The 279,924-nt window shown below is 49.0% G+C and overlaps 1 protein-coding gene and 2 long non-coding RNA genes across 20 annotated transcripts; 1 reads left to right on the top strand and 2 right to left on the bottom strand.

Annotated features, from left to right (window-relative positions):
* Positions 1-15,517: 15,517 nt before the first annotated feature.
* LOC309628943 lies at positions 15,518-20,452 on the bottom strand. Its single transcript, XR_014244794.1, has 2 exons — positions 17,547-20,452; positions 15,518-16,704 (listed from the first exon to the last, which is right to left on the bottom strand). It is a non-coding gene; the product is annotated as an uncharacterized lncRNA (long non-coding RNA).
* Positions 20,453-63,693: 43,241 nt separating this feature from the next.
* On the top strand, positions 63,694-276,989 carry PCBP3 (poly(rC) binding protein 3). Of its 18 annotated transcripts, XM_082392509.1 has the most exons (17): positions 63,700-63,869; positions 148,532-148,570; positions 184,566-184,648; positions 223,179-223,314; positions 249,583-249,737; positions 251,827-251,850; positions 252,994-253,026; positions 253,380-253,496; positions 254,334-254,465; positions 255,266-255,394; positions 258,492-258,635; positions 261,499-261,540; positions 270,823-270,901; positions 271,335-271,394; positions 274,214-274,266; positions 275,064-275,233; positions 276,358-276,989. In XM_082392509.1, the coding sequence occupies exons 4-17, from the start codon at positions 223,305-223,307 to the stop codon at positions 276,392-276,394; spliced, it is 1,185 nt and encodes a 394-aa protein (XP_082248635.1). In that variant the 5' UTR covers positions 63,700-63,869; positions 148,532-148,570; positions 184,566-184,648; positions 223,179-223,304; the 3' UTR covers positions 276,395-276,989. The 18 variants fall into 18 exon arrangements, with proteins under 18 accessions (XP_082248633.1, XP_082248640.1, XP_082248639.1 ...); XM_082392512.1 differs by lacking the exon at positions 184,566-184,648 and having other exon boundaries at positions 270,826-270,901; XM_082392499.1 differs by lacking the exon at positions 184,566-184,648.
* Positions 88,911-99,776, bottom strand: LOC309628942. The gene is made up of 2 exons (XR_014244793.1): positions 98,960-99,776; positions 88,911-97,928 (listed from the first exon to the last, which is right to left on the bottom strand). It is a non-coding gene; the product is annotated as an uncharacterized lncRNA (long non-coding RNA).
* Positions 276,990-279,924: the final 2,935 nt, after the last annotated feature.

Genomic DNA, 279,924 nt, shown 5'->3' with positions numbered 1-279,924 from the left:
GAGGGAGAGAGATGGAGAGACACAGAGAGACCGGGTGTGGGGACCAGGACATACCGGCGGTGCTCAGCGCGGGAGGGACACAGGGCCCTGGACCCGCCCAGCACACCTGGGCTGCCCCAGGCTCAGGGCCCCTTGGGGAGCCTGTGGCCTCTGGCCTAGTCGGCGAGTGGGATGGACCGTGCCTTCCCCCAAGCCTCGGCCTCGGTATCATGTGTCACCTCTGGAAGCAAGGCTGAGACCAGATGCCAGCACACATAGGGACATGCACACATGGGCACACACGCATGCCACAGGCACCCCAACAAGCACCTTCTGGAAAGATTCCCTCAAAGGCACCCAAGGACGCATCCACCGCAGGGTCAGGCCAGGGGCCCAGGCTCTCGCCCTGAGGCACTGGTCTGCACGACGGATCGGCCCCAAGCGTCCTGCTGCCTCGCATCCTGAACATCTGTTCAGCCCTCACCAACGAAGTGTGTACTGCGGTCTCTGGTGCCCAGAGAACTTGGATGAGGACTTCAGGAGGATTGCGACCACCCACAGGAAGAGGGACTTGGGAGTCAGGGCGCCTCTGAGGCTTAGGGCCCACAGTCGTGGGCAGCATTACTTTCAGATGGAGACCAGGAATGTCCGCACTGGGGGTTCAGGACATCAGGGAAGGGGCCTTGTCCTCCCCCAGGGGAGTAATGGATGCTTGAGCGCCCTCGGCTCCACTCCAGGGTCACGGAGCCTCTGGCTGGCGGGGTTGTGTCAGGACAGGAGCAAACAAGCTGAGACATGTCAGCCGAGGTGGGTGCCGGGCTGTTGGGAACAGAGGTCTCTTTGAAGGTGCGCGTGGCCCGGGGGAGGTGGAGAAGTCATCGCCCCTTGGCTTTGGCCCGTGGATGACAGGCGATAACAGGCAGAGGTCTGAACTATGCACTGAGGTGGGACTTGCCCTGCCCACTCCTGCCTCTCACCCAGACCCCGCCTTGTGCAGAAGTTCTAAGAGTCACATGGTATTGCACCGGGTACAGGAATATGCAGGGAGGATGTGGCCACATCCAGCCATGGAGGGGACGCTGGCTCTTGTGGCCAAACTCAAGAGATCCCCATGGAACATGCATAGTGAGTGTGTAGAAGACTGAAGTCCCACTATGAGCAATTTTGATACTATTTTTTATATAAAGTACAGTATGCATAGAGAGAATAGACATTTTTTCCCCAAAATCCCATGGAAAAGTTTAAAAGATGACCCAAAATCAAGCTGCAAATCAAAGCTCATACCAATTTCAAAAAATGAAAACTCGCTTAGGCCATATTCTCAGATCTTAACTTCATAAAACTAAATATTAATGACACCGAAAAAGCAATCAAATCTGACTGGTTGAAAATTTTCAATCGTTCTTCCAAGTGAGCCACAGGTCGAAGAGGAAATCAGGCTCCTGTGGATAAACACCCATCACCAACGTGGGTGGGGCCCGGACAAAGGGCCCCAGGAGAATTCCCTGTTAGATCATGTTCATCGCTTCCTGGCTGTACTATTAAAATGAAAGAAACATAGCAGTTAACTCAGAAGCTAGAACAAAAACGGAACAAAATGAACAAAAGAAAGTAAAAAAAGAATGAAATACGGAGAAAAACAGAAATTCATTAACTGGAAAGCTAATAAAACTTGATTCTTTAAAAATCCAAAAGAGAGTTCCTCAAAAAATTAGAATAACATGGCGTAGGGAATGCTTGTCAAATGCTTGTCAATTTGACCAAGAAACACAGTAAAAACAAATGTCCCCACTGGGCTGGAGGACGGTGCTCACAGGTGGGAGTCTGTGCACAGCCCCTCCCCCTGAGTGTGACAACTGAGGGAGACCACGACGTCTGGCAAAACCTCAGTCTGCAGACACACTGCCTCTTCATTTAATGCAGTTCTGCTCCAGATCACAGGAGGAGCTGTCTGTTTTATGAAACTTGGCAAATAAAATTTAAGTTCATTTCTAAGACTAAATAAGACAAAATAGCCAAGGAAACTCCAAGGAGAAGAGCCCTTCATAACTCACTTCCACACGGCAGTGGTGCCAGCAGTGGATCCAGCACGTGGAGGGGGCAGGCGAGGACCCCCGGCTGCGGCTCAGGTAGGGGTCCCCAGAGCCAGGCCCACGTGCCCCCTGGGGCACACCGGGAGGTGGGAGGCCCCAAACCAGGAGGGTGTCTCAGACCAGCAGGAGGCATCCCCTGGGCCAGGTGGGCAGGAGGGCAACTGGGGGACACTGTCAGAATGCTGGGGAGACGGACAGGGAGGGCGGCGAGGTTGGGCCAGGTGCTGGTCAGTGTTCTGCCCCGAACACTCGTGGCCACCCCTGGAAATCCGAACGCATCAGCCTGGGTTCTGGGGAGAGATTGACTCCAAAGTGCAGGAGAGATTCGGGGGTCTGCGGCCTGGGAGGGCGGCCCTGGGGCTGAGAAGGAGCGGGGGGGCGATGGTTTCCGTGGGAGATGTGTGTAAGTCACATGGAGTGCACCTGACCTTCCCCCCAACGCACCTCAAGGCTCCAAGGGCACCAGACTGACCTGCGACCGAGGGCCAGGGTGCCAGCGCCCCGTCCACTTGGCAGCCCGCGCTCCTGGCTGGGGAGGGTCCAGGCAGTAGCCCTCTGCATCACCCACGGCTGCCCCAGCCTCTTGTTCACTCGGACTCCCTTGTTCACTACCCTCTTCTCCCGATGCCGGTTTCCCTGTCAAAAGAAGCTGGGGCTGCACCCCCAGGAGACGAGGGAGGGAGATGGGGGTCCCACGGCCTTTCACCCACTTAGGGCAGTGCCAGGTCTAAAGAGTCAAGTTTATTAAGGTGCAATTCACATGCAATAAGTTGCGGTGAAATAAATTGAAGTATGCAGTTCAATGCGTTCTGACAGCACCCCACCCACCTCTATACCCCCCCGGATACAGAGCACGTCCATCCACCCGGAGAGCCCACAGCCCCTTCCCAGCCACAGGCAAGCGCTGAGCTGCTTCCCTCAAGGCATGGTTTTAAGGGCAGAGGGTTTACTCAGGGTGGGCTGTGCACTCAGCAGCGCTTCTGGGATTCACTCAGCTGTTCTTTCCGTGTTATTCTGAGTAGTTTTCATTACATGGATCCAGCTCACGTGTTCATCCTTCATTCCCTGATGGATGTTTGCGTTGTTGCCAGTTTTAAGGATTATAGATTAAAATGCTACAAACATCCGTGCACGAGTTTTTCTGGTGAATGTATGTTTTCACCCCTTCTGAGTAGATGCCTAAGAGTGGACTGTAGGGTCTTATTGTAGGTGCACATTTAACTTTGCGAGAAACTGCCTGACTGTGTTCCGAGGCTGTACCATTGCCCCGTCCACAGCCCTGTCAACACTGAGTGATGTCATCTCTTTAAACGTCAGCCTTTCTAACAAACTGTCGTGATATGGAGCACGTTCCCATGTGTTCATTAGTAGTTTGTGTATCTTTAAGGGCCATTCAAATCTTTTGCATATTTTAAAAACAGGATATTTGTCTTCTCTTTGGTGAGTTGTAATGATTATTATGTATCTGGATACCAGTTCTGTGTTAGATACATGGGATATTAATACTCTCCCCCAGGGGTGGCTTGTCTTTTTGTTTGCTTAAGTATCCTTTAAGGAGCAGAAGATATAATTTTGATGAAGTCCAGTCCATCCATTTTCCTTTCATGAATATTGCTTGCTGTATCCTGAGAAATATTTGCCCGTCCCAAGTTTGGGGAAATTTTCTGCTATGTTTTCATGTATAACAGCCCAGTCCCGTAGACGTCCCTGTGATGACAGAAATGTCCCATGTCTGTGCCATCCGACAGGCAGCCACCAGATATGTGTGGGCACTAGAAGCATGCCTAAGAATTGAATTTTTAACTTAACTTCAATTAATTTAAATATAAATACAACATATAGCTAATGGCTCCCCAAATGGACAACACAGGTCTAGAAGTTTTACAGATTTAGCTTTTAAACTGAGGTTTGTCAACTGAAAAAAAAAGCACAACATGAGAGCCGTGAGTTCAGTTTTATTTGGGGACTTACTGAGGACTATAGCCCAGGAGACAGCCTCTCAGTAGCTCTGAGGAACTGCTCTGAAGAGGTAAAGAGGGGAGGTCAGTATATACGTGATTTTGGTGAAGGCAGTATGTGCAATCAAGCACATATCTCGGTAGAAGGTTGCTGCTGGTCACGAGGAGCAGATGCCTGTGTTAATAGATTTATTGCTTTTCTAGGTATCAGAAGATGCAAGAATTGGGTTCATAAAATTTTCTCCTGAAAATATCTAACCATCTGACATCCTGTTCTTCCAGTTTTCCCAGACCCCTTCACCCAGAGCGCCTCATTCCTGATCTCTGCCCTGAACACCTTTCAGGCTGTGTTAAAGGTCAGGACTGCAGTGGCCAGTGGCCTAACTCTCATAGAACCAGATGGAGAATGACTTTTTAGTCATCAGGTTCATCGCCCATTTCAAACGAGTGTTGTGAAAATGGGTACCCAGTGGGTACCCAGCTGTTCTTGCACTATTTGGTCCAAAGACTATTCTTTCCCCAACTGAATTATATTGACACTTTTGTTGAAAGTCAGTTGTCTGTATATGTGTGGGTCTTTTTCTGGACTCTATTCATTCCCTTTGATTTTCTGTGTGTCTGAGCCCTCCCACTTTCCTCTTCTTTCTCAAAATTGTTTTGGCTATTGAATGTTCCTTACATTGTCATATAAATTTTGAATCAGCTTCTCAACTTCTACAAAATAAAAAGCCTGTTGAGATTTTGATTGGATTGCATTGAATCTATAGACCAACTTTGAGAGAATTTTCACCCAAGCAATGAGCCTCCCAATCCATGAACATGGTACATTGCTCCATTTTTAGATACTCTTTAATTTCTCTCAGCAATGTTTTGTAATTTTCAGTGTAAAGAAGATGCACTTTTTCATTAAATTAATTCTTAGATATTTTATGATTTTAATGGTACTATAAATGGTGTTTTTAAATTTTTATCTACCTATTATTTGTTCCTAGAATATAGAAATATAGTTTATTTTTGTATGAACTTTGTATCCTGTAACCTTGCTAAGTTCACTTATTGATCCTAGTATTTCTGGATCGCTTTCTTAGACTTTCCTGTACTTACAATCATGCCATCTGTGTATAGAGACTTTCACGTCTTCCTTTCTAATTGTTATGCCTCTATTTCTTTTCCTTGCCTTATCACTTTGATTCTCATGTGAGAACCAACATCCTTGCCTTGTTCCCAACCTCAGAGGCAAAGCATCTAGTCTCTGGCCACTAAGAATAATGTTATGTGGAAGTTTTAAAAATAGCTTGTTTGCAGCCAGCGTCCACTGCCAGTGATTTCCGGGCTGGATGGAAACCCCTCTTACCCCCAGATGTTTCACATAGCAAGGGTGTCACTCCATGTGGGAGAGAAGGCTAAGGACACCAGTGCTTCTGGAGGGTGAGAGGGTTCTTCTGTGTTCTGGAAATGAGAACCGGGCAGGGCAGTCTCTGAAATGGTCACATTCAAATTCTACCTTGTACTGGCTCTTTTCCCACTGGTTATTTTAATGTCTTCTGAGCACTTTCCTATTATTACTTGATATTATTATTATTATTATTATTCTAAACAGCTTCGTTGTGATTCTGTAGGGGGTCTAAATGTCCCTCATCTCTCGTTAGACAGGCTATTCGGCCATCAGTTTGCAGCAGTGACTGTCGGGAGACTTGGAGGACGGGGTCAGTGTGAGCAGCCTGGGGTCCACCCGACGCTGTGCTGTGGCTGCCCAGGGGCTGCCCCAGCCGGGGTGCTGCTGTAAGAGTGCTGCAGCGGGCCCTGCTCTGCCGTAAGAGCGCTGCAGCGGGCCCTGCTCTGCCGTGAGAGTGCTGCAGCGGGCCCTGCTCTGCTGTGAGAGTGCTGCAGCGGGCCCTGCTCTGGGAGGGTTAGGGGATAGGCCAGGGAGGGGGGACAAGCCAGGTAGAGAGGGGACAGCGTGGCCCTCAGCTCCCGGGCTCCCTGGGAAGACGGATGACCAGCTCAGCCACCACCTGCCTTCAGGGCTTCATGGGGAGGTGGGAAGGCAGCCAGACGCCGGCCCAACCTCCCCAGGTTCCATGAGGGTGGGGTGGGGGCCGGACCTGGTGAGACTGGAAGCCCGGGGTGGGGAGGGGGGCTTGCGCCGCGGCATCAGTGCTCCCCTCCCCAACCCCAGACCTTTGGGGCTCGCTGCCGCCCACCCTCCTGCTGGATGTTTCAGGTCTGCTTGGGGGCCGGCACAGCCCCTCTGCTGTTCTCTCCGCTGTGTTCAAAGCATCCAAACCCTCGGGAGACAGAGGGCTACTTAGGGGTCCCCTGAGACCCGGGCATCGCCTCTGCGGAGCTGGGGGTCTGGGCTCAGCCTGTGGGCCGGGCGGGGGCAACGAGATGAGGAAGGAGGCCCTTCTCCAGGCTGAGGGCAAACAAGCATGAAGTCCACGGCTGGCTCATGCTAACGATGAGAGACCTTGCCGCTGGGGTAAACCACACCTCCGTAAAGTTGTGATCGGACAGAAGGATTGCGCTGTTTAGAAAGCAAACCCTGAGACGTCAGCGGGACCTCGGCTGGGCTGCACAAGCGGGGGTGGGGGTGGGGGGGGGTGGGGGTGGGGGCAGGGCTGCAGGAGACTCCACGAGGCTGCTAAAACCACATCCTGACACAGGAACTGCTGTGTTTGGAAGAGGCAGAGAGCAAACTCAGGATCACACACGGCCGCTGTGTTCATACCTTCCTGTGTGCAGGGTGCGTGTAAACGCACGTGCGTGAGTGTGAGTGCGTAAAGAAACAGAGAGCTCGAGACCTCAGGTCCAGCCCACAGAGACTCCAGGGTCAGTCGTGCTTCCTCCCCTCCCCCTTCCCTCCCCGTTCCTGCCCCTCCCCCTGCGGCCGTCCCAGCCCCCCGCTCCCAGGTGCACACCCAGGTACTCTCCCCTGTGGATCTGTGTCTTTGTCACCTGCTGGTCCCCCCCACTCCCGGCCCCTCTTGCAGCCCCAGGAGGCAGGGACTGTCCCCCCTCCACGTCCCGGGACCCAGAAGAGGGGCACGAGGCACAAGAGAGCAGGCGCCGCCCCAAGGCCGGGCCCCCAGGCAGAGTGACTGTCATTGGCTGGGCTGTGCTGCGAGGAGCCGGAAGGAACCCACCTCCGGAAGAGCCTCAGGCGAGCGGGCGGCCACCGCAGGCAGTGCGGCTCTGCCCGCCGCTGTGTGTTGTGTCTGTCCTGGGGACACTTAGGGGACTCTGGGGGACCAGGCTGGCACCGCTGCCCAGGGGCGCTGCTGGAAGGGCAGGCCGCGCACTTGGAGTGCGGCCCAGGGCCAGCGCCCGGCAGTGTCCAAGCGAGCAGAGACCCGGCCCCGGGGCACAGACCTCCTGAGGATCCTGGGTGGAGGGACAAGCATGTCGCCGTCGTCCCCAGGACAGGAGGAGATGCCTTGCCCAGAGCAGCCCCGAGCCTCGAGTCGTTCCTTGGCTGCCTGAGCCGAGCCCCAAGTGGGCCCCCCCGCTGTGCCCCTCAGGCCTGGGCTGAGCTCGTCGCCCCCTCGGGGCTCTGCCCGACACAGGGCCTGCCCGTCCACCCGCCCTGCGCCAGCGCCCAGGTGATGGCGGGATGGGTCACGACATGTACCACTGCTTTGTTGGTTTTTACACAAGACCTGGGGCACAAGAAGCTTTTCCTCCCAGCAGAGCTGAGCCAACAGACTCTCCCACGTTGGAAACGTGCGTATTCCCGGCACTGGAAGTCTCCGCTGTCTCCCTTCGCCCCAGGGAAGGAGCCCACCCGACCTTGGGGATAAACCCTGACCCTCTGCTGTGAGGCCGGTGGTGTCTGCCTTGGGCGGGTGACCAGCCCCAGCCCCGGACCAGGCACGGGCCCTCGGTGCCTCGTGGCTGGAGGGCAGTGGGGTGCTGGTCCCCACAGGAGGGCGGGAGCGGGCCCTGCGCACCCTGGGATCATCGGGCGGGCACCCTCTGCTCAGCCCGGCCAAGGGAACCAGAGGCGCCGCACGTTTAAGCTTCATCTGAGTGACAGGTTCTGCATCAGGTTGTAATGGCCATACCTGAGGCCACATCCCCCTGCCAACCCACCAGGACGGGGTCCCAGAGGAATTACGGTTGTGGGGCTGCCCCTTCACACCTACTGTTTCCACCCACCCCGCCAGCGGGGCTGGGTGCCCGTCGCACCAACACCCCTGGGCCTGGCTATTATTATTACTTTTTTATTGTGATAAAATATGCATAACATGAAATGTACCATTTTAACCATTTTTAAGTGCACAGCTCAGGGTCACTAACTAGATTCACATTATTGTGCAACTATCACCACCATCCATCTCCAGAATTTCCATCTCCTCAGACTGAAGCGTCCCCATGAGACACTCACTCCCCATGCCCTCCCCCAGCCCCTGGCCCCCACCGTCCTGCTGTCTGTCCCTATGAATCTGGCTCCTCCAGGGACCTCATGTAAGTGGATCAGATAGTATTTGTCCTTCTGTGACTGGCTTACGTCACTGAGCATAATGACCTCGAGGTTCATCCATGTCATAGCAGGTGTCAGAGTGTCCTTCCTTTTTGAGGCTGCATAATATTCCGTTGTGTGGATGAACCATGTTTTGTTTATCTGTCCATCTGTCCGTGAACACTGGGGTAGCTTCCACTTTTGGCTGCTGTGCTACTATTATTTTTACTCTTATTATTGTTACTGACAAATTGATAGGTGAACCTTTTTGTTAGTGTATGTGGTTTTCCCTACTTTATTTTATTTTACTTTTAACCTACCATCCAGATTTACCAAATCCTAACATGGCACCTTCCTATCATTTTCGATAGAAAATCCAGGGGGTCAGCACTCCCTAGTCTCAGCCCGCTCTTCTCTCCTGAAGGGCCCTGTCACGAATTCTGGATTTATAGGGCTAGTCCGTGGTTTATGTCTCCGACACCTGGTACCCTGTTATTCGACCCATTTTAAATGTTTAAGTAAACGGCTCTGGAACTGGCTTCTCTTCTACTGCCTTTTCTGAAAGCAGGTGGCTGAGACGTGCCCTGTCTGGGATGTGACCACCAGGTGGCAGGTGGCTCCTGGCCTCGGGGGCCCCGCTTCGCAGGCAGCAAAGCACGACAGCCACGCTTGGGAGCCTAAGGGTTGGGCTGGATGGGGTGCCAGGCGGGCCCACCGTGAGGGCCCTGGATCCTGGAACCAGCAAGCAGCAGGCAGGTGGGGAGAGGCGGTGGGGGTGGGTCAGGAGGGGAGGGGCGTAGCCGTGGGAAGTGGAGAGGGGGCGGGGTGCAGACACCACCCGCTTCACAAGCAGCAGTGGCCCCACGAAAGGCAGCTGCAGGGACACCTGTGGCCGCCAGGTGGGGTGCAGGGCGTCAGTGGGTCAGGCTTGCCACGTGCCTGCCTTTCGGGGGGCTCTGCTCAAGGCAGTAGCCAAGTGGGAATTCTCCTCAAGCCGAGGGGCCCAGCGAGGTGCTGACCCCCGCCTCTAGGAAGGAGGGTGACTGAGCCACCCCACCACGCTGGGCTGCTGCTTGTCATGGGCTCTGCATATGGCGGTGCCGCCCAAGAGGGAGGCTTGCCCTGGGAGTCACAGACAGGACACCGGTGGGACAGTCTGTCGGCAGAGGGGTCAGTGGGTAAACAGTGCTCAGAGATACGAGATGACGCCCACCAGAAATGGCCACGGGCAGGAGCGTCATTAGAACCTTGGGAGCGGGGTTTGCAGGAAGACGTGGGTGTGGAAGAGCACAGGCTGGGAGTCCAAACGGACCCTCACCGGCCCGTACTTGCCCTCACCTGCCCTCACCTGCCTGCAATGGCCCTCACTTGCCCATACCTGCCCTCCCCCACATCACCTGCTCTCAGAGGCCCTCACCTGCCCATACCTGTGCTCACTGGCCCTAATCTACCCCCACCTGCCCATACCTGTACTCACCCCCCCTCACCTGCTCTCGCAGGCCCACACCTGCCCTCACCTGCTCTCACCTGCCAATACCCATCCTCTCTGGCCCTCACCTAACCTTCACCTACCCTCACTTGCCCATCCCTGCCCTCACTGGCCCTCATTCACCCTCACCTGCTCATACCTGCCCTCACTGGCCCTCATCAGTCCTCGCCTGCCCATACCTGTCCTCTCTGGTCCTCACCTTGCCCTCACCTGCCCGTACTTGCTGTCACGGGCCCTCATCTGCCCTCACCTGCCCTTACGTGCCCACACCCACCGTCACCTGCCTATACCTGTCCTCACTGGCCCTTACCTTGCCCTCAGCTGCCCACACCTGCCCCTACCTGTGCTCACTGGTTCTCCCCTGCCCTCACCTGCTTTCACTGGCCCTCACCTGCCCTCCTGGCTCTGGGACCCTCACTGACCAGGCTCCTCCCCCGGGACCCTGAGAGCTGATTGTGGGTGGGCGGGGCTGTGTGGTGGCCTGAGGGTGAGGGCACCCCGCCTGGGGCCAGGCTGCGCACTGACTCCTGAGACCAACTTTCCGCTGACTCCGAGCAGTCACTGCGTCCCGCGAGCTGGCAAGGCCAGGCCGGGGGGAGGGGAGCAGGACAGGGAGGGGAAGGGAGCCCAGCAGGGACCCCGTGCTTCCAGGGGAGGCCTCGCCTCGCCTGCCCCGGGTGACGCCTCACCTCTCCCCAGGGAGAGGCCTCAGAGCTTGGCCAGCCTCAGGCGGGGTTGCCGCCTCTCCGGCTGGTTTTCGACTGTTTTGGGGGCGGAGGGGACGGGGTGCAGCAGAGAGACCTGGTGGGCTCTCTGTGGGCAGGAGCCCGGTGCCCAAGGGCAGCCGGGTCGTGGGTCAGAGCCTCGAAGCAGGAGGAAGCTGGTGCAGGGGGAGCACAGAGATGCGGGCAGAGGGGCCAAGGGTCTGCTATCTGACATTTGTATGTGAAAGCCCTGATTTTTAACTAATAAAAATTTTAAATTAGTTAAAAGTGATTAAAATTGATTAAATTTGTACTAATTAAAACTAATTGAATTCCGTTCAAAGCACAGAGCTGACTAAAGCACCAGACACACAGACACACTGTCTACTGGAGGGTGGGCGGCGGTGCCAGCGGAAAGGGCCTGAGCCCAGAGGGTACAAGAGAAACGATCTGGGTTCAGCCGCTACCCATCTGTCTCTCCACGTTGCCAAGTATTTAAAAGGTGCCTCACGGCCGGTTTCCCCTAGTCCTGCTTGGACGGGAAACGGGGGCCTTCTGGAGCTGCTGGTGGACGGGAGCAAGGCCAGACCCCTCCACGCAGGCTCCTGGGGGTCAGCCGGCCTGCCGCTGCCTGGTCCCGGGAGCGCTGCCCGCCGAGTGCCCCCCGCCCCCTTCCATGCCCCACCCCGCCTCCCTCTGTGCCCCTGGGCCCCTGCCCCTCCCCCCATGGCTCTACCCTGTCACCCCTGCCACACTTCCCAGGCCTCTGGTCCACATGGGGTGAATCCAGGTGCCGGCTGGCAGCTTTGTTGTCCCTACCTGGTCCCAAACACCGTGCCCCCCACCAGGAACGGGGGGGACCTTTCGGTCTCTGCTCACTCACAGGGGAGGGAAGGCAACAAGCATAAGGGGGGGGCGGGGGGCCACTGGCACATGACCGTCTGCCTGAGAGTGACCAGCTCTGGCCTTGGTCCCCAAGAGGGGTGTGGCCACAGCAGAGGAGCCGAGAGGGGTTAGGGTGCGGAGACCCATCCTGAGGTCGCTCACGGAAGCAGGCAGAGGGATGCTCGGGGCCGGGGCAGGGGTAGGGACTCATTCTGTGTCCTGAGCTGACCTGGGGTTGGGTCTCCAGGCTGACCGCCCGGTGTGGCCCCTAGGGCCAATGGAGGCCACGGATGCGGATGGAGCTGTGTGAGTGCCCTTGCCCCTCAGGTGACTCAATCCTGACTCACCTGGGGCAGGTGGACGGCAGGTGGGGATAGGCTGGCACGGGGTGGGCCACCAGATACAGGATGGTGACACTCACCCTGGAAGGTGCCAGGGCCTTAGTGATCGCTGTCTTCACTGCCCTCTGCCCTGCTGTCCTGGGAGAATCTGATGGTCCACGGGTGACAAGAGGCGCGAGCTCGTCCAGCTAAGATGAGGCGCTGGTGGCTTAGTTGACAGCACAGACCCTCAGCATGAGCAGAAAATGCCGCCAAGGGAAAACCGGTGCATTAGTGACCGCACCCCGCTGCCCTGGGCCTTGGTTCCCTGAGGGCAAGGCGGTGAGACAGGGTGTGGGTGGGGAACGGCCTCGGGCCTCCGGTGTCTGACTCATTACTCTTTCAACACCAGCTCCGCCCTTGGAAGGTGCACCCTGGGCACACCTATTCAGGATATTTTTAGAGCCTTGCTTTCAAAATGAGGCTGCTGGCAGATCGATAGTTAAACAGCTGCCTCGCCCTTGCTCCGATGAGAGAGTCCAGGGCCTCCTTGCTGTCGGGGAGGTTGATGGCTCACAAGCTGGTCTCTCCAAACCCAGGTGGGCAGGGCGGGCAGGACCTCAGCCGGGTGACCCTGGGACTCAGGTGCTGCCGGCTCCGCTCTGCAAGCCCCCGGCCTGCAGGCCCAGCCGCTGAGACATCCTGAGCTGAGTCCAGAGGGCGGGAAGGACTCACTGCAGCTGCTTCACCGCACTGGGGGCCCCGAGAGCCCCAGGGCGACAGGGGGGGTCCTGCACAGGCAGCACGAGGCCCACACGCGGTGATGGGGCCGGAGGCCGACTGGGCTAGTTGGAGGCATAACGTGGCCACTGCAGACGGCTCCAGGCCGGCCCAGCCTCCTCTTCAGGTGCTCGGACCACCCTGGGCCTCTCCTCTCCAGGGACCCGGTGCAGGGAGGCACTGGCTATTTCCTCGGGCCTGGGCACACAGAGGGCCAGGCCCAGCCCCGAGTTCTCTCGCTCTCTTGGGGCAGCTGTGGGCACGACTGTCCTGCTGGGGTGCGGGCTATGCCCTGCCCGGCTAGGCTGCCCCCGGGGGAAGCTGGGGGGCTGTCTCTGGGCACCCTGCACCGGACGGGACCACTGAGGCCGCCGGGCATCAGTGAAAAGCGACCTGCAAGCCTGGCGGCGGGTCAGGGGCCCATCCGGGTGGAGCGTGACATCACTCGATTCCTCCTGAGACCCAGTTGGGGTGGCAGCTCTCAGGTACAAAGACCTGGCTAAGCAGTTGAAACACAGCACGGACCGGCCCGTGTGGGCCACGCGGCTTCCTTCCGAGGGGATGTGGCCGTGGCCGTGCCCGGCTCGCCCTGCCCTGGTCCGAGAGGGAGCCAAGAGGAGCCAGCCGTGGGGCCAGGGGCGGGTCCCGCTATCCCTCTGCGTCTGCTCCCGGGCTCCGTCTGGCTGGAAGCAGGCAAGCGGGTCCGGGGGCGAGAACAGGCGGGGGTGGCCACCCGGCCCCACTGTCCACCTCCACGTGGGGCACACCAGCCAGCTTGCCCTCGGACCAGAGGATGAAGCCACGTCCCTCACGGTGCTGTCCTGTCTCTCTTGAGCCTCTTGTGCACATTTATCAAGGGAACAGCCACATTTTCAACTTGGAAAAATGACTCTCACCTCTTCAAATAGTGCAGAGAAGCAGAGGACGGACCAGCAGCTGGGGCCGTGTCCCCCTCCTCCTACCCCAGGCCTTGTGCCCCGGGGACCCCACTGTCAACCCTGGCGGGTGACACGGCCTCCCCCCCATCAGCTCCGATACAGAACCCGCCCTGTCCCATCGTGGTCCCCAAATCCACACTTCACATGAGGGCTGTGACAGGGGCTATTCAGACACACCAAGATCACGGAGGGGAACCTGAGGACAAGCCGTGGCATCTACGAGGCTGGCCTGCCACGGTCCCCTGGGGGCCCTAGACGTGGCCCGAGACAGAGGAGCAGCGTACAGTGCTCTCTGCCAGCTCCCACTGTGGTCCCCTCCGCCCTCCTCCTGGGGGATTCTGCGCCCAGATGTTCTTCCTTCAGCCCAAACCCAGCTGGGGCTCCGTCGACTGGGGTCCTGCCTGGACCAGCCGGGGGTCTAAGGTTTCCTGTCATCTCCAGACCTGCTCTGTCCGCCACAGCGGCCACTAGCTCTGTGCGTCCTGTCAAATGCATTCAGCAGAATTTGAAGCCCAGTTCCTGCATTTCAGGCCCTTGGTCACATGTGAATGGCAGTGCAGACGTGGGCCGTTTCCATCACCGCAGACAGATCTGCGGGCAGCGCTGGCCAGAGCCCCCCTCCTCAGCTGCCCAGACACACTCCCTCGAGGCTTGAGCCATACCAGCCCTCCCCCTGCCCCAGATCTGACCCGTCCCCACCCAGCTTCGTGCAGCAGAAAGGGCAAGAATGGACACCGTGCAGGAGGTGACCACAGGGACCTGGGGCGAAAGAGATCAAGGAGCTGGGCCCTGGCCTTCAAGGTGCAGCCGTTAGCCCAGAGGTCAGTGTCTGCCGGTCCTGCGTCTGCCCCATCCCTGGGCTGTGGCTTCTCCCGGGGTGGCGGGGTGGCAAGCAGAGGGCATAACGGGGCCCCCGACCTGTGACCGGGCGGGAACGCCGGGAAGGGACTGAAAGTCCCGTGGCCCACACTGGAGCTACTCCCCTGCCATTGGCTGCAGATTTAGACCACCCGCGAGAGCCAAGTGTGACACTTGGAAAAATGTTAGAATCATAAGAGAATTAAGTAAAGTAACTTGTTAAAAAAATATGTATATGTATGGACATATCTAGAATAAAGTATAAGATATTTAGAAATAAACTTAACAAGAAATGTACAGAACATATATGGGGAAACAATAAAGCTTTTCGGATGGACATTTAAGTGAGTAGAAGATGTACCCGGAGCCCAGGGGAAGGCTCGTGGTGCCGAGTTGCCTTTCCCCAAGGACGGATCTGTAAAATCAGTACAAGGCCCATCAGGATACAAGGAACATGTTTTTTTCAACTTGGAAAGTTGTCTCTAAAGCTCATCTCTACGAACAAATGTGTATAATGTAACTACTTTTTGTTTGCAGAAGAGCAGCTGCAGGGAAGGGAGTGGAGCTGATGTGAGGAGGCGGGATGGGCTGGGTGGAGGCGGCTTCCACACGTCCAGGGGAAGGGGCCGCGCTGGGACACTCAGCCCTTGGGAAGAAGAGGAAGGCAGACTCAAACTTCACAGCACACAGAAAACAACTCCAGGTAAATCGAATTTTAACATAAACATCAATAACCGCATAGATCTGGGGAGGCCGAAGGGAGAAATCACAAGGGAAAAGACTGTCGCATGCCTACATTCAACTGAAAACATCTTTAGGTCAAAGAGCGCCCCAAGGGACTGCAGCCCCGAGGCTCACTGGGAACAGGTCTGCGTGCAGCCGCCAGGCGGGGCTGCTGTCCTCAGGCAGTGGGTGTGTCTGCACGTATTTGCGCATTCCTGTGTTTGATGAGCGTTGTTGGACCAACGAGGAAAAGAGGAGCACACGTGCTGAAACACGGGCGCGCGATGGAGATGGCGACGGCTCAAAACAAGAACTAAAAAGAGTCACGTTAAAGTCATGAGAAGGCCGTGTTTTGACAATCCAACTTGCAAAGATTTTTTAAAAGTTTAACTTATTTTTTCAGGGTTTGGTTTTTTTTTTTTTTTTGTCTTTCTTTTATTGAATAGGTAGTATATTTGCATAATTCAAATGTCAAAAAGTATAAAAGGTGATGCGGTGAATGTCTCCCTCCCACCTGCCCCCTCTCTGCCCGGGTCCCACCGTCCCAGCCCCGCCCCTGACAGGCAGCCTGGGTCCGGGGGGACAATCCACCCCAAATGTGCAAGGTGGCACACGCGTCCACGGCCCCCTCCTCTTCTGCGTGGCTGCTGGCGGACTGTGTCCACCTCCCCCTTCCCTCGGTAAAGCTTGGGAGACAGCTCCGAACCCACACACAGGAGCTTCGAGTTCTTTTCTGAACAGCAGTGAAGAACTAATCACCTTGAACATTCACCATTTCACTGGTGCACAAGGATATTTATAAAATCCTTTCAAGGAAATAAAGTTTGCTGTCCAAGTGGCCCTAGAAGAGGTGGGGCTGGGGGTGCCTGGAGAGGTTTGTTTTAACCATGACGCCCAGTTCTGGTGGCAGTGAGGGCGAAGAGTGCTGCAGGTGTGGAACACCCACACGTCAGCAGGGAGGGCGCAGCCCCAGTGGTCAGGGATGTGTGTGAACAGAGCAGTAGTGGGGGGCCTGGAGGACCAGGGTGCAGGTCGAACAGCGCCTTTCACCTGGCTGACTGGCAAAGTGTGGGAAACTAGCCGGGATGTGGGCTGCTGGGACACCTCGGGGGTCGTGGAGTGTGAAGTGGGCAGCCGTCCTGCAGAGGGGCCTGGCGCTGATGGTCAGATGAAGCCCTGGGGACACTATGGCCCCCCGTCCCTCTCCAGGGTCATTCCCCAGTGGCCTCCTCCTCCAGAGCCACTCCGGACACAGACCGCAACACAGTGGGGCCCCAGGCGAGGGATGGGCTCATGCCACCACCTGGAGAAGGAAGTGGCAGACGTGCCGGGTGCTCACGGTGGTGCCCCTGCAGTGGTTAATCAGCCCCTCAGTGTGGATGGCCACATGAGCCACATGGCGTTTGTCTGCCAGCCGAAGGATGAGATCTGGATAACACGCAGCTTTGGGCAAATGGCTTCGGATGATCATGGTTGAGGTAAAAAGAAGGAACAATTAATGACCTTCGTTATGTGCTGAAAATAACAAAGAATAAAATAAAAACGTAGGTATTCTGTTTTAATAGCTTGCCATCCATTTGTAGTAAAAGCAATTTCTGTTGGTGTCACATTTGTCCTTGCTCATGACCCTGGCACGTTGATTTTATAGGGTCCCTTTGACCAGGATTGCACATGGTGTGTCTGGAACATGGACCACCTCCCTTGTCCCCACTCCACCCAGTGCGTATGAGCTACCCCGCTGGGCCCTGTGCTAGGACGGGGGTGGGAGCCCCTGTGCAGCCAAGGAAGACAAAGCTTCCAGAAATGTGCACTAAATCAGCAGCCTTTCCCTCTGATTCTAAGACAAATTATCAGGCCTGAACCAAAAGCCATTTTTGTGGAAAATGACATCCAGTCAGCCCTCGTCACACACACTCCACACAGACGCACATCCCACACCCCCCACACACATTCTCACCACACGTACCACACACGCATGCTAAAGGGAAGTCCCATAACTGTGTAAGACTTAGGATGGCCTCTGGGAAGTTTTTCAAGAGACCAGCTCTGACAACTTCCAATTCCAGTTCAGATGGACTAACCGAGCCTAGACTTACTGTCCCACCTGAAACAATGGAAAAAACAGACAAATCTAGGAAGCAACAGTATTCAGACACTGGAAAACAGGAAGCATAAGTGTTCCCTGAGATGAGAAACAAAAGAGGTGTGACCCAGAGGTGCCCAAGGTCAGGGCAGGAGAGTTCTTGCTGCAGCACAGGGAAAGGAAGTCCAGGCAGAGCCCACAGGTTTCCCCATCAAGGAAAAATCTGGGAGTCCAAGAGGTGAAGGTGGGTAGGAACCACAGCACAGGGTCCTACTTTGAAACGAACTGCACAGAGGAAATTCCAGAAATCTGCAGAGGATCCCCATCCAGAATTCAGGTGAGCACAGATCAGTGTGTGTGCGAGGACAGTACCCGAGGCCAGGGAGAGAACCGCCAAAAGAGAAGAGGGGGCAACCCTCAGAGCACACACAGCGCAAGGAATGGTGCCTGCTTCCTCCAGTCAGAGTGGAAAACCTCATAATTCATGGGGCACTGAGCAGGGTTCATGGGACATCCAGAGGGTTTGCCTCCGTAAAGGAGAAAAACAACCCTTAGGCTAAAGGCTGCTCTGATCTTGCATTAAAAGTTGAAAGCAAGTCTTGAGAGAAACAAATTGTTTCCAAGTCACTTAATTGCATTCCAGGACAAGCTCAAGCATGCTAATAGGAACACAAAAACATCCAATACGGGGAAAACATGATATCTGGCATCCAATAGATTACTAGGCATGCAAAAAAAGCAGGAAAATATGACTGAAAATGAGGATAAAAATCAATCGATAGAAACAGATCCAGAAATGACAAAGAAGATAGATTTAGTAGAGAAGGGCATTAAAACTATTATTATAACTATATTTTTATATTCAAGAAGGTAGAAAAAAAGAGGAAGCGTGATAAAGAGAGACACGGAAGATATAAAAGACCCAAGTCAAACTTCGAGAGATGAAAACTAAAATGTCTCAGGTGAAAAATACACTGAAGGGGAAGAGCAGCAGGCTAGACTTTGCAGAAGAAAAGATTAGTGAACTGGAAGATACAGTGCTAGAAACTATACAAAATGAAACAGAAAAATATTCTAAAAAATGAATAGAAAACAGTGAGTTATGTGACAAGTTAAAGTCCTCTAATATTGTCACCAAAGTCCCCAAAGGTATAAGGACAAATATCTGAATATGAATGCACAGAACCAAGAATCTCAGTAAACCCCAAGCACAAGAAATATTAAGAAAATAACACCAAGGCACATCATGAACAAAGTGCTCAAAACTAGTGACAAAGAGAAAAATCTTAAAACCAGCCAGAGGGAGGAAAAACACTTTCACATAGATGAACAAAGAAAAGAATGACAGCAGGCTTCTCATAGAAACAGTGTAAATAAGAACACAGTGGAGCAACATCTTTAAAGTACCAAAATATAACTCGGCCAAGAATTCTACACCCAAGAAAAGTGTCTTCCAAAAATGGAGGTGAAATAGACTTTTTCAGACATGCAAAGACTGAAAGACTTCACAACAGTGGACATACATCATAAGAAATATTAAAGGAAGTCCTTTGAGAAGAAGGAAAATCTGAATCAGTACAAAGGAATGAAAAGCATCAGAAATGGAAAATATATGGATAAATAGAAAAGATGTATTTTTAAAATCTCTTAAAATATAACTGACTTCTTAAAGAAAAAAGTGGTGTATTATGGGGTTTATCACAAGCATAGAAGCAAAATGCATAACAACAATCGCACAAAAGCTGGGAGGGGGAAATGGAAATGTACTCTTGTAACATAATATTACTGTGTTAAATTAAGGATGTGTTCTATGAACCCTAGAGCCACAGATAAAAGAAAAAAAACAAGAATTATGGCTAATAAGCCAACATAAAAGATATATGAAATTTTAAAACTCTATTAATCTCAAAGAAAGCAAAAAAGCAAAAAATAACAGATGAGACAAATGTAAGATAAATAGTAAGATGATAGATTTAAACTTAACCATATTAATAATCACATTGATGCTCTAATGACCAAAACATTCCAATTGGAACAGAAATTGTAAGACTGGATAAAAAAGCAAGACCAAACAATATACTGACAACAGGAAAAACACTTTAAATGTAAAGATACAAATAGGTTAGAAATAAAAGGATGGAAGAATACATACCATGATAATACTATTTAAAAGATAGTTGGAGTGACTCATAACATCAGACAAAGTAGATATCAGAGCAAGGAACACTGAAAGAAATAAAAAAGGTTATTCTGTAATAAGAAAAGGATCAATTCATTAAGAAGACTTAACACCCTAAGCATTTATGTACCTAATAACAAAGTGTCAAAACACAGGAAGAAAGAACTGATAGAACCAGAAGGAAAAGTGGACAAATCAACCGTTATGGTTGGAGATTTCAACACCCTGTCTCAAAAACTGAAAGAACAAATGGACAAATAACTTATAAATGCATAGAAGACTTGAATGATACTATCGACCGAATTAATATTTATAGAATATGTCACCCAACACCAGCAGAATACACAATCTTTTTGCCACACATAGATAATTTATAAAAATAGACCATATTCTGGGCCATAAAACAATTCTCAATAAATTTAAAGGATCCAAGTCATCCAAAGTATGTTCTCCAACCACAGTGGAAATCAATTAAGAATCAATAACAAAACTTGATAATCTCCAAATATCCAGAAACTAAAAACAGATATCTAAATGACCCACAAGTCAGAAAAAAATATATAGGGAAATTAGAGAGTATTTTAACCAGGATGAAGATGAATACACAGCTTATCAAAATGTGAGGCTTTCTTTTTCTACTTTTTCTGCTTTAATTGAACATCTTACATAATTCCATTTATGTCCTCTCTTAGCATATCAATTTTTCTGATTTAAAAAAAATTTTAAGTGTTAGCCCTAGAGTTTGCAGTGTACATTAAAACATGACCTAGTGAGGTTTATCTAAGGTTAACCTAAGCCCACTTCTAGTTAACACTGTACCGCTTCATGTACAGTGGCGGTGCCTTATAGCAGAGTGTTCCCAAATTTCACTCCCATCCCCTATGCCACTGCTGTCGTTCGTTTTACTTATCCATATATTGAGTCACCCAAAACATTGTTATTATTACTACTTTAAACAGTTATATTTTAGATCAATTAAGATTAAGTGTGAAAAGGATTTAATTTACCTTTATTCCTTCTTAAACACTCATTTCTTTATGTAGATCCAAGTTTCTGACCTATATCATTCCCTTCTCCCTGAAGAAGTTTAAAAAAGAAAAAATTTCTTGTAGAGTATGTCTGCTGACAATGAATTCCCTCAGTTTTTGTTTGTCTGAGAAAGTCTTTATTTCTCCCTCACTCTTGAAGGATAATTTCACCAGACATAGAATTCTAGGTTGGTGGAGGTTTTCTTGCAACACTTTAAATATTCACTTCACTCTCTCCTTGGCTGAATGTACATGCACAAATTCTTAGCTGAATGTTAGAAAATCAAGCCCAACAGTATATAAAAAGGAAAATACATCATGATGTAGTGGTGTTTATCCCAGGAATGCAAACTTGGTTTAACATTTGAAAATCAATCAATGTAATTCAACACAATAACAGACAGAAATTAAGAAATACCATAAGGTCATCTCAATAGATATAGAGAAGCATTCCAGATGAATCTTAAATGCATATTGCTCAGTGAAAGAGGTTAGTCTGAAAAAGCTACACACTACATAATTATGATTGTATGACGTTCTGGGAAAGGTGAAACTTTTGTGATGGTAAAAATATCTGTGATTGCCAGGAATTTGTGAAGAGGGATTAGGGATTGGATAGGTGAAGCAAAGGGGATTTTTTTTTAGCATGGTTACATTATTCTGTGTGAAACTGTAATGGTGGATATACGACATTATGCATTTGTCAAATCCCGTAGAACTTTACAGCACAAAGACTACACCTTATTGTGTGCAAGTTAAAAGATCATTTAGGAGGTTGGGGGATCTCAGGATGGAATCCAGAATGTGATGAAACAATCTAACTGTATCACAAATGTATAAAGCATCCTCACTGAGGAGGGTGGGGCACTGACCTCCTTAGGAATGACCAATGTTGTAGACAAGTGGAATCTGAAGTCCAAAGGCCAAAGAAACTATGCATAGGTTGATAAAGTTGCTTCCCGGGGGCATGGGTTAATAATTCTGGTACTGCTATCCGTGTATACTGTTACCAAATCGAGCTTGGGTCCACTCACCTGACGCACAGCAAAGCCAATCTACTGACACCAGGTTGTGGTGAAGAAAAGTACAGCATTTATTTGCAGGACACCAAGCAAGAAGAATAGGCAGCTCTTGCTCAAAAGACCCGAATTCCCCAATGGCTCTTAGAGAAGGGTTTTTAAAGGCAACATTAGGGGTGAGGGTCACAGGGGGCATGGTCAGCTCAGGGACATTCTTCTGACTGGTTGGTGGTGAGGTAACAGGGTGATATTTCAGGAACCTCAACTATCGATTTTCTGGCTCCATCATGTCTGGAGTCTACATGTTGGTGGTCAGCCTGCAGTCAACCTCCTCCACCTGGTGGGGATTAGTTTCTGCAAAACAGCCCAAGGATATGCATCAGGATATTATCTACAGCGCTTGAGGAGGGAGGAAGTGTCCTTGACTTTGTTTTATGGCTAAAGTGTTATTATTTTGTTTTGCTTGACTGCTTTCCTTTGTTTCTTCATTTTCTCACTTTTCTTTTCTTTCTTTTTTTTTTTTTTTGGCCGTGCCACACAGCATGTGGGATCTTAGTTCCCTGACCAGGGATCAAACCCATGCCCCCTGCAGTGGAAACACAGAGTCTTAACCACTGGACTGCCAGTGAAGTCCCTCTCAATTTTCTGATTAAATTGGCTCTTTGGAAGTCAGGGGAGGCTTAGGTGGCTAAGGCTTTTCTATAAACAAGAAACAGGGAACACAGGGGTCTGTTCCTGGGAATGCCCTGCAGGGTCCTGCTTGGTTTCAATATTGGAATTAAACAATTAAGTGGATGGGATGGTGGGAGCCAGGTGTCTCATTGTTTGAGGGGGAGGTTACACCTAAGGAAGGGGAGAAGGCGAAAATGATCCATGTGGTGGTGGATTGGAGTTAGAGCCATCAGTGTGAACTCACGTTTAGCTTAATGAGGATGCAGACGGCTACATGTGGAAGAACGTTAGGTGCGTGTACAGGCACACCTCGAAAATACTGCAGGTTCCGTTCCAGGCACCCACAATAAAGTGAACATCGAAATAAAGTGACTCAAATCTTGTGGTTTCCCAGTGCATATAAAAGCTATGTTTACACTCTACTGTAGTCTATTAAGTGTGCAATAGCTTTATGTATATAAAAACCCATGTACAGGTGCTTCCCTGGTGGCGCAGTGGTTGAGAATCTGCCTGCTAATGCAGGGGACACGGGTTCGAGCCCTGGTCTGGGAGGATCCCACGTGCCGCGGAGCAACTGGGCCCGTGAGCCACAACTACTGAGCCTGCGCGACTGGAGCCTGTGCCCCGCAACGGGAGGGGCCGCGATAGTGAAAGGTCTGTGCACCGCGATGAAGAGTGGCCCCCACTTGCCGCAACTAGACAAAGCCCTCACACGAAAAAAACTAAGAGACCCAACACAGACATAAATAAATAAAATAAAATAAATAAATAAAGTATAAAAAAAAAAAGCCCAGAAATCAATGTACATAACTTAAAAATGCTTTATTGATAAAAATTGCTAATCATCATCTGAGCCTTAAGAGAGCTATAGTAGTAATGTCAAAGATCACTGATCACAGATCACCATAACAAATACAATAATGATGAAAAGGTTTGAAAAATGTAACACAGAAACACAAAGTGAGCAAATGTTGGAAAAATTGTGGCAAGAGAATGGCTTGACACAGGGTTGCCATAAACTTTCAATTTGTAAAACACACAATGTCTGCAAAGCACAATAAAACGAGGTGTGCTTGTATACACATGGGTTAATAGACACACATATACTTCCTTCTTTGTCAGCTGAGAGGACCTAGAAGCAAGCACACCCCAGCCGCGGTCAGCACACCAGCGCCCAGATCTTGGTTTCCTACACCACTTCCAACGGAAGGAACCCGAGCTCCCTGGAGAAACGCCGACTCTCGGACAGGAGCAGGAAATGCCCAGGATAAGCCTGGAGCACCTTGTGCCAGAGAGGAAGGAAAGTGCTCGGAAACAAAACACAACAGCCCCCACGGATGGGTGTGTCGGGTGGACAGCGGGGCCAACTGAGGGAGCTGCCAAGGGCCAGAGCTGGAGCCGGTTCAGCAACGGAACACAGTCGTACTGGATCATGGCCCGAAGTATAAAGCAAACACCCACGGGTCCAAACGGACATAACTAAGTGATTGATAAGGAAACGGGGGAAGAGGGAATCTGCTCTGCGGGAGAATCCACGTGGTTCTGCAGACACTCCGTCCTCGGGGAGGGGAGGGGAGCGTCCCCCCTCCTTGGGTGTGGGGTGTGCACGGCGACCTCCTTCCAGACGACAGTGGGGAAGGGGGGGAGCAGCTGCACAGCGGAGAGACCTGACAGACTCACCTGCGCCAGGTGACCAAGGTCAGCGTCCACGGTGCAGGTCACGTGACAGCACGCACCCCGGACGGGACGTGATGAGAAAGGCCCTTCCCCTCTGTGGACTTCACTGAGGGACGTCCTGAAAAAAGCCTGACTGATCCTCAAAACCGTCAAGGTCATTAAAGACAAGAAGGTCTGAGAGACTGTCACAGCCCAGAGGAGCTCTGAGGGGACATGATGACTCCATGTCACGTGGGGACCTGGATGGGGTCCTGGGACAGCAGAAGGACACTAAGGAAAACTGAGCAAGTCTGAATAAACTACGACTTAGTTTCATCAATAATATTGTATTAATATTGGTTCATTAATTGTAACAAACACAGCATACTAATGTAAGATGTTAATAATAGGGGGAAATGCGGGGGGTATGTGGGAAATCGCTGTATTATCTTTACAGTTTATAAATCTTAAACTGTTACAAAAATAAAATTTCTATTTTTAAAAAAAGAACAAAGTATACTAGGGGAAAAAACAAGCATTGTACCTATGGCAAATAAACGCATGGAAAGGTGTTGTCATTCATTTGGGAAAAGCAAATTAAAAGCTCAGTGAGATAACGCTACACCCCACTAGGAGGCTAAAGTCAAAGAAGCCGACTGCGCCAGCTGCTGGCGGGGACGTGGCAGCACAGCTGTTCTGGGAAGCACACGGCTCTTCCTTCAAATTAACTTTCAGGGTACACCTTCCGTGGGACCCGGGCGTCCAAACAAAAGCTTGCGTTCTTTACAGCTTTGTTTGTAATCGCCCCAAACCCGGCCTCAGCCTGGTGTCCATCCCTAGGTGACCCTGAACGTGGGGCGGCTGTAGGGGGGGAGGCCGAGCCGCCGTAAGGGAAGAGACGGCTGACCCTCAGCGGGAGCCTTGGAGTGCCTGTGCTGAGTCGTGTGACGACGCCAGACCCAAAGGTGAACGTGCTGATGACTCCATTTATGTGAAATTCTGGGAAATACAGAGTAACCGTGGTGACAGGAAGTGGGTGGGTGGTCGCCTGGGGACGGGAGGCTTCAAGGGGCAGGGAGACGCTCTGGGGTGACTGTGTCCATGATCCTGGCTCCAGTGGTGACTCACAAGCCTGGACATATCACATCCCACACTTTAAAAGTGGGCGGCTTCTTTGTGTTCTCGATAAAGCTGCGGGCAGAAGCACAAGCAATCCAAGAAGTTGGAATTCTGGCTTTTTGGTAAAATCTGTGAATTGTCAGTGTGACAGGCATAGGAACAGGGATGGAGGAGCCTTAGACCACAGTGCTGCCTCTTGCTTTTACCCCCAAAGTGCGTTAAAGTTCTTTCTGGGCTTTAAAATGATAAATGGACTTTGAAAATGCCCAAATCTGCAAACACAAATAATAACTTAACGTGGCACACACTGAGGGAAACTGTGTCATTGATTCAATTCCATCCAACCTCTTTGCACAGCAAAGAGCTCAGAGAGAGTGAGTCATAATTTTTAAGACAAACATGTCTTCTGAGTTCTGTCTTTGAACATGTCTTGTGTTTAAAAAATAAGCCTGCTAAGCGCTGGCTTCCCCCAGCTCTCCGAGTGGAAACGCACCCCGCTGAGCTTCTTGGCAACACGTGGCCACCTGCTTGCCGCCCTGATGGGGCTGACCAGATTTGGTCCCCTGCGCCTGGGTGGAAATTTCCAGAGATGTCTTTCCTTCATCACGTCTTTAATTTGTCAAATGGGCCTCTCTCGCTCCTGTTGCCAGGTTCACACAGCTGCCAAGGCAAGAGCTGGCCAGCATGCCAGGGAGGAGTTTCGATCTCGGAGTCAGACCAGACCCTCTTCCACCCACGTGGCCCCGCCACCCCGTCCAGGACCAGGACCCAGACCCGCGGGAGTCTGAGGGGGATGGGGTCCCCGTGGCGTGCTCATCGGAGCTAGGTGCCTGCCTTGTTCCTGCAGGGACGAGCGTGCAACACCCCCAGTGTGCCCTCCGTAAAGCCCGGGCTTTCTTCCGCCGTTCAGTGTGAGAAGCAGGGAGGGTGCAGGTGCCTCTGACTCATGAAATGGCTCGTGCCCACAGGTCCCTGTGAATGAGCTCGTTCGGGGCAAGATCCTCTTCTATTCCTGCCGCCCTGACCTTGAGGACACAGTTTATTCTCTGGGCCCAACCTTCTCTTCTTTGCACTGAGGATTCCCCTCCAGTCGAACATTCTAGGGCTCTTTGGACCCAGATTTGGTGCTTTCATAAAGTTTAGAAAAAGAAAGGACATTTGTTTCCTATGATGTAAAAGTAGTTAAGTGTCGGCGAAGACACCAGCAAGCTTGAAAGCCTTACGTGGGTCCCTGCAGCTTTGCTTCCAGGGAGAAGAAGCAAAATCTCTCCTAGTGGGAACTGTGCAGCTGGGTCAAAAGTCAAAGGTCAGGCTTTTGGGAACACGCCAGGACACAACAGCACCAGGGGCTGGTTTCAGCAGAGACAGGAGATTTTAACCTGGACTCAGGGGTAAGGGATGCAGTTTGAGAACAGCTCCTGGTCTCCTGGGTCTGAGGATGAAGAGCGGGAAGAGGTAGACCCCACCCCACCCTCAGGCCCTGGATGTGGGTGTGAAGACTGGAACTAGCAGCTACTTTGACACCATGAGGGCAGCCACCCGGAGGATAAGACCGACAGGTGGAGGGCTGCGTAAACAGATATTGGCAGGGATGGGTCTGGAGACCTGACCACATCACACCTGAAGCCTGATCTACTCTGGATTGTCCTGCCACAGGAGGCAGGATTTATTAGCAGGTTCATGTTGAGACCAGTTTGAGTTGGGCATCCTGTTTCTTGAAACTTAGAGGGTCACATCTGACACCGGCTGGGAAGTGTTTTTTCTAGAACCAGAGCTGGTTGAACTCTCAGGCCACTGAAGCTGACCTTGTGCCGGTTCGTTCATACAAAGAACAATAATGCAATAACCCAGGACTGGCCTTGCAGGGGAGCATCTACCGTGTGATGGGCACCTGCCAAATCCTCACGGGGAGGAGTTCACTTCGTGCTCCAGCAACGTCACGAGTAGGAGCTGTAACCCCCTTCGCCTGCAGAGGGGGAGACAGGCCTGGAGGAGATACTGGGCCGCCTGCTGGGCCCCCAGCTGCGGCCACACCCAGCCCCCCCGCAAGCCCTGCGTGGCACACACGTGGGGGGAGGGCCGCCGGGCGGACTCCCTCATCTGTTAATGAGCTGTTTCCCTTCTCCGGTCTTGTTCTCCTTCACTGGACCCGTGTAGGAGGTTTTGGGAGCTCCTGTGATCTGCACGTTCCCAGCACAGGTCTGTCTTTCTCTGCTTTGATTCTTTAAAGCAACACGGTTCACATTCCATCTGCGTGAACAGGGCCTTTCTCAGCCCAGGGAAAATCTTCCCAGTAGGTCTTTGCTTATTTTCTCTTCCACCTACATTGTTTCTGTTTATTCTTCACAAGTGTCTACAGTCCTTACTCATGTGGGATTGTGTCTCTAAGAACTTTCACGGCGTTTACTTTCCTCTGCGTCTGGGCGGGGGCGGGGGTAGGGGTGGGAGGCACCCAACTCGCTGACCTGGCCCCCACTGTGTCTCATCTGCGAGCACCCCCTCAGGCTCTCACACTTGAACTTCCTGGGATGCCCACATGCCCCCTCCCTCTTTACCTCCGTCTCCTGTCTTTCTGGAAGGACAGTCCCCTCCCCCGCGACGGGGACGCCTGACTGTTCCCCCACGTTCCCTCTTCTGCAGCCGAGCACGTCTGGGGTGGGGTCTGCCCTGCCTGCAGGGGTGATGGGGCCTCGGGATGGTCCCAACCCCACCGCAGGGCAGCTTCTCCCCCACCTCCTGGGTTTGCTCGTCCCCGACGTGGAGCAACCTCCCAGCCGCAGCCCTGTGACGGGGGGCGGGGGTTCGTGGTCCCCAGACTGTTCCTCCGGGACAGTGACGTTGTAACCAAGCAACACCCTCTGGGGCCTTCCGGGGACAGACCCCACTCCCCATGTCCTCTGCCTGCCTCTTGTCTGAAAAGAAAAGCTGTAGTCTCCCAGGCCTCCCCTGAGTCACAAAATCCTGGCTCAAGAATTAATGCTTGAACGGATGTGAACATGTAGTAACAAAAAACAGCAGTTGGGTCAGAAGAACTGGTGACAATTTAAATAATACATCAGCCATATGGCAGTCACAGAATATTTAGTTCTTCTCTGAAGTACCTAGATAACAGTGTCTGACGTACATTCCTGAAGAGTTTTGCAGATACTAAAATCCCCACCAGATGGAAGAAGTTAACTGCATGATGGCCATGAGCACACAGGCCCCAGACTGGTCAGAACCAGAAGGCGATGACTGAGATTCCTGGGAGACCACCCTGTGACCTCACCACCAGCCAATCAGAAGAAAGCCACACACCCTGCAGCCCTCACCCCAAATGTTGCCTGTAAAATCCCCTCTCTGAAAGCCATCGGTGTTTGGGTCTTTTAAGCACGAGCCACCCATTCTCCTTGCTCAGCCCTGTGATTAACCTTTCTCTGATCCAAACTCCTACATTTTGGTTTGTCTGGCCTCACTGTGTGCCTGGCACAGGGACTTGGGTTCAGCAACAAAATAAAGGAGTGAGCTGGGCGTCCCAGGCCACCTGCCTCGGCCGGTCACAGGCCACCACCCCTGCCACAAGCCCACCTCTGTCCCAGGGGGGTCTTCCCAGCCCTAAGCAGCCTGGACCCCCAGCCCCTCCACCCATGGGGGTCAGACACCCCAAATCCAGGAGCCGCAGGGCCACACTCCCTCTGGAGTCTCTGGGAGGATCCTTCCTGCCTCTTCCAGCTCCTGGTGGCTCCAGGCGTCCCTTTCTGCTCCTGGGCTTGTAGCAGCATCATGCCAGTTTCTGTCTCCATCTTCTCATGACCTTCTCCCTGCATCTGTGTCTCTCTGTCCGAATGTCCCTCTTCTTATCAGGACACTCAACTCCAGTATGACTTCATCATAGCTTGATTACATCTGCAAAGACCCTGTTTCCAGATAAGGTCACATTCACAGGTTCCGGGTGGGCATGAACTTTGGGGGCCACTATTCAACCTGTTAACCACACCCCCCCACACACGGATTAACACCTCTGCACACATTCACCATGCATTCCCACACACACAGGCACCCCCCCCGCCGTGTGCCCCTCACCTGCTCCATCTCTGCCCCTCCTCTACCCATGCAGCACCCACTGCACCCCCCAGGTACTACTTCATGGCCTCCCCGTCCTGAAACTGGAGCTGAGCAGTTGTGGGGCCCTTGACCTGGCTGCGGGGCTAAGCCCAGGCTCAGGAGTGGTTCACACAGCTTCCGATGGCTGGACCCTGCTGGCCTTGCAGAGAGGCCACCCGGCAGCCGAGGGTCCTTCCCCTTCACAGGGCCCCTGACCGTGCTGGGCCTTCCCCTCCCCGGCTGCCTTTTCCGGGAGTTTTCATCTGTGGTCCCAGGTCCTGGTTCCCTTTAGGGGCTCCTTCTGACGTTCCCTGGGAGGCCTCGGGCCAGGAGTTGGGACACTCAGGGGCCTGCTGTAACCCTCTGACCTCTGACTGGGCTGGAGACCTTCTCTGACATCTATTTTCCTATGGGGGGTTTTACCTAAAACAAAGCATTTGTGCAAACAAGCAGAGAGTATTTATACAGAAGGTGAACTTTAAAAACCCAAGCTCCTGGATGGCGTTGGGCCGCTGACACTCTCGTCCCTCTGGGTAGTCAAGACTGTCGATGATGGGCCAGTGATGACCACAGCACACTGTCACTGGAATGGAGTAAAGGAAGCCCTGCGACCCAGCCTGAGGGCACACAGATCTTTTAAGGAAATACTTCAGAACATGCAATGTCATTTTTGAAGGCTTTGTAAATGGCAGAAAAATAGAATATAGTTAAAATACCATACATCTGAAAAGCTTGACTTTATTGAGAAGTCTCCTAGAAAATATAGCCCCTTATGTCATTCTCCAATTCTGTTTGTTCTAGTAAAGCATCCTTTCCTCCACCGGGTCAATTTCACACTCCCTGAGTTCACTCACGTGTCTCCTCCTGTACGTCCGTCTCAGGCAAACCATGAACACCTGTTCTATTGCCTCATTGGACTGTTTATAAGGTGGAGAAGTAGCCCCACCTCTGGACAAGGGTGTGACAAGTTTCTTCATGTGGCTTTGGACGCTCCTGTGGCCACTTTTGAAAAATAGAATATGTCACATCCACACTCGGAGTACAGTATTCAGGTCCATTCCATGTGTAATATATATGCTTCCCCCCAATCGAACCCCCCTCCAGTCTCATCCCATTATGGCATCAGCTTAAGTCCAGAGTCTCATCATATAAAACAAGTGCAGGTCCACGAAGTGCCTTGTGGACAAAGAATGTCCCCTGCCATACCAGTAAACAAAGAATGCTGCGGTCATCAAGCCACTGCAGCACTGCGCACCCTGAGGGGACTTGGGATGGAAAAAAGCAGGATACTGGCCCCAGATAGCTAAAGTGCATATCAAAGGAATGATTTCAATGAGCCCAGACTCTTGCATCTTGCCATACATAGTAAAGCACTAAATTCATTAACTTGAGATGTCTGTTTTTCTTTAGTAGTAATCTTTTGAAGTTCTGACTACCTGTTTGTTTGTTTGTTTTTGACAAAAAATCCTATACATCCAGGCTCCTCCCTTACCTCTTGGGAGGAGTCCCTCAGGGCTGTCTGAAAGGCTGGCTCCTGGGCTTAAGTCCTCAGTATGCCACCAAATAAAACATAATTCTCAACTTTTAGGCTGTGGTTTTTTTTTTTTTTTTTTGCAGTCGACAGCTTCCAGTTTATTTCTGAGATATTTCCTCAGGTGCAATTTCCCTTGATCTTGATCCGGAGATCTATGAACTAAAAGGGTCAAATTCTCTGTTCCACTCCCAACTTACTGGGGAGGAAGGATGATCAGGATAGACACTCCTAATCGAAACGAGGGGAAGTGAGGGGCCCAGAGCAGCCATGATCCACACCGCTGAAATCCAGCTGCCAGGGCACCAGTCCCCCCGCTCAAGACGCAGGAGATGCACCTTGATTAGGGCTGAGTGCTCTCCTTAGAAGGGCTTTCCTCTGTCCTTGCCTCTGCCTCTGTGTTCTTGACTCCCAAAGTCATTCTCCCTTTTCCAGGAGAAATGGCCCATATTTGCCCCTGAGCACCTTTCTTAATCTACTTCCTGAGCATAGGTGGTTGATGTCCCAGAGACCTCTTTTCATTTTAAACTGTCTCTTTTATTGCAAGTGACAGTGCTTCTGGCACTACAATTCTCTTAAAAACTTTGTGGATTACCTATGAATCTCATGGTGGGGGGGCTTGCTCCATTAGACAAAAGATGTCCTGACACTCCTCCCAGCCTTCAATCCTTCTGCAGGCTCAGTAAATGGTATGAAAGCCACACTCAATCTGATTGTTGCCCGGGGCCATGTTTCACTGGCTAGCCTCTGAATTTGATCTTTGCCGTGGGTCATGCCTCAATCAGTTTAGGCAGCTGTAACAGAACACCATAGATTAGGTGGCTTATAAAAAACAGAAATTTATCTCTCACAGTTTAGGTGGTTGGGAAGTCCAAGGTCAAGGCAGATTCAGTGTCTGGTGAGAACCTGCTTCCTGGATCGTAGACGGCAGTCTTCTCGCTGTGTCCTTGCTTGGTGGAAGGGGAGAGCTCCAGTCTCTTCAGCCCCTTAGAAGGGCACAAATCCCATTCACGTGAGGGCTCCACCTTCATGACCTAATCACTTCCCAAGGTCTCCACCATCTTCTACCATCACACTGGGGATTAGGAGTCCAACATATGAACTTGCGGGGGACACATTCAGTCCGTAACAGGGTATTTTCTTGCTTTGAGCACATTTTGCTGGTTTAAAGACTCATGTAAGAAATAACACTGAACCTAGCCAAATCCTGACTCCTTTATGTTTCCTCTAAATTTTGCTCAAAACCAGAAAGTTCCTTCATTATTTCATCCATACTTTATTTTACGAAGCTAGGAGAAACCAGTTAGCCCTCCTGACACTCTGCCTGGAAATCTCTCTCCTCAGATCCACGAGCTCACGTAGTGTATCTCCCCTGGGAGTGGTTTCCCTCTGCTGCTCTGGAATAGCGGCCACTCTCCCCACCCTCCCATGTGCCCCGCTGACTTCACCTTCGTCGGCAGCTCCTTCACGGGCCAGGGGGTTGGTAGCTCCTCACTTCAAAGCTGTTGCCCACTTGCCAACTTGTGTACCTGCGGGACTGGGCCACACAGGGGGTGCCCTTCCTCATTCACACTAGGGCTGGTGGAGGCCAGGTCTCTCACCTGAAAGCCCCACCTTTCACCCGTCAAATGGTCCTCATCCAAGCCCAGCCCAAGCTCTCCCTCCTCCTCAGCCAAACTTGACTTCTTGCCTTGAAACTCCTGTCTCACTCCACCTTCTCCTTCTCCCGCAGAACCTTGTGTAGAGTCCCCGGTTTACATAGCCTGGGGTTTACTCAGACTCCGCGGCACCCACTGGAGTGAATAAGTGTGTCAATGAGGGAGGTTACTTTCCTTCTTGCTCCCAACCTGACCCTAAAATGAAAAATAAATAAACAAGCAAAGTGCCGGTTACATCTTAAAGGGGATAAGTAAATGCCACGTAGGTTGTGATAGACTATGACCATATTTCACTCAATTTAGGACAGCACCGCTCTTTCATGTGCCATTAATAAAGAAAGGGATGCTGCCAATTATTTCACATTCATTAAAGGACTCAGAATTGTCAGATGGATTTTTATCGTATCTCTATGATATCATGTATTCTTCATTTTTAGAACTTTGATTTGGTCTTTTTTAAAATCTCCTCTTCATGTTCATGCTTCCCTCCACCTTCTTGAACATACAGGATCTAGTTATCAAACCCGTTTTAATGTTCTTTTTTTTTTTTAAAGGAATTCCTTTATTTTTATTATTTATTTATTTATTTATTTTTGGCTGTGTTGGGTCTTCGTTTCTGTGCGAGGGCTTTCTCTAGTTGTGGCAAGCGGGGGCCGCCCTTCATCGCGGTGCGCGGGCCTCTCACTGTCGCGGCCTCTCCTGTTGCGGAGCACAGGCTCCAGACACGCAGGCTCAGTAGTTGTGGCTCACGGGCCCAGCCGCTCCACGGCATGTGGGATCTTCCCAGACCAGGGCTCGAACCCGTGTCCCCTGCATTGGCAGGCAGACCCTCAACCACTGCGCCACCAGGGAAGCCCCGTTTTAATGTTCTTAAGTACTAATTCTATCATCTGTGTCTCTTCCGGGTCTGTCTCTATCAGCAGACTTTGATCCTGGTTATGGAGCGCATGTTCCTGCTTCTTCCATGGGTAGTAATTTTAAACTGAACCCCAGACATTGTAGGGTTTATACTGTTGGGTGCTGAACTTTTGACATTACTTTAACTATTTGGGGGTTTTGTTGGGGTCATTTTGAGGCTTGCTTTGAAGCTTCATTAATGTGGGTCCTTTCATCTGGGGCTAATTTAGCCCTGTTGCTGAGGGGATACCCTTGTGAAGGCCCCTATGACCAGCGCCCCCCCCCCCACCACTGTGGGTTAGGAGGTCTTTGCTGTCTGGCTAGAGGAAACAGGAACTACCCTGGCCCTGTGTGAACTCCTGGGTTTGTTCTGCCTACTCCTTGCAGTGGCCCTTTCCCGGGTACAGACAGTTTCTCCACATGCGTGCACAGATCACCTTAGCCCTAGACGTGGGGGGACTCCCTGCAGTTACCTCCCCTTCCCCCTCTCTGTAGCCCCCCCTCTTCTCTTGTACTCAGCCCTGCATATTCTAGTTGCCTTGGCCTCCCAACTCCTAACTCAGTCTCCAACTTGGCAGGACAGTAAGCCAGGGGGACTTACAGGGCTCACCTCACTTGTTCCTGAGATCCCAGAGATCACTATCCAATTCTTCCTGGTGTCCAATGTCTAAAAAAGATTTTTTTCCTATTTTGTCTGGCTTTATAGTTATTTTAGGTGGGAGAGTAAACCTGGACCCAGGTGTCTCATCGTGGTTAGTTTTTGTTTAACTACAAGTGTTCTTGTTTTGCCCTCATTATTGAAAGACAGTTTTATGGGAGGAACAATTCTTGGTTTAAAGTTATTTTCTCCCCCGCCTTTGAAAATTCACTGTCTTATGGTTCCACTGATGCTGTTGAGACATTAATCTCATTGTTATTTAATTGTGTTTCTCTTTCTTTTCTCTCTGCTGCTTTTATAATCTTCCTTCTGTCTTTGAAAGTTTCCAGTTTCAGCATGGTGTATCTAGGCATGCCTTTCTCCATGTTTACCCTGCTTACATCCATTAAAATGTTGGAGTCTGACGAATGACATCTTTTTTTGCTCACAATCTCATAACATTCCTTAGCCCCGTTTTACCTGCTTCCTTATTCTGCAGCCTGGATAGGCCACGTGCAGCCTTTTACTCCACATGAAATGCTAACCACTAACGAGGGACTGTTTTCTCTCTTTTCTTTCTCTGTGTTGCATTCTGGCTGATTCTCCGAATACAGCCTCCAGTTCACTAATTTTACACACATCTGCATCTAATTTGCTGCTTAATCTGTTCACTGTGTTTTCTATTTCATTCATCCTTTTCTATTTCTATAACTTTTTCCATATCTGCTTCCTCAATGTTGATATCTCTTGTCCACCTGTTTCCAATGCCTTCTTTCATTTCTTTAAGCAAGTGACCCCCAACTTGGGACCACATTGAGTTACACCTTTGTCTGGGCTTTCTTGGTTTGCCTCGAGGTGGCGTGATTGCTGGCCCTGCAGCTGTGTGAGTTGGGCTTCTTGTGAGAGTTCTCAGAGCAGACCTCTGTCTTTCCTTTCCTTCTTCTGTTTTCTTTTCCTGCTTCACCCAGATCCTTCTGGGGGTAGGGTTTTCCTTTGAGTGTGTGGTCCTTTGGGACACCTGGTATTGTGTGGGGGTCTCTGTCTGGACCCCAATCCTTGCCCGGGCCCCAGGCCTCCCCTTCCCTCACTAGGGCCTTTTGCAATCTGGGCTTCAGGTCACAAGGGCCCTCTGACCCCAGTGCATGCTCACCGAGTTGCTTCTGGGTTCCCACTGCTTCTCTTGCTCATGGCCAGCTTGGCCGTGCTTTAAAAATATCGTGAAGTACATTTCCAATATGTTTGGGTGCTCTGTACGGGAAGGGTGTCTTCAGTGGGAAGAGCAGACACTTGTTTCATGGGAAACGTCCTTGCTCCCTTCCCACTTTCTTCCAGTGGAGATGGAGAGAGAAGGGCGTTCACTGCCCCAGAGAAGGAGCAGCCGCTGGGGAGTCTGCGTGGACCATCCTCGGGTGCCCTCCGCCCATTTTATGCGTGGGGACAGCGGGACTCACGAGGCTGGACAGCCGGCCCTGGTCACCCGGCCAAGAGCAGGACTGAACCAGGCCTTCCTGAAGGTCAGGCCTTCCTGAAGGTCATGCCTTCGCAGCCCTGCTCTGAGGGGCAGGTCCAGCAGGCCACTGGGGAGCAGGGAACCCAGCTACACCTGCTTCAGGGCCTCAAGACTCTGTGCACAGTGTTTCAGAGCTGGCAGAGTCCGGCCACACTGTCGACACCTCCTGCACAGCAGTGACCATAGCCACCTGGGAAGGATGAGCCGTGCAGAGCACCCGGACTGGGGTGAGGACCCCGACTTCCTAGCTGCCTGCCCCATTCTCGTGCGGCCCTCCCTGACCTCAAAGGCTGCAGCCCCTTGGGGTATGTCACATGCTGGGGTCCTGCTCCCACTGGAGCCCCCAGGTGCCCCCACCTGCCCTTGCAGCGGAACCGGCAGTGATTTATGCAGAGACGAGGCATTAGCTCCCTCTTTCTGCCCATCATCCCCCAGCTGCAAATGCAGCCTGGCATGTCTGCACGGCCCGATAAAATATTCATACCCCAGCACTACCTGGATGGTCTGACGGGGCCACAGAAAGTTCTCTGCTCCGTCAGACTGTGGAACCCACGCTGGCATGCGGGGAGGCCGGGCAGATGCGCCAGGGCCTCTGAGAGGAAGGCTCCCATTGGGGCAGTAGAGGCAGCCCCAGGGAGCCTCAGGCAGAAGAGGACCCACGACGGGGCTCCAGGTATAAGGGGTAGAGTGGAGCTGCCCTGCCCACAGCTGGGGTCTCTCACCCCCGCACCGCTGGACCACCTGCTGGGGTTGGACAGCCAACCCCTCCGGCCCCAGGTCCTGGCTCGTCCCATAGTTTGAAGCCCGGGGCTCTTCACTGAGGGCTCTGTTGGGAGACCCGGGAGGTCATCCCTGGTACAGGCCCGTCTCGCTGACGCTGTCCGTCCCTCTCTGCTGCCCTGGCCGCAGACCCCACCCCACTGCGTTGGGACCACGCTGCCCGCAGAGGCCACCAGAAGGGTGAGTGCATCTTCTCCCACCTGGCAACTGAGGACAGGTGAGGGTGGGAATCTGCCCCCTGCACTGCTGCACGGGCAGAGGCAAGGTCATGGTGAGGGCGGGGTGAGGGGCAGGGTGAGGCAGGGGCAGTGAAGGGCGGGGCAGGTCAGGAGGGTCTCCAGCAGCGGGGCTGGGTCCAGTCCTTCCCCACAACCTGCCCGAGCACCTGCTCTCCGGTGGGGGGGGGGGCTCCACGTGCTGGGGCAAAGGTGAAGGCGCCACCAGGCTCTGCGCAGGGAGGCTGTGTCCCAGCTGGAGAAGACCGAGGGCTTGCTGGGGGCTCTGTGGGGCGGGGGATCAGCAGGACGGCCAGGCTGGGGCTGGGAAAGGTCTTGCTGGGCAGGACGAGGTGTGAGTGATGGCCGCGGGCACAGCGGGGCCAGTGTGGCTGGAGTGGGCGCCTGGGCCTCACGTGGGGCCCGTGGCCGCAGGGAGGACGCAGGTGCTGACTCTGAGAATTGGGAAAACGTAGGGGACGGGGACAGAGGGGTATCATCTGAATTAAGTTCTAGGAGGGTCTTTCTGGTCACTGCATTAAGGGCAGACTGTAGGGGGAGGGTGGGGGCCAGGGAGGCTCTGGGAATAATCCAGAAGCCCTGATGGGGGCTTGGCCCAGGGGTGCAGGGAAAACGTTGGGCAGGGTGGGGTGTGGGAAAGCTTGGGAGACGGGCAACTGGGCGGGTTGGCGGATTAGGCTCCGGGCGTGGGAGAAAAGGCTCTGCTGGGAGCACGGGTCTGCACGTACCGCAGGGCGAGGGCTGGGCGCGTGGAGCCGCAGGGTCCCCTGGGCAGGGCCCCAGCGTGATTCGGGCCGCGGGGATGACGGCCCCAGGTGGAGAGGTGAGGAGGGGCCGGAGGCTGAGCCCCGGGCTCACGTGCAGGGCAGGAAGCAGGGGTCCTCAGACGAGAATGCGTCCGGGAGAGGGGAGCGTGTCCGGGAGAGGGGAGGGTCAGCTGCTCTGCTGGGAGGGAGGCCCAGGCCGGCCGTATTTGCACAGATGACCACGTGACCCACTTCGACTCAGCCTGCCTCGGTGTCCTGCTGCCCGTCCCTCTCCTTCGTGTCTCACAGTGACCCGGGGACCCCGTGGGCGGCTTCCGTGTTCAGGTCTCTGGTCCGGTGTGGTTGGCTACCGAGTGGCGGGCAGGAGACTGTGTCCTCCCCTGGGGTCAGCCCCCACCAGCTGGCGGGTCGTCCCGCACACCTCAGTTTCCCGGCGGGGAGACCCCGACCTCCCCACACCCGTCTCCCTGACCCGTACTTCTGGCTCTGCTTCCCCCGGCCGGCCTTTCTTCTGGGCCCGTCCTCACTCACCGCTCTGCTTTGGGAAGCCCAGGCCCTCCTCTCCGCCCCTGACCTCCAGGCGTCTGGGCGGGAACCCACAGACACGCCCATTCTCCACGCAGCGGTGCTTGCTGTTTCCAGTATTTGTTCCAGAGAAATACTTGCACACGTGCACGTGCACACACATATGGACGCACGAGGATGCACGTTACCATAGTGCTTGAAATAGTAAGAAAAGGGAAACCATGTCCCTGGCCTTCTGCGGTCACACTTTTGTTGGCACACTTGTGGCCGTAAACGAAGCCCAGGTGAGGGCTGGAGGAGGCGGCTATCATATGTGGGACACGTTCAATAGCAAAAGAAAACCGTTAGCGATTTTACGCGTGAAAAAAGGTGCAAAAGCCTAAAATTTAAAAAGTAGCTACATAAACCTGACAACGAATTAAAAACTAACACCTGCCATCAGATGTAGTGGTCCCAAGAGGGTGGGATGACTTCACGGCAGGAAAACCTGCCTGCGTGGCCGCCGGTTTGCAGGCCTGGCTGCTGCCAGGCCTCGGGGGCGGCTGTTTTTGCGCCGACTAGGCCGCTGTCCGTTCAAGCCGTGCTCGTGTTTTTGCACGTCTGTCTGTCAGCTATGAAGGGAGACGTTTTGAACGTTCTGCCCCGTTGGATCATTCCTGCCTTCGGCACTGCAGCTTTTCTTCCTTCGTGTTGAGACTGGGAGCTGAGGTTCCCGGCTGGGCTGGGAGCTACTCTTGTGGTGGGTGCCCATCTTCTGTGCAGGGACCCCTGAGTCTCCAGCAGGCCCCAGGCCTCCGTGTCCCCGCACACATGCGCTAGAGCTGTGACGCGCCCCTGCCAGCTTTCTCTGGGGTCACGCATGCCTGGTCTCTCCTTCCACATCTCGGTTCTCCCACTCTTATATTTAGGGTGTGTCTCCCACCAAACCCAGTCTGACAAGCCTTCTCTTGTCACTGAAATATTCGGCTCTTTCACACTTAGCTTAATTATTTGGGTTCAGATCCACCACGTTATGTTTGTCTTGGTTTTTCCCACCTGTTCCCCATTTCTTCATTGGTTCTTTTTTATTCCAGGCTTATCCTCTATTAGCTGGCCAGTTATAACTTACCATTCTTTCAGGAGTCACCTTGGGATTATGTGTGTCTCTGACTCGTTAAAGTCTAGCGTTTGTTGTCCTGTCACCTCCTGGCCGACCACGCCAGGTCCCGGCTCTCACCCCTGCCCTCCACGTATTGTTCTTTTATGTTTTGTTTTGTTTTGTTTTGGCCGCACCACACGGCATGTGGGACCTTAGTCCCCTGACCAGGGATCGAACTCGTGCCCTGCATTGGAAGCGTGGAGTCTTAACCACTGGACCTCCAGGGAAGTCCTTGTTCTTCTGTGTTTTAAATCTACTTACATTTTACATACTGCGACTTATTATTACTGTTTACAACATTTGCTTCTATTTATTTGTTTACCCTTTCTCTCCCTCTTCATTCATTCCTCAATCCCCAGGCTTCCCTCTGGGGTCCTCTTCCTTCTGCCCGAAGCACTCCCTTTCATCCGCGTGTCTGTTTGCACGCGAGCCTGTGTGCATGTGTGCGTGTGTGTGCGTGCATGTGTGTCTGTGTGCCCCAGCATGTGAGCTGACCTGTCTCTCTGCCCCGGGCCCTTCTGGCGGAGCCATGGGAGTGGCACCAGCGGGTCTGATCAGCTCCTGGAGATCCAGCTGCAGGGACTTCTGGGCAGAGGAGGACGGTACAGGGTGGGCATGGCGGCCGCACGTCCAGCTGTCCCCTCCTGAGGCACAGGGAGGGGTCCACAGCTCTCCCCTTTAGCTCAGGGCTTGGGCACTTCAACCCACCTGGGCAGACGCCCCCCCAGGTCCCCAGGGACCAGAGGCCCCGGCCGGCACTCTTGGACCAGACGTGTAGCTGTGGGCCAGCGAGCCCCAGTTTGGGGCGTGCCGCCTGTAGCTGGCTTGGCCAAGCAGGCACTGGCTGGGGCCTGTGCTGCAGACCCAGAGGAGCGTGCCCTGCGCTCCACAGACTCTTGGGGTCCCGCACGGGGAGGGGAGGGGCCGGCACTCTGGCGGTGCCCTCGGATGGCCTGTCCCCCTGCGTCCCCTCCCGCACCGCGAGAGTGCTCCGTTAATTTCATTTTCAGGCAATACTTTAAGAACACAAAATCCTGACAACCAGCTTCTGCTTGACAGGACAGATCATTCTGATTTGAGTGGAAGCAGCCGTGTCCTGCTCTGGAAGGAGGTCCGGGCTGCTGACAAGGACACAGCGTGCGTTTCCTCTGAAGCCTCTGGAGCGAAGGGGCCCATGAAATATTTAAAGCAAAAGTGTAAAAAAACACCCAGCTGTAGACTTGGGCTGGGGAAGCGCCCTTGCTCCCCTAGAGCCTGTGCGAGTCTTCGGAAGATACGCTGCTACCTTGTCTGCTCCTGGAAAACTGTTGAGATTCTGGCAATGATCCCCCCTGACGGGATTGTGTTGGCCGCGCCTGGTGGCGATGTCCACGCGGGGGACGCGCTCACCCACCCTGCCCCACCTCCCCAGTCCCCAGGTCCTCACCGCCGCCCCAGGCCACCACCTGCTGTCAGCACGTGTGAAGTGCATCCAGATCTCACAAGGCCAAAGTGTGAGAAACACGAGTCTCAGAATCCAGGAGAAGCGCGCACGTCCTCTTCTGTCTTCCAAGCAGATGTCACTGCTGGCTTGACCGCCAATCTAGGCCACAGCTTGTGGTTTTATATAAAGAGAGACACCCCAATTAGGGGGAAATGAGCAAAGTTTGGGAGACAAAATGGTGTGGTATTTTGTGTCTCAAACTGGCAACGTGCCAGGAGTGCACAGACTGCAGGACAGGCGTGAGTGTCCGTGTTGCTCGTGGACATGCAGTCATAAGCAGTGTCTTGATACGGACACGTGTGCACACGCCGTGTCACTGCACAGCTCTAGGGCACTACAAGTGCGTCCAAAGACCCCGGCCCCTGGTGGACAGCGCCACCCAGAGGACACTTCAGGGAGGCCTGTGTGGCATAGGAAGAGCTCAGGGGACCCGGGGACACAGCGCTGCTCCCACCAGGCTGGCTTTGGCTCCAGCCTCCAAAACACGGGACCCCCTAAGGCAGGAAGGGGTCCAGACTGCCAAAGCCAGGGCACCCACCCGTGACCGCCCGGCACCCATGCTCCTTCCCAGGCTCGAGCTCTCATGGGCCTCCCGCCTGACCCAAAGCAGCCATCCTCTTGTAACTGAAAAGCCCAGAGCCCCTCCCCAGCGAGGGGCCACCCAGGCCTCACTGGCTTTCGGTCGGGGGCTCTAGGTGGTGTGCATCCCTGCTGGCTCCATCGAGACCCCTTCCCATCATCTGTGTCCTGGGATGCACCCTAAAGCTCTCCCTCATGACGTCCCTAAATGCAGCAGTGGGAGCACAGGGAAAAAGGAGGAGGGGCTTCAGGTGACTGTGTGGGGACACACGGACACGGCACACGAGCGTGGCACACGGATGTGGCACAGGGACGCGGCAGGGAAGGGTCCGGGAAGAGCTCTGTCCTGTGTCTGTGGCCCATCCTGAGGGCGTGGCTGGTCCCCCCCCCTCCCCAGCGCCTCTGTGGTTAGGATCCATCACGGGGGGGGGTGACCCCCACCGCACCCCCGAGGGGTGGGAGGGGTTCCTCCCCACCCCGACTCGTGGTTTCCCGTGGGCCTGGCACTGCACCACGGATGGCGCTGTCTTCCTTGAACCTCAGGTGAATGGAATCGCACAGCCTGCTCCCTGTTGGGCCTGACGTCTTTCAGCCTAATCTTGGAGAACCCCCACGAAGCTGCGTCCATCCATCCCGCCCTGGGACGAGCCATGAGCTGCGTCCGTGTTCCTCTTGCTGAATGTTGGCCTCGTTCCTGGTTTGGGGGTGTGGTGAACCGGCTGCTCTGCACGTTCCTGTCGAGGCTTTTTGTGGACACAGGCACCTGTCTCTTCGGGGTAAAGCCCAGAAGGAGAACTGCCGGGCCATAGGGCGGATTTGACATCACTAGAAACCGTCAGTGCGTCAAGCGTGGCCGTGCCGTTTACCCCCACCCAGCGATGGGTGAGCATTCCTGCGGCACTTGGTGTTGTCCGACTTCTTCACTTCAGTCATCCTGGTGGGTGTGCAGTGGCGTCTCACCGCGGCTTTCATTTTCATCCCTCTGCTGAATAATGACATTGGGTTCTTTTTTTATATGCTTATTGGCCTTTTGGATATCCTCTTTTGTGCACTGTCTGCTCAAGTCTTTGCCAATTTTTTGTTGGGTTGTTTGTCTTTTTCTTATTACTAGTAGTTCTTTATATATCCCAGATAGACATCCTTTGTCTTATCTTTGTGTTGCAAATATTTTCACCCCACTAATTTCATATTCTTAATGGTACCTTTTGATGAGCAGAAGCTTTTAATTTTGATGAAGTCCGATTTATCATTTTTTAATGTTATGGTTGTGCTTTTATCCTGCCCAAGAAATCCTCAGCAGTGCCGCGGTCAGAAGATGTTCTCCTCCGTGTCCCCCTGAAGCTTCCTAGCGTCTGTGCCCCTCCTCCCCGTCCTTCTGGTCTTGGACCATCTCAGGTCATTTTGTGCATTTGCTGTAAAACAAGGGCCACGGCCCCTATGTTCCATACTGAGTCCAGTTACGGCAGGACCGCCAACTGACAGTAGCTTTATGTCCCCATCCAAGTGACTGTGTCTGGGGCTCTTCCACCATCAAGTGTGTTATTTGTAGAGTTTCTGCAGATGCTGTTTAACAGACGGAGGGAAACTTCTGTTTCCAGTTTTCTGACGATTTTTTTTTTTTTTTTATCATGAACTGGTTGAGTTTTATCCATTTTTTTTTTCTGCGCCTATTTCACTGATAACAGGGCTTTTCTCCTTTAGTCTGTCCATAACATCGGTTGATTTTGAATGTATGAAAATGCATTTCTGGTGCAACCTCTCTTAGTCACTGAATTCGACTTGCTAGAACTGAGTTTAGGATATCGTGTGATGTTGGTGGGGAGCGCTGGCCTGTGGGTTTTGGTGCCAGGGCTGTGCTGGCCTCGTAGGTGGGTTGGGTGTGTTTCCTTGTTTGTTTCCTGCGGCAGCAAGTCCTTCCTTAAAGGAAAGCTCACCAGCGACACCCCCAGGGCCTGGAGTTTCCTTTGCAGGAAGGTGTTTAATTACAGGTTCAGTTTCTATAATAGTTACAGGACCTTTCGGGGTTTTTATATCTGCTTGTGACAGTTTCTGTAGGTCATGTTTTTTCAAGGAATCCATCCATTTCTTCTGGTGTGAAGATCCTTGTCTTAACCTTCTAACGCCCGTAGGCCATGCAGCGATGACCACCTTTTCGCTCCTGAGAGCAGCAGGAATTTGTGACTTTTTTCTTATTTCCTTGTCAATTGTATTAATCATGGAAAAGAACCAAGCTGCGCTGCTGTTTCGCTATTGCAGGTGGTCCTGCCCTGTCCCCTCCCTCTCCCTCCTCCGGTGTGACCTCCTCTTCCTTTTCAAGCTCCTGGAGACCGTCACACCGCTTCTCCCCTCCCCACCCCGCCTGCCCATCTGGTGGCCTCAAGGCCTCTTCACTCCAAAGGGATGTGAGGGGCAGCCGTTCCTTGGGGGTCGGGGGCTCTTGCCTAGATCCTGGCGAGCAGCAGAAGCTGTGGCTGAAGCCTCGGCTGGCACAGCAAGGGCCTCGCTGCATGGCATCAGGGAGGCGACAGCGCCCTGGCCGCAAGCCCAGGTCAGGGGGGGAGGGCGGGGGGCACCCTCGGAGATGGGTGGCGCGGCTCTGTGTACGAAGGTGGGGTGACTGAGGCTGCCAGCTCGGGTGGTCAGGGAGCAAATCTGAAGCTTATTTAGACAAGGAAGACATTTCAGCTCTTCTCAGGCAGCTATTAGCTGAGAACACGTCACACCAAGAGCATCAACTTTTCAATAAGCTCAGAAGTGACTCAAACGCTGTCTGACAGGGGCTGTCTCCTAAAACCTGCAAGGGCAAAGATAAGATGTAAGTCAGAGCTTTCAAAACAGCACGAAAGCTCTGGGGTTGGGAGCACCACGTGGTTTTCCAGGGAGTGGAGTCGCAGCTCTGGCCACGGCCTGTGCCTGTCTCGCCTGCTCTCAGGAGGCACACTTTGTTCCTCTTTCACCGGATGGACTCCCAGTGCTGGCCCAGGCAGGACTGTCCCCTGTGGGCTGTGGGGGTAGAGGGCCAGGCCCTCGAGGATTGGGGCCTGCCTCCCAGGGGTCTGGAGAGTGCAGATAGGGGAGCTTCCTCTCTGTATTTGCATAGTTAATCTTCAGCCATGAGGCAGAAGCTAGCCTTTCCTGACATGTGAACACAGAAGGCAGGCCACTCTCAGAGGCCCCACATGGCACTCGCCACACCCCAGAGATGAGTGGGGGTCACGCGGCAGAGATCGTCGGGCATCCCCTGCCTGGACCTTCTCTGCCGTCCACCTGGGCTCTGGTCAGTGGATTCATGGATCATACAGTATAGCTCTTCATAAATTTCATTCCCATCATGGACGACTGCTTTGGAGGGCAGCTGGCTGATGCATGGAAAGACAAAAACTGGAAGCTGCAATAGAGGGAAAGGCATAGGTGATACAGTAGGGGCTCCACAAGTGTGTAATTTGAGTCTTAGCGTAAAAGCTGAAGAAATATTTAAAGGGATAATGGCTGATAATTTCCTAAAACTGATGAAAGATATCAAACTCCAGATTCAAGAAGCACCAAAATCACCAAGCAGGAAAACTGAAAGAAAATCTCACCTAAGAACATCAATAAAGAAGTGAAAACCAAGGACAAAGAGAAAAAAAGAAAGTAAAAGGAAGGATTTTCATAACCACCCAGATAAGTGATAAAATTCACCCCTTGTACTTTGCACACAGAAGCACTGTGATCCTGGGTGGGTACTGGAGGATAAAGGAGGCTGAAGATGATGAAGGGGAAAATATGGGTAAATCCAGTGACCTGGATGCGTAAAGCACCAATGATAACTTCTTATGGGATTAAAGAATACGCAGTATTGAAACCACAAAGCACAGGATTGGACCAGGGTGGGAAACGGGCAGGAAATGGGTAAAGTGCCCTGAGACCCACCAGAGTCCTGCAGGGATCAGCTGCGCAGGCCGAACCCAGAAGAGCCGCCCAGCTGACGCTCAGTGCTGTGGGCTAAGTAGTGGTGGTTGATTTAAGGTTTTAAGTTCTGAGGAGGTTTGTTATGCAGCAGAGCTGACTCATACAGAAAAGGCCTCCTAGGAGGGGTGCTACTGCGACAGACACCCCAATCCTTTGGTGAGCAGAGCAGGGGAGGTGATGAGGAGTTTATTCTTAGAGGCGGGAAGCGTGGCAGCCCAAATGAATGGCAGAATTGTGGCCTGGGATGGCCCAGAAGGCAGAAAACGCGTCTGCCGAAGCCTTTAGCCTCCGCAAGAGGCTTCACAGGCAGGATTGGAAAGTGTCAACTGGCTTCTTTCAGCCATCAGTGATGATGCAGGAAAGAGAAAGAGGAGATAAAGAATAGTTCCGTTTGCAAGCCAACTTGCGAGGGAACATAGAAAGGGGGGGCTTGCTGGGTTTCACAGTTTCAATGTCTCAAACATTCTCAAAATGGTAACTGGGCTCAGGGGTAGTCCAGTCAAGGGGCGAGACCCGTCTGAGAGGTTGCAGGCACTGCTGGACTAAAGGGCTGCTGGGAGTCGTAAGGATGTGGCCCCTCAGAAATCGGATCCCTCCCAAGTAGAGGGAGCCACCCCAGAGAGAGCAGGTGTGGATTTGAGGGCAGACGCTGGCTCTTTAGTTCTTCAGTCTTTGAATGGAGAGGACCCAGGACTTTGAGCCTGAGGCCATGGTCCAGCGGGGCTGGGGGTCCTGGGAGGGGCTGAGCCTGGCTTACACGTGGAGGGTTGAGAATAATTCGGGGCCAGAGGGTGGACTACGGTGGATTGCAACCTCCCTGTCCCCACCTGGTTCCCGCACTTCTCTGGGTGCCCTCAGACCCCGACCTTGGCCGGAAACTTACTACAGCCAGCGGGGCCATGGCCAGCGCGACCCGTGCAGAGATCTGAAAGCATTTTGCTGCTCTGGAGAGCCTGTAACTGCCGCCCGTGGCCTCTGGAGGACCAGAGGCAGGGGACCCAGTCACCCTGTGTCCCTGCTGGTCAGCCTGCCCGTCCCAGAATGTGGGGGAGCCATCGCAGATCACCCAGCCAATGGCCAACACACCAGCTGGCACAGAGGCACAGAGAGTGCAGCCCAGGGTGACCCGGCCAGGCCCACATTCATGAGACAAACACACGGCTCATGTTCTAAACCTCTAGGTCTGGGCGGTTTGTTACACAGCAAAGGCTGCCTGAGAAACCCCCCATTTCACAGGCTCCACAAAAATCAGTTCCAGCGAGACTGTGGAACTAAAAATGAGAGACAAAACCTTTTCTACAAGATGATACAGGAAACTGGGAAAGTGTGCGCTCATGATGTGTATTCGTGGCCTAACTCTGAAGGCAAAGGTTGATAAACTGGGCTATATTAAAATTAAAGTCTTTTGTTATTTAAAAGACACCGTTAAGAAAGTGGGCAGACATGTTACAGAGCGTAGGATGGTGCTCTCAACACACATCCACAGGCTGATACAGTCCTGCAAACAAAGAAAGGAACCGGCAGAAACATGGCAGAAGTGGTGAGCAGTCACTTCGCAAAGAGGATATTCAAACGGGCAGTGAACAAACAAAAAGGCCGAAAGCCTCACCCCCCATCAGGAGAGCAAATCAGACCTCAGGGAGACACCAGCGCTCGCCGGCTCGGCCTACGCGAGAGACTGGGGGCAACGAAGTGGCAAGGACCCAGCCTCGTGAGAGGTGGGCGTGACCGCCAGCAGCCCGTCTGCACCCTTGGAGAGGCGCACACACGTGCTCCAAGAGTCAGGGGGATATTCACGGCAGCTTTACCTGAAGTATTAGAAAGCGGAAAACAACCCACATGCCAACAGCAGAGAGCAGATAAACAGAGTCTATACCCCACATGGCGGAGCACAGACAGGAATGGAGGACAGTGCAGCCACCACGGCACTCATCATGTTGTGTGGACCACACGCCCTCCACGTGGGCTGTGGCATCCAGGCTGGGCCCCGGGGGCCGCCACGGTTGGCAGGGGGTGCTGTGAAACGTTGACCACGTCCTGCTTCCTGACTGGTGTGGTGGCTCCACTAGGGGCCAAGGGTCACCCTGTCCCGCACTCGTGCACTTGCCCTGCGTATGGCGCACTGCGGGGAAAGTTAAAAACACGCGGACAAGTGCGTCACCATCTCACGCTTCCAGTGGTGCAAACTTTTCAAGAGTTTGTTAAGACAGGGGACTTCCTGGCGGTCCAGTGGTTAAGACTTTGCCTTCCGTGCAGGGAGTGCGTGTTCAATCCCTGGTCAGGGAGCTAAGAGCCCACATGCCTCGCAGCCAAAAAACTAAAACATAGAACAGAAGCAACTGTAACAAATTCAATAAAGACTTAAAAAAAAAATGGTCCACATCAAAAAAAAATCTAAAAAAAAAAAGTTTGTCAAGACCACAAAGCGTCGTGGACTCTATCAGCCCCTCCTGCTGTCACATCATTCGGGTGAACATCCCCAGGTGAGGGACCACACTACATGCCAAAGTCATATTAAGTAGTTTAGATCATGGAAAACACACCTAGAACACATGTAGCTGGCACACATGTGACCAGCATAGACCCCGTCTGCGAACCCTCCACCTCCCAGCACTCCTGCCAGCTGGTCCCACACCCCACTGCCCTCCCACCCCGCACCCGGGGCAAGCGATGCTGTGTCCATCCTGGCCCGGGCTCTGGAGAGGCCAGCACACCCTCCAGCCCCCCAGCAGACGTAGCCGCCTTCTCCCCGGTGGCGCCACCTGCCAATAACCTACGCTGGCCTCGCCCAGCGGGACGGCCTGGGGAAGGACTGGGTTCCCTGCTAAGATGTGCCCCCCAGTTACTTCTCTCACGCAGTCGCCCTCTGGCTTCCTGCTGGAGCGCAGCCTCCAGGCCTCCGGTCCCCCCGCTTCACCTCCCACCTGCCGCCCGCCATGACCCAGCCCTGCAGCACGGTTTCCTTTGCTTCTCAAGCTATATTTAAGGACACAAACATCATAAAGCACATTTCAGAAAAGTTGGGAGTTTAAATTAAAATTCTGAATTCAACGGTCGACCAAGACATTGTCAAACTTGTGGCACTTAGGACAAGCTTCAGTTTCTGGAAATTACACTTTATGCATTGCGACAAGCCTCTGACGGTGGCGACTGACCCCGCGCCCCCATGGCGTGTCCCGGCGTGGTCTCAGGCAGGTCACCTCCCCCTGGGCATCTGGTGACCTCCCCTCTCCTCAAGGGGCCTGGCCCTGGGCTGGGCTCACAGGGTTTCTGCATGTCTGTGTCAGAGCCTGTGTCTCCATGTGGCTGTGAGGGAGGCCGTGGTGGAGGAGGGCCCCATGCTTGCTGGGCCGGCGGGGCTGGCGGGGCTGGAGGCCTCGGGAAGGCGGCTGAGAGCCCGGCTCTCCCCCAGATGCTTCCTCGGATGGATTTGTGCCCCGTCGGTGCTGACGGGTGGGTGGGACACACACAGCACAGGTTCGCCAGGGCCCGGCAGGGAGTGGTGTGGACAGCGGGGTGCTTTGTTCAGCATTTCCTGAGCAAACAGGGCCAAGGTGGGTCTGCATCTGCGTGGCCCAGCCTGGCCTCCTCTTCCAAGGAGCTGAGCGTCTTCAGGGGATGGACCGAGCGCTGGGCTCTCATCCTCGAGGGACCGGCCCCACTGAGTGCCCACCACTCACCTTCCTCCTGGCAGCCAGCAGCCCTTCTCCCGTGGGCAGTGCACTAGCCCCCCCGGGCCTGCCATGAGTGGGACAGGGCCGTGCTGTCCCAGAGGCTCTGGGCTCACCCAGGTCGGCGGCTACCAGCCTTCTTTGACTTGTGGCCACGTCACTCAGTCTGCCCTCCCTCTGCGGTCGTCCCTGTCCTCCTGTCTGTAGTCAGAGCTTCCTGCACTGCTCTCTTATAAGGGCACAAGGGCACGTAGGGCCCACCCGATAATCCAGAATTATATCTCATCTCGAGATCTTTGACTTAATCCCAGACACATGGCCCTTTTCCCACATAGGGTCACACTTACAGCTCCAGAGATGAGGACATGGACAGCTTTGGGTGGCCAATATCCAGGGCCTCCTTCAGGCACACATTTCCCTCTTGGGGCAGGCACAGACCATGATTCCAGAAACTTCCTTGCTACATCTGGGCTGCCAAGTGGCCTGCTCCGTCCAGGGTGGTGCGTTTCCATGGAAATGCCTTAAACTCCAGCCAGCGTCTCCTAACCCTGCTCCCAGCAGCTCTGCCACCGTTTTAATTGCATCTCCCTTTACTTTCATCTCATTGATTTAAAGCTCTAGACTCAGAATGGGTCCTAGGTGCCCTAAATATCATCTCTCCCATAGACTCTGTTTTACAGTTGGGGATCCCAAGGCCTGGGTGGGCCAACTGCCTTGTTCCAGCCTCGTGGTGCATCCCAGCATGTTCTGGCACATTCTGGATGCTGGGCACACAGTCGAGAATGGGGCAGGAGCTCCCCACCAGCCCCTCCACACCCAGAGCTCCCATTCTGGAAGGAGATGAGAAAGGCAGATGGTGACGAGGACAGCGAAGGGACCCCCGTGGGCCATGACTGAGATTAAGGGGGTGGGGCGGGGGTCAGACCCCCTGGGTGCCCCTAACAGTCGCCACCACTGACCAACCTTAGAGGGAAGAAGGGGCGGGCCTGCTGGCAGAGATGGAAAGGCCGCTTCGAGGGGCTCCTAGGGCAGAGGAGGAAAACGCCCCAATCAGAGAGGCTGCCAGGCAAACTGCCCTCACACAGCACTGTCCGCGGCTGGGAGACCCTGCAGAGAACCAGCCCCATCAGCTCTGTCCTGTTGTCTGGAAGGAGCTGCGGGGGTTTGGCCACCTCCTCCCCTCTCCTGTCCAGCCTGGTCCCAGCGAGCTGCCCCTCCAGGCCGGCAAGGCCCCAGGTGCGCCAGTGTCCCCGGTGGTGGATGGGTTTTGTCACCTGGGCTGGGGGAGAGGCCTGGCGGGAAGCGGCGTGTGCAGAGTGTGCAAACTGAGGGTGGAGGAGCCCTCCCCCCAGGCCTCTGTCCTCTCTCCCCCGCCTTCCGGCCTTTGCTCCGGCTCGAGAACCTACTGGACAGGAGGGCGGCGGCACATCTGGGTCCCAGGAAGGGTTCACGGTCCTGCGGACACACACTCAGCTGGAGGGAGCTTCAGACAAGGAGGGCTGCCCCCAAGACGCGCACCCCCCAACCTGGCTGCCCGCCACTCGTTCCCGGGACGGCAAATGCTCTGCCCCTTAAAGTGCCTCCACGTAACGTTCGTGTGATGCTGTCTGGTTCTCCCGTGAGCCTGTAGCCCAGCCAGGACGTGGTGTCCATGCCCCCTGCTCAGAGTGGATGCCTGAGCCGTGCGGCCAGAGGTGGTGACATGGGGGTTTTGCTGCCCCCAGGACTGTGCCCCCCGTCTTGGGGGAAGGGAGAGGAGGAGGCCGGGGTGCCTAAGGCCTGGCCTCTCCCCACTGTGCAGACAGAGTGTGACCTGCCCCAGCCATGTTGTCCCACACACCCAGCAAAGCGCCCTTGGGAGGTCAATAAGCACTGTCAAGGTGTGGGCCACAAGTGGACGCAGCTGTCTGCCGGCGGTGGCGTTTGGGGTGCATCAGACCCTCGGCGGCCCCATTCGCTTGGCCCTGAGTTTCATTACTTAACTTCTCGAGTAAGCAGGCCGCTTGGAGGGGTACGGATTTTCTGAAACTCAGGAAATAAACATCTTTGCTTTGCAAAGCCGCTCTCGGGGCAGAGTATGTGCCAGGCAGCTTAGGAGGAAAAATAAGCTTAAGCCAAATACTTTAGTTTCCAGTGACAGGCAGCGGGGGCACAATGTGCTGTGTTTCCAGAAGCGAGGGTTTAATCTGGAGCCCTCCCCTCACCGAGAAATAAACCCCCGGAAAGGATCAGTCACTTCATCCCCGTCAAAGTCATCCACAGATTTTCCCCCTTGAACATTTTAACGCAAAGTTTTGTCCCAGAGTAAGTGTCATTTGTCATCATGAGCAGCGCACGGAGTGACAGCCCACCCGGGGCTGCAGGGGCCCAGCTTCTGCTAAGATGGCTCGCTTCCCCGGCTCTCAGGACTGAGACCCTCTGGGGGACGGTCCCTCATCTGGGGACCGCTGCAACGCGGAGCTGTTAATCCCAGGGCTTAGGAGGGCCTGGCCCAGCTTTGGGCTGATTAAAATTCTGCATTTACAGAGCTTTAAGGGCGCAGACACGCTCGGTATGTGTGCCTGTGTTGCTGTTTCTTTTTTTAAAGTAAAATGCTGCAATGAGCCGCCCGCTCTCAGCAAGGTCCTCGGCAGGCGGGGGCAGGTTGGGGGGACGGACCCAGCAGCCCCTCTCTGAGACCGAGGTCGCTGACTTCACGTGCTTGGCCACCGATACCCGCTCCCCGCCCACTGTGGAAGGGCCCTCGCGATACCCACGCTTGGGGCCCCGGCCCCCCCACCTTGTGGCTGCAAGAGGCACCCTGGGGGTCAGCGGGAGTAGCCTCCATGCTTGTTTCCCCGCCCTCCCCAGGGCTCTCCTGAGAACTGGGAAGCCCACAGATGGGCACTAACCCAGGGTCCAGCACCTTTACGGGCGCTGAGACCCCGTGAGCTGCCGGTGCCCGCCAGCCCACGCCGGAACGAGTGCCCCCCACACGTAGGGGCGTAAAGCAACAGCAATCACACGTCCCTGTCTGCTTGGCTCGGGACCGGACGGGGCTGCTCCGGGCAGCTCCCCCTCGCTTGCACTCGGACGACGGCTGGGAGACCACCGAAGGCTCGTTCACGGCTGAGCCCAGCCCGCCGCTGGGAGGACTCAGCAGCTGGGCTCCACGGAGCCCCCGCTGCGCCCATGTGTCTCTCCGGGGCCCCTCCAGCACGGGGGCTTCGGGCGAGCTTTGCCCTCGGAGCCTCGGGGCTCCAGGGCAAGTGGCCCGAGAGAGAGGGCTGGGGAAGAGGCGAGCTGTGGCTTCCCACCTGGCCTCAGGCATCGCGAGCATCCCATTCACCACGCCTGGGCCGCGCGGAGGGGACACGGGTGTCACTTCTCCACGGGCGAGCTGCCCGTCCCGGAAGGACAGGGGGGCGGGAACAGCGGTGAGCGGCTGCGTGCTCGCTCTCCCCACGGCGACAACCCGGGCGCCAGGGGGCGGGGGTGGGACCCCGTTGCACACTGGCAGGTTCCTACACTTCAGCCTCAGAAGAAGAGGAACCTTCAGCAGCAACGACCGTGTGCCGGCACCACCGACATCTGTCTCTTAACTCCACCTCCACCAGCCCCCGAGACAGGGGCCACCCCTGTCCCCGCTTTACAGGCAGGGGTCCCGTCCTGCGCTCAGAATGAGAAATAACGAACATCATCCACGTACAGCTCTTGGCGTTTTCTTCTCCGCTGTTTCCAGTTTTCCTCTTGGCACTTTGTGTATTTTTTAACTACTTAAAATTTTTTTAAAAATTCTTTAATTTGATGAGTGGTCTTAAAACTTTTTTTGATCACCTACCAATCAGTAAAAAGCATCTGAACAAATTCCCCCCAATGTATGTGATCTAATTAAAAATATGTACATGATTAACTGTGCTAAAATATTGAATACACTACAAAACGTATACTAAAATGAGAAAGGATGAGATAAAATGAAATAATCTTTCAAAATGTTCATTTATTATTAAAAACACTTTATTTAACATTATTACTAATATAAAGTGAATAAGTGTGATGCTATTTTGGGAGACTTGTGTGAATGAAGATGCTTGTCCCTTCTAACATCTTGGTCCATCTTGTAAAACCTCGATTCCAGGCTCTCCTCTGAAACGGGCTTCTTTGAATACTCGGCTGCCAGAGCTAAAGAGGACACCCCCTGAAGTATGTAAATTCAAATAAAAGAGAGCATCATGGGCTGCACTTACAAAAGCATGACACTGTTTGTCTCCATCCATCCACCAGACACTTTGGTGAGATTCAGCTGGTGAATTTCCATCTTCCCAGGTACTGATAGCAGTTCTTGCAAACTAACTAAGAGTTGCATCAGTATATTTTTAACAAATGGATTCAAAACTCACTGAACCTTTTTATTTGGAAAAAATTTTTAAACAGATTAGAAAACAATGTTTCTATATTTTTAAAATGAGCAAATATGAGAACGCTGTAAGTGACAAATTTAACAGGTTTTAGCTACCAAGTCACGTGACATCAAAAACAGTTCAAATATTGGTTTTCAGAGCACAGCACCTGTTTCTTTGAAAGGGCAGTTAAAAAAATTTATTTATTTATTTGGCTGAGTTAGGTCTTAGTTGTGGCGCGTGGGATCTTTCGCTGTGACACAGTCTTCTCTCTAGTTGTAGCTCGTGGGCTCCAGCGTGCTCTCTAGTGTGGCACGCGGGCTCAGTTACTCTGCGGCCTGTGAGATCTTAGTTCCCTGACCAGGGATCGAACCCGCCTCCCCTGCATTGGGAGGCGGATTCTTAACCACTGGACCATCAGGGAATTCCCTAAAGGGCACTTATTTTAAACTCCTAGAAACCTCACTTTTACCCAGAAGGGACAGATTACGTGAGCTCTTCTTCCTTTTGTTGAAAATGCTCGACAGCACCCAGCTCCCAGGCCTGACTAGGACACGTGGGTGTGCAGCCTGTTCTGCCTCCTGAGGTGGCCTGTGAGGCCTGGGGAGTGGCCAGGCCCGCAGCACCGTCCTGCCCCGCCTGTGCTCGTGGTGTCAGTGCTGTCTTCTGGCTGTGTGTGCACGGGTGTGCATGCACGTGTATCTGCTAAAGCACTTATAAAAGTGAAGCAGCACCATCTGTGAAGCCACATCAGTGGGCACAGGTCACCTGGAGTGCAGCCCCTCAGACCCCTCTGGCCCTAGTCTGCCCCTCCCTGTAGAACCAGACGTCAGGGGCCTGGGGAGGGGTCTGCGCAGATCCCGCGCCCCTGCCTTGTGGACCACACCTTGGGGTCCCGCACCCGGGGATCCCCTGCCAAACTTCCTAGAGAGGTTCCCTGGGGCAGACCCGGTCGCCGGCGTGTCCCCCAGGCCTGCGGCGGGCCAAGGGAAGCTCTTTTCAAAGTGTGGCGGACAGAACTTGGCTGGGCGGGCTGGGTCGTCCACCCCGAGGGTGGGACCTGCTGCGGGGAGGAAGAGAAGCAGGTGGGAGGGGCCCAAGGCTGCCGGGGCCACAGAGGAGCCTGGGCCCCCTCGGTAACCCCCACCGCCCCGGGAGAGGCCAGGGAGCAGAGCCATGAGTTCATCAGGCTCCTTTGTGCCAAATAAAGGAGGTGCCCCGCCCCTGCCCCCTTGGCCGGAGCCTGTGGGGCGCCGCCCGCTGGTAGGGAGCCTGGGGTGGAGGCAGCCTGTGCAGGGTCCCTGTGGGGTGGGGTCCCTCCTGTGCCCAGGGCTCATTTGGGTGTGTCCCTGGTGCCCGCACCTCACCTGGAAGCCCACAGCTCTGCTCTCTCAACTCCCCCTTACGGCCAGATTCCACCGATTAGTCACTAAATTGTTTGTTTCACATCCAGGCTTGCTGGACGTAGTTCACTGCTGCTTCTTGGTCTCACGTCCTTCTTCTGGGCTCAGTGTCCTCGTTCCTGGGCTGTGGCACTTGCAGTGGTGTCGGGGACGGCCTGTGACCCTCTGGTCTCTGCGGGTCCGAGACACCTCTTCGGCCTCCGGCTGAGGGCAGTGCAGCTGGGCCCCGTGCTCCGTCGACATTCAGTCCCCCGGGGGCTGATGAGTGACTTCCTGCGCATCTGGCATCTACACTCGCCAACGATCCATCTGTCCAGCTCAGGCTGCCCTGTCCTCTCTAGTCACCTTCGAGGTTTCTCTTCTGTGACTAATCCTGTGTTTTAATTTTGCTCAAGTCTCAGAGGGCTGCTCCCATCTTTTTCAACCTTTAGTCATTTCTGCTATGGGCTGAATTGTGTCCCCAAAATTCATATGTTGTCCCCAAAATTCATATGTTGAAGCCCTGATCCCCCCAGCACCTCAGAATGTGATTGCGTTTGGAGAGAAGGTCTTTAAGGAGGTAATTAAGGGAAAATGAGGTCATCAGGGTGGACCCTAATCCAATCTGACTGTTGTCCTTATAAGAAGATATGATACACACACACTGAGGGATGAACGTGTGAGGACACAGGGAGGAGAGGGCCGTCCACACGCCCAGGAGAGAGGCCTCGGGAAGGACCAGCCCTGTGACCCCTGGATCTCAGGATGTCCAGCCTCCAGGACTGTGAGGGAGGAACATCTGTGGTTCCTTGTTACAGCAGCCCGAGCTGACTGGTACATTTTCCATTCTGGGAAGTTCTTAGTCATTATCTCTTTGACCATTGCCTCTTTCTCATTCTCTCCTCACTGCCTATGTCGGATTGTCTCACTCTATTTTTCGTATCTCTGAATGGCCCGTATTTCAGATAATTTTTATCTTCCTGTGCTGTTTTCTGTATAATATTTTCATCTTTATATTCTAGTTTGTTGACTCTCGTTTCCTCTCTGTCTCATATCGTTTGCATTTTTAATTTCCATGATTATATTTTTTCATTTCTGCAGTTTCTAAACTACTTGCTTCTTTTAAATTTTATTTATTCTTCACTCACGCTGCCCTTGTCTCATCATTGTCACTCTTCTCTTGTTTGCCTTTAGTTCTTGGGACACAAGCCCCGTTGCTCCTTCCAGTTGCCGACCCTCTCGTGCCGTCTCCACCCCTGCCCAGCTTGAACATTTCCATCCTAAGCTTGTCTTCCAGTTTGTAGAAGTGTCCTGACAGGAAAATAAGCGCTTTCTTCTTCCCAGGCACCAGGGATTCCAATCACATTAGATGCATTTTCCTGTAATTTCTGAGCTGGAGACCCACACGCCACGGATGAGAGGAGGTTCAGGTCTCACTGTCACGTCTCACATGCTCCGTTTCTACTTCTTTGGGAAACTTTTCTCTTCATTTCTGTCTTCAGGCAAGTGGAAGACGTCCTTGGTGGGGTCCTGGAGCCATGGGTGGACTCTCTCTCAGTCTTTTTTCACAGATGAGGTGCCCCCCACCATCAGAGGCTGCTGTCCGATTCTGCCGAGGCCGCCCACTCACCAGTCACCACTCCAGGCCTGTCTCTTCTCTCATTCCCTGAGGACTGCCCCACATCAGCTCCCGGGATAACTCTGGCTTTGACATCTCGCTTGTTTTGGACATGATAAGGTTTTCCTTCCTCCCTTCCTTCCTCTTTTTTCTTTATTTTTCTATTTTTTATTGAACGAAAGATTCCTTAAATTTCATAGTGCTCTATAGTTTTTCAAAACACATGATTGCATATAATCCCATAATAACCTCCTTTCCCCCCACCCCTATATTGCCCTTTCCCCAATCCCTCGCCCCACTGGTAACCACTAGTTTGTTCTCTATGTCTATGAGTCTGCTTCCCTTTTGTTTTATTCACTAGTTTGTTGTGTTTTAGATTCCACATATAAGTGATATCATCCAGTATTTGTCTTTCTCTGTCTGACTTATTTCACTTGGAGGGACTTATAATGCCCTCCAAGTCCATCCATTCTGCAAATGGCAGAATTTCATTCTTCTTAATGGTTAAGTAGTATTCCATTGTATATATCTTTCTCTCCTTTGAACAAGGCTGCAAAGTTAAAATTTTATTAATGATGTTGTCTATTCTTAGCCCAGGTTCCCTAAAGTAGAGCCTGAGGCAACGGCTTTTGTGCTAACATTCCCTAGGGATTGCAGTCCCAGAGAAGAGGGGTCTGAGGCAGGAAGGCAGGAAAGCACATCAGGGAGGTCCCTGTGCATCACGAGCTGATTGCTCTGTCTTCAGAGAGATTGGTGGCCTCCGGGACTCTGGCTGGTCTGTGCAAGGGAAGGAAGAGGGCAGAGCGGACCTGTCTTTGTTCTTTGGTCAGTCTGCCCCATAGGTGTTTAATCCCTCCCTTTCAGATGGCATGTGCATGGGGGGGGGCATATCCTGGCACATCTCACCCTTCAGAGGCGACAAGAACGCAGGCCGGGGGCCTGCATCACGACCTTGAGGAAAGGCGCTGCTGAGGGTTATTTACATGTGGCATGAAGGACGGAAGCAGCCACCCCATGGACACAGCAACTCACAGTGGCTGCAGTAGCAGTGACAGCAACCCAGCCCTGTGACTGCAGGAGCCAGGCCAGGGGTTGCCAGGGCACTCCAGCCGGACCTGAAGGGGTCTAAAAACCAACTCCGTGACAGTCCAGCCCTTGCAGTCCCACCTGAGAACAGACACCCTACTGATCTCCTAGAGGGCCGTGCAAGTATAATTCTTCAAGGTGTAGTCTAGTCGCAATCTGCTAAAAAGTTATAGACCTGTTACCAAACCAAGCAGGAGGCCCTGCTGCACAACAAACCCCAGGCTGCAATCGTGCCCATCACCTCCCCCTCCACCCCATTCTCCTTTGCTGTCCCTCAGCCAGAACTTGGCTAACTGGAATTGTTTGCCCAGAGGAGCTGAGCCCTTGGTTGCCTTGCCTTTGACGAGCTGCGGCTGCAGCTGCGGCAATTGCCCATGTATAGTTATCACACAGCCCAGGCACTGAACCGGCCCCACTGGAGCAGCAAACCGAGCTCTTTGTGGCATTCAGGGCTGATTACCCCACCTGTACAGTAAGCCTATTCTCTGATTGCTTGTCCACTGGTATAAGAAGCCCAAAGTGGCCAAAAGACAGTGGTGCTTCCCGTCTAGTGGAGACCCTGGCAGAAGCACTCCCCACCACTGACCAGGGAATCAGGACTCCTAACCCAGCAGCGACAAGTAGCTCTAAACGTGCAAGCGGTCCACCGAGGGTCACAGTGAGAGGGGCCAGACTTGCTTCCGTTCCTCGGTTCCTGGAGCTCGTATTCAAGGTACTAGGGTCTCAGCACCATTTACTGACCATTGTTACGGCACAAATCCTGCATGCTAAGGATGGTGACTGAACCCTGCAGGGTGCTGGCCCAGAGCCAGCGCCTCAGCTGAGCCATTAACAAGCCTTTCCATCATTTGCACTAGGTTGGCTGCTTCTGAGTGATGGGCACATGGTAACACCAGAGAATTCCAGGGTCATGTGCCAGTGTTCATGTGTGTGCTGGAGCTGTCTTCCAGGGGGCCACCCTCCAGCCCTGGCATGGCTGGGACTCGGGAATGTGAAAGCAGAGACCCCTCCGCCTCCACCCTCAAGACCTGAGCTGGGGCCTGCAGCCCAGTGACCAAGAGTTAAGATCCTCCTCGGCAGGGAGCAAGAGTGATGGGGGACAGAGCCTCCTGTCCATCAGCCGGATCACCAAGCATGGCACGGGGGAAGGGAGGGAGACCATCCTAAGGCTTGTCTGGATGTCAGTTTTGGGGACCTGCCTTTGCACCCTGCCTGCTCAGGAAACCCCTCTGCTGCTCTGGTTCTGTTCGCATGGTCTAGCATGGACCCCGGCTGTTCATCTTGTGGGCGGCTGGCAGGGCACCCTCTGGACCTTGCGATGATTTCTTGGTTGCCTTGCCTTTGTTCGTGGGTTTGCAGACCCTCAACCCCTCACCTCCCTGCCCCCTTGGCTGGTAATTGGGAGGGGGATTCACAGACCCCTCTGGGAGCCAGATCAGTTTGTGATCCCTGCATAGCAAGGGTTTTGTCCCCCTTAATTTAATTTTTAATGGTAATTTCTCAACATTTACATTCTTGAACTTTCACCTTAAAATTGTCATCAGAGGTCTTTGACGGCAGGAGTAAAGTCCAACACGGTAGAGGGCAGTGCAATTGAGAAAAGAAGACATAGCTGGAACCCTAAGAAAATTGGGACCCAAATAAAGAAAGGCTTGGGGGGCTGGGTTGAGCCTGTCCCCTCCCCCTCTTTCTGTGACAAAATAGTCAACTACACAGTTCTATGTGTTCAAATTTGTCTCCACTGATGTTAATTAGAGATGATTATTTATGTCAACAGAAAAGTTTCACGTGATCCTCAGCAAAAAAGCAGCTGATGAAGAGTCGTTTTAGAGCCTTAGGTGTATGTAGTGCGGAGACAGAGCTGCGTCTGCAGGGCCCACCCCACCCGGCCGCCGGCCCAGAGATTTCCCTCCAGGCTCTTCCCTGAGCCCCGCAAGGGAGGGAGCGAGAGCACCAGTGACCGAACAAAGACAGAGTTCTCCCCTTCAGAGCCTGAGGTTCCCTCAGGGAGAAGGGGTGGGACTTTGGCTGCCACTTTCCCGCAGCTGAAAGTCTTCCGAAAATAAAGTCCGGATGACGTCACTGCTGCTCAGGGAGGTGTGTGCAGATGCGCGTTTCTTCTCAGAGGAAAAACGGGGCAAGACTCTTTTGTTTACGCAAAATATCGGAAACCTTGCAAAGAAGAAAAATAAAAGTGCGCTGCTCCGCTTGCAGTGGGGGAGGGGGAGGGGGGGAGGCAGCGGAGGGCCTGGGGCTGGGGGCCTACAGCAGTTCCCTCCCTCCCGCCCTGTCTCCCTCTATCTCTCTCTGTGTCTCTCTCTGTCTGTCTCTCTCTGCCTCTGTCTGTCTTTGTATCTCTCTGTCTCTGTCTCTCTGTCTCTGTCTCTGTCTGCCTGTCTCTCTCTGCCTGTCTCTGTCTCTCTCCGTCTCTGGCTGTCTGTCTCTGTCTCTGGCTGTCTCTCTCTGCCGGAAGTGGCTTGGCCCCAGCGCCTGTGCTCCCGAGCGAGGTGCAGTGAAGGGCAGCCGTGACTCACTGGCTCTGGTGTGCAGGTCTGAGAGCACAGAGGCAGCCAGCCCAGAGCCCTGGGGGTGATGAGAGCGCTGGGTAAGCCCCCAGCCTCTGTCACAACAGACCGTGGAGCACAAACGTGCTTATTTCAGGCTAACACCCAAGCCGACGGGCTGGCGTTTCCTCTCAGGTGCAAGCAAGACCCCTGCTCACCTCCGCGGTGTGTGCCCTTCGGGGTTCAGAGCCCCTGCTTCCGTGCGTGCTCTGAACCCAGCTTCCCAGCAGTGGGGTACCTTTCCATGTCCACGACACGGACAGCTGTGGCTGCCGGCCCCTTGTATCCACAGGGTCCTCTGCTGGGTGTAGTTCGGATCTGAGGGGACTGGGTCTCACGGGCACGCAGTCGCCGGGCAGCCGGTGGTTCAGGCACAGGGCAGCTGTAGGGTGTGGTCAGCTGGCCAGGCCTGAAGAGGGCGCAGTGGAGTCCTGGCGGCTGCTGCACCGGCTTGCGAGCCCTTCTCTCTCTCCTTGTGTGTCTCCCTCGGATGCTCCCTCCACGCTCCCCTCTCCCTCCCGTGCACACTTCCAGCCATCACGTCACCCGAGCTGGGGTTCCATAGCTCTGCCTGTGGGCAGGTGCAACCCTCCCCCTCCAGTTATGGGCCAGGGATGTGACTGGTCAGGAGCTACTCCTTCAGCAAGCAGACGCTGGGGGGGGGGCGGGCCACGGGGCCCCCGGGATCGCCCCACCTCATAAAGTCACGGTCAGATGCTACAGCAGTGAGGTGAGGTAGGGCAGGAGCATACCTTTGATTCTACGTCCCGAGGGAAGCACTTGTGCGCAGCCCGGGCGTACTCCCCTGACCAGCGCAGTGCGTGCACGGACTGGTTTACTTGCTTTATGATGTTCACTTCATCACTTGGCTATCAGAGCCACCTGTGACCCAGCCCTGCCTCCCCCAGGCGGCTTTCTTTGATGGGACAGTGGCAGCCCTGCAGGGCAGAAGGGCCCAGGGGTGTGGTCCTGGGAAGAGGGCCTTCTACCTCTGTGTTTGTGAAGGGGATTTTAGCAGCAAAGCCTCCGTCCCGCTCAGCAGACTGTGTCCTTGTGTTCAGGCTGAGCATTGGGGGTGGTTGTGATGACCATGTGAGTTCTCACTGAGGAAGGCCAGTGACGCCCCAGACCCCCAGCAGACTCAGTTCGAACGCTCCAGACCTCTCCCCCTGGCGGGGGTGCTGGGTGTTGTGTATGAGGCCACCCGGGAGGGGGGCATCTACGTATCTGGAGGAACATTGGCGCAAATTACCCTGGGACTGCTTTCTGTGCTTAGCTATGTTCCCGCCCTTTTAGCCGTCTGATCTGGGCCCCCGCCCCCGCCCAGGCTCCAGCCTTGATAACGTGTCCACGCCCCCACTCTCTAGTGGCAGGGGTGTGTGTGACAATCAGGAAGGCCGAGTGCTGTGAGACTTCCCAGGGCTAGATCTGACATCATTCCAAGCAGATGATAATTACGCGGCCCCTTCCCTCCCCGCTCCCCGTGCCCCCAACAAGACACCAGGGAGTTATTTATAAACACAGGCCCCTGGGTGTGCTTCTCTCGGAAAGGGCAGCGCCAGCGACAGTGATCTAGAGGGCAGCCAACGCACATCCACACATCCACGGCGCTGGTGGAGGGGAAGCCCCCCGAACACACTGCAGAATTTGAGGCTGGGTGGTCCACTTAGTGGGGAGGAGGCCAGGCCTGCTCCAGGCCCTGGCCCAGCTGCTGTGGCCTGGGGACGGAGGCTGCTCCCCTCAGCGGCCTGGCTGTCAGAGGTCTGCTAACCTATGATAATATGCTGGCGACACAGATTGTCTTGTGTGTCAAGGGCGGGAGCATGCGATGAGCAGCTTTTTTCCTCCCAGGGTTGGCAGGAACTGGAAATAATTGAAAGTTGTTAGGGTCCAACATGCTGTCCCCAAAACACTATCATTACTTTCCTAATGACTAACTGTGTCTCAGGAGGCGATGAGGCAGCTGAGAGGCCGAGGCTCCTGGAGAGGATGGGGAAGTGGGCGGCTGGCAGCCTGTAATCTGGGGGGGCTGAGGGTGCTCTGCCTGCAACCCCACCCTGCGCTGGCCTCTGAAGCAAGGTCCCAGGGTCCCTCTGGCCTCTCTGCCTGCAAAGTCAAGGTGAGGCTGCCAGCCAGGGCCACCAGTCGGGACACTGAACATCCTTCCAGGCCGGGGCTCTGGGGCTCCCTCGTCTGGGTCCGAGTCCTGCCCCCATCCCTTTTGTTCACTTCCTGGCATCACGTCTCGTGGGGGCAACCCAACCAGGGCCTCCACCTCTTTCTCCTGCCGCACCCTCCTCCCTACCCCAGAGTGGCCCCTCCAGAGCACACGGTTAGCCATGCCTCCCTGCTGGGACGGAACGTGACAGGTGCCCCTGCACGGCTGAGACGGGCTCCTGAGGCCCCTGCCTCAGAGACCCCCTTCTTAGGACGGCCTCACGCCCCAGGTGTGGCTAGCACTCCGGCTTCTCCCAGGGCTGCTGCCCTTCCGTGGGCCCACCCACAGCTCTTCCACCCTGCCACCTGGCTCCTTTCTTTCTTAAAGCTTGTCTTTGAATTACACGAGTGACATGTGAAGACAAAGGAGCACACAGCTCTTCTTGACCCGCCCCCATGCTCTCACTGACTGCTGCCCTGCATCTGGGGTGGACGGTGGGAACTTTCTGAGTGTAGCCCAGCTTTGCCTGCTTCTGGGTGCCAGTGGGGCCCCTTGGGTACTGTGGTGAGGCTCCGGGTGCTATGGTCACTTCCACACAAAGAAGGGGTCATAATGGTGACCTTTGAGTGGGTGGGCTTCCAGCGGCCCTCCTACCACCAGGTCATCAGCTCACAAATGAGTTCACAGAGGAGAGGCCTGGGAAATGCCTCCTGCCCCAGTCCAGGGCAAACGGGTGCCAATGGGGCCGTGAGCAGGCCTGCCTGCGAGAACAAAGCTGTGTCCCCAGGCCAGTCCCCAAGCCCTGCCCTGGTGGCCGGAGCTGCTGCGTGCTGGGGTCAGAAGTCCCACCGTCCTGGAGGTGTCTGGCCACCCGGTTGACCCTTCCTCTTCTCCAAGGCCTAAGGAGGCCGAGCAAGGCTGAGGGCCGTGCCCCCGCAGATCCAAGGAGGGGGTCCAGCTCTGGACAGGGGTTCCAGGGGAGGGCAGCATCCCAGAACCCCTGCCCGCCTCCACGGCCCGGCCCCCTGCCGCGGTGCCTGTGACCTGGCTCGAGCCTTTAGAAGCTGCGCTGCAAGAAATAATCCTATGCTAAGGACAGCCGCAAGCAGGGATGGGACATTGGGGTCCAGTGCCTCGAAAATGACCGTAATAGAAACAAAACAAAGCATAACGCAGTCCAGGAGGTATAGAAAAAAGGGTAACGGAACAAAAACACCCGAGACATTCTCTGTCCCCTCCGGTCACCTGCGGACAGGTGTGCTGACCGGGCACCTGCAAACATCTATGCGCAAGCCCACGGCGTCCTGGGTCTGCCCGGCGGGTAGGCGGGCATGTGGGGCCAGACTCAGGGATTCCGCAGGGCGGGAGGGAGAAGGGACAGCTGCCGAGGGACCGGGACAGGTGGGGGTCCAGCTCGCGGCAGGTCGGGGGACGGCGGGGCGCAATCCCAGGTCGGGAGGACTGCCCGCTTTCACCTTCACCACGGGACCTGGCCCCCTGGGAGAAGCGGGGGCGGGCGCGCACCCCCGGCGGGTGCAGGTCAGCTGGCATTTCAGACCGTCCAGGCACGTCCCCGCCCCTGAGGGTACCCGCCCTTCCCCCACCAGTGTCCCCCTCCCCCTGTCCACACCTCTTCAGTCCTGGGACACTCCCCTGGCCACGCCCCCGATTAGTGGCCCGCCTCCTGCCCTGCCCCCAGTGGTGGCCTCATCCTGCCTTGCCACCCCTCCGCCCTGTTCTGGAACCCGTCCCACCCCACCCCACCTGTGGACCCGCCCCTCTCCCCGCCCTCTTCCCTGCCCCGGCAGGGGACCTCCAGCTCCTGGCCCCGCCCCTTACCGCTGACTTCCCCGCCCCGCATTGGGCTCCTCCCGGCTCTGGCCCCGCCCCCTCGGTGACCCGCCCATGGCCCCGCCCCGCCCCCTCCACGCTAATTGGTTTCTTTCTGCAGAGCTTCCTGAGCTCCGATTGGTCGAGCCCATCGCCGTTCCGCCGTTCGATTGGCCCGCTGCGCCCGCTTTCGCGAGGACCTGCTCCTCGGAGGGGCGGGGTCAGCCGCGGCGCGCGGCGCGGGATTGGTCGGCGGCGCAGAGGGGGCGGGCCCGCGCCGCGCGCAGTGCCTCGCCAGGAGCGCGAGGAGCTGCTACCGCCGCCTCAGTCGCCTCAGTCGCCTCAGGCTCGGTCGCCTCAGGCTCCACCGCCGCCGGGATCGCCCGTCCCCACCCCCCCAGCCCCGCCCCGGCCGCCCTCCCGCGGGCCGGCCCGCGGGCACGCCCTCTGCCGCGGGACAGGTGAGTGGTCGCGGGCAGGGCCGGGGATCGGGGGTGGGGAATCGGGGTCCCAGCCGGGGGACCGGCCGGGGTCCGGGTCCGGGGTCTGGGGTCTGGGGTCGGGGTCCGGGCCGGGGTCGAGCCGGGGTCGGGACCAGGGATCGGGGCCGAGAATCGAGGGTCGGGAGTCGGGGTCGGGGTCCGGGCCGGGGATGGGGGGGTCAAGCTGGGGCCCGGGCCGGGGTCGTTGTGGAGCCGGGGGTCGGCGGCCCGTGGCCGGGTTCGGTGTCCGGGCCGGGCGGGGGGCGCAGGTCTCTCCCGACCGAGCTCCGCCGAGAGCCCCGAAGACCCCCGCCCGGCCCGGACAAACTTGGACGGCAGCCGAGTCGTCTGCCGGGCGGGGCGGGGCGGGAGGCGGGGTCCGGGAGGTCCCCGCGGGACTCTGGGGCGCCCCCTCCTCAAGTTAACGCCCGGGCCGCGCTGCGAGCTCACGAAATGTTCCGAGGACGGGAACTGGACGCGGGGAGGATTTCAGAGGGAAGTGATGAAGTGACTTCGGGCGAAATGAGGACCCCGCCTGGGCTGCCCTGTCTCCCCTCCCCCCCCCAAATCCAGAAGTTGTAAACAAGACCCGCGCTTCCAGAAACAGGGGAGTTAACGCTTGCCTGTCAGTAAACGTCCGCCACGGTTCTGCTCTGGACTTTATGAAGCTTACATTTCAAAACGGTTTAAGTTTCGTCGCGTCAGGCTGAGGAAAGATTTGGGGAAAGCACGTCGTCGGCGCCCGGCTCGGGGCCGGCGGGACGCAGGGGAGGGGAGGGGAGGGGCGCGCGGAGGGCGGGGGCGGCGTCCGGGACCGCGGCGCCCGCGGCAGCAGGAAGGGGTTCCGTGCGGACGCGCTTTGTGTCCCCTTTTCTCACACGCCCGGCATCTGCCTCCTTGACTAGTGTCCGCGTCTGTCTGCGACCCCGTGTCAAAGCCAGGAGCAGGTTAGATGGGGCGGGTGCGTGCTCCTCTCCTCAGTTACTGCATTTTCTTCTTTTATTTGGGGGCGAGTCAGAAGGTGTTTCTTATTGTTCCCAGAAGTGTTCCGCTCTGGAAGTATTGTTTGCTGAGAGTGTTTATTTTTTTCTTTTTGCCCGGTGGCGTTTCTACTTTTTTTCTCCTTACTACTCTCAAGTATATTACTTGCATAGCAAATTTGCAAGTTAACAAAAAGCCAGGTCTTAAACCTCGTGCCTAGGGTTGATTATCTTCCTCCCACCTTCCTCTGAGGCAGCGCGGACTTCTGGGTCTCTTTGGCCCTGCGTGTGAGCTAACAGCACTCCGGGGTGATGAGGATTTATGATGCGTAATTCACGAAAAAGAAAGCTAGGGTAGCGGGGCCTGGATGAGAGACCTTTCCGGACTAGACAGGGTAGTAAACAGACCCTCCAGTTCACACTATTCCTCTGGCACAGGCGCGCCCACATCCTTCTGAAATTTAACTTGCTGTCAGCGGGTGAACTCTTGCCCCTTTTCTGTTCTTTGAACTTGGCTTTAGAATTGGGAACCAAAGGAAGTGTGCAAAGGTGCTTTCCTATTGAAGAAAACTGATTTCCAGTCCCCTCGTGCACGAGAGCAACTCACCATCTTAGAATGTCTCAGAGATGTGCATTTTGGCCCAGAGACTGTTTGCAGAACAGTGACACTCTGGAGGGATTGTTGACAAGATCCAAAGTGATCTCACTGATGCTCCCATCAGAGGAGCTGGAGTAGTTGTGGGTAGTGTGTTCAGACTTGGAGATCCACCAGAAATCATGGGGTCTTCAAATACAAGTGCAGTCCCTGACTGACTGACTTTGGTCACTTTTGAGCACTGATGTTTTTCTCTTGTATGTAGGTGCTGTTATTTACACAGTGAAAGTTCATTACAAGTGTGTTAGAATTTATATAACTTCATGCATTTTCTTAGTTAATACTCAGTATTATAAGGTCTTGAAAAAAGGTTTGATGGTAAAAGGAGTTTTTTTGGGTTTTTTTAACTGAAAAGATTGGATATCCTGTGTAGAATTCAGGGCTTTGGGACTGGTATTGCCACAGGTGGTGCTGATTAGTGGTGATATTGAACTTCAGAACATCACTTTTCCAGATATCTTTATTAATACTCAGAGTTGGAGAAAATACACAGTTTTATGATTACATTTTTAAAGGTATTTATGAGAAAATTTCACCACATGGGTTCATTTTGTTAGATGTTTAGAAAGAAGCTATTTTTTCCTCTGATGTTCAGGGGAGGCTGAGAGCATGCCGCGTTTATATTTGCAGAAGTTCCGTGAGGTCCTTGAAACAATCTAGCCATTCAAGGCTGGACACTGTTTCTATTTCAACAGTTTCAGTTCCTGGACCTGTAGCCATGTGTCAATGGCAGAGTCATTCCTATTTTCACAGAAATCCCAGGGCTTTATTGTAAAAGTGATCACTGAAGCAGATCTTGGTAGATGAAAGTTGTACAACCCTTTGGTGAAGAAGGCTGTCCTTTGGGCCATAACAAAGAAAAATACCTGCTCATGTATTGGAGTCACTCCCACATTGAACATTAGGATGAATACTGTAGATTTTTGCGTGGCTCTGGTGTCTCTTAGCTCTCAGCTCTTGCTGCAAGGACTCTTAACAAGTATCCTGGGTCCACTGTCCATGGTGCTGAATATGTCATTTATTTCTGTTTTTCCGTCTCAAATTTCCTTTCCAGTGTGAGAGTAGTTTCTGAAGTTTTAAAATGAATTTCAGAATTCACACTTTTAAAGAAGAGTTGAACAAGGGAATTCTGTTGAACCTGAATGAAGCATGCCTTTTGAAAACTCAAGGCATGTTAATGTCTCTCTTTTTTTCTAAAGTGGATAATTGTGCTGAGTCAACATGTACTTTGCTTTGCTTAGTCTCCTTCACCCCAGGTGAGAATTTCCTTGCTGGAGTATGGACATCAAGTAACAAACCATTGAAATTAAACGAGACCCTGTTTGCTTAGCTAACGCCCTCTTTAAAAACGTGCTCTTTATTATAGTATGTACATATATTTGTACGTAGAGGCAATTTGTTTTCCCCTAAACGGGGTTGATTGTAACATCCCTCAGCCTCGCTGGCATGGTGCTTCCCAGCCTTCCTGGAGAGGGACTGGAGCCCTCTGAGAATGTGGTGGGGCTGTTGGGCAATTGCCAGGCCCTCGTGCTGTGTTGGAGCAGCATCTACTCTCTTGCCTATAATTTTGAGTACATCTTTGTAAATCATTTTAGATAGATCCTTTATTTCTCTTGAGGTGGTCTGTTACTTTAGAATTGCCCCACAGGTTAGCAGTTAAAAATAATGGGTGTCCCTTGTGGTACAGAGATTCTTCCACGTGATAGTAAATTGTGCATCAAACGAAGCAGTGGATTGTTGAGGTGTTTTTGTTATGAACATCTGAACTAGTTCTTTGGCCCTGTTAGCCATACACTTAACCCAGGTTATTCTTTGACATCTGTTTTGTTGAGGGAAACCCAGGGCAGCTTCTTTCTGCCTCCTCCAAGTTTCAGAAATACTCTCTGAGTGCTACTGTTTCCCAGGCCCTGTGCTATGATCTGGGAACCCACAGGGGAATGAGACAGCTGTCTATGATTCATATCATTGAAGGACTCACCACTTTGGACTGAGGAAAGGACATGAAAACAGATGGTTACAGGGGGCCACACTCAGTGCAGCAATTGGGATACACAGAAAGCTGGGTTGGTGTGTTGAGGGGAGGTGACTCATTTAGGCCGGGAATCAAAGAAGGCTTCAGAGAGGAGGTGGCCTTTGGGCTGAGCCCTGGGGTTTGGGTTGTAATTGTTTGGGCATGGATGGGCACACACTGATTAGAAAAAGCCCAGAAGGTTGGTGTCGTTGGAGGACAAGGTGTATGGTGGTGCTGAGGCTGGAGGTGTGGGGGACATTGTGAAAGGGTTGGGACTCTGCTAGAGGTGTGGGGTGGGGGGTAGAGTTGAGGAGAGGTGTGGTAAGCACAATAATGGCTTCCCAAAGCTGTCTACATCCTAATCTCCAGAACCTGTGGACATTTTACATGTCAAAGAGGATTTAAGGTAGCAGTTGGAATGAAGATTGCTAATTAGTTGATTTTAAAACAAAGAGATTATCCTGGATTGCCCAGGTGGGCCCATAGTTATCACAAGGGTCATTAAATGTGGAAGAGGGATGCAGAAGAGTCAGTGTCAGAGTGATGTGAAATGAGGAAGACTCTACTCCTCATTGCTGGCTTAGAAGATGGAAGAGGTCATGAGCCAAGGAATACAGGCAGCCTCCAGAAGCTGGAAAAGGCGAGAAAATGGGTTCTCCAGCCAGGCCTCCAGAAAGGAACACAGCTATGCTGACACCTTGATTCTAGCCCAGCGAGACCTGTGTCTGACTTCTGACTTCCAGAACTGTAAGATAATTAATTTGTGTTGTGTTAAACCATTAAATTCAATGGAAAGTTTTTTAGAGCAGCCGCAGAAAACTGATGTAAGTTGGGATTCTGCTCTAGAAAGTTTTAGCTGGTGAAATTTAAGGAGGAAGTCACATGGTCAGATTGGCTGTAGAAGATAAACTGATGCAGGTGCTATTTATGAGGAAGTTGCCCTAAGTAAGCACGGTTCTGATCCCCAGTTTCATCTCCTGACAAGACTGGCTTCTGACATTGCCTTACCTGGCCTGAGTCCCAGTTGAAGTTTTCCTCTAAGCAGCCTCTCAGCCTCCACCCCTGCTAATTGCCATGTCCCTCTGGTCCACTTTTCTTCTGTGCTGCGTACTTAGGGGAGAGTGGATCAGGTATACATCTACACATGGGATTGTGGGGTCATAGGGCAGGCCCGGTTCCAACCTCAGAGCTGTTGTTAAAGTATTTTCCAAAGGTTTGTTTCTTCACATCCTTGCTAATCCTTTATACATTCAGATGTTTAATTGTTGTCAGTTGAGTAGATATGAAATATCTCACTGTTTTAATTTCTATTTCCTTGATTACTAATGAGTTTGAGGATTTTTTTTACCCATTTATTGGCCACTTGGCTTTTCAAGTCTATAATTTGTATTCTTATATTGTTTGTTTGTTGCCTGAGTTGTTCCTTTTATAGCTTTTTAGACGTTCTTTATATATTCTGGATTCTATTTGTGTCCTGTTTTTTATCCTTTTAAAATTGCTATTTTGATGAACAGATGTTTAATTTTAATGTAGTCAGATTTATCAATCTTTTTCTTATTGTCTGTGGTTATTAAGTCTTATTTAAGAAATCCTTTGTTACCCCATAGTCATAAGATATTCTCCTCCTAAAAATTTAAAAGAAATATTTTCTCTTCATATTCTACTTTGAACTTACTTTTGTGTGAGGCATGAGGTAGAGCTATGATTTTAGATTTTTTCCAAATGCATAACCAATTCTACCAGTACTATTTATTGAGTACCATCCTTTCCCCAGTGATCTGCAGTGCTGCCTTTGAAACATACCAGACCTCACAAAAGTGTGGATCTGTTTCTAATTTCTCCAAGTAAATAGTGATAATTTCATTTCTTCCTTCCTAGTCCTTAAATCTTTAATTTTATTTTTTATTTTGTCTTATTCCCTTTGTTTGGACCACTAGACAAAGTTGCATAGAAATTGTGGTAAGGCTATCCTAATATTGTTTTTCACTTTAAAGGCAATGTTTTCAAAGCCTTAAATATGAAGTTTGCTATATATTGGTAGATTCCTTTTACTAGGTTAAGGATGGTCTTATCTACTAATAGCTTGATAAAAGATTTTTTAAAGTCATTAATAGATTTTTAATTTTATCAAATGATTTCTTTACCTATTTAGATAATTTTGCGTCTTTTCTTCTTTGAACTCTGAGGTGAAATACTTTAATCTTCTACTTTTGAACCATCATTGATTTCTTGGGATAAACTCTACTTTGTCACGATGTACTACATTTAAAGATTATTATTGGATCCAATATGGTAATATTTCACTTTTGATTTTGGTGTATATTTTCATAAGAAGTATTGACTAATAATCTTTTCTTGTATTGCTCTTAATCAGATTTGGTATCACTATGATGCTTCATCATCTCTGTAATAATTTCTGAAAGGGAGGGATGTTTGTTCCTTGGAAGTTTGGCAGTATTGCTTCTTCAGTGTTCTAGATCCGGACCCTTTTAGAACATGGAGACTCTTGCAGTTAATCACTTTAGAAGCTGGTCCATTCTGCTCACATTTCATTGACTAGAGGGAGTCGTTCTGGACATGCTTAGTTTCAAATGGGGCAGGGAGGTAGAGTCTTCCATGTTCTGGAAGTTTAGGACCACTGAATACTGGTAAATATTAGTAATATTTACCACACTATAGAGGCGAATTGATGTCAGTGCTGCTGAATTAGCCAAAATTAAAACTGTGTTCCTCTCTAGGTCTTGTTCGTAGTTTTTGCAAGTATGTTGTCTATCAAGGGACCGGTTAGAATATGAAGCTAGACATCATATTTGTTTGTGTTTCTTTTGAACAAACCGTCCTGCTTACTTTCTCCAGAACCCACCTTGGGAATTCCTGCCTCTCCACCTCTCCTTATTGCAGAGGAAAAGTCTCCCTTTCTCATTCCTTCCCACGGATCTAAATCTCAACCATCCTTCAAGGCTGGCACAGGACCTGCTGAAGTTCTCTACATGAACCCCGACTTGTGGTGAATGCTCCCTGCACTTTTTACAGTACTGTCCTGCCTCAAAGGTGCAGAGGGCAGGGTTCAGTTGCGTTTATGAGTGGTTGGTTGATCAGAAGAGTCTTCACATCCAAGTGTAAGCTTCCCTCCTTTGTCTGAGCTCTGCACTGGGAAGCTAGGTGAACTGGACAGACTGTATGAATGAAGTTGACCCCACCGTGATCCCCTCCTCCTAGTATTCATGCCCTTGTATAATACCCCCATCCCCTTTGAGGTGGGACCTGTGATGTGCTTCTAACTAGTAGAATAAGGCAAAAATGATGGGATGTCAATTCCATTATTCCATCTTGCTAGAAACTAATTTAGAGATTCTCTTTGCTGGCTTGAGTAAGTGCCTATGTTGGAGAAGCCCACGTGGCAAGAACTGCAGGTGGCCTCTAGGAGCTGAGGGCGACCGCCAGAGACAGCCAGTAGGAAGCAGGGGCCCTCAGTCCTATAGCAAGGAAATGACTGCCAACAACCGAGTGAGCTTGGAAGCAGATTCTTCCCCAGTTAAGCCTGCAGATGAGAATATAGTCCAGCCAACATCATGACTGCAGCCTTATGAGACCCTAAGCAGAGGACCCAGTTAAGCCTGTTCAGACTCCTAACCCACAGAAACTGTGAGATCATAAATGTGTTTCAAGTTGCTAAGTGTGTGATGGTTTGTTATGCAGCTGTAGAAGAGTAGTGTACCAAATCTGTACTGACCTCCCAGTTACCCTCACTAGAAGTGGGTTTAGGCTGATGAAGAGTGTTTGAATCTATTTGAGATACAGGCAGAAAGTATAAAGTACAAAATAAACATCATCTATAATCTTACCACTCAAGGATTGCCAATTTTTTTCCTACTTTTATATATGTATGATATGTATTTCCTAAAGTTGGGATTCATTCCATAATACGTTTTATAAACAACTTTTTTTCTTTGTAGATAGTGAGCATTTTTTGTGTCATCATATTCTTCTAAAATATGATTTTGAATGGCTGCATAATATTCCAGTGGGAGTCCCAATTTATTGAACCTCTTTCCTATAGCTGGACATTTATGCTTCTTTAAAATATTTACCATAATAAATAATGCTTTAATAAGTATCCTATACAAAACTCATGGTGTGTATCACCAATTATTTCTGAAAGATAACTTTCTAAAGGCAGAATTATCATGTCAAAACTTGTAGGTGTTTTTAAGCTTTTTGATATTTAACCATCCAGCTTCCAGTGTTTCTTTTAAAAGGATACAACTCAAGCATCTGTTTCTGTAACTCACCAGGTTGGGATAAGACAGAACTATTGATTTTTGAGCATTTAGATTCATGTTTTCTTAACCCTGTTTGCAAAGTGCTTTTAAATTATTCATTAAAGTGCAGTATTCTATTTATAGACACATTTGTGTATGAGATCGCTCCCTTAATGTCTGGGCAAAAAGCCTATGAATTGCTATTATCACATCCCTATCTTTGTAAATCCTTTTCTACTCCTATCCTCCCTTTCTTTGTTTTCAACCAAATAGAGACACTGAAACATATAAGGTCTTATAGCTCTGATGGTTACTCAGATGAAATGGCTGTTCTGAATGAGCCCTTGTTCTTTTCTTCTCACCATTCTTTAAGTAGTTGACTTCAAAAAGATGAGAGATCAGAAGAATATTAATTATTAATTCAAAAATATTTTTTCCTGATTCATAAAATAATGAGTGCTTATTTAGAAATTTTATAAAATAAAGATTAACATCAAAAGCAGAATAAAAATCTTTAATTCCACCACCCACAGATGACCACTATATAAACATAACTTGTTCATACTAGCCTATTCTTATAGTGTATTGATTAGATTCTGATGACTAATATTTTAGGGGGAATTTTTGAGTCAATGTCTATGAGTAAAATTGGCCCATAATTTTCCTGCAGTTGTTCACTGTCTAATTTGAGATGAATGCCTAGTTTATTAATTTGAAGCTTTTATCTTTTACTAATAATGTGCATTTAAGGTGGTGCATTTCCTTATAAATAATGCTTCAGCTGCATCATACAGAGTTTGACTTGAGGTATTCTCATTACTATTTAATATATGCTACGCACGAAATTGTTCCTCCCTCAAATTCCTATGTTGAAGCCCTAACCCCCAAAGTCATGGTATTTGGAGATGGGGCCTTTGGGAGATAATTAGGTTTAGGTGAGGTCATGAGTGTGAGGTTCTTATGACGGGATTAGTGCCTTATGTGAAGAGACCAGAGGGCTTGCTCTCTTACTGCCTTTCCCTGCCATGTGAGGACACAGCAAGAAGGCAGCCATCTGCAAGGCCAGGAAGTGGGCCCTCACCAGAACCTGACCATGTCAGCACCCTGCTCTCAGACTTCCCAGCTTCCAGAACTAAATGAGAAATAAATGTCTATTGTTTAAGCCACCCAATCTATGGTATTTTGTTATAGCAGCCTAAGCTAAGACAGTAATTGCCATTATGATATTTTTCTTTGATTTGTAGGTCATTTAGAAGAATATTTTAACATTTCCAGACATATGCATATTTTCTTATTTTATTCTTTTCCATCACAATTGCATTGCCCAGAGATCTTGCTCTTTATTTTAATCTTTTGAAATTTGCTGATGTGCCTTATAGCAGAATATGGTGTATAAGTTTTCTCACATGTTCCTGTGTGCTCGTAAAGAATTAGGTTCAATGTTCTATATATTCTATTCAGCTAACTTGATAAGCATATTACTCACATCTTCTGTTTTCTTACTATTTTTTTGTCTGGTTGTTATATCCATTACTAAGATAATTACATACTTTCATTATGATTATGGATTTGTCTTATTTCTTCTTCAGTTCTGTCAATTTTTATTTATATACTTTGAGACCATGTTATCAGGGGAATGCAAATTTAAAATTGTTATGTCTTCCTGCTGAATTCAGACTTTAATTATTATGTGTGGTTCTCTTTATCTCTAGTAATGTATCTTTAGTAATGTATCTTTGCCTTTATGGTGTAATTGTCTGATGCTAATATAGCCATACCAGATTTCTTTAGGCTCATATTTGCATGATATCTTCTTTTTTTTAAATCATTTTACTTTCAGCCTTACTATATTTTTACACCTTAGATATGCCTCTTGTAAAGATTATACAGTTAGATTTTTTTCCATCCAATCTGATAATTTTTGCCCTCTAATGGGAACATTCAACTCATTAACATTGAATGTAATTACTGATTTATTTGAGTTTAAATCTACAAACCTATTATATGACACTCTTATCCTACATTTTCTGTGTTTATTTTTCTCTCTTCTCTTGTATTATTTGAAACTAGTATTATGATTTTAAAAAATCGTTCTACTTTTCCACTAGTTCTAGTACATTGGAGGTTATATTCTATTTTTCTTTCTTTTTGTGGTTACCGTGTAAATTAGATAATGTGTTATTAACTTATCCAGATAATGCCATTATGCCTTCTTCCTGGACCATGCAGAGATCATTTTCTTAGAATACTTGAACTCCATTCACCCCTCCAGATTTATGTGTGATTGTAATTGTATATTTTAATTCTGTATGCTCTTTTTAAACTCAACTAAGTAATATTAACGGTGTTAGTATTGGGACTTCCCCGGCGGTCCAGTGGTTAAGACTCTGTGTTTCCACTGCAGAGGGTGCAGTTTCGATCACTGGTCGGGGAACTAAGATCCCACATGCTGCGCAGCATGGCCCAAAAAGAAACAAACAAACAAAAAACCACAAACAACAAAAAACAAACAAAAAACAGTGTTAGTATTTAACGTACTGGCAGTGTTCATTTAGATTTATTCACATCTTTATCCATTCTTTGCTTTTCATTGCTCTCTGACATTTCTGAACTTCATTTTGGGGTCATTTCCTTCTACCTGAAGAGGCTTCTTTAGAAATTCCATTTTTGCTCATCAGCTGGTAGTACATAGACACTCTTGATTTTTTTCTAAAAGTATCTTGATTTCACTTTTTTTTATTTTTAAAATTCCTTTAATTTACTTAAAATTTTTTGGGATATAGTTTACATGCCATAAAATTCACCCTTTTAAAGTTTAGATTCAGTGGTTTTGGTATATTTACAAGGTTGTGCAACCATCATCACTACCTAATTCCAGAGCATTTTTATCACTTAAAAAGAAAGCTCATACCTCTTAACAGTCACTCCCCATTCCTCCCTTCCCCCAACCCCTGGCAGCCATTAATCTACTTTCTGTCTGTAAGGTTTTGTCTAATATGTACTTTTCATATGAGTGGAGTCGTAAATATGTTGCCTCTGGTGCCTGGCTTCTTTCACTGAATATAATAATGTCAAGGTCCATCCATGGTCCACTGTAGCATGTATCAGTGCATTCCTTTTTATGGCTGAATAATATTACACTGTATGGATATATCACATTTTGCTTATCATCAGTAGGTAGACATTTGAGTTTTTTCTGTTTTTTTTTTTGTCTGTTATGAATAATGTGCTGTCAACAGTCATGTACAAGTTTTTGTATGAATACATGTTTTCAGTTCTTTTGAGTATATACTTAGGAGTGAAATTTCTGGGTCAAATAATAACTCTATGTTTAACTTTTTGGGTAACTGCCAAACTGTTTTCCAAAGATGCTGTTCCATTTTACATTCCCACCAGCAATGCATAAGTGTTCCAGTTTCTTCACATCTTCACCAACATTTATTTTCAGTTTTTTGATTATTGCCATCCTAGTGGGTGTGAAGTAGTATCTCCTTGTGGTATTGATTAGTATTTCCCTAAAGACTGATGCTTTTGAGCACCTTTTCGTGTGCTTATTGGCCATTTGTATATCTTCTTTGGAGAAATGTCTATTCAGATCCTTTGGCCATTTTTAAATTGGATTGTCTTTTTATTGTTGGGCTGTAAGGATTTTTTATATATTGTTTACCAATCCCTTATCAGATATGTGATTTGCAGATATTTCCTTTCCAACTGTGAGTTGCCTTTTCACTTTCATGATAGTGTCCTTTGATGCACAAAAGGTTTTAATTTTCATGAAGTCCAATTTATCTATTTTTTCTTTTGTTGCTTGTGCTTTAGGTGTTATATTTAAGACAACGTTGCCTAATCCCAGGTCACAAAGATTCACGCCTGTGTTTTCTTGTAAAGTTTTAGCTCTTAAATTTAGGTCTTCGATACATTTTGAGTAAATTTTTATATATGGTATGAGGGAGGAGTTTCTGTATGTGGCTATCCAGTTGTCCTAGCACCATTTGTTGAAAAGACTGTTTCCTCAGTGAATGGTCTTTTAACACCTTTTTGGAAAACCAGTTGACCATAAAATATGGGTTTATTTCTGGACTCTCAATTTGATTCCATCCATCTATATATCAATCGTTATGCCAAAACCACACAGTCATGAGTACTGGAGCTTTGTGGTAAGTTTTGAAATTGGGAAGTGCGAGTCCTCCAACTTTGTTGTTCTTATTTAAGATCGTTTTGGCTATTCCTGGTCCCTTGCATTTCCATATGATTTTTAGGATTAGCTTGTCAATTTCTGCATAAAAGGCAGCTGAAATTTTGGTAAGGATTGCGTTGAATGTGTAGGTCAATTTGGGAATATTGCCATCTTGACAGTATTACGTCTTCCAATCCATGAACATGGGATTTATTAGCTGTAATAGCTTTTTGTGGATTCTGAAGGTTTTCTATGTATATAGATAATTTTCCTTCTTCTTTTCTAATCTGGATGCCCTGTATTTTTATTCCTTGTGTAATTGCCCTGGTTATAACCTCTAGTATAATGTTGAATTGTTCTGGCAAAGGTGGACACCCTTGTCTTCTTCGTGATCTTAGGGGGAAAGCTTTCAGCCTTTCACCATTAATTATGTTGTTAGCTGTGGATTTTTGTAGATGCCCTTTATTAGGTTGAGGAAATTTCCTTCTATTTTTATTTTGTTGAATTTTTTTTTTTTTAATCACAAAAGAGTATTGTTCTTGTCAGATGCTTTTTCTGAATCTACTGAGATGACCATGTGGTTTCTGTCCCTCATTAAGGTGGTGCATTACATTGATTGATGTTCATGTGTTGAATCAACCTTGCCTTCCTTAGATAAATCACAGCTGGTCATGGTGGATAATCCTTTTTATATACAGTATTGCTCGATTTAGTTTGTTATTGTTTTGTTGAGGATTTTTGCATATGTATTCTTGAAGCATATTGGTACTTAGTTTTCTTTTCTTGTGATATCTTTGGTTTTGATGTCAGTATTATATTGATCTCATAATGAATTGGGAAGTGCCCTTTTCTATTTTTTGGAAGAGTCTGTGAAGGATTGGTGTTCATTCTTCTTTAAATGTCTGACAGAATTCACTAGTGAAGCCATTTGGTCCTGGACTTTTTCTTGGGAAAAGTGGGAAGTTTCTCAATTTCTAAGACAATGTCTTTACCTGTTTTAGGTCTATTCAGATTTTTTATTTCTTGTTGAATCGGTTTTGATAGTTTTTGTCTTTCTAGGAATTTGGCCATTGCACCTAGGTTATATAATTTGTTGGCAAACAATTGTTCATAATATTTCTTAATGATCCTTTTTATTTCTGTAAGGTTCTTAATTTCATTTCTGATTTTAGTAATTTAAGTCTTCTCTGTCTTTTTCTTGGTGCATATGGATAAAGTTTTTTTTTTTTTTAACTTTTCATAGAACCAACTTCTGGTTTCACTGTTTTTTTTCTCTACTGTTTTCTGTTTTCTTATTTCATTTATTTTTGCTCTAATACTCGTTTTTCCCTTCCTTCTGCTTGCTTTAGATTTAGTTTGTTCTTTTCTAATTTCTTAAGGTGGAAGTTTAGGGTATTGATTTGAGATATTTATTCCTTTTTAATATAGGTATTTACACCTATAACTTTCTCTAATCACTACTTTCACTGCCTACCATATGTTTTGGTATCTTGTGATTTCATTTTCAGTCATTTCAAAGTATTTTATAATTTTCTTCGTGCTTTCTTCTTTGATTCCTTGGTTATTTAGGAGTGTGTTGTTTAATTTCCACAAACTTGTGAATTTTTGTTTGTGTTATTGACTTCTGAATTTCTTTCCCTTGCCGTCAGAGAACATACTTTGTATGATTTCAATCCTTTAAGATATTGAGATTTGTTTCTCAAGTGTAACGTCTAGTGTCTCCTGGAGAATGTTCCATGTGTACTTTAAAATAATGTGTTTTGAAAGCTTGGCTAAGATGGTGGAGTAGGAGGACCCTGAGCTCACCTCCTCTCGTGGGCACACCAAAATTACAACTACTTACAGTGCAACTATTTATGAGAAAGACTGAAATCTACCAGGAAAGATCTTCTACAACTAATGATATAGAGAAGGAACCACAATGAGATGGGTAGGAGGGATGGAGTAGCAGTATAGTCAAGACCCATACACCTGGATGGATGACCCATGAAAAGGAGAATAATTACAATTTCAGAGGCTTTCCCCAAGGTATGAGAGGTCCAAGTGCCACGTGGGGCTCTCCATCCTGGGGGTCTTGTATCAGGAAGACAAGCTCCCAGAACTTTTGGCTTTGAAGGCCAGGGGGCTAACTTTTGGGAGAGCCAGAGGGCTGTAGGAAACAGAGACTCCACTCTTAAAGGGTGAACACAAAATCTCATATGCTATGGGACCCAGGGCAGAAGCAGTAATTTGAAAGGAGCCTGGGTCAGGCCTACCAACTGATCTTGGCGAGTCTCCCAGAGAGGCAAGAGGCAACTGGAGCTCACCCTGGGGACATAGGCATGGATGCAGCCATTTTGGGGCACTTGTTCTACCACCTGGACACTGCTGCTGGCAAGTACCATTTTGGAATCCTCTCTCTGGCTTATTAGCCTTGAGACCCAGCCCCACCCATGCCCACCAGCCTGTAGGGGATACCTCAGGCCAAGCAAATAGCTGGATGGGGACACAGCCTCATCCAATAGCAGGCAGACTGCCGTAAGACCCCCCTGAGCCCACAGTCTCCCTTGGATATTGCCCTGTTCACCAGAGGACCCAGGACCCAGCCCAACACACTGGCACATAGGCACTAGACTCTGGCCCTGTAGCCAGAGAACCTGGGACCCAGCTCTACCCACCAGTTGGCAGGTACCAGCTCCAGAAACCTCTGGGCCCCAGCCCTGCCCATCAGCAGGAAGACACTAGCACCAGGACCACCACAGCCCTGCAGCCTGCCATGGCAGGATCCAGCCCTCCCACAAACAGGCTGGCACCAACCCTGGGACCCACTGAGCCCCTGCCCTGCCTACCAGCAGGCCAAGACCAGCTCTGAGACACTTTAGGCCCCTCAGGATCTGGCCCTACTTACCAGAAGGCCTACACAAACTTCGGGATACCCTGTACTCTGCAGCCAGCTGTATCAGGAACTGGCCCCACCAACCAGTGGTCCAAAACCAGCTCTGGGACCCCTGGGCCATGCAGCTAGACCCTAGGACCTAGCACTGTCTGCCAGTGGGCCAGTACTAGCCCCAGGAACTGGCTTCATCCACCACTGGGCAGGCACCAGCCCCAGGAACTCCTGGATTCTAACCCCACCCGTCAGCAGGTGGACACTAGATCTGGGGACGCCTGCCCCACAAGCACACACCCTAGAACTCACCAGTGAGCCAGCATTAGCCCTGGGAAACCCCTGGTTTCTGCAGCCATCTGCCTTGTGACCTGGCCTCACCAACCATTGGCTGCCAGCCTTTGCACTAGGCAGGGCCTGGCAACCAACCACAGTGGTGGTCACCATGTCTACCAGACCACCCACAGTAGTCAGCCCACCACAACAGGAGGATCCATGTAACACACACTGGGGGCAAATCTAGATCATATAGCTGTGTTCACCAGAAGGGAGTATTCTGCTGTGACGCATAGGACATATCACATCTCCAAGGTTGGGAAAAGTAAAAACAGAAAATTAGGCGGAATGAGGAGACAGAGGAACATGTTCCAAACAAAGGAACAAGATAAAACCCCAGAAGGAGAACTAAGTGAAGTGGAGATAAGCAGTCTACCTGATAAAGAGTTCAAATAATGATCACAAAGATAATCAAAGAACTTGGGAGAAGAATGGATGAGCAGAGTGAGAAGTTAGAAGTTTTTAACAAAGAGTTAGAAAATATAAAGAACAACAAAACAGATGAAGAATACAATAATAGAAATCAAAAATACACTAGAAGGAATCAACAATAGATTAAATGATATAAAGGAATGGATGAGCAAGCTGGAAGACAGAGTATTGGAAATCACTGAAGCTGAATGGAAAAAAGAATAAAAAGAAGTGAAGAAAGTTCAAGAGACCTCTGGGACAACATCAAATGTAGTAACATTCACATTATAGGAGTCCCAGAAGGAGAAAAGAGAGAGAAAAGGGCAGAGAACATACTTAGAGACAAAATAGTTGAAAACTTCCCTGACTTGGGAAAGGAAACAGACGTACAGGTCCAGGAAACACAGAGAGTCCCAAGCAGGAGCAACCAAAAGATCACACCAAGACACATTGTAATTAAATTGGCAGAAATTAAAGGTAAGAGAATATTAAAAGAAACAAGGGAAAAGCAGCAAGTTAAGTACAAGGGACTTCCATAAGACTATCAGCTGACTTTTCAGCAGAAACTTCAGGCCAGAAGGGAGTGGCATGATATATTTAAAGTGACGAAAGGGAAAAACCTACAACCAAGAATACTTTACCTGACAAGGCTTTCATTCATTTTGATGGAGAGATAAAAAGTTTACAGACAAGCAAAAGCTAAAACAGTTCATCACCACCGAACCAGCTTAACAAGAAATGTTAAAAGGACTTCTTTAAGCAAAAAAGAAAAGTCCACAACTAGAAACATGAATATTACAAAAGGAAAAATCTCATTGGTAAAGGCAAAAATACAGTAAAGGTGGTAAATCAACCATGTACAAAGCTAGTAGGAAGGTTAAAAGACAAAAGTAGTAAAATAGTCTATATACACAATAAGTAGTTAAGGGATACACAAAACAAAAAGATGTAAAATACGATATCAAAACTAGCAATCATAGGGTGAGAGGAGTAAAAATGCAGGGTTGTTAAAATGTGTTTGAACTTAAGAGATCAGCAACTTAAAATATGTTAGGCAACTTAAAATCATATGTGTATAGCTGTATATAAACCTCCTGTAACCACAAACCAAAAATCTGTAATAGATAGACACACACAAAAGAGAAAGCAATCCAAAAATAACACTGAAGATATTCACCAAGTCTCAAGGGAAGAGAGCAAAAGAAGAAGAAAGGAAGAAAAAGGAACTACAAAAACAACCTCAAAACGACTAACAAAATGGCAATAAGTACATACCTATCAGTAATTACTTTAAATGTAAGTGGACTAAATGCTCTAATCAAAAGACTTAGGGTAGGGACTTCCTTGGTGGTCCAGTGGTTAAGAATCCGTCTTGCAATACAGGGGACGCTGGTTCGATCCCTGGTCAGGGAACTGAGATCCCACATGCCATGGGGCAACTAAGCCTGCGTGCCGCAGCTACTGAGCCCACGCACCACAACTACAGAGCCCGCATGCCACAACTGCAGAGTCCACATGCTCTGAAGCCCATGCACCACAACTACAGAGCCCACACACTCTGGAGCCCATGTGCCACAGCTAGAGAGAAGCCCGCCCGCTACAACAAAGAGCCTGAATGCCTCAATGAAGAGCCTGCGCACCGTAGTGAAAGATCCCATGAGCCGCAACTAAGACCCGATGCAGCCAAGAAAGGAAGGAAGGAAGGAAGTTTAAAAAAAAGACTTAGTGCGGCTGAATGGATACAAAAACAAGACCCATCTATATGCTGCCTACAAGAGACTCATTTCAGATCTAAAGACACACACAGACTAAAAACAAGGAGATGGTAAAAGCTATTCCATGGAAATGGAAATGAAAAGAAAGCTGGGATAGCAATACTTATGTAGACAAAATGAACTTTAAAACAAAGATTGTAATATGAGACAAAGAAGGAAATTACATAATAATCAAGGGATCAATCCAAGAAGAAGGTATAACAATTGTAAATATATATGCACCCAACATAGGAGCACCTAAATACATAAAGCAAATATTAACAGACCTAAAGGGAGAAAGTAACAGTTACACAATAATAGTAGGAGACTTTAACACCCCACTTACATCAATGGACAGATCATCCAAACAGAAAATCAATAAAGAAACCCAGGCCTTAAATGACATTAGACCAAATGGAATTAATAGATATATGTAGAACATTCCACCTAGCAGAATACATATTCATTTCAGGTGCACATGGAACATTCTCCAGGATAGATTACATGCTAGGCCATAAAATGAGTTTTGTTAAGTTTAAGAAAATTGAAACCATATCAAGCATCTTTTCCCATCACAATGCTATGAGAGTAGAAATCAACTATAAGAAAAAAAAACTGCAAAAAACACAAACACTTGGAGACTAAACAGTATGCTACTAAACCACCAATGGATCACTGAGGAAGTCAAAGAAGAAATCAGGAAATACATGGAGACAAATGAAAGTGAAAACACAATGATCCAAGATCAATGGGATTCATCAAAAGCATTCTAAGAGGGAAGTATATAGCAGTACAAGCCTACCTCAGGAAACATGAAAATTCTCAAATAAACCTAAATTTACACCTAAAGGAACTAGAAAAAGAACAAACAAAATCCAAAATTAGTAGAAGGAAAGAAATTATTAAAAATCAGAGCAGAAATGAATTAAATAGAGGCTAAAAAATAGAAAAGATCAATGAAATTAAGAGCTGGTTCTTTGAGAAGATAAAGAAAGTTGGTAAACCTTTAGCCAGACACATCAAGAAAAAAAGAGAGGGTCCAAATCAATAAAATCAGAAGTGAAAAAGAAGTTACAACTGACACCATAGAAATACGAAGGATCATAAGGGGTTACTATGAAAAAGTATATGCCAATAAAATGCACAATGTAGAAGAGATGGAAAAAATCCCTAGAAATGTATAATCTCCCAACACTGAACCAGGAAGAAACAGAAAATATGTACAGACCAATTACCATTAATGAAATTGAATCAGTAATAAAAAAAATTCCCAATAAAGAAAATTCCAGGACCAGATGGCTTCACAAGTGAACTCTACCAAACATTTAGAGAAGAGTTAACACCTATCATTCTCAAACTCTTCCAAAAAATCCAGAGGAAGGAATGCTTCAGAACTCATTCAATGAGGCCAGCATTACCCTGATACCAAAACCAGACAAAGATATCATAAAAAAAAAAAAAAAGAAAATCATAGTCCAATATCACTGATGAACATAGATGCAAAAATCCTCATTATAATATTAGCAAGCGAATCCAACAGTACATTAAAAGGATGATAAACCATGATCAAGTGGGATTTATCCCAGGGAGGCAAGGATGGTTTAACGTCTGCAAATCAGTGTGATACACCACATTAACAAATTGAAGAATAAAAATCATATGACCATCTCAATAAATTCAGAAAAAGCTTTTGAAAAAATTCAACATTCATTTAATATAAAAACTGTCCACAAAGTGGGTATAGTGGGAACATACCTCAACATAATAAAGGTCATATATGAACAAGCCCACAGCTAACATTATACTCAATGATGAGAAACTGAAAGTGTTTTCTCTAACATCAGGAAGAAGATGAGGATGCCCACTCTTGCCAGTTTTATTCAACATAGTATTGGAAGTTCTAGGCACAGCAATCAGACAAGAAAAAGAAGTAAAAGGAATCCAAATTGGAAAGGAAGAAGTAAAACTGTCATTTTTGCATATGTCATGATAGTATACATAGAAAATCCTAAAGTTGTCACCAAAAAACTACTAGAGGTCATCAATGAATTTGGTGAAGTTCCAGTATATAAAATTAATATACAAAAAATATGTTGCATTTCTATGCACTAACAATGAACTATCAGAAAGAGAAATTAAGGAAATAACTCCATTTGCAGTCTCATCAAGAAGAATAAAACACCTAGGAATAAATCTAACTAAGGAGGTAAAAACCTGTACTCAGAAAACTATAACACACTGATGAAAGAAATTGAAGATGACAGACAGATGGAGAGATATACTGTGTTCATGGATTGGAAGAATTAATATTAAAATGACCATACTACCCAAGGCAATCTATAGATTCAGTGCAATCCCTATCAAAATACCCATAGCATTTTTCACAGAGCTAGAACAACTAATTTTAAAATTTGTATGGAAACACAAAAGATCTGGAATTATCAAAACAAGCTTGAGAAAAAAAGAACAGAGCTGGAGGTATCATGCTCCCTGACTTCAGACTATACTACAGAGCTACAGCAATCAAAACAGTATGGGGGTTTCCCTGGTGGCGCAGTGGTTGAGAATCTGCCTGCTAATGCAGGGGACACGGGTTCGAGCCCTGGTCTGGGAAGATCCCACATGCCACGGAGCAGCTGGGCCCGTGAGCCACAACTACTGAGCCTGCGCGTCTGGAAGCCTGTGCCCCGCGACGGGAGGGGCCGCGATAATGAAAGGCCCGCGCACCGCGATGAAGAGTGGTCCCCGCACCGCGATGAAGAGTGGCCCCCACTTGCCTCAACTGGAGAAAGCCCTCGCATGAACCGAAGACCCAACACAGCCAAAAATAAAATAAAATAAATAAAACAGTATGGAGCTGGCACAGAAACAGACACATAGATCCGTGGAAAAGATCAGATAGAAAGCCCATAAATCAGATTAGAAAGCCCAGAAATAAATACATGCACTTATGGTCAATTAATACATGACGAAGGAGGCAGGAATATACAATGGAGAAAGGACAGTCTCTTCAATAAGTGATGTTGGGAAAACTGGACAACTGCATGTAAAAAAATGAAATTAGAACATTTTCTTATACCATATACAAAAATAAGCTCAAAGTGGATAAAAGACCTAAATTTAAGACCCCAAACCATAAAGCTCCTAGAAGAAAACATAGGCAGAACACCCTTTGACATAAAATGCAGCAATATTTATTTTTTCGATCTGTCTCCTAAAGGAGAGGAAACAAAAGCAAAATAAACAAGAGGGGATTAAGAAGTACAAACCACTATGTATAAAATAAGTAAGTAAGCTACAAGGATATATTGTATAACACAGGGAATAGAGCCAATATTTTATAATAACTTTAATGGAGTATAATCTATAAAAATTACAAATCACTATGTTGTACATCTGAAACTGATATATTTTAAATCAACTGTATCTCAGTTAAAAATAATAATATATAAAATTAAAATAAAAAATAGAAATTCTCATCCCCCAGATGGTAGTATTAGGAGGTGAGCCTTTGTGGGGTGCTTAGGTCATGGTGTTGTGACCTTCACAAATGGGATTAGTGCCTTATAAAAGAGGCTCCAGAGAGATCCCTAGCCTCTTCAACCATGTGAGGACAGCAAGAAGGCACTGGCTATGAACCCAGGAAGGGCCCTCACCAGAAGGCAACTGTGCTGGCACCTTGATCTTGGACTTTTCAGCCTCCAGAACTGTAAGCAATAAATTTCTGTTTTTTATAACTAAAATAATAAAATAAAATAATGTGTTTTGTGTTATTTGAATGGATTGTTCTGTAGATATCTGTTAGGTGTAATTGTTTTATAATGTTGTTAAAATCTTCTATTTACTTGCTGACCTTGTCTTGTTCCATCCTGTATTGAAAATGGGATATTGATGTTTCCAACTATTATTGTTGAATTGTCTAATTGCTCATTCATTTCTTTCAATTTTGTTTCATTCATTCTCGGGATCAGTTGTTAGGTATATGTATATAATTGTTATATCTTCTAGTTGCATTGACTCTTTTATCATTATAAAATATTCTTTCTTTGTCTCTAGTAACAATTTTTGTGTTGAAGACCATTTGGTCTGATGTTAGTAAAGCCACTTCAGCTCTTGTTTGATTACTGTTTACAGGTAAATATTTTTTCATTTTTTCAGTTTCAGTCTTTTTGTGCCTTTGAATTTAAGAATGCCTCTTGTACACTGCATATAAAACATTAAAAAATTCCATTAACACAATCTCTGCCTTTAAATTGTGATGTATAATGAATTTACATTTGGTGCAATTTTGATAAGGTGGTATTTATTCTTGCCATTTTGCTAATTGTTTTCTTTATGTCTTATCTTTTTTTTTCTATCCTCTGTTACTGCCTTCTTTTGTGTTAAATAGATATTTTCTCGTGTGCTCTTTTGATTCCTTTGTCACTTCTTTTATTATTTTTTTAAAAAATGAATGGTGTTTTTTAAAAATTTATTTATTTTATTTATTTATTTTTTGGCTGCATTGGGTCTTTGTTGCTGTGTGCGGGCTTTTCTCTAGTTGCGGCGAGCAGGGGCTACTCTTCGTTGCGGTGTGCGGGCTTCTCATTGCGGTGGCTTCTCTTGTTGCGGAACATGGGCTCTAGAGCGCAGGCTCAGTAGTTGTGGCACATGGGCTTAGTTGCTCTGCGGCACGTGGGATCTTCCCAGACTAGGGCTCGAACCTGTGTCCCCTGCATTGGTAGGCGGATTCTTAACCACTGTGCCACCAGGGAAGCCCTCTTTTACTATTTTTTGTTAGTCATATTCTTAGGGGTTGCCTGGAGCTTCTTACTATTAACAATTTATAACAATTTAGTTTGGATTAATACCAATTTAATTTCAATAGTATATAAAAACTTTGCTTCAGTATATCTCCATTTCCTCCCTGCCCCTCCATACTGTTATTGTTCTACAAAGTACATCTTCATACATTCTGTGCAGATGAGCACAGCTTTATAATTATTGCCTTTTGCAGTTATCTTTTATTTCAGATAGGAGAAAAAAGTTACAAACAAAAGTTACACTTATATTATCTTTTTTACTTCTGTAGTTACCTTTACCAGTGTTCTTTATTTATTCACCTGGATTTGAAGTACTATCTAGTGAGTGTCATTTTATTTTAACCCGAAGCACTCCTTTTAATATTTTTTGTAGGGCAAGTTTTCTAGTGATGTAGTCTGTCAATTTTGTTATTTGAGAATATCTTAATTTTTTCTTTGCTTTTGAAGGATAATTTTGCTGGTTATAGGATTCTTGTTTGACAGTCGTTTTCTTTTATAATTTTGAATTTGTCATCTCACAACCTCTAGCCTGAATGGTTTCTGATGAGAAATGGGCTGTTACTTTAATTGAGGATACCTTTTGCATGGTGAGTTGCTTTGAAGATTCTCTTTGTCTTTGTATTTTGATGGTTTGATTATGACATACATATGTATAGGTATTTTGGAGTTTATCCTTAGAGTTTATGGAACTTCTTGGATTTGTAATTTTTAAAATCAAATATGGCAAGTTTTTAGCCATTATCTCTTCAAATATTCATTGTACCCCTTTCTCTCTCTTCTCTCCTTCTGAGGATTTCATTATGCACATGTTGGTTTGCTTGGTGTTGTCCCTGAGACTGTTCTTTTTTGTGTGTGTATGTGAGGAAGACTTTATTCAAGGGGACTACAGCAATGGGGTTTTGTAGTAGGGGAGAGAGATTGGACTCAACTCCTCTGTTCATTTTTCTTCCTACATTTTACTTTGTTCCTTAGATAGGAAAATTTCAGTTAACCTATCTTCAAGTTTGCCAATTCTTTCTTGCCTGCTCAGATATGCTATTGAATCCCTCTAATGAATATGTCATTTCAGTTATTGTACTTTTTAGCAACAGAATTTTTATTTTGTTCCTTTTTATAATTTCTGTCTCTTTATTAATAGTCTCTATTTGGTCAGACATCATTGTCATACTTTCCTTTAATCTTTTAGACCTGGTTTCCTTTAGTTCTTTAATGTATTTAAAATAGGTTGTATACAGTCTTTGTCTTGTAAGTCCCACATTAGGGCTTCCTCAGGGGTAGTTTCTGTTGATTGCTTTTTTCCCTGTGTATAGGCCATATTCTCTTGTTTTTTTTTTTTATTTACTTATGGCTGTGTTGGGTCTTCGTTTCTGTGCGAGGGCTTTCTCTCATTGTGGCAGGCGGGGGCCACTCTTCATCGCGGTGCGCGGGCCTCTCACTATCGCGGCCTCTCTCTTGTTGCGGAGCACAGGCTGCAGACGCGCAGGCTCAGTAATTGTAGCTCACAGGCCCAGTTGCTCCGCGGCATGTGGGATCTTCCCAGACCAGGGCTCGAACCCGTGTCCCCTGCATTGGCAGGCAGATTCTCAACCACTGCGCCACCAGGGAAGCCCTCTCTTGTTTTTTGTTTTTGTTTTTTTTGTATGTCTTATAATGATTTGTTGAAGACTGAGCATTTAAATAATATATATGGCAACTCTGAAAATTTGAGTCTGTGATATTTGGTGGTGCTGCTTTTTATAGAAATTTTTGTTTGTTTGTGACTTTCCTGAACTAACTCTGTAAAGTCTATATTCTTTGTCATATATTTCCACTGAAGTCTCAGTTTGGCTAGCTTGGTGGTCAGCTAATGATTGGATGGAGATTTCCTTAAATGCCAGGAATCAGTAAGTCTCCTAGTCTTTCCTGAGGGGCTCTGTGTGTATGTGTATATTGGGGGCATGCTTCAGCATTTAATCAGACAGTTTACAACTCTATCTTAGTCTTCCCCTCCTGCTTGTGCAGAGCCTCAAAGTCAGCCCAGTGTGAGCACTTACAGCCTCTCAGGTCTTTCCTGGGCATTCACACAACCTTGGGTATGTGCACAGCTCTCCATATATGATGTGGTCTTCTAGATTTCCAGGGATATATTGGAGTTTTCAAATCCCCTGTAGACAGCCTATTCCCCAGCTTTTGCTTTTAAGCTTTTGGTTAATTGTTTGCCCCAGCAGTTGTACACTGTCTCAAGCAGTTACAAAATTAAACAGTTGCCTCTAATTGTTTTGACATATACCTCTAAGGAAAATGCTTTTCTCACTGCACAAGCTCTGACTCAGGTCAAAGAGAGCCTGGCAAGTGGAACCCATTAGCTATGTCAGATAATGACAGTTCTCTGGGAGTAAGTCTTTGAAGGAGTTCCAGCCCTGTTCTGTCCTCTTCTGTGGCTGCCAGGCTCCTGCTTTTCACTATGATTGTAGGCTGTTGGTTTTCAAGACTACTATGGAGTTGAGGTGGAGGTTAGGAGAAATGACGGGAGTAAGGCAAGCTAAAAGACCAAAATTTGCTGTTCTTGAGATTCAACCATTTTTCTTTAACACATGCTCCCCAATTGTGGCAAGCCTCTGGTTAAACCCCCAGATTTCTGAAAAAGTTGAATCTGCCAATTTTTGCTGTATTTTCATTGCTTTTATCAAAGAGGGATTTTTTTGGAGGTCCTTACTTTGCTGTTTTCACTGATATCACTCTCTCACCTTTGCTCTTTCTTTTTCTTTTCTTTTTTTTCTTTGCCGCACTGTGTGGCATGTGGGATCTTAGTTCTCCAACCAGGGATTGAACCCATGCTCCCTGCAGTGGAAGCACAGATTCTTAACCACTGGACCACCAGGGAAGTCCCTCACCTTTATACTTAAAAGAATTTATTCCTGTATATTGAATTTTGTGTTGGCATTGTTTTCTTTCAGCACATTAAAGATATCTTTCCACTGTGTCTGGATTTAATTTTTCCTGTTCAGAAGTCAGTAGTCAACATAACTGCTATTCCTCTGGTTGTACTTTGTACGTTTCCTATTGCTTTTAAAGGATTTTCCCATTGGCCTTAGGTTTATATAGTTTGATGAAGTTCCATGTATCCCCTCCCCACCCAAGGCATGTTGGCTTCTTGTATCTATTATGGAATGATGTCTTTCACAAGTCTGGAAAATTCACTGCTATTATCTTCAGATTTTGCTTCTGTCTCATCTTCTCTCCTCTGTCTTGCTAGGACTCTAAGTAGATGTGTGGTTTTTGCCATATATTTTCATGCCCTGTATTTTGTATTACCCAGGGTTTGGTCTCTCCATACTTTGAGTTGAATATTTTCTTCTGAACTAGTTTCCAGTTACCAGTTCTCCCTTCAGTAGCACCTAATCTGCTTTAAATCTCATTCATGATTTTTTAAATTTTCAGTTGTAGATTTAAAAAAAAATATTCAAAACTGAGTTACTTTTTATAGCTCCTAATCTCTCATTTGTGTTTTTGACCATAGCAAATGTAGTGTTTTTTGTTTGTTTTTCCCAATTTTTTAATTGTAGTAAAATACATGTAACATAAAATTTAACATCTTAATCATAGCTCTTTCATCTTATAAAACTGAAGGTCTATACCTAATAAACAATAATTCCTCATCCCCCCTTTCTCCCAGCCCTTGCAACCACCTTTGATTGGTTCTACTTCTGTCTCTATGATTTCTGAGTACTTCAAGGCAGCAGTCCCCAACCTTTTTGGCACCAGGGACCAGTTTTGTGGAAGACAGTTTTTCCATGGACGGGGGTGGGGGGGATGGTTTTGGGATGATTCAAGCACACTACATTTATTGTGCACTTTATTTCCATTATTATTACATTGTAATATATAATGAAATAATTATACAACTCACCATAATGCAGAATCAGTGGGAGCCCTGAGCTTGTTTTCACTTGCCACTTACTGATAGGGTTTTGATATGAGTGTGCAAGCAATTGATTTATTATGGTCGCTGTGCAGTCAAACCTCTCTGCTAATGAGAATCTGTATTTGCACCCATTCCCCAGCACTGGCATCACCACCTCAGCTCCACCTCAGATCATCAGGCATTAGATTCTCACAAGGAGCACGCAACCTAGGTCCCTCGCGTGCGCAGTTCACAGCAGGGTTTGAGCTCTTATGAGAATCTAATGCTGCAGCTGATCTGACAGGAGGCGGAGCTCAGGTGGTAATGCGAGTGATAGGGAGCAGCTGCAACTACAGAAGAAGCTTCACTTGCTCGCCCACCACTCACCTTTTGCTGTGTGGCCCGGTTCCTAACAGGCCACAGACTGGTCAGTGGCCTGGGGGTTGGGGACCCCTGCTTTAAGGTACCTCATATAAGTGGAGTCATATATCAATAGTATTTATCTTTTTGTGACTGACTTGTTTCACTTAGCATAATGTCCTCAAGTTTCATCCATGTAGCATGTACCAGAAATTCCTTCCTTTTTTAAGGCTGAATAATATTCCATTGTATGTATATACCATATTTGCTTATCCATTTAATCTGTCAATGGACACTTGGGTTTCTTCCACATTTTAGCCATTGTGAATAATACTGCTATGAATATAGGTATACAGATGTCTCTTCAAGATCCTGTTTTCAATTATTTTGGGTTTATATCCAGAAGTGGAATTGCTGGATCATATGGTAATTTTACATTTAAGTTTTTGAGGAACTGATACTCTTTTCCACAGAATGTAGTGTTTTTTGGTTGTAATGAAACATATATAAAATTTACATTTTAAATGTATAGTTCTGTGGTATTAAGTACATTCACATTGTTGTGCAACCATCACCACCATCCATCTCTAGAACTTTTTTCATCTTGCAAAATTGAAACTCTGTCCCCACTAAACAATAATCCCGGGTGAGAGGGAGGCTCAAGAGGGAGGGGATATGGGGATATATGTATATCTATAGCTGATTCACTTTGTTGTACAGCAGAAACTAACACAATATTGTAAAGCAACTATACTCCAATAAAGATGTAAAAAAAGAAACAAAAAAAACAATAATCCTCTCTCCCAGTCCCCTGGAAACTACCATTCTACTTTCCGATTCTATGAATTTGACTTCTCTATAGGTACCTCATAGAAATGGAATCACACAATTTTGTCCTTTTGTGAATGGCTTATTTCACTTAGCGTAATGTCTTCAAGGTTCATACATTTTGTAGCATGTGTCAGAATTTCCTTCCTTTTTAAGGCTGAATAATATTCCATTTTATGGATAAACCACATTTTGTTTATCCATTCATCTGTCGATGGATGCATGGATTGCTTCTACCTTTTAACTATAGTGAATAATGCTGTTAAACATAGTTGTAAAGTATCTGTTTGAGGCCCTGTCTTCACTTCTTTTGGGCATGTTTCCAGAAATGGAGTTGCTGGATCATGTGATAATTCTATATTTAATTTTTTGAAGAGCCACCATACCATTCTCCACTGCAGCTGCACCAGTTTACATTCTCACCAACAACATACAGGATTCCAATGTCTCCACATCCTCGCCATCACTTGTTATTTTCTGTTTCTTTGATATATCCTAGTGGGCATTAAGTGATATTTCACTGTGGCTTTGATTAGCACTTCCCTTATGATTAGTAATGTTGCATATCATTTTATGTGCTTATTGGCCATTGATAGATCTTCTTTAGAGAAATGTCTATTCAAGTCTTTTGCCCATTTTTAACAGGGTTGTTTGTTTTTGCATTATTGTAAGTGCAGTTTTTTGATAGTCCATATTGGGTAATTCTGACTTCTCGTGTCTTTGTGCATCTGTTTTTGTTTTCTGTTGTTTCTTGCTCATGGTGTCTAATTTCTTTGTGTGTGCTAGACATTGTATCTGCAGAATTATATTGAGGAATAATATGAGACCTAGGATGATTGTATCATTTTTGGACAGATTTTATTTTGTTATCGCTAAGGTTCTTTATTCTTAAAGAAACCACCTTAATCCCAGTGCAAGCCTGAAGCCAACCAGATGAGCAAAACAAGGCAGTGGTGCATGGGAGGGCTGGTTTGCTTTTCAGGACTTCTCCACATTTAGGGTTTATCCCTTTGTGCTTCCAACACAAGTTGAAGGCTGGTTTCTCAGAGTCTGACTCATGCTTTTACTCTGTGCCTGTAGCCCCCAATTTCTGGATTATTTCGGGTAACTTCAGCATCTATAGTAAAACTCCCAGATGTTAGGACCTTACACAGAAAATTTACTTCTCCTTCATGTAATAGTCCACTGTGGATGTTCCTCACCAATGATCAGTTTTCCTCTGCATGGTGATTCGGGCCTGGCTTTTGGCCGCTGTGGTTCTGCTATCTGCTAGGTTGGTAGCATCATCTAGGGCCTGAACTTCCTTTTTGTCCAGCTGGCAGATGGGGAGTACAGTGCAGAGGATGCACACATGCTTTTCACCTATGTTGGCCTGGACATGACATGTACAGTAACTGTAGATGTTCCACTGGGGAGAGCTAGTCACGTGGCCTGCCTAGATGCAAGTGTGAAGTGGGCGAAGTGTAGTCCATGGTTAGCAGCTGCATGTCTGCTTGCTGGACAGTTACCTCTGCCTCAGTCCTTCTTCTTGGCCCTGAAATATCTGTGCACATTCTTCTTTTGCAGCTGTACTCATCTTCCCCAGGGAGACAAATCCAGGTATGGCTCTTGAGGTTTGGTGACTGAACTAACACAAAGGCTATCTGCTGCTCATACTGTTCAGTAATGGAGCCAAACCATTGACAACTGCAATGGAAAAAACCTTCCATTTGAAAGGGGAGAAATGGAAGATAAACATCAGTCCTTGGTTCAAAGGAAGAGTGACACCCTGAGGACAGGTATTATGAAGGCGTCTGTCAATGACTATTAAACAGAGGCCACCAGGAACTCACCTGGCACCTCTGATGGAACAGGTTGGGACCATACACCATGGGGAACTGTGGGGCATTGATGTGAGAGGGTGTTAGAAAGAATCTGTTACAGGATTTGGGCTTTGGTTGGATGATTTTGGGGAGGATCGAAGAAAGTAGAGTGCTGTCAATAAGCAGGGGCCATTTTATGAATGAGTATCTTAACAAATTTTATCTAAGGCAGGGTGGATTAGGGCGAGGCTAATGCTGCAATTGGTGAGGAAGCAGCCCTTCCACATGTTAGCCGGGAAAGGCCACATGTGGTGTTTTAGGGCTTGGACAAAGTTTACGTTTTGTTTGTGCTCTGATGTGATGATGGCGATGGCGTGGTCTTGTCTTGATCCATCCTGGTTCTACTGTGGTCTCATCTGATTCTCTTACCTCTGCCCTGGGAGTGTCTGCCCAGACTCCTTGCCCTGACCATGGGAGGCTTTTCCTTGTCCTTTGTCCTCTGTGGGCACAGCTGCCTGGGACCTTGGAGAGGATCTCTCCCTTGACGGGCGGGGTCTGCCCAGATTCCAGAGCTTGCTTCTGCTTGTGGAGTTTGGAGGCCGGGGATTGTTTTGACAGTCACTGACTTATTTTAGACTTATGTTTCTTTGGCAGTAGAATTCCCCCCAAATTCTAGTAGCTTCTGATCTGTTTGCTTTCAGCAGTTCCATGTGCCCGTCACTACACCCCGAGTTCTTTCCTAGTCAAGACCCTCTGGCCTGGTCATTATCTTTGCTTTCTCATGCCTGTGTCTCTTTCTGCTCAGGGTATCTTGAAGGCATGGCTGTGGGTGGGAGAGAAACCCTATTATCTGATCTGTGTGTACAGCTGAGCCCTCTGTTTGACCAAGGAGTCTTCATGGGCCTATGCTTCTCAGAACAGTTTCAGCCTTACATCTTACTCTTGGGGTGCAGAGGGGGAGGCTTTTCCCACGAGGTGAGCCCCATGTTTCTGGACTGTCTCTAGGTGCTTTCTGGTCTTTCAAGTAGGCCAGTTTTTGCCTAAGCTCTTCTCTTGCTGTGATGCCTGTTTCGGCAGAGCGGGTAACAGTCACCCAGGCTGCTGGCACTCCATTTTCTCCTGTCCCTGAGCTGGAGGCTGGGTGTGAGTGTGGTCTGCCTTCAGATGATCACTGCTTTGCAATGCATAAAATAGGGTTTCCTCATTACCAGCTGCCTGACAACGGTTTTTATTATGGCATCACCCCAGTTCAAAGAAGCCATTTGTGTCTTAATTCATCTCTGTTGAAATATGTATTTAATGATAGAGAATTTAAAAGAGGAAAATTTCTGAACCAAACTCTTTGGGGATTGTTTGAACCATTTTCTGTTTCTCTGTTTCTCTACCACTTGGATGCGAAGCCATACATTCGTGGCCGTTTTCTAGGCAGACATTATAAGGGCACAGTATTGGAAGTTCATCTTTCTTGTTTTTAACTTTTAAAAGTTAAAAAGTTTTAAAGGCTGTTTTTAATCAACCTTTTCTGATTTCTTATAAGAAGAAAAAATTAGATGCTTCAGTTTTGGGGGACTAAATTGGGATATACATAAGATAAATAAAATCAGTGAAGAAAACCACTTTGAACCCAAGTTGCAGTGATGTCGAAAGCTCACAGGGCACCCCTCCCTCTTTGCATTGTGGTGGCTGAAGCCTGGGGCCCTTCCCTTGCTCTGAGTCTGTCTCTGCTTTGGAGAAAGGAGGATATGAGTACCTGGCCTGTATCCTCTTGGGGAACTCTCTTGTGGAAGCAAAACGAGATGACTGGCATGCAAGCATGTTGGATAGTAAAGCTCTCTGGGTATAAAAGGCGTTATTTCACCCTGAAGTACTTTTGGGGATAAATAATTTATTGGCACGCTAAGTTCATCCTCTGAGGCCAGGTGCTCCTACAGTAATGTACCCAAGCCAACCTTGGAAACTTACAGCATCTCAGAGTGAGGAGGGCCAGCGGGCATGTCCCTCTGTGATTTTTACTGAGTTGGGTGCTTTTCCAGGGAGTTCTGAGCTATATTCATAATTGTCCTTAAGCAAATAGAAACAGTCCGAAGTGGTGCCCCTTCACACAGAGTGCAGTTTACAGGGGTCTGTAGCATGACGCAGTTAATAATCGCCCATGATACTTAAGTGCCCCAGACTGGTAGTTTGAGTTTTCATGGAATTTTAAACAGATGAGATTTTGTAATAGAGCCGTGTTTCTTACTGATGTCTTCCATAACCCCTTATGATTAAACTGTTGCTGAATTTCCTAGACTTGATTAATTACCTCATTAATTAAACAGACAAATAATGAAGTAGATTATTTTGCTTACTGAGAAATTGTTAATCTTGAGGTAGCTGTACTTCTCTAGGTCCACTTAGGAAGCTGGAATTTTTCATTTAATGGTCTTTTCAAATTCATGTATTATCCATGTGATCAGCATGGAGATTGACATTGACAGAGGTGTTATTTTATCTCAGGGCACTGGGGTGACATGTTGAACACTGGTCCCCACAAGGGCTGTGACCCTGGCTTCTGCCATCTCTCTTCCCTACTTCCTGGAGTTCCTGAAACTGGGCTCTGGCCCCCGGGGACACAGCTCCCCGCTGCCCAGCATCCTTGGCTCTGAGGGGCTTCTTGCTCTTAGCTACACCCCACATGGTGTCTGTTATTTCTCTTTTCCTTGCTCTGGGCACCACTGCACCTTCTGGGCACAGCTTCTCCTGGGCGGACGGGGCAGCCTGGGAGCTGGCAGAGTGTGCCCACTGCCCCAGCGTTCTGTGGCCGGGCTCCGAGTCTCTCCTGTCTGGAGGACGGAGCACGGCGGGGCTGAGGCCCTGTGCTCTGCTGGACATGTGAGAGGAGCCTAACTGTCAGCCCCCTTCCTTCAGACCCAGGAGGAAGCGTCTGGAGCCAGGGGCCCCGCGTCAGCTTGATGAGGCTGTGGTCCTTGGCCGGGGCTGTCTGCCTGCGGTCAGATCTCGTTCAGCTGGGCACACCCTCCAGACCGGCCCAGGCTCAGTTGAGCTCCACCGAGGGTGCCCGAGGGCGAGGCCCCGCACTGTTATCCGCAGCACCCATTAGGCCAAGAACCGGATTGGAATGCCGAGCTGGAAGCAAGCTGCAAGTCCTTACTGAACAGAGGATTAAATTCCACCCTGAGGCGAGGACTCTCTGGTGAGTGGTCTCCAGGCTCTCAGTTACGACCCCCCACTCCATAAGGCTCAGGCGCGGGGCCGGCGCCATAGGCCTGTCGCTTCGCCTGTGAAGGCAAACCTGAGACTCCCAGTCCCTTGTCGGCCCTCTAGCACCCAGAGGATGACAACAGAAGCTGTGATCTGTGGACCTTCAGGGTTCTCCAAGACCCCTTCAGGGGGGAGACATGATTCCCATGTTTTCATAAAGATCCGGAAACAGGATTTCCCTTCTCACAGTGCTGATCCCTGAGCTGATGGCACAGAAGTGATGGCTGGCAAAACTGCTGGCACCTGAGCACCATCGTGCCGGGGGCCAGGGGGTGGGGGGTGGGGTGGTCGGGCCGACTCTCATAGAGTCCTTCAGCACCACCACTGCATAGAGAGCCACTCGCGTGCGAAGAGAATGTCCTCGATGAAGCAGTAAGAATGAGAAATTTAATTAAATCTTGACCCTTGGGCACATGTCTTTTAAATGTTCTGAGAGACAGACTGGGAATTTGCACAATGCACGTCTGCAGATGGAATCACGACAGTTGTTTCGAGGAAAAGCAAGCTCTTATGCTTTTTTTGGGTGGGGAGCTGAACTCGCCCCTCTTCTCATGGAACACTGTTTTTACTTTAAAGAATAACTGACAGACAAACCATGGTTATTCAGACTTGTGTTTTTGGCAGACAATGTCTGAAAATTGGACTAAGTGAGCCTGTGACTTCAAAGGAAATAACTGCCGGTGTTTGTTGCAACTGACAAAATTTGAGTTTTCAGTCAAAAATTAGAATTTTGAAAACTTGTGTCTGCTATGGTGAGCTTGACAGCTTCCCAGTACTTAAAGATGTTTCTGATGAACTCAGTGGTGATGTTAACAAATGTGATTTTTTGACATTATATATTGAAATGTATTCAGGAAAATCCGCATAACTCACTGAGCCAGTATTTTCCAAAATGACTGATGCATGATGTCACACCAACCATGCATGGATGAAATATATGTTTAGGGCGCAAGATTGCTAGATAATGGGTTTTAATGTTAATAAAAGTTTATTGATGGGGTTTCAGATTCCATGTTGCAAGTAACCTTTAAGAAATGACCACTTCCTGAGTTTTGATGTCATATCAAAGAATATCCATGATGATCTGATAAACCTATGCAGATACTCCTGTTTCCAGCCACATGTCTGGGTGAGGATGGGCTTTTTTCACATACTTTAACCAAAACAACGTTTCACAACAGATTGAATGCAGAAGCAGGTGTGGCAATCCAGCTGTCTTCTATTAATCCTGACATTAAACAGTTCCAGAAATTCTTCTAATTTATTTTGTTTGGAAAATATAGTTATTTTTATTAAAAAGTGTTATTTTCATTGTTATGTAATGGGCTTATTATTCATTGTGAATGAATTACTAAATAAATAATTTTCAAATCTCTCTGTGTTAATTTCAAGTAAATATCAATAAATAGAATCCATTTAAGAAATGATTTGAGGAAAGAAAGGGGTCCTGAGTCCAAAAAGTTTGAGAACCACTGGTCTGGTGTCATAGGAAACGGTGGTGCTTGAGTGGAAATGCGGGTGGTTTTGGTGAAGGGCCTCCGGGCACCGCTGAGATGCTGAGCCGTCACCGAGCACTGAGAAGACTGAGTTCTCTGTTTGTTTCTTTAGGTGACTGCTAACAGGGAAGTGGGTTCAACTGAAAGACTGACACTGGAAAGAAACAGAGATTCATTTCAACTTCCATATTGTAAATAATTTTAGAAATTAACATCAGAATTTGATTTTCAAGACAAAACCCTACAAAAGCAACCAACTGAGCCAGCTTTATTTGTGAAATATGGAAATAAAGGCTTACTTCTCTAAAAAAAAAAAAAAAGACAAAAAGCCCTACAAGCAATTCTGCTCTGTGATGGAAAATCTATCTAACCCAGATTGTTCAGTTACTCAACAACATTTATTAGTACCAGCATTATTAGTGGGGTATAGACCTCTGTGCTAAGTGCTAAGAGGGAGACCAAAGGTATTATAGATCGTTTTTTTCTGATGCTAAGAGGTTTCTTCTTCCAGTAATTTATGAGGGAGAGAAGGTGGGTAGGACAAGTTCTCAACTGAAAAGCTGCGTGAGAAGATACAGGACAGAGGAGACAGGAAAGCTGTGCCTGGCTGCAGCAGCTGCTCTGCAGCAGGGCTCTGGGTGCCTGAGGAGGGAGTGACCCTGGGTCTGGTCCTGGAGCCGTCTGGCAGGTTAGGTCCCCTGGACACAGATGCACATTTCACTGCCTGGTGTCAGGAAGCAGAGCTGTTGGCTGGCTCACTTGTGGTTTCTGGGTGCCAGTGGAGGATCGAAGGTGAAGAAGCATGCCTCTCAGCTGCAGGGTGGTCATCGTCGTTGGGGGCAGCGCCTGGGGCGTGGAGGTGTGCCCTGTGCGCGCCCCTAGCTCTGCCTTAGCACCTCTCCCTGGCTGGTAACTCTGGGCTGGTTCCATGCTTTTTATGGAAAGAACAGTAAAGCTTCTTCTAATGAGAATTGGGGAGTAGGGAATTCTGATTAATTGCATTTCCCTTTCAGTTCCCAGACCATCAGGAAAAAAAAATTTTAAACCCTAAGATTAAGTTTCTAATTTATTACCTAGAATATGTTAAACGTGATTGAATCTTTCTAAAAGGACAGGATTTTGCAGGGCCTCAAGGCATCATTGACCATAGAATATGACTATTCCCAAGTTCCTGAGAAATCTTACCTGGTTTAGAGCTCCTGTCTCAGAGTAGAAGTGCCTGCAGGGAACACTGTCACTGGGACGAGTGGGTACTGTCCCCAGCTCCTTGCTAGTAGAAATGAAGTCAGAAACCTGGCTTCCTGTCCCCAATATGACAAGCTGCATGTGCCTTTGAACTCCCTTAAAGCCTGTCTCTTTCCGGAAACTGGGTGTCACTGAGTTTGGTGTCTAGTGACCAACAGGAAGATGGGTGTGTGGTTGAGATCTCTGCCGGAGTTGAGTGGAGGGAGGGCACCTTGAACTTCGGCTTGCTTTCTGAACGCCAACATCACCTCTTGCTGAGTAAGAGTCACTCACAGGAGACTCAGCCCCCTTGTCCACCTGCCCTCCCCTGCCAACACATACACACAACCACACACACACAGGCACACAGGCATGGTCTCCAGAATGAAGGAATAATGACAGTGTGGGAAACGATGTGGAATTGTTAGCCTTCAGGTCACTTGGAAGAGCCCTGGCCACCCCGTCTGAAGACTTAGCTTCCGATGCCTCCGACGCGTGGATTAGGTGACCTGTGCCCGTCTTAGTTCCCTCTGACATCTTTCATTTCCTTGGCACATGAAGGTTTCCCTCCATTTGTGGGCCGTATCTGAGTTGCTATGTGGAGCGCAGGGCTGTGGCACTTGACGTTAATGAGCTGGCTGGTCTTTAAATAGCACAGCTCCTATAAACAGAATCACCTCTTTTACAGCCTGGTATTGAAGAAGATTGTTCCCAGAGGATTCTGAATGGCTGTTGGAGCAGTAGAAAGGCAGGAAAATGCTCCTCACCCTGCCCCTTACGTGAGGCAAGACGGGCTGAGAACACACACACCGTATCAGAGACGTTTCTTTTGGGCTGGGCCGGAATCATCCCTCACAATGCGTTACACTCAGGTTGCATCAGGATGAAGAATGGTCAGGCCAAAATCTCCTTGATTATCGGAAACTTAGTCATTTGTTCTCTGAGTCAGCTTAATGGCGTGTAATGTTCACATCACATTCTTTTGGGGCCAGGCCAAGAACCAGCATGTTTGCCAGCGTTTCAGCAATGAGCTAATCAGGCTTTTGGCTCCTACATTCCTGGCCAAGAGCTCCACTGGAATTAATAGTGTCACTGCAGCAAAGCAGGGTCCTCGCAAAGGTTGCTCTTTCTTTTCCCTTGTCATATGCTGGCCTTTGCTTTCATCAGATGAGCCGTAAGCCCCTTCTCCTCCAGAAGGTCTTCCCAGGCTGAGGCTCTGAGATGTGATGCTAGAATTTCAGCCCAACAGATTATTTACTGAAAAGCCCTGTCCTGACTGCTGCTGAGGATGTAAGTACAGGGGAGAGTCTTTCCGTGTAATCCAGGGAGCATGTAATCCACTTGGGGGTGGGGCATGATGCCTGAACACATGTGTCCTCAGTACCATGAAGTGCCAGCCACACATCATCAGAGAAGAGCACGAAAAGTATGTGGAGCTCCTGTATGGGGAGGCAGGCACTTTGGAAGGATGGAAGAAGGCCTTGGAGAGGATGGGCATCTCATCTGCGTCTTGGAGACTGCGGAATGCAGGCTGGCACATGGGAGGTCGGCAGTAGGTGATAGCTGTCCTAGCTTTATTGCTACACTTCTGTTTTCTAACTAGTAAAATAGAAAAAAGTGTCTTGCCCATCTGCCGGGGCCTAGCTTGTGAGATGACAGGGAGCCGCCTGGGGAAGGCGCCCAGGCAGGGTGGGCACCTGGCGGCTGGTGCGCGGCGACCGAGGTGTCTGAGAGCCTGGGTGTTGTCCGCCCTCTGCCACTTCTGCTGCCAGAGTGGATGGAGGAAGCGCCCTCTGTAGCGTGTGGAAATGAATAGTATATGTCTGATTAAGAAAGAGCCGCGGCGACATGCTCTGTCTCTGTCTTACTCGTAAGATACTCTAAGTAGGGAAACAACCTCTTTGTGATTTTTGAAAAGTGTTTAGTGTGATAAGGGGAAAAGTAAAAAAGTAAAAACAATGAAATCAATAGAGAGGGTATTCTCAAAAAGTTTGTGCCAGAGCAGGAATTCAAAAAGATGTTTAAAGGAATTGTTCCTGGCTCTGTGGGATCACAGCGCACACACCACAAATCTGCTCTCCATTCAACTCCTCTACCACTGACGGGCATCTGGGGTTTCCAGTTTGGGGCTATTAAGAATAAAACTTCTCTGACTTTTCTTGTAGGTTTCTTTGGGCCAACATAGATACACATTTCTCTTGCATATGTATCCAGAAGTGGAATTGTTGTGTCATAGGGTTGGTGTCTGTTTATTTTTAGTAGGTAATTGCCAGACAGTTTTTCAAAGTGGTAAAGCCAGTTTGCAACCTGTCCAAAGATGCATGAGAATTCAGTTGCTCTGCACCCTCCACAACACTTGCTGGTTTCCGTCCTTTTCACGTCTGCCTTTCTGGAGTTGTGTGCTGGTGTCTCACTGTGGCTTTAGTCTCCATTTGCCTGATCACTGATAACGTGTGTTTCTTCCCACACCACCAAGCAATTCTTCAACATCAGCTGTATATCCTGCAGTCCCACTCAACTATGACACCATCTACCTGGAGACAGCATCAGATTCCACAGGCCAAGGGCTCAGTCTCACCAGGCCGTCCCTGTCCCCCTTTAGATGCCAATCACAAGTCCAAGTTGTTACCTGTGCTTCTGACCAACTGGCTGTAAACTGGAGGTTCCCATGACCCACCTCCTTGGGTTTGATTAATTTGCTAGAGTGACTCACAGAACTCAGAGAAACATTTACTTATGTTACCAGTTGATTGTAAAGGATACAGATGAACTGCCAGATGGAAGAGATTCGTAAGGTAAGGTATGTGGGAAGGGGCTTGAAGCTCCTGTGCTCTCCGGGTCCACCGCTTTCCCCTCAGCTCTACCTGGTCACCGACCGGGAAGGTCTCCAAAGCCCGAAGCCTAGCCTTTTGGATTTTTATGGAGGCTTCGTTACCCAGGCATAATTGATTAAATCATTTGCCATTGATGTTGGAGCTCAATCTCCAGCCCCTCTCCCTTCCCTGGAAAGGTCCAGCCCTCTAATCATGTGGTTGGATCCCCTGGCCACCAGGTCCCATCCTTGGGTTACCTAGGGACTTTCTAAAAGTTATTTCATTAACATAGCAAAAGATACCTTTATCCCTCTTTCACTTCAGGAAATTCCAAGGGTTTTAGGAGCTCTTTGCCAAGAATGGGGATAAAGACCAAATATGTATTTCTTGTGGTAAATCACATTGAGCACTTCTGTATGTTACTGTCCATTTGAAGGTCCTCTTTTGTGAAGTGCTTGCTCAAGTCTCCTGTCCATTTTTGGTTTGTTCTCTCTTTTTTTTAAAATTGTAGTGGTTTTTGTATGTCCTGGAGACAAATTCTTTGTTTAATATATACATTGCAAACATCTTCCCCCAGTGGGTAGCCTGTCTTTTCGCTCTTTTAATGATGTCTTTTGATAAATAGAAGTTCTTATTAGTAAGTTCAATTTATCCGTCTTTTCTTTTATGAGTAATGTTTAGTGTGTCTGGTTTAAGAAAAATTTGTTTACCCCAAGGCCATGACGATATTCTTCCGTGTCTCCCTCTAGAACCTTTATTATATTCCTTTAACATTTAGGTCCAGTCCAGTTGTGTCTAGTGTGAGATATAAGTCCAGGTTCCCGTTTTCTATGTGGATATCCAGTTCATCTAGTCTCATTTACTGAAAAGACTATTTTCCCCGCCAAATTACAGGTGGTACCTTTGCAGAAGATCAAGTGCCCTTATGGATCAAGGTCCAGTAAGGAGACAGTAGTTACACCAGTAATTTGAATAGGGGACATTTACTATAAAGAATCGTTAACTAGCAAAGGATTAACTATCAAACAGGGTAGAGAGTAAGGTTGCTGTAAAGAATACAGGAATAGCAGATGTAGGGAGCAGCCGCTACCTCTGGAGCTGAGGGGAAGTACCTGGAGATGGAACAGACTCAGAAGAGGGTCTCCCCAACAAGTCTAAGGTTCAGCATTGCTGGAGAAGTCATGGCTGTGACCCACTGGAGAAATTCACTGAGGCTCTTCAAGCTGGGGTTGGCTGCTGTGGTGCCCGTGATACACTAGGAAGTCACCTGCAGGGATGCCTGCTGTACTCATTGAGAAACTGCCCCCTGGCCTTCATGCTACAGAGCAAGAAAAAAAAACAAAACCCTGGAACCTGAAAGAGAACCCCCTTCCTCTTGCAGTGCTCTCTCCTGACAATGCCATGACTGTGTCAGCTGGCCGTGGAGAAATGTTCTTAGGGTCCAGCACTAGTACCACAAAAACAGAGCAAAGATGGGTGATTTGGGGCCGAGAGGCAATAAATAGATAATGGGCACACCTTCCATGTGTGGGTCTGTTTCTTGGCTATGTTCTGTTTCATTGATCTATTTCTCCATCTGTCAGAGCCACTATACTGATTACTGTAGCTTTACAGTTCTCATCCTGATAATGGCTGGTGGGGTCCTCCACCTGTGTTTGTCTAGAGTGGCCGCACTACTCTTAAGTTCTTTGCATATCTTTATCATTTTAGAATCAGCATACCAATTCCTACAAAAAATCTGTTAGGATTTTCATTGGTGTGTTTTGGTTCCGTAGATCAGTTCAGAGGAGAATTGACATGTTTATAATACTGAGTCTTCTAAATCAAAGAATATGGTTTATTCCTTCTTGTATGTTGTCTTTAATGTTTTCCAATGATGTTTTGTTGTTTTTAATGTAGAGGTCTTGCATAGGTTTTGCTTGATTTATTTCTGAAAATTTTTTTGATGATATTGCTGTTACTATATAGAAATGCAGGTGGGTTTTGCATATTGACCTTCTATCCAGTGACCTTGCTAAATTTACTTAAGAAATGTTGGTGTAATGGTGTATTAAGATCTTCAACTATGATCGCAGATTTATCTATTCCTCTTTCTAGTTCTGTTTTTGCTTTGTATATTTTAAACAGACAATATTAGTTACATACCAATTTAGGGTCTTATGGTTTCTTATTGAATTGACCCTTTTATCATTGTGAAGTGTCCTTCTTTTTCTCTGCTCTTATGTTTTGCCTTAAGGTATTTTTGTCTGATGATAATAAAGCCACTGCAGCTTTGCGTTACTTAGTGTTCATGTGGTACAGCTTTTTCTATTCTTTCAACCTACAGTAAGGACTGTATCCTTACTTTCATTTTTTAAATTATTATTATTTTTAAATTTTATTTATTTTTTTTGGCGGCGTTGGGTCTTCGTTGCTGCACACGGGCTTTCTGTAGCTGTGGTGAGCGGAGGCTACTCTTCTTGCGGTGCGCAGGCTTCTCATAGCGGTGGCTTCTCTTGTTGCGGCGCACAAGCTCTAGGCGTGCGGGCTTCAGTAGTTGTGGCTCATGGGCTCTAGAGCGCAGGCTCAGTAGTTGTGGTGCACCGGCTTTGTTGCTCCATGGCATGTGGGATCTTCCCTGACCAGGGCTCGAACCCGTGTCCACTGCATTGGCAGGCGGATTCTTAACCACTGCACCACCAGGGAAGTCCCTGCATCCTTACTTTTAAATTATGCTTGTTTTGAACAGAATATAATAATTTTTATTCATTTTAGTTGGAGTGTTTAATCTATTTACATTTAATTTGATTTTTGAAATGTTGGGTTTAATTCTACCATTTTACTGTTTGTTTTCTTTTTGTTCCACCGGTTCTTTATTCCTTTATTCCCCCTTTCCTGCCTTCATTTGGATCAATCAGGTATTTTTTATTTCATTCTTTTAATCTTCTGGATTCTTATTTATTCTTACATTAAAAGTTACCCAAGAGATTTCAATTACATCATGACTTATTACAGATTCCTCTGATATGGTCATATATTTCTGCTTCTATGTGTAAGTCCAACATGACATTATTTCTGTTTTAAGCAGTTGATATTTTAAAATATTTGTTCACATATTTACCCTTTATGGCATTCTTCATTCCTTCCTGTGGTTCTATGCTTGTATTTGGGAATATTTTCTTTCAGCCTGAAGAACTAAAAGTATTTTTGTAGTGCAGGTCTATTGATGACAAATTCTCTTGACCTTTGCCTGAGAACACATTTAGGTTCCCTTCGTTTCTGAAAATTAATTTCACTGGGTATAGAATTATACGTTGACAGTTGTTTTCTTTTAGCATTTTAAATATGTCAGCATTTTCAACATGTTCTCTAAGTCTTCTGGCTTTTATAGTGCTTGTTGAAAAGTCAGCCTTTTGTTTTGCTGTTGTTTCAAAGAAAAGGTGTGTTTTTTTCTTTGCCTGATTTTAAGATTTTCTGTCATCGTGCCTGTGTCTGTGCATGTATACATGCATGTGCATGTGTTTTGTGTTTATCCTACTTGGGGTTCATGGGACTTTTTGAACTATGCATTGTCTTTAATAAGGCTTGGAAAATTCTCAGCCATTATTCATTCAAATGCTGCTGTTACCCCGTTCTTTTCCACTCTCTTTCTCATTACACGTATGTGAGACTTTTTGACTGTGTCCCACACATTCTTATGCTTCGTACTGTTTTCATTCTTTTTTTATATTTTTTTCTCTCTGAATTTCAGTTTTAGATCCAAATATCCAAAAGTTTGGATATTTTCTATTGGACCTGTCTGAGTTCCTCTAATTGTGTCTTTACTTCTGGCTGCTTTTCTTTTAAAGACATCCAATAAGTTCTTAATATTATATTGTTCAATTATAGAATGTCAATTTGACTACTTTTCTATAGATTCCAAGACTATTGAAATTTTTCATCTTTTCATCCATTTGTTTCTCTCTTCCTGTTTTTAAACATTTTAATCAGTTTTTTCTTATAAAATTTATTTACATAAATACACTACATCCATTTAAGGTGTACAGTTTTGACAGTTGTGTACAGCCATGAGACAGAGCATTTCCGTCACCCCAAAAGATTCCTTGTGTCCATTTACAGTCCATTCCTTGTTCTGCCTTTGGGTCCCAGGAAAGTACAGACATACTTTTTGTCATTTTAGAGTAGTTTGTATTTTGTATTAATGTAACCATACACTATGTACTCTTTTTTTGTCTGGCTTCTTTCACTCAGCGTGATAATTTTGAGATTCATTCATGCTGTGGGTATCAGCACAGTGTTGAATAGCAGTGGTGAGTGTGGACAACCTTGCCTTGTTGCTAGTCTTAGGTATGAAGTTAGCTGTAGGTTTTTAGTTGGTGCCCTTTATTAGGTTGAGAGAATTCCTGTCCCTGGTTTGTTTAGAATTTTTATCATCAGTGAGTGCTGAATTTTGTCAAAGGTTTTTCTGCATCTATTGAGATGATCATCTGGTTTTTCTCCTTTATTCTGTCAATATGGTAAATTACATTGAATGATGAATGTTAAACCAACTTTGAATTCTTGGGATAAACCTCATTTGGTTGTGATCTTTTTCCTTTTAAAATATTTCTGGATTCGATTTGAGAATGTTTTAAGGATTTTAGTTTCTAGTTACATGAGGGATAGTGTTCTGGAGGTTTTTTTCTTATAATGTCTGGTTTTGTTATCAAGATAATATTGGCCTCATAAAATACATTTGGAGTGTTCTCTCCTCTCCTGTTTTCTGGAAGAGTTGGTTTATAATTAGTGTTATTTCATTCATAAATGTTTGGTAGAATTTACCAGTGTAGCCCTCAGATCTTAGAGTTTTTAACTAGGAATTCAGTTTATATAATCAGTATGGCCCTGTGCGGGTTATCTGTTTCTTTTTGGATGAGCTTTGGTAGTTGTTGTCTTTCAAGGAATTTTACCAATTCTTCTAAGTTGAATTTATTGCCTAAAGTAGTTCAGGATAGTCTCTTATTATTCTTTTATTGTCTGTAGGACCTGTAGAGATAATTCCTCTGTCATTCTTGTTATTGATGATTTATACCCTCATTATATTATTATCTTGATTATTCTAACTGTGAGTTATTATACATTTATACATTTTGTTGATCTTTTCAAAGAACCAGCTTTTAGCTTGGATACTTTTCTCCATGCCTTTAAAAAATATTGTTGATTTCTGCTCATTGTTTCTTTCTTTCAACTTACTTTGGGTTTACATTGCTCTCTCTTTTTTTTTTCTGAGCTCCTTGAGATGGACTCTAAGACCACTGTTTAGAAATCTCTAGTTTGTCCCTGATCTTGAGAATGGCCTTCCTGGGTTCTTGACCAAAACGCTTACACGTCCCTGTCTCCTCAGCCCTGAAAGTTCAACCAGTTAAAAGATTTTGGGCTCCTGCCACACACTGATGGGTGCAAAATCTGGCAAATGACTTGAGGGGGAGATGGATTGGATACTTACTGCAGGCCCCTTTCCTTTAGTGTGACTTGGTCCCCTACACATGTGAAGATATGGGGAGAAACATCAGTCTGTCTTGCTGGCCCAGTCCCCTGGCCTTTTGCATAGTCCCAGAACTCAGCAGTTGTCTGGTGGGGAGAACAGGCCTTGTGTTGGATGCTCCTTTAGTTTCCAGTCTGTTGCAGGCCTTGAGGCTACAAAAAAGCTCTGTTGGTTTTTCTTTCCAACCATAGAATCCCTTAGCTTGGACCAAGCCTCATTCTTAGCCAGTGTTCAGAATTAGCAGCTTATTTTTAGCTTATCTAGAAGGGCTCTTCCTTGTGAGGAATTTTAATTCATTTAGTCTTCATTGCTTTGATGGTGTTAGAAATACAGCTTTTGAAACTTATAACTAAAAAAAATCTTCTTGCTCCATTGGTGGTATTGGCCCACTCTGACCACAACATTGTAATAGAAAGCAGAATCCCCCTCCTCTTTGAATAATTTATATACAATGAAATGCATCTATTTTAAGTATACAGATTAATAAATCTTGATATATGTATATTTCTTGTAACTACCACCACAGTCAAGGTATAGAACATCATCCCAAAAGGTCTGGTGCCCCTTTCCATTCAGATATTCTTTTGTCACTGTTGATACGATTCACTTTTTCCAGAATTTCATGTAAATGGAATCATACAGTGTGTACTGGCTTCTTTTTTGTTTCTTGCTTCTTTCTTTCAGCATCTGTGCATTTGAGATTCATGCATGTTGTGTGAATGTGTTTTGTTCCCTTTACAGCTGAGTACCATTCCATTGTAAGATATGTTTGTTTATTTGCCTATTGATAGACATTTTGATTGTTTATAGTTTTTGGCTATTATAAATAAAGCTGCTATGGATACTTGTGTACATGTCCTTGTGTGAGAATATGTTATCATTTCTCTTGTGTAAATATCTAGGAGTGGAGAGTGGCTAGGTGGAATGTTAAGTGCTATGGAAGTGCTATTACAAGGATCTACCTGTTTTCCAAAGTTGTTGAATGATTTTACACTCCTTGTGGCCACGTATGACAGTTCCAGTTTACTGCTATTTGTATCAGTACTTGTTATTGTCAGTCATTCTGTTTTAGCCATTCTACTAAATGTGTATTGGTATCTCATCCTGACTATAGTTTTTATTTTCCTAAAGACTAATGATAGATATTAGTATCTCATTGTGATCTTAATTATTTTCCTGAGGACTAATGATGACAAGCTTCTTTTTCATATGCTTCTTAGCTGTTTGTATGTCTTCCATGATGTATCTGTTGAAATATTTTGCTATTTTTTAAATGGGTTGTTGTTTCCTTATTATTGAGTTACGAAAAGTTCTTTGTGTATTCTGAATTCTGAGTTCTTTTTTCATATATATGTATGAGAAATCTTTTTTCCATCTGTTATTTGCCTTTTCATTTTGTAAATAGTGTCTTTCAAAGAGCAGAATTTTAAAATTTTGATGAAATAGAAATTATCATTTTTTCCTTTGATTGGTATATTGCTTTTTATTGATGTATCTAAGAAATTCTACTCTACCCCAAAGTCCAAGAAGAAAGATTTTTTTCTTAGTTTTCTTCCAAAAGTTCCACAGATTTAGCTTTTATATTTAGGTTACCTTTTGTGTATGGTGTTAGGTAAGGATCGAGGTTCATTTATATTATATATATGTATATAAATACCCAGTTCTTCTGACACAGTTTTTGGAAATCCTTTCCCCATTGAAATGTCTTTGCATCTTTATCAAAAATCAATTGATCATAAATGCTTGGGCCTATTTTGAGGTTCTCTTTTCTGTTCCATTTATAAGCCTATGTTTATACTAATATCACACTGTATTGATTACTGGATATCCAAAATCAGGTAAACTAAATCCTCCAACTTTGTTCTTATTTTTCCAAATAGTTGTGACAATTCTAGGTCTTTGCTTTTTTTTTTTTTTTAATTTTAGAATCAGCTTCTTAACTTCTTCCAAAAATTCTACTAGGATTTTGATTGAGATTGCATTGAATCTGTAGGTCAATTCATACAGAATTGACATCTTAGCAATACTGAATCTTCCAATCAATGCATATTGTAATCTCTCCATTTATTAAGTCTTTAATTTCTCTCAGCAGAGTCTTGGGGTTTTCAGTATATAATTCTTGCATGTATTTTGTTAAATTTATCCCCTCAAACATTTTGTGTTTCTGGATACTATTATAAATGGTAGTTTTAAAAGATATTCATTTCTAATTATTAGCTAGTATATAATTGTTTTTGTATTCTAAACTTATATCCTCTACTTAGCCAAAGTCACTTATTAATTTTAATAATCTTTTTCTCCATGGTCTTGTCATCTGCAAACAAAGATAGTTTTACTTACTCCTTTCCAATATGTATGGCTTTTATTTCTTTTTCCCACCTTACTGTCTAGGACCTCCAGTATAATATTAAATAGAAGTGGTGAGAAAGGATGTTTTTGTCTTGTTTTTTATCTTAGGGGGAAAGCAGTCAGTCATTCACCATTAATTATAATGTTTTATAATGTTAACAGGTTTTTCATAGATTCGTTTATCAGCTTGAGGAAATTTTCTTCTCTTTCTTGTTTCCTAAATTAAAAAAATTTTTATCATGAATGTTTGTTGAATTTTGTCAAGTGCTTTTTCTGCATTTATTGAAATAATTGTAGATTATTTTTCCTTTGTTCTGTTAATATTTGAATTTTATTGATTGAACTTTGAATGTTAAGCTAACTTTACGTTCCTAGGTTGAACTCAACTTGGCCCTGATGGACTGTTTGTTTTTAAAGAAAAATATATCTAGCCATTTTTCTGAGTTTGATTTGCTGGTACTTTTTTTTTGGTTTGACTTTGCTAATCAGTCTTTTTTTTCTTTTTGGCTGCGTTGGATCTTCGTTGCTGTGCGTGGGCTTTTCTCTAGTTGTGGCTAGCGGGGGCTACTCTTTGTTGTGGTGTGCAGGCTTCTCATTGTGGTGGCTTCTCTTGTTGCGGAGCACAGGCTCTAGGCATGCGGGCTTCAGTAGTTGCGGTGCGTGGGCTCACTAGTTGTGGTGCGTGGGCTCAGTAGTTGAGGCTCATGGGCTCTAGAGTGCAGGCTTAGTAGTTGTGGCACACCAGCTTAGTTGTGGCACACCAGCTTAGTTGCTCCGTGGCATGTGAGATCTTCCTGGGCCAGGGATCAAACCTGTGTCCCCCGCACTGGCAGGCAGATTCTTAACCACTGTGCCACAAGGGAAGTCCCTGATGAAAATTTGTAAAGGACTTTTATGTCTGTGATCATGAGGGAAATTGTTCAGTAGTTTTCTTTTCTTGTAGTATCTTTGCCTGGTTTTGTGACGGGATAAAGCTGGCCTCATTAAATGTATGAGGCAGTGTTCCTTCCTCTATTTTTTGAAAGAGTTTGTGTTCAGTTGTATTATTTTTTTCCTTAAATTTTTGATAGAATTCATCCAGGCCTCAAATTTCCTTTGTGAGAAGGTTTTTAATTAAGATTTTAGCTTTTTAAGCTTTTCAGATTTTTGTGTCCTGAGTCAGTTTTAGTAATTTGTGTTTTGTAAGGTACTGATTTTTCTAAGTTATCAAGTTCAGTGATATCAAGTTTATCAGCGATAAACTGAGCGTGGGCTCAGTTGTTGTGGCTCACGGGCTCAGTAGTTGTGGCACGCGGGCTCAGTAGTTGTGGCTTGTGGGCTCTAGAGTGCAGGCTCAGTAGTTGTGGTGCACAGGCTTAGTTGCTCTGCGGCATGTGGAATCTTTCTGGACCAGGGATCGAACCTGTGTCCCCTGCATTGGCAGGCGGATTCTTAACCACTGCACCACCAGGGAAGCCTGTGTTTTTCTAGCTTCTTAAGGTAGAAGCTAAGATAAATGATTTTGGATTTTTTTTCTCTTCTGATAGTAGTATTTAGACCTATTAAATTTCCCTCAAAACACTGCTTTATCTGTATCCCACGTATTTTTTAAACTTTTCATTTTGAAATAATTATAGACTCACAGGAAGTTGTAAAAATAGTATGAAGAATTCTGTGTATCCTTCACCTACTTTCCCCCAATGGTGACATGTTACATATGTATAGTACAATATCAAATTCAGGGAATTGACATTGATATATTGACATTGACATACCGTTAACTAGAACACAGACATTACTCAGCTTTCATTGTATTTTTAACCTGCATATTTCTGTGTGTGTTTGTGTGTAGAGTTCTGTGCAGTTTTATCCCAGTTGTAGTTTCATGTAATCAACACCACAGTTAAGATGCATAATTGTTTCATTACCAAAAGGACTCCCTTTGCCACCTTTCTGTATTTTCATCCCTCCTGCATCCCATCCACTCTCCGTGACCCTTGGAAACTACTAATCTGTTCTCCATCTCTATCGTTTTTGTCATTTTGCTAATGTTATGTAAGTGGAATTATATAGTATGCAGCCTTTGGGGATTAGCCCTTTTCTCCTAAACATTCTGTTCTTCGGGTACTTCCAGGTTGTTCCATGCATCAGTAATTCATTTCTTTGTATTGCTGAGTAGTATTCATTGTGTGGATGTACCAGAGTTTGCTCAACCATTCATTTGTTGAAGGGCATTTAGATTGCTTCCAGTATTGCTACTAAGAATAAAGCTGCTATGAACATTCATGTACACGTTTTTCTGTGAACATAAAATTTCATTGCTGGAACAGATGCCCAGGAGTACAACTTCTGGGTCACGTGATGGTTGCAACTTTAATTAGAAACTGCCAAATGATTTTCCAGATTGGCCATATCATTTTATATTGCCACTGGAAATTTATGACTATCCTTGTATTTTGCTATCTTGTATGTTCATTTTCAGTCAGTTCAAGATGCTTTCTAAAATTCTTTGTGGTATCTTCTTTGTCCCATGAGTCTTTTAGAAATGTGGCCTTTTATTTACAAATATTTAGGGTTTTCTAGATAACTCTCTGTTCCTGATTTTTAATTTAATTCAGAAAATATACTTTGTATTATTTTAAACTTTTCCATGTTCACTTGAAATTATTTTGTATTATTCAGTTATTGGCTGGAGTGTTCCAAAAGTTTCAGTTAGGACAAATTGATTGATGATATTGTTCAGATCTTCTGTTCTCTTATTGATTTCATGTCTACTTGATTTATCAAGTACAGAGAGAGGAGTATTATATCTACTTTTAATTTTGTCAGTTATTGTGTGCATATACATGTAGTATTGGTATGTCTTCTTAATAGGTTGACATTTTTATGATTATGAAATATATTTATGGTTAGTGTTTGCGTGGCTTATCTTTTTCCATTCTTTTTTTTTTTAAACCTGTTTTTACCTCTATATTTAAACTGGGTTTTATTTTAGACAGCTTATTGTTAGGTCTTGCTTTTACCCTGTCTTTGTCTTTTGATTGGAATGTTTTGACCATTTACATTTATTGTAACTTTGATATGGTTAGGTTTGACTCTACTGTCTTGCTACTTGTTTTTTTATTTATATCTTCTTTATTTTGGTGGCTACTCACCTGGTATCATTTTAATTCCTCCTGAAGAAAGTCCTCTGACATATCTTGTTGCTTAAGTTTGCTGGTGACAAACTCTTTCAGCTTATATTGAACTAAAAAAGTTATTTCTCCTCAATTTTTTTTTTGGCCATGCTGTGCAGCTTGGTTCCGCAATCAGGGATTGAACCCATGCCCTCGGCAGTGAAAGTGCAGAGTCCTAACCATTGGACCACCAGGGAATTCCCTCTCCTTAATTTTAAAGACTTTTTTTGAGAGTAAAATTTTAGGTTTACAGTCTTTCTTTCAGCACTTAAATTTTTTTGATCCATTGTGTTTGGGCTGTATAATTTCTGATGAGAAACTATGCTCATTCTTATATATCTTTTTTTTTAAGTTTTTATCGGAGTATAGTTGATTTACAATGTTGTGTTAGTTTCAGGTGTACAGCATTATTCTTATATCAGGTGTACAGCATCATTCTTAATATTTCTTCTTCTGTGCTTAAGGTTCTCCTCCCACTCTTTGGTGCCTTAGTGTGGTTTCTTTTATGTTTATCTTTTATTTTTTGCATTTCATTCAGCTTCTTCAATCTGTGGGTATATAGTTTTTTAAATCAAATTTGGAAAATTTTCTGCCATTATTTAGGTGCAATCCTCGGCCATCTCTATTTATTGCCTTGGTGGTTCAACTGGAACTCTTTGCTCTTGCTGGTCAAAATTCTAAATGCCTCCCAGCTCTCTGTTGAACATTGGAAATTGTTCAATTTTTGCTTTGCCTCACTGAGTTTCATGTGTTGCTTAGAATTTGGCAACAGATGAAGGTGACCCCCCCCCCAGTGCAGATTTTTGGAGCTCTTTTTATGTGGCTCTCTTGTCTTCAGAGCCTTCCCTCATATCTCCTCAGCTTCCCTGAGCTCTCATATGTTTCACCACCTCAATAGGCTGTGGTTTTCTTCTTAGGTTCCCCTCCTTGTCGTGCAGTCTGGTAAGTGCTTTCACGGACAAAGGGCAATTATAGGGCTTGCATTTATCACAGTTTTGTGTAGCCCGTTGTCCAATGTCTGAAATCAGTTGTTTCATATATATGTTTTTTACAGTTTTCTGGTTGTTCATAGCAAGAGGATAAGTCCTACCCTGGTTACTTCATCATGTGCAGAAGCAAAAGTCTCCTCTCTTTGTTTTATTTATTAATTTTTTTGTGGTAAAATACACATAACATAAAATTTACTACTTTAACCATTTTTAAGTGTATAGTTCGGTGGTATTACAATAGCCAGGACATGGAAGCAACCTAAGTGTCCATCGACAGATGAATGGATAAAGAAGATGTAGCACATATATACAGTGGAATATTACTCAGCCATAAAAGAAATGAAATTGAGTTATTTGTAGTGAGGTGGATGGACCTAGAGTCTGTCATACAAAGTGAAGTAAGTCAGAAAGATAAAAACAAATACCATATGCTAACACATATATACGGAATCTAAAAAAAACCAAAAGGTTCTAAAGAACCTAGGGGCAGGACAGGAATAAAGATGCAGATGTAGAGAATGGACTTGAAGACATGGGGAGTGGGAAGGGTAAGCTGCGACGAAGTGAGAGAGTGGCATAGACATATATACACTACCAAATGTAAAATAGATAGCTAGTGGGAAGCAGCCGCATAGCACAGGGAGATCAGCTCAGTGCTTTGTGACCACCTAGAGGGGTGGAATAGGGAGGGTGGGAGGGAGATGCAAGAGGGAAGGGATATGGAGATATATGTATATGTATAGCTGATTCACTTTGTTATAAAGCAGAAACTAACACACCATTGTAAAGCAATTATACTCCAAATAAGATGTTAAAAAAAAAAAATAAAGTCTATAATTATAAAAAAAAAAGTGCATTCACATAGTTGTGAAATCATCACAATCACCCGTCTCTAGAATGCTTTTCATCTTGTAAAACTGCAACTCTTTACCCATTACACAATAACTCTTCATTCTCTCCTCACCCCCAACACTGGAAAACCACCATTCTACTTTATATCTCTATGAATTTAACTACATTAGGTACTTCATGTAAGTGGAATCATACAGGATTTGTCCTTTTGTGACTGACTTATTGAACTTCCCTTTGTTTCTTTTTTAAAAAAGTATATCATTTGGTCTTTGTTTATAATGTTAGGATGATAGCTTGCAATACTCAGAATATTTAGCTAGCAAGCTGATATGGGGGAGAGTGGGAGGGATATACGTTGGTGTTTTTTTGTTATTTGGATTTTTTTGGTAGGGGAATAGACTTTTGTGTGTTTTTATTTCATAGCTTGACATAAACTGAACCTCATGTAAGACACTTTATAAATGTTGATGTTAGAGAATTAAACTATAGCACTGCCCATTCATATTCTTTTGGTTTAAAGGACATTGTATGTTCACTGAACTAGTAATTCTCCATCTTGCTTAAGAATTAAACTTAGATCTTTTCCTACCAGTGCCACCATCAGAATTGCTTAAGTTTCATTAATACCTCATATCCTCTTAATTACTTCTATATGATCTTATTTTTAAAAAGTTTTCATTTATCCTCATGATAGCCCTTTTCAAGATATAATATTACCTCCTGGGAGAATTCTTTCCTGATTTCCCTCCAGTATATAATTTTGCCTTTCCATTGTGGTATTTCATATATTTGTCTGTAATCTCCTCTCAGAATCCAATATGCTTATTATGTTTATGTCTCTCCCTACAAGTCCTATTTCCCTAATATCTCCTTACTTTGTTGTTTCTAACCCAAAGCAGGTACTCAGTAAAGATTAATTTAAGGAAGAAAAGTCATCACTATCCTCAATTATAGGTGAAGTCAGTGACTCACCTGTCTCAGGTCTTACTTATTATCTCTCATTTCTTCCTATTCTTTTTTAAACCCACTGCATCTGGATTTCCCTCTTTCTCCACAAAAAAACTTTGTCAGAATCACCAAAGACCTCTTTGACTTTGCTAAATCCAGTGGTCAAGTATTAGTCTTCATATTACTTGACCTATCAGCAGCAGCTGATTCGAGTCATTGATCCCTCTTCCTTAGAACACTTTTTTAAAAAAATTAATTAACTTATTTATTGGCTGTGTTGGGTCTTCCTTGCTGCGGGCTTTCTCTGGTTGCGGCGAGTGGGGTCTAACTCTTCGTTGCGGTGCGCTGGCTTCTCATTACGGTGGCTTCTCTTGTTGCAGAGCACGGGTTCTAGGCATGCAGGCTTCAGTAGTTGCGGCACGTGGGCTCAGTAGTTGTAGCTCATGAGCTCTAGAGTGCAGGCTCAGTAGTTGTGGCACACAGGCTTAGTTGCTCCACGGCATGTGGGATCTTCCTGGACTAGGGCTCGAACCCGTGTCCCCTGCACTGGCAGGTAGATTCTTAACCACTGCACCACCAGGGAAGCCCAGAACACTTTCTTTACGTGGCTTCTGGGACACTCCTCTCTCCTAGCTTTTCTCTTAGATCTCTGATTGCTTCTTCTGAATATCTTTTTGCTGGTTCCTTTCCATATCCCAATCTTCACTGGAGAGTTCAGGGCTACATCCTTGGTACTCTTTTCTTTTTACCTCATTCCCTCAGTGATCTCATCTGATTTCATGGCTTTAAATACAGCCTGTACCCTGATGAATCTTAAATATATCTTTCTAGCCTGAACTCCAGGCTCATGTGCATAAGCCTATGTAACACTGCCATTTGGCTGTATGATGGGCATCTCTTATGTCATATTTGAAAAACAACTCAATCATTGTTCTTTCCTCCTAGTCTGCTTCTTCCTCAGCTTTCTTTTTTTTTTTTTTTTAAATATTTATTTATTTATTTTTGGCTGTGTTGGGTCTTCGTTTCTGTGCGAGGGCTTTCTTTAGTTGAGGCGAGCGGGGTCCACTCTTCATCGCGGTGCACGGGCCTCTCACTGTCGCGGCCTCTCTTGTTGCGGGGCACAAGCTCCAGATGCGCAGGCTCAGTAGTTGTGGCTCACGGGCCTAGTTGCTCCACGGCATGTGGGGTCTTTCCAGACCAGGGCTCGAACCCGTGTCCCCTGCATTGGCAGGCAGACCCTCAACCACTACGCCACCAGGGAAGCTCCCCTCAGCTTTCTTTATAAAAGTTGATGGCAACTCCATTCTTCCACTTGTCAGGCTAAAACCCTGGGACTCATCTTTGACTTTTTTCTCTCATATCCCATGTCTAATATATCTGCAAATTTTGTCTGCACTTTCTTCACAATACATTCAGGATCTAATTGCTTCTTACCACCTCCACTGCTATCACCCTGGCTCCAAGCCACAATTATCTTTCACCTAGATAATCTCATTAGCTTTTTAACAGGTCTTCTTGCTTCAATTTTTGCCCAGTTACAGGTGATTATTCCCATAGTAGTCAGCATGATCTTTCTAAAAATGTTGGTTAACTTCTGCTTCTGGGAAGATGGAGTTGATGTGCTTTTTCCTGTTCCTCCTTCTAAGTACAACTAAAGATCCTGGACATTCTATATTAAACAAACATGGACTCTGGACGATGATGAGAAAAAGTAGGCCACTAGGGGCCTCAGGACCCAAGGGTGACATGGCAGTGAATTAATTGGGTGTTCTCTTTGCCATATACATCACAGACTTCAATCTGAGGAGCTGGCAACCCATAAATACTAGTGGGCATAGAAAAAATGCAACAGAATCCTGCTCTCTCTAGCCAAAGGACCAGGAGAGAGACAGCCTAGCAAAAAAGAAAACTTTCAGAGAATAACTGCCCTACTCCAAACAAACAGCACAGAAAATTTTAGCCATTATTTCTTCAAGTACTTTTTTAGTTCTGCTATTTTTCTCCACTTCTTTTGGGATTCTGATGGCATGATTGTTAGTTCTTTTGTCATGGTGCCACAGGTCTCTGAGCTTCTGTGTATATATTTATTTTTCAGTCTGTTCTCTCTCAGTTGTTCAGAGTGAGTAATTTTATAAAATTCTGTCTTCCGTTTCACTGATCCTTTTTTCTGACTCCTCCTTTTTTGCTGTTGAGCCCATCCACTGAGTTTTTCATTTTGGTTATTGTATTTTCCAAAAGATATAAAAGGAGTGAGCACTTCCCAATTCATTTTATAAAGCTACTATTACCCTGGTATTAAAGCCAGAAAAAGACATTAAAAAATATAGACCAACATCTTTCATGAATATAGATGCAAAAATCCTTGGCAAAATATTAGCAAACAGAATTCAGCAATACATACAAAGAAGTGTGCACCACGACCAAGTGGGGTTTGTACCAGGGATGCAAGCCTGGTTCAATATTTGAAAATCAACTAGTGTGATATGCCATATTAACAGAATAAATAAGAAAATCAAATAATCATATCACTCAATGTAATGAAGCATGTGACAAAATCCAACATCTAATTAAAAACTCGCAGAAAACTAAGAATAAAGGAGAAGTTATTCAATTAGATAAACAGCATCTACACAAACCTACAGCTAATATTATACTTAATAATGAAAGACTGAATGATTTTACCCAAAGATCAGGAACAACGATGTATAGTCTTATTCCACATAGTCCTAGAAGTTCTGGCCTGTGCAACAAGACAAGAAAAGAAAATAAAAGGCTTACAGATCAGAAAACATGAAATAAAGTTGTTCTTATCTGCAGATGACATGATTATCTATGTGGAAAATCCCAAGGAATCTATGAAAACAAAACAAAACAAACATCCCCCCCCCCAAATCTAGAACTAATAAGTGAGTTCAGCAAGGTTGCACAATACAAAATAAACACACAAAAATCAATTTTGTTTTTGTATACTGTCATTGAACATATGGACACTCAAATTAAAAATGCAGTATAATTCCTGAAAAATAAACAAACATGTAGGTGTAAATCTAACCAGACTTTATGCTGAAAAATGCAAAATCCTGGTGAAAGAAATCAAAGTGTACCTAAATAAATGGAGAGACATACTATGTTCATGGATTGGAAAATTCAACACAGTGAAGGTGTCAGTTCTTCCCAAATTATCATACAGGCTTAATGCAGTTTCTACTAAAATTACAGCCAAAATTTTTATAGATATAGACAAGCTGATTGCAAAGTAAATGTGGAAAACAAAGGAACCAGAGTAGCTAAAACTATTTTGAAAAGGAAGAAAAAAATGAGAGGAACCAGTGCGCCCAGTTTCAATACTTATTTTATAGCCACAGTAATCAAGACTATGTGGTATTGTTGGAAGGATAGACACAGAGATAAGTGGAACAGTATAGGGAACCTAGTATAAAAAATAGCATACAAAACCACAGAAGTATGCCCAAATGATTTTTGAGAAATTATTTTCTCAAACAGTTTTGAGAATTGCAAAAGCAACTCAATGGGGGAAGCATAACCTTTCCAACAAATGGTGCTGGAGCAATCAGACATCCATAGGCAAAAAAATGTACCTCAATCTAAGTTTCACACGTTATACAAAAATTAGCTCAAAATAGATCTCAAACTCAGATCTAAAATATAAAACTATAAAACTTAGGAAAAAATAGAAGTTTTCACATTTTAGGGCAAGGGCTGAGCATAGTTCTCGGACTTGACACCAAACATTATCTGTAAGAGGAAAATTGATAAATTCAACTTCATCAAAATGAAAAACTTTTTGTCTGCAAATAACCTGTTAAGAGGATGAAAAGACAAGCTACAGACTGGGAGAAATATTTGCAAATCACATATCTGAGAAAAGACTGGTAATGGGATATATGAAGAACTATCAAAACTCAACTTAAAAAAATAAACAATTCAACTAGAAACTGTGCAAAAGATGTGAGACATTTCACTGAGATACAGATGGCAGATAAGCACATGAAATGATGTTCAATGTCATTAGCCACTCAGGAAATGCAAATTAAAATTGCAATGAAATGTCACTACACAAACATCAGAATGGCTAAGGTTAAAAAAAAGAGTGATAGTAGCAAATGATGGTGAGAATATGGAGGAATTGGATCTCTCAAACATTGCTGGTGGGAATGTAAAATGGTACAACCATGCTATAAAAGAATTTGGCAGGTTCTTATAAAACTAAACTTGTGGACTTCCCTGGTAGTGCAGTGGTTAAGAATCTGCCTGCCAATGCAGAGGGCATGGGTTCAAGCCCTGGTCTGGGAAGATCCCACATGCCACAGAGCAACTAAGCTCATGTGCCACAACTACTGAGCCCGTATGCCACAACTACTGAAGCCTGCACACCTAGAGCCCATGCTCCGCAACAAAGAGAAGCCACCACAATGAGAGCCCCACGCACTGCCGTGAAGAGTAGCCCCCGATCACCACAGCTAGAGAAAGCCTATGCACAGCAACGAAGACCCAACGCAGCCAAAAATAAATTAATTAATTTTAAAAAATGTTCTCAATTAAAAAAAAAAAACAACTAGTAACTACCACACAACATAAAACTCCTGGGCATTTATCTCAGAAGAAAACTATGTTCACACGAAACGTATTCTCAAATGTTCATAGTAGGTTTATTTGCAATAGCCAGATACTGGAAACAACCCAGATGTTCTTCAGTGGATGAATGATGAAACAAACTCTGTCACATCTAAGCCATGGAACACTACACAGCAACAAAAAGGACTGAACTACAGACCCACGAAACAACCTGGATGAATCTCCAGAGAATTAGGCTGAGTGGAAAAAGCCAATCCCAAAGTTTACATACGTATAACATTCTTGGAATGAGAAAATTATAGAAATGGAGAGCAGATTAGTGGTTGCCAGGGGTTAAGGAGGAAATGGGGGTGGGAGGGATGTGGTTGTGGCTATGAAAGTGAAACATGAGGGATCCTTGCGGGGATGGAAATGCTCTATATCTTGACTGCATCAATGTCAATATCTTGGTGGTGGTATTGTGCTTTAGTTTTGCAAGATGTCACCGTTGGGGGAAACTGGGCTAAGGTTGCATGGATTGTCTCTGTATTATCTCTACAACTGCATATGAATCTATAATAATCTCAAAACCAGAAGTTTAATTTAAAAACATAAGTTAGATCGTGCCATCCCTCTGTTCAAAACTCTCGAGTCTCCCTGTGCCCCTCATAATACAAGGCAAAGTGGTCGCAAGTTTCACATGACCTGGCCTCTGCCTGCTCCCAAGCTCACTTCCGGCCACTCGCCCCAGCTGATGTTGTTAACCGCATTGGCATCCTTGCTGTTCCTCAGACACCAAGAACATGGTCAAAACTGAAACTCATTTTACTTCCCTTTTTACTTTGGTTTCTAGGGAACTCGGGTTTCGAGACCAACAATTTTAAATTCAAATTTATGGAGTGCCTACCAAGTGCCAGGCCCTATAGGCTCTTGGGCACTATCAGTGAACAGACCAGATGGAGACCCCCGCCCCAAGGAGCCTCACATTGTCGGGAGAGACAGACACTGTGAACAGGGATTGTAATAAAGGAGCCACTGGTGTGTTGTGAGGGTAGTGCCGGGTGGGGGCGGGGGAGGATGGAGTGCAAGGCTGCCGTCATTGAGCAGGTGACATCTGAGGACAGGCTTGGAGCAGGTGAGGGAGTTAGACAGGTGGCTGTCTGGGGAAGAGCGTTCCCAGAGGCAAGATGGCAGGAAAGCCAGGTGTGCTGGAGGTGGTGACTGAGAGCCCAGGGCAGCTGGGGCTGGAGGCTGTGGTGGGCAGGGCAACGGTGAGCAGGGCTTGTCGGGCCTTGGAGGCCAATGGAAGAATTTGGCTTTTACTCTTCGGGAAATGGGGCGCCATTGCAGGGTTTTGCGCAGAGCGGTGACATGAACGGACATAGGCTTTAACGGGCTGACTCTGCCTGCTCTTTCAGGGCAAGGACAGGACGGGGAGCCCGTTAGGCGGCCATCCCGTTAACCGAGGGAAAGGGCAGTGGCGGTTCGCACCAGGGTCGTGTGGGAGTGATGTTTTGATTCTGGATCCTGTTGGTTGGTAGAGCTCACGGTAGCTCACAGTCAGACGGGAGATGTGGAAAGGAGTGATTTGGGGCCAGCTAGCCTGGGAGGGGGGCATTCGGTGGTTACGGCAGGGAAGCCCTCAGGACCCCGGGCGGGAGTGGTGGGTGGCCCGAGGTTCCTCTGTGGACGTGTCACACTGGAGGTGGAGCAGGCCACTCGCTGCAGGTGAGTCGGGGTTTGGGAGGGGACTGGGCCGCGGAGACAGAGGTGTGGGACTGGTACGCGATCACACGGATGGGTGAGTGGGGTTTCCAAAAGGGTACAGAGAGGGACAAGGGCCTAGGACCGAGGCTGGGCCCTCCAGTCTCAAGAGGTCAAGGAGACCTGCCGAAAGCAGCAGGTCAGGCGTGGGAGGAGCCCAGGGAGCACTGAGCACGCGGGTGACTGGTGTCAGACGTGGGGGATGCTCGAGGGGGACGCTGGCAGCAGGACTGGGCAGTGTGGAATGGCTGGCGCTGGGAGAAGGGCAGGCAAAGCCAGGAGTGAGAGGAGACAGCCGTGATTGTTCCCACGTTTTCCCACCAAAAGAATATGGCACGTGGTGGTGGCAGGGGGTGAGTGGGGCCAAGAGCAGGGATTTTTGAAATGCAAGACATTCTGGCTTCTGTTGGCGGCGGTCAGCGGGCCTGCTGCGAACCAGTGGCTGCAGGGACCCCCTGCCCCGTCTGCACGCGCTCCTTCTGACGCAGGCGTCCAGAGGGGCCCCGGGAGGAGCTCTCTGCAGCCGGCGGGTAATCGGATATGGGAGGAAGGTAGACATGGGGGCGTAAAACACTGTCTCAGTGAAGGGCAGTCGTATTTGAAGTAATTTGAAGATTGGCAGGAAATTCATAAAGGGAATATGGAGTTCCATTTACAGCAGCAGGAGATTGCCTTGTCCATAGCTTCCTGACCTCTGCAAGAACAGAAGTTGCTGCTGGCAGAGTTCCAGAACATGAAAATGTAAAATGGGATTGAATAATCTCTCCTAAATCAATTTTGTGAGCCAAATGACCTACAGAGGGATGTGATATAGTGCAAGTGTGCGCCGAGCACGCCTGTCTGCTGAATACATTAGGACAATTGATTTTGGAGATAACGAAGGCCGCTTTCTTCGGTTCCCGGGGCCCGGCTGCTGCTCTCACGTCAGCTCCTCGGAGGCCGTCTTTGGGAAGTGTGCCGCTTTTTCTGGTTTTGCTGAGCTGATTGCAGAGTCTGCCGGGGATCGCCTGGGCCAGGGGTGGCCAGGTGCTCTGGCCCAGCAGGAGGGCTTCTGCTGGCCCTTCTCATCAGCGCCGTGTTGCTGTCTGCATGGCGAGGTTCTCGACTTTGCTTCCTGAGTGCGAATCACTCTCGTGTGCTCTGCGTGCTGACGTCCTTCCCCACCATCAGCCACTCTGCGTGCTGACGTCCTTCCCCACCATCAGCCACTCTACGTGCTGACGTCCTTCCCCACCATCAGCCATGTGCCTCGGTTAACCATGGGGGAGCTTGGCTGTGTTGGCCCCTGGGGCCGAGCAGAGACGTTGCTGTTGGCACTTACTCCTGGGAGCGTCTTTGACACAAGTCTCCCCTGGAGTCTTGTTGCTTTCCTTTGGCTGTTTTTTTCGTAGTCAGGGCCTAACACGCTGGTGTGTGATAAGAGTTAATCATTATGGTTTTCTCAGGGTATATGTAGCACAGGGAGATCAGCTCGGTGCTTTGTGACCACCTAGAGGGGTGGGATGGGGAGGGTGGGAGGGAGACGCAAGAGGGAGGATATGGGGATTTATGTATACGTATAGCTGATTCACTGTTATACAGCAGAAACTAACACACCATTGTAAAGCAATTATACTCCAATAAAGATTAAAAAAAAAAAGAGTTAATCATTGCCACTGGTGTTGGTCCCCCCTCCCCCCACCCTTCCTCTCCCCCCTCCCCTCCTCTCCCCCCTCCCCACCCTGTCCCTCACCCCACGTGCAGTAAAAGCTCTAGGATGAGGAGAGGTTTTAGCTTAATCAGCAAGTGCTGGTTCAGTTAGCACAAATCCCAAATGGCACAGGAGGGCCTTTTAGCAGCTTAGATTAAGAAGCTCCAGCCTGATGGAGGAGACGGTGCTGGTCCACGTGGACACGTAGGGATGGGCTCCCTGGCTTTCAGAAGATGTCAGAAAACGCCAGTGAATTCCTGTTCCTTTTCTTCTTCAACTTGAGACTGCTCCAGTTCCCAGGGGGACTTAACTCTAGGAATAGGGTATGTGTTTATTTTTGAAAAATCAATACTTAGCTTTGCAAACTTGGATCAAATAGAGGAGAAAGTGCTTAGAGGGAGGTCGGTTAAAAAGATGACAGAATCTCACGGCTATGAGACTTGTCACTGTCAGCGCACCTATTTGTTCTTTCTTCCAACTTCTATTTCCAGGGCCTTGAAGCAGTCTCTGTTCACTCTCCATGCGGGCTGAATGTGCACACACGTTAGTAATAGCAGGAGTGGGAAAGAAAGAATGCTTTCTATTCTCAAATATTCCCTGACAGAAACCTTGGAATGGAAATCCTTTTCTGTCTCTAGGGATCTAGGCCAGTGCTTCTCAAACTTTACCGTGCACGTGAGTCACTGGGATTCTTAAAATGCCGAGTATGATCCAGTAGACGCAAGGCCTGGGCATCTTCATTCGCAGTGATTTCCTCTGGCCGCACTTGGAGAGGCTCAGTCAGCGCACGTGAGCCGCCCCCGAGGCATCATCAGGCCGATGGCTGAGGGCAGCTGGCAGGTAGAGGCTGCAGCGTTGGGAGCGTGGCATCCGAATGCCGGCGGTGATCTCCAGCTTCACTGCGTGCCCTCTGCCTGCCCGTTGTTAGGCTCCAGGGAGGGATTGGGGGAGGGGGCCCGGGTGGGCTGTGCAGGCCGGTGGCTGGCAGAGGAGCGGGCTGTGTGGGTGCTGTGCACGCCCCCGAGCGCCCTGGGAAGTGGCTGCCCCAGGCGAGGGGGACACTGACGCCTAGAAGAGTCGAGAAGCTCGCCAAGGTCGTTCTACTAGTAAACGTGCCAGGGTTCAGCCCAGGCCTCTGCAGCCGCACAGCCGGGTCCTGCTTCACCGTGAGTAACAAGCCAGTGGGCCGGGGCTGGGGAAGGTTCACCTGACTTGGTAAAAGCTGCCCGGGAGGAGGACCGGCCCTTCCCCCCTCCCCTCCTCCTCGGGGTTGCGAAGGCGAAGGCGAAGGCGAAGGCGGACGACTTGAAAGGCTCCGATTTGGAAATGGCTGAGACCGGTTCAGTGGGAAAGGAGCATACTTCGGCCCACAGTGTCGCTGTGGGGAGGCGACAGGCAGCTTGCCCTGACAGCGAGGGTGGGGCTGAGGCCGAGGAAGGTGCCCCCACAGAGGCTCTGACCACCTTGGGGGAGGAGGTGACAGCGGGAGGCCGGCACAGGGAGTCCCCGTGCCCGGGGCAGTTAGGTTAGGTGACGTCCAAACACCCCGTCCGGTTCCCTGGGGAGACTCTTGGGGACCCTGTGGGCGCCTGTGGCCTGTGACTCCCTGAACCCTCGTGCCACCCCCCATGGATCAAGCAGCCAGGGAGGGAACGCCACTGTCTTTGCTGCGTGACACTTAGGAACCACAGAACTTTTGTCAGCTGAAGGGAATCCTCCTGACATCCGGGAAATAAAGTGAAAGGGACCGCTTGCAAGACAGAGCTTTATCCAAGTAACCTTAATGAAGAAAGAAAATCAGTGTCTCATTGAAGCAGGAAAAGAAAAGCCAGCAGCTGGAGCTTATGGGAGGAGGGATGGGTTTACTACAGTAAAGGGTTAATCCTTTCAAAGGTTCAGAAATACTTTTAGGGAATTAATGTCCAGGATCTAATGGCATATTGATGACTGTGATGCATGTGGTTCCGTAAAAGCTTTTAGACCCTGGCTCTGTTTCAAGGGCACAGATTTAAGACGACTCCTGATCTTTCTCCATGTAGGAAGAATCCTTTGCTCCCCCAGGAGCATGTGCGCTGTTCATGAAAATGTCGACCTGACCGGGGGCTCTGCCCACGGCCGGGCGAGGCCCTGGGTGGCAGCCACCTTGCCGTGGTGTCCCTGGGCCCTCGAGCAGAACCTGGCCTGGCAGGTGGGAGAGTTTAAAGACCGGCTCCCTTGCTTGCTGGCTGTGGAGCTTTTGGACAAACCGTTCAGCCTTTCTGGGCCTCAGGTTCTACATCGGGAACATGGATGTAACAGTCCCTGTCTTGTTGAGTTGGTGTGAGAAGGGCCTGGCAGGTTGGGAGTGCTCAGCAAAAGGGGGCTGCTGATAAGGCAGTGGCCAGCAAGCGCCAGGAGCATTTAATAGTGTCCAGAATTGATAGCCTGCCTTCTAGAAGGGTCGGTGTCCTATGCCGCTATTCAGTGTAAGAATTTGAAATATTATTGAAGCAAAGCAGACGCTTTGTTCTGCTTCCGTTACAACTAAGCAGATCACATACCTTGGTGGGAGGGGAGACACTTTGCGTCTTAGGTACACTGCCAGTTACAAGGTGCCCAGACGATAAAATCTGGAGCATTTCCTGTAAACTTAGACCTTCTGACTTCTGCAATGTCAGTGTCCTAAGATCCATGACAAGCTTTCTGAATTTGACAGTACTGTAAGAAAGTTGCTGTTGAACGTGACTAGTGAAATACCATGACCAGACTACTGAACACTTGGTGACCTTGGTCTTTTTTGCCTTTAATTGCTGTTTTTATAAAAAAGAAATAAAACTTTTCTTTAGAACAGTTTTAGATTTACAGAATTATTATAAAGATAGGACAGAGGATTCCCACACCCAGTTTAACATTTTACATTAATCAGATACATTTGTTATAATTAATGGACCAGTGTTGATATGTTATTATTCACGATTATTCCATGCTCTCAATTTCCTTAGTTTCTCCCTAATGTCCTTTTTCTGTCCAAGAATACATTGCATTGTCATGTCTTTTTAGGCTCTTCTTGGCTGTGATATTTTCTTAGACTTTCCTTGTTTTTGATAGAGTTCTGAGGAGTATTGGTCAAATGTTTTGTAGAATGTTCCTCTATTGAAATTTGTCTGATGTTGTCCCATGATCAGACTCGGGGTGTAGGTTTTTGGGAGAAAGTCCACAGAGGGGAAGGGCCTTTCTCATCACGTCCCGTCCGGGGTGCGTGCTGTCACATGACCTACACTGTGGACTCTGACCTTGGTCACCTGACGCAGGTGTGTCTGTCAGGTCTCTCCGCTGTGCAGCTGCTCCCCCCTTCCCCACTGTCCTCTGGAAGGAGGTCGCCGTGCACATCCTGCACCCAAGGAGGGGGGACGCTCCCCTCCCCTCCCCGAGGATGGAGTGTCTGCAGAACCACGTGGATTCTCCCGCAGAGCAGATTCCCTCTTCTCCCCGTTTCCTTATCAATCACTTATTTATGTCCGTTTGGACCCGTGGGTGTTTATTTAGCCTTTGGTTTAGAGTCCTGTGCTACTTTATTTTATTGCTCAGATTGTTCCAGTTTTGGCCAATGGGAATTCGTTCACTGGCTCTTGTGTCCCTTTGATATGCCCCCATCATTGAGTGTGTGTCTTTGCTTTGTTTTGTTTTTAAGCGTATCTTTCCTTTCTGGTACTGCAAGATGCTCCAGGCTCATTTTGTGTGGATCCTGCCCCCGTCCTAGAAACCAGGAGCCTGGTACCTTTCATCAGAAAATGGTATAAGAGTCCAGTGTCTGGGGGCTGATGTTGCTACTGAGGTATGGTTACTTCTAGGCTCTCCTGGCTGACAGCGCAGGGGAGATGTGTGTACATATTAACCCGTGTATCCAGACATATCTATCAGTACTTCTGTAGGTAACCATCTGTATCTGTATTAAACTAAACATCAGTTCATGCTGACATTTCCAGCTCCAGTTCATCCAGCACGGGTTGTTCTAGCCTCATCCCCTTCCTTAGGCGTAACCTGCCCCTCAAACAACGAGACACCTGGCTCCCACCATCCCATCCACTTACTTAATGGCTTAATTGCATCACACATGCTCAGCAGTATCAGAACTGTCAACTTTCATCCCTTGGGAAACAGCTTTATCAACTAGAGCGCAGCCTCAAGTACAGTCCCTTTGCCTTTTCTCTTACAGACTCCACTCATTTCCAGAGTTACTCACACCAGCACCTTATTCCCCATCCCCTTCAGGGGGGCTGTTTCAGACATTTGCGGTACTGTTGAAGTCCTTTGTCACACTCCACATTCCCTCTCGGGATTATCCTGACTTCCTAAATGCTTTTTTTTAATTGCATACATTAAGGCTTACTTTTTGTGCTGTCAAGTTCTGTGGCTTTTGACAAATGCTTACTGTCTTGTAGTCATCATTACAGCACGATGCATAATAGTTTCACTGCCCTAAGAATCTCATGTGCTTCACCTATTCATCCTCTTCCCTGAGCCCCAGATAACCGCTGATCTGTTTACCATCTCTACAGTTGTGCCTTTTCCAGAATGTTATATAGTTAGAATCATACAGTATGTAGCTTAGTCAGACTGGCTTCTTTCACTTAGCAATGTGTATTTAAAATTCATCTAGTTTGTGTGTATGTGTGACTTGATAGGTCATTTCTTTTTATCGCTGAATAATATTCCATTGTACTAATGTACCGTGGCTTATCTGTTCACCTATTGAAAGATGTTTTTGTTGCTTCCAGCTTTTGGTGGTTGTGAATAAAGCTGCTATAAACGTTTGTGTGCAGGGTTTTTTTGGACATTAAGTTTTCAACTCACTTGGGCAAATACCAGGGAGCACAATTGCTAGATCACACGGCAAGACTGTGTTTAGTCCCACTAGAAATGAATGAGAGTGGTTTTCTGCTTCCTTGCCAGCATTTGGTACTGTCAGGTTTTTTAAATTAATTAATTTATTTATTTATTTATTTTTGGCTGTGTTGGGTCTTCGTTTCTGTGCGAGGGCTTTCTCTAGTTGCGGCAAGCGGGGGCTACTCTTCATCGCGGTGCGCAGGCCTCTCACTATCGCGGCCTCTTTTGTTGCGGGGCACAGGCTCCAGACGCGCAGGCTCAGTAGTTGTGGCTCACGGGCCCAGCTGCTCCGCGGCATGTGGGATCTTCCCAGACCAGGGCTCGAACCCATGTCCCCTGCATTGGCAGGCAGATTCTCAACCACTGCGCCACCAGGGAAGCCCAGGTTTTTTTAGATTTTCATAATTCTAAAAGGTGCGTAGTTGTATCTCATTGTTTTAATTTGCAATTCCGTAAGTTACCCTAAGTTGCAATTTTGCTGTTTTTCATTTGGTGAGCCAATTCTGAAGACTGACTCTCTTCTACCACTTGCAAATATAGTAGCCCCCGCTATCTGCCATTCTGCTTTTCAGTTTCAGTTACCTGAGGTCCAAAAATATGAAATGGAAAATTCCAGAAATAAACAATTCATCATTTTATAAATCTGAGTAGTGTGATGAAATCTTGTACTGTCCTGCTCCATCCTGCCTGGGACATAGATCATCCCTTTGTCCAGCGTGTTCCGGCTTTCAGTCACTTAGTAGCCCTCTCTGTTATCAGGTGGACTGTTGCAGTATCGCAGTGCTTGTGTTCAAGTCACCCTTTTTTGACTTAATACTGGCCCCAAAGCACAAGAGTAGTGATGCTGACAATTCAGATATGCCAAACAGAAGCTGTAAAGTGCTTCCTTTAAGTGAAAAGGTGAAAGTTCTGATCTTAATAAGGAAAGAAAAAAATCGTATGCTGAGGTTGCTAAGATCTACGGTAAGAAAGAATCTTCTACCCGTGAAATTGTGAAGAAGGAAAAAGAAATTCATGCTAGTTTTGCTGTCACACTTCAAACTGCAAAAGTTACGGCCACAGTGCATGCTAAGTGCTTAGGTAACATGGAAAAGGCATTAAGTTTGTGGGTGAAAGACAAGAATAGAAAACGCGTTCCAGTTGTTGGGCCAGAAAGCATGGCGCTTGTACGAAGCCTTCAGCAAGGGATCCCCCGAAACGAGTGACACCAGCCATTTACTGCAAGTGAAGAATGGTTACACAGATTCAGGAATAGGTTTGGGCTGAAAAATATAAAAATTACTGGAGAGGCTGTTAGTTATTATTAATCTCTTATTGTGCCTAAATTATAAATTAAATTTTATCATAGGTATGTATGTTTAGGAAAAAACATAGTATACAAAGGGTTCACTACTATCATGACTTCAGGCATCCACTGGGGGTCTTGGAACGTATCCACTGCGGATAAGGGGGGACGGCTGTGCACTCTTTCTTTTCCAAATGATTTGTTTCCAAGTCTTCTATTGACAGTGTGAACATTGGTTTGTGGTCAGCATTTTATTCGCTTGAGCTGTTTTCGAAATCTACATTCATATACTGATTATGAAGATCCGTTTTAGTGAGAGTTACTTCTATATAATCTATGTTGAAATATTGCTGCCTTTGCAGTGAAATACACAGGTTGTCTTCTGGCACTGCGTGGAGTTTGCGGATGAATGTATTATCTAGACTTCAGGAGATTCCTCCAATAGCCATGTAATTCCAGATTTCAGCACGCCACCACGGATCAGAAGTTGTCCTTGGCATCCTGCATCTTTCAGGAAAGGTCAAGGCACTCGAGCCCTTGCACCACACATTCTGGGTCCTCTGGCTTCGGCTGCGACCTGTGTTTCTAGCTGAACCCACCACTTCTCCTTTTCCCTTTGTTTATGTTCCAGCCAAACTGGGCGGAGCCCTGACCTTATCCTTGCTTTCCGTCTGTCAGGACTGCCCCTCTAAACTCTGCGTGTCCATGCTGCCCACGGGCCTGGCAGAGCGCGCCTCGTCCATCTGCGCAGCTTTCCTTATCTGCCCAGGAGGAAGCATCATGTCCTTTTGACTACTGCAGCTTTCTGCTTATTACCTTGGCAAGGTGGGGGGCGGCGAGAGACTTTTGCCCACCTTGCATTATGGCTGTCGGGTCCCCACGTCCTCTCCGCTAACGAGGCTCTGCGAGTCCTCGCCCCTAATGTGGGGCTCCCTGCATCCTCTCCCCCAGCACAGCGGGGGCTCCTCGAGGCTGTGCCCCTTGCTGGACCCTGTGCCGGACCTCTCTGGAACATAGCTCAGCAGGACCCCTATCGGCTGCTGCCATCCTGCCCTCTCATGAGGGGCCCTTGGGGTGAGGGTGTGTATTACCTAGGTGGTGGTCTCTTAGAGACGACAGTGGCAATGAGAATGACACTAAAGATGGGCAGCCATGTGACTTCTGATCCACACTGACCTGGCCAGGGGCAGCAGAAGCCCTTGAGCCAGCTCAGCCCAGGGTTCTCCTGGGTGCCCTGTCATCATATGCAGATGCTTTTCTTTGCAATCTGATTCTTTAACCCCTCCCAAGCCCACTGTCCTGGCTCCGTCCCGATTTCTGTTTTCTTCCTTTGTGTGTTATGTGCTCCTTGTTCGCTTGTGGAAGGGGGCCTGTTGCCAGGACAGCTGCAGGTGGGACGTGCCCAGGGCCACATGGTTAAACTCCAACTGTGTTTGTACGGTGTCTCAGTTTTGGGGTTGGGAGGGTGTAAATGTATCATGTTTTGCCATCTTGCTTTATCTTTTTCCCGAAGGGCTGGTGGCCTCCACACCTGTCGGGAATGCGCTGCCCTCGCTTGTGTGTCTCGAGTCTCTTCCGTGGGGCTGATGGTGCCCCCACTTCCCTCACTCCTTTGGGGTCTCACCTACTCTCTGTTCTGACAATGCGCACCGAGGCTTCCCCGTCACCCTTGGACTAGTTTGTCTCTGCCTCTTTGACATCTCCACTTGCAAGGCTTAGGAGCATCTCAGACTTCACGTGTCCAAAGCTGAACTCTTGAGCTTCCACCACAGCCCCGATGTCTCATTGCTGGAGCTGAAGCCTTGGAGCCGCCCTGACTTCACTTCTTATCTCAAACCCACATCCAGTCCTCCAGGAAATCCTGTGTTTCAGGGTGCCCAGCGAGTTGATGAGGACATGAGGCTCTTAAGGTTGGATTTAAGTGATACAAGACAAAATCCACTCAAATGCTTTTAATAATATCATCTGGGAGAGAGTTTGATAATTTATATAATGTAAATATACTAGGCACTGAAAACTGGTATCGACTGTTAGCGTCAGATGAACTCATGTAAAGACAGAAAGTTTTTTAATATAAGATTAAAAAGATCATTTATCATTCTGATAAAGACAGAATGATTCTAAATTTATATATTTATAATAACTAAAACTCAGATTATATAGAAAATTGTCTGATTTGCAAGGGTAAATTGATAAATCTGCAATCATATAGGCTCCTTTAATGTTCCTGTCTCAGGAATTGATAGATCCAATACAAACACATAAATAAAAGGTTTGAACAAGCTCTACCTCTTGGTCATATAAAAAAAATGCAGCCATTATGGAATATGTAAGTTCTCGATACATGTGAAGCATTTTCAAAATCTGACTTTGTATTTGGTCACAAAGTAAGTCTCACATTCTTTCAGGCTATGTTCTCTGACCAAATGAAGCTAAGTCCGAGTTCAATTATAAAAGCACAGAGAAAGAAAGTTTATATATTTGACATTTAAGAAACTCTAAAAATCGTTCAAATTAAAGTGGAAATGACAATGGGAATATTCAGCTTGACTGACTCCAGCGATGTAAATTAAGGCTTGTGGAATGTGGCAGTACTTTGAGAAAAATGTATATCCTGCGAGTTATGTGTTTGAAAAGATTAAAGGCTGAAAATTGATCAAATAAGTGTCCAAGTTAAGTTAGGGGAGCAAAAGAAAGTAGAAGGAAGGAAATTATAGCAGTAAGAACAGAAATTTTTGAAACAAAGAAAAGTATAAGTAATAAAATAAAAAACTGGCTGTAAAGAAAAACAAATTTTCAAACCCTTGGTAAGATTGATCAAAAAAATGAAAAGAGAAGGCATAAATAAACAATTTTAGCTCTATCTTGTTAATAATGTGAATAATCAATATTTTTAAATGACATTTGTCAATTAATTGCAAAACCAGATCCTGACAGGGCTTCTCATGGGTTTTGAAATGCTGATTCTAAAATACGGGTAGGAAAGTGAGGAGCCAAAATACTAATTACTTTTGAAGAAAAATAAGAGGGACTTAACCCTTTCAGATGTTAAAGCTTATTATAAATGTGTAACATTTAGGATCTGCATTATTAGACCAGGGATAGGCAGCTATGCCAGTGCAACAGAGTTGGGAACACACTCACAACCCCCCCTCCACACACACTCACATGCACCCACACCTACCCACCTACCTACACATACCCACATACCCCCCCACCCAGCTACACCCACACCCACCCGCGTCCACACTCCCCCACACGCCCACACCCAAAGGAATTCATAATGCTGGAGGTTGCATTACAAGTCCATGGGCAGAGGATGGATCGTTTCATAAATATTGCTGGGATAATCTTCTGCCTGTATGTAAAGATAAAATTAGATCCATACCTCATGCTTCATATATGAGACTGAATTCTAGACGTAATCAAATCCTGAGTGTGAAAAGCAGAACTAAAATTTATAGAAGACAGAAGATTATCTTTGACATCTGGGTGAAGACGAATTTCTTAAACCAAGCACCAACTGTAAGGAAAAAGACTGGTTTATTTGTCTATATGAAATAGAGAAATCATCTGTATGGTAGAAGATATTTATAGAGTTAAAAGACACACTACAGGCAGGAGGATACATTTGAAAGTCATATAACTTGAAAAGGATTAATATCAAAGATCTAAAAGAATAAGCATACAATGGATAAAGGCTATAAAAAATGAGGAAATCATAAAGGTTATAAATGTATGAAAACTGATTTTTTCAGTAATCCATGAAATATGAATTAAAACAATGAGAGACCATTTCTTATTCATCTGATCTGCAAGCATGAAGTCAATTAATAAGTATCGGTGAGCTGTGGGTAAATGGGAACTCTTACACCTTGCTCTTGGGAGCACAGGTTGGTATAACCACTTTGGAGACCAATTTGGTTACATTATTAAAGTTGAAAATGTGCACACAATATGACCCACCAATGCCATTTTCAGCATTTGCTCTAGAAGCTGTCACGAGTACCTGAGGATATGGTCCTACAGTGTTTGTAGTAACAAAACAGTGGAAACTACCTAATTGGCCTCAGTAAGTGGACCCAGACATTTGTTTTGTTTACACAGTCAAAAGTTATTCAGCATTAAAATGAATGAATTAGATCTTTGTATATCAGGATGCATAAATCTCAGTAACAGTGTTGACTGTGAAAAACCAAGCTATAAAAGTATGGGTGCTGTATGGTATCTTTGTTTTTGGATATTTACATAGCCAGTAAAGGTATAAACACCTGAATGTGAATGATGATGTGTCATCTTTAGATTATGTTTCATTTTAAATAGAGATCTGAAGCAAATAAAGCAAAATGTTGACAACTCTTTATTCTTCATGGTAAGTACATAGATGCTCATTATGTTTATTTTTTGATTTGGGATTTAATTCACATACCATAAAATTCACTTCATTAGAGTGCATAATTGAGTGGTTTTTGGTGTATCCACAGAGCTGTGCAACTATGACCACTGTCTAATTTCAGAACATTTTCTACAACCCAAAAAGAAACCTCGTACCCATTAGCAGTCGCCTCCCATTCTCCCTTCGCCAGTCCCTCAATACCATTAATCTACTTTCTGTCTCTATGGATTTGCCCATTCTGGACAGTTCATATAAATGGAGTCATACAGTCCATGACACTTTGTGTCTGGATTTTTTCTCTTAGCATAACATTTCCAAGGTTCATCTGTGTTGTAGCATGTATTAGCACTCTGTTCCTTTTTATGGCTGAATTATATTCCATTCTGTGGATACAGCATTTTGTCCACCCTTCCGTCCACTGATGGATCGGGGTTGTTTCTGTTTTGTAGCCATTGGGAATAATGCTGTTATGAACTTGATGTACAGGTTTTTGTATGAATATATATTTTTAATTCTCTTAAGTAAGTAGTGAAATTGCTGAGTCACAGGGCAACAATATATTTCACTTTTTGACAAACTGCCAGAGTGTTTTCCAAAATGGCTCCACCATTTTGCATTCCCACCAACATTGTATGAGGGTTCCAATTTCTGCATATCCTCACTAACACTTGTTATTGTCAGTCTTTTTGATTATAGCCATTCCGGTAGGTGTGTGACGTGGTATATCATTGTGATTTTGATTTGTGTTACCCTAATGACTAATGATGTTTCAAATCTTTTCACTTGCTTATTGGCCATTTATATACATTCTCTGGGGAAATGTATATTCAAATCCTTTGCCCATTGTTTAATTGAGTTATGTGTCTTTTTTATTGTTGAGTTGTAAGAATTCTTTATATATTCTGGATGCTAGTCTCTTATCAGATTTGTAGAAATTTTCTCCCATTTTGTGGCTTGTATTTTCCCTTTCTTTATTTATAGGCTACTTTGAAGCACAAAACTTTTTAATTTTGATCAAGTCCAATTTCTTTTTCTTTTTTGTGTGTGTGATTTGTAATTTTTGTATATTTATTTTTAAATGTTTATTATTTATTTATTGTTCTTCCAGTTTTATTGAGATAAAATTGGCATACAGTTCTGTGCAAGTTTAAGGTATACAGCATAATGATTTGACCTACGTACATCATGAAATAATTATCACAATAAGTTTAGTGAACATCCATCATTTCATATAGATACAAAATTTAAGAAATAAAAAAATTTTTTTCCTTGTGATTAGAACTCTTAGGATTTACTCTCAACAACTTTCATATATAACATACATCAGTGTTAATTATATTTATCATGTTGTACATTACATCCCTAGTAATTATTTATCTTATAATTAGAAGTTTGTATCTTTTTAAAAAATTAATTTTCACTGGAGTATAGTTGCTTAACAATGTTGTGCTAGTTTCTGCTGTACAGCAAAGTGAATCAGCTATACATATACATATGTCCCCTCTTTTTTGGATTTCCTTCCCATTTAGGTCACCACAGATCATTGAATAGAGTTCCCTGTGCTATACAGTATGTTCTCATTAGTTATCTATTTTATACATAGTGTCAGTAGTGTATATATGTCAATCCCAATCTCCCAGTTCATCCCACCCCCCACCCCCCTGAAGTTTGTATCTTTTGACTGCCTTCATGCAATTCTCCCTCCCCAACCCCTGCCTCTGGTAATCACAAATCTGATCTCTTTTTCTATGAGTTTGTTTTTGAAATATAATTGACCTACAGCACTATGTTAATTCCTGTTACACAACATAGTGACTCTATATTTCTATACATTTCAAAATGATTACCATAATAAATCTAGTTATGATATGTTACCATACAAAGATATACATAATTATTGATATATTCCCCACACTGTACATTTCATATCTGTGACATTTATTTTGCAACTGGAAGTTTGTACCTCTTAATCTTCCTCACCTATTTCTCTCCTCTCCTTACCCTCCTCCCCTCTGGCAACCGCCTGTTTGTTCTCTGTATCTGTAATTTTGTTTCTGTTTGTTTGTTCAATTATTTCGTTTTTTGAGATTCCACATATAAATGAAGTCATACAGTATTTGTCTTTCTCTGTCTGACTTTTTTAACTTAGCATAATACCCTCTAGGTCTGTCAATGCTGTCACAAATGGCAAGATTTCATTCTTTTTTATGATTGAGTAATATTCCATTGTGTATATACACCATGTCTTCCTTATCCATTCATCTATTGATGGACACTTAGGCTGCTTCCATACCTTGGCTATCATAAATAATGCTGCAATGAACATGGGATGCATGTATCTTTTCTAATTAGTGAGTTTGTTTTCTTTGGATAAATACCCAGGAGTGGAATTGCTGGAGCATATGGTAGTTCTACTTTAAATTTTCTGAGGAACCTCCATACTGTTTTCCACAGTAGTTGCACCAATTTACATTCCCACCAACAATGTACTTGGGTTTCTTTTTCTCCACATCCTCACCAACTTGATATTTGTTGTCTTTTTAATAATGGCCATTCTGACAGATATGAGGTGATATCTCATTGTGGTTTTGATTTTATGGTGAGGAGTGATGTTGAGCATATTTTCATGTGCCTGTTGGCCATCTGTATGTCTTCTTTGGAAAATTGTCTATTCAGAAACCCTGCCCAATTTTTAATCAGGTTGTTTGGAGTTTTTTTGATGTTGAGTTGTATGAGTTCTTTATCTATTTTGGATATTAACCCCTTATCAGACGTATTAATATCATTTGCAAATATCTTCTCCTATTCAGTAGGTGACCTTTTCATTTTGTTGATAGTTTCCTCCACTGTGCAAAAGCTTTTTAGTCTGATGTAGTCCCATTTGTTTATTTTTGCTTTTGTTTTCCTTGCCTGAGGAGACATATCCAAAAAAAACATTACTAAGATGATGTAAAGGAGTGTACTGCCTGTTTCCTTCTAGAAGTTTTATGGTCTCAGGTCTTACATTTAAGTCTTTAATCCATTTTGAATTTATTTTTGTGCATGGTATGAGAGAGTAGTCCAGTTTGTTTCTTTTGCATGTAGCTGTCCAGTTTTCCCAACACCATTTGTTGAAGAGGCTGTCATTTCCCCATTGTACAATATATTCTGTCTTCTTTGTCATAGAGTAATTGCCCATGTAAGTGTGGGTTCATTTCTGGGCTCTCTATTCTGTTTCATTGATCTTTATGTGTATTTTTGTGCCAGTACCATACTGTTTTGATTACTGTAGCTTTGTAGTATAGTCTGAAATCTGGAAGCATGCTACTTCCAGTTCTGTTTTTCTTTCTTCAGACTGCTTTGGCTATTCGGGATCTTTTGTGTTCCCGTACAAATTTTAGGATTATTTGTTCTAGTTCAGTGAAAAATGCCATTGATATTTTGACAGAGAATGCACTGAATCTGTAGATTGCCTTAGGTAGCATGGTCATTTTAACAATATTAATTCTTCCAACCCATAAGCACTGTATATCTTTCCATCTGTTTGTGTCATCTTCAGTTTCTTTCATCAGTGTCATAGTTGTCTGAGTACAGGTTACCTCCTTAGATTTATTCCTAGGTATTTTATTCTTTTTGATTTGATTGTAAATATGGTTGTTTTCTTTTTTTTTTTTTTCAATGCAAGGAGTTTTTTGGGTTTTTTAAAATAAATTTATTTATTTATTTATTTATTTATGGGTGTGTTGGGTCTTCGTTTCTGTGCGAGGGCTTACTCTAGTTGTGACAAGCGGGGGCCACTCTTCATCGTGGTGCGCAGGCCTTTCACTGTCGTGGCCTCTCTTGTTGCGGGACACAGGCTCCAGACGCGCAGGCTCAGTAGTTGTGGCTCATGGGCCTAGTTGCTGTGCGGCATGTGGGATCTTCCCAGACCAGGGCTCGAACCCGTGTCCCTTGCATTGGCAGGCAGATTCTCAACCACTGTGCCACCAGGGAAGCCCAATATGGTTGTTTTCTTAATTTCTCTTTCATTTGTCAGTTTCAGGCCCTCTGCTATCTCCTGCCTCAAGTCATAGAAACAAAGAAACAGCCAAGAATTTTTTTTTTCTTTTTGTGGAAAGTAGTGTTAGAGGCTAAAATCTTGACTCCAGGGCTACACATAAGTATTTGTGGTGGCCCTGAGTTCACATTGATTCCCTCCCAATTTAATTCGATTACTATTAGGTCATTAAAATTTTTAATTTGAATATTAAAATCACCTGAATTTCTTATTTTCTACAATATATTTACTTAAATTTGTTGAATCTTTGGCCATAAATTAGTTATGTGTCCTTTTTTATGATCCTCACGTGTTCCATTGACTCTCATCTAGATGCTTTGCTGGTGACTACTGAGCAGGTGGTTTACAAAAGGGACACAGATACCAATAACCACGAAAAGGTGCCAAACCTCCCTATTAGTGGACAAAAGCGTGCACATCATTCTCTGACCGTCCTGTCGGCATATATCTTGAGAAAGTTTATACAAAGGAGTTTTGGGAAGGAATCACAGAGACTAGACTCTGAGACGTCAGTATTTTGTGTCTCAGAAAGTGACTGAAGGGAGACAGTTTCTGGAGGGCTCTTTGTCCTTGTGTATCACAAGCTTTAAAAACATTTAGGCACTTGGCTTAAAATTCTACTCTTAAGCACTTATCTTCAGTAAACAATCAGATAAGCATTACATTTATGTACAGAGGATGTTCATTACATCATTAATTTAAATAATTAACAATTGGAAGCACCCCAAATGCCCAATAATAGATGATTTAGTAAATCAGTTATTGTACTTCTACACACAGTAGAATATTAGGCAGCAATTAGTGTTTATAGGAATGATTCATGACATGGAAAAATGAGCCCAGAATATGAAGTCAAAACACAGGTAAAAACAGCATATTTGATGTAAAATATAGGGGTGTGTGTGTGTGTGTGTGTGTGTGTGTGTGTGTGTGTGTGTGTATTTTAAAGGCCTCAAGGAGGTACAACCAAAGGTTTATGGTGTCTATTTCTGAGAAGTGGGATCACAGCTGAAACCTGTTTTCACACATTTCTGAATTTTCTAAATTTTCCTAAATGAACATACACTGCTTTTATAGTCGTAGGAAATATAAGATTTTTTATATTAGAGAAGAATTATGTGAAAATTAGTCCGATCTTTGATATGCAGAAACATTGTTCTAAGCATAAAAGCAATGCAAGTAATTTCGAATAATAGATAAGTTTGATTTTCATCGACACGTTTCTTTGAATATCAGTAAACAGTATTAAAAGCTAAAACAAGCTGTTATGAACATTTTCTGCAAATATTACAGATATATTACGTTGTTCTGAAAGCATATGTAATCTGTCTCATTTTTAAAAAAATATATGTACGTGCATATTACAGTGAGAAACTACCAGAAGAAAATACACTGTACTGCTGTCAGTGCTTCTGTCTGGGAATTGGAAGTACTTTTAAATATGTCTCTTGTGCTTTTCTGCACTTTCTAAATTTTCTGCACAGAGAATAAGCACATGTCCTACAAGGGTCTACAATTGTTGTCGTAAAGAGAGCAGGGCTGAGCACATGGCTTCTGTCCCTGCCAGGACCTGCTGTTGCTCAGCACCTGCACTCGCGGGGAGGTCCAGGGCAGGGGCGTGCACAACTGACTCTCTACCACTGAGTCGAACGCTTGTATTCAGGGAGTTGTCTAGAAAGTCTAGTAGATGTACTTTAGGCAACTTCAATACCCTGGTGAAAGGCCAAGCAGATTTCTTGTGTCTGATTCTGGTAATGAGAGTGACCCACTCAGAAAACTGAGAGAGTAAAAATAACAAAGTTTAAAATTTTAATTTAATAAGTCCCTGTACTGAGATTGAAACGAAATCCTTTTGTAAATTCTTGCAAGTTGGTAGTGAATAAAGCTCATCAGCATAACTTAAAAAGACTGAAACATGGGTGTGCACGTCTGTATTCATATACATCGAGTGTGATCTATCGTAAATAGGAAAATGAAACAAAAAATTACCTCATCCCGGGACGTGGGTGGCTGCTGTGAGCATGACACTGAACTTCTTTTTTTTTTTTTTTTAATAAATTTATTTATTTATTTTTTGGCTGTGTTGGGTCTTCGTTTCTGTGCGAGGGCTTTCTCTAGTTGCGGCAAGCGGGGGCCACTCTTCATCGCGGTGCGCGGGCCTCTCACTGTCGCGGCCTCTCTTGTTGCGGAGCACAGGCTCCAGACGCGCAGGCTCAGTAGTTGTGGCTCACGGGCCCAGTTGCTCCGCGGCATGTGGGATCCTCCCAGACCAGGGCTCGAACCCGTGTCCCCTGCATTGGCAGGCAGATTCTCCACCACTGCGCCACCAGGGAAGCCCGACACTGAACTTCTCAGTGGAGGAACTTTGCAGTCGGGTGTGGGGACGGGTGAAAACCTGCTCTCGCAGGCCAGGGAGCGCGCCTGGCCCGGCATGCAGGATGCTGCTAGGCCAGAGGTCGGGCGAGGGGCTCTCGGGCTCTTGGCCTCTGCGTTCCTTGGTGATCATGTCACCACCATGCATTGGCCTTGAGATGCTATTTTTTGATGTGGAGGAGTAAAGAAATTCAACCCCTGGCTGCCTCCTTCTCTTTTCTGCTGAGACCATCACCAGGAGTGTAATTACTTAGAAACAGTAATTGAATTGGTGGATTCTGTGATAGGAATGAAGCTGAATCATCCTTGCCTGTCCTCCCCCCAGAAGCTCTTTTAAACTCTAGTTACCCCGACTTCTTGTTGGCACTGCAGGACTCTGGAAGTGCTCTGTTGGAGGGGGTGAGTTAATGAGACACTCCATCCCCCAATCTGGGGAAATTTGGTCCTCTTGAAGTCAGATCTTTGCTACGGCCTATTTAGTTTTGGGTAAAAGCAGTGGCATTCGCTCTTCTTCCTTTATTGAGATCTGTCATGGTGTGAGTTCCCATTTAGCAAAAATGGGACCATAAGCAGATTCTGAGGATCTGCAGTTCCAAGGGTGTCCCCGTGTGAAACCACCAGCACTACCCCGAGGCATCATTAAGTGGAGAAAGAGTATTTGTGGCTATGGACTGGGTAGGCTCACCTGGGGAAGTGAGTGTAGTCAGTGGGGAGGAGCCTGTGGCTGGAGCTGCCAGAGGTGGTCCAGTGCTCTTGCCCCAGCCCCCGCTGTGCACTCTGAGGCCTTGGCAGTGCCCGCCCCGCTCACTTTCCCGGGGCCCTGTGCTTCCTCCCCTCTGTGCATCGAAAGCTGCTGGGAGCACTTGATCCAACCTGGGCTTCCTGTCCCTGGTGCACTGTCTCCCTCTGGGAAGTTTGTCTCTCTTTAGATTTCTTCCACCTTGACATTCAGGATTTGGAAGAGTGTCTCCATGTGACCTGCACGCATGCCCCCACTCCTGTGCTGGGTTCTGGCTGGTCTGGATGACATACTTTCCTCTTTTCCCACCAGCCTATCTTTTCATGTGCTTATTTGCCATCAACATGCTTTCTTTGGTGAAGGATTTGATCAGACATTTTGCCCATTTCAAAAATTAGGTTGTTTGTTTTCTTGTTGAGTTTGAGAGTTCTTTATATATTCTGGATACAGTCCTTAATGGAGTACATGTTTTGCAAATATTTTCTCCTAGTTTGTAGCTTGACTTCTCATTTTTATGTATATTTTTGAAGATCAGAGGTTTAAAATTTTCATGACATCCCACTTATCAGGTTTTTTCTTGTATACATCATGTCTTTTGTATCATACTGAAGAATTCTTTGTAAAACTGGAGGTCTGTAAGATTTTTATTCTTATTTCTCTTCTTTCTTTTGGAAGTTTTTGGCTATTACATTTAAGTCTATCATATATTTTGAATTAATTTTATATAGGATGTGAAGAAAATGTCAAAGTCCTTTTTTTTCCTTTTCTTTTTTGTATATGGTATCTAGTTGTTCTAGCACCATTTATTAAAAAGAGTATATTTTACCCATTCAGTTGCCTTGGAACCTTTGTCAAAAGTCAATTGACCAAATATCTGTGTGTTTTAAGGGAACCTGGGATTTGACTTAATCGGGAATGGTAAGACAGGCAGATATGGAAATGACTGGCATGAAGGAAGAAGTTTATACTCACAGATCTTTATACTCCTAGAAATAGGAGGCAGGGTGGGGCATTCAGGGCCACATGGGGAAGCACCAGGGTCAGTGAGGAGTCAGAGAACAGGTGAGGCAGGGTCAGCAGATTTAAGATTGGATAGTTTGAATAATTTCAGCAGGCCCAAGGGCATGATGTCTGGTACATGACCCTAGGGTGATTAGGTCAGGTGGATAGTGGCCCAGAGAGTGAGGGCCCCATAGAGGAGGTGGTTGGGGTGTGGGCTCTGAATTGGATGGTTTGTATTTGAAAGGTGCCCCCAGGGTGAGTTGTTTATCCTATCTCTAGAAATTGGCTAACTCTAGGAGGGCTGTTCCTCCAGAATCAGCAAGGCCCAGATGTCAAAGCACAAGAGAACGAAAAGTTAAAAAACAAAACAAAACATGGTTAACAACATGCGGACTATTTCTGGACTTGCTATTCTGTTCCTTTGATCAATTTATTTATCTTTATGACTGTAGCTTTATAATAAATCTTGGAGTAAGTTCTCCTACTTTGTTCTTTTTCAAAGTTGTTTTGGCTGTTTTATTTTCTTTGTATTTCCATATGGATTTTAGAATCAGCTTAGCCTGCTCTGATTTTGATTGAGATTGCAATGAATTGATAGATCAGCTTGGTGCAATTGACATCTTGTTGGACAGAAGTGCTAAGAGGGGACATCCTTGCTTTGTCCCTGATCTTAGGGGAAAGCATTCAGTCTTTTACCCATATGTGTGACGTTAGGTGTAGGTTTTTACTGGAGGTCCTTTATCAGGTTCAAAAAGTGCTCTTATATTCCAAGTTTGGTGAGGATTTTTTTTCATGAGTGGTATTGAATTTTGTCAAATGCTTTTTCTGTATCTTTTGAGATCATTTTATATAGTTTTTCTTTTTTTCTGTCTATATGGTCCATGCATATAAACGGTTTCAGGCATACCTCAGAGATACTGTGGGTTTGGTTCCAGACCACAGAAATAAAGCAAATATTGAAATAAAGTGAGTCACATGAATATTTTTTGTTTCCCAGTGCATGTAAAAGTGCATGTAAAAGTTATACTATACTTTAGTCTATTAAGTGTGAATAGCGTTCTGTCTAAAAAGCAATGATACCTTAATTTACAAATATTTTATTGCTAGAACATGCTAATCATCATCTGAACCTTCAGCGAGTTGGAATCTTTGTGCTGGTGGAGGGTTTGAAATATTGCAAGAATTACCAAAATGTGACATAGACACATTAAGTGAGCAAATGCTATTGGAAAAATGGCACTGATAGACTTACTTAACGCAGGGTTGCACAAACGTTCAATTTGTAAAAAACACAATATCTGTGAAGCGCAGTAAAGTGAAGTGCAATAAAATGAGGTTGCCTGTATGTTGATTTTTTTTGTTTTTTTAGTATAAAATCAATTGCTTTTCTGGATTGAAATCCACTTTGTCATGATGTATTTTTTTATATTGTATGATTGGATATGCTAAAATTTAAGAGTTTTTGCCTCTATATTTATGAGGAGTATTGGCGTGTTTACCTGTAGTGTCTTTTTTTGGTTTTGGTATCAGGTTAATTCTATTTTTTTTTTTTTTTAGTTGTTTTGTTTGTTTGTTTTTTTATACTGCAGGTTCTTATTAGGCATCAATTTTATACACATCAGTGTATACATGTCAATCCCAATCGCCCAATTCAGCACACCACCATCCCCACCCCACCGCAGTTTTCCCCACTTGGTGTCCATATGTCCATTCTCTACATCTGTGTCTCAACTTCTGCCCTGCAAACCGGCTCATCTGTACCATTTTTCTAGGTTCCACATACATGCATTAATATACGATATGTGTATGACAGTCTAGAGACTGTCATACAGAGTGAAGTAAGTCAGAAAGAGAAAAACAAATATCGTATCAGGTTAATTCTTGCCTCATAGAAGGATTTGGAAAGTGTTCTCTTATATTCAATTTTCAGGACAAGTTACTAAGAAATTGGTATTATTTCTTCCTTGAGTGTTTCTTCCATTGAAGCCATCTGGATTGGCTCTTTTTTTTGGTGGGAAGGTTTTTAACTTGAATACATTTAGAGTTATCTGATTTTCCTTGAGTGAGTTTTGATAGCTTTATTGTTCTAAGAATTCCATTTAAGTTGTTAAATTTATTGGCATGCAATAGTTCCTAACATTCCCTTATTATATTATATTTATTTTCTTTTTACTGAAGTGAAATTCACATACTACACAATTAATCATTTTAAAGTGTACAATTCAGTGACATTCAGTGAATTCAACAGTGTTGTGCAATCACCACCCAGTTTTAGACTTTTTCAAAGTCTGAGACTTTTTCATCACCCCAGAGAAACACCCCACACCCACTAATTAATCACTCTCCATATTCCCCTTTCCCCATCATCTGGACACCACTAATCTGCTTTCTGTCTCTGTGGATTTACCTATTCTGGATATTTCATGTAAACGGGATCATACAGTATGTGACCTTTTATGTCTGGCTTCTTTCTTTGAGCATAATGTTTTCAAGGTTCATCTGAGTTGTAGCATGTATCAGCACTTCACTGCTTTTTATGGTCACAGAATATTCCATTGTTTGGACATATTACAATTAGTTTATCCATTCATTCATTGATGGACATTTGGGTTGTTTCCGCATTTTGGCTATTGTGAATAATGATGCTATGAACAATATCTGTTTGATTCTCTCTTTTCAGTTCTTTTGGATGTATACCTAAGAGTGGAATTGCCGAGTCATATGATAATTCTGTGTTTTGCTTTGTGAGGAACTGACAAACTGTTTTCCACAGAGGCTGCACAGTTTTACATTCTCAGCAGTAATATATGAAGGTGCTTATTTCTCCATGTCCTAACCAACACTTGAACATATATTGTGTTGTTATTGTATGGAGTGCCCTAGAAATGTCAGTTATGTGATGCTGGGTGACAGTGTTGTTTGAGTTCCCTATAGCTTTTACTGACCTTCTGTCTAGTTGTTTTGACCCCTTTATTAATGTGTAATGCCTTTTTTTTATATACTTCTGATAATATTCTTTGCACCGGCAGCTACTTTTTCTGATGTTAATATAGCCATTCCAACTTTCTTTTGATCAAGCTTATTAGCATGGTACATCTTTTTCCATCCCTTTTATTTTAATCTATTTGTATATATATTTTTAAAATGGGTTTTTTATAAATATTGTATAGTGAGGTCCTGTTCTTTATCCAATCTTAAAAAATCTCTGTATTCTAATTAGGTTGTTTTACACCACTTATACTTAATATGATTATTGATATGATTGAATTTAAATCTATCATTTTGCTATTGGTTTTCTACTTGTCCCATTTGCTATAAGATCCTCTTTTTTTTTTTTGACTTATTTTGGGTTGAGTACTATTTATGATCAATTTCATCGCCTTTACTAACTTATTAGCTATATCACTTTGTTTTTAGAAGTTGCTTTGGGATTCATTGCATATATCCTTAACTTATCACTGTCTGTCTTCAATTGATATTATACTAGTTCACTTATAGTATAAAACCTAACAACAATATACTGCCATCTCACTTCTCGTGGCCTTTATGTTACTGTGTCATGCCATTTTACTTCTACACTGCTATAAACCCCACAATACATCGTCATTATTTTTGCTTTAAATAGTCCATTATCTTTTAAAACAATCTTACAAATTAAGAAAAAAGGCTCATATTTATTTATGAATTTTGTTTCCAGTGCTTTTCATTTCTTTCTGTAGATCTAGATTTCCTTCTGATACCATTTTTCTTTTGTATGATGGACTTACTTTAATATTACTTGTAGTTCGGAAGGGTCGGTGATGAATTATTTTAGCTTTTGTTTATTAGAAAAAGTCTTCATTTTGTCTTTGTATTTGAAAGTTATTTTCACTGTTATGGTATTTCAGGTTGACAGTTTTTTCCTTCATTACTTTAGAGATGTCATTCCATTGACTTCTGGCTTGTTTCTGGGAAGTCCTTGTCCACCATGTCTGTGTTTGTCCCTCTGTACATAATGTTCTTTTTTCTCTGGCTGCTTTTAAGATTTCCTCTTTGGGTAAGTTGATTACGATGTAACTTGATTTGATTTTCTTCATGTTTTCTTCTGCTTGAGGATTGTTGACCTTCTTGGATTTACGGGTTCATAATTTTCATCAATTTTTGAAAATTTTTTTGTCATTATTTCTTTAAATACATTTTTGTCCCATCCTGTTCTTCCCCGCTGAGTGTTAAATTACACAAATATTTCTGTGTTTTTAGGGAAGAGGGAGTCTTTCCCTATGTTTCATTTTAGATCATTTCTGTCTGCACAGATAGTTTTGTCTGCACATTGACTGAGCTTTCCTTTTCTAGTGTCTAATGTGATGTTAATGCCATCTAGTGTATTTTTCATTTCAGATATATTTTTCATCTCTAGGTGTTTGATTTGGGTCTTTTTAAAAATGCTTTTCATGTCTCTCCTACATGTTATGCTTTCCTCTATCTTCTTGAACATATACAATGTGTTTATAATGGCTGTTTTAAGGACCTTATGTGCTAATTATTTCCTTGGGTAATTTTCTGGTTCTTTTTCTTACTGATCAACTATCCTCATTATGAGATATATTCTCATGCTTCTTTGCATCCACGGTATTTTTTAAATGAATGAAAGACATCATGATTGTATATTGTTGGGCTCTGTATCCTTTTAAATATTTTAAACTTTCCTCTTCAAATGTATTTGTTACTTGGAAAGTTTAGAACCTTCAGTGGCTTGTTGTTGAGCATTGTTAGGCAGTACCTAGTTTAGTCTGGTGCTCATGTGGCCCTGCCACCGGGGCTGTGCTCTTCCAAGTGCCAAGCCCAGTGGCCCCCGTGTCACAGGTTCCCTAGTCCGGTTGTCGGGAGTGTGGTCCGTTCCTGGAGCTGCGGCAGTCACAGCGATCCTTTGTCCTGCTTCTCACTGCTGCGCCTTCCCTGGCCTCAGGCACATGTGCTGATCAGTGTCCTGGCAAAGACCCAAGCGAACCCCCACCAGTCTCGGGAGCGTTTCTCAGCTCTCTCCTTTCTGGTCCTCTGCCCTGCTGATTCTCGCTGCTGTTGCCTCCTTGAACCTCAGCTGTTTCCTCATCTCAGGACTCCCCCAGGTTTGCCTAGGTTCCCCCTTCCTGCACTGTGGCCTCATAACCCTCCCAGAGCTGTAGGCTGGGCACCCAGGATGCATCACATGCGTTTCCTCCCTCAGGGTCATTGTCCTGTGCTCCCTGTTGTCCCACGTCTGAACACCCTTGTCTCATGTCTTTTGGCTGGTTCTTCATTGTTTGAGGCTGGAGAGTTCCTCCTCTTCTGGTTCCTCCTCTTCTGTCATGGCTGGAAGTGGATGTGTCTAACGTTCGCCTGGTTTTCAGTCCTCACTGGACAGACGCCTCTGGGCTGCCTGGAGGAGGCTCGGGCAGAGCTATTTACCTGCCCGTAGAGTCTGCACAGGCCGGGCTCGGAGGTCCTGCTGTCTGGGCAGAGCACTCTTCAGACTTGGAACTGAGACCATGTGGGTGGGCATCTGGGTGGGGGGTCCTACCTACACCTCATCATGGTCTTCTCCTTACTACTCCCCACAGACTTAAAGGGGTCTGGGAGTCAGCGCTGCCCTAGACTTCCATCAGGTTTAGGACTGTGGGCCAGGGTTCAGGGGAGCCTGGGCTCTGAGCGTTTATTGGTGTCTTTTTTTTTTTTTTTTTTTAATATTTATTTATTTATTTATTTTTGGCTGTGTTAGGTCTTCGTTTCTGCGCGAGGGCTTTCTCTAGTTGTGGCAAGTGGGGGCCACTCTTCATCGCGGTGCGCGGGCCTCTCTTGTTGCGAAGCACAGGCTCCAGACGCGCAGGCTCAGTAGTCGTGGCTCACGGGCCCAGTTGCTCCGTGGCATGTGGGATCTTCCCGGACCAGGGCTCGAACCCGTGTCCCCTGCATTGGCAGGCGGATTCTCAACCACTGCGCCACCAGGGAAGGCCTATTGGTGTCTTTTAAGTTCCAGACTCAGTTTAGAATCTAACCACCTTTCATGGAATTTTTTTCTCTTGGGAGACTGCCTTTGTCCTTCCAAATAACTGATTTATGACTACATTCTTTTAAAAATTTATTTAGTTTGATAAGACTTGGTATCTAAGATGATAGATCATTCTTTGGGTTATTTTCTACCTATGATTTCCAGTTATAATAATTTTTTTAACCTGTTTACAGGGCTGCCTACAGACAGAGAAGCTCTTCACATGGTTCCATGTAAGTAGTGCTTCTTATGATGCCGTTGGAGAGGTATGTCTTTAAATTAAGTGATTCTTTCCACGTCAGCTGAGTTGTAAAGTCTTGCTTGCATATGAAGCCATGTGTCTTGCTGACTCTCCTTATGGCCTGGTTTCATGTCACATGAGGGATGTGTTACAGGTCAGGTGCAGCAGCAGTGTCCGTGATGTGCACGTTATCCCTTCTGGCTTCTGTAGAACCAATATTTAAAAAGAGGGAGTTTCCTCCTTTTGTTCTAACCTTTCTTCTTCAGCGTCAACCTGACTAAACTGTCCAGCAGGGGGCTGGGAGCCAGTTGTTAGCATGGGCTGAGTGGACAGTGCCTTTGTCCCGTGTTCCAGCAGTGACAAGTGTGTGCTGTGGCCGTGATGGCATCGTGTCCAGGCCCCACGGACACCTCTTTGTGGCCGTGACTCCAGTTTTGCAAAACTACCTTGAAAGGATTCCTTTTAAATTTATCCTTCAGAAGCCTTTGTTTTTCTAAAGCTTATAAATGTTATTTTCTAAAAGTTTTCAGTGGTCTTGCCCGGAAGGCTGTTGTGTTCAGGCTGGCGGCTGATGTCATGCAGTGCCGGCTCTGCTCACACGAGCCCCTCACCGTGCCCTGCGGGGCAGGTGCTGTTGTTCTGCCCACTTCTCAAGGCTCGGGGAGACGACGTCTCTGTGCTTGTGGGTGGTGAGACGGGGGTCTGAGCCGAGGCCTCCGACCTCACGGGCCCGCGTCCACATCGCGATGGCAGGATAAGTGGGAGCTGCCTTGATGACGGGATGTGGGCTCCAGACTCGGTGTCTGCCCTTCTCTTCCTGGTGGCCTTAACTGCAGCCCCGAGTGGCCGCCGTGGGGTCCTGGGCTCAGCCGATCCTGATCGGAGAGCGCTCGCTATGAGCACCACAGTGACCTTCCGGCCTCGTCGCCAGCAGTCCCCTCAGGAGACACGAGAGACAGTGGCGAAGAGTCAGGGAGCATGTGCACACGGGGACGTAGGGTGGGTGGGTAACTGGACGCCCGATAGTTGAAGGGGAAAGTTCTTAGGTTACAAATTGCTTGAGCAAAGACCTTAATTGCTCTTTCATTCATTCAGCAAATATTGATAGGGCCAGCCACGCTTCTGGAATCCCAGCTTCCTTTATTACATCTGTGGGGGTCACACAACATAAAAGTAATAAGCAGATGCATCACGTAGTGTGCCGGGTGGTGAGCTTGCCGGGGAGCAACAGAGAAGGGTCGGGGTCGGGGGTGCGGGGGCAGTTGATGGGGGTCAGGGCAGCCCCTGGGAAGGGGCATCTGAGCAGAGCCTTGGAGGCACCGGAGTGGCCTGTGGTGGTGGCGGGCCCAGGGGAGCCAGCGAGCAAAGGGGCGGGGCCCAGAGATGAGGGCAGCGGGGACACATCGGGGCCCTTGCTCACTGCGGACAATGCTGCTGAGTGTGGGAGCGGCGAGCGGGTAGTCTTTTTTCTCTGTGTTGGATTGTTTTTTCAAACTAAAGCTGTTATAATACCTGCTTCTTAGAGGACATCCAAATCCCAACTGGCTTGGGACCAACTTTGTAATTGTGCAAATCTGGATCTAATTTTCACAGAAATCCCGGGGGAAGGGCCTCTGGAACTCAGGCATATAAACAACACCCTGTGTGTGCTGGGCCTCTCTCCCCTAGACTTTGGTGTTGCCCACATCCCTCCCCCTGGCAGGCAGGGCAGTCTGAGTGGTCTGCAGTTCTGGAAACAGCCAGCATGCTTGGGTGGGGCGGGCTGGCCCCGGCTACTCCCGCTGTGCGTGTGCATGGCCCCAAGGGCCTAGTGTGGGCGCTAGAGGAGGCCCCGCACCCAGGCAGAGGCAGAGATAGCCGGGCAGTGCGAGCTGGCAGGGCTGTGGTTCCACGGGACTGCGAATCCCCTGAGGCTTGGTTAAAGCAAGGCAGCAGGCTTTTTATAGGGCACCTGTGGCCTCTTCTGTGAGCAGGGAGGGAGCTGTTAGGAGCACTGAGCTGGTTGGAACAGAGATGAGTCCGCTTCCATTGGCAATCTCAGTCTCGATTGAGCCCTGCAGAGTCTTCCTGCGGGATTCCTGGGCGGGGGTGGGGGGTGACGAGCCAGAACTGAACTCATCTGCAGTGGATGTTCCCCAGAGGACGTGGTGGATCCGGAAGAACTTGTTTTTCCATTTGCACGTCTTCCGAGAACTTTCCACACTTCTTAGAGTCGGGCAAGGGGCAGTCTTCCGTGGAGCAGCCGCAGACAGGCCTTTCCCCGCCTCCGTGTGTGCCTGTGCTCAGATCCGGCTGGGACCCTGACCCCGGTTTGTTCAGCGGGGACCTGGGCTCCCACAGCCCGCCCCACGCCCCCGCCCAGCTCGGGGCTGGGCCTTCAACCGCACTAAGATCAGGGAATCAGCAAATAGTGATAACGAAAACCTTGTTGAAAATTTTATTTACTTTGAAGTCTTTTATTCTTTGTAATACTGAGAAAGATTATTTGCTTTCTAGGCTTTCCCCCCGCCCTGCATTAAGATAACGACTTTCACTACACACTTGGAAAATATGAAAAAGAACTTTAAAGCTCACCTATAGTGAGGGCAGACAGAGCCCCCCGACTGGGACTCCTCCCTCAGGGCCTCCTTCCCGCCGCACTACCCGTGCCCTTCTCGGTGGCCCTCCACCTGCAGCCGGCGGCTCGTGGGGCAGCCCTGTGATCACCTTCCCACAAACACCCGCGGTCCTTCCGGTCCCGCCACTGTCCCCTCCGCGCAAGAGCAGTGTGGTGGTGCCCGGGAGACCGTGCAGCCCTGAAGACTGGCCGAGGGCCTGGGGGACCCCAAGCCCGCCCCAGCCCAGCCTCGCCTCAACCCCTAGCAGGTTTGCTTTGAACTGAGGCCCTTCTTGTGCATCTGATCTTTCTTCCTCAGATTTCTGATGTAATCAGGTTTCAGTCTCAGCTAATGACCGCGCCTCGTAATTCAAGGAGAAAAGCGGAAATAGGAAAATTGTGGAAAGCCTGATTAAAAAGCAGTCAGACTCTCAGCCCCGCTCCCACACCTGGACAAACCCCTTGCCCACCCTGGCTGCAGACTGGAGGGTGGAGCGGGAGCGCGGGCACAGCAGAGGGCACTGTCCTAAACAGAAGGCGGGGCCGCGCTCAAGTGGATCCTGCAGCCTGTGGCCCCAGCCCCTACCCAGTCGGCCCGCAGAGCACTGGGAGCCTGGGGTGGGCCTTCGGGCGCGGGCTCGTGGAGCAGGCAGGGTGACGGCCTCCGGTGCTGCCGTCCGGCTGGTGGAGCGGCAGGGTGAGGCTCCAGGAGAGGGTCGTGGGCTGCCTCCTGCTGCGGCTGAGGGGTCAGAAGGCGGGGGGCCCCTGCCTCAGAGTTTGGAGGTAAATTAACACTAAGTACATAGAAAAGTAAGCTAACAAGCAAGCCTCTCACTCCAAGAAACACGCGTACAAGAGGGAGATGCAGTGTGAGGTGTGAAGAGCAGCTCTGGTGCCTCCTGTGGTCCCTGCTGACAGCGGGTGGACGGGGGTGTAGCACTTGGAGGGATGCGGGGAGGGTGTGGGTGGGGAGGAGGGTTCCTCCTCAGGCTCTAGGTGGAAGCTAGTGGGTGACACACAAGATCCTGGAGTCAAGAAGAGCCATACAAAGCCGGTCATTAGAACTGAGGAGAGACATAGCAAAAGAGGGAAAAAGAGCAAGACGCCTGTGGGGCAGAGGCGGGCAGAGGGCAGGCGCCACTGCTCCCCATCAGCTCCGTGGAACTCTGACTGTTAAAACTACGTACGTTTATAATTTTGTTAAAAATAAAAAGTAAAAGGTTATATTGCAAATGCTGTTTCACACCCCAGAATTTGAAAGCAGCCCCCCAGCCCCTCCGCTCTCTGCTTCTGCCGGGCCGAGCTCCCCTGCATGGCCATCTGGCCCTCCCAGCGGGGCTGTGTCTTCACCACTTGGCCAGATCGTGTGGCCCCTGCCTTGCCGAATCCGGTAGAATATCTTTCTCCTTGGGGAGCTGAGCTCTGCAGCTTTAGGCCAGCAGAGCCGCCCCTTCTGGTGTTGTGTTCTTTCAAAGGCTCCAGGACCCTGTGCTCTCCTGGTTTTGCATGTTTGTCGTGCGTCACATCCTCCTGCTTCCCCCGCCTCCCCACCACGCGTGAGCCCGCCTTGATGCACAGCACATTCTCGGTGCTCAGAGAGGACCCTGCTGATGGTCGGTGCTTGGGGACTACGGGGTCCAAGGCACTGCTGCAGACATTTTGGTCTGTTTCACTCCAGGTTCTGCCTCTGGGGTTAAGCTGCATGCATACTTCTGTGCCCTGCTTTTAAACAGAATGGTATACGGCAAAATGTTCCACGTTACCATCTGAAAACATTATTTTTAAAAGGTTGCATAGTTTCCACTATATGGATGTAGGTATTATTTTGTTAAATCACTCCATTTCTGTTCAATGTATTTGGATTGTTTTCAGATCTGGCACTAGTATCGGTAGTCGTGAGGTGAATTTCCTTGTGCATAATACGTCAGTCTCCCCCTTCCCGGGGCAGTATTGCGGTGTTTGTCCACGTGGAATCCTGGGTCAGAGGAGAGGGACATTTTAAAAGAGGCGTCATGTGCGATTGCCCAGTTGCTCTCGAGATGGTAGATTACAGCAGCGTGAGTGCCTGGGCTCCTGGCCCCTGAAAACCTAGGGCTTTATGCGTCTCTAAAAGCCGAAAAGAAGTACAAGCAGGTTGAGCTTTTCGACTAGAGCTAGTGTGTCCTTCCTCATGTTTTACTGAAGACATTCAGCTTTTATGTTGCGGCTTTTATTTTCCCCCAAGAGTCATTCACCTTTTAATCTGACGTTGGCGTTTGGAGCCATCACATCAGTGTTTTCCTCTGTGATATCACCTTCTATGGCATTTACATTTGGAAAATCCTTTCCGCTCCTGAAATGTGGGTAGTCACTTCTGTTTTCTTTTCTGCTTTTACTTTTTGCATTGACATGTGTAATCCACTTGGGATTTAATTTGATATATGTTATCGGGTGAATATGTTATTTTTGCTTACAGATATTGAAAACACTATTTATTAAAAATTACTTCATTTTCCCAGTGATTTGTGCTGCTACTTTTGTCCTATGTGTGCATCTTATATGATAACGTTGTATATATTAGTGTCTATTTCTGAATTCTCTAACTGATCTGTTTGTTCTTGTGCTGGTACACTGCTTTAATTATTTTAGTTTTATGGTATATTTATTTTGGCTATTCTTGGCTACTCAATTTCTAGATGAACTTTAGGATGATTTTCAAGTTAGAAAGCTGATCAGATTGGGATTTCATTTCAAATGCATCAACCTATAATTTAAATGGCAAACAGCTGATATTTTAGCAATATTCAGTTTTTAAAAGAGGAAGCTATTCTGTTTCTTCATTTGTTCCGTTCTTAGCCTTCAGTTATATTTTATAGCTTTCTTGCTGTAGGTTGTCCCTTTTGAGCTCTTTTCTAACTTGTCTACATTATCTATTTGTTGTAACTGGAGTTTTTCCTGTTACGTCTCTCTAACGTTTGATAATGTATCATCTTTATGTATTGCATGCAGCCGTGCTTCTAACTGCAATAGGTTTGTCAGTTGAATTTTGACTCATTCCTGACTTGACCCAGATGTTTTCACCGTGAACTTCACAGTGCTTGCCGTGGCTGTCTGTCCCGTACATCGTGTTCATCAGGTTACACAAGTTTCCTTCTGTTGCTCTTCTATTAAGTTGTTTTTTGAAATCAAAAATAAAAGTTGCATTTTACTAAATGCTCATTCATTGCTGTTATTACGATAGTCACAGGATTTCCTCCTTTTATCTCTTAGTGTAGAGAATTCCAATGATGAAATTCCAAGTGTTGATTCTTGGAATAAATCCTGTTAGGTCTTATTGATACTTTTGAATCTCTTCCAATTGTAATACCTTTTCAGTATTTTATTTGGGCTAGAATGAGGGTTAATAATAGGGTTAGGGCTGGAGTTAACGTCAGTACTAGAATTGGGTTCGTGTGAGCATTAGTTATTGTAAAGGTTAGTGTGAGGGTTACGGTTTGGACCAGGGTGATATGCTCTGTACGTTTCTGTGTCGGACCCAGGGGAGAAATGCCCTGGGGCTTTAGGGAGCCTGGCTCCGACCTGAGGGCAGCTACTGTGGAGCCGTGAGTACTGAGAGTAGCAGCTGAGCCCATGGGGGACTTGACTCTGCTGGCACACAGAGCGCCCCAAACACGGTGGCTTTAATGCGGGCAAGGTCGGTTCCCTTGGCTGTAACAGGCCTGGGGTGGATGGGCTGGGCTCCACGAGGCCCCCTGCCTAGAGGCCACGCCCACCCCACGCCCTGGGAGGCCTGTCACTCTGTGGTCCTCCCTTGCTCTGCTGTCTTGACCTCTAGCTGCAGCTACTCAGCCGGTGGGAAGCAGAAGGGGCACGATGGAGGGCAAGCAGCTGCCTTTTCAGGGTTAGAAGCCCGAGTTATACTAGCTGTGTCACAGTCCACAGGACCGCTGTATGCTAACAGCGTTATGCGGCACCAAGTGGATTGCGGCAGTGTTAACGCAGGACAGCTGTGTGCCAGCGGCGGTCCGAGCACCAGGTGTGCACTAGCCGTGTGATGCGGTGGCCCCACACCCCCGGAGGCTGGGCCCGCCCCGTGCAGCCACAGCTCTGCTGCCACGGAGGAGGGAGAGGGGTCTGGGGAACGGCCAGCCGTCTGCACAGGCAGGGATGAGGCGTGTGAAGCGTGAGAGGACAGGACGGCAGAGGAGCCCACCGGCTGTGCGGGCGGGATGTTGGGAGGGAGGGAGCCCCACCTGGCCGCTTCCCGCCCCCAGGAGCTCTGCCAGGGCCCTGTCCCGGGGTCTCGCTGGCAGCGGTTCTGGCATCTGTGGTGCGTCCTCCTGCCCACCCCACGCCAAGATAGCAGGGCCTGCAGGACGGGGCGGCGGTGCGTGCCAGCCACTGTGGAATCGTGGAGACGCAGAGCTCGTGCTCCGAGAGGGAAGGCGTTTCCACACCCTCTGGAGGAGCTCGAGGAGGGAAGGAGAAGTGCGGGGGCTGCAGCCGGCGCGGGGCTGGCTCTGCTGCTCCCCCGCCTCCCTTCCAAGGCTCTGACTCGCTCTTCCTTCCGCCAGGTGTCTCACAGGCCTGGCACCTCTCCTGGGGCGCTGCCCTACTGGGCCCACCGAGGCCTTAAGGCACCCGTTCCCTCCCTCCCTTCCTTCCTTCTCTTGGCTTTTCTTTCTTTTTCCGTGGAGCATGTTCAGTCTGGGCTCTTTTTTCTGCTCTTGGAGACGCTGGCGAGTGCTGTTGCCCCAGAGCAGCCTGGCGTGAAGGGCTGATAGGTTTTCCCGGGGTGACTCATTCCTTCCTCCCTCCACTGCCTGCGCGTGGCCAGGCTGTCTGGCGGCCCTGCGCGCAGAAGCAGTGGTGGAGCTGGAGCTGTGTGGCTGGCCCGTGGGGCCGGGGAGGCGTGCGGGGCTGGAGGACGAGTCGCCGCTAGGTATACTTCAGACAAGCAGGAGCCAGCCTCTCCGTGTGCTTTATTTACAAACGTGCCGCGCGTTCAGTAAGCAGCTGGCGGCTTAGCCCTTGCTCTGGCGAGAGTGGGTTAGGTGTGCCCCGGGCTGGAGGGCTGTGCCCCACCTTCAGCCCTGGTTAGGGCGGCCTGGTGTTTTCTGCCCTGGGGAGTGTCTTGCACGGCCACAGGGGCCAAGGATGCTTCTACTTCTCCAGTTAAACACACTCGCTCTGCTTATTCAGGCCTCCATGTTCTTTCTCCGAAACTCAAGTGGCACTTAAGGGGGATACCATTCGGTTTAGCGTGCGCTCCCAGGCACTTTGGCATCAGGGAGGCTGTCTTCTCTTTGGATGTGAGGAGTAACCATTGGTACGCTCCAGTAACACTGAGCTGGAGAGAGGTTTTCAGTGTGGGCCTTCACCTTTCCCAAGAGCTCTGGCTGTTTCACTCTTTCAGGGCACAAGGCTATCACCCTGCAGCTTTGTTCGCCCTGTAACCGAGTCCCTGTGCTTGATTTTACCCGCCTGTCTCCCAGCTCTGCATCCTAGCGCGCCTGTCATGAAAGGCCTCCGCACCACTGAGCGCACGTGCTCCGTCTGTGTGGAGCCGGGGCCTCAGGCCAGACCCAGCAGGCTGGGTGCAGCTGGAGCGCAGCTGTTCCTGGACGCACAGCAGCGAGCTCTTCTCATCGTCCCCTGTATTAACTCGGCAGAGTGTGGGTGAAAATCATGGGAAGAGAACCTTCCAGTAGGAGCCCTCCTGGGCCAGTGGAGTCAGCCTGGGGGTCCGGAGACTGGTTCTGCTTCCAGCCCTTCTCCCGGATCACCCTGTGACCTGGGCACCTTGGCTAGGTCATTGTCCCCGTCTGTGCTGCTTCTCCATCTTTGAGACTGGATCTCCTTACCTGTCCTGCCCAGTCCCAGAGCAGGAGGTTCAGGCCATTTAAGCTTCTACGGAGAGGGCAGGGAGCGTCAGGGTCTTTCCAGGGGTAAATGTATGACCGTATGAGAAGATAGTCATAGTATTTGCTGTGTTCCAGGCAGAAGTTCCTCCCTGGGTCCCCACAATTCTCCAAGGCCTCTGACTAGCCTGTTTTGTCAGCAAAGAAACTGAAGTCAGCACCAGAGCAGAGTCAAGTCCAGAGCTCCCCTTCCAGACCTTCTCGTAACCCCTTCACTTCACCACTATTAAATGGTATGAAGTTCAGACTTCAAGTCTCGTGGCCAGGTTATCTTCCAGGAAATTGGGCCATTTTCTGTTTTCACAAGCAGTCTTGGAGAGTGCCTGTTATAGCCCAAGGTAACACTGTGCGCTGGTGCAAAAGGTTTTTCTTTTTGTTTGTTTGGTTTTTTTCTCTATCAGTGAAGTTGAAGTTTTTTTTTTTTAATTGAAGTATAGTTGATTTACAATGTTGTGTTAATTTCTGCAGTATAGCAAAGTGACTCAGTTATACATATATATACATTACTTTTTAAATATTCTTTTCCATTACAGTTTATCATAGGATATTGAATACAGTTCTCTGTGCCATACAGTAGGACCTTGTTGTTTATTCATTCCATATATAATAGCTTACATGTGCTAACCCCAACTTCCCACTCCATCCCTCCCCCAGTCCCTTCCCCCTTGGCAGCCACAAGTCTGTTCTCTATGTCTGTGAGTCTGTTTCTGTTTCATAGATAGGTTCATTTGTGTCATACTTCAGATTCCACATGTAAGTGATACCATATGGTATTTGTCTTTCTCTTTCTGACTTACTTCACTCAGTATAATAATCTCTAGTTGCATCCATGTTGCTGCAAATGGCATTATTTCGTTCTTTTTTATGGCTGAGTAGTGTTCCATTGTATATATGTACCACATCTTCTTTATCCATTCATCTGTCAATGGACATTTAGGTTGTTTCCATGTCTTGGCTATTGTGAGTAATGCTGCTGTGAACATTGGGGTATATGTATCTTTTTGAATTAGAGTTTTGTCTGGATATATGCCCAGGAGTGGGATTGCTGGATCACATGGTAATTCTATTTTTTGTTTTCTGAGGAATCTCCATACTGTTTTCCAGGGTGGCTGTACCAACTTACATTTCCACCAACAGGGTAGGAGGGTTCCGTTTTCTCAGCATCCTCTCCAGCATTTGTTATTTGTAGAGTATTTAATGATGGCCGTTTTGACTGGTGTGAGGTGGTGCCTCATTGTAGTTTTGATTTATATTACCCCTATAATTAGAGATGTTGAGCATCTTTTCATGTGCCTATTGGCCATCTGTATTTCTTCTTTGGAGAATTGTCTCTCTAGGTCTTCTACCCATTTTTTGATTGGGTTGTTTGTTTTTTTGTTGTTGAGTTGTATGAGCTGTTTGTATATTTGGAATTTAAGCCCTTGTCTCGCATCATTTGCAAATATTTTCTCTCAGTCTGTAAATTATCTTTTCATTTTGTTTGTGGTTTCCTTTGCTGTGCAAAAGCTTGAAAGTTTGATTAGGTCCTATTTGTTTATTTTTGTTTTTATTTCTATTACCTTGGGAGACTGACCTAAGAAAACATTAGTAGGATTTATGTCAGAGAATGGCAAAACGTATTTCTTTTTTCCAGGTTGAGAGGGAAGAAAGTATGGTAAGGTGAGGACTGAAGATGTTCGTTGGATTTGGTGTGACTGAGAGGGAAACTCAGCTCAGTGCTGCCAGAGGAGGCCAGGGTCACTGGAGAGGGAGCATGTGGGTGGCTGTTTAAATGTCTGACTCTGAAAACATGGGTCTAGGGGACAGTTGTCTGCTTGTTTTTTAACAGGAGCTATTTGAATATGTTTAAAACCTGAAAGGGAGTTAGTAAAGAAACAAATTTTGAAGATTAAGGAGACAGAGAGAGCCTGGAATGCTGCTGAGATGCTGGTCTCCAAGGAGTCCGGCAGTGGCGTTTGGGTTTAGAGCACAGGGGCTGCTGTTTGCCAAGAGTGGGATGTTCTCTTACGCAGTCAGGTACCAGGCTTTGACCCTCAGACTGTGCTCCAGTATCTTCTGTGGGTTCAGTGCCTTCTGGCAGTGTGGCTTCCTTTCAGTCCAGATCCAGTCCAGATCCAGTCCAGGGTCTGGTCTTGGATCCACTTGTACTTGGTTGTCTGGGGTCTTTAGTCTCCTTTAATGTGGAACATTTTCACAGCCTTCCTGTCAGTTTTCTGACATTGGCATTGTGAAGGATATGGCGATATATATTGCAGATTTTTTTTCCATTTATTTGTCATAAATATTTTCTCATGGCAATTTTGCTGTGCCAAATATTTTTATTTTTTATAAAGTTCAATTTATCTATCTTTTATTGCATCTGGGGTTTTTAGTCATAGCTGGATAGTCTTTTCCTACATTCAAATTAAAGAGAAAATCACTCATTTTATTTAGTACTTGTGTAGTTTCATTTTTTGTTTTTTAAAAAATTTTCAGTATTTTTTTTCTACAGGATATTTATTTTCTTATTTTATTAACTTCTGTTCTTATTTCCTTCCTTTTGCTTTTTGGGGTTCATTTTGCTGTTCTTTTCCTAATTTATATTCGATTTTTGCTCGTTGATATTCAGCATTCTTTTCATATAGATAAGCATTTAAAATGAAACATTTCTAAGTACAGCTTGTTGCAGTGCACAAATTAAGATATATAGTACTTTTATAATCCTTAATTTTGTTATGTTTCTACTATGACTTCTTTTTTGACTTATGAGTTATTAACAAGTGTTTCTCAATTCCAAACACATGGAGTTTTAAAAATATGTTAATAACATTAAATGACACAAATGAACCTATTTACAAAACAGAAACAGACTCATAGACTTAGAGAAGGAATTTATGGTTACGGGGGGAAGGGCATGGGGGAGGGATAGTTAGGGAGTGTGGGATCAACATAGACACGCTACTATATATAAAATGGATAACCAACAAGGACCTACTGTATAGCACAGGGGACTCTGCTCAATATTATGTAACAACCTAAATGGGAAAAGAATTTGAAAAAGAATAGGTACATGTATATGTATAACTGAATCACCTTGCTGTACACCTGAAACTAACACAACATTGTTAGTCACCTATACGCCAATATAAAATAAAAAGTTAAAAAAAATAGATAAGCAACAAGGATGTATGTATTGTACGGCATAGGGAAATACAGCCATTATCTTATAACTTTAAATGGAGTATAATCAATAAAATTTTGAATTACTTTGTTAAAATACATATATTATGTTAAAAATATACATTGTTATTTATATATACAATATTTTTGAATATTTTAATTTCTTGGTTCACTGCATTGTTGACAAGGTGGTCTCTGTGTTCATCGTCTTTCACGTGCATGGAGGATGGCTCATGTGTGATCGAGCATCAGAAATGTTCTGTGCTTCAAAGCAGAACATATTCCGCTGGTTTGGAGTGTAAGATCTATGTATGTCCACTGGATGAAGCTTGGAAATCTTGTTTAAATTTTTTCTTTCCTTTTAAATATTTTTCTCTGATACATCAATCACTGTGAGAGTTGTGTTTAAATCTGCCAGTATGATTGTAAGTTTGTCTTTTTCTTATATTTCTGTTCGTTTCTGCTTTGTATAAAATGTTGACACTTTCTTGGAGGGTACATGCACGTCTGGAACTGTTGTAATATCTTACTAATAAATTGAGCCCTTTTATCTGTACGTGATGTGGTCTATAACTGGTCTTGCATCTTTGCCTTAAAGTAAATTTTCTCTGATACATTTGCCCAGTATATATTTTTCTTCCTCATTCTTTCAGTCTCTCTGTATGTTTTAGCTGTATCTTTCAAGATGGTATCCAGTGGAATTTTTTTTCCTCTCAGACCATCTTTGTCTTTTACAGATTGGAGAGTTTAGTTTACTTTCATGTACTTTAATTACTTATAGATTTGGACTCCTTCCTACAACCTTAATTTGGGCTTTCTGTTTAGCTCAACTTTTTAATGTTTATTTTTACTCTTCACATTTTTGATTGACAGATTATTTTTTTCCTCATCAGTTTTCTCCTTCACTGTATAATTTTGGCTTCTCTTATTTTCATGTTTGTCTTACATGTGTACTTGATTTATCAATGTTTAAAGTTAATCAGTATCTTTAACCATATCCCAAATGATACAAGAATCTTAAAATACTTTATCTTTGGTTATCCTCTCCTGACTCACATGTTATTTTCATTCTCTGTTGTTGTATATTTAACGCCATGCAGCCCTCTTTATATTACACATCACTGTCCGTTTAGATGGGCTCACGCCCCACCACTGTCTTTGCTCTTCATTTCTTTTTTTTTTTTTTTTAAAGAAATTCACGGTCTTTTATTTATTTATTTATTTATTTATTTATGACCGTGTTGAGTCTTCGTTTCTGTGCGAGGGCTTTCTCTAGTTGTGGCAAGCGGGGGCCACTCTTCATCGCGGTGCGCAGGCCTCTCACCATCGCGGCCTCTCTTGTTGCGGAGCACAGGCTCCAGACGCGCAGGCTCAGTAATTGTGGCTCACGGGCCCAGTTGCTCCGTGGCATGTGGGATCTTCCCAGACCAGGGCTCAAACCCGTGTCCCCTGCATTGGCAGGCAGATTCTCAACCACTGCGCCACCAGGGAAGCCCTTAATTTCTTCTTGTTCTTTAGATGCTGCTACTTCTAAAGTGCATCATGGTGAGAGCGTTAGTAGAAAACAATTTTAAACTGAAAACCTTCTTTATTTTCCTTTTATGTTTTATTTTTAATGTTCAGAACATATTTTATTTAATAAGTCATTCTGAAGTTGTTTTACCTAAGATTGCTTTCAAAAATGAAAATCAGTTCTAATGGGAAAAATTGGCATGCAACATACTCTCCTTTAGGAAAAACTTTGTTTACATGTTCAAGAGTAGTGATATATCTTTGCCTTGTTAAATACATATATGATATTGCCATAGTGAAAAGGGGTATCGTAGGAATAGTTCAAATATCTAGTAAAAAGTTAATGTTGAAAAACCAACATATCTTTTCAGTTCTGGAAGTCTGGTGTGTTGACTTACTTGTTGGATCCTTGCCAGTGGGAGTTTTTTTTTTTTTTTTTTGTGATTATTTTTTCACTGCCTTATTTCCTTCTCTGTGGTTGTTTAATTTTGGCTTGCAAATCTACCAAAATCTGCCAGTGTCTCTATTTATGACTCCTAGAAATTATTTTAAGTTTTCAGTAGCATTTTTTAAATTTTCATTTTTTCTCTTGTTACAGCTTGAAAATCCTCATGAGTTTTATGTTGAGCATGATATCATCTCTCAATGCCCTAAAGGCATAGATGGAACTTGCCATGGATCCTAGTTCAGGCTTTAGTAGGGGCTGAAAATTCAGTAACAGAGCAGCTGGTAACAGTTCCCACTCTTAGCTGAAAGCAAATAAAACAAAAATGTCTTGAAATAACTTTAAAATTATCTTTCACTTTAATTCTTAAAAGATATTTAAGAAAGATATTTCTTAACTTTCTGGGTGGAAAGTTACTTTCTTGGAGTTGGCAACCATAATATTCTGCTGTCTTTGGCTTCCATTGCTGTAGAGAAGCTACCTTTTAATCTAAATGATACTCATTTCAAGGAATTTTTGAAACTGGTTACTTTTAAGATCTTCTCTGTCTTTGGTGTTATATAGTTTCGCCATGGTGTATCTAGGTATAGATTTCTTTATGTTTATCCTTAATGGGAGTCATCTTATTTTTTTATTTTCACATCAAGTTTATTGAGGTATAATTTATGTAGTATAAAATTCACTTTTTTTAAGGGATACAGTTTTATGAGTTTTGACAAACATATGCAGATATTAACTATCAACACAATCATAATATAGAATATTTTCCACACCCACAAATTCCCTCATGCACCTTCTCCCTTCACCTCAAGCCCCAAACACTGATCTGTTTGTTGTATCTGCAATTTTACTTCCTCAGAACATTGTATAAATGGAATCACAGTATGTAGCTTTTTGAGTTTGTTTTTTTTTCTGCTTACCCATAATGCTTTTGAGATGCATCCATATTGTTGTTGTCACATTTAATGAATGTACCGCAATTTTTTTATCCATCCACTGATTGATGGACATTTGGAGATTTACAGTTTCAGAGATCATGAATAAACCTGCTGTAAACTTTCTCACATAGGCCTTTATGTGGATGTATGTCCTCGTTTTTAATAGGTAAATACCTAAGAGTGGGCTTTTCTAGGTCATATAAGAAGTGTGTGTTTAACTTTGTAAGAAACGCCAGAGTTGTTTTCCTAAGTTACTGCACTATTTGGCATTCCCACAAGCATTTGCTCTTGAAATGTTAGCTCTCGACGTCAGTTTTTAAAATCTTATTCTTTCTAGTGGGTGTATAGTGGTATCTCATAGTTTTCATTCGCATTTTTTGATGACAGATGATATTGAACATCTTTCCTATGTTTATTTGCCATCTGTGTGTCTTCTTTGGTGAAATGTCTGTTCAAATATTTTGCCTATTAAAAATTTTGTACTAATTGTGTTATTATTATTGAGTTGTGAGGGTTTGTTGAATACTCTGGATACCAGTCATTTATGAGGTACATCTTTTCCAAATATTTTCTCCCAAAGTGTGGCTTGAGTGTTTATTTTCTGAACAGTGTCTTTCAAAACAGCAGTGTTTAATCTTGATAAAGTAAAATTTGTCAAATTTTTTTCTTTTATGGTTAGTGCTCTATTTCCTAGCCAAAAATTCTGTGCCTTCCTCAAGGTCACAAAAATTACTTCCCATTTTTTTCCTGGAAATTGTATAGTATTGGGTTTTACATTTTTCCCCTCATCCATTTTGAGCTATTGTTTTTTAATATGGTGCAAGATATAGGTATAGTTTCTTTTTTCCCCTGTGGATGTACATTTCTTTTAGCATGGTTTGTTAAGGACTGTTGTTTTCTATGTTGATTGTCTTTTCTTCTTTGTCGGTCGACCATATATGGGTGGATCTATTTCTGGACTTTGTGTTCTGTTTAATTGCTTTATACGCCTGTTCTCTCACCAATACTGCAGTATTTTGGTTACTGCAGCATATTCCAGTAAGCCTCGAAATCAAGTAGGATGAGTCCTCCAATGTTAGTTTTCTTTTTCAAAATTGTTGGGTTTTTTTTTTTTTAACTGGAGTATAGTTGGTTTACAATGTTGTGTTAGTCTCAGGTGTATTACAAAGTGATTCAGTTATACATATATATCTATTTTTTCAGATTCTTTTCCTTTATATGTTATTATAAAATACTGAGTATAGTTCTCTGTGCTATACAGTAGGTCCTTGTTGGTTATCTATTTTGTATATAGCAATGTGTGTATGATAATCCCAAACTCCTAATTTATCCGTCCTGCCCCTTTCCCCTTTGGTAACCATGTTTGTTTTTTAAGTCTGTGGGTCCATTTCTGTTTTGTATATAAGTTCATTTGTGTCGTTTTTTTTTGGATTCCACATATAAGAGATATCATAAGATATTTGTCTTTCTCTGACTACTTCACTTAGGATAATAATCTCTAGGTCCATCCATGTTGCTGCAAATGGCATTTTTTCATTCTTTTTATGCCTTCTTACATAGGTTTATTCCTAGGTATTTTATTCTTTTTGATGTGATGGTAAATGGGATTGTTTCCTTAATTTCTCTTTCTGATCTTTCGTTGTTAGCGTGTAGAAATGCAACAGATTTCTGTATGTTAATTTTGTATCCTGCAACTTTACCAAATTCATTGATGACCTCTAGTAGTTTTCTGGTAGCGTCTTTAGGATTTTCTGTGTATAGTATCATGTCATTTCTTTTCCTATTCTAAGTCCTTTGCTTTTCCATATAAATTTTAGAATCAGTTTGTCAATTTCTACACAAAAGACTGCTGGGATTTTGATTGGAATTGTATTGGATCTAGAGATCCATTTGAGGATAATTGGCATCTTTTTTGTTTCTTTATTTTTGAGATAAAATTCATATATCATGGCAGTCACCATTTTAAAGTGTAAAGTTCAGTGGTTTTCAGTCTGTTCTTGAGCTTGTGCATCCATCACCACTATCTGATTCTATAACGTCGTCATCACCCTTAAAGGAAAGTGTGACGACATACCCATTAATAGTCATTCCATATTCCTTCCTTCCTCCCAGCCCCTGGCAACCACTAATCTACTTTCTATCTCTATGAATTTGCCCATTCTGGACATTTCATATAAATGGAATCATACAATATACCACCTTTTGTGTCTGGCTTTTTCACTTAGCATAATATTTTCAAGGTCTGTGTATAATGTAGCATCTTTTAGTACTGTATTCCTTTTTGAGGCTAAATAATACTCCATTGTATGGATGCAGCACATTTTCTTTATTTATTCTTCAGTTGATGGATTTTGAGTTATTTCCACCTTTTGGCTATTATGAATATTTACGTATAATTTTTTGTATGAATATATGTTTTAATTTATTGGGTTTATATCTAGGAGTGGAATTGTGGGATTACATGGTAACTCTATGTTTAACTTTTTGAAGAAATGCCGAACTATTTTCCAATGTGGCTACACCATTTTACATTCCCACTAGCAATGTTTCAGTGTTCCAATTTCTCTGTATCACTTGCTATTTTCCAGTTGTTTGGTTCTAGCCATTCTAGAGGGTAGGAAGTGGTATCTCATTGTGGTATTGATTAACATTTTTCTAATGACTAGTGATGTTAAGCATCTTTTCATGTGCTTATTGGCCATTTGTATATTTCTTTGGAGAAGTGTCTATTCAAATTCCTTTCCCACTTTTTAATTGGGATGTCTTTTTTATTGTTGATTTATAAATTCTGGATACTAGACCCTTAGATATATAATTGATATAATTTTTCTCCCATTCTTTGGATTGGCTTTTCACTTTCTTGGTGGTGTGCTTTGGTACACAAAAGTTTTAAAATTTTATGAAGTCCAATTATGTATTTTTTCTTTGGTTACTTGTGTTTTAAAAACTTGCCAAATCCAATGTTATGAAGCTTTTGCCCTATTTTCTTCTAAGAGCTTTATAGTTTTAGCTCTAACATTTAGGTTTCTGATCCATTATGAGTTAATTTTTGTATATGGTGTAAATCAAGAGTCCAAATTCATTCTCTTGCATGTGGATGTCCAGCTGTCCCAGCACCATTTGTTGAAAAAACTATTCCTTCCTCCAGTAAATGGTCTTAGCATCCTAGTTGAAATTCACTTGATCATAGATGTATGGATTTATTTCTAGGCTCTCAATTCGAAGCCATTATCTATACGTATATCATTATGCTAGTACTACACAATCTCGACTTCCATAAATTTGTAGTAGGTTTTGAAATTGGCAAGGGTGAGTCCTTTGACTTTGTTCTTCTTTTTCAAGATTGTTTTGGGTATTTGGATATTCTTTTTTTTTGTTTTTTGTTTTGCAATTCCATATCAATGTTAGGATCAGCTTGCCCGTTTATGTAAAAAAGGGCAGATAGATATTTGACAATGATTATCTTGAATTTGTAGATAAATTTGGGAGTGTTGTCTTGTTAAAAATGTGAAGTCTTTCAGTCCAGGAACAGAGGATGTCTTTACATTTATTTAGGTCTCCTGTAATTTATTTCAGTGATTTTTTTTTTTTTTTTTTTTTTAGTTTTCACAATACAAGTCTCACATTTTTGTTAAACTTATTCCTAAGTGTTTTATTATTTTCCATGCTATTATGAATGTAATTGTTTTCTTACTTTCATTTTGAATTTTTCTTGCTAGTGTATATAAATACAGCTGAATTTTGTACATTGATCTTATTATATCTTGCAACCTTATTGAACTTGTTTATCAGCACTATTTTTGTTTTTTTTTTTACAGATTCCAATCCATATACTCTATTTCTTTTACTTCCTTTATTGCACTTACTTAGGATCTCCAGTATGATGTTGGTTAGAGATGGTGAGGATGGACATCCTTGCCTTGTTTCTGATGCTGGCGGAACAGCATTCAGTTTCTCACCATTAAGTGTGATGATGGCTATAGGTTTTCATAGATGCCTTTTATCAGGTTTAGGAATGTGTTAAGAATTTTTATCATGAAATGCTTGTTGAATTTTGTCAAATGCTTTTTCTATTGAAATAATGGTTTTCATTTTTAATCTATATAAATGGTCAATTACAGTGTTTGATTTTCAAATGTTGAACTAACATTACTGGGTCAAATCCTACCTAGTTATGATGTATTATGTGAAAGGGATTTTGTTAAGGATTCTTGCATGTATATTCATGAGGTATTTGGAGGTGTAGCTTTCTTTCCTTGAAATGGCTTTTTGTGGTTTTGTTGTTGACCTAATTTTGACCTCATAAAATGAGTGGGGAAGTGTTCCCTCCTTTCTTATTTTCTGGAGGAGTTTGTGTAGAATCCGTGTTCTGTATTTCTTAATTGTTTATTAGAATTTTCCATTGAAGCCATTTGAGTGTGGAGTTTTCTTTGTTGGAAAGTTTTAAACTGAATTCAATTTCTTTCACTGTTATGAGACTCTTCACTTCTTTGTGTGGATCCAAGTTTCCGTTTGATGTCATCATCCTTCTACTGGAGCAGCTTCCTTTAACATTTCATGTTATTTATCTGATATTAACTTCTGCCACATTTTACTCTTCTTCAAGAACCCCAATTACATCTTGTCAGACTTTCTTCCTCTATACTTTGTGTCACTTAACTTCTTTTCCAAATTCACCATTTGTCTATGGTCTTTTGCTGTAACCTATAGTAATTATCCAGAAGGGAGCCCAGAGAGACAAAGCAATATAAACAGTGAAAGAGAGGATAAAATACTTAGAGAGAGATTGAAAAGACATAATGGAATTCACAGGTGTTCAGAAGGAGAAGAGAGAGGAGTGGGGTAGAGGTAGTATTTGAGGAGCTAATGGCTAACAGTTTTACAGAATTGATGAAAGCCACCACTGTATAGTTTCAAAAAGCCTAACAAATACCAGTCAGGTGAAATGAAGAGAAATCTGTGTCTCGGCAGATCACGCTGAACCTCTAGAATACCAAAGACAAGTAAAAGGTCTTAACATAGAGAAAAGAAATTGTTTGAAGAAGGAACATTAAGGCCATCAGTTGACTTTTAACTGCACCGATGGAGACAGGAAAATGGTTGGATCTTCCATGTGGTGGGAGAAAAGAAATCCCCCAGCATTCTGTACTTCTTGAATAAGTTGTTCAGGAATGAGGACAAAATAAACACATTTCATAGAAACAAAAGCTGAGAGAGCTTGATACTATAGGCCTTCATTAAAAGCATTTCTAAAGGATCTATATCAAGAAGAAAGAACGTTTGCCTATATGGAAGTTCCGAGATTTAAGAAGTTAAAAACAGAGCAAATTGTGTGTGTTTCAGTTAATCCAAACACACATTAAATGTTTAAAGCAATGAGGCAAATGTCTGCTGGGCTTAACAACAAAGAGTAGAACTGAAATGCAGGAACGTCAGTGGGGAGGGAGTGGAGTTACAGGGTTTTAAGATCCGGGGGTTGCTTGGGTGGAGTGTGAGGATATCAGACTTTGATAAGTTAGGGATTTATGTGATCATTTTTAGGGTAAGAAGTAAAAAGAAAAACATGTATAAAGTAGTGGAGGGAAAAATCTGAAAGATGACAATAAAGGAGACTTACAAAAAACATAAGGAAGGTAGGAAACACAACAAGAAATGGCACATAAATCCATATATACCAAACCTTCCATAAATATTAATGGGCTCCATGCTTTAAAGAATTGCACTGAAAGAATGTTCCCTCAGAGCTCCACTGTCTTAGCATTGGGTGTTGCCATGGTGGAGCTTTAGAGCTCACTCCTCATCCTTGGATTTTTCTAAATTTAATCAGAATATTGTTCTTTGGGTCCTCTATGCTCATTCCTTCTGGGATTTAAGGACCTCTTCTTCATATCTTTCACACTTTCTCTTTTTCCTTTCACTCTGCATTCTGGAAAGTTCCTTGGCTTCATCTTCCTTCTGCTTCACTCTGAAGCTGTGTCTATTTACACAGTATGTGTCCATAGGTTTTTATTTTGACAATATTTTTCCCTCTCAAGGTGTCTACTTGTTTCTCTCTCCTATAGGGAATGTATCCATCGCCTTGAACATAGACATGAGTGCTTATTGTTTGCTTGGTGATTTCTCAGATGACCACTCTTATTTTGAGCTTGGTGTCTCTCTTTCATCACATTGGTTTTCTTCAAATATTGTTTCTTTGTTGGCTGATGAGTTTTGCATTTTGAGAATGCCTGTCTCTGGTGAGTCTGGTAAGAAGTTGAGGGGTGTGTGGCCAGGTGTGGCTTGTCCCAGGCCATCCTGCCTCTCTCCTCTTTGGCCCGTGCGGGGTGGACACCACCGCTGCCCTGGCGGGAAGTTGCTGTGCAGGCGGCCGCCCTGACAGCATCTCCCGGCTCCTGCTCGCGGTTGTGTCCGCTTCGCCACCTGACTCCTCCGTGGAACTCTCTCAGAACAGTCATTTCTCCATAGACTTTTCCTCCTCTGCTTTCTTTATATGTTGTTTTCTGTTGCTGTGTAACAAATAGCCCACAACTGAGTGGCTTAAAACAACAAATATGTATTATCTCAGGATTTTTGTGGCTCAGGAACTTAGGGGTGACTTAGCTGGTGGTTCTGGCTCTGGGTCTGTCATGAGGGTGCACATGCTGGCCTTGCTGTGTCACCTGAAGGTCGGCTGCGCTGGAGCAGCTTCTCCCAAGCTGGCCTTGTCGTGTGGCCGCGGGCAGGAGGCCTCGGCTCCTCAGCTCCGGGCCTCTCCCGAGGGTGGCTAGTGTCCTTCTGGCCTCTGGTCCACTCCCCCGAAGCGAGTGATCCAAGAGGGGGAGTGAGGAGGAAGCCACATCCTCGCCTTGGATGTCACACAGTGTCCCTTCTGTGCCATCCCTTCTGGGGTGGGAGGGACACTGCTCTCTACTTTTTTCAGGGAGACTGTGGACACGTCTGAAACCCCCTCCCTCTCGCTGAGGAAGCTCTCCCGTGTCCTCACGGTCTGTAGGTCCATCTCCACGTGGCCCTCATAGAGCAGACCAGTCACAAACCTTCACCACGATGGCACGAGCCTGGGCTTTTCATGTCCTATAGTTGTTGTGCTTGTTCTCATCGTCTTGTCTTTGGTTATAGGCTTTTGTCTACGTAGTTTCATTTAAAAAGCAGTACGTGTCTGACTTTCTTTCTTGCGTTGTTGAGTCTGACGCACGGTTCTTTGACGTTTCCAAGCGGGTCACTCTTGGGCAGACAGTGCTGCAGCGGGTGCTGCATCTTTCCTCCCTCTCACCCATGGCATCGCCGGAGACAAGATGCAAATAGCAAGGGCATTTCTATTATTTAAGGCACATTTTGCAGTTCCCGTTGTGGAGTGAAATCGCATTTCCTTATTTCTGGGTTGGATGACATATTGGATGATGATTTATTTATTCAACATTCATTCGCGTCTCACCGTGCTCTGATCACGCCCTGGGCGCTGTGCGGGGCTCTGGGCACAGTTTCCGGCCACAGCCCCCCACCTGCCGAGGCTCCAGGCAAGGGGGACACAGGCCCTTCAGTGTTGGCACTGTGGTGTCTGTGGTCGTGGGGAGAGCCTCGATCGAGGGCTGTCTGCATGCGAATTTCACGTCTGCTCTCCTTCCCCTTCTTCCCCTGAACTCACTCTGCAGAGAGTCCTTGGAAGATGAGCAGGTAGAAGGAGGCAGAATTAACTGCAGAGAGTGTTTGCTTGAGCGCCGGTCAGAGCCGAGGATCAGAAGGAGGGGCGGTCCCAGATGTGGACGGTGTGGCCGCAGTGGCCCTGGCGACCTGGTGCTCAGGTGCCCTCACAGCTTCCCGCGTGGGCACTTGACCCCGGACCCCGCCTCAGTGCCGTCAGCCCTGTGCGGGTCGTTTGCTTTCCCTGGGCTGCTGTGGGTCACGAGCTCTGCACATCCATCCAACACACGACCTTGCTCTTCTCCTCGAGGGCTTCTCAGAGGACACGCGCTCTTCTCCGTTTGTCGTGCTCCTGGAAGCCTTCATCTGGTCACGGGTTCTTGGGGGTCCAGTCCTACCTCGTTCAGGATTTGCTCATTAGGCTTGATTTCGTCTGCATCAAACAACCAATTAGCTTAGCATCTAATCATATAATGTGTCTAATGCTGTACATGGCTTTCACCATTAAAATCACTGCAGAGAAATAGCTTTATTATTGTGAAACGAGCTCTAGGCCCCGCCCCCTGCTTTTTTTCTTCTTGAAATCATTGTTTCTGTGATACACTTTCACACAGATGACGGCGCTGAGCAAAAGCAGCTGGCTGTCCCCTAGTCGCCCCGTGTGTGGGCTGCAGGGTGTCCCGACCCTGTTTCTGTTCCAGTTCATCTTGCTGCCGAAGCCCCTCTCGGAAGCCTGGCTTCGCGGGTGGCAGGCATTCACGGGGCAGCTTGTGCCGGACGTGGACATGGACGTGGGCGTGCCTGGCAGATGGGAGCCCTCAGAGAGCTTTCTGGGAGGGGACAGGAGGATGTGGTTAGTGCCTGGGGGTGGGACGTGGCACGGAGTCAGCCACCCTGAGGGTGCTTTTAATTTAAACAAAGTCATAGAACGTAAAAGTGAGCTTTAAAATGTTCGCTTCTCTTTGCCACATTCTGGTGAGGGAGAGCGGTGTCGTCGTTCCGTGTTTGCTAAGTGATGATGGCAAGCGTGGAGACAGATGCGAGCTTCCCGGGCGCGGGCTGGGGCCGAGCCAGAGATGCGGTGCCCCGGGAAGCAGGGGCGGGGGGGTCGAGGTTAGCCCTGTGGCTGCGCCGGGGCCCCAGGGGCTCGCTCTGCGCAGGCAGCGAGGGTGGCACAGGCCCAGGGTGCGCTGGGCAGGGCGTCGACCCCCGCTCCCCTTGGGCACAGCCTGGCCTGCCTGGAGCACCTCCTCCCCAGGCGTGCACGTGCCCTGCACATGAGGAGCTGCAAGGAGGGCCCAGCCCAGGGAACTATGGGGACGTGGGCACGGCAGGCCCAGCGCCGGCCTGTCCTGGCAGCTCCCCGAGGAGGCCAAGGACTTGGGCTGGGTGAGGGCCTTCCTCCTGCTGGAGAGAGGCCTCGGGCCACTGCCAGGGGTGACCTGCTGTGGAGGTGCCTGCGGCCTCTTTGCTGGTGTTTGTCCTGCACTGACTCACGCTGAGCTCGTCGTGGCTGGGTCAGCCCTGCCTCTCGGTGGGCCAGCAGTGGTTGAATGGGGCCTCTGCACCGGCCCCATGTGGTTGGAACAACCTGCTCAGTCTCTTCAAGTTGAGGGTCATCTGCCAGCGCCCTGGGGCTGTGGGGAGGGACCAGGCTGTGGGCAGATGCCTGGCCCAGAACCTGGCCCAGAAGGTGCCTTCGGTGCGGCTCCTGTCCCCCTCCCGGCCACTTCGTCACGGGAACAGCTCCCAGTAGAACCCGCGGGTCCCTCCTGAGCCCTTGTGGGAGAGCAGCCCCGTGTGGCTCTGCCCCTCCCGGAAGCGTCGGCTGCTCTGCGGGCCACCAGTGCGCCTGTGTCCTCGAGGCTGGCCCAGGCTTTGGCGCTCGGCCCAGGTGTTGGTTGAGATGAATGCTGGGAGAATCCAGGGCGCTGCTGACTAGGGGAGCGGAGTAGCTTCTGTCTAGTTGGCAGTTAACCTTGGCCAGTTCCCTCCGTATGAATCCCATCTTCCCCATGTGTCCTGAGTGACCTTGACCTCTGCAGGGGCTGGTGCCAGGACTCAGGGAGCTGCTACTCGTGCAGCCAAAGCAACCTCTGTCATCTGCTAAGATTCCTTTTTAAAAGAAAAATTAGGAGAAACATTTAGCGTGCACATTTTGTGTGCATTAAGTGAGTTGATGAGCGTTAGAGATTTAAACAGGTTTCCAGATGCCAACCGGAAATAAGTGTGTGTTCGTATCTTGTTTGTAAAATAAAACAGCAATCTGTGTGGAGATCCACGTGTGTCCCTGGCATGCGCACACTTCTCCTGCACGCCCCCAACCCTGATCCAGAATGGCCCCTGTCCTGGAGTCTCTGCCACCCCTGGGAGCGGCCTGTGCCCGCCCCGTTGGAGGAACCGTCTTCATTACTGCTCTCTCTTGAAGGCTCAGTCTGACGCCAGCTCGTTTTGCTGGGGGCTGGGATGGCGTGCGGTGCTGTCCGGCAGAGGTCCGGCTCTTTGGGGTGGCGAGAGGTGGGGTGCATACTCCAGGTGGACGCAGCTGTGTGCGCCGACAGCCCGTGTGCCCGCTCCAGGGCTGCTGGGACGCCGTGCGGGCTGAGGGCGGGGAGCCAGGCTGGGCCCAGGAGACCCTCCCAGCCGCAGCTGCACCCTTGGAGTAGCGTGAGCCTTTGGCTGCTGGAGAGCAGGGAATGACGTGATCAGATTTTTTTCTTAAGAAAAATTATGTTCCTGAAACGAAGAAGTTGGTAGAGACAACAGCTTAAAATATTAGGAGGATAACACACATAAACAGGGAAAAGTGCTCAGGTAAAACCCAAGTCAGCAACTGCACAGAACAGCTGTGTCCCCTCCAGAGGCTCCGATGAGGTGCAGGGTTCAGGGGGCTCTCTGTCTCCCCCACCCACCCTGGGCTGGCCTCGTGCTCCGCAGCAGAAACGCTTCCTCGAGATGGAGGTTCCTGCGGGTGGAGATGTTCACTTTTAGAATATTGTTGCTTGACTTCGCTTTTACTCACAGTAAATTGCTGAAGGCATTTCAGTTACACAGGGAAAATCATTAGCAGAATGCTCGTTACTTAGCTTCAGACTGTGGGGCATAATCATGCTTTCTGACGGTGCAAAGCAGATACATTTGAAGGGAGATTTATTCACATTTTCCAGTATATCATTATCACATTCTTGTGTGATAGTTTCCTGGTAATTCAGCTTGATTTAGTAAAATATATCAGCTCCACTTTTCTTTATAAGTTGTGGGGATTTAAATCTGTTTAGCAGAGGAGACAGTGCAGGCTGCTCAGACACTGCCGTTTCATGTGCTCGTGGCTGAGAAGCTGGTAGTTTCACTGCCCAGCGGAGAGGGGCAGGCAGAAGTGCCCCGTCCCCACCAGCGTGGCAGGGCTCTGCCACCGCGGCCGCCCTGGGGGGTGAGCGCGAATCTGCAGGACACAGCGGGCGTGGGCTGTTCCAGAAGCTCTGGGTGACGTCCTGCGGGCCCCGCCGTCTCCTCCCTCCTTCATGGGGCCCCACGAGGTGTCGGGGCCCCGGGGCGGCAAGGCCTTTCCCACATGGCCCTCTGCGTTTAGTCTGTGATTTGAACCCAGTGGGTCTATGTTTCCACCGTCTCCTTGGGGTAGGCTCTGGTCCTCCCACACGCACGCCGGGGGTGTGGGTGATGCCACACCACGCGCTCCCCACCCGACGGCCCAGGCGAGGGCACAGCCCCCTGTGTGCGGGGCTGGTTGTGAGTCCCCCAGGGAGCGCCTCGGGGCGGGCACTCTAATCCCATAACCACCACCCTGGCAGCTGCTGTATTTGCGTCAGCAGAGAGGGAACTGGCATTTGGAGGATTTCGGTAACTTCTTGAAAGTGCTAGAAAATGCGAGTGCCCAGGGAAATGCGGTCGGCCTGGCGCTGCTTCCCCTCTGGCTGAAAGTTCTCATTTGGGTCCCAAAGCCCTACACTTCTCTACACCTTGTCTAGAATTTACTTTGTCTAAAGCTATTTTAAATTCTATTATAACTTTGTTTCTTGATATGCTTATTGCCCTTGCTTTTTAGAATGCCATCTTACAATTTTTTGATCTCTTGTTTCATGAGTTTTTGTTTTCTTTCTCTGAAAGCATGTGGCAGGCTGCTGACTAAAATCACTTATGTTTCTTTTTGTACATATTTCTGAACCTATGTTCTTCTTCTACCTCTTGCTGTGTTTTTGTGTTTTCTTTATGTGGCAGAATTTTTTTCATGGCTTCAGTGTTTTTCCGTTTGCTCCTCCCTGAAGGAGAAGTCAGTCAGGCCTGTCTCACCTGTGCCCCAAGGTGTGTGGCCATATCCTGCAAGCCCCTCATCGCTCACCTGCATCCTCTCTTGGGTGCTTGGACTTTGAGCTGGGTGACAGTTCCCTTGGGCTGGGCCTCACATCACTTTGGGAACCAGCAGCCCGGAGGGTGTTGAGAGGAGGCTCTGTGCCCTCTGGTTCCTGCGTGGCACCCCGTTTGGCTGGGACACGTATCTCCCCGCCCCCAGCCTCCACACACACTGCCCTTCTAGAAGGGCTTCAGAGGGTCCTCAAAACTCCCAGCCACCCGTGCTGTCATCTTAGAGCTGGCAGAAAGGCCTCCCCGTGTGCGTGTGTTTGTTGGCCTGATTTCTTTGCTTGATTCATTAAAAATTGGGGCGGTGGGGAGTAAAAGGTGCCCTCGCTGCCCTCCCATGCCACTCAGAGGGCTCATTCTCTGCTCTTGTGCAGTCCGGGGTCTGTGTTGCTGCCCTCATGACACTGCTGCTCTTGTCGCCTTGAACCAGGCTTCGGATTTTGTAACATTAATCTTTTCCCATGTCCGTGTCCAACAGATGATACATTTTGAGGCCAGGACGCCGGGCTAAGTAATAATTCCACAAAGGGTCCCCTAGGTGACGTGGTCAGTGAACTCACTGCAATTTTATTCGGAGCACGTGGTGAGTATTCAGTGGAGGTGCAGAGATTCGGGTTGACTGTAACTCAATTAGCCGTGTAGTGTGGCTGGTGGCTAAAGAGGAGACGTCAGTCTTGAGCGCTTTCTGAGCAGCGCGTTGTCCCTAACGGGAGGGGGCAATGTCCCTAAGAGTGTGGCTGTGATAACAGCCACTGTTGGTGCAGATCCACCCGCTGTGCCAGGCAGAGCAGAGCGGTGAGACCCGGCAGCGGCCAGCACAGCGGGTCCCGTGAAGCATTAGTGTCCCGGGTCCAGGCCCTGAGCCTGTGGCTCTGACCCTGGAGGGTGTGGGTGTGTGTGGGGAGGGGTGGCAGGGCCGAGAGCAGGGAGACAGCGGGGCTGCCCCACGCCGGGCCTCTGGGGCTGAATGCAGTGTAACTGGAGCCCGTGGCGGAAACCGAGGGAGCCAGGCTTAGGGTCAGGGTGAGGCTGAGGAAAGGGCGAGGCTGAGGCTCGGGGTGAGGAAACACTGTAAGCATTGCAGAGGCAGATGGTGAAAGGCGTGGGCGGCGAGCTCTCTGTGGGCCGAGGTGGTGAGGGGCCGTGCGGATGGTCCACCGTCAGAGATGACACAGGGACGTGCGCAAGCGTGGGGTGAACCCAGAGGACTCCTAGGATCGCCATTCAGTTCTTAGGTCATGTCATCACGCGGACTATTTTAGATGGCAAATTCAGCTGTATTCGTTTCCTCTGGTAAAATATCTCTGAGTTTATTTGTTATATTTGAGGGAAATAGGACAGTTCAGTTCAGTACTGTCAGTCCTGTTTAGTACAGGAGAGAGTTCAGTATGTTTCATGTTCCAGGTGGGTGTTCTCACTAAGCAACAGAAACTGGGGTGAATTGCCCCAGAATCCCCTTCCCTTCCCTTTCACTTGGCTTCATAACTGGCTTGAACTCTTTAGGTTAAGAAATAGGTTTTCGGGCTTCCCTGGTGGCGCAGTGGTTGAGAATCTGCCTGCTAATGCAGGGGACATGGGTTCGGGCCCTGGTCTGGGAGGATCCCGCGTGCCGCGGAGCGACTGGGCCCGTGAGCCACAACTGCTGAGCCTGCGCGTCTGGAGCCTGTGCCCCGCAGCGGGAGGGGCCACGATGGTGAGAGGCCCGCGCACCGCAATGAAGAGTGGCCCCCGCACCACGATGAAGAGTGGCCCCCGCTTGCTGCAACTGGAGAAAGCCCTTGCACGAAGCGAAGACCCAACACAGCTATAAATAAATAAATAAATATAAATAAAGTAGCTATTAGTTTAAAGAAAAGAAATAGGTTTTCCTTTTAAGATTTGCATTAGTCTCCAAATATTGGCTAAATCAAGACAGGTGCAAACCCTAGATGTTGGAGCAACCAAGCCTTCCTCCAGGCCAAATTGACCCGGTTTTCATACTTTCTCTGGAAGTCCAACGTTTATGGAAGAGGTCATATTTTCCCTCACATCCCCTTGGGATACACAGTTTTCCCAGTGCATTTCTGCTCCGTCCACCCATCATCCATCCCCTGGAAACCTTGATGAACGACCTTCCTCGTCTCGGTTTTCGCAGGAGTTGCTACTTGAAACAGAGAGAGGTGGCAGTGGCCGTGGTCATCCGCTGTCATCACCACCATAGAGGCACGTTTAAACATGCCTCCTCACCCTCTAAACTTCTTGTCCAGGACCAGTGGTGCCGGGACTCAAGCACGGGGGGGACGCAGTGTTTGAAGGAGGGTTTAATTAGGAGGAGGTTCATGTTTGAAGTGTACACAGAATATCTACTGTGATAGAACCAACTTGAGCCATAAAATACATTTAAATGATTTCACATCACACCAGGTATGTTCTCTGACCATGACGGAATCAAGCTAGAAGTCAGTTATAGAAAGCTATCTGAAAAATCCTCAAATACTTGCAAATTTAACAACGTACTTCTAAATAACTCATGGGTCAAGAAGAAACCAAAAAAGAAATGAAAACTGCATAGTTTGAAATGAATGAAAATGAAAACACCACATATCACAATATTTGAGCTGTAGCTAAAGCAGCACTCAAAGGAAACTTCAGAGTACGAAACACATTATTAGTAAAGAAGAAATGTCTCAAAATAGTGTCTTTAGCTTCCACCTTGAGGAATCAGGAAAAGATCACATTAAAGTAAGCAGAGTAAGGGAAATAGTAGGAATCAAAACAGAAATTAATGAAACTGGAAACAACAATGGAGAAAATCAGTGAAAGCAAATGGTTATTCTTTGAGAAAATCAATAACATTGATGAACCTCTAGCCAGACATAAGAAAAAATGGATATACTATGATCGGCCCTATACCAACACATTAAATTACTTAGATGAAATGTACATATTTTTTGAGGGAAAGTACCAAAGCTAACTCAAGTACAGGTTGATTATCCTAATTCTATATATATTTAAAAAGTGAATTTTTGTTGTAAACCACCTCCTCTGGTCCAGAAAAAAACCTCCAGGACCAAATGGCTTTACTACTGAATTTTATTAAATATTTAAAGAAGAAATAATGCCAATTCTATATAAACTCTTCCAGAAAATTGAGGAGGGAGTACTTCCTAAATCATTCTGAGTCCAGTATTACCCTAATAACAAAACCAGGCAAAGACATCAGAAGAAAAGAAAACTGTGGACAAATATTCCTCATGAACATATATGAAAACTTTAAAAAATTTTAGCAAATCAAATACAAAATATAGAAAAACTAGTTGAGGTTTATCCGAGGAATTCAAAGTATCTTTTACATTCTAAAATTAATCAATATAACTCACCATATTAACAGACTAAAAACAAAAAAACAGTATCATTTCAGTGTATGCAGTAAAAGTATTTGATAAAATGTAACACCCATTCCAGATAAAACCTTTCAGGAAACTAGTAATAGAAGGAGGCTTCCAATGAATGGCATCTATGACAGATCCACAGCTAACACCATAGTAATAGTGAAAGACTGAATATTTCCCCCTGCAATCGAGAATAAATCAAGGAAACATGTTCTCACCTCTTCTATTAATTGTTTTCCAGGGGATCCTAGCAAGTTCAATAGGAAATAAAAGGCATTGAAATTAGAAGGGAAGGAGTAAAACTATCTTTATTCTTGGTCGACATGTTTGTCTATGTAGAATATCCTATAGCATCAAAAAGAGGCTTCAAGAATAATTGGGTTTAGCAGGGTTACAGGATACAAGATACACAAATCAATTGTATTTCTCTATAATATCAACAAATAATTAGAAATTGATAAAACATTATACCTAATAGCAAAACATTGCTGAATGGAATTATTGAAGACAAATCAATGGAGAGCTACACCATTGCTCAAAGACTCAGTACCGTTAAGATGTTAATTCTCCTCAAATTGGTCTATGGATTCAGTGGACTTCCAACTAGAATTCAAGTAGGTTTTTTTTGGTAGAAATTTGACAACTAACACTACTTGGTTTCATGATTTATTATAAAGTACAGTTATCAAGACAGTGTGATGTTGGTGTTAAGACAGACAAATCGATCAGTGGGTCAGAATAGACAGTCCAGAAATAGACTTACACATAGATGGTCAGTTAGTTTTCAACAACAGTGCCAAGGCAATTTAGTGGGAAAAGGGCTAGTTTTGTCAAGAAATGGTGCTGGAATAATTATACATTCAGACACACAAAAAAAAGAAAAAAAAGACCTTTGATCCATATCTCCCATCATGTATAAAAATTAACTTAAAGTAGATCAGAAATCTAAAATTTTATACATCAAGAATAAAACATGATGTATTTTTTTGTGACCTTGCACTAGGCAAAGTTTTCTTAGTTATGACATTAAAAGCATTATCCATAAAAGAAACAAGGTTATAAACTGGACTTCATTAAATTAAAAAAATTTAAAATTTTCTGCTCTCCAAAAGACAGTGTTAAGAAAATGGAAAGACAAGCCACAGACTGAGAGAAAACACTTGCAAATCTAATTTATCTGGAACGTATAAGGGACTCTTAAAATTCAGTACTAAGGAAACAAACAGCATAATTAAAAATGACCAAAAGATTTGAACATCCACTTCACCAAAGAAAATACGTGGATGGCACGTTAGTACCTGAATAGAAGTTCAACAGCATTGGTCATTAGCTAAATGCAAATTAAATCCACAGTGAGACACTACTTGGTGTGGCCCATCTACTGAGCACTGGCAGAGATGGAGACCATCTCATACTGCCCGTGAGAATGCAAAGCGGTACATGTGCTTTGGAAGACATTTTGGCAATTAAGCCAAGAAGCTAATCCAATGTACACCCACCAGGCATTCCACTATTAGGTGTTACCCAAGAGTAATGAAAGCATATATCCATACAAAGCTTTGAACAAGAATGTTTGCAGAAATTTGTTTTTAATAGCTGAAATACTGGAAACATCTCAAATGTCCATCCATAAATGAATGAATACACAAATTATGGTATATGGTTGCACAATGACATTGAGGAATCTCAAAAGAATTATGCTGAGTAAAAGTAGTCGGGCCAAAAGTATGTGCCCAGTGTGCTTCTATTTATTGACTTTTAGAGAAAGCAAATTCTGTAGTGCTGGAAAGCACGTCGGTGGTTCCTTGGGGCAAGGTGTTTGTTGCAAAGGGGAGAGGGAGGGATTGCAGACGGCCACAGACAGCTCTGGAGTGTGCCTGTCCGTTATCCTGGCTGTGGCGATGATTCCGTGGGTGTGTACACATGATAAAACATTTCAGCGTGTACACAGCACATGTACATTTTATTATATGTCAATTACATCTCAAAGCTGATTGACTGACTGAGTTTTTGCAAGAAAGAAAGGAGGACCCCTTTTCGGAGCAAGATAACGTCCAGAGCTTAAGTTATTTTCAATCACAATGTCCAGTATTTAGTGAAAAATTAAAAACAGGACCAAAAACAAGAGCTAAAACGGATGAGAAATAAAACCACAGATGACGTATAGAATTGCACTACCAGACAAGAACTTTAAAGTCATGAAGATTATTGTCTTAAAAAATAGAATAGATATAAAAATATATGAAAAATAGAGAATTTCAAGTGAAATCATAATCTATGAAAAGAATCCTATGAATTTAAAAAATATAGGATCTGAAATGAATAATTCACTGGACTCTGTAACAGAAGACTGGACACAGGCTCCGTGAATTGGGCGGCACTTCAGTGAAGTATGTCTGTGTTGAAGCACAAGAAAGGAGAGAACAGAATAATACAAACAGAATGTGAGAGACTGTGGGGCAGAGTCAAAAGGTCTAATGTCATGTAATGAGTGGCCCAGGAATGGGGGGGAGATTTCAGAAAAATATTTGAAGATATAAAGGCCATGGATTTTTCAAAAGCATTGAAGATATTGATGCTAGAATCATGAAACAGCTGACCCTGAAATGAATAAATAAAGAAGCAAGCAAACAAATAAGCAAAACTAACTTCTCACATCTAGGCATCATTGCTTGACCTTTGAAAACTACAGCAAAGAAAATCTTCAGAGCAACCAGAATTAAAGATGGCCCATCATTCTCAGAGTCTGCAATCTGACGCGTGTCTGGTGGCCTGTGCGTGCACACGCCACTGTGGGGTATGCATCCTGAACGGAATTGCCGCGTCCTTGCTTATACACGTCTTCTGCTCTGCTGGCTGATGCCCCGAAGTCTGTACTCACAGCAGCAAAATACAGACCTACCGCTTGGTATGACGGTTCAGGCAATCACCTTTTCCCATTGCTCTTCAAAACGACACCAGATTTTAGAGAGCAGCATCTTTTTTCCCCCTCCATACAATGACTTTTTTACCCAAAAACAAATGAAGTAAACAAACTATATGGAGTGGTATTGTAGCACTGTGGCTTCGAAAGAGGGACATTCACCAATTCCTTGATAATGACCTTTTCCACCAGAAAACATGGAACGAGTGTCCTTGTGCACCGTATCTGGATGAGCAGCCAGCAGCCTGCGTGTGTCCGTCCGTGAGAGATGCACAGACAGCACCTCTCGCCACACGTTGTTCTGCTGTCTGCTTCCGTGCATCTGGAGGTGTCCTCCTGCCGGAACAACACTTTGCTGTGCTGGAACTCTGTTTGTAAAAGCCCTCGGAGTGCAAAACAACCATGCGCCTCAAAAAGGTTTATAAATTGGTGAAGAAAATAGTGCAGAAATGAGGATGTGCCTTCCAGAGTGACCCCTGGACCGCTCTCCTCCAGCCGGGAGCCCTGGCAAGCCCCGCCCTCCTCCGGCTCAAACCATCAGCTTTGCTTATATCATGTTTGTGCAAGTGCAAACTCCGCTTGTTTACTTCTGAACTATTTATTACTGTTATAAGTTTGTTTTCACTGTTCAATTGAAGTATTTTTCTACCTGTAAAAATGGTTTGGTTATCTTTAGTTGGGATTGAATGCATCATAACTTTTCTATTATAATTAGTGGATACATTTTTTTCTCCTGTATAGTAGAAGGAGTTTCAAAACAAAATAAAGCCTAAGTGACTGGAAGGTGTTTAAAAGTTCCCATTGCTCCTCACCCTTGCCAGCTCTGGGCAGGGTATTTGTCAGACTGCTATATTTTAGGCAGTGTAGTGGGTGTGTATTTATATCTATTTTTGGTTTTAATTTGCATATCTTTGATTACTGTGAGACTGAGTACCTTTTCATGTGCTTATTGGCCATTTGGACCTCTTGTTTTATGAAGTGCTTTTCTCAGTTTTTACCCATCTTGCTATTTATGTCTACAGCGTTTATAAGGGAGAGCGATCAGGCTGGCCCCAGGTGTTTCCACGGCAGGTTGCATGCTAGATACCTTGTAGCAAGGTATACAAAATCTTTAGGAAAGAAATAATTTTCTCAATAATACATTTTCAAACATGTGAGGACCTAGGGAAAAGTGATGCTTATGCACCCTCACTGAAAGGGCTCCTTGAAGATGGCGCTGGACTCTGGACAGCGCAATGGACTCAGGGGTGAAGGGGCACAGGAAGGATGGGGGGGACCCACAAGCACGGTGCACAGGGATACGTCGAGGACGGGATTCTCGAATGGCAGACCTTCACGAGGCGGCAGCAGCAGTATTCACAGTAGTGACAAGGAGGGAGCTGGGGGTGGGGCTCGCAGAGGGGACAGAGAGGCGCCAGCCGTGCGCTTCACGCTCTTCAGGCCAACTGATCGATGCGTAGGGATTTAAGAACATCATCCAGAGTTATCAGCAAAAGAACCAAAACTAGCTAGATGAGGACTCACACCGGGTAGTGGGGGAGGGTGTAAATGTGGTCACTCCTGAGTCATCCTTGGTGAGTCATCACTAATCCTCTTAATGGACAGAGGCCCTGAGCAGGGCTTTCCCCGCCACACCCAAAGTACAGATACTCAGTAAACAAATTAAAAAAGAGCTCTGCCTCACTCAAGATGGTTACATTTTTGAAGTGTCAAACAATTAAACTGATGTGGTAATATTTTTCATCTTGCAGTTTGTCAAAGATCAAAGTGTTTGAGGGTGAATCCAGTGGCTGGAGAAAGAGCACTCAGGAATCTGATGGGGATATAATTTGCAGAGACCTGTATGGAGACGATTTTGGTTAACTTCTCTGAAATCAAAAGTGTACAGTATTTCTAGTCTCATGCCGAGGTGCCTCTGAATGTGTTGATTCAAAAAAAAAAAATCTAAGATGTACTGATGGTAAAGAATAACATGCCAGGTGCAGAACAAGACATGCATTTTCCTTCCATGTGCACAGAATGTGTCTGGATGGACCCACCAGGGGATGTTAACGGTGACTGTGAGCTCAGAAATACTACGAGAGAGTCTTATTTTTCATTGTTTAAATTTTTACTCTTTACATTCAAATATCTATAGTTTTGAACGGTTATGAAAACCACCCAAGACCAAGAAGAGTTTTAATAGTTATTATGAATAAAAAGAATCCATATGCATTGCCAAGTTCATGTCAAACTCGTGGTATGATAATATTATTTAATAATCGAAACGTGAAACATGAAGTAACTCACCCATCGCTCTGGAGAACGCAGCGGGGCGGAGAATGCTCTGGCACCATTACTGCTCCTACATAGAAGGGACACAGAGTACGGTCACTTCAAGTGCTGTAGAGAGCAGTGAGCCCTACACGTGCCGCGCCCTCGGGAGGAATAACCCCCCCTCCCCACGAGCGCATGTGTCCCCAAGCAGCCAGCAGTCCGGGAGGGATTCCGCCAGGTCACTGGGAATCGCCAGCCCCTCAACCCTGCCGGGTGCTTTCCTTCTCTGAGCCTGATTCCTCCTCTATGAAGCGGTGACGATGACACCTGCTTCCTAATCCCGCGAAGAGTGCGTGTAAGTGAATAAACGTGAAAGTGCTTAGAAGTAACAAAGTGCTGAAGAAGTGTTAGTGTCTCTTCCTTTTAAAGATTTTGCACGTTTTCATCAGCCAGCCTGTATTTCTGGAACACAATTCGTTAGGTATGATTAGGACGATGGCTAGATCTTGAGGTTCATCTGAGATCTGGGGAGAGTTTCGCTGCGGCTGAAGCCCACTGAGGAGCCTCCCGGGTGTGGGTACCAGGCGTCCGGGGCAGGCCCTCCTCAGCTGCTCTGCTCCATTAAAGGAGCAGCGGTGCTTGGCTGGGGCCCACGGCACCCTGGGCATCTCTGACTCTTTAAATGTGGCACCAGATTTTTTAAAACGTATTTCTGTTATAACAATTGAGAATGGATGCAAAACAAATTTCAAGTATAAAGGTGTTCTGTGAGCCTCCAGACGTGAGAATGAGCAGGAACCCGGGCCGAGCGGGATCTCGGGCCGCACCGAGTTCATTGGGTAATGTGACGCTTTTCCCTTGCTTTTTGGTAGATGGACAGTGTCCTCACCCGCGGGGGAAGCAGGTGGGCTGGCAGGACAGGCGTCCACGGGCCGGGAGGAGGAGACGCTCCCAGGTACTCTCGTCTACCCCGCTGGTGACCTGCCTGCCCGGCCCCTCCTGCTCCAGCAGTGACCCGTGCCCCTCCTGGCTGCTCTGCCACTTGTGCCCTGCCTGCGCCCCACCCCAGTGCCTGTTGGTTGCCCCACCTCAGCCTGGATCCTGGCCCTCCCCTCCCCCACCCGGCGCGGGGCCTGGTCCTCACTTCCGGTTGCCCCTTTGCTTGACCACTTCTTTGGAGATTCTTAACCCCGAGTTGCACCCTGACTCCCATTAACCTCGCTCGGCCACGGAGCACGTGGAGAGGCCCCTGACGGGGTCGGGCTCCCCCTGCTGGTGTTCGTACCCTCTCAGACCTGCTTCTTGTGTGTTCGTTTCCCTTAACAGGGTGGTTTATAGTGCACTGAGAAGGAGCGTTGGATTCTTGCAGTGATGCGGTCGGGAGTGTGTGGTGCCGTCCCTCCTCATCCACGCAGAATGCTCACCCTGCCACTGGCCCCACGCGGGTCTCAAAGGTTACAAACAGAGTGAAGGTGAAGACATGCTTCAGAAGCAGAGCTGATTTGAGGAATAATTTTAAATGAGGCTGGAAGAGAGGGGTGCCATCCCAGAGGCAACAGCCTCACTGGGCAGACAGATCAAACCCGCGCTCTGCGCCAGGTCTGGTTCTGGGCAGGGTCGGATCCAACAGCAAACACACTGACGGGCTCTGTCCCCAGAGACGGCGTCAAAGGTAGACCGCATGCCTAAGAAGTGCGAAGGTGATGAGCTCCGTGGATAAAGGAAAGGGGAGAGCAGGAGGAGCGAGTGCGTGTGCGTGTGTGCGTGTGCGTGTGTGCGTGCCTGCGCGTGCACGCAATTGGGATCGGCCTCACTGAGAAGGTGACATTTAAGTGAGGGTGAGGGAGTGAGTCACAGATGGAGAAGAGCATTCCAGGCAGAGGGAACGGCCAGTGCGAGGGTCGTAGGTGAGGAGGCTGGAGAGCAGCGGGGGGCAGCCTGGCCGGAGCCGTGAGTGGGGTGGGGCGGGGTGCTGGGGCCTGGTAGGAGCTTACACTCTGGGTGGAGGGGGGCGCCTGAGCGGAATTCGGTTCTTGAAGAATATGCCTCTGGCTCTGGGCAGAGAATAGACGCTCAGGGGACCCTGGCTGGAAGCAGGGACCAATGAGGAGGCTTTACCTGCGCCCAGGTGAGAGTGGTGTGAGGGGTTGGCGAGGGCTGGCCAGACTCGGGCTGTGTTTTGAAGGTAGAGCCAGTGTGAATCCCTGAGAGAGTGGAAGTGACCTGAGGGGCAGGGACAGCGGCAGGGACTAGGGCTGAGGGGCAGCGAGGACAGAGCGTCTCCAGTGCTCGCGTCGGTTCGGGAGTGATTGGCCTCTGGACACGTGCAGGTGAGGTGCTGACATTCGTGCACCTGTCAAGCACACAGCTGGACAGATGGCACTGGAGCCTGGGAGAGGGGATGCGCTGGGGGTGTGGGCTCGTGCGGATGCCGTGCAGGAAACGCTGGCGCCACCAAGGGGGCATCTGCGGGAGGAGAGAGGCCTGGCGTGGACCCCAGGAACCAGCAGGGGGGTCCCGGGCAAGTCTTCGGAGCCGGGCAGACTCTGTCCCTGCTGTTGGTGGGGAGGGAGAACTGGGCTTCCAGCAGGTGGCCTGGAGGGGACAAGAGCGAAAGTGGGCGCCCATGGAGGGGCAGAGAGGGGAGGAGCTGGGGCAGCGAGGACGGGGCTTTACCGAGTTGCTGCAGTGGGAAGAGAGGGCGATGCGGGGGAGTGTTGTCGATGAGCAGAAACGGGGGCCCCGTCCCGTGCAGGCGGGAGGCGGACAGAGAGACCACCCAGCCACAAGGGTGGCGTCTGGCAGCGATGGACATGCCGGGCCGGCGGGTCTGTCCCAGGAAGCTGAGGGGGGAACCGGGAGGTGAGAAGATGGAGAAATCAGGGTGAGATGCATGTCGTCCTCATGAACGGCCAGTGTTCACCCGTTTGTGGCATTCAGGAAAAGAGAACCTCTTGTGGGTCAACTTACGGTTGAACGTCTTACGGTTCATGAGGTTTGTTCAGGGATGCCTGCAAGACTGGGGGCCTGGCTGGGCCAGGGAAGGGCAGCGGGATGACGGGAGCCCCGGCCTGCGTGTGGTCTGCAGTGGGAGCCGAAGCGGCTGCCCGGGGAGAGGCGTGGCGTAGGCAGAGCTCACGGGGCCGTGGAGCTCGCCAAGCGAGGACGAAGGGAGCCAAGCGCAGGCAAGGAGCCCACGGATGGCGACTCCGCGGCGGGACGGGGAAAGGGACGGGCGGACCTTCCTGGTGGGAGGGGCTGGGACAACAGACATGGCCGGTGGCCGCAGTTGGCTTTCTCTCCAAATTGGTGGCAGCTGTAAATTAATCTCTATCAAAGTAGAATATGTTAGAAAAATTTAAAAAATACAACCACCTTTTCAAGTTAGAGAACAGTACTTGGTTTCCATGGTAACTGCCAACCATTTAACTAGGGCAAGTGTTACGTGGTGACAGGGTAATTACAGACAACAGGGAAATTGCAGGGTGTGTCTTACATAAATACAGAGTGGTTGCATGGTTAGCTTCTGCTCCTGAAGCAAGGCTGCGGCTGTTTCCGGAGGTCTGCTCCAGCGCCTGTCCTCGGGCCGTCACTGCCGGGGCACGGCCCGCCCTCTGTCCACGCTCTCTGTTACCTGTGAGTCCGCTTTCCTCCCCTCTCTGCGCTGGGGCCTCAGGCAAATCTTCCCCAGGCCCACCTGACCTGTGCCTCTGTGGGGCCTTCCTGGGGCCAGGCTGGGAAGAGGTGGAGGCCACACACGGGCCCCAGGCTGTGGCCGTTGAGATTAATCTATCAACCAGAACTTAAGACGGGTGTTTGTAGACCTTTTATCAACCGGCTATGAAAGAAACCCTAAATACGGTAAAAAGACAGGAGAATCAAATTTGTGTTCAAATCAGATTTGAACACAAATCATTCTCTTGCAGATTGGAACAGGACAGTTACTTGAGAACATTCATCTGCTGTCACCTATACCAGAGTCCCCACAAAGACAGAAACTTTAAGACAGCAGCAACAGTAGAATCCATGCTGAAACAGGGGTAACTGAGTCAGAGGCTCAGACTTTTGGTTAATTATTAAGAGGTAGAAGCAGCTAATGCTTGTGGATGAAAACATCACAGGAGACTCGTGGAGAGCCTATTGCAGGTAAGTATGAGGACTCAGACACTCGGCCCAGAACCAGTATCCATGGCAGGTGAGTCAAGCCTCTCAAAAGCAGAACTGTGGGCATAGCCAAGAGCTGTCATGCATTTGAGGAGAACCAAACAGCAGGAGAAGTACCAAATGCAACAGAAGAACATATTTAAGCGAAGACTTAATGGCATGAAGACAAGAATATTCATAAAAGAAACAGCTCCTTCAAAAGAAACAAACAAAAATTTTGGAAAGAAATGTTATCAAAATGATAACTGTTTAAATTGCAGAACAGACAGAAGAAGGAATTAGTGATTGGACAAACGAACCAAGGATTTATTCCAGAATGCAAACCTGAAGAACCCAGAGCTGTTCCAGAATGCAGGCCTGTAGGACCAGAGCTGTTCCAGAATGCAGGTCTATAGGGCCCAGAGCTGTTCCAGAATGCAGGTCTCAGCCACTGAGAGGTGGAGAGTGTGAGAGAAAAGGGTGAGACCGCGAGGAGTTTGAGAAGCTCTCTTTTTTGTTGATAGGAGTCTGAAAAGCAGAGAGCAGAGAAGGCTGAAGGAGGATGAGGAAACACGTCCTGGAAGAAGCCTCTCAGGGCACAGAGCGTGTCGGGGTAAAGTGTTGAAGGGGGTGGGCTTTGGGGGTTGAGGGGATGGTGAGAAACCACAAGGGCCCGAATACAGTGGGACAGAATTTCGGGATAGGACCAAAGAGAAACCCCCAAAGTGGTTGGCAGGAGGAGCAAAGGTCTGGCTTTCAGTTGGCATCAAAATTCTCTATGACAAATGTACATTTTAGAATTAATTGGATCAATATCTTCAAAGTACTTGGGGAAAAAGGATTCCAAACCTGGCATTTGAGACACAGCCAGGATTCAAGTCGAAGGGCAAAGGAAGGGTGCTTCAGACAGTCAAGGACTCAGAGGTCTCCAGCCTCACCCCTAAGACTCTGAGAAAATGAAGAAAGATAGCGATCGATTGACAAAAGAGATTAGCGTTTGGTTCCACTGATAATGGTGGGAAAGAATCCAGGGTAGCACGTAGCTACTCTAAATAATTGTTGGTGCCTATTGGTATGCAGATTAAAATAATAGTTGAAAAAATCTTGGTAGGTTCCAGCGTTTTTTTTGTCGATGGTTTGTTCAGCAGTTGGTTGTAATTTTGGTGTTTTCGTTGAGAAGAGGTGAGCTCACGTCCTTCGACTCCACCACCTTGTTTCTGTCCTACAAACCGAAAACTCTTATGTATATGTATTTATATAGTGACGAGAAGGAGAAGAGTGAAAGTTTCTTAAACATCAGTTCTTTTTCTGGGGGAATATGTGGAGACTATTCAAGCCTATAGTGTGTGAATGTGCATTTAAACATGTTAACAATGTACCAGGAGCCACCAGTCACAGGCACAGATTGTGCAGCTTCAAATATTGTAGAGGAAAAACTCTGGAACAAAGAAAACCTGATTAAGTCACCAAAAAAAAAAGGTAGAGACGAAGGAAAAAATTAGAAATCAAAGTAAATGTATAAAGCAAGACATCATGTGGCATTAGTTCAAATATATGTGAAATTTCTCTATTAAAAGGCAAAACTCAGATTGTCTTAAAATTGACACAGAAACAGAAAATGTATTAATGGGAAGGGTACTAAGCAAATGGTAATCACTGGAAAGCAGGCCAAGCAACATTATTTTCAAGAAAAAGATAAAAAGCATTAAATGGGACAAAGATACTTCATTTGGATAAGTTATAATCCTCTAAGAAGATATGATACTCATGAACTTTTATGTATACAATTACATAGCTGTAAAATTTATGAAGGAAGAACTTCTAAGAATAGGAAATGGACAAATCCAGTACCATAATGGGAAACTTTAATTGAAAAATCAAGAAGACGAAAAAATTCATATGGTTATGAAGAATTTGAATAGCATTCTTAACAAATTGTGTTCCAAACGCAGGATATACTTTCCTACTTTCCTTTCTCCCTCCCTTCCCTACTTTCTTCCTTTCTATTTTTCAAACACACCAGGACCATTCACAGATATATTTACCATGTATTTTACTTTAAAGGAAATCTAATTTTTCAACAGTGGAAATCATTAAGTACAATAAAAATGGAAATTAACCACAAAATGATAATCAGAAGTAACCCAGACTCCATTACATATCTAGAGATTTGGGAATGCTTTTAAATAAAAGCATAAACTGTATAAAAAGTAATGAAAATGAGATAATACTGCATGTCAAAACATGAAGGATGCTGTCAAAACACTTCTCAGGAGAAAATGTTGGAACACTGGAAACACTTAAAATAAATGAAACAACCCTATGACTCTAAATGTTAGAGAAATAATTACAAAATAATTCAAGACAAAGTAGGAAAAAAATTAATGAAGATAAGGGTAGAGATGAATACAGCAAAATGTGAAAACATGGTGTTAGGTGCAGTAAACACCAGTAAAGGAACGTAAAACACTTAAACTGTTAGCAACTCTGACAAAGGGGGAAAAGGCAAAACTTTGAAACTTGGGTGACCAGGGAGTAGATGTAACTGCAGATGTGGAGGCTATTAAAACTTGCAGAGATATCTATTTACAGCTCTATGCAACAAAATTGGAAAATATAGATGAGATGAATAATTTTCTAGAAAAATGTAAATCAACAAAATTGCCACACATGATGTAGAAAGTCTGGATAACTATGGGAATGACTGAAACGGTGCTCAGAGTCTGCACTCACGTGCCACTGGGGTCCTACTCCACAGCACGTTCTCACTCATCCAAAAGGGAACATAATTCTTAAGGTATGCAATTGTTTTAGAGAACAGAAAAAGTCAGAAGTTTCCCGAATCATTTTATGAGATCAGCAATGTTGTGATATAAAAGTCACGCAAGTAATCCTAAAGTAATCTATAGGTAACTCTGCCTTCTGAGACAGATGTGCAAACCCTAAATAAAATGTTAGCAGGTCGAATCCAGCAATGCATTCAGTTTTAAGTACCTCTCTAGTTTTAAGTACCTCTTTGATTTAAGAGGAGTTTTGGGGAGCTGTGGTTTGGAGAGGTGCCGGGTCGTGCCTTTGTCCTCTCTCTGCTCTGTTCCTGTCTGTCTGGCGTTCTCTGTTTCCTTCTCTGTGTATCACTCTTCTTGAATTCTTCTCATTGCTTTGTTTTGTTTTTGACTCTTAAAAATGTTCTCTTTCTTCTGTTTTCCTCTGTTGTGTTTATTCAGTCTCGTGTGTCTTCTAATTTCATCCTGATTTTGAAATATTTTTTCTTTCATTCTTGATTCTTTCCTGAATTCTATGACCTAATTTTTGAGTTTTTCTAATTCTGATTTATAGTTTTTCATCTCTTGCATCATTATCTTAATGTCTTTTAATCAACTTAAAGATATTAGATTATAGTCTTTCTAATTTTGTCAGCATGGCTTTATGATGTGTGTTTATTGTCAGTAGGGTTGTTATTTCCTATTTTCTTTTGTCTTACAAAAAACTTTGTATGATATTTAACATCACATGAAATTTGTTTTGCTGAACTTTTAAGAAGGGAGGTACTGTTATAACAGCATTGCTAATTTCACGGCTCTAGAAGGCCCTCTTCTGTTATTTTCATGAAGGTGATGTATGAGGACTTGATGCAGTTAGAGTGTGTCTGGTGGGAGCTGCTGGGGGGGGCCGGAAGCTGGGTAAAGGCCTGTGTCACCGTGAAGTGCTCCGGTTTTGATAACTGGTTTTGTACTTTGCCTACCCAGATGCCCTTGTTTTTAGAAAATATGCTCTAAAGTATTTGGGGTCAAGGCAAGTGCTGTCTTGTAGTCACTCTCAGCCGGTGTGGATTGATGGGAAACAAATACGTGTGCGACAACCGAGCAGGCCTGACTGAGCAATGGGGGGACAGTTAAGGGACCTGCAGAAGTTTGTTGTAATGTTCACGCAACTTTTCTCAAGGTTCCACATTACATCCCAATAAAAAGTTGTCAAATAAGTAAGTAAAACGAATTCTTCAGTGGAAAACACGGTGGCCCTTCTCCTCTGGACAGATCTCCTGGGAGACTCGGGAAGGGGGAGGCCAGGGGGCGGCAGGTGGGGTCCCAGGTGAGCCAAGGGGGGCGCCGGGCTCTGGGCCGATGCGGGAGCTGCCGTTTCAGTGTCTCAACACTTTTCTCAAACTGGAATTTTAATTAAAACAAAATCATGCCTCAGAATATAATTTTAAAAATCTAATGAGAAGAGGACAAGCACCCTCTTGAAGTGACATGGGGTTTCGGGGCCCAGGAGGCCCAGAGGGCGGCTGGTGAGAGCTCCTCCCTCGGCCTGGTGGGCGCCTCCCACTGTCCCGAGGTTACCTGTCACCAAGCGCGAACCGCTGAAGGTGTGCGTGGCTGGTTCTCTGCCGACTCGGGCTGCGCCCGAGTGGGTCTCTGGACTCGCGGGGTGCAGCGCTGCCGGCCGGGCCGCGTGGTGGGGAAGCCGGGCGGGGGCCGGGGCGCGGGGAGGTGCTCGGGCACTTGTCGCCCGGGGCTTTCCACTCACACCCGAGCCAAGCACGTCCCCATCCCGTCCCGGCGGCGGCCCCGCCTCGTGGCCGTGGAGAGCAGGACCCCGGAGCCGCCCGGGGCTCTGAACCCTGGGGCCGCGTGAGCCCTGTGCCAGGAACATGATGCCTCTTCTTGTGGCACTCTCTGGGGAGCAGGGACTCCAGCCGGCCGAGGGCGGCGCGGCGGCTCACCAGGCACACTTGTGCCCGTTTCGTGCCCAAGAGGCTCATCTTGAGATGCGGGCTCCGTGGTGACCTCGAGGCTCCTCTGCGTCACCCCCACAGCCGGGCCTGACCGCCCCGCCCTCACTCTCGGCTCCGTCGCCCTGGCCCCCCCAGGCCTCTGCCCCGTGCCCAGGGCCGGGCGCCCGCGCCCCTGCGCCCCCGGGTCCCCCCGCGCGGCCCCGCCCTCGGCCTGCCATCCACCCTGCCGCACCTGCGCCTATCTGGCCCTGGCGTCCTTTGGAATCCAAGGTCCGGGCCCAGCCGGTTCCCGTCACCATGCCCCCTCGCCTGACCCTGGGAGGTCTCTGCACACAGCAGCCCTGCCTTCCCCACCGCTGGTCTCCAGCACGACCACCCGGATCTGACCGCTGCCCGAGGAGAGCGGTACCCGGGTGATGTCAGCCGCGTGTGGCCCCAGGCCGGCCGCCCCTCCCCACGGGCTGCGGCAGCCTCTCGGTGGGAAAGGAGGTGCCTGGGCAGAGGGTCCCCCAGGCGGGATAACAGACAACCCCCCCCCCGGCTGTGCCCCCGCTGCGCGTGCCCCTCTCCACACGGCTCCACGCCTGGTGTCAGGCCGCTCGCTGTCGCTTTGTCTCGCGCCCTGGAAGCGTCCTTTCCAGGCGGCTGGTGGTGGACTTCGGCATGCGCCCCCTGCTGTGTGCTTCTTGCTCATTCTCTGCCCTGGGCTGCGGTTTTCTCTGGACAGTGCGGCTTTCAGGACGGCGCTGCAGCCACTGCTGGGCTGCGCTAGCACACGTTAGGCTCGTGCAGTCAGACGAGGTGAGGCGGCCCAGCCGGGAAACAGCGAAGCACCCACACCGCTGTGCCCATTGCCTACCGGAGTTCAAAGTCATCACGTTATACAAACTAGCCACGTTTGTAACTGTGGTGCGCATCCCTCCCGTGTCCGTTCGTGACGCTGACGGAGCTGGTCGGTCGTCTTGCGGTGCCGACTGTCCCTGAGTCTTAGGGCCACTCAGGGCCTCCAGGGCAGCAGCGTGGAGAAGGGCGCACAGAGGCGGCTGAAGCTAAGCTGGGGCCGTGGGGGTAGTGCTGCCCGCCTCCCTGCTGTCTCCCGCTGGAGGAGACGGCCCAGCCACAAGGCCCACCTCTCCCCCCGCCCCGCCCCCAGCCCGCCCGCGGGCTCCTGGCCCCGCGCACACGGGGATGGTCAGACGTGTTCTCCCCAGAGCACAGACCTTCCTCTCTCCCCAGCCCCAGCAAATAATTGGGTCCTGGCGTTGTTTGGACCCGGACGCTTTCAGAAATAATACAGTAAACGCATTCCTCACCTTCCTCTGTTCCTTTCTCTTATCTCCTATTCTTACTCTAGAATTATCCTGGCAAAATCAGGCTTCAAGTTCCTCATTTGTATAACACTTTGCAAATTACAGAGTGCTTTTCATGTCGCTGAGAGGTGGGTATTTTCTCGTTTGTATTTAGAATGAGGAACAGAGGCTGGGCATTAGCCTGGGAGTCGAACTCAGGGTCCTCTGCAGAGCAGGCCCCCAGGAGCCATGTCACTAGCCGGGAGTCACCAGGCCCCAGAGAGTGTCCCTGGGGGTTGGAGGAGCCGATGCGGCTGCATGGGCACCAAGTCCTCCTGCAGAGCCGTCTCACTGCACGGTACTCTCTGCCCCCACCCCTCCTCCTCTGTCACCCTGGCGGCCGCCTGGACCTCCCTCCAGGACCTCCCGCTGGGGAACATACCAGAAGTCAGCCCAGGACAAGGTGTGGTGGGCAGATTTGTAGGCTTTCACCCTGGCCTAGAGGCCTTGCTGAATTCCCCCCTAGAGAGTGGGTGGCATGTGGGACGTTATCGCATGATTGTGTCGCGCGTTGCCTGGCAAAGGGATTTTGTGGATGTCATTCAGGTTTCTAGTCACCTGACTGAGTGACTCAGAGGGAGGTGCCCTGACCTAATCTCAGGAGCCCTTCAGTCTGGGTCTGGAAGTGGGAGGTGGAAGAAGACAGAGACGGGAGGTGAGGGGGATTCCAGCGGGAGAGACCAGGAGATGCAGATGGCGTCTGGGAGCCAAGAGGGCCCGGCCGATGGTCACAGAGACACCCTCCGCCTAGACGAGCCCGGCTCCCAGGGAGAGCGCAGCAGTGGCTGAGTCCTGCGTGAATGAGGACCAGCCACCCCATGCCCAGGCCTCTGCCCCTCCTGGCCGCGAGCTGATCAGTGGGCACTGTGCTCAGCCCTAAGTTATGGGGTTTGCTCTCCAGTGGTAGAGAAAGCTGCACAGACCAGCAGGAGTGGGGCCCAGCGGGGTGACACTGTGCTGGGCTGCGTTCTGTTTCTAAGGATTAGCTGGAGTCTCAGGGCCATTTACAATTAACCCAAATCCCTACTGACGAGAGATGCCGCCTTCATCCCAGTCACTTACGGTCCACGCTTCCCCTCCCCCCACAGAGTGATCCATAGCAGCTCAGAATTTGTCCCTGCCAAAAAGCCAACTTATGACCCGTCTTAGTCCTCACCTCTGTGCTTCCAGAGGGACATTGCAGTCCTTCTGTCATGGATTCTGTGGCCTCCCGTTTCAGTCACACCTCAGGCTGGGAGGGAGGTCCTTCCAAGTGGGGGCGTGGCAGGCTCTGCCCACACCCAGGCCTCACCAGACCCCGTGGTCTCCTCAGTGTGTTGCGTGGTCCTTATTCAGGTTATCCTTGGCTTCTTTTGTAAGTATTACTGATGTATAGGAGAGATACTCATTCTTGCATCTTTAGTTTATCATCTGTCATCTTAGTAAACTACGTGCTATTGGATCTCATAAGCTGGGATGTGTTAGGTAGAGAATTACATTATCACAAATAATAATTTTAATGCCCTTCCCTTTTGAGTATCTATGGCTCCTCGTTATGTTTAATTTACTAACCGCATGGCCTGAATTTTTGGAGTAACATTGAATGGCAGCCCGTCCTGTTCCTGTTCGGCCAGACCTCCACCTCCTCCCTGCCCCAAAGCTGCCGGATGCAGCTCACGCCCGACCTGCCGGGTTCTAACAGCAGTGAATTATTGACTGTTCTGGTGCTCCTTTCTGAAAACCTCTCGGCCCTGGGCTGTGGCCACCCCGCCCGCACGGCCTCCCGACGCTCCTTTCCTGGGCCCCGTGGGCTCTCCTCGTCCGTGTGTCCGCGAGCACGCTTCTTCTGCCCACTGTCCTGGGTTCTCCACTCGCAAGACGTGCGTGTGGGCTCCCCCCTCCCGAGACGCATCCAGGACCGCCAGGCGTCCTCCCTCGCGTCCTGGGCACCTAGAGAGCCACACCCCGGACCTGGCTCCTGTCCTGACTGCGGGGAGCCGCCAGCCCTGTTCCCTCGCCTCACCCCCCCCCTCCCCACATCCACCACGAGCCCAGGGTCCTCGGTGTGCTCCAGGCACCTCCTCGTGCCTCGGCCTGCATGCAGACGGCAGAGAAGGCCACAGATCAGGGAGGCAGAGGACGAGGAACGGTAGAGAAGCCTCCAGAGCCTCCGGGACGAAGTGCCAGCCGGTGTTCACACAAGGGGCCTGCCTTCCCAGGCAAATGGAGCCGGACTCGGGGAGGCTCGACAAGTGTGCTGAAGGGTGCCCGGATGCCGCCCGGGCACCAGACCCGGCTCCCACCTGGGAGAGCAGCGGGGCAGTGTCCAGGGAGCAGCGGCCCCGCGCCTCGGGGTACACTCGAGAAAGAGCAGGCCCACGCGCCCAGGAGACAGACGTGAGCAGCTCCTTGTCAGACGCTGGGAGGTGCCGGCCAGATGAGGCTGGATGTGTAAATACACCGTGGGCACAGTTAAGCGTTGATCTGCAGGCGCCAGCGGGGCCACCCTGATGGCACAGCCCTGAGTGTAAGCGGCAGAGGGGCGGTGCGGATGGTGCCCTTGGTGCCCATTTTCTGCACCCGAGACGCGACGGGAGGTCTTGTTGGGGCGCTGTGCAGCCTGGCGGGAGCGCGACGGCAGGGCCTCTGCGGGGCACAGCGCAGAGGCCAGGAGGCTGGGACGGTGGCTTTAGTCTTTTGTGTGTTCCATTCATTTGAAAATAAGCCGAAGCAAATAGAGTGCAGTGTTCGCATTTGTTAATTCTCAATATCCAGTGCACTGCTGTCTCAGAGTTTTTAGTTTCTCTGGGTTTGAAATACTTCGTAGTGAGAAATTAAAACTTTTTTCAAACTAGATCCCACGAGCCTCTCATGAAGGGAGCCTTGCGTCAAGCCCGCCCCTTCCCCAGAGGGCGTCCTGACGGGACTCACGCCCGCTCACCGCTCCGGGGCTGAGGGTCCCAGAGCTCCACCAGGCCTGGTCCCAAGCCCGGGTTGGGCGCGGAGGCTTCTCAGGGCCTGCAGTGCTCTGTCCCTGGACCCAGATGTGGACTTCCTGTGGCCGTGGGTTGAGGGACGTCCCCAGGAGCTCCCGGAGGGCCCCGCTCAGCCCAGGCCTGGTGGTGTGGGGATCACTGAGCTGGGCGGACCCTCTTCCCTGAGCTCTTCCCTTCCTTGGTGGGGGGGTCCAGTCTGAAAGGGTCACCATGGTGCCCGGGGGTGGGCCCCCAGGAGCAGGGAGGATGCCCCACCGAACAAGGCCAGAAGCTGGTCTTGGCCAGGGCTGGCAGACTCGGCTGCCCGCTTTGGGAGCATTTCTAGGTTTCCTCTGCAGGGCAGGCCTGGAGGTTACAAGGCACCACGTCCCTTCCGTCCGCCATCGATGGTGAGTGCGGCTCCGAACGGGCCCTTCTCTCCCCATGGTCAGTGCATACGTGTGGACGTGATCACCCTGAGGGTCACACAGTTTCCCAGGAGGGAGGGGGGAGCCGACCTCATTTCCCCTTAGAAGTTAGAGGGCATGTAGCGAGCGATGCCAGCCCTCTGTGCAAGGATGGCTGAGCCGGGCCGGGTGAGCGCCGACCTGAGTCTTCAGAGAGCCCTCCCCGCCCGCCCCGCTGCCCTGTGACAGCAGCCGTGTCCCCGCGGCAAGCCTGAAGGTTGTTTCCGGTGTCCTGTGGGCCCAGGCAGCATGGCGCAGGGGCGCCTGTCAGGGACCCTGGGCTGCAGGCCCTGCATCACCTCGGGGCTTCTGCCTCTTTGGCCCTTGGGTTCATTTTCACTCACCCTCAGCCTCTGTCTCCCTCCTCCGTCCGTCAGTCTGACTGTCTCCCTCTGGGCTCTCCTCATCTCTCTCACTCTCTGCTCCCTTCCTCTCCTGCCGGGGTCCCCGCCTCTCCCCGTGACCCAACTTGGGCCGGTCAGGGCTGTCACGATGGCCGGGCATGTGGAGCCAGGTGCAAGGTACTTTTGTGCCTCAGTTTGCTCCCCGCTCTCGTCCCTGAACCACCCGGGTTCCTGCTGACCTCTCCGTACCCCCGCCCCCTACGGACCAGAGCCAGCCTTGTTTAGAGCCCAAGCAGCTGCACGTTTTACAGCCTCGCGTCCCTCCCGGGAGCTGGCGCCGCCGCTGACCACACGTGCGTCCAGTTACCACGAAGGCAGTGGGAGCGGCAGTGGGGGCAGGGGGGGCTCTGTGGCCCTAGAGGGACAGGGCCCCGCGCCCAGAGCCTGGGCCCATCCTCCCTCCCCAGCACCTTGGCGTGTCTTTCCCTAGAGCAGAATCTTCCCGTGAGTCACACACGAGATGGTCCACAGGATCCAGGGACAGGTGCTCATGGAACTTACTCTCTGCCCCCTTCCCACGAGAAGGCCCCATGCTGCCAAGACCTGGGCTCGGTGCCCCTGAGCCCTGGGCAAGCTGATTTAAGGCTGGGGCATGTGGTGTCACATCAGGCCCTTCACTGAGGTGCGCCAGTGAGCGGGACTTGTGGGAGGTTTGGGAACAACGGTGCACCCTTTCCAGAGGGACCAGCTTTCCGGGATGACATCAGGCCCAAGGTCTTTCTGGCTCTCAGATAAACAAGTGCTCTGGTCACTTTTAGTCACAAAGTAGCCACTACAGTAATTAAAGTATTCGGACTCATGGGCTTAGTTAAGGCAATGCTAGCTGGTACGGTGGCACAAACATGATATAGTTTTCTTTTTTTCCTGATTCTCGATGATGGGGGGAAACGATTGTTTCAATTTTAGATCCTACTTAAAATAAGGGATAGAAGGAAAGAGGATGAATATCTTCTAAGTTACTGAAGAAGATAACAAACAAAATGTCTAAGACCTAGCTCAGCATTTTTATACCTGAATGTAAGTGAAAATATATTTCATATAAGCCAACAACATTAAATAAGGAAACAGAAAAAAGCCATAAGGGAGAGTTGACAGGTAAGATTAATTATTTAACTACTGATAATAAACGGAAATTATTAAACTCTCCTACTTCAAAATAAGCAGCAATTAAACTGTTCTATTTCAGAACAGAGTTTCTCAGATTGATTTGGGAAATGGAAACAACCACATGACATTTAAGGCAGACAGACCTAAAATAAAGGTTAGAGTTCTTGAATTGTGTGAGGAAACAGACACACACATTGTTGGGGGTGTAGAGCAGTGCTGCAGCACAAGGCTGAATCGTGCCCTCCAAATTCATGTGTTGAAGCCCTAGCCCTCAGTACCTTAGAATGTGACCATATTTGGAGATGGGAGTCTTCGGTGAAGTAATTAAGTTAAAATGAGGTAATTAGGGTGGGCCCTAGCCCAACATGACTGTCATCCTTATAAGAAGAGGAAATTAGGATGCAGACACGTGTATGCACAAGAGAAATGATCGTGGGAGGACACAGAGAAGGCAACCACCTCCACACCAAGGAGAAAGGCCTCAGGGGAAACCAACCCTGCCCAGATCTTGATCTCTCAGACCTCCAGCCTCCAGGACGGCAAGAAAATAAATTTCTGTTGTTTAAGCTGTCCAGCCTGTGGTATTGTGTTGCAGCCACGCAAGCTGACTAATGCAGTATTTATGGAGGGGAACTTGTCAATGTCTAGAAAAGTTTCATTTGCGTTTACCCTTTGATCCCATGGTCCTATTTCTAGGACTCTATCCCAGAGCATCACTGGCAAAAATAGGCATAACCAATAGGTATAGGAAATAGGTATACACATGGGTATTCATTTTAGCACTATGTTAATAGCAAAAGATGGGAAATGATCCATATGTTCATCTATGGGTTGAGTACATTGTGGTTTACTTATACAATGGAGTACTCTGCAACTATAGAAATGGAATGAAGGGTATTTCTGTATTGCAGTTTACAGTCATCTCCAGAATACATTAAGTAAAAAGAAAAGCAGGGTGCAGACTTGTTCATAGTATTCTACCCTTGGAAGGCAGATATGTACATATACAGATGTGTATGTATGTAATGTATTCATTTATATGTTTAACAACAAACAATGGAAGCATTTACCAAACCAGTTTTTTTGGTTACTTATATTGAAAGGGAGGGACCCAAAGTGGACAGAAATGGGAAGATTTTTGTGAATGAAAATCTTATTATATAATTTTGACAATGGCATCATGTAAAGGTTTTTGGATAATCAATAAACATCTAAATCAAGAAAGTATGAGAAAGCCACTCCTAAATATTGAAATTATATGGAAATTAATTAGTTTAAATATATAAATGTATGTCAAGTTGGTGATATAACCAAATAGGAAAAGATTACTTCAAGTAACTTCATAACATGGCCGTTTTAACTCTATATTCCAAGTGGAATATTCTCTAAGGGAAAAAAAATAGTTCCATAGATTAATTGTTAGTAACAACGTTATTACTGTTATTTTTAAACTGTTATGTATATTTGGGTAAACCCTTTCAATGTGTCTCCATCCTATGCTCTTTTCTGGATTTTCTGTTTGTTTTTTGTTTTTTATGCTCACCTTTTTCTTTCTTCCTCTCTGTCCTGCATTTTGTACCTTTTCTGTTGATGCTTTTCAGGGTCACTGCCCTGGACTTCTACTGTGTTCAGTCTCCTGGTAGCTCCACACAGTGATTTTTTTCTTTCATATTTTGTAATTTTCAGTTTTAGAATGCATTTTTTTCTTTAACTTTTCATTCTTTGTTGAGATACTCCATGTCCCTTTTGTCTACCTTTTCCTCTATTTTCTATCACAGAATCATCACAGCTATTTTGAGGTCTTTGTCTGCCAACATTAATGTTTGGATCACGCCCAGATCCTGTTGATTGTTTCGTGGCTCACTGTGAGTCTGGGAATTCTCTTCTGTGTGCTGAGCATCACGGATGAAGTGCTGCAGGGCTCCCACGGGTTCCCACTTTGTTCCGGCAGGGAATGAAGTGGTCAGTGGTCCCCTTGTTCCTCTCAAGACTCGAGTTTCGGCTTTGTTAGGGCAGGTCTATTTCCATTTTGCCAGAGTCCCCGTCACCTACGTGCAACTGCTGCGGAAAGCTTGGTCTTCTCACTGGGGTCCCTTCACTCCAGCGCCCCACACTGGCTCCTGCTGAGCTGAGCTGTCAGTGTGACCCCCACTTCCCAGTTAGTTTTGACCACCCCACCCTTGCCCACAGTCCCAGATTCTCATTTTATGCAGACACAGGGTTCACCAAAGACCCAAGGGGGATTTCACACAGGTTTTGGGTGCTCCTTCTTAGTCCCTATCTACAGTCTCTGCACCCCACTTGGAAAACACCCCCAGGGACAAGCAGGATGAGTGTGGGTCTCACCTCCAGCCTCTACCTTCCCCAAGGATCATGGGCTTCTGCTTGTCATCAAGCTCTTACCACGGGTTCCTGCCTGAGGCTAGGTCAACACCAGTGACTGCATCATGGCCCCATCCTAAATGCCACAACTTGTGTCTTGAAGGATCAAGCAAGTCAGCAATCAGGTTGATGCTATTGGAAAGCAAGAGTTGTCGTGTAACAAAAAAAGATGTGTTTGTTGAGGGGTTTTGTCATGCATGGTGTTGAATTTTGTCAAACGATTTTTCCTGCATCTATTGAAATTTTAACTTTCTGCTAGATCCTTTTAAGATGGTGAATTATATTGACAGATTTTGCAAATATTTTGCAAAATAATTTTGCATTCCTGCTGTAAATCCTAGTTCTTCATGATTCTTGAATTTTTCTTGCTAATATATTTGTGAGGAGTTTACATCTATGGTCATAAGAGATATTGGTGTGCCATTTTCATTTTTCTCACATCTTTGTCAGATTTTAAAATCAGAGTTATGCTTGCTTTGTATGATGCCTTTGGAATTACTTCCTCTTCCTCTATTTTTCTGAAGCAGTTTGTGTGAGGTTGGCGTTATCACTTCTTTACATGTTTGGCAGAATTTCCCAGTGTTTAGAGTCTTCTTGGTGGGAAGGTATTTGACAACAAATTCAACTTTTTCAATATTTACAGGGGTATTCAAATTCCTTTCTTAGTTTGTGTCAGTTTTGGAAGTTGTGGTTTTTGAAATTGTCCAGTTCATCTAAGTTGTATATATGTTGGCTTGAAGTAGTTCATCATAATAATCCCACATTATTGTTTTGACATCTGTAGGATCTGTAGTGGTGGCTTATCTTCATATCTCTTGTTTGTTTTCTCTCCTTTTCTCTTTAAGCGTTTTCCAGTTTGAAGATTACTAACTTTATTTCATTTTTCTTTATTGTTTGTCTATGTTTTCATTAATTTCCATTCATATTTATTATTTCCCGCTGTATTCATTTCCTATGGCTGCCTTAAAATATTACCACAAACTTAATGACGTAAAACAACACAAATTTTTTATCTTAGAATTAGTTCTGTAGAGCAGAATTCCAGCACAGGTCTCACTGAGCTAACGTCAGGTGTGGCAGACCTGTGTTCCTTTCTGGAGTCTCGGGGAGAATGCATTTCCTTGCTTTTTCCAGTTTCTGGAGGCCTCCCTCTCTTCCCTCCCACCTGCAACACTGCATCTCTCTCTGACCCTTCCTCCCTCATCACTTTTCTCTCTAATGCAGTCAGAGAGGCTCCCCACTTTAAAGAACTCTGTGGTTGTATTGGGTCCACCTGGATCATCCAGGGAAGTCTCCCTGTTTCAAGGCCTGTAACCTTAATCCCATCTACAGAATCCCTTTGCCAAAAGAGGTCACATTCACAGTTTCAGGGACTCAGATGTGGGCATCTTTGGGGTGGGGGCAGGGGTTATTCTGCTGCCACACCTACATTCCACCTACTTTGGCTTTAGTTTACATTACTTCTAGCTTCTTAACGTAGAAACCATTTGTCTTTTCTAATTTAAGCATTTAGTCCTGAAATTTCCTTCTCAGTACTACTTTAGCTGTGTTCCACACATTTTGGTATGTTGTATTTTCTTTTTCATTCAGTTCATTGTATATTTTAAATTTCACTTGAGGTTTCCTCTTTGTCCATGGATTATTCAGAAGTGTGTTAATTTCCAAATGTTTAGAGACATTTCTGTTATCTTTCTGTTATTGATCTCTCATTTGATTTAATTATAATCAGAGAATAAATGCACTGTGTGATTTGAATTCTTTTCAATTTGTTGAGATTAGTTTTATGGCCCAGGATATGGACTGTCTAGGTGAATGTTCCCTGGGTGCTTGGAAAGAATGTGTGTCCTGCTGTTGTTGAGTAGACAGTTCTACAAATGTCAACCACCTCATCTGGGGGCTGGTGTTAAGTTCTTCTATATTGTTGGTGGTTTTCTGTCTAGTTGTTCTACCAGCTGTTGAGAGAGGGGGTCTTAAAGTCTCCAAATGTAACCGTGGATCTGTCTATTTTTCCTTTAGTTCTACCAGTTTTTACTTCATGAGTTTTGTGGCTTTGTTGTTTGATGCATGCATATTTAGGATTGCTCACTTTTTGATGGAGAGACTTTTTTATCATTATGTAATGACCTTCTTTGTCCCTGATTGTTTTCCTTGCTCTGAAGTCTGCTGTGTCTGGTGTTAATGTAATCATTCCTGATTTTTAAAAAATAATATTTGCTTGGACAGCATATAGTTGGGTCATTTTTTTCATTAATACATTCTGCCAATCCCTGTCTTTTAATTGGGTGTTTAGACCATTTATATCATAATGTAATAATTATTGCCATGTTAGGGCTGATGGCTGTCATTTTATTGTTTGTTTTGTGTTTGTTCTCTCTGTTTTTTAAAATTATTTATTTATTTGTTTGTTTGTTTATTTATTTATTTATTTTGGCCGTGCCTGGTCTTAGTTGTGTTGCGGCATGCGGACTTCTTAGTTGCGGCATGCAGAGTCTTAGTTGCAGTATGCATGCAGGATCTAGTTCCCCGACCAGGGATTGAACCCTGGCCCGCTGCATTGGGAGCGCAGAGTCTTACCCACTGGACCACCAGCGAAGTCCCTCTCTCTGGTTTTTGTTTTTCTGTTTACTCATCCTACCTCCTTTGGATTACTTGCCCATTTTTTTTTAGAATTTCATTTTGATTCATCTACAACGTTTTTGAGTGTATCTCTTTGTACAGATTTTTTTAAAGTGGCAGTGTCTGCAGGCTGAGCAAGGAGCTGAACAGCAATGGGGCAGAGGTGTGGCGGTGGGGCAGTCACATCTTTTTGCCTTGTGGTCCAGCCCTGGTACCCCGCTTGCTGAAACAGCGAGCCCTCAGCCTGCAGGACAGAGAGCAGGCCTCCTGTCCTGTGTTCACCAAGGCCCGTGGCTGAGGAGTGGAGGTGGGGTGCTGTGCCCTTCCAGTGCCCCAGGCTCTGGCTGGGCCCAGCGTGTTTTGCCTGCATCTTTGTGGAAAACATTTTCACAAAAGCATTTTGAAAAGGGCAGTTTATTAGAATGTTAGTAATGGTACCAAGAAACACTGACAGTAAGCAGTTTGCATGGTAATTAAGATATGTTTTCTTTCCTTGTTGAATTTATGTAGAAATGAGCTGGAACGTGGTAACGGGAGCACCGATGTTGGTACTGCACTTCCCCCTTTCAGAGCACGTTCTCGTCCTTGCCTCGTAGGCTCCTCCCCACAGACCTCCCTGGAGGACTCTGGGTGGAACCACACCTTTTCCAGACACGGCAGTGCTGCTCCTGGGGCCTCAGCTAGTGAAGGTTGGTGCTGGGACCGTGACCCCGGCCTGGGGTGGCAGGGCCTCACTTCCTCCTCGCCCTTTGATGCTTTCTGGAACGTTCCAGGAAGTGCAGGGGTGTCTGCACCTGGCACATTCAAACTGACTCACGCGCAGAGCGTTTGCAGAAAGCTGTGTCTGGAGAAAGGTTTCTGTGGCTCAGAGAAGCTTGAAAACCACCCGCCGTCTCGAAGAGACTGTTGTGTGAGCAGGAGTGCCTGGGAGCGCTGGAGACGGGTGTGTGGTCGCCTCCTGGGGCGGGCACAGGGGGCCATGCAGGGGGCCTGGGACCGTGAGGACTGAAGATGAGCCTGTGGCCTGGGTGGCCGCGTGGTGATCAGGCCGACGCCCCGAGTGGAGTGAGCTGGGAGCCAGGCAGCGGGACCCTTGGAGCACTGGGTCAGCACAGCCTCCAGGTGGGCCGGGCTGCTGCCCAGCGAGCTGTGTTTGAACCCTGCCTTGGACAGCTGAGCACAGAAGTCAGCAGCTGGAAAGCATGGATGACAAAGAGGGACGAATCGCGAGTGAGGAAGGCAGACGTAACCGGGGACCCAGGGGGACTTGAGGTCCGGCCCCGATGACCTGCGAACATGGGCTCCCGCGCTGACCTTCAGCTTCTCCCTGATGCGTCAGGAGCTGCATGGGGCAGCGGGGCTGCCCGGGGCCTGTGCGCTTGGCTGCCTGTGGAGCTGCACGCTCTGGGGGCCTGTCCACCCCTGTTAACGTAATTTCCGGCACTGTGGCTGAGTGGGGAGGGAGTGCTCTTGAAGCCGAGGGTGAGGCCTTCCCGATGAGTGTCCTGGCTGGGCACTGGGTCCTGAGAGGCTCCCGCATGCTGGCCAAGGCTGCTGGACCAAGAAGCATCAGGCATGGCCTCCACCTGCCAGGAGTATGCAGCAGGAGGACGGGCTTGGACACTGTCCTGCTGGGAAGAGCCGCAGAACCACCCATTAACCAGCTAACCGGCTGTTCTCCACTGGAGATCTGGGCGTGACAGGTTTAGTCCAGGCTGCCAATCTAAAACACTTCCAACATCCTCACCCCTCCTCGGGACAGGCTGTGCAATGGTGGAATCAGCTCTCGCACCAGTTGGAGTCCTGGGATGACCTGGAAGGCCCATCACCGAGCTCTTGCTGCCCTTGCCCTCTTCAGCCCCACCCCCACCCCAGGGCCTTTGCACGTGCCCTGTGGGCTGGGCGCTCTGCTCCCTCATGTGTTTCAGGTCCTTATTCAAAAGTCACCACAGTGGGCCTTCCCTGCCCCTTTGTGAGGCCCACCCCCACCCTGTCCTGAGCGCCCTCCCGGCTGTGCTTAGCACTGGTCACTGCCCAGCGCCCTGTTTGGCCTATCTTTTTCTTGCCTGTCATCTGTCTTGTCCACTCAAACACAGCCTCGTTGAGGTGGGCGTTCAGGTCCTGTCCAGCACTGTTTCTAGGGGGGTGGGGGGTTGGGGGTATGGGGGAGTGTTCACGTCAACTCAGGTGAGACTCACAGTGACCAGGGACTTTGTTTTCTGAAAGGAGTGAAAAGCTGTGGGATCTCCCAGAGATTTAACCCTGCAGGAGGGGGTTCCCTCCCCGTCCCACTGAGCTACCTGCCCCGGGAGAAGGTGCGTGTGGATCACGCCTCCCCCTACACCGGGGGGCCGGGTCAGAAGAGAAGGACGCTGCTTGTTGTCAGGGTGCTTGGGGAGGCCGCGTAGCGGGGAGTTAGAGTAGGTTCGGCCCGTGTTTCTGGAAGGGTAGGTGAGAGACGCTTTCGGTTGTGAGGGCCTTGCGGTCTTTAGCATCCAGTCAACTCTGCCATTGTAGTGGACATGGCTTCGAACCGAAACCCTCGGGGGCAGGTTTGGTCTGTTTTTGTGAATCCTTCAGAGAAGGATTTTGAAGAACTGGGATTTGGCCAGTAGAGCTCTGCTGCCTCCTAGTGGCGGTAATTTTGCTGGATCAAGTCACACCCTTTCATCTCCGGGGCCGCCGTCCAGTGAAGGAGAGACTGAGGCTTCTAGAATACCCAGATGGGAAGCGCGTTTTCCACCCCGGTTGAGTTCAGGAGGTTCTGTTGACCAACATCCTCCCGGCCTCCTTGGAGAGGCCCGCGTAGGCGCGTCGAGACCGGCTCCAGAGCGGGGCTGAGGGTCTGCAAACGTGGGATGTTAACGGAGGGCGGGAGCGGCTGCCCATCCTCGCCTCCACCTGCAGCCTCCCCGCCTGCCTATGGCCGTCGTCCTCTCGTGCTTCAGGTATCTGGCCTCTCCAGGGAGAGCGGGCGAGCCGTGAGGACACAGGCGGCAGTGCAGGGAATGGCCCTGGAGGGGACGCGGGGGGGTCCAGGGCTGCTGTGGCCGCTACCCTCCCAGAGCTCCTTAGCCCACCGGGCTGGTCAGGTGTGAAGGATAGGACGCCTGGTCCAACACACCTGCGGCCTGGCGGGACCGTAGGGCATGTGCACAGGCTTCAGGTGAAGGGCAGGTGGGAGCTCGGGAGGGGAGCGGGTGGAGGCCAGCCTGGGCTGCGTACGTCTGGCCCACTCGGTGACCTTAGGCTTCCCGTCCAGGGGGCTTGGGCTGACGTCAGCAGGAGAAGGGGCTTCAGGCCACTGGAAGGGGGACCCTGTGACTCGAGGGGCAGCGCCCTCAGTGCAAGGCAGTGGGCGGTGAGGCCACTGCACAGCAAGGCACAGTGATACACCTCCTCACCCCTCGGCCTGTGCCTCCTGGAAAAATTCACTGGCAGCGTTGACCTGAAGTCAGATGCCTGTTACAGAAAGCCGGCCTGAGTGGGCAGCGCCCAGGGATGGGCAGAGGCAGAGGGCTGCACCCGCACCCCCTCCTGCCACCCGCAGGCCTTTAGGCCAGGGGCGTGTCTTAGAGCCAGTGAAGCAGGGTGGAGAAGGGGCCACACGAACCTGGCACAGGGCCTCTGGCTGGGAGGCAGGCACGTGACCTTTGCCGAGGATGGCGGCCAGCCTGCCCCGTCCCCAGTGGGATCGAGGACCAACTGGCCTGTGGCCAGGCACGGGCTCCCCTCCCCAGGCTGGCCCACAGCCTAGCCTGCCGTGGGCATCACTCCCGGGCCCAGCCTGTCCCGGGGGCAGTGCTCATGGGCATTTGGGCCCCTCCCCTCCTGGCAGGGGAGCAGGCGGGGGCAGACCTTCCCCGCCAGCCCCGCCCCGTCCGACCACGGAGCTCGCTCTGCAGCAGGGCCCCGGGTCCCACCCGGTAGTCCCCGGCCGCAGTGTGGGAGCCGTGGTCCCTGACCAACGCCGGACAGGGGGCTGTGTGCAGCCAGTAGCATTGTCAGGAAAGCTGGCGCCCTGCCGTCCACACTGCTGCGATTGCAACTTGGCACTCACTGAGTCACCTATACTTACCTATTGGCAGGTCACAATTTACGGGTGTTGCTGTTTCTCAAAGTAATAAAAGTAAAAATATCGTCGTTAACCGAAGTGGCCAAATTATGGGAGGATTGGTGAAATATGAGGGATTAGTCTGATGCCATTAAAAGGGTTTTGGAGAGGGTATTTAAGAACGTGGGAAAATGTTCAGTACATAAATTCTGGTGCTTCTGCACCGACGGCTTTCTCAGAAGGCCATGTCCTGTGAGGGTGGCAGCCCCAGGGTGCCACGACAGGGTGCCTTAAACCCCCACCCGTCTCACCGGCTACCGACGAGGGTTCTGGCAGCACCTCTGGTTGTCACAGAGCTTGCACACATCTTAGTCACACGTTGCCAGCGTCTTATTTTATCATGAAAAAGTCCTTTACATATTGTTTTCTGAAGTATATACTGCAAATATTTTCTCAGATGATTTGCCCTTGTATTTGTTGATAATAGCTTTTTGAAAAAAAGGCTTTAGAACAATTTTAGATTGGCAGAAATGTTTTAAAAAGACAGCACAGAGATTTCCACCCACCCTGCACTTAGTTTCCTGTTATTAACACCTATGTCAGTGTGGTACACTGGTTACAATTAAGGAGCCAATATTGATACATTATCACCAAACTAAAGTCCATTCTATATTCAGATTTCCTCAGTTTTTCCCTAATGTCTTTTTTCTGTCCTAGAATACATTGAATTGCCTTGTCTCTTTAGGCTGTTTTTGGCTGTGATACTTTCTTAGACATTCCTTGTTTTTGATGATCTTGACAGTTTTGAGGAGGGTGGGTCAGAGAATTTATAGAATGTCTGTCTATTGGGATTTGTCTGATGTTTTTCTCATGACTGGACTGGGGTTATGGGTTTTTGGAAGAGCACAGAGGGGAAGGGCCCTTCTCATCACGTCCCGTCCAGGGGTCCAGGGTCCGTGCCGTCTCATGACCTACACTGTGGACACTGACCTTGGTCACCTGGCCCAGGTGTGTCTGTCACTCTCTCCACTGCGAAGTCACTCTTTGTCCCCTTCCCCACACTGTCCTCTGTGGTAGGAAATCGCCATGTGAAGCCCACACCTAAAGAGTGAAATAAGAATATAGTTTTACTCTTGAAATTGTGCTAGAATCTATATTGGTGTAGTGTGTGAGGTTAGATCAGTCTAATCTTTTACTTTTTGGTCTAACACTAATTGTGCTAGCACCTTTGTTAAACCACATCTCAGTTCCCCAAGGGTCCTAATGTCACGGCGTCTTCCAGTGCCTTACGTGCCCATCCTCTGACTGGGTCCATCCATCTCACCGCATGGCTGTACCAGGAGCACATATTCTCAGTGAGTGTCTTTTAAAATTGGCTCTTTATTCTTTTAAGTGACCTTTCACCCACTCTGTGAGGGTTCATGCAGGTCCAGCTGGGTTTGGGTTGGAATTGTGATGAGTCTTCACTGTGGAAATGCGGCCACTTAACCCCAGGCCCCTGGCCCTTCCTTCTAGAGGATTTCTCTGCCCCTCATCTGCTGCACCCACGGGCTTGGGGCCCTGTCCTGTGATCCGCCAGACCTCCCCAGAGGAGTGCAGCCGCTGCCTGCCTGCGGCCCGGGCTGGATGCGCTCGGAGTGCCAAGTGCTCCCGGCAGCGATGGGCTGGAAGCAGCGTCTAAACCCACAGCTGAGGGGGGCTGGGGGGTTCTTACCATGTGTTTCTAGATCTCTTGGCATGGGTTTTTCTCAGAGGAGTCCATTTTGAAGCTGAACAGCTGTATAACTTCTGGCATCTCAAGTTTGAATTTCCCCCACCCCGAGACACCTTTGTCCGCACACATCCAGCGCAGGAAGGGGGCTGGCAAGATGAGTTTGGGGTTCGAGGCGGAGCCAGATGTCCTTTCTAGCTCCCATTGATGACGTGTCTTTGAGGTGAAACCCTGCTCAGGACTGAGACAGCAAGTCGACCCTCCAGCCCCCAGAGGTGGCCAGGCTGGGGCCCTGCAGGGGCCGTGGGCCCAGGAGTGGACAGCATGCAAATAAATGCATGGTTAGGTCCCATCCAAAAATACTGCTTCATTTTGCATTTTTCCTCAGTTGGATTGCTGCCTGCAGATTGAAATTTCCTTTCCACCAAAAAGGACCACCTTTGCGGTACCCGCTGCCCGGGTGCTCTCTGCCCTGAGGACTGGCAGGAGGTGGCGGGAGGTCTGGTCTCTGTGAGCAGCCACGGCAGGCCTGTGTGCACCTGCAGCCGCGTGCACGGGGGTCTCCACGAGCGACCAGAGCAGGTAACGCGCTACGTGTGGTCCAGAGTCTCGGGTGACGTCTGACCACGTCGGTGAGCAGTGGGGCCTCATCAGGCACAACCAAGTGGAACAACTGTTCTTCACCAACTGCACACTTAGGAGTTTTCTGCAGCCCGGAGTGCTGTGTGCCTGTCTGCTCCCCGCCCTGGGCTCCTGCCCCGGAGCTTGTTCTTGTTTCTAAGGCTGCGCCCACGTCGCCATCGCTCGCCCTCACCGTGCCCGTCAGCGGCCGGCACCACCCACCCGAGGCTCAGCAGGTTTCCGAGTGTGAACGCCTCTCGATTTGTCCTATGCCTTTGGTTGATTTCCAGCCTCCTAATGGTTATTTTGGACGGTTTTGTCTAGTTTTGTGATTGCTTTTGGGGGACAGCATTCACCAAGCTCCTCGTTCCACCTTCTTGCAGCCCATCCCCCTCATTATTTCTCTAGAATATTTTAGACAGTTCCAAGGATCACTGCACTGAACTGCAAATTAGTCTACAGAGCATCAGGGAGCTTGAAACATTCAGAGTCTTGCTGAATTTTTCGGATCTCTTGTTCCCTTATTCTTGTACAATCTTGCCATCCTCTAGGAGGACCGTAGGGCACTAAGCCAAATCATACCAGAAAGAACAGCTTTCAGAGGCACATCCAGTTCTTAAACTCGATCATGGAAGCAGAGGGTCACCCTGACGTCATGGCCACATGCCCTGTAATGAGATTTTTCAAATCAGGTTTGCTGATTCCCAGCAGCGCGTGCCGAGTGGGCCTGGGGTCGTGCGGGAAACTCTGCCTCCACAACGGAGAGCTGTCGCCCTCTGTGCTGCTTTGTCTTCAAGGCATGTGGCGGGAGGGGAGATCCCTGAGGGGGCATCCGCAGCAAGGACAGTTCCTGTGAAGAATCCAGGGTCCGGGCCCCACACTGGTTTCCTGCTTCGTCATCTCCCATCCACCTTCTTTTCTGCTCCGTCTGTCACTTCTGCAGGAACACAGGTGACCCTGTGTGTGTGTCAGGTGCCTCAAGAAAACAGCACAGGACCTTTTAACAGAAAATGTGTAACTGAAGGTAGGAAAAGAAAAAACAACGAGGATGAGACAAGTCCAGGGAGCGTCAGTCATAGCCATAAACCTGAGTGGGTGAACTTGGCTATTGAGAGATACACGCACAGGGACGGGTTCACACAGCAGTGTGGACGGCCATGAAAGCAGCTTTCATTACGTGCCTAGGAGCACAGGCCGGCCGCAGGGACAGAAAGCCTGTCAGCAGACCTCTGCTCCTGGGGAGACGGAGCAGATGCCCTTTCCCTACCCCGGTGGGGGCCGCGCAGGGCCCGGGTTGAGCTGCAGAAACAAATGATCCTCAAATCGTATAAATGCACAGTTTATTTTTCATTCTCTTGGGTCGGCTGTGGCTCTTTCTGTGTTGACTTCACCCCCTTCCCAGGCTAATGGAGCAAATTCTCTCTGGAACATTCCGGAATGATGGCAGGGGGAGGAGAGAACACGGAGAACGCTGCTCTGGCCGTGCAGCTTCTTCCCAGAGGAGCACTAGGTGGCCAGGCCTGACCTCAGCGCTGGGCGAGGCTAGTCCCCCGGGGGACAGGCGGGGCGTGTCCAGCAGAACAAATAGCACACAGACGTCTGCTGCCCTCCTGTCCCCTGCCCAGGAGAGACGGCCGGAGCCCACCCGCCACCAGCGCAGGCACAGGCCTCATGGCCAGGCTCTCAAGCCCGTTTCTCGGCCAGCTCCGAGCTGCCCCCTCTTCCTCTGGACACCTAAGGACGGAGGGACTGCTGACTGTCCAGCTGCCGCACATCCATGGGTGGGCGCAGCTTGCGGCGACTCGGACAGGTCCCTTTCGATGGAGCGGGAGCAGGAGGCGCCTGGCGCCCCGCACCCCACAGATGTGAGGGCCCGACGCGCGACCTCCTCGCCAGGCCCCACTTCCGGCCCTGGGGTCCCTCCCGGCCCGCTGTCCCGCGTTCTCTCTGCGCCTCCCCACACCTCTGTCCTCTAGGGCGGGGTCTGGATTTCTGTATCAGACCAGATGGTAAATACCTGGGCACTGTGGGCTCCGCGAGGCCTGTGTCCATCGCCCAGCTCCTCCATCGCAGCGCGAAAGCAGCCCCAGACGGTACGCACGCTCGTGGGCACGGCCGGGTGCCGGTAGGACTTCCTTTACGAAACCAGACGGTTGTCTGGGCTGGGTTTCTGTAGTGTGCAGACCCTGTTCAGAGGTCCCTGCGCTCCTGGGTTGGGTGGGTGTCCTGGCCTGCGCCTGCCCCTCCCGTGGCCCCTTGGCCAAGACAGTGCCCACAGAACTTCACTTGGTGGAGTGCTGGCAGCCGCAGCCCTGGTTCCTCCTGGGCACCCCTCTCTCCAGACGGACCTGCTGCAGCCGTCCGTAGGGGGCTCCAGCCTCAGGCCTCCCCACTTCCCAGCTGGAAATGTCACTCAGCAGTTTGGATGGAGGAAGCGGTGGCCTGGGTGTGTCCCCCCAGAATTCATGGGTTGAATCCCTGTCCCCCACCACGACTGAATTTGGATGCGGGGCCTTTAAGGAAGTTCAATGAGGTCATAAGTGTGGGGTTGTAACCCGATAGGGCTGTGTCCTGATAAGAAGAGGAAGGGACACCAGGAGTGAGCCCCCAAGAGGAAAGGCCACGGGAGGACCCAGGGAGAAGACGCTGTCTGCACACCAAGGAGAGAGACCGCAGGAGGGACCGGCCCTGCAACACCTGACCTCAGACCTGCCACCTCCCAAGCCGACTGAGGGTGTGCTGGCCGCCTCCTTAATCAGATTCTTGTCATTAAGTTGAATTTAAACAAGTGTTTGTCACCCAAAGACATTCTCAGTCTTACCCTCTACTGACTGCTGTGGTCCTCAGAGCATGACCCGTGGAGCCCTAGGGGTCCCCGAGACCCTTGCAAGGGACCTGCAGTGTCAAAAATGACTATTTCCATAGTGCTGGTTGCGCCTTTCCCCTCTCACTGAGTGCTGCTTGAGCTGGGGTGGTTCTGCTGCTGGGGCCTGAGCCCCTGGAGGCTCTGCCAGTGGCCCCTGCGTTCTCAGCCAGACTCACCCAACCACGTCCTCTCGGGGCAGCGTGCTTACTCCTTGTATCCGATAGATCCCGAGCCTCGAGCGCCACCCTTGCCCCGCCTGTGCACCACGCCGTGCAGGAAGCACGGCCACTTGGGGGGACGCCTGGTGGACAGGTGTCTGGACTTGGGTATTGGACAGGCACTTTCTCAGAAATGATCGGGGTTACATCTGAGGGTTTTGCTGCCAACTATGACCCTTGAGGGCTCAGCAAAGTTAGAATTGTCCAAAATTTTTATCTGCCACTGTCCACTGCTCCCTCCGACCTTAAGACTTTTCTGTGGTGCTTAGTGGTGATACTAACAAGTGTGATTGTTTTTGGTATTGAGTGATAAAATCTGTCCACATTTAGAAGATCTGCATGACTCAGTGAACCAGTTTCCATATGACCAATCATGCTTGGGTAAAAGACAAACAAAGTTTAGGGCAGACCAAGGCTTTTACAGTGTGACAGTGTTCAGAAAGTTCCGTGTGGTTTTTCATGTGGTTTCAGATTGCAGTTTGCAGCTAACCTTTAAGAAATTACCATCGCTGAGTTTAGGCATGGTGATGAGGAAGACCGTGTTCCCGGGTATCTGAGCAGGCCTTTCCCAGCTGCCCGTCTCCCTGAGGCCCGCTGTCTGCACGGACTTCACCCAAAACAAGCAATCACAACAGAGTAAACACAGGAGCAGATAATGAGAATCCAGCTTCTACGAAGCCAGACCCTAAAGAGACTTACAAAAATAGGAAACAAGGCCACACTTCACACTAATTTTTTTGTTTGGGAAAATTTAGTTATTCATGAAGATTTACGTTTGTTAACCTGTGTCAGGTTTCTTATCGTTGTTTTTAAATGAATTAATAGATAAAATATTTAAGGTTGCTCAGTTTCAATGTCCAGTAAGGTGAATGGTGATACACACCCCCCAGAAGGAAAAAAGCACCGTGGTGTCCCCAGTGAGTATAAGGGAGGAAAGAGGTTTAGAGACGGGGAGCTTGAGGGTCGCTCTGGGGGCAGAACAGCTGCACCCCCTGGCCCCAGCCCACTCCCCACTCTCCCCGGATTCTTCTCCGCGGACCTTCCTGAGCTCAGTGTCGGAATAAAGATGTGCTCCTAAGTGCTCCTCCCTCGGGCTCTTGCCTGAAGCTGTAATCTCTTCGCGGAAATTGTCTGCTTCTCTGTGCAGGCGGCACTTGTGCTCGGTACCACGGCGCCTCTGCGGCCTCTGCCCGGTGCACCGCCCTGCGGCCCCGCCCGGCCCCACCGGCAGGTTCTGTAATGGCCAGCGTGGCCCAGCTGCCCTGCAGTCACCGTGAGTCCCGGGTCTCTGTGGCCTGCACAGGCCACGCGTCAGCTGAAGTCACTCTGGCATCTTCCGGATGCTTGTCACCAGGGCAGAGGAGTGTCACCCGGCTCACATCTGGCTGGCAGAGCAAGTACTTGGCCAAGCGTGCCCGGTGGGACTGGGAGCATCTCTGCCCGAGGGCGACGCCGAGGGTGTCGCCGAGTGCACGGCAGACCCTCTGACCTGAGGGCCAGAGCTGTGAGCCCGGAGAGAAGCCCTGCTCCTCTGTCTTTCCTGTCCCTGGACTGTTGGTTTGGGGCCTGCCTGCCTCCTCCGGGCGGCCGCTCTCGGGCCTCGGCTGCAGGGCCACCTGCGTGAGTTTGTTGCCGACCCTGCAGGGTGCGGGCGTCGGCCGGGCTTCGTCCCCATGCCGGGTGAACGCAGCTGGTCTGCGGGCTGCCTGGTGCCCCTCTTTAGTCCCCGGTGGACTCTGGTTCCCCTCCAGGTGTCGGGAGACATGGCCTAGCCCCTTCAATGCTCTGCCCCACCCCCGAGGGAGTGGCGAGTCAGGGCGCTCCGGGGGTCCCGGGCACATCGGGCTGGACCGTGGTGAGAGGGTCTGACCCGTGTCCTGCCCGAGGCACCACTGCTCTCAGTATATTCTTACTCATCCAAAATCTGCGTTGTGCCTCTACTCCAGGCCTGCAACGAGGGGGTGCACAAGTGGAGAGAAGCGCCTTCTGGAAGCCAGTTGCTGGGTGAGGGCTGCCAGGCTGCTGGGGCCAGGGGAGCGGGCTCTGGAGGCCAGGAGTGGTGGCCGAGCTTGTGACATGGGGATGTGGGCGAAGGGCGCCCCGGGTGTGGGGAGCATCGGCTGGGCTTTTCATTCTCTTAACAGGGTCTTTGGCATAGCAGAAGTTGGTAATTTTGATTAAGTCCCGTTTATCAGTTTTTCCTTTCATGGTTCATGCTTTCTGTGTCAAGTCTAAGAACTCTTTGCCTAGCCCCTAGGTCCTGAAGATTCTTCTGTTTTTTTCCTAAAAGTTTTGTAGTTTCTTGCTTTACCCCTGTGTCTGTGACCCATTTTGTGTAAGTATTTGTGTGAGGTGTGAGGCTTAGGGCGAGGGTCCCCTGTCCCAGCACCTTTTGTTGGGAGACCACCTTTCTCAGTGGGACTCCTTTCCCCGCTGTCGGAGAGGAGCCAGGCCTCTGTGCTGGGTCTGCCCCTGGGTTCTCTCTTCTCGTCCTCTGGTGTGTGTACCCCCCGATGCCAACACCACACCCTCTTGAATACCGTAGCTACAAAGTAAGCCTTATTATCAAATCGAGGGATTTTTTCCTGCTTTATTCTTCTCTTTCCATATAAATTTTAGAATAAGCTTGTCTGTGTCTACAAAACCTTGCTGGGACTTTTGCAGGAACTGCGTTGAGCCTGCAGACCGGTTTGGAGAGAGCTGATGTCTTTACTACGTTGAGTCTTCCAATCCGTGGATATAGCGTTGTCTCTCCACTTACTTATGTTTCTTTGATTTATTTCATCAGCATTTTGCATTTTTCAGCAGACAGGGCCTTCATAAGTTTCATTAAGTGTGTACCTAAGTGTTTCATTGTATTTTTGAGTGATTTTAAATCGTTGTTTTAAATTTTGGTTGATATATGTTCACCGTTAGTATACAGAAATGCAGTTACTTTTCGTGTATGACTCATATTCTGCACCATTCTGAACTCACTTATTATTTCTAGGAGTTTTGTTTTGTTTATAGATTCCTCAAGATTTTCTAGGTAGAAAATCGTATCATCTGCAAATAGAGATGATAGTTTTACTTCTTCTTTTTCAGCCTAAATGCCTCTGATTTTTTTCTTGCCTATTGCAGTGGCTGGAACTCCCAGTAACATGTTGGATAAGAGTGGTGAAAGTGGACAGCCGTGCTTGTTCCCAATCTTAGTGGGAAGCATTCATCCTATCACCATGTGTATGATGATAGCTGTAGGTTTTTTATAGATGCTATTTATCAAGTTGACATAATTTCCCTCTATTCTTAACTTGCTGGTATTTTTTATCATGAATTAGGTGTTGAATTTTGTCAAATGCGTTTTAATGCATCAGTTTATATAGTCATATGGCTTTTATGCTTTCGCTTGTTGATATGGTAGATTACACTGATTGATTTTTTTTAACATGGAGCCAGCCTTGCATATCTGGATAAATCCTACTTGGCCATGGTACGTAACTCTCTTACACATTGCTGGATTCATTTGCTAATTTTTTTTAAGACTTTTTTAAATTAATTAATTAATTTATTTTTGGCTTCGTTGGGTCTTTGTTGCTGCCTGTGGGCTTTCTCTAGTTGCGGCAAGTGGGAGCTACTCTTCATTATGGTGCATGGGCTTCTCATTGCAGTGGCTTCTCTTGTTGCGAGCATGGGCTCTAGGCATGTGGGCTTCAGTAGTTGTGGCTCATGGGCTCTAGAGCACAGGCTCAGTAGTTGTGGCACACGGGCTTAGTTGCTCCACGGCATGTGAGATCCTCCCAGACTAGGGCTCAAACCCGTGTCCCCTGCATTGGCAGGTGGATTCTTAACCACTGCGCCACCAGGGAAGTCCCTCATTTGCTAATTTAAAAAAAATATTGAGTCTATTTGTGTGGATGTTCATGAGCGAGACTGGTCTTTTTTTTTTTTTTTCTGTACCGTCTTATCTCCGGTTTTGGTATCAGGGTAGTAGCCTCACAAAATGAGTTGGGAAGTTTTCTATTTTCTATGAGTGTCTAAGGCTTATGTTCATTCTCTTTTAAATGTTTGGTAAAATCCTCCAGTGAAACCATCTGGGCCTGGGGATTTATTTTTTCTGGAGTTTTTATTACAGGTTTTCATGTCTTTAATGGCTATAGGCATATTGAGGTTGTCTTTTTCATTTTGATTGGATTTTGGTAATTTGCTGGTTGTTCAGTTCTCTCATTTCTTTGCTGAGGTTTTTAGAGATTTGCTTTAAGCATGTTCAGACATGCTCATTGCAGCATCTTTGTGATGGCAGCTTTAAAATCCTTGTCAGAGAATTCTAATATCTCTGTCATCTCAGTGTTTGCATTTATTGATTTTCTTTACTCTTTCATGTTGAGATTCTCCTAGTCTCATTTTTGCTATGGCAAGCGATTTTTGTTTGTATCCTGGAAATTTTGGTTGCAATGTTATGATATTCTGGATCTTATAAAAATCTCCTATCTTAGCAGGCCTCTACTGACATGTGTGGGGGAACCTTGTTCACAGTGGGCTGGGGTGGAGGCCCAGGCAGCCCTTGGCTGCCCCGAAGAGCAGAGGGAGGAGCTCCTCGTTCCTGAGGGGTGGGAGCCCCTCTGATGTGGGCACGCGTGTGTGTGCACGCGTCCCCTGTCAGCTTCGCCTGGGGGGCAGTGTTCTCCAGGGGGGCGGGGGGGTGGCTTTTCTTGAGACTTTTTTCCAGTGTTCTTTGGCATTTTTCGGTTGCAGGCTTTTCCAGTGACCAGCCTAGAATAAACAGGAGGGAATCAAAACAAAACACAAAGGTGAACTCACTGTTGTGTTAGCCTTCACACCTCAGGACCCATCCAGGCACTTCTCTCCGCCTTTCCCATTTTTCTTAGGCTTGTTTCATGTTTAACACAGGGTTTTTAGTTGTACTCAGCAGGAATGTAGGGAAAAATGCGTCTGCTTCATTTTGTCCAGAACCAGAAGGCCTGGTGTTCCTTTTAATTACTCCAGTCATCTGTGCCTTCTGGATTATTTTTCTTGATCAGCGTCATCAGAGGGTTGTATATTTTGGGACCTTTTTTGAAGAACCAAATTTTATATTTGTTCATTTTCACAATTGGTTCTTTTTTTGTAACTTCTGATCTATTCTTTTTTATAATTACCTTCTTTCTATTTTCTGTGGATACTTTCTGTTATTTTTCTAACTTCTAAAATTGGATTTTCTATTCACTAGTTTTCTGACTTTATTCCTAGTATAGGCTTTTAAAAGCTGTAAGTTTTCCTGTAAGTTCTATTGTAGCTGAATGCTACAAATTTTGGCATGCAGCACTTTTATTATTGTTGAGGTCTCATGATTTTCTAATTTCATCATGTCATTCCCATCCACTTCTTATTTAGAATCATTTAAAAAGTGTTATGTCCAGGAGAGTTATAGAGTTATCTTTTTGCTAATGATTTCTAATTTAATTGCCCACTGGGTGGAAGGCATGGTCTGTTGATTCCATGTCTTCAAAATTGGTTGAAACTTGCATTATGAGTTAGAACATTGTCAATTTTGGTTTTGTTCTCTGAGAGTTTTAGGAGAATGTACAACCTCTAAATGTCAGGTGCAGCTTTACGCACACACATGATAGTCCACAACTCGCTCCGTGTTCACTGTCCTTGTGTGAACTGTGACGGGGGTGCCATGGCGTCCCCGCCAGTTGGGTGGTTTGTTGGTTTGGCCCTGGGGTCGCTCCTCAGATTAACGCCTCGCGGGCTCTGGGGCATCGAGGCACTTCCTCACCATCATCTCTTGGCTGGATTAGCGGGTAATCTCCTGAATTCTCTCCCGGCTTCCTCTCCTGCCGCTTTTCACCTTCAGCCTGGTTTCCACACCAGCAGCCAGATTGCCGGTGTTAAAATATCGTGATTTATCAAAATCCTCTCACAGCCCTGTTTCCCGCAGGTTCCACCTGCCCCCTCTTCAAGTGGCCTAAAGCCCCCTGCCCGCCTGCCCCCACCCTCTCCTGCCGCCCAGCTTCCCGGCAGGAGGGCTCACAGAGGACGCCCAGTGGAGAGCAGGACAGCCCTGCTCCCGGTCGTCCGATGTCTCCGACCTTCCGGTGAAGCCAGGCCCCACGTGAGGGTGCGGACGGCAGTGGGAGCCGCTCACGCCTGCGTGCACACGCGAGTGTCTGCCTGTGTGCGCATGTGTGTCGTTTGCGGCTCGATGGGCTGCTTTTGTCTGCACTGTGCCTGGGAGGGGATGCGCCGTCCTCGGGCTCTGGTCCTTTGAAACTGATGCGTTGTGGCGGGCTGTTCAGCGAGCCGCTGAAAACCACTGCTCCTGTTGTCACTAAGTGGGTCGCACAGCGAGGGGCGGCCGCAGAGGTGAAGAGGGGAGTCGTGAACCCCACTTTGTCTCCTCCGTCACCCCCCTTTCCAGCACCAGTTGAGTTTTGAAAAGAGAACGGCAGAGCCTTCCCTCCGAGACGGTGCCCGTCGCTCACCTCTCGCTCCACAGGGAGCTCGGTGTCCCGCTGCCTGAAGCGGTGGCCGATGCTGGGAGAAGTGGGTCACTGCGCGAGCGAGTCTGTCACATCACTCTCCGTGTCGCTGGTCTCGTGGCGCTTCTTACCAAACCCAGTGCCACGTCAGGCTGTATGTTTAGTAAACGAGTTCCCTTCAGAGGTTTCTGGGGTGATATAAATTTCAAATGGAATGTCTTTTAGTTCATTAATTTCTGGCTTTCTTGCGCTGTCATCAGAAAGTGCTGTCGTGCTCGTTCTCCTTTATGTGACTTACAGTGAGGGGTACCCCGTCTGCTAGGGCGCCGCGGGCCTCAGGGAGGAGCATGAGGTCTCGTTCTTTCACTTCTCGTCCCCGTAACACTCCTGGGGTGATGTCGGCATTTCTGTCCTGAAGAGTCACCCTTTCCCAAGAGGAAACCTCTGGGTGTCCCTGGGAACAGGAGTACTTGATTGGCGACAACGGTGCCGTGGCACTTGAGGCCCTAATGCTTCCTCACAGACAATTCTAATTGTTACTGCTGTTTCCACCCACTTCCCTGCCCCTCTGACCTGTGGAGCCACTCGGTGCCTGCAGGCCCTGCTCTCCCTGGAACAGGGGGCGAACGGCCGGCTTCCGGGTGGCTTCTTCCCTTAGAGGCTGCGGTGTCAGTGTCTCTGCTTTGCTCCTTATTTACCACATTTTCACCCACTTCCCAGATCCCAGGGTTGTGCTGAAAGCCTTTGTTGGTTCTTCTCGCTCCTCCTGACTTCTTAGTGCTTGTGGGTTTGTGCTGTTTTATTTTGTGAGCGTCATTTCAGTGCAGTTTCTGTAAGGGTGGAGTAAACACATGTTAACTCTGTGATGTTTAATATGAGGTCTCTTCCATTGCCTTTTTTAAAAAAAACTTTTGAGTATTTATTACCTTTGTTCTTTTTAATTGAGTGTAATTCACCTATCATACAATTCATACTTTAGAATTGCATATTTTAGTAGTTTTTAGCATATTCACAAAGGTGTGCAACCATCACCACTGTCTAATCACAGAGCGTTCTCGTCGCCCAAAAGAAACCCCACACCCATCCCGTTACCCTCTCTCCTCAGCCCTAGGAACCGTGGGTCCACTTTCTGTCCCTGTGGGTTGGCCTGTTCTGGACGTTTGCTGTAACTGCGAGCACACAACATGTGGCTTTCTGCGTCTGGCTTCTTTCCCTTCTCATAATGTCTTCAAGGTCCATCCACGTTGCCACGCGGGTCAGTACTTCATCCCCTTCTTTGTGGCCAAATAACATCCCGTTATAAGGATGCGTCACGTTTTGTTTATCCACCATCATCAATTGATGGACGTTGGATTGTTTCCACTTTTTGACAGTTATAAACAACACTGCTGTGAACATCCATGTACAGGTTTTTCTGTGGACGTATATTTTCAATTCTCTTGGGTATATGCCTAGGAGTGGGGTTGCTGGGTCATATAGGAACTCCAGGTTTAACTTGTGGAGGAACTGCCAGCCTGTTTTCCAAAGGGGTTATATCATTTTATATTTCCACCAGCAGTGTATGAAGATTCCAGTTTTTCCATATCCTTGCTGACATTTGTTATTTTCTGTTTCTTATTATTATTATTATCATTTTCATTATTATTACTATTATTGCCATCCTAAGTGGCTCGTTGTGGTTTTGACTTGCATTTTTCTAATGCCAAATGATGTTGAGTTACTTTTCCTGTGCTTATTGGCCATTTCTATATCTTCCTTAGAGAAATGTACATCAAATCCTTCGTATATTTCTTAATTGTTTTTTATTGTTGAGTTGTAGAAGTTTTATATATAGTCTGAATATTAATCCCTTCTTAGGTATCTGATTTGCCGATATTTTCTATTATGTAAGTTGTGTTTTCACCTTCTTATTAGTGCCCTTTGATGCACAAAAGTTCTTAATTTTGATGAAGTCCAGTTCATCTACTTTTTGTTGCTGCCTGTGCTTTTTGGTGTCATATCCATGAAATCATTGCCAAATCCAATGCCATGAAAAATTTTCTTCCAGTGTTTTCTTCAAGATGTTTATAGTTTTAGCTCTTAAGTCTAGGTCTTTGATCTATTTTAAGTTAATTTTTGCATGTGGTGTAAGGTAAGGATTCAAGTGCACTCTTTGGTGTGTGCTATCAGTTTTCCTGGCACTGTATATACAAGACTGTTCTTTTTTTTTATGCAGCAGGTTCTCATTAGTCATCTATTTTATACTTATTAGTGTATATATGTCAATCCCATTCTCCCAATTCATCACACCACCACCACCACTCCCCACTTTCCCCCCTTTGTATCCATACGTTTGTTCTCTACATCTGTAAGACTGTTCTTTTCTAATTGACAAGGAAGCCAAGACAATCCCTTGTTCTTCCATTGTTTCTGATGTGTTCCCACACGTGACCTTCAGCCCTCTCCGATCCTCCAGTCAGTAACACGCTGACCCTTTTCCTGCACCAGTGGAGACACCGTCTGCCCCTGTGAAAGAGGGAGGCTTTTACTCAATGTCACCTTCATGGCATTTCCTTACATTTCGTATTTTCTCATTTATTTCATTTTGAACCTTAACATATTATATGGGTAAGATATTTCAGCTTGAAACAGACTCAGTGATGTTGTTTATTGCCTAAAATGGTTACCTGATTGACATGGAGAAAGACAGAGACATTTAACATGGGCTTCTCATTATTTTTGGTGCTCTGACCTCACAGTTCCAAATGTTGGATGCTGTTGTAAAGAGCCTTTTAAGGCATCCCTGACAGTAACGTGCAGAGGTCGTTACACCTGGACTTGAAAAATAGCAAAGAGGGTATGTTATAAACATCTTGTGCCTGGGGATGAAGTTTCCTGTTTGGGCAACAATGTGAATTCAAAAAGTGAAGAGTCAAGAAACTTAGACCAAGGAGAAAATGATGCACTCTGGAAAAGACTAGGTGGACAGATTGCATGCTGAAATGGAAGGGTTCGAGTGAAATGATGATACCGGCTGTAAAGTAGAAAACCAGCAGTGTGTTTAAGTTAATATATAGTTTCATAACTTTTAAAATCAGTACATATACATATAAATATACTAAATATTACAAGTAGAAAGTTGACTGTTCACTTATGTTCTCAAAAGTGTGTACAGTTTTACCAAGCACTTCTTCTGGACTGCTCATCTGTGCAGTGGAGGCCCCCCTCCGGGCCGCGTAGAGCAGGTCCCAGGATGAGCTCTCACTGGCATTTCATCACATCCCGCGCGTCTCACACCTGAATCTTAAGAAATGCTAGCTGCTCTGTTGAACACAAGAAAGCAGTTCTGTTGAAGCTCAGTCCCGATGCACAAGGTCCTAATTCGTCAGCTCATTTGCCCCTGTGTTTTGTGTTTCAGGTCGGTGGGCTCCACGACCAAAGCCGGTCCTCCCGTGAATCGCCATTTCTGGTTGTGATGCTCTAGGTCACAACGAGTGTGAACACACGCTATCTATGGGCCTGCTCTGACTCGTCCAGCCTGCTTATGGGGGAAGGTGAGTGGCTGTGAAGCGGCCCTTGTCTGCTTGTCTGTTTACCAAGAATGTGTAGCAAAGTCAGACTCACCATGGAACAATGGAATGTGTTTGAAGGGCCCATGCTGTATTTTACCCTCTTTAGTCCGTGATATGGTGTCAGCCAGGAGTAGTGCCAGGAAGTGAAGACGAGCCATGAAAAAGGAAACTTTAAGAAAGGAAGTCGATGCCATAATGTGATCGGGCAGGAACATCATTCCTGATCGGCTCTTGAAAAGGCACGTCTAGAATTTGAAGAAGCAGGTTTAAGCTGAGGCAGAAATGTTTCTCCCTGGCTTTTTCCCTTGAATTTTTGAGGAACGTGGGATGCCTTTGAACTGTGTTCGCCTATGTGTTCCCTGTTTTCAGGCCTCTATGGCCTCATTCCACTAGGTGGGGAATCTGAAGAGCTGGGTCTGCGGTCTGCTTGCTTATTGGGTCTGTGAGGGACACTAGCCACACGCAGCGCCCCGTGCTAGCGCTGCAGGCGGCCTGGCCCTGCTGACCGTCCTGCCGTGTGGGTGTGGGTGCCGGAGCCGGGGTGCACGTGTGCAGGACGGGGTGTGCCGGAGCCGGGGTGCACGTGTGCAGGACGGGGTGTGCCGGAGCCGGGGTGCACGTGTGCAGGACGGGGTGTGCCGGAGCCGGGGTGCGCGTGTGCAGGACGGGGTGTGCCGGAGCCGGGGTGCGCGTGTGCAGGACGGGGTGTGCCGGAGCCGGGGTGCGCGTGTGCAGGACGGGGGGTGCCGGAGCCGGGGTGCGCGTGTGCAGGACGGGATGTGCCGGAGCCGGGGTGCGCGTGTGCAGGACGGGGTGCCGGAGCCTGTGTGTCCTGTGTGCCGCTGTGCACTCCACCCAGCACCCCGAGGTCCGCGTTCTGCCCGCGGCTTCAGGGGTCCTGAGCCTGCAGTACTGACTTTCCCTGGCCTCGGTGTCTCACTGTAAATGGAGGCCTCCAAGGTTCCTTGCTCAGCTCTCATGCCTGGTCCTCTCCAGGCCAGTTCTAGTTTATTCACCCGTGCATTTCAGGTTACAAGGGCATTGCCAAAGGCTGAAGGGTGCATTCTGGGGTGCCTTATTCACGCGGGGCCGCAGAGGTGGCCACTGAGAAACTGTTTCCAGCTGTGGGAGTTACTAATCCGGGTTCACGCCATACACATTGTACAGGTTCTGAGTCAACCTATCTCCCAGGTGGTTGTCAAAGAAACACGTGCATCTTTAAAAGGTCACAAAACTAATAAATAAGGGGTACAGGGCCCCCTGACCGACTTTATGAAATTCTTCTTCATTCTTCTCCACGGCAGCTTTTCTTCTGCCCTATCCAAATGTTGTCTGTCTGGCTTTGTTTTGCTCTTTTAATTGCAGCTCAGCATTTTTAATCCTGTGATGCTTGACCCAATTCCATAAGCCTGCACGCTGTGTTGTTTTGATCTTTGCTTTGTATGGAGGAAGGTTAAAATCATTTCAGCCTCCAGGTGTCTGTTTGCGTGAATGTCAGTGACAGGTCACTTGGAGGCGGCTCTGGTTTTGGGCAGGAGCTGGAAGGAGCGGCTCCTTCCACACGTCTGGCACGTCCCAGGCTGCTGTCAAGAGCGAGGCTGGTTATGTAAACCAGAGCCGTCTGACCGGGCTTCTTCGGGACCACGTGGAGGTGGAGGACAGGCCCGGACCACCCCCAGGCCAGGCTGCAGCTCAGCAAAGGCGGGGGCCGAGGGACCCCACCAGGCTCTCTGCCTGCCCCCCCGCCACCCAGCCCCACACCGGGGGCCCCTGTCCGGCCTGTGGGCCTGCCCTCTGCCCGGCCACGTCTGCCAGGTGCCCCTGTGCTCCAAGGCCTGAGCGCCTGACCTTGTGTCGGGCACAGGGCAGGCTGCAGGGGTGATGGGTGGAGTCCAGTGAGACAGCGAAGCCCCAGCCGCGGGCAAGCGAGTGAGCGGCCGCTTAGCACGATGAACGCGGCCCCCCAGGGCAGGAGGCATGGTGCTCAGCGGTGTGGGTCCCCCCCTTCCCGACACCCACGCTGAAACAGCTAGCAGGCACAGCTGGCAAGGCTGTCCTGTGCTGCCCTGGCCTTGTCCCTGCCCCTCAGCCGCGGTCAGCTGCTTGTGGGCTTGTCAGCCCCAGACACCCTGGATGCCACCATCCTCGGTTTCCCCCGATGTCCAGGCTGCACCTTCTGGCCTCCTATGTGGTCCCCGCGCCCTCAGCTCCTTCTCTTCGGCCTATGACTCTGGTCCTTCATGCCCCTCTGCTCGCTGTTCCTCTCCTTGTCACTTCTTCAAGGACTCGGCTCCTCCTCCCCCAGCCACCTCTCCCCGCGCAGAATCAGGCAGGGAGCCTTGGGGGCTCATCCACCTGCCGTGACCACCTCCCAGCCCTGGTGGCCTCGCGTGGCCACTAGCTCTCCTTGTACCCCTCCTGCCCCCACCAGACCCAAAGGCCAGTGCCCAGTCCTCCCAGCACCCTCCCAGTGGCCGACAGGGGGCCCTCAGCGGCCTGTGCCCTATGACCGTGAGCAAGCCCGAGTGACAGGGCTGCCTTTTCTGTCCCTAGCAGAGCTGTTGCGGGGACTGGACGAGCTGACAGTGCAGGACACGTGGCAGGGCTCCTGGCCTCCTCCTCCCCTGCCAGCCACTGACGCTGGCATCCCCAGGACGCCGGGCCCCGTGGGCACCGATGACAGGCTGCCCAGTGTGGGCGGGGGCGCAGGGAAGGGCCCTCCTCGCGGGGTGCCGCTGGCTGGGTCGGTTTGTCACCCTATCCATAGCCTCAAGCACGTGTGTCCTTTGACCTTCTATAAAGAAATATTCTGAGGCAATAGAAGACGGACAGAGAGAGGTCCACCCGAAGAGTATTGTTAAAACACTGTTTAATATAACAATTCAAAAACCCAGAATATACAGTCCTTGCAGTTGACTATATCCTTATGCATGAAAATGCGTAAAATTAAATGCATAAAATCTTATGCATAAAATGGGATACCATGGGGAATTTGATCACTACTGTGTAGATTTAAGTATAGTGACATACAAAAATATTTTGTATATAATGTTAAGTGAGAAAAAAAGGACAAACTTGGGTGGTTTGGGCCTATTTTTGTGAAAAAGTATAATGACACACACCTACTGGAAAAACGCCTGATGAGGTCGACCTCAAAACACCCCACTCTCACTGGTGGTCTTTCTGGGGGATGAAGTTACAGGGCTTTTGCATTATATGCATTTTCCGTTTTTTCCCGTAACGAACAGTCAGGCTGATTTTGGCAGGTGCCACCCCAGTTGGCGTCACAAGGTGCCCCGCGCTCTGCGGGCTCTCGCAGCGGGAGCTCGGCACCGCCCCCAGCAAAGCCAGGCTCGTCCTCCCGGACAGCGGGTCCTCTCTGCGCCGGAGTTTCCCCACCTGGTAGGTGTTTGGCTTTTTCCATGGATCTGCATCTGATTTCGTGAGAGATGGCGAGAAGTGGAGGTGATAGCGCAGTCACAGGGCAACCTCCTTCTGCTTGGTGGCAGTGCCCGCTCTGACCGGGGGACCAGCTGCGTCCTCCACGTCCTCTCATGGGTCTGGGTCGGTCCTTCCGTCTTGCTGCCCAGACCAGAGCCCCACTGTCGGGCTCACTCCTCTCAGGACGCCCAGCGCTCAGTGCTGCCTAAGCTCCTGCACACAGCTGGCTTCCAAGGCAGCACCTAGAAGCCCTAGATCACGAGGAAGAGAAAACTGGGAGAAGGAGAGGGTTTGCGGGTGGTGCCCTTTCAGACGCCTCGTCCTGGTGAGGACCCAGCCCCCGAGTGCGTAGACAGCTGACAGGGGCGGCAGTGGCTCGGCTCTGCAGAGCTGTGTTTCGATTGACATGGGCCCGAGGTCTCTGCCCCCCTCCTTTTCCAGGCCTGAGCTGTCGTGGCCGATGTCCCGCAGGCACGGCGGTCTGTGTGGTGGCCCCTGTTGGGGGAAGGCGTCATTAAAATGACAGCGCATCCGCCAGGCGCACCCCTCCAACGGAACGAGGGGAGCCGGGCGAAAAGTAGGTCACATGTGCCTGGTCCCATGTCACGAGGTCTCCAACCTGAGGCCAATGGGATCTGTAGCCTCCTCTGGTTTAGAACAAAACCGCACTCTAATTTTTCTCCTTTAGCATTTTTATCTTCTCTAAACGGGGAGAGTGACCATCTGTCTGATAGCCACATCCATCCGGCCCTGCCCGACCGCACAGAGTGGCTTTGTTCTGAGGTAAGGGGCTGCGGGCCCGGCCGAGGCCAGGCGGAGCCCAGACAGCGGGTGTCCAGGGCCATCCAGCTGGGCTGTGCCCGGTGCTGACGGAGCGGGAGCGTGGGGTCCTCACCGAGAGCTCCAGACGTTCCCCTGGTCTGACAACACGGCTCCTCTTTAAGGATCAGGGTCACTGTTGACACTCCAGTGTTAGTGAGCTATTACGTAGGAAACAAACAGGTCATTTTTCAGCTGTTGGTGCTCCTGGGGCAGGTATGGGAATGTGATCCTCCCCTCAGAGAGGCTGGTCATCCCCGGGGCCCAGGGCTCTGCTCCCTCCTTGGGACCAGCACCTTTGTTGGGGAATGTCCACCCCTGCGGTGACCAGGTGAGCCGGTGGCATCCACTGGCGTGAAATGCACATGTTAGAGTAAGGTCGATGCGTGTGTGTTGCGGCGTGTGGAGCACACGCACTTTCGGAGCTTGATGCTAGATGAGAAGTAACGCCCTTCTGTTGTCCCTGGGAGGCCAGTGAGCATGGATCCTCTGTGAGCCAGCGGGGAAAGGTACAGTACTTTAAAAGTGTTTGTAAAACTAACGTGAGCTTTGTGGCTTATAAATAACAAAAAAAATTGTTTTACCTGTCCTATAAGTGAATCGAAGTATTCCATTAGTTCAGGGTGTCTGATGAACATATTTTGCAGGTAATGAGTAGACTATAAAATGTTTGCAATATCTGTGTAGTTGGCTGGCCGCTGGTGCCATACTTAGACAAACTATACGCTCTTGTTAGGATTTCCTGGGAAAAAAATGTTTCCAGAGTGGTTTGCCAGAAACCAAAGTTGTATGGTATTTGATTTGAGTGTGTTCTACCGGAGAAAAGGGTTTTGCTTTTCAGAAATAAAATATTTAAAATGTGTATCTTAACTGGCTTTCCAGGAAACATAGGTCTATAGCCAAGTCCACAGAAGTGAATGTGGACACTGTAGATGATTAATTCCCTCACATTTGAGATGTAAAAATAACAGTTGCACCCTTGGTAACAAAATAAGATTTTTCTCTTGTAGAAATATTAGGCATTTAGGGTGATACCCAGTTCCTTCCAACTGCAGCCTTTGAAAGAGTCTCATGAACTATATCTAAAGGGCTCTTTATCCATTTTGCAATCTTGAAGAAAGGGAAATGTTTCTACTATTCCTTAAGATAGAGCAGGAAATTTCAATCGTTCTTGTATTTATGATTCTAAACGCTTCCTTTGTGCCTGGGAAAGTGCCCAGTATTTCAATGCAGTTTTCACATTGTCTCCTTTTCCTGTTCCACCTGACATACGTCCTCACGGCTGGGAGGACGGGGCTCGGTCATTGTGTGGGTAGCAGGTTCATGTGCGTTCATGTAAATTATGCCCCATAATTGGCTCTGGGGGGAACAAGACCTGGAAGTAAACCTGCACCCCGGCCAGTGTTAGGAGCACTGACTTGCCCTTTTTTACCAGCGGAATAGAAGATTGTTTTTCCAGAAACAACACAATCTCAGAGGAAGGTGCCCTAAGCAGGGGCCCAGCCTCTGTCCACGGCACCCCTCGCAAGCCCCTGACGGCCAGCAGCTCGTCCTCGTGCTTCACGTTGGCCTGGGCCAGTCTCTGACGGACGTTCTTGGCTTTCGGTCTGGCCTCGTCTGGGGACCAAAAGGACTGCAGGAGGAGCTGGGCCGCCTTCTGCACGCGCCCCCCGGGCCACCCCGCCAGTGCCCCACTGTCTCTGCGAGGCCCCCGCTCTGCGGAAGGAGGCGCGGAAACCCACCGCTGTGAAAGGCACGTCGCCGGGTCCAGCAGCCTCAGGAAGGTTTGGGGTCCCGCGCGCCCCCGGGGCTGGAGCCTTTGAAGAGCCGTCTTGGCTCTGGCCGAGGGGGAGCTTCAGAGGTCAGGGTCTGAGGACGGGCAGCCCGTCGGGGTGGAGCCGGTGCTCCAGGCGGTCCCCCGGGAAGGGCCCGGCTCCTTCTCCGGGGCATGCCCCTGCCGCTCTAGAGGACGCTGCCCGTCGGTGCGCCTCCGAGAGGGTCCTAACCCCCGCCACCACCTGAGAACCTTCTGGAGAGGCAGTCTTGTCTACCCCCACCCGACCGCCTGAGTCAGGAACTCTGGGCTGAGCCTGGTTCTGTGATCCACAGAACTTCCTGGGGACGCTGGTGCCCGTGTGAGTGTGAGAGCCGCAGGCGGTGCTGGTGCCCGCGGCTGGGTGGGCACAGGGAAGGTCACAGCTGAGCCATGTGTGTCCTCTTCCCCGCATGTGACCTGGCAGCGGAGTCTCTTGTCCTGAGGTGACACGGGGTCTGTTCCCTGTGTGCCCTTCCCGCACGGAGACCCCACTGCCAACAGTGTTGCCCGCAGCACGGAAACCAGAGGAGACGCGGCCGCCCCTGCTGCCCAGGCCGAGCCCCAGGCGGCGGCCGGTGGAGGGAGGACAGGAGGGACGGCCCTGGGCCTGCTCCTGGGTGGTCGCGAATCCCGGGACTCGGGGACCGGCGGGGGCAGGGCCGAGGCTGGGCTCACTCCCCAAGCGGGCAGCCCCCGTGCCGAGGGGGGAGGTATCGTTAAGAACAATCCAGAAGAAGGCAAGAAAGGAGAAGGAAAGAAACCTGTATAAAAACACACCGCCGGGCAGGAGTAAGGAAGCCGGTGATGGATGTCGGTGGAGGAGACTGGTCTGGAGGGGGGTGGGTCTGTTTTGTTTGCTTTAATAAAAGTGGTAGAACAGAAAGACTATTCAGTAAATGGTGTTGGGTCCATCAGGTATCTATTAAAAAACGCTGAACCCCAAGTCAGAACTTGACCTCACGTCAAACACAGATGCCTCTGCGCCGAGATGATGAGCTGAAGGACCCAGACAGGACGTGTGGCAACTTGGAAATGGCCTTCTCTGGGGACGGGCACCCGCAGGCACTCGGCCCAGGAGGCACCGAGGGCCTCGCCCCAAACGGGAGGCCAATGCCGGTGACAGAAGGGTCAGTCTCACGTGACCACGTTTGCACCCTGAAGTCCCACTCGGGAGGGGAGGAACGACAGAGCACCGACCTGCCACGCTCAGAGCTCGGACAACCCCAGGGACCTTGGTGGCAGGGGGGCCGCCCCCAAAGTGCGACCTGGGCGCAAAGCAAGCTCTCCAGATGGGGCTGAGCCGTGATGCGGAGTTGTTCCTTGTCGTGAGTTGGTGGTCACACCTCCCGGTGTTAAGTGTGGGTGTGAAATCCAGCTGTGATTTAAGCTTTGCGCGTTTTACAGCCTCTTAATCATACTGCTTTTGAAGTCAAGCTGAGGCGCACACGTGCTATGATATTTATGCAAAAGGTCACGTGTGTCCCTAGGAAATGCTCAGGACAGGGGCCAACAAGAGCGACCCCCCCCCAGCGGTGGGGTTCAATCTGCTCTGAGGCAGTTGTTTCCCAGCCCCCGGATCCTGTGTCCCAGTTGAAAGGGGTCCGCCCACGGCCCACCCTGTCACACTCACACCTCAGCAGGGACAGTTCTGCTGCCCTTTGTTTTGCCTTTTTATTCTGTCCTTTTTGCTCGTTTTAAAAAGGATCCCACTGTTATTATAATCAGATCTTTTTAAAGCAGCTCATCTGGGTGACTGAGAAACTTGTTTTTCTGACTTTCTGAGGTTTAAATTGCCACAGAGCCTCCGGAGTGGCATCTGGGGCCCCGTGGGTGGCCGGACAGCTGGTGTCAGCTGGTGACACCCTCGGCTCCAGAGCTCCCTGCCTCAGACTGGGCTGGGCAGGCAGGGAAGAGGCAGGGTCCTGTCTCCCGGCTGTGTCCGCGGTCTGCCTCCGGGACAGCCACCTGGCCTGGCCTCCAGAAGCACGGCGAGCTGACCGCCCGGGCCCAGAGCATCACCCCTGTCCCCGTGCCCCAAGCGCAGCCCCCAGTCAGCAAGGACCCGGCGCCGGTGCTGAGGAAATGGGCGAGGGGTGCCGGGACGTGGAGGCGGTGCCCACAGGCTTCGCAGGCCGCGCCCTGTCGGGACCCTCAGGGTGGGGTGGCGGTCGGCTCCGGCAGCTCGGTCGAGTCCTCTGTCCGGTGCGGCTCAGGTCCTGCTGCCCACAGCCCTTGTCTTGCGAAGCTCGTGTGACCCACTTCTTCCCGGCCGAGGTCGGGAGCTAGACCCCGCTTGGGTGCTGTGCGGGTTACCTGCGCCGTGTCTGTACTTGGCTTTACAGATCCACCTTTGTGTTTGGGAGGTGGGAATGCGGAGCCCCCACCCCACCCCCGTGCACGCGCCTGCCTGTGCTCTGCCAGCACAGCTCAGAGAGCACGCCAGGCCTTGCAGGGAGTGAGCCGCGCAGGGCTTGCAGGGTTCATGGGCCCTCGGAGGACTGAAGCCCCGGGGACTAATTCCATCAGGAACATCAGCTGCAGGGAGGGGGGCCTCCCGGTCGGCGATGCTGCCCCCGGTGCTGCTCTCATCTGGAGGCCGAGGTGACCCTGGGTCTTTTTAGGAAAGAGAAGCCGCCCTCTCGACAGGGGAACCCCGTTGGCACCTGGGGCACCCTCACCCGGGCAGCCCTTGGGGGACAGCACCCAGAAAAGGGCCCAGCTCCTGCGAGGGCTGAGTCCTCACGTTTCTGGTTCCCCCCACCCCACCCCGGCTCCGGCCTCGGGCCTCCTGCCCTCAGCATCCTTCCCCGCCTGCTCTCCGGGGTCCTGACGGGGTCCTGAGGATGGGGGGGTGCTGCCCTGAGGGACCCTGTGTGGCGGGGAGGCCGACCTCCTGGTGTGAACTGGTGGGAGGTGGGTTTCCCAGGACAGGCCCCCCTCCTCGGAGCCGGGAGAGGAGGGGTGACTCTGGGTGCGTTCCTCTGAGGACGTTTTCCAGGCAAGTCCTGGACTGGCCAGCCTGCCTGCCGCCCGGGGAGCGGCCCTGGGAGGGCTCGAGGGCACTCTTTGGGCCCCGGTTACTAAGTGAAAGAGTCTGTTCCCGTCGGGCAGCAGGGCCCTGCTCTGTCCTTGCCTTGTGGCGGGCGCCACCTCAAATCCGAGATGAGCTCTGGGAGGGGACCCTGACCAGAGTGCCCCCAGCCAGCCTTTTTCCTCATAACTGGTTGGGTTTTATTTCTCCTTAAAAATCTCATGAGCTCAACTAATGTTGGCTTCTTTTGCTTTTCATGCTAACAGGGCAACACCCTTTCTTTTGTTGCATTTATCTAAAATTATTCCCTGATTCCCGCATTTTTCTTGGTATAAATTACCATCTATGTCCCTTTGTTGTAATGAAAGCTGGAAATAAGAGCTCTGTGTCCCCCTTTTCCCCAGTAAAGAATGCTGCCCGGGGCACAGGCTTGAAACCAGTGCTCTGCTCCTTTTGGGCAGATGGTCTTGAGCGGACTCAAGGCGCTTCTGTCCTGTGTTGCCAGGGAGGCCGAGCTGTACGCTCAGTGCCTCCCGCACCTGCCTCGGGGCTGGGGCCCAGCTCTGCGCTTCCCAGCTCGAGGCCTCGGCTCTTCCGGCCTCCTGCCCCCAGCCCCCTGCCTGCCCCCAGCCCCCTGCCCCGCCTCCGGTCTGTGAGGCGGAGGGGCACTTCCTGGCGGGGCTACAGGGAGGACTGTGCCTGGCACACGGTGAACGTTGTATCAGCTTTAGGTGTTGTTATTGTTTGTATGATTATTTAATTTATTAATCATGTTGACAGGATTCCCGGTATTCAATTACCTGTCTATTCCAGGTGTAAACCTCCCTGAGGTGTTGTGATTAGTAGTCCTCCAACATTGCCGATTCTGTCTGTTAATATTTGACTCAGAGTTCCTAGCTGATCAGAGGCTGGAACTGCGGGCCCGCGGCGGGACCGGTTCCCCAGTGAGGGGCCTGCTGCCCGCATGACTGCGGCTGTGCCTCCGCCTTGGAGGCTCCCGGGGCTCTGCCTGGGCTGCACCCGCCTCTACCCTCCGTGCTGTGCCGCGCACTCGGCTCATCCTGATGTCCTGGGCGGACGCCCAGCCCACACACGTGCAGGGACACGTCGCCGGACGGCGGGGTGGATAAGCACGGCTCCATCCCTGCCGCTTCTCTCCCGCCGGCCTCCAGTCCGCTGCACTGGGCCAAGTCACGCAACATCAGAAAACCCAAGCTGTTCTTGGACCGACGCCTGCAGAGCACCAAGTCTGCAGGCCCCAGGGGCGGGCTCCGTGCGCTCCTGCCCTTGTCTCCGACTTCCCCTGACGCGCGGCTCGCCTGCACCTGGCGCCCCGTCCAGATGTCCCATCCCCCGTCCAGGGCGAGGGCAGGAGGGAGGCCGCCCACGCTCCCCGTGGGGACCGTTCCCCAGCCTCTCGACCTTCACATCCCATTGGCCCGGAGGCCGTGAGCGACTGTCCTCTCCTCTCCAGAAGAGGCGCTTTCGCCTCTCTGACCTACTTGGAGCACACGGTCGAGGGGCGGGGGAGGGACCGAATGTGGACTCAGCCTTTTGGACGGCCAGCGGACCAACCTGCAGCCTGTTTGTCCACCAAACTGAGCCCCTGGAGGGTGAGGGCTGCTCCTTGCTTGGTCCTGCATCCCCAGCACAGGCCCCTGCTAGGAACCGAGTGTTAGATGGACGGTCCCTGCCGTGGTCAGCCTCCCAGTGTGGCCTGAGGGTCCAGGGAAGGCAAACGGTGCACAGACAGGCTGAGCACCTGCTGTGTGCAGTGGCCGGCGCACAGAGAAGTCGGGCTCCGGGAGCCACGGCCTCGGGAGGGTCAAGTCCACACCCAGGCCTCACCGCAGGACCAGAGTCGGATCCAAGGGAGTCCTGCCATCTCCGCAACAGAGGTGTTATTAATCTTGAAACGGTGTGTTTGAAATAATCGGAATGTTTGCAAGCCATACGCTCTGATGTAGGTGACACCCTGGACCCTGGGCGCTTCCCCAGATGTAGGACAGGAGTATCCCTGGGTGAAGCCCGCACCTTCCCAGCAAGAGGAAAGACCCGCGCTCCACGGCCTCTGCAGCAGGGAGGGAGGTGAGCAGGCAGCCAGCCTCCCAGCCTGGCACGTCTGTCTGTCCGGACACTGGAGTGAGGAGCCGGCAGGCTGTGTGCAGTGCTCACTGAAGTCAGGCTGTGTCGGCCCGAGCGTCTTTCTAACATTACCTGAGACCGGCGAGAGCATTTTCCTGCAGAAATCTCCCTCCTCCCCGGCCTCAAGGACGTGCTCTGCGCTGTGAGTCCTCCAGGAGCCGAAAGCAGCCAAGAAGCTCTGTGGGTTTGTGCTGTCCTGGCCTCCTGCAGCCTGACGGGGCAGTGAGCTGTTAAACAGGATAAATCAAGTGTGCGGGCCCTCCCCCCAGGGCCCCTCCACGGTCTCTCCCCGGCACAGCTGAGGCCCTGCGTGTAGCTCTGGACAAAGCACAGCTAACGGGGCAGAGCCGCCGTGCGCTTGCTGCAGCCGTGAGGGCCTCGGATGGCGCTTGGCTGGCGGGACTCCTCCCGCTCCCGTCTCTGGGCGAGAAATCCCGCGCTGACGCATGCTGCACCTGTAGGCAGTGTGACTGCTGTAAGACGGCTTCTGCTTTAATGTCCAAGTCTACCGGCCCTCCCCCCAGAAGAGTGCCTCAGGGCTCGGGCATCACATGCCACTTTCAAACGTGGCTCTCCTCTCTTCACATCTGAAACAAATGCTGTCAATGGTTTATGTTTGACTAGTTCACCTGTCTGCTGGTCAGGAGCATGAGCTCTGGAGCCAACTTGTGGTCACTCAGTTCTGTGGGACTCATATGCAAAACAGGGCTGGGACTGGCCCTCCTGTGTTAGGACAGAGTGCATTTGCATAAGGGCAAGCCTATGTACCGTGTGCGGTTGGCTGCACGTTATAGCTACATGTCTTATTAGGACAGTAGTCATTGTACTAGAATTCTTTTAATTTGAATATTCCTTTAAAAAAGAATGATTGGAAAATTTGTTTTATCAGAATTTCACTAAGTAGTACTGGTTATAAATAGATTTTGCCAATTGAATCAATATAAAAGATCAAATGAGGTTTTGGTTCTGGAGCAATGGAGTAAGCGACACCTACCAACTCACATCATAGTTAATGGTGAAAAGCTACTGCTTTCCCCCTAAAATCATTAACAAGACAAGGATGTCTGCTCTCACCACTCCTGCTGAACAGAGGACACAGTTCTAGCTAGTTCAATATGACAAGTAAATAAAAGAAAAGGCATACAGATTGGAAAGGAAGAAATAAACCGTTTCTATTTGTAAAAAACACGATCGTCTACCTCGAAAATCCCATTAAGGCTACCAAAAAAACTCCTGGAACTAGTAATAATTAGCAAGTTGTTGAGAAAGCAAGGTCTACATACAGAAGTCAATATTGTTCTATATACCATCAATGAACAATCAGAAACCAGAATTCAAAACACACCATTTACGGGAACTCCAGAAAGTTATATACTTGCTATATGTGTAACAAAATATGCACAGAATTTGTGTGCTGAAAACTAGGAAATACTGATGAGAGAAATCAAAGATCTAAATAAGAGACCTCCGTGTTCACAGCTGGGACACTCAACGTAACGGTGCCAGTGCTTCCAAGTGGGTCTGCAGGTTTAACGCAGCTCCTGTCAGAGTCCCAGCAGGACTGTTTGCAGATGCAAACAAGATGATTTTTAAATTTATGTGAAAACACAGAGGAACTAGTTAAACCAAGAGAATTTTTAAAAAGATTGAAGTTGGAGTAATTTTATGTCACCATAATGCTGCAGTAATCCAGACATTGTGGTATTGGTGGATGGATAGGCACTTACATAATCAAACAGGATAGAGTCAAGAATACACCCACACACATATGGACAACTGATTTTTGACAAAGGTAATAAAGCAACTTAATACAGAAAGGGCAGTCTTTTCAAAACGTGGTGTTGAAACAATTGGCTAATGCATAAAACAAAACAAAACAAAAAACCCCTTGACTTGAACTTCACAACTTACATAAAATTAACTCAAAATGGATCAAACTTCCAAATGTAAAATCTAAAATTATAACCTATTTAGGAGAAAATATAGGAAAAGAAGGCTCGCTCATAAAAGATAAAAATTTTAAACAAAAGTCATAGAAGATAAAATTGAGAACTTGTATTTCATCACAATTAGAAGCATTTGCTTCATGAAAGATCCTGTTACGATATGAAAAGACAAACCAGAGCCTCAGAGACAATCGTTGTAAATCACATATCCAGCAAAAGGCTGTGTCCACAGCATACAGGCCAAGCCCTTTAACCTCCATGGAAAGAAAACAAGACAGTCCAATTAGAAGATGGACAAAAGACCTGAGCACACACTTCTCCAAAGAGGGTGAAGAGATGGCAAATACGCACCTGGGTGGATGTTCAGCACCGTTAGCTGTTAGGAGAAAGCAGGTTCAGTCGCAAGGAGACGTCACCACCGTCTATAAAAATGGCCAAAGAAAAACACTGACACCCCCAAGTGCTGACGGGAACAGAGTGCTGGGCCTGTCTTGCCCTGGGCAGGGGCGTGGGGTGGGGGGCGGTTGGAGGGGTGGAAAACAGCAGAGCTGCTCCCGCAAATAATTTGCCAGTTTCTTAAGAAGTTAAAGGTACACTTAACATATGATTCAATAATCACAGTCGTGCTTTGCCGTGCACCTGAAACTATCACAACATTGTTAATCGGCTATACTCCAATATAAAATAAAAAGTTAAAAAAAAATCACAGTCCTGGATACTTATCAGAGAAAAATGCAACCTTGTGTTCACACAAAAACGTGCACCCTGTTGCTGCCAGCTGCTTTATGTGTAATCCACCAGAGCCGAAACCAACCCAGATGTCCTTCATGGGGTAACTGGATGCACAAGTCGTGGTGCAGCCATGCCCCCCAGCCACCAAGATGAACAGACTTCTGTTAGGTACAGCAACTTGGGTTCTAGACCTCAAGAGCAGTAGCATTTGTTTGATTGGATTTATATGAAGTTCTTGAAATGATACAATTGTAGCGACATAGAACAGATCAGGGCTTGCCTAGGAGAGTGAGCCTATGAAGGGACCACCTACAGAGCTCTGCATGGTGGTCCCACTTGTGTGCGTGGTTAGGGAAATCTACACATGTGATAAAATTCCATAGACCCATACACCAAAAGAAGGGCGTGTACAAACTGGGCCCATTGAGGTAATAGTGCTTGACCAGTGTCCCTTACTGGTTTTGCTAATGCACTGCAGTTATGTCAAATGGAAGCTGGGTGAAGGGTACACAGAAACTCTGTATTATTTTTGCAGCTACTCATGAATCTGAAATTATTTCATAATTATACAACACACATGTATAATACACATACACAGACATTAGAGTGGACAGTTATTAAATCTGAAATATAAAAAGTAAATTGTGTAAACAGATCAGTTAAATGTAAGAGATGGTCAGAGTGGAAAAAAAAGCAAGATCAATCTGTGTGCAGCCAGCAAGACACCAACATGAAATATAATGCTCTTGGCAGGTTGACAGAAAAAGATATGTCATGTGAACACTGATCAAAACCAGGCTGGAGTGACTACACTCGTATCAGAAGAAGTAGGCTTCCGGACAAGACGGTGACGGGGGTAAGAAGGACATTGTGTGAATATAAAACGGTCAATTGTCCAGGAAGACACATCTGCCCCAAATGTACATACGTCACCTAACAGAGCCTCAAAACACAAGAAACAGAACCTGATAGAACAGAGAGGAGGATAAATTCACGATTGTAGTTGGAGATCCAGCTGCGCTCTCAGTGACTGACGGGACAAGGGGCCTTGCAGGACGCCACACCTGGCCGCAGGAGGGACATGTTCGTGGCACACAGGGTGTTCCCAAGGTGGACCGTGCTCTGTGTAAAAAAACACAAAAGCCTAACGAACTTAAAACAGTTGAAATCACAAAAAGTATATATTCTGACCAGAGTGAAACTGAACTAGAAATCAGTAACCAAAGGTAACTTTAAATTTTCCAAATACTTGAAGATCAAAACACGCACCTCTAAATAATGTGGTCAATGTGCTGTATCAAAGGAATTTAGGAAATATTTTGGAATATTGGGAAATAATAGAATATATATAATAAACGCACATCTCTAAATTGGTAGGAATCAAGGAAGTCAGTGCCTCTAGAGAAACCTATGGCATGAAATGCTAACATGAGAAAACGTCTGCAAACAATTATCCAAGCTTTTACCTTAAGAAACTAAAAGAAAAGAAAAGGCAAGCAGAAGGGAGGAAATAATAAAACAAGACCAGAAACCAATGAAATTGAAAACAAACTCACTTTTCAAATTGGACCAACTCAGATGAAGAGAGGATGTGGAAGAGAGGGGCAGCTTGGTTGGCCGCAGTTCGCTCTGCTTCCTGGTACTTTTCTGCATCCTTTTGTTGGCCTCACAAGACATGTTCCTTCGTGAGTGTTTCCTCTGCCCTCTCCCGGGAACTGGGGGGTTTGCGAACCAGCCTGAGCCTGGGAGGGAGGAGGGTAAGGTCACGCAGCCTGGACCGAGGTAGGCAGTGATCTGTTCATTTCTGTAATTTTGTCATTTCAAGAATGTCGTGTAAGTGGAATCATACAGCGTGTGACCTTTGGGGACTGGCTTTTTTCACTCAGCCTAATTCTCCGAGGTTCCTCCCGTTGCTGAGAGCGTCAGCAGTTTGTTCCGCTTTGTGGCGGAGTAGGTGCCGCGTGTGCGGTCCCTGTCACGCTGCCCCTGGCAGGGATGCACCGTGACTGTCTAACCAACCACCAGATGAAGGTGCTGCTTCCTGTTTTTGGCAATTACAAATAAAATCACAGCCTGCTGTGAGGGCATAAATTTTTATTGCTCTATAATAAACGCCCAGGGGTGCAACCACCAGGTCGAATGGTAGTTGCGTGTTTAGTTTTTTAAGAAACTGCCAGACCGTCTTCCAAGTGAGCAGGCCACATCCCCGCAGCATCCGAGTGGCCTGCCCGCAGCCCCGCATCCTCTCCGGGCTCGGTGTGGCCACTGCTGTTTATTTTGGCCGTTGTGACAAGTGAGCGATGGCCCCTCCCGTGGTGTTAATTTGCATTTCCCTGATGGCTAATGATACTGAACATCTATCTTCTCATGTGCTTGTTTGCCACCTGTCTATCCTCTTTGGTGAAATGTCCATGTCTTTTGCCCGTTTTCTAATTGGATTGTTTCGTTTTTACTGTTGAGTTTGATCATTATATATGCTTTAAACTAGTTCTGTGTCGGGTGTGTGGTTTGCAAATATTCTCTCCCAGTCTTGGCTTGTCTTTTCATCCTCTTAATGTGTTTTTTGGCAAAGCACGGGTCTTTAGTTTTGACACATCTAATTTATCAGTTTTCCCTTTTGTATATCACGCTTTTAGTGTCAAGTCTAAGAATTCTGCCTTACCATGGACCCTTAGGATTTTTCCTTTTCTTTTCTGAAAGTTTCGTTGCTTTACGTTTTACATTTGACTCTGTGATCCTTTTTGAGTTAATTTTTATATAAGGTATAAAGTTTAGTTCAAAAAGTCCATTTTTGCCTACAGATGTCCAGTTGCTCCAGCACCATGTGTTGAAAAAAAGCTGTCTTTCCTCCGTTGAACTGCTTTTAGATCTTTGTCAAAAATCAGTTGGGCATATTTGTGTGGCTCTGTTTCTGGATTCTGTATCTGCTCCATTGATTTTCTCCACCAACACCACAGCCTTGATTACAGCAGCTGTATAATAAGTCTTGAAATTGGGGAGACCAGTTCCTTCTACTTTATTTTCCTTTGTCAGAATTGTTTTAGCTATTCTAGTTCCTTTGCCTTTCCGTATAGATTTTACAATGATCTTGTCTGTATCGCTGAAATTCTTGCTGGAATTTTAATAAGAATTATGTTAAAGCTGTATGTCAACTTGGAGAGAACTGACATCTTTACTATGATGAGTCTTGCAATCTGTGTTCTGTCTCTCCATTTATTTAGATCTTTAATTTCTTTCAACATTTTGTAGTTCTCAGCATATAAGTCCTACACGTTTTGTTAGATTTACACCTAAGTAGTTCATGTCATCTGCAAATAGGGACAATTTTATCTTTTCGTCTCATTACCTTTCCTGCCTTTTTGCACTGACTGACCTCCCCGACTGTGTGAGTAATGGCCGTGAAAGGAGAGATGTTGAGCCTTGTTCTGAGGGGAAAGGATTTAACCCTAAGTGTGATGTTGGACGAAGGTCTTTTTGTGCATGCTCTTTATCGAGTTGAGGAAGTTCCCTTCTATTCCTGTGTTTTTTCCTGAGAGTTTTTATCACGAGTGGGTGTTGAATTTTGTCAAGTGCCTTTCTGCACAATATAATCAAGTGATATCTTCTTTAGGTCTGTCAATATGATTGATTACACGAGTTGATTTTTAAATACTGCACCAGCCTTGCATCGCTGGAAGAGTGGGCATAGTGTATAATTCTTATTATATACTGATGAGTTCTATTTGCTAATGTTTTTAAAGGATTTTTGCACCAGTATTCTTGAGGGCAGTTTTCTCCTTTTGTACTGTGTTTTGTACCATCTTTTGTACTGATTTTTGTATCAGGCTAATACTAGCTTCATCAAATGAATTGGAAACTATTTATCTTCTCTTCCGTTTTCTGAAAGAGATTATGTAGAACTGGTATTAATTCTTCTTAAAACTGTTGGTAGAATCCTCTAGTGAAACCATCTGGATCTGGAGAATTTTTGCAGGGGAGTTTTAAGATTATGAACCCAATTTCCTTCACAGTTATGTAGGGCTATTCAAATTATCAGTTTCATATTGGATGAGTTGTGGTAGTTTGTCTTTTTCAAAGAGTGGGTCAGTTTATCTAAGTCAATTTATTTGTGTAGAGTTGTTCTTAGTGTTCCTTTATTATCCCTTTGATGTATGCAAGTTTCTTAACAATAGCTCCTGATTCATTCCTTATAATGATGTTTTGTCTTCTTTCTTTGTCAGTCGTCCTAGAAGTCTGTCAATTTTATTGACCTTTTCAAAGAATCAGCTCTTTATTTTATTGATTTTCTCTGGTTTTTCTGTTTCCAATTTTAATTATTTCTGTCTTATTTCCTTCCTTCTGTTTGCTTGAATTTATTTTGTTCTTTTTCTAGATTCTTAAAATGAGAGCTTAGATTATTGGTTTGAGACTTTTTCTCTTTTCTGATATATGTATTTTGTGCTATAAATTTCCCTCTAGGCAGTGCTTTAGTTGTGTTTTACAGTTTTTGATATGTTGTATTTTTATTCGGGTATGTATTTTTATTCAGGTATACATTATACATTCAGGTCAACATATTTTTATAACCCTTGAGATTGCCTCTTTGACCCGAGGATTATTTAAATGGGTGTTGTTTTAGTTTCCGTGTGCTTGGAGATTTTTCTGTTATTTCTGTTATTGATTTCTAGTTTGATTCTTTTGTGACCTGAGAACACACCATACGATTTTGAGTCTTTTAAATTTGTTGAGGTTTGTTTTCTGGCCAAGGATATGTTCTGCATTGGTATATATTCTGTGTGTGTTCTGCTGGTGCCAGATGTGCTATAAATGTTGACTAGGTCCAGTTAGTTGATTGATGGTGGTGTGAGTTCTATATCCCTGCTGATTTTCTGCCTAGCTATTCTTTCAGTTGTTGAGATGCTGTTGAAATCTTCAGCTGTAATTGTGGATTTCTATATTTTTCCTTTCAGTTCTGTCAGTCTTCACATATTTTACTGTTCTAGTGTTTGATTCATACACTTTTAGGATTGCTGGCTATTGCTTCTTCATGGGTTGACTCATCTTTATATAATGCCTCTCTCCATCTTTGATGATTTTCATTGCTCTGAAGTCAATATTATCTGATATTAATATAGCCATTCCTGCTTTCTTTTGATTAGTGGTTGTGTGACACATCTTTTCCAATGAGTTTATTTTCAGTCTGCTTACATCTTTCTATTTGAAGTGAATGAGTTTCTTATCGACAGCATATGGTTGAGTCATTTTTCTTAATCCACTCTGCCATTCTGTTTTTTTAATTGGTAAATTTAGACTATTTACATTTAATGTAATTATTGAGATGTTAGGGCTTAAGTTTGCCGTTTCATCTTTTGTTTTCTGTTTGTTCTCCCTATGTTTTGTTTCTCTGTTTCCTTATTTCCTGCCTTCCTGTGGGTTACTCAACATTTTTTTAATAATTCCATTTTGACTTATTGACAGTGTTTTTGAGTATCCCCTTTGTGCAACTTTTCAGTGTTGCCCAGATATTACATTATATACATATAATGTAGGTGTTCTACTCGTGAAAGGAGGCATTGCCTTCACTTCCTCACCATTACCTCCCACGTCTGCCCTGCCCCCAACTCACTGCCTCCAGATTTCTTTCACAAAAGGAGAAAAGCAGGCCTGGGGTTATGTGGTTGGTTGGTTCCTATTACTGGCAGCCTCCCAAAATTCCTAACAGATGGAGTGGGGGAAGAGTTGGGGTGGGGATTAGGACCAGTGGCTCCCAAACATGGCCTTGCTCAAAAGGAGTCTGGAGAACCTTAAATGCAGCTTCTAGGACCACCTGGGTCTCCTGAATCAGGCCCCGAGGGGTGGCACACACACACCTCAACTTCAGTGCCAAGGCCTCCATGCTCTGTCATTGTAAGACGGCCAGGTGAGCCCTAGGCCACCAGCTGAGCCCTGGGATACCAGGTGCGGCAGCGTCTCCTTTCCCATACTTGAATCTTGCAGGTACACCACCCTCCTGGGATGGGATGAACTGTGTAGCCACTGCCCTAAGGGCAGTTCTGGGAGTTGGGGCAACAGTCCTTCTCAGAGCTCCCCCCAGGAGCACTCACAGCCCCCAAGTGCTGCTGCCTGAGGACTCAGCCTGGCCTGTGACTGACACCCAGAGCGCTCCACATTGGGTGGGGCTGTCTCCCACGTGGGCCCAGTGCTCCTCCCGTTCCTCTGGCTCCTGTATCACCATAAGGATTTCTTGACAGGCCCGTCCCTCCCTCAGCAAGGTGCCCTGTTTACTTCTCTTTGTAGGACAGCACAGTGCCTAGAGCTTAGTAATTGCCCAGGAAATATTTGTTGAATTAACAAAGTTATTTATTACCAGTTACCTACGAGGCAAATTTCAACCTGCGTCTTGCATTTATGTGTTCTTGTAGGAAAGAACAGGGGCGGGAGCAGCCAGCACTGGCTCTGGTACTGGTCTTTGACGCCCTGTTTCCTGTGCCCTATCCAGGATAGCTGTGCCCTATCCAGCAGGGCTGTGCCCTATCCAGGAGGGCTGTGCCCTATCCAGGAGGGCTGTGCCATATCCAGGAGGGCTGTGCCCTATCCAGCAGGGCTGTGCCACAGCAGGGGTAGCCATGTGGCTTCACCAGGCAGGTGTCCCTGGAGGGGCCATCAGAGGCATTCTCAGGAGTCTTCCCCTGGGGGTTGTCTGCTCAGCGGCAGGATAGTCCTCTGCAGTGACCAGGCATTTGGCATCACAGGTAACTTCACCCTCCTGCCAGCTTCCTAAATGCAGCTTCAGCAGTTTACCCAGAGCCACCCATTGATGCTGACTTCTTAAATCCACCAGGAGTTTTAAGTGAAAAGTAAATGAGTGTATTTTACACACGTGAACAGAATCTGTACATGTGATGATTATAAAGTTCGCCTGTCAGATAGCCCATACGTCTGCTTCCTGAATGTACCTTTCTCTCCTGCTTCCTCTTTGGACACCGGGAGGTGGTGGCTGGTAGGGGGCAGCAGAGTGCAGGCCGGAAAGCTCAGAGGCGCTGCGGGGCCAGCGGAGCATACTTGTCAGGTGCAAGCACCCCCTCGACTGCCAGGGACGGCAGCACAGACGCCACGCCCTCTGTGTGTGTTTCCTGTGACTGGAGAAGAGTCCAGTCACACAAGCCTGGGGTATGTTTAGAAATCGTCAGGATTCTGCCCTCCACCCCATCCTGCCCAGATCTGAGTGGGGGGACTGTCGGCTGGGCTCAGCGGGGCTCCTCCAGACTCAGGCTGGTCTCTTTTGCAGGCGGACTCCACAGCCTGGACCGGCCGTGCAGCAAATGTGAGGCTGCATCTGCTCCCCCTAGTGTCACATCAGCCCGTTTTCCCTCCCAAGGGAATCGCAGCGCCGCCGGGAGACCTGCTCTCCCCGCCGCTCGCCTGGATCTTAGTCTCCCCACCAAAGTGCAGGCGGCAGGACTTGGAAATCGCCACAGATACGTGTTGTTGGACGTGCCCCTCGGCTCTGAGTGTACACCCATCTGTGGCCCCAACGTCCTTGAGGGAAGGACACGAGGTTTCATATAGACACAGGGGATTGCAGTGTCACAAAACCTGCCTCCATCCCCCCAGATCTCCCCAGCCTGGCATCCTGGGGCAGATGCCCTTGAAAACCAGGGGGCGCTCTTACACGTGGATGTAGCACGTGGCTGCTTCCGCCCTGCCTGGGCGTTGAGGCCAGCTCCCAGCCCTGCTTCCCCCGGTGACCTCAGTGCAGGACCCACACCAGGGCAGCTGGAGTCCTTCCTCGGGACGCCACAGACGTGGACTGAGTGTCCCTTCCCGGTGCTGGGCGACATCGGCCGGGGACACTGGGATTGTGGCAGGGCACCTGCAGGCTTTCTGCACAGGAGAGATCAGAGCAAACATGAGACCTGGGTTGCGGGTCGAGGGCTGCGGGTTCCCATCCTGGGCCTTGTCCCTGCGGCCACCCTTCCCTTAACTCTAGCCTCAGGCTTTGTGTCAGCGGGACGAGGTGACTCGTGTCCTCCAGCTGAGGAGCCGAGCAAAGCGGTCGAAATGGATTTGTGTCTCCCGTGCACTGGGAGCAGGTGGTCAGATTTGGATGATTTCCTTATAGATGGGACTGAACCGAGGAGGGCACCCTGACCACGTGCAGGATCCCGCCCAAGGAATCGGGAAGAGCCGTGCGGCTCAGAGATGGGCCAGGCCTTCAGGTTCGTCTGAGGCAGCGCCTGGGTCTCCTCCACCCTTGGCTGGTGGCTGTTGGCTGTGCTGCCCCCGGAAGTGACCAGGCGCCGCCGGCGCTCACTCTGTAACCCACACAGGAAGCGCTCTCGTCACGGTCACGCGGTGTCAGGGCTGCATTCCACTGCCTGGCCCTCGACCCAGAAACGACGACAGTTATACAACCAGGGGACACGGACACTGATGTCATCGTTGTGACTGTACAGCCTGTGTTTAGGAAGCAAGAGGAAGGTCGAGTGTGTTCAGTGGAGACGTGGATGACACAGAGAAGGACGCGGGCCGGGCTTCTGGGGGTGACACTGCAGCGTCCGAGGTGCCAAGGGCGCTGGCTGGTCAGCAGCAGAGCGGCCCATCCAGTGAGGCAGAGGAGAATGGCACCTCACGGAGTGAGGCACAGGGACAGAGGGCAGAGCCTGCCCTGCCTGCAGGTGGAGGCCCTCCCTGCGCGGGGGCGGGAGCGGAATATATACTCGAGAAAACAATGGCTGCAATTTTCCGAATTTGATGAAAATTCTAAGACTGCAGATCCAAGAAGTTCAGTGAAGCCCCAAGAACAAAAACACAAGGCACAGCATAATAACATAATTGCTCAGAACCAGTGATTAAGAGAAACACCTTTAAATATGCTAGAGAAAAGCAGGTTACGTTCAGAGGACAAAGGGGAGACTGCCGTAGACCCCTCTGGACACAGTGCGGTGAGGAGGGAAGGGCACCACGGCTCACCTGGAATTCTGCACCAGGTGAGACAGCCTTCAAAAGAAGGTGACTGTCCAGACACACCCAAAGCTGAGAGAACTCATCACCAGCAGACCTGCCCTACACAAATATTAAGGGAAATTCTTACGGTAGAAGAAAAATGATAGCAGAGCTACATGGTTGAGCATGAAAGACTCTTTTATGATTATCCAAATCCCTTTAGAAGAGAATTGACTGTTTAAATTTAAAAAATAAAGTACTGTAGGATCTATAACATAGGTGGAACTAAAACGTGTGGCAGTAACAGGGCAAAGGCCGAGAGCAGAAAGGAGAACAACACCCTGCTGTCGGGTTGTCCTGCACCCGTCAGGCGGCGAGGCCGCAGCTTACGGGCTGAGTCAGGTTAGAGGTCTGTGCCTAAGCCCTGAAGCCACTGCCTGGGTGACAAAACCCAGAGTGGAGACTAGTTAGTGAACGAAGGGGACAAGGTGGAATCACAAAGTGTATGCAATTAATCCGAAATGTGGCAGAGGAAACATAGACACGGGGGAACGAAGAACAGATGGTGAAAGCAGAAAACAAATAGTGGAATGATAGACCTACACTCAACCACATCAACAATCACTGTGAATAGTCCTAACACCCCCAATTAAAAGGCAGATTGTCGAAAAAGATTAAAAAGTTTCTTGTAGGCAACTATATGTTGCCTACAAGAAACTCACTTTGAATATAAAGACACAAATAAATTAAAAATAAGAGATGGAAGAAGAGACACCATGCTAACACTAACCAGTAGTAAGGTCGGGTGTCTGTATTAATGTCAAAGTAAATTTCAGGGTCAAGAATATTACCAGAGATAAAGAAGGATCTTTCATAATGGCAAAGGGGTCAATTCATCCACAGAACATAACAATGCTAGATGTTACGATGCTAACGATGGAGCTTAAAATACATGAAGCAAAAAAAGATAGAACTGCAGGAGAAACAGACACATCCACAATCACAGAGACGTCAGCATTCCTACTCAATATTGGGATAAGCAGACAGAAAAGCATGCCCAGCCATCTTGCTCTACTGACATCTGTAGAACATCCCACCCAGTCACACAAGATAGACCACGTTCTGGTCCATAAGCAATTCTCAATCAATTTAAAATATCTCAAGTATTACAAAATATGCTGTCTAACTGTAATGGAATTAAATTTGAAATCACAGAAGAAAGCTATCTAGAAAATCTCCAAATATTTGAAAACTCGATAACACACTTCAAAATATCCCATGAATCAAAAAAGAAATCAAAAGAGAAATTAAGTCTTTTGAAATGAGTGGACAGAAAGCACAAATATAGAAATGTGTGGGACGCAGCGAAAGCCACGTGTAGAGAGAAGTTTATAGAACTGAACGTTGTATCAGGCCAAAAGTAAGGGTTTAAACCCATGCCACCAGCTTCTTCCTCAAGACACTAGAAAAGAGGAATAAATCGCGGACGCTGCCCCCGTGTGTCAGGATTTGGTAACAAATGGGGTGGGTCGGAGAAGGGGTCATCGTGCCAGGTCTTGGGCCTGAGCAGAACACGGACATGACAGCCCATCTCTGCGCACGTGGACTGGGGGCGTCCGTCAGAAATCAGGGCGCCCAAGGAGTGGGGTGCAGGGTGAGATCTAGGCTCAGGCGCGTCTGAGGATGGTGTCAGCACAGAGAGGCATTTGAACCACGGACTAGACGGGCTTCCGGGGGTGGGGGGGAGGCGAGAAGCGGGGGGCCTCCTGCCAGGCCCCATCGGGGGACCATGTCTGCTTCTCCTCTTCCTCTCACCAAGTGGAGTAAAATATATTAAATCCCCAGCATGAGGAGGACAGATGGAGGGGTCCTCGCTGGCGAGAGGGATCTGCCGGTTTCTGGACACCAAGTGTGGGGAGGAGTGAGTCACAGGAAGAGGTTTTCCTGATGAGCTGGCCGCCTGGCGTGGTGTGGGCGGCTGTACCCACAGGAGTGCAGCTGCTGCTTCCTGCAGGGCATCCCTGGCCGCCACAGAGGTGGGAAGCGGGCCCAGCACACTTGGGGTGGCCTCTGATGGGAGGTGTCCCGGGTCCTGGCGGGATGGCCAGAGGATGCCCCCACCTTCCCGGCGCCCCTCGCCTGCCATCTCAGGGTGGGTTCTTCAGGATCGGGGGTACTGAGTCCGGTTGACCTGAACAGCCCACGGGGCTGCTTCCGTGCCCAGAGTCCACGGAGGCCTGGGCTGCCCACTCGTGGCCACGTGAAGCAGGCCGGCGCTCACTGGCCCGTGTGACTGATGGCGGCTGACGGCCTGCAGCCTGGAGCACCCCTGGCGCTCGCTGACCCACTTTCTCCACCGTGGGCTGGAAACATTTACATAACAGATGGCCCCAGACCCTGGCGGAGATGTTTCTAATTAAAAGGAGGCGTGGCATCCCCGCCTGGACCCCCCGCCGTCCGGTTCATCGGTGCAGGCACCTTAGCCTTGGCGCGCACCCTGAGCTTAGGAAGGGCTCTGCAGGGCTGCTGCAGGGTGTCTGCGTGGCAGGGAGCCGTGTCTATTTGGGGCCACTCCGATCGTTTGAACTCGGACCTGGACGCTGTGCGGACCTTGGGCGGGGGCCTCTCGGCTCTGTCCTCCACACAGTCAGGCTGAGTCACCCGCACGCGCACCTCGCTCTCCAACCGTCCTTCAGGTCCGCTACTGTGACCATTCCTTGCCTGTAAATCTTAAAACGGAGCCTAAATGTTGCCTGGCGGGCGAAGTGCTGAACCGATACACTGCAGAAATTATACAATAAGCGGACCCGTGATATGGGATGTAAAGCATTTTCTGAAAACTTTATAAAGGGGGACACACAGCTGTTTGGCAGTTTAGTTAATAGAGACTGAGTCCACTTTAGAATGAGGATAACTAAGGAATCTCGACTCTAGACATAAAGGGAACACAGATCTGTAATCTCCTGGCTTTTTAAGGGTGAAGGGGAGGATTCTGGCACCAATGTGGTGGGAAATGGTCAGATCCAAGGTGACAGCAGAGCAGACACACGGGGGTCCCCAGGCTTGCTGGTCACCCCTTTTCCCCTCCAGCGGCTGAGGGAGCTGGTCCGGTGTCCCTCATCACAGAGGTGACACTGAGGCCCAGGACCATGCGTTAGTCAGCAGTGAGGCCAGGTCACTCGCTGGCGGGCTTTCCCTGAGGCCCATCCCCCCTGCCATGTACCCCAGGCCCCCACAGGTGCCACACCGTGAGTCCCGGGGCCAACCCTTCCTCGTGCTGACTGGGGTGCCCAGGAAGCCTCTGCCTTTCCCCAGCAGCGATGCTGAAGGCGGCAGCCCACCGACCCACCCGCCCGCCCAGGCCCGGTCACCTGACGTGTGCCTTCCCTTGCCAGGTGACACCATCTGGGCCCCATCTGTCCTTCCTCACGGCACCCTCGGCACCTTGAGCCACCACCCCCAGCTACATTTTGGAAGAAAGATGGAGTCCAAGGTCTCAGAAGGTGGCCTGAACGTGACGCTGACCATCCGCCTGCTGATGCACGGAAAGGTGCGGGGGCGGGAGGGGGGAGGGGGGGGCACGCCCACCGCACGGGTCTTCGCTTCGTATTAGGCTTTTTAAATTCTAAGCAATCTCCGACTTACAAAGCAGCTGCAGTGCCGTCCAGATTACGTTTCTCCCAGAACCTTTCGCGACTGGGCTGCCCGCCTGCTGCCCCATCCCCTGTGCCCTAGTGTGTATTTTCTACATGTGAGGGCGTTCTCCTCCAGCACACTAACACTGATGCACACGTGCCGGCCAGGTGGCTAGGGCCCCACTCAAGTGCACGGGTCAGCCCAGGGCTGCCCTTCAGACAGGCGCTCCCCACGCTTCCTTTGCCTTTTGCTTTGAAAGCAAAGTTCCCACCCAGTTCTTCTGTAGAAAGAATGTCCCTCACTTTGGCTTTTTCTGACGTTTCCTCACCGTTGGCAGGAGTGTCACAGAAGCTTTCCTATCAGGTAGTCCGGATTTCAGGGTGTCACTTGGTGGGGGGCACCTGCTGGGCGTCTCCCCAACTCCTCTTCCACAGTCATCAGGGCGTCTTTGCTGGCGGGTCCTTAGGTGCTGCATGAACGTCCTGTGTGCCACCCTTGCTTCATTCGTGGCTTCCTGGACACAGGGTTTGCTGTTCTGCTCGCATCACCCCCCATGCTGTCCCCATGCTGTCCCCGCACTGTCATTATTGATTTTGATGCTCACATTGTCCCTGACTTGGCCATGGTCGCCCCACCGAGCTGGCCCGCGTCCTCTTGGGGGACCCACCGTTCTGACTGCACGTCCTCTCTGCACACCGCTGTCGCTCATCCTTACTTTCCCACTGGTCCTGGAATCAGCGGTTTCTCTAGAGAACCCGACTCCCTTGAGTGGAGGATGGTGGGATGGTGTTAGACCCCAGAGGTGGGCACGTGGGGTGCTCAACGGCTTTTGGGCTGCTGTGGGCCCCAGACTGAGCTAGGGAATATGTGTTTGTGTGTGTGCGTGCGCGCGTGCGCTTGTGTGTGTGGGTGTGGGTGCGTGTAATCATACACACCTATGTCTGCGCACATTTGCGCACTATTTATTTCCATATTTATCTCTAAATTGGGCTGCGAGTTCACACCCCCTATTCCAGTCCAATAGCACAGGGTTCATCCTGGCTCCTCTCTCTGGTGTTTGTGCCATGAGAAACCCAGGGGACGGCAGAGGCTGGCATAGTGCCTGGGGCACTGCTCTCCCTAGATTTCCGGAAACTGGTGCTCACACCTACAGCCTCCCTTTCCGTGATGGAGGGATGCTGACCGCCTTTCCCGCTCCCAGGGTGGGTAGCATTTGGTCAAGGTTGTCAGAAGCTGGGTGTATACCGTGGAGGACAGTCTGAGGTCAGACGCACGGCCCCCCCTCCAGCAGCTGCTGCCACAGCAAGTATCAAACCCTGCCCCTGGGAGGTGAGGCGCCCTGGCTGCCGGAGGGGCCACCACCCCATGCCCAGCTGCCCTTTGCTGCCACAGCCCCTGCTGCACACGCGCCCTCCTGGCCTCGCAGAACTGAGGCGTTTCCCAGGACACTGTGATCCCTGAGGGCTTCACTGTAATGAGGAAGATGAGTTTGATTGTGGAAGCCGCTCTCTGCAGCTAGAAGCAGGCTGGCCCCGCCTCCCTGAGGTGCCGTGGCGGAGCCTGTGGGTCTGTCCCAGGCTGGGCAGTGCTGCGACGGGCAGTCCTGGCCGGGAGCGAGTCTGAACCATCGCGGGCCCCAGGCTTTAGAACCATGGCGGTGTGCTCCAGAGTTTTTCAGTGTTCTACATTTTTTAAAAAAACTCAAATAGCAATAGCAGCGCTAAATTTTTATACATCACAAAATCATTGGGGGAGATTTTATCTTTCATCCATTTCTTGCAGGGTTTCCTTGAGGGCTTAAGTGCACAGGTGATACCTGTTGGCATGTTTATCTGGACAGCAGCTGGCCATTCTCTTTCTCTTTGTCTGCCCGCTCCCTCCCGACCGCCCAGCCTCCCGTCCGCATGCGTGACCTGGAAGGCGGACGCCCTTGTGGCGCCTGTCGCAGGGGTTTTGCTCCTTCTGCTCTGTGACGTCATCTTTCTGTGATTCTTTTCCCACAGGAAGTTGGCAGCATCATCGGGAAGGTAATTATTTTTTTTATTCTTATTTTTTTGGCTGCCTTGGGTCTTCGTAGCTACGCGTGGGCTTTCTCTAGTTGCGGTGAGCGGTGGCTTCTCTTGTTGCAGGGCACGGGCTCTAGGCGTGCAGGCTTCAGTAGTTGCGGCACGTGGGCTCAGTAGTTGTGGCTCGCGGGCTCTAGAGCACAGGCTCAGTAGTTGTGGCGCACGGGCTTAGTTGCTCCGCGGCACATGGGATCTTCCTGGACCAGGGCTCGAACCATTGTCCCCTGCATTGGCAGGCAGATTCTTAACCACTGCGCCACCAGGGAAGTCCCAGGAAGGTAATTATTGAGTGAACTCTGCCTCTAGCGGGGTATCTCAGAGGGACAGCGAGGTCTGGAGCACCCCTGTGCAGGGGGGTGAGCCGCACACGGTGTGTGCCAGGTGAGCAGTGAGGATCCCACTGGAATCCTGCCCCGTCGCCTTCAGGCTGCACCCCCATGAGGCCGGTCGCAGAGCTTCCCGTTGTCCAGCCCTGTGGGAGCTGGGGAGTCGTCCCCCGAGGCAGCCCCGCCGCCCACCTGCCCTGGTGGCCAGTCCTTCTTCCCGGGTTTGAGAGCTCAGTACCAGTTCCCACGTGCATTCCTGGGAGCAGTCTCCCACCTCCGGCCTGAGTGGTGGTGAGTCCGTTCTCAAAGAAACGTTCCCCTGGGGAAAGTGAGCGCTGGTTTGGAAGCTGGGTGCGTGTAGGAGAGAGGTGGGCCAGGACCCCGCACCCCCATTCCTTGCGACCGTCTCTGGCTTCGCTGGTTCCTCGTGGTCCCTGAATGGTGGGGGAACCCCCGGAGCTCAGAGTCAGGCTTCTTTTCACAAGTTCCTCGTGGGATCACCCGAGGGCCTCGTCCCCACTTTGCCGGCTGTGAGGCTGGGGGACGGGCGCAAACCCGCCCCGTGGAGCAGGTGCCCAGGCCAAGCGTGGAGCCGCATCAGGTCCCTGGGGCCAGGTCTGCCCAGCCCACAGCCTGTGCCCTGGGCGAGGTGGCGGGCGGGCCAGGGAGTCACGCATGTCGGGCCCAGAGCCCACCTTCGAGGGCTGGGGCGCCCGGCCTCCCGTGCCTGTGGTGGAAGCCCAAGTGACCCCCTCCCTTGTCTGAACCTCTGTTCCAGAAAGGAGAGACCGTGAAGAAGATGCGTGAAGAGGTGAGTTGGCGCCCTGAGCCACGTGCTGTTTCTGTGAGGGCGGGAGGGAGGAGGCCAGGGCCTCCTAGCAGCTCTGCGCCCAGCCCCATGCGGCCGGGACCCGCCGGGAGTCCCGCATGGCAGGGATGTGAGCGAGGGGTGGCCATGCGGAGCCCCGAAGCGCACACCAGCAGTTCAGGTGCCCTCCCGGTCACGACCGGGTCACAGCCAGCACAGTAGGACAGGACCGGCCATCAGTGCCGAGGCTCGGGCACCACCAGCCGGCAGGAGTCCCCAGTGGTCAGTAGGATCCAGCCCACTGCCGGCCCCAAGGCTTTAATCCAGTTTCTGGGGTCTGCGTACCTCCCTCCCAGAGCGGGGCAAGGATCAACATCTCGGAAGGAAACTGCCCAGAAAGAATCGTGACCATCACGGGCCCGACAGACGCCATCTTCAAGGCCTTTGCCATGATCGCCTACAAGTTTGAGGAGGTAAGGGGCGCCCCTAGGGAGCCCTGTCCCAGAAGAGGGGACGTCTCAGCCCCTCTGCCTCCTCTGCCTCCCCGGGGACTGCCCCCTCCGGTCCACCTGGTGACAGGCCAGGGTCCCTCCTCCCCCAAGGCCCCCCTCCCTCACTGAGCGGTCCCTCGGGGCCTGCCCCCAGAGCACGAGTCCTCAGGGAAGGCCTGGCGCTGGCAGTGAAGCGGCCATGTCCAGGCCTCAGCCCTGTCCACAGCAGCTGACCGCCAGTGTGTTTAGCTTGGCTCAGATGTGGACGGACAAAGGGAGACCCAGGCCTGGGAAATCTACATGCATTTATGTGTCTGTGCACTTTTGTGTACATCTGTCAGAGTTCAACCTTAAGATTTTTATGTGTTTCTGATATTTTTGAAATTGCTAAAAGTTATCTGGAGATGCATTTGGTGGCTTTACTTGAAGGGTGATCAAGCTGGGGAGTAAGTCCTTCTGTCAAATGGATCACCCTCTGTCCAAGCCCCTCTCTGCCCGCCAGGCCTTAGGGACAGAGGTCAGACCCTGCGTCCAGGCACCCTGGGGGTCTGCGCCCCACCCTGCGGCAGCAGCGTGACTGCCCAGATGTGCACGTCTGGGGGTCCCCTTGTGTTCTCCAGCCGCCCCGCCTCGTCCCCTGAGCCTGGCCTGGCCGCGCAGCCCCTGTGACCAGCGCAGCCCGGCCACCGTGTCCTCCCGCTGTTCACCCTCAGCCGTTTGCCATCGTGCCTCTGCCTCCCCCTCGTCCTCGTCTCCCCAACCCCCGACAGGGAGCCTGCTAGGCTCTCGCGGCCGACGCACGTGCCTCTCCCTCCCCAGGACATCATTAACTGCATGAGCAACAGCCCAGCCACCAGCAAGCCCCCGGTGACGCTGAGGTTGGTGGTCCCCGCCAGCCAGTGCGGGTCCCTGATCGGCAAAGGCGGCTCCAAGATCAAGGAGATCAGGGAGGTAACGAGCCCTCCCCGCCCGGGAGCCGAGCGCCGGGCGGGTCAGGATGTCCCTAGGGCAGAGCACTAGCCGGGTCCCTGCAGACCGTGCAGCACAGAGCTTGCAGCAGGGGAGGGACGAGCCACAAGGCAGAGCGACCGTGGGAGCCCCCGCTGTGGGCGTCGCGCAGAGGAGCCCAGGCCTGACTCCCGGCACGCGGCCGTGGCACCCCCACCCAGTCCTGGGCTCCAGGGCCCGGGCCCTGCCCCCCGGGAGGCTGCCGCTCCCACTGCCGGGCCCCGTTTCCTGAGAGTCGCTGAGCCGTCCCAGCTGGGGTGGGGCTTGCCTGAGGCGCCCACCTTACCTTCACAAGCTCATCTCCCAAGGAAACCCCGAGACCTTCCTTCCCCAAAGGATGGCAGCCCCCAGGCTTGATTCCTTCCAGGAAAGACGGCCGCACTCTTTAGGCCCCATGACTGGGATCCAGCTTTCTCTGTGACCTCAAACTCCACAGAGAGAGAGAATTCCACATATTTGAAAAAAAAACTCTGTCTCCTGAGATGCCGCTTCCGCACCCAGCGTCGCCCGCCCTGCTCCAGGTCCGCGGTGCCCTGGCAGCGGCGGGCTGAGCTGGATGGGGCTGCCCCGGGGGCTCCAGACGGAGCGTGCGGAGGAAGGGCGTGGGGGGTGACCTGGGGCAGCGGCGGGGGGCGTCCCAAGGCGTGCCGTGCCCTCGACGCCCCCGGGGGCACCCAGGAAGTGCCGCTGCAGTGCACACTGCCCCCCTCGGTGGGGCCCCTTCCAACGTCTGGTCTCTCCAGTCCACAGGTGCCCAGGTCCAGGTGGCGGGGGACATGCTGCCCAACTCCACGGAGCGGGCAGTGACCATCTCGGGGACCCCCGACGCCATCATCCAGTGTGTCAAGCAAATCTGTGTGGTCATGCTGGAGGTACAGTCTGTCAACAAGTCCAGGGCTCCTCGCCAGCCTGCCCCTCACTCCGTGCCGGCCGGGGCTTCTGAGCGTTGGAGGCCTCGGGGCCCTGAGGATTCATGTGGTCAGGGTCGCGTGAGGGCGGGCCTCAGGGACGGCCTGCAGGCTCCGTGGGAGGGCAGCCGCCGGCTCCTGCCGCCTCGGGTGGGTCGGTCGTCTTCACTGGGGATCTGGGGAGAGAACGGAGAACGTGGGGGGCATGAGCCCCTCCCCTCATTTCTGGAGCTGGATCAAGAGTTAGTAGTCCATGGTGTGAGGGGCGTTCAGCAAAGGGTCAGTCCTTAAAAGTGGTGCAGGTGTGCCCTGGGGCCAGGTTTGGGCTGGAGATGCAGATGGAGTGAAGAGGCCCACGCCATGGACAGGACCCCACTGCACGGGACCAGCCTGAGGGCGTCAGAGATGCTGCCGAGGTACAATGGGCAGGACTTAGGAAAAGCACACGAAAATGCCCCAACTGTGAAGACAGAAAGAAGTAAACAAAAGGATTAACCAAAGGAGAAGCAAGGAAGGCACAGCTGAGCAGGAAAAACCTCTCTTGAAAATCTGAGGGAAAAAAACCCAAGATTTAACTTTCAATCAATACCCAAACTGCTGCAAGATTAATTGAAGCTATCAATAATAGTTGCTGGTCTTTCTTAAGCTAAAATGAAGTCATCGTGCCTCAGACGAAAGGTTTCAATACCTGTGCTGGTGGCCCGGCCACCTGGGCCCTCCTCCCCCCATGCCCGAAGCTCTTGACGGAGGGTCTGCCTGAGGTGACAGCAGTCTCCCTCAGGAATTAGCCTCGGGGGCGGGGGGGGGGCAGCGGTGGGTTCTCCCTCTTTTGTACTTGACATGGTGTTAAAGCACCATGTCCAACTCCTTAAAAAAGAATTTGTATCGTTTTTATTTTCCTGAAGTATGATATTGGGAAATCAAAACTATTTTTCTAGATATTTCGTTCTGAAGCTTTCCCCACACGCTGGTCACGGTGAGGATGAGTGTTCTCTTCAGTCCCGGCGCTAGGACCGTGAGGGGCCGTGAGGGTGGGTAGCGAGCAGGGCCCGGCACCCCTAGTGTGGCAGATGCCCAAGCGGCCTGGTGGGTGGCAGTGCCCAGGCGAGGCGGGATGGCGTGAACCACTCCAGGAGGGACGCCGCCTCCGATGTCCCCGACGAGGTCAGAACAGGACATGTGGGCTCCTCAGGACCCCTCCCACGTGGCCTTGCTTGTGCCACGTTTGTGGTCAGACGTGACCCCACAGGAGAGCTTGACCCCGTTGGCTGTGGGGCGCTGGTGCCCCCAGGGCCGTGAAACGGCGAACGCTGAAGCACACGGGCAGGCGTGATCGGTCCTCGAGGGACGGGGACAAGGCCTCCTGCCGTTGGTGTCACGAAGCCCCCGGAGGCCGGAGCAGCCACTTATGGGGGAGGAAGCGTCACCGCAGCTAGGAGCCCCTGGTCCGATGTTAAATGAAGAGTGACTGGAGTTTCGGGCTCTGGGGTGGGGGGCTCCGCCCATGAAATCACTACCGAAGGAAGGAGGGGCTGCTCGAGGTGTGGCGGGTCGGTGGAGAACGCGAGGGTCGGGGCTGCAGCCCTGGGTCGGGGGCGTGTGCTCAGAAGGCCTCCCTCCACCAGAGGTCAGCTCGAAGGGAACTGGGCGTCATGGCCATCAGGGCCAGTGGAGGGCAGGCGCTGCCGTCGGCGGGGTCGGAGTGCACCATGGAGCAAGGTGACAGTTGAGGCTGAGAAGCAGGGAGCCCACCCCCCAGTTCAGGGATGGAGTGGGGGCAGCAGCTGGACCGAGTCCTCCTTTCGCAGCGGAAACGGTCACTCAGGGTAGTCACGCTTCCTGCACGGTGACCCCTAATCGCCCCGAGACCACAGAGAACCCGGCTGTAGAGGCACCTGGACACGACCTCAGATGAGCCGGAGACGGGAGGACGGGAGCCCAGCGTCACCCACACGGGGTCAGCACACCGGCCCTCGAAGCAGCCCCTCTTGCTCTCCACAAGATCACGCAGCAGGCCAAGGTCACTCAACGTGTCAAGGTCACACAGAACATCCAAGGTCACACAGCAGGCCAAGGTCACATGGTGTGTTCCAGGTCACACAGTAGGCCAAGGTCACACTGTGTTCAAGGTCACACAGCACACATCTAAGGTCACACAGTGTGTTCAAGGGCACGCAGCATGGACAAGGTCGCATGGTGTGGCCTGGGCTGCAGAGTTGAAGCTGCCACCCCCTCTGTTGTCCCCACCTCCCTGTGTGTGTCTTGGGTTGTGTCACTCTGAGGTCACACCGCCTGGTGGCTGGGCCTGGGTGGGCAATGGCCTCAGGAACTCCCAGCAAAGACAGGCTGCCCTGGTCCCTGAGCTCTGTCTCTGGCTGGTGGTGCTGCTGACTCAGGACTCCCGACAACAGCCCGGGCCCAGCCCTGTGGACTTTGCTCCCAGGGAAGACGGTCACCCAGGCAAGGGGACAGGGGAGGGCCTGATGGCTTCTGACCAAGGGGTCAGGTTGACATCATCAGAATCTGGCCGACTTCTGGTGCTTGAGGATATCGTTCACCCCAAGATATGAATCCTATACTTTTGGACACAGAATAATGAAAGGAAATTGTAGCAAATTGCATCACAACTGTGGACTATTTCATTTGGACTCTAAGGTGCATTAAATGATGGCTCTTTTTTTAAATAGTAAAGTTGGATGTTTCTAACTTTCCTGTGACGATGTCGACTGAACATCAGCCCAGGCCACACGAAGCCCCGGCACTGGCACCGAGTCCCCGGGGGATCTTTCCCAAGGACTGAAGGAGGGGGCGCACCCCTCTCAGAACGCGGCACCTGTGCTGGCACCTGGGAAGGGTCACGTGCGCGGGCAGGGACGCATCCGCCCGCCTCACCCGTCACCCGCCGCCTCCTGCTGGGGCTGTGTGTAGGGCCGTGGTCCCTGGAGGACCTGGGGGCTGGGGAGGGCGGGGCGGCGCGGGGGGGCTCGGAAGGAGACCTCACGACTGCCAGGCTGCGAAGCTGCTCTAACGCTCTCTCTCCCTCTCCTGTCCCTTTTCCTAGTCCCCACCGAAAGGTGCCACCATTCCCTACCGCCCAAAGCCCGCCTCCACCCCTGTCATTTTTGCAGGTGGTCAGGTAAGAGCCGACCCGCTCTCGGCCTCCACTGCCAACCTCAGCCTTTTACTGCAGCCCCCGCCGCTGCCCGTTAGTGCACTCAGGTTTTCTCCCTTCTCACGTGCACGTGTCCCCCGCGCACGCTGGACGCAGAGCTTTCCCGGCCCGCAGCCGGCCCTGGGGTGGACGCGGACCACCGCGAGAGAGACCCGCCGGGCAGCGTCCGCAGACAGAAAGGGCCGAGGCGGACGCCCTGTGGAGGCTGGGCCCAGGAGGACTCTGGTCCGGGCTCAGGCCTGCTCAGCCGGGCAGCACCGCCCGAGTCTAGGTTCCCGGTGTTTTTAGGAAGCTCAGAGGCAGGAAGGGCCGGGAGCATTACCAGGGGTTTTATGACTCCTGGTTGAGGCAACTACGACTGTAAGAACTGGCCCCATCTCCCCTGAAATACACGCTCCCAACTTCCCACACACGAGTTTCCCCCAGGAGCACGTGAGGGACGAGACAAGGATGAAGGAGAGGCCAGCTGGGCGTCCCGTTACAGGGACGACCCTCTCCCTCCTCCCTGCCCCACCCCGGCTGCAGGCCCCGCTGGCTGGCCATGGCCACTTCACACACCTGCTGTTTTGGTGGGTGCCCCTGAGCTTTCTCTCCCGCCAGGGAGGGCCTGGGAACCAGGGGTCATGGAGATTTCTGTCTGAGGCCAATGGTTGGCTTAGCGGGACCTGGAGGGGCCGACAGGGGGGCCGTGCCCTGTCTTCTGCCCTTGGGCACTGGGCTCAGAGGCGTCCGCCAGGAGCTCGCTTTGTCCCTTCGCAGCAGGGTCACGGCAGCCGTGGTCGAGGGACTTTGAAAAGGCCAGGCCAGTGTGCCAGGAGAAGCTCTGCGTCCAGGCGGCAGTGCTGTGTGCCTTGTTCAAGGGAGAGTTAAGACAGAGACTTCCCAGATGACCCAGGACGGGAGGGCCGTGAAGGAAAAGAGGCAAATACACACTCTCCACGTTTTTCTCTGCTCTGTAAGGGAACCTCGTCCGGTTTCTCTCCCGCTGAGCCCCGTGAGGTGAGGGCAGGGTCTGAGCTCCTGCGGCAGCGTTTGTGGCGAATCCCCGGGGAGAGGGGGGCAGCGGCTCCAGCGGCCCCCGTGGTTCAGGGCAGCCGCAGACGGCCCGCCTCGTTCAGAGCTCCTTTCCTGCCGCACATCCGTGATCAGCGGCAGGTTAGTTACCTGCGTGGCCTCAGCCCCAACATGCGAGCAAGCCCGCGATGATTCCACACGGGGAAGCATGGGCTTTATTCAGAGGGGAGGCATGTTAACACGAGCCAGAGCCTGGCAGCCTCCCGGGCCCAGCCCAGCCCCGGCCGGCAAAGCAGGGTGTCACCCACCCCCCAGTCAGGACGGCGAGGTCACCGCCACCGTGGGCTTCGCAGGGGCTCAGCACCTTAACCCAGCGCCTGTGCCCTGGGGACAGGTAGTGTGGCCAGTGACTGACTAGTGTTGGTCGCCGGCGGGGGACAGAGTCACAGGAGGGTCACCGCGGCGCTGCAGGTAGCGGGCAGAGGGGCCACTGTACCAGGCCCCGGGCCCTCCCCGCCCGCGTTCAGGACGCGCTGCACACCCAGGCTTCAGAGCCTCGCCTCGCCCTGTCCCCGTGTCCCCGTGAAGACGCCCGCGCGTCCCCGCCGCCGAGAGGCACTTCCTGCCGTCCCAGCAGGTTCGGTCCGTAAAGATTTCATCCAGGCGGAACCTGTGACCTGTCGTCTGTCTGTACCTCTGCCCTGAAATGATGGTAGGCGGCCCGTGCACTTCCAGTAGAACTAGAAACCATAACACCTGAGTGATGAAAAGATAAGTCAGAGACTGAAAGTGTCTGGGCTAAAGAACTGCCAGCCGGGGAGCACATGGGCAGCACTGTCCCAGGGCCTGTCACACTCGGGGACACGTTGGCGCAGTGCCTGGTGGCGTCCCACGGCCCCGATCACGCACAGCCTCCCCGGTGCTTGCTGTTTCTCATCAGGTTCCTTTCCTTCCCCACGAGGTGCCCGGGCCTCCCCGAGATGGGGGCTCTGCGCCCGCCCCACCTGCAGGCCTAGCGTGGCTGGTGCCGCACGTTCCACCTCACCGAGTCCCAGTGGCAGGTCTTTGTCTTTACTCTCCCTCGACTCTGTGTGGTTTGTTTGTTTTCTGGCTGTGAGTTTCTGGAAGCATCTCGGCTGAGGGACTGTTGAGGCAGGTGGGGCGGGCAGTGGGAGAGGCTCCGGGGCCCACACACGCGCTGCGGCTGCTCCGAGTCACTGTCTTGAAGGCAAGTGACACGGTGACGGCAGAACAAGCCCCCTCTGGGAGCTGTGCCACCAAGAGCACGCTGCCCCCACGTCACAACGGCCACCCAGTCCCCTGAGGCTGGAGGACAATCGGCCAACCTGTGGCTGATTTGGGTGCATTTCTTACTTAACCTGGCGTTCGCAAAATTGGTTTTGAGTCACCTTTTAAAGTTTTCTGTTTTGTTGTTTGGGTTTCTTGGAGTAAATATTTCCTGAAAGTGTTTACTCTGATAGCCGATTCAGTTCTCAAAAGGTTAATAATCAGTGAATCTATGGCAACGGTCAAGCGGATCGTTCTTAGATACTGTCAGTTGGGGAGCAAGGGGGGTGAGAGTCGGAAGCCATCTGCTTGGTCCTTCCCCTCCCCCCCGCCCCGCCCCATCGTGTGTCTGGTTGTAGCTCCAGCCACCAAGGGACCCGGGAGGCTCGATGCCAGGACCCTGCCCCCCATCTCGGCACCCCGGGCCCTGGGAGGGTCACCTCTCCTACGTGAAGGGGCAAGGCCTTAACCAGAGGGCCCGGGGCCTGCTCACAGGAAAGCCCTCCCTGAGGGGGGCCCTCGTCCCGCAGGGGAGGCCGCGGTGGGGGACACGTGGCTGCCGCTTCTCGAGCTGACGGTGTCTCTCTCTCTCTAGGCCTACACGATCCAGGGACAGTACGCCATCCCCCACCCAGATGTGAGTTTTTACTCTGTCCCTTCACCTCTCTTCTCGTCACCACTTCCCTCCTACCTGCATGCTGCTGTCAATCGCTACTAATATTAATATTACACTATAATATTAATACTGTTCTCAGTGTTCCTGACCTGTGTCATATCCATATGGCCCTGAATAACCTTGAATCTCTTAGCACTAATTCTGCTCCTGTGGAGGACTTGGCCTGATGTCCAATTGTTTTGATTGTGGCTGCAGTCCGGCTATTCCTGCGCACATGGGGCCTCGGGCGGGGGCCACCAGGCTGCTGTGTCCCCGGCGCCTGCCCTAGTGGGTGGGGACAGCTTGGGCCCCGTGGGCACCTGAGCAGGCAGGTGATGTGCCATCAGCAGGTCTGCCGGGATACCTTGGATGGGCGTTTGAACACCTGGAGAAGCTACATGCTCCCTTTCAGGTCCCGGTCGGGACAGGGTTCACGCATGCACGAGATCCAGGCTGCCGGGACCCCGTGCGGCAGACGAGGCTCTGGTCTAGCATTGGGACGCGCTCCACGCCCGGGGCCGCTCCGGACTGGGTTCCAGGCTGAGCGCAGCGTTGGTGCTGGAGGACTGGACGCCCCGAGCACACTGCAGGGGGGCCGCAGGCCACAGGGCTGTAGATAGGCTGGGCCGCGAGGTCTGCGCTGCTGGCCCGGGCAGCGGGGTGCGGGGAAGAGAGGGAAGAGGTGGGTGGGTTTGTGTGCCACGGCCGCAGGCACAGCAAGCTGAGGTCCGACCCGAGAAGTGTCCTCTGTCCTGGGAAGGCGGGTCCACGTGCGCTGCTCTCGGAGAGCCAGTGGGGGGCGGGCTCTGTCCAGGCAGAGGGACCGCAGGTGACAGCAATGCCCGCCCATCTTGTGCAGACGCTCGCGCTTTTGAACTGGCAGGTGACGAGCCGGCCGCCTTAAGACGTAAGGTCAGGGCAGGGAGAGTTGTAAGAATTCACTGACACTGAGCACATGTATGTATTGGAAGTACAGAGATTCAATTCACTATCATTGCAGGACGTTTCTGTTGAATAGAAAAGAAAAACCAACGGCTTTTCCTTTTTAAAAAAATCCTCATTAAGCAACACACATGAATCAAAAGTCAGAGAAAGCTGATGGAGACGGGGCTGGGGGCCGTCCTGATGCCACATGGGGGATGCCTGCCCTGCCCATCCCAGACGACAGTTGGCTGTGACCCAGGGGACGGCAGGTGCTGGAACCCGGGGAGGGGGCTCGTCACCCATGTGGAGTGAGCAAGCATAGCACTGGTGGGGTCGGGACGGGCACTGTGGCGTGTGGGTTCCGTGGGCCCCAATAGAGCGCCCGCATGGGGTGACGGAGATCAGAGGAGAAGCCGGTTTACAGGGTGGCACAGCCTTCACTCCCCGTGGCTGGTGGTCTTGTGCCTTTGGAAAAGCTTCTGTGCAAAAGCAGACTCAGAACTCAGCACACTCGGCGGTCTGGGCCATGAGGGACGGTTTACCCCAGAGCAGGTCTGAGATGAGGCTCAGACCAGCAGCCCATGGCAGACCTGTGCTTCCCTGCTGCCCGAGGCCTCAGCGCTCCAGGCCTGAATTCCTGGTCTGGAGCTCCTGGTCTGAATTCCCTCGGCTAGAGCACACGCACCTAGCGAGGCCGAGGGACTTTGATTGGTGTGGTTGATTGGTTTTTATATCAATTGGTTGTTTTGCTCTTTCCATGTGATTGTCTCAGTATCTCTTAAAAATGGGTAGTTTCAGGTTTTTTTCGGATTTTAAACTAATTTATAGCTAGCTATTACATGGTTGCCTCATTGAGTTTGACAGAGATTTGAAACACTTGGTTTTTTATCGTGAAAGCACTTTTGTGCAGGACCCTGCGTTCTCCAGAGCCGCACGTGTGATGGAGCAGCTGTTAGGACAAGAGAGCAGGACTTTGATAAATGCTTTTCTTGCAGGAATGGAAACTTGAAGACTTGCACCATCACTAAGAATCGTTCAAAACAAAATTAAATGGTGACGAGTGACCATGGCCAGGAAGGCAGTTTTATCTGAGCTTAATATTCAGTAGGAATTTTTTAAAAGCTTCATTTCTTAGAACGCAAATATAATAATTACAGGAAGTACTAATTTATTTTATAAGGTAACTGAATACACCATTTGAATATTTCAACCCCAGTGGCTGACACACAACCCACTGTCATCTCAGCAGCTAATTCCTTCCTAAATCAGGCACAGACTTTGAGAAAATACACTTCTTAGAGCTGAGCATTTCTTCATCTAGAGCTAAAATGTGTGTAGTTTTTCTTGCTTTCTGGTTTAACCTACGTAAGAATCAGGGCCCCACCCTCACCAGTCTCCCTCCAGGTTCTTGCCTGCCTCGGCCCTTGTTTTACCAGAATCCTTCTGGAAGCTCATAGCTCTTGGGCATTCGGAGAGGCCAAGGACTGCTGGATGACTGGGCCTGTCACAGCTGCAGGCCTTGGTCACGGCTGGCGGCCAGAATGCTCCAGGACGGCCGCCCATGTGTCCTGCCCGAGGGGTCGGGTGTAGTTTCAGATACAAGGAAGGACCATGGTGGCCACAACTCAGGACGCAGGAGCAGATGCGAAGCCTGGACAGACACAGCATGGCCACCACCGCTCTCTCCCACCTCCGCTCTTTCTGTCCCTGTACTGATTACACCGGGAAGAAACTGGTTTCTTCTGGGAGAAATCAGTCAATGTCAAGCATGCCCTCACGTGTGAATCTTATTTCTACTCTTCAAAGTTTCCAAGTCACTCCCTTACTTAGCATCCCCTCATTAAAGGGGTGCTGGAAGTGAGCAGAATCGAGACCAGAAGCCAGCTGGGCCAGCGGCCTCCCTTGGAGCCTGGGCTGGTGAGGACATGGGGCTTCGAGGGGCCCTCGCCAGAGCTGGGGGCCAGGAGCAGCAGAGCTGTCGGTCCCCGCGACGCTGGGTCTCAGCAGAGGGTGTTGAGTATCTGGGGGTAGGTGGGCGCCATGTTAGCCGGGAAGCTCGTTACTTAGAGAGGTAGCAGTGGGGAAACTGGAAGCGAGTGAGTCATAGTAAGTAGAAGAAACCAGTGGGAGCGCACAGCTAGATCCCGTGCGGACGGTGGTCCCTGGGGCTCTGCTCACAGTGGACACAGCCAGGGATGGAGTGCGTTCCCCGCCCACCTCCTCGGTGTCCCCCTCCGGGAGCCCGCAGGGAGGTGCCATTGAGGCTGCTCCTAGCATCTTCTAGTGAGAGCCCTGCACGGCCACCCTGCTGACGCCCGCACCTCTGGCTCTTTGTTCTTCCAAGGTCGGAGGGTCTTCAGTCCTCTCCTTTCGCAGCTCGGAGTGGTGGGGAGGCGCCCCGGCCCCACCTGCCACAGAGCAGGAAACAGGGGCAGGTTAACTCTTGCCCCCGCCCCTCTCCCCGGGATTGCACACCCTCTCCTCGGAGCTGAGCTCTTCAGTGGCCGGGCCTTCAGCCCGCCCCTCCCAGAATCAGAATCTGCATTTTCACAAGACCCTGGGTAACTTGTTTGCATGGAAAGTCTGAGAAACACCGATAAGGAGGACTGAGAAGGAAGAACACAGATCCAGTTGAAGTCCCAGGGTTAACGGATAGGATGGAGGGAGGGAAGCTTCTAAGAGATGAGCACAGAGAATTTCTCAGAATCAATAAACAAAAAAATCCTCACATTCAGGAATCCCAACAAATCCCCAACTAGATCAACCAAAATCCATTTTAGACGTGTCCAAGTAAAGCCACATGACACCAAAGACCAAAAGTGTATCTTCCAAGAGGAGAGAGAGAAGGAATATTCTAAAGGAGCAATTGTGGTGGCAAAATAAAAGAAAACAACTGTCAACCTAAAATTCAACCTCCAGAGGATCTCCCAAGTTACAGATGTTTTCAGACAAACAACTGTGACCTTCTAAGGGATGCCCGTCAGTAGAAGGAAAATGATCCCAGAAGGAAGACTATAAATGCAAGAAAGAATGGTGAGCAAAAAAAATTACCATTTCTTTCCTTAACATAAGCACAAATCATAAAGAAAACATTGATATTTTTGACTACATTAAAATTTAAACATTTGGGTCAATGAAAACAAACTTTGTAAAATCAAAATCAATGCTATCTAATTGCTGGGATTAACATAACAGAACTAAATGGGCACCAATCGCATACGTAAGATTAGGATGTGGCTGAGGGGATTAAAACATCCTGTAGGTCGTTGTATCGTTCAGGAGGAAGGCAAAGATATTGAATTAAGACTAAATGTACGTGTTAAAATTTCAAAGTGGTGACTATCAGAAACATGTTCACTTTCGTAACTTCCATAAAGGTACGGAGGGGAAAGTGGGTGACAGGAAAAGATTAATCAGTACAAAACAAAGGGAATGAAAAAAAAGAAAATAAACCCTTGAAGATCAGGGCAATTAAAATAAGATGACAGAAATTAGTCTACATCTGTGGGTAATTGTGATCAAAGCGGGAGAAACTTTCCAGTTAAAAAACAAAGGCTATCAGGAAGTTTTTTAAGAAAAGCTAAACAAAGAGACAAGCAAACAAAAACAAAAAAAAATCATTTTTTTTTTCAAGAGACACACCTAAAGAATAAGGACCTAGAATAATTAAAAGAATAGAAAACCTATTCTAGGAAAATACTAACCCAATGACACAATACACCATTATTATTGTTAGTGGGGAAAAAAAAAACTTTAAAGGAAATTACTTAGTCATTACTTATTGATAAATGCTTCACTAGAAGATAAAACAATTTAAGTTTGCACCTAAAACATAGCCTCAAACATATATAAAGGAAAAAATTAACAAACCATTAAGAGAATTTAACAGATGTTGCAGTGAAACCTTAACAGACCTCTTTCAATGAAGGCCAAGTAGACAAGTACAAAGAGATTCTGACAGTACAACGTGAGCCCGAGTTAACCGACGTGCACCGAACACTCCCCCAGCACAGCTACTGAATTCATGAAAACGTTTACAAAGCTTGATCACACACTAGACCGTAAAGAAGACTCACCATCTTTCAAAAATTGGAATCAGATAGATGACTCTCTCCCCATAAAGCAAGTGAATTGAAATCAATAATTAAAAGGTGAATTTTTTTAAAAAATCTTGTCGTTATTGAAAGTTAAAGAAGACCAGAAGACCACAGTGAATGGAGAGACACACGATCCTCCTGGAAGCAACACCAAAGATCTTCCCAGGTTGAGGTACGGATGCAGTACAATTGCACACAAAATCCCCGCAGGCTGTTTTGAATTTTACGTGAAAGAGCAAAAGCCAAGAATCATCAAGCTAGTTATGCAGACAATATCTGATAGGATAGTCTTTATAACGTAAACAAAAAAAAAACACTCCTTATGTACCAAGAACTTCAACACGAGAGAGAAAAATTTAACACTTTTAGAAGAAAACAATATCTTTCAGTTCACAGATCAGGGAAGGATTTCCTAAAACAGAAGCACAAACCATAAAGAAAATAGTGATGAATTCAACTACGTTAAAGTTTTTAAATTCTGTTTCTCTCAAGGCTCCATAAGGAGAGTGGGGAAAAGATCTTTTCAGCACATATAACTGAAATAGGATTAGTATCTGAAATACATTAAGTTCACGTGAATCAGCGAAAAACAACCCAATAGCAAAATGGGCAAAAGACACAAGCATTTCACAGAAGAGGAAACAGGACTTGCAGACTAAACCACGAGGTGGCGCGTCCCTAGATGTGAGTGCCGGTGCGTGGCATGTCCATCTGGTGCTGACTCGTGGAGCTGTATGCTTGTGAATCCTTCTGACTTCAGTATTTGTCCGTGTTGAGTATTTGTCTATGTTTTATGTTCTGACGCAGAGTTAAGTGGAAAAGGCAATTATGGAGAAATGTCCGTGACGTGACGCCTGCCCGCTGGCTCCGCCCTCCACCCTCCCCTCCAGTCTTCCCTCCCAGTGGTTTGTAGGCACTGGCCAGATTAGAAAGTCTGATTCTCTTGTTTTGTTTTGTTTTGTTTTATGGCAGAAATATCTCAAAAAGTGGGAAGTGCCCTTAGCACTTTGTGCTGCTCCCTCCTTTACAAATGTAGAAATGGAGGCAAAGTTAAGGGCAGAGCCAAGACAGAGAGATGCCAGCTGACACCCATCGCCCACCCACTCGCGGGACGGGTGCTCCTCCAGGCCCCACCGTCCGGTCAGTCCTTCCCAAGATGTCACTTTATATTCGTGGGTGCCTGAGAGGGGATCTATTTGCTGGTGTGGCCACTGTTTCATACAAAGCAGCAAATCCATTGCAGTGGGACAGGTCAGGGCCTGAATCACTGAACTTCTGAGTGCCAGACTTGCCAGGTGTGAGCGGAGCCCACCTCGCGGGTTATCTGGCTGTGCCCGTAACACGCGTGGCCAATGGGCTCATCCGTTTAACCGTGAGCAGGTGATGGAGGGACCAGAGGAGCACCCGCGGGTGCAGGGGCTGTGGGTGGCCAGGTGGGGATGCCCCGCTAGTTTGCGATGTTCATTCACCCCAACTCACGTGGGCAGCACTTCAGCCTGCCCATCCCTCACGTGGCACCGGGCCTTGCAGACGGGGGCACGAGGCCCACGGAGACCAGATGTGCCCATCTCCACAAAGCTGGTCAATGCTGGAGCTGACTCCGACAAGTTCTCCCGCCCCCAGAGCCCTGCTCTCCCCTGCCATCTTGACCAATGCACAGCAGTGCACTCTTGGAGACTCAGGGACAGATAGGAGAGGGCCCTGCCCTCATGGGGACCATGCCAGCCCGGCCATCGGACACATAAGCATGTGACGGGGGTGACATCGCAGACCAGGAGCAGAGAGCAGCCTGGCCAAGGCCCCTTAGGCCCTTCCGGTGCCGCAGGGCCGCCCCTCGGGCTCCTCGCTGGCCCCCGGCCCCCGGGTGAAGGGCTGGAGCCCCCAGGAAGCCAGTCCCGCGCCAGGCGGCGCTTCTTGCACCAGTGCGGTGTCTGCACGAAATCCCAGTGACGGTCAGAGCAGGTGACCTGCCTGCCCTGGGCTGGGCTCTGGACAGCCCACTGGATGTTTGTTGTCTCCAGAGACGGGGTTTCCTCCTCCATCCTAGGAACCTGTGTTACCTCCTTGTGAGGAGACCTTAGACCCGGTTCCAGCGCTCCGTGTGGGTGGGCTCGGGGCGCAGACCCCGCCCGGTGTCCCCGTAACTCGGGGTGACGATGTGCTCAGGGGAGGCGGGGTTGCAGGACCCAGTCGGTGCCCCCCACGCACACCCACATGCCCCGACGCCCATGGGTCCTTGCCACCTTTCTTACGGGCCCCTGGAAAGAGGAGCTAGGGTGCCCGAGCCACACAGCGGGGTCTCCCACCCTTCAGCGCCTTCCCTGCAGGTCATCTCACCCGTGGCTTGGCAGGTACAGGTCCCCTCACACCTCTTGTCCCCAAGACTTGGGTTGGTGTCCCCATAGCGGTGTTTCCTGGGTGTGCTCTTCTGACACCTTTCTCAGGGGGCTTCTGTGCACGTCTGCCCAGGCCACGCTTAGCCCAGCGGTGTCAGTCACAGGGCAGACCTGCCGCGCAGCAGGTGTGCTGTCAGCCCCCGGCCCCACCTCACTGGGGACTCTCAGAGCTGAATCTGACCCCAGGTCACCACATCCCCTCCCCAGAGCTGCCAGGCATGACAGCTGAATCTGGGATGAGGCCGGTTCTCTCCGAGCAGGCCCACCCCCAGCGTGGGGAGAGGCCTGCTTTTACGGTGGGCTTACCGCTTCCAGGGAGGGAGGGAGGGAAGAGACAGCCCTGCGCTGGCAGATGCTACAGAAGCGGCCAGGAGACACCGAAGTTTGGCTGCAGCGACAGCCCACCCACATCCCAGCGGCTGCACAGTGGAGGTTGTAACGGGAAGGTGTGCCCGGAGGCCACAGGCTGGGCACGACTCAGCCCCTGGACCCCGACCTGTGGATGCAGGAGGAGGCCAGACTGGCCGGCCGGTGCGCCACCAGACCTGTCCCACGGCCGCACCTGCCGGACACGGGACGGGGTGGCGGGCTCTCGGGAGGGGCCCCCCGTGGGGCAGCCGTGATCCCCCACGTACTGGGAAGGGGTGTTCGGCATTTGTTAGGAGAGCGCACCTGGCCCCTGGGAGGCCAGCAGCATACCCACTCCTCTGTCGCCCAAGGGCTCGCCCATGAAGGCCAGGGACGTGGAGATCCCAGCGCTCGGACCTGCCCCCACCCCCGACACGTTCTGCAGAATGGGACCCACGTGGTGACTGGTCAGACCCTCGTCTCACCTGGGGATGCCCTCGACGCTCCCTGGGTGCCCACACCTGCTAGCCACAGGGGCTCCGTGGAGGCCCCATGCTGGCCTCCGGGCTCTGGAAGCATTCGGGCTGGGCTTCCTTTGTGAAGGTTGGGAGTTGAGTGCACATCCTGGAATGTCCTGGCCCTCCCTCCGCTCGGCTGAAGATGTGGGCCGGGCCAGTGGGTGAGCCAGGGCTGAGGATGCGCCCGGAAGTCTCCAAGGCCGGGGGGGGTCCCAGCATTCAGACAGCCCCTATTAGGTGGCCAAGGCGCACCACGTTTACCTTTATCTTCTGTTATTTGTAGTGTTTATTTAAGAAATGAAGCTCAGATAAAAGAACTAAAGAAACTGCATTTCAAAACCCCCACCAATGTCTAGTGGCTGGGGGATGGGGGCCAAGGGACAGGTGACAACGGATGGGGCATAGGGGGTGGGGGGAAGGGGTATAGGTGTGGGACCCCCCCGTAGGAGCCCTGCACCCTCTTGGCGGCCCTTGCAGCTCCCTTAGTGGAGCCTTCCACCACTGCTTCCTGTAATCCTGGAGGCTGCAGGGGGCGGGCGGTGGGCCCCACAGGTGGCCCCTCCAAGTCGCCCCATGGTAGAGCGAGGGCCTGCGGGGGAGGATGCTGGCCGTGGAGTGGGCCAGGTCCAGGTTTGCAGAAGGAAGCCAACCCACCGACATGAGTGGGTGCCTCGAGTGACAGCGTGACGTTGAGGCACTTGGGGCCCAGCGGGTCCTGCTCCGTGGCTCTAGACCCTCCCCGTGGAGCCCGGGGGCCCGCCTGGCCAGGGGCCGAGGGGGGGAAGGACTCAATGTGCCTGCCAACCAACCGCGGCCCATTGGTTATCCCAGGCCAAGTCCTTGCGTGCTGCTGCGTCTGCCATGTGTCGCATGGCCCCCTTTCTATCTATCTGTGCAGACTTCCGTTACGCGTTTTTAATTTGGTGTGACTTGTACTCAATGACAATAACCTTCTTAGCTCTCGTGTCCCTCCTACCCCAGCAGTTGACCAAGCTCCACCAGCTGGCCATGCAGCAAACCCCCTTTCCTCCCCTCGGACAGACCAACCCCGCTTTCCCCGGTACGTACCCAGCCGCCCTTTCTGACCTCCTCTCTTCTCACCTGGGGCCTTTCTCTTTCCGAGTGGTCTGTGTTCAGGGCAGTGAGCGGACCAAGCGCAGCTCTGGAGTGAGGGCCAGGGACGCGGCGCTGTGCACGCTGCCGCGGGTGGGCGGGGGTATCTCTGTGCGTCTCCGTGACGGGGCAGTCACCCTACAGATGGCCTTCCTGAAGGAGACACCCCCCCCGAGGGTCCACCCTGCTCTGTGCTGCCCACCGGCCGTCGGGGGGGCCCTCCTGCAGGAGGTGGTGCACCCGCAGGGCGGCTCGCCCGGGACGGCGCCCCCGTAGCTCGGAGCGGCACACCAGTCAGACTTTGAGCTTCCCTAGTTGAAGTGACCTTGCTTCTCTCCTTGAGGGCAAAACATTAAATCTGTCTCTTCTTTGCTCTCCAGGAGAAAAGCTGCCTTTACACTCCTCCGAAGAAGCTCAAAATCTGATGGGCCAGTCGTCAGGTAAAAGAAAACCACGCTAAAGGGAGAGCAAGCAGGCCAGGAAGGGACCTGGCGGGAGGAGGGGGCGAGGGGCCTGCTGGCCAAGCGCCTCGGGGAAGGGACGCCGGCGCCACCCAGGGCCGGGGCCCAAGTGGCTGGCCCCAGGTCTGCACACGCGGCTCCCAGCTTCCGCCCCGTTCCTGCTGGGAGCGTGGTGGGTCGCCTCTGACTGGGCTCGGGGCACAGCTGCCCTGTCATCCAGAGGCCCCGCCTGTGTGTCGCTCATTCTCCCAGTGGCACAGCGTGTGGGGGCCTGGAGTGAAGGGTTGACCATGCTGTGTGCCTTCCAGAAATGTGTTTCATGGGAGATGAGATCACTGTGGGCTGGATTTGCACTAAAACGCTCCCCGGACAGGGCGGGGCAGGGCGTGGATCCGCAGGTCCTGTCACCCAGGCTTGGAGCAGTGGTCGCGGCCCGCTGACAGGCCGTTGGGGAGCAAAGCCACTGGAGGCATGTGGCCCGGACCTGCCAGGTTCCCTGGGAGGGAGGTGCCCCCCATGCTCCCATCCCCACCCACACGGGCCTCGTGAAAGCCTGGGTCAGAGCAGAAGAGCGAGTGCCGGCTGAAGGGGAAATGCGGGAGAGGACTGTTGGCAGGGGTCGTAGCTGTCACCCCCGCTGGCGTGTTCCGGGCCTCAGGGTGCGTCCGCCCCTCACCCATCCCTCAGGACCACGTGGGCCCAGCTGAGGCCACGGGGCTCAGGAGGCGTCTCTCCAGCTGGGACCCCAGCTCTGGTGCTCCATGCTCTCACTGTGGATTTCTTCTCAGTGCAGCCTTTAATTAAGTTAGTGCAGAACTGAATGAGTGAAAACTAGAGTAGAACATTTATAGAATGTTTCTGATTATGGAACTGGATACCAACCTTTACAAAGTTGTGTGTCTGGCGATAACACATGTTTGGGTGTCTGTACAGTTTATAACGTGATTGCAGATAATTGCCCAGCCATCGTCTCCAGGAGACGACCTGGGGACTCCAAGCACCGGGCTTACCCGGGACACACGGCCCCCACCCCACCCCGACACGGCCCTCCCAGCACGGCCTCGGGGACGTGGGACCCGTGTTCACATGCCCCTGTGACGACCTCCCTCTCCAAGGCCCCGTGGACCCAGAGCGCTCACACACCGCACTTGCACACGCACGCGCACGCTCCCGCCACGGCCGCGGGTCAGGGAGGCTGGGCGGTGACGAGAGGTGTCTGCTGGTCGTCCTCACCCTGAAGGCCACGCCACGCCGCTTCCCAGGCAGCTGGGGTTTGTGTTGGGGAAGCAGCGTTCACGATTCATGAGAGGGAAGCTCACCGCTGGGTTTGACTTCGGCACCTTTTGAAAGAAAGTCCCCTTGATGAAAAGTCGTAAGCTAGGTTGTGACCCCCAGCTTGTGTCACCCAAACCAGGAGGCACCGCACGGGACTTGGGACCAAGGAAATCTCTTAAGTGACATTTTAAGTGTCACTAAAGATTGAATGTATATAGATGGTTGAACAACTAAGTAACTATTGATAATACCTTTATGAAAAGAGATAAAGAACAGAAACTCCAGGTTTAGCTGCGTAACAGAAAAATGATGGATGGTCTGGGGTGAGTTAGTTCGTTCAGCATAGCTGAGCCCCGTGCGCCGTGGGCCCCAGAACAGGCCCGGTCTCATCGGGTCCCTGTGTCCTCGACACCAATGGCCACGGCACATCTGGTTGCGGGGACACACATGCTGTGGAGGAGGGTGCCTGTGGGGCCGGGGGCCGGACAGTCGCCTTTCTTGGGACCCCTCGGGGCCTTGCGGGGATTAGCCTGAGGGGCAGGGGCCAGGGAGGGAGGAGCGTGGCGTGGGAAGAGGGCTCAGGTTCCGGAATATTCCGAAGGTGCGTGAGCCGGGCCTGCGATAGTGTGCCACGGGGAAGGCGGGTGGAGCTGGGGGCTCCGGGTCTGGGCTGAGCTGCGGGCCCCACGACACTGGGACACATGGGTCCGGGGCAGGAAGAGCAGGGTCTCGGCTGTGGGTTTTGAGTTTGAGACGCCTCCTGACGGGATGGAAGCACCTCGTACACAGGAGTGTGTCTGCCCCGGCATTCACCCGCGAGGGCAGACCCTCCCTCCCTTCTGGGCCCCTCACAGCCCCCTGCGTTTTGTGGTCACTGTTTCCAAAGTAAGTGTGGATCTTGTCCTTGAACCCTGAGAGGCTGGCTCTGATTTGGTGGGTGCTGAGCTGACATTTGTGAAGACAGAAGCTGGGCGTGTGATGAGCTGGGCCTGGGTCTCAGCCCAGGACGCCCTGTGGAAAGGCACGGCCTCCCATGCCTGGCTCTTGGGGATCCCTGCCCGCCACCGGAAGCGCTGCCCGGGGGCGGGGGCCGCAGAGCGTGGGAGGGAACAGGCGCAGCCGAGGAGGCCTGCTGTCGGGTCTGGGGGAGGGAGGGTGGGCACCCAGGACTGGCGTGACCAGTGCGGCCCGTACCCGGGGCGCCAGGCAGAGCCACCAGGGTGTCTGTGAAGGGTGTCTCGAGAGACTGCACAACACAGCAGACAAGTGACATCATGTCATGCCCAGAACGAAAAAGTGAACCTGCATCCTGCTGGGTTCCTTTTCCTTGTTCGAGAGACGCTGGGGTCAGGAGGGCGGTGGCAGTTTGGGGCTGAGCGCTCACAGGCCCCGGCCCCCGGCTGTGCAGACCCTCCCCTGGGCAGCCCCCGGCCCTGCCTGCCTGCCGGCCCAGCGGGGCCGAGCGCCGGGTGCAGCGGGAGCAGCCTTCTGCCCGCCTAACCGTCTCCCCTCGCTGTGCCCAGGTCTGGACTCCAGCCCCCCAGCCAGCACTCATGAGCTCACCATTCCCAATGATGTGAGTATGCCGGCCTCGCCCATCCTGAGCCTATGTGTGCCCCTCCCCCCCCCCGCCCTGGTTAAGCAGCTTAGTGCCCATGGGGGTGGGTGATGTCACCCCCGAGATACCAGCCAAGGAAGGAGCTGGTGGCGCTTCAGGGTTGACTCGGAATTCAGATGCCGGAGCTGCCTGGAGGCCCCGGCTGCCCCCATTTGAAGGCCCTGCCTGGTTCAGGGTCAGCCCTGGGAGTAGGTGGCCCAGAAGTGCCCCATGGGCCCTCGGAGGGCCTCACACACTCCCCTCACACACTCAGTTATCTCCCAGCCATCCTCTGGATCCCTGGTTTATCTTAAGAATGTTGACTCCGATCCCCAAACCAAGACAACAGGGCAGGCGTGGGGCACGTGTCCTAGAGGGGCAGCTGCCTGGGTGGGGCATGGTGATGGCTGGGGACACCGCCTCTCCAGCTCCCGTGTCCACTCAAACATACATCCCTCCAGCCCGAGGGCGTGGTCTAGAGGGGCTAACATGGCCTCGGGCCCACAGAGGACGCTGGGCCAGGTGATGCGGCCGCATAACCGCTGTGTCTTGATTTGTCGGGACTTCTTGCCGTCGAGGCCAAGCAGAGGCCAGGCACCCGCGGCTCCCGTCCTCCAGCAGGAGGGGGTTGGGCGTGCCTCTTCCCTCTGGAGCCTGTGATGTGCTGGGGGTGGGCGGCCCAAAGCAGCGCTTCCTGCAACTTCCCCAGCGGCTCCGCACCGCACACGGGCTGCGGTGGATTCTCCTCTAAGAAGCTCCTCCGTCCTTTCTTCCAGCTAATAGGCTGCATAATTGGACGCCAGGGGACCAAAATCAATGAAATTCGACAGATGTCTGGAGCTCAGATCAAAATCGCCAATGCCACAGAGGGGTCGTCAGAGCGCCAGATCACCATCACGGGGACCCCGGCCAACATCAGCCTTGCCCAGTACCTCATCAACGCCAGGTGAGGCCGGCCAGCCCGCTCGGGCCTGCACAGGGCTGCCTCCCGGGGCTTCTCTCTCCCGGCTGTGCAGGGGCGCGGGGGGTGGAGCGTGACGGAGAGAGTCTCCAGGTGCACGCGGGCCCACACGCTCCTCTGCACTCTCACACCTGACCTTTCACCTCCAGTGGTGCCCGCACGGCCCCAGACAAGTCGCTAGGCGTTGGCGCCTCAGGCAGCAAACTGTGGGGAGGCCAGCATCCACACGGACTCAGGGCGTCTGAAGCCAAGCCTCTGGGCCTCACTCTTCACAGCCACAGGGAGGTGTGAGGGCCAGCCTGCCTCCTGCCTGTCCCTGTGCAGTGGGAGGGTCCGGGCCCTGTGATGCCACCGCCAGCCTCGTAGCCGTGCTGCCAACTCCGCACACCTGGGAGGTCCCTGGGCTTTGGAGCTGAGGAGGGGCTGCTTCACTGGCCTTTCCTGGGACCTCCGGCCTTCTGCCCACGGGGACAAGCTGGGGGTGGCCTGGCCAGCACCTGCCCTGTGCCCACCCCACGTTCTCTGCTCGGCAGAGGCCTGGGTCTGGGGTCATTGAAGGTCAGCATAAAAGGCTCTGTAGTTTCAGGGAACAGGTCACTGCGTTTCTCTGCTCTCACACATCTGTGGTTGTAAAGATCCCCCCCCAACCCAGACACTTGGTGGGCGGCTGTCAGGGAACCGTGCAAGGGTCTGAAGTCACGCGCTGGGGCAGATGGAGGTCCTGTGGCCCGAGAGCCAGGGCGGAGCTCCTGGGCATAGCGGGCCCCACCCTCGGCCTCCCTGCTGAGGGCGACCACACCCAGGAAGCCTCCAGAGCTGCGCGGCACAAGGACCCTGCATCCCTCTCCCCGGCAGTGGCCGTAGAAACGGTTGTGGCAGCCTGGGCCTGTCCTGGTGGCTGTCGTCACCCCACCATGTGGTGACAGGTACACGGGCCCCTGTGGCCGGGGAGGAAGGCCCCGTGGCTCTGGTCCCTGGTCCTCAGCTAGTGGCCACTGCGCTGTGAGCCAGGACCGTCCATGGCAATGAAGAGGGAGGGGCAAGGCTCTAAGGACTCCTCCGTCTGTGAGGACGTGGTGACCTGTGCCCTGTGCCCTTGTCTCTTCCAGGCTGACGTCCGAGGTCACCGGGATGGGCGCGCTCTAACCCCGCCGACGTCCCCACCGCTCGCCACCTGTGCAGACCGCCCAACCCCTTGCAGATATAGAGGTTTCTTTACTACAGAAGGTGTCTGTGCCCTAGAGATGCACCCACAGCGCTCTATCTGTGTCTGTGAGCCCCCGGCTCCGCCCCGACACTGCTTCAAGTTCACTGACGCCCATCTCCTCACGCGTTGGCATGCCGTGTTCATTATTTTAAATGCTTTGGGGCCACTCGCATCTGTGACGTTTTAGAAACGTTGTTCCTTAGTGTCCGTGTAACTGTTTTAAGACTTGGTTTGACGTTTGGACGGCGCTTCCGGCAGCCGTCCCCTCCAAGCCCCAGGAGCTGTGGCCGCAGGGAGCTGCCCCTCCCCGGTCCCTCGGCCTCGGCTCCCGTGGCCACGCGGGTCAGCGCCAGGTAGGGTGCACGTCTCCCTTTGTCCGAGGGCAGGAGAAAGGAAGGCTCGGGGTCCTGACCCAGGGTGCGGGGCGAAGCGGGGGTGCTGGGCCCCGGGCGTCTTCGGGGCTGAGAGTGGGGACCGGCCGGAGGCGCCTCCGCACCGCGTCCCAGCTCAATAAACGTTGTGCGCTGCCCCTCGGTTCTGGCTCCTCTCTGTGCCCCCCGCACTCAGACCCCCCCGATGCTCGTGCGGCCACCTGCCGCCCAAGGAGCAGCTCCTTCTCACCCAAATCGCGCTCCCACCCTCTCCCACCTTTAAACAACTCATTGTCTGACTTCCACGACTCTTCTGGTTTTACTTTTGCAAAACTGCGTGGGGGCAGCGATGCCATTCCCAGCCCAGCGTCGGGGAGGAAGGCTGCTGCCCCGCCGCGCCCCGGGCACGGTGGCCCTGCGCTCCCCAGCGGGAGCCCGCACGCGCCCTCCTCCCGGCTCAGTTCGCCTGCGCTCACCCCGGGAGCCCGCTGCACCCCTCTCGGCGCTGAAGCCCTGGAGGCCCGGGCCCGGGGCAGACAGCTCTGCCTGCTCGTGTCAGATGCGGGCTCACGGGCCCCGAGCAGGTGGGCGGCCGGGAGGTGAGGCCAGGACAGCCCCGCAGGGGGCACCACCCTCCCCGCATCGCTGGGAGTCCGCGTGGCCGGAGGGCCTGCCCTGGTGCCCGCCCCTTGGCAGGAGGCTCTCCTCATCTGCCCCACTCCCCGGGCTCCGGCCAGGCCTCCGGTGCTCGGGCCGCCCAGGCACACTCCCCCGCCCTCCCTGGAGTCCCCTGGTCGAGGTTGGGTGCACAGCATAGCGGCGCCGGCCACACCGCAAGCCCAGGGTTCAGGGCTGCGGTTCACTCACGCACCCACCGGACACGCCGGCCACGTGCCGGCCTCACTCAGGGCCCGGGAGGTGGCGGGGATGAGGTGGACGCGGGCCTCCCTCTGGGCACCTCGGTCAGCTTTGGGGTGGCGGGTGGCCGGTAGGCAGGGTGAGGAAGTGCCTTAGAGAGCCAGAGCGGCCGTGGGCAGAGCCAGCCGTGAGGAGGACGTGGGAAGTGCAGCGTTCACCGTGGGGCCCCGGGAGGTGCAGGCTGGGGGGGCTGAGGTGCGGGCCCCGCTGCGCACGCATCTGGAGGGGAAGAGCCGGTGGAGGGGCGGCCGGGGCTGGAGCAGCTGGAGCTGGGGCAGGAGGGCAGAAGGGCAGGAGGGCACAGGAGTGATGGGGGCCAGGGGAGCCCTGGAGGCTGTGGGACTGACAGAGGTGGGGCTCAGCCAGGTGCCTTGGTTCTGGAGGCTTCCGAAGGAAAAACGAGCAGGATTCCCTTTGGATCCGAAGTGTGCTGTGGAAGAAAGAGGGTCCAGGCCGCGCGAACGAAAGCTCTCGCTCTGAGCCCGGGAAAGGCGGTTTGCCCTCCATGAACGGGGAGGCTGCGGACGAGGGTTGGGGAGACAGGTGCTCGGTTCTGGACGTGTCAGTGGAGATATGCCAGCCCCACGGTCCAGGCGGGAGAGGCCGGGAAGCAGCAGGCCAGGCGCCATTGGAGGAGCCCCAAGGTTCTCACGTGGGATGCCCCCAGAGTCAGGAAGAGGGGCCTCACTCGTGCCACCCGGCGTGGGGCCCGGCGTGGGGCCCAGAGGAGATGCTCGTGTGCCAGGCACATCACCAGCCCCGGCTGATGCCCGGCGCCCAGAGGAGCGGGGCCCCTTCGGAGCTGCCCACCCTTCCGTGTCCACAGATACGACTGCTGTGAGCTGCGTGTACAAGTCTCTGTTGGAGGCGAATACCTAGCAGGGAAGTGACTGGGGCACATGACGGGTGTATCTTTAACTCTTAAGAATCTGCTCACCTGGTTTCTACAGTGGCTGTGCCATTTTATGTTCTCTCCACATTGCAGGGAAGTTCCAGTCGCTCCACATCCGCAGCGGCATGTGGGGTGCTCAGTCTTTTTAATATTAGCCATTCAAGTGGGTATGCGGTGGCAACTCACTGTGGTTTTAATTATCATTTCCCTTATAACATGATGTTGAGCATCTTTTCATGTGCTCGTTTGCCCTCTATCCTTCTCTGCTGAGGTGTTCATTCAAACCTTTTGCCCGTTTCTTAATTTGGTTCTCTTATTATTGAGTTTTATTTATTCATTTTTTGAGAGTCCATGGGCATTTTTTTTAACACATCTTTATTGGAGTATAATTGCTTCACAATGCTGTGTTAGTTTCTGTTGTACAACAAAGTGAATCAGCTATACATATACATATATCCCCGTATCCCCTCCTTCTTGAGCCTCCCTCCCACCCTCCCTATCCCACCCTCCCTATCCCACCCCTCTAGGTGGTCACAAAGCACCGAGCCGATCTCCCTGTGCTATACAGCTGCTTCCCACTAGCTAGCTATTTTACATTTGGTAGTGTATGTGTGTCAATGCCACTCTCTCACTTCGTGCCAACTTACCCTTCCCCCTCCCCGTGTCCTCAAGTCCATTCTCTACTTCTACCTCTTTATTCCTGCCCTGCAACTAGGTTCATCAGTACCATTTTTTTTTTTAAGATTCCATATATATGTGTTAGCATATGGTATTTGTTTTTCTCTTCCTGACTTACTTTACTCTGCATGACAGACTCTAGGTCCATCCACCTCACTACAAATAACTCAATTTCTTTTCTTTTTATGTCTGAGTAATATTCCATTGTATATATGTGTCACATCTTCTTTATCCATTCGTCTGTCGATGGACAGCTAGGTTGCTTCCATGTCCTGGCTATTGTAAATAGTGCTGCAATGAACATTGTGGTACATGACTCTTTTTGAATTATGGTTTTCTCAGAGTATATGCCCAGTAGTGGGATTGCTAGGTCATATGGTAGCTCTATTTTTAGTTTTTTAAGGAACCTCCATACTGTTCTCCATAGTGGCTGTATCAATTTACATTCCCACCAACAGTGCAAGAGGGTTCCCTTTTCACCACACCCTTTCCAGCATTTATTGTTTCTAAATTTTTTGATAATGGCCATTCTGACCAGTGTAAGGTGAAACCTCATTACCCTCACCAAAGTGGGTATAGAGGGAACATATCTCAACATAATAAAAGCCAT

Source organism: Balaenoptera borealis, assembly GCF_965194805.1.
Source record: "Balaenoptera borealis genome assembly, chromosome: 5".
NCBI classification, from domain to species: domain Eukaryota; kingdom Metazoa; phylum Chordata; class Mammalia; order Artiodactyla; family Balaenopteridae; genus Balaenoptera; species Balaenoptera borealis.
Note: the sequence above shows the minus strand (reverse complement) of the source record. Positions and strands in the feature narration are given on the sequence as shown.

What these genes read in the sequence shown, in the direction of transcription:
- PCBP3 (XM_082392511.1), top strand. An exon ending in GCCTGCTGATGCACGGAAAG is followed by an intron (nt 249,738 to 251,826) that starts GTGCGGGGGCGG and finishes CTTTTCCCACAG; the next exon opens with GAAGTTGGCAGCATCATCGG. An exon ending in AGCTCACCATTCCCAATGAT is followed by an intron (nt 274,267 to 275,063) that starts GTGAGTATGCCG and finishes CCTTTCTTCCAG; the next exon opens with CTAATAGGCTGCATAATTGG.